The following is a 277,329-nucleotide window of genomic DNA, read 5'->3' as shown; positions in this document are numbered from 1 at the left end:
GTATTGTGGTTGCCTCTGCAACTGAGAGAGTCTGTTTTCCTGCTCTGTTCAGGTACCCAGAGCTGCAATTGCAAGGAAAGTGCAATTGCACTTTGCCAGCTAGCTTATGCCCAGTGTGAAGTGGTAGCAAGTCTCTAGTGAGTGTGTGTGAAACTGTCTTTTTTTTCCAAAGGCTTCACAGGTAGATTAATGAAGGTAGGTTGCACAGGCCTGCCCTTTCCTGGCATTAGCAATTTTGGGGGTCCAGTGTAGATGCCTGTTGTGTTCCAACAGCTGTTTTCAGGACCATGTCAATTAACCCTACTCCTGAGTAGGGTTAATTGGCACAATGCTGGAAGTGGCGATAGACAGTAGGGGCCTGGCACCAATAAAGTCCCAATGTTGCTAATACTTACAGTTGCTAACAGTACAGTTGCATCCATGTTAGCAATGGTGGAAATTTGTACAAAAAACTGCCTAGTGTAGACACGGGCAGAAAGAACTCAGGGAAGTCTGTAAAGACAATTACAGCACTTGTTAGTCAGAGAGGACCCAAGAACGCAGAGCTCAACACCTGTTAAAGGCCTGGATTGGAGCTTGAACAGAGATTCCATGTGAACGTAAAAATGGTTTGTTTCTTTCTGTTATAACCTGTGAACACTCAGAGCCCATTTTTTTCTTTTATATTGAACTTCTGAAAGAAGTAGAAGTATGCATTCTTTCAAAGGACATTCTTTGAAAGGAATGGAACAATAAATCACATAAAAAGGACATCAAGTACTGCTAGAAAATTCCAAAAAATGGAATCCACTTAGAGACAGGTAAATATAGGAAAAATACGAAGCATGTTTTATTCTGCATATATCAAGAACAACTAATCTAGAAACTTTTGGCATAAAAATAAACATAAAACAACTTTTAAAATATAATGGAGAAAAATAAAACATCAATAATATTTTATCCTAAGGGAGGGAAGGGCATATTAGGATTTCAGCATCTGAATTTTGGGTTTTATTCTTAAATGAGACAGTAAAAAGATTAATCATAGTAAAAATACTACATGTGTGAAGTGTAGTGGAGAATGCTTATAGCTGGTTAAAAATATTTAATAAGCTTTGCAAAAGCTTTCAAAACTTCACAGGGTTTTGAAATAGACTCATATTTTGTTTTTCATTTTAAAAATATTTATATAATATTAAAGTAGTTATTTTTGTTAATAGGTTTTCGGCAATTTATAATTTTCAATAACCATTTTCATAACACTTTTTGTAGACTTTTTGACAGAATATGTCCCAAAAATGATTTGTCAAGTTTAAAAAATTTCACAGAAAATTGTTATTTAAAAAATTATTTAAAACCTTTCTACTAGCACTGGAAATAATGAGATCTGGAAACACAGGAAAGGTAACTGAGATGATTAAGTCTTTTTGTTTTTAGTGTTTTTTCTGTCTTTATTTGTTTTTTGTGCCAAGTATGAGTTGCATTGGAGAGATGAGGAAAAGTTGAACTTTTGCCAACTTTCAGATTACCCTTTCATTACTTCATTCATTAACCAGTCTCTGTCATCGGATATTATGAAAATGACTTTATTAGTGAGTTACAGCAGAAGTATTTTTCATACAAAATTGCAATGGTATCCAATATACTTTAAGTATGTTTGAAGGAAGATCAGTTGCAACCAATCAGGTTTAAAAAAAAATCAAACTTTAGGACAGTTGTTTTCAACCTGTGGTCTGCGGAGCCCTGGGAGTCTACAGACTATACCTAAGATTTCCAAAGGGTCCGCATCTCCATTCAAAAGTTTTTATCGGTCCGCAAATGAAAACAGGTTGAATACCACTGCTTTAGGCAATAGATTACCAATATCAGTCAATATGATAGTTTATTTACAGTTCTAATCACGTTGCCATAGATTCTAGTTTATGGTGATCAGGCATGTTATCTTTGATAAGTGCTCCAGTCAGAGCTTTGATGCTGTCATTTTGTAGAGAACTCAGTCTTCTAGCCAATCGTACTGTTTTTCCCTACATCTGTATTATGTTTTTTAAATTTAAAATTTTATTTGAAACAGGCCAATTTTGACTCAGACATCAGGTTTTGCAGCAGAGAGAGTCACATAAAGGGAAAGGGAAAATTCAGAGTGTAATCTAATTTTAAAATTCCCATGCATACGCATGGTCTGATTTAGGAAAAATAAACAGAGCATACTAGCAATTCAATTCAGGCAATATGAACTGGATCCACAAGACACAACAGTAGCCATTTTCTGTTACATGTAATCACGGGTTTGGTGAACTGAAGTACATTGGGATGGATATAGCAGCTAATTAAGTTACCCTTTTAATTTTTTTCCAGGCTGCTTCCTTTGAATTTCTGCTGCATATTGTCAACTTGTTGATCATCCACTTTTAACTGTTTCACTCTGCTTTGTTGTTGGCTGTGTTCCAATGTTTTTGTCATTCCCTCACAATGTGCAATGTCTTCCTACTTCTGCTAGTTTTTGTAAAATATATTTGCATTACTTTGAATAATGTTCTGGTGCTCTTATGTGAGCACTGGGGGCTTTGGGAAGGGGACTGTGTGTGTGTGCATGGAAATTAGTCTCATTTGGGTAGTTTTTGGAATTGCCTACATTTGAGGCTCTTCAGTCAAACACAAATCCAAGAATGAACTTCTCAGGAAATTCCCAGCCTCTATATGAATGATGTAACTAATCTGCTTGATACTTAGACTTCAGTATACAGACAGATGACAGGGCAGAAAGATAACTATCTCCCTCTAACCCAGTGATACTCAGACTTCAATGGTTCAGGAGCCAAAATAGCACTCAACATTACCCAAAAGAGCCAGTCAGTCTCTCTCTCTGTATCTATCAATCTATAGTGGCTCTTTCAGGTAATATATATAATATTATGCTCTCACAAAATGACTGACCAAGTATTATTTTATCAACTACAATTGGTTAATAACATAATAAAAGAATCCTGGTTAATAATTTTAAATCAGTGTTTTACTATCGTGTGGCAGAGCCACAGAAGACCCATAAAGGGTCACTTGTGGCTTGTGAGCCTCAGTCTGAATATCACCCCTCTAACCTATGATACAGATCATGAAATAATATACTACTATTCAAAATAGCTTCATCCATAAAGAAGCTGGTGGCTAGTCAATAAAAAGACTTTGAAAATGTCCTATTGTCTAATGGGAATGATGTATTACACTTAATCTTTAATGACTAGCTACTCTCCACTGGGATTCTCCTGTCCTTTTTTACATTCAGGAGAGAATGCTTATGTATAATTGGCCATAGCTAATAATATCTGTAGTGGTGACTTCAGTTATCCCTGATTTTTATTGCTATGATCGCTTCCTCACAAATTCCCATTTGATTTCAAGAGATCGATGCAGCCTTCCTGCAAAGCAGAGCAGCTCCATGGAAAATTTCAGTGGCTACCACTCTGCATAAAAGAATCAACAGCGTTTGAAGCTTTATTTAGTCACCATTTTATTACAGAAGTTTCATGTTGAGGAAGGGAAGTTGATTTAGCTTTTCTGATAAATATGTTTTCTTAGGTACACTAGCCATGAAACCATGGTAGATAGCTGAAATACATATACTATTCAAAATGTAATCGCTATGCCTATATTAGTCACCAAGGCCCCAGATCAGCAAGGTGTTTATGCACATGCCTAACTTTAAGTGCATGAGTACTCATATTGAAGTTAGGCAAGTGCTTGCGGATTTGGGCCCAGTAAATACAGTAAACCACGCTTATATTGTATAAAACTATCTTAGACTGTGAACTTTATTCTAAAAGCGTTCCAAAAGTATAAAAGAATACTTTGAATAAAATGTGTTGATGCAATACCAGTGAACGGGTTACACTGGGACTAAATGGTATCCAATAAACATAAATAAATCTCTTACGTATACTTCAGCCTTTTTTAAACTGCACTGAAACAATGGATTGCTTGCTAATTCATGAGGTATCTATACTTCTTTCTTCAGTAAGAGACCCACTTTTCATGTTAGTTGTAACCAGCTGCACATGAAAGCAACACATAACTCATTTAGGTATTGCTGCAGACAGGCCCAGGTTAACTAGAAAGGGCACCTCAGTATGTGACTCATGTTCTATTTAAATTCCTTTATCTCTAGCTGCCTGCAACTGGAGAGTCTCTGTAAACTAAAGCTAAAAATAGAGATAAAATAAAGGACTTGAGATTCTCAGAGCACGCAATAATGTTCCAGGAACACTTTTAGTAAAGAAGCTTAAGAGACTACAAGAGCTAGATTGAGTCACATCATCCCTGGAAACCCTGCCACATGTAGCTTGCTGTTTGTGGGTTGTTTGTAGCTTGGTTTGGGGTTTTTTGCGTGACGAGTCATACAGATCTCTTCTGAGAGATACAGAAGTAATGCAACTTGTTTCAAAGATCTGGTACCAAATTCAAATCCATGGTATTAGTGTGCATTTCCTTCTGGATAGTGTTACACACTAAGTTCTCTTATCCAGTATCTTAGCATGGGCTTTTCTGAAGATAGGGGGGGAAAAATTATGATAGCTGCTGCTGTCCGTAGAATGTACTTTTATGGGCCTAGAAACACTAATATGGTGCCAGCTTTATTGTAGTTTATCTGTATTCTCATTCTACCTGGCACATCCTAAGAATCCATCAAACTTTCTATGGGCCTTTGTGGTATAAATTGAAACTGCAGACAAATGCACAATTCTTTAGGCTGTGCATATCTACTGTGAATGTTTTTAGAGTGAAAATGGCTTCATGTATGTGATAACAAACACTTCAGATTGCTTTTTTCATGATATTTCTCTACCTCTGTCACTGCTTACTAAGAAATGCAGATATGTGGGTTGATCTCCAACTGCAAATTCAGTTGGATTGATTGCATTATGGAAAAGAGATCATCTATCTGAGTCATGACTGTGACTGATAAAGACATATGTTGTACCTTTCTTTTTCCTTGAGATTCTCATTTTAATGATATTTTGACAGTATATTATAATTTAAACATATAACAGTTTCTACCACATGTATGCTTTCTTTGATATGATACTAGCAATAGATACATGGGACCAAATCTACTGTCAGTTGTAGTGCTACAATCCCACTGGGTTCAATGGAGTTACTACATATGGATGTAACTGACAGGGGAATTTGGTCCATGGTCTTTATTGTGGAAAATGGTAAGGCAAGGTATCTTACACATGGCTTCATTTGCTAAGGAATATGCTTATGAGCACAATTTCCTTTTCGTATTCACTGGTGTAAACTAAGTAGATAATCACTTTGCATCATGTAAATCAGTTCTAAACAGCAGGTTGAGAACCAGTTATAAACCAGCGTGTTCATGGAGCCAACATGATGCGGCACGAGGTGAGGGGCATACTATCCCTACATATGAATTGGTTAATGTAGATGGCTGTCTCACAGCTAAACACATAAATACAGCTACCCTTGCCTGTGCAGGGAAGTAAGGAAGTAAAAGCCTAAGTCCTCTGCACAGGCTACCCATGGTGTAGGCTAGAGTTTGAGGGAGCAGCCTCCGTACTCTCCCCGCTGTGCTAGCGGGTGGGGCTGGGTTGGCAGCTGCAGAGTAGAACCTTGTTGACCCCTTCTCCTGCCCACCCCCAATGCTGCAGGCAGTGCAGCTGAGGTGATAGTGGTGGGGAAGGTAATCTGCTACTGCTTAAGTCTAGTAGCAGGTTACTTCTTTCCACCTCCTCTCCCAGAACATGAAGGATTCTCAGTCACAGTTCTCTCCCTAGTCTGCTTCTGGTGCATTGCAGCTTCATGCTTCTACATTTTTTTAGAGCTGGATCAGCCCATAGCATAGAACAGTGGTTCTCAACCAGAGGTCTGGGCCCCCAGGAGCCGCAATCAGGTTTCAGGGAGTCCGCCAAGCAGTGCTGGCATTAGACTTAATGGGGCCCAGGGCAGAAAGACTAAGCCCCAAGACATGGGGCTGAAGCCTGCAACACTGAGCCCTGCCACCCAGGGCTGAAGGCAAAGCCTGAGCAATTCAGCTTCATGGGGCCCCCTGCTTCTTACCCCCTAACACCAGCCCTGGCTTTTGTATGCAGAAAAACAGTTATTGTGGCACAGGTGGGCCATGGAGTTTTTACAGTGTTTGTGTGGGGGGAACAGGGGCAGAGGGACAGCTCAAAAAGAGAGGTTGAGAACCCCTGATGGAACACCAGTAAGGTTGTTTTATCAGACCACTGAAAACAGGTTAAAATATAGTTAGCTACAACTTCTTCGAGAGGAGAAAGGTTGATCTTATAAAAACTCATATCTGTGATCTGGGTAGATGATAAAGGCCATTCAAAATCCTATTCAGTACTACACAAATTGGATTTGTATAAATGTGCCACTTGTTTGCATGGGATTTTGCTCCTCCGTAATTCTTTCACCCTGTAATAAACTTTTCACATTCTGAACTTAGCATAAAACACTTTTACTGATAATGCAGATGTTAAATGTAAAATAAATCACAAAACATTTGTTTTCACTTATGTGATACCACATATTAAATCAGTTTTGATCACCTTGGGCTTGGATCCAAATAATATTTTTAAGAATCAATTTGGCAATTTGTAAAAATCATATGAAATGCATTATTCAATTAGGTAAAGGAATGTATACTATTGTACCATCCACCAGATAAATATAGCTAATTAAATTTGATTTGGTGTGTTATTTTAACAAACAGTTGACAAAGCTAAAATCATAAAATGAATTTTCAAGCTGCACCTGAAATGATAGCTGGACAATGGAAAATCTGCATCAAAAATTTCTCAGGTTGGACACAGGCCTTCCATTATTTTATCTATTGTCTGCACAAGGTTTGACTTATGCAGGGTTCAGAACCTGGTCATGACCAAAGGGATAGCCCACAAATTAGGCCCACAAATTTTTTGTTCTTTAAAAATAAATAAGCAAATGTGATTTAATTGAAGGTGACGTAGTGTTTACACTGAAAGTTTTTAGCAATGCAACTTACAGCCCTACTTAAAGTGTAATAGTTGCCAGCTTTTTTTTTGAATTATTTTTTATTCAAAATGCCAACTGGCTTTCATTTTGAAACTGAAACAAAATGTTAAATGATGAAAGAATTCTACAAACAATTTCTGCTGCATGGAAACACCATAAATGGCTAATTGGAAAAATTATTTGTACAGAATAATGCATGGGGAAGGGAGCAGTTTCAACCACTGAAGGCTGTCCATGCAATGAAATATTAATTCCTGCCATCTTGTTTAGAATTTTCAGCAGGACTTAACAGCTCAGTAAAAGAGAATAGAATGATGGGAAGAGAAAATATTTCTAAATCTCAATGATCTGCCTGAATGGGGAAAATGTTAGGAATTTCTCTAAGGAAAATAAGAGCTTGTGTTTTTTCCTCATTTGTCAAAAAAAAAAAATGTTGAACAGTAGCCCTTGAAACATGGAGGAAGATAAATTACTGCAGCTGGAATCTATAAAACTGAAGGGAGAAAATTTGTATAAGACAGGTCTATACAACTGCATGATAAAGAACACTTAATTAGCATGTGCTTTTACTTGGACTTGACAGTGTTCTCACATGATGCAACATCACCCTTTAATTTAACATAAGAAATCAACAGAGAAAGAAGAAAAGAATTTTGCCTAAGAAGAAGAGAGAATGCTGCTGAATGATCATTTGTGCAGAAGGGGAAAACAGGAAATGATTTTCGTCTTATATATACTGGAATTATAAACCAATGGCAGATGAGCACTCTGGGAACTCTTTATTCTGGAACAAGTTCTCATATTCTTTTCTATACCCATTGCCCCGGCATGGAAAACATGGCTAACCCTAAGTGCCTAAATGAGAAGACAGCTGAATTCAAAATAACCTGTTGACATATGGGGAATGATGGAAACAAATGCTGACTAGAAATAAGCAGAAGGAACATCTGAAATGAATCACTGGAAAGCTGAACATATGTAGGTGGATCTGGCCAAATTAGACTGTTAAAAAAAAATAAACCTTTGGGAAAACAAAGAAGAAAGCAGAATGAGATAAATGTTAAGAAAAAATAATACTGCAGTACTCCTGGGGAAAGGATAATAGTTCAGTGTGTAAAGGAAAAGATGGAATTTAAATGTAGACAGAGCAAAACCTTAATACAGGGGGAAAAAAACTTTTGTCTTTAATTGTATATGTTTGACATTTTTAGGGAATATCTCAGTTAAGCTTGTACACCGTGTTTACAATTGTGTTGACTTAAGGAAGGATTTACAAATACATATCATTTGCCAAAAATGAAAATCCAAAACATATTTTATAAATATGCTATATAGGCATAATTCACTGACCTGAGCTATTGTCTTGACTAGATGCTTGCTTATATTATTCTGTAGAATTTCCTGTTTGAATACTGTGAGGATAGGTGATGACTGAACATCAATAGGAATGTATATTGAATGCATTGCCTGATCTATTGATTGAATATTAAGTATATTGATTACTTAAGAATTCCTAATTATCACTCAGAGGTTCGGTAAGTTCTTGTACCAAGAACAGGCCCAGTACTATTAAAATTATGGTTCAGCTGGGTACTCTGATGTGCACAGTTGCAACACTCACACTTAGGAAAAACCGTTGGTATTTGTAGTAGTTGTACAGTAGAACCTCCGTTATAGACACCTTGGGAATGGAGGTTGTAACTCTGAAATGTTCCGTAACTCTGAAGAAGAGGTTACAGACTTCAGCCACATGGCGGGTTGGGGCAAAAGGCACAGGGGGAGGGATGTGAAGGCTCCAGGCAGGGGGGATAAGTCAGGGCTACTGACCCTCAGGGCACCAGGGCTCCAGGCAGGAGGCTCAGGGCTTCTGCCCCGTAGGAGCACCAGGGCTTAGCGCTTTAGACATAGGGGCACACTGGGTCTTAGCTCCGCTCCCAGCTTCTGCCCTGCTGGGGCTCAGTGCTCCCCATGGCTCTGCTCCTAGCTTCAGCAGGGGGGCACCAGGGCTTGGGTCTTTAGCTATAGTGGGGGGAGTGCTAGGGCTAAAACCAGCACTCCCATTGTAGCTAAAGCCTTGAACACCCCCTGCAGGGCTGAAGCTGGGAACAGAGCTGTGAGGCTGAAGCCCCAAGCCCCAGTGCTCCCCCATCTAAAGCCCTGAGGCCCAGTGCTCCTGAGGGTCAGAAGCCCTGAGTCCCACCCCCTGTCTGAAGCCCTAACACCCTCCACCCCTGCAGCTAAAGCCCTGAGCCTCAGGGCTTTAATTTGCCCCTTTCTATTTTTTTAGGTGTATGCTGCTGCCTGATTTGAGGACTTTCAGTTCCACAGGGTGTCAAGTTCACGGGAAGTCCCTAACTCTGGTGTTCATATCTTTGAGGGTCTACTGTATTAACACAGTTTGCAAAATTAGTAACATTCCAACCCAGCAAGGTAGAGATAGATAATACATAATGTGAATCTGGGCATCCATAAACTCACACCATCCCTTGCAGAACAACCTGAAATGTTAGTCATTATCTTCCTCATCATCATCACCTTTCTCATCCCCCATCACCAGTGGTCATCTTGAAATCTCCCAAGAGTTACCTCTCAAAGGATACAACTTTTATAATGTGTTACACTGACACCATAATGCCTGATGCATATTCTGTAGGCGTTTCTCTCCTTTTCTTTATTTGTATTTCCTCATCCTACTAATGTTGTGGTGCCCTTCTCCCATAGGTTACCAGTCCTTTTACCTCAAGCTTATTAGCATATATGTCAATTAGTTACCATGGTCTCCTGTGGTCAGACATCTGCTGATGTTCCTAACTTAAAATATCCCAAGTTGGTATAAACTAGCATTTTGTGGTTACTTGTCAGCAGTTTAGTCATTACAGCATTCTACCTTGTGATATCCTATGACCTAGGATTACTCCTAGCTAGCTGCTTATGTTAAAGCATTTAGGCCTTACGCCTTGTTTATCTAAGCTATTGTCTTACAGGCCTTGTAGGCTCATTACATTGATATCTTAACTTATGCCCACCCTTATGTAGCAGATACCCATACCTATAGGTTACAAATGCCATCTATATAATTGGAAGAGCATTGTAACTTACTGGGAATATGAGCGTTATCTTTTTTCTATTGGCTCCGTGATGCATTGACCATGACCTAGTTTTCATTATTGAAATTTCTTCTTAAATTTTTCTGAGACAAATTGTCAGCTGGTGAATGGTTTTTGTTCTAGATATGTTACCTATAAGATATCAGCTACTATTTGGCTGATTGTGTTGGGATTCCCTCTGAGACCTTTTCCGCTTGGCTTATCCAGAAAACCTTGTCCAGTTCTGAGAGAATGCTTCAACTAGTTCTTTGGGATTCAAAAAACTCAGTTCAACTCCCGATTTCATCACTCAGGTTCTTTTATTTGCAAAAAGAAAAGGAGTACGTGTGGCACCTTAGAGACGAACCAATTTATTTGAGCATAAGCTTTCGTGAGCTACAGCTCACTTCATCGGATGTACACCGTGGAAACTGCAGAAGACACCATACACACAGAGACCATGAAACAATACCTCCTCCCACCCCACTCTCCTGCTGGCAATAGCCTATCCAAAGTGATCACTCTCCTTACAATGCGTATGACAATCAAGTTGGGCCATCTCCAGCACAAATCCAGGTTTTCTCACCCCCCCCCCCCAAAAAAAAAACAAAAAACCACACACACACAAACTCACTCTCCTGCTGGTAATAGCTCATCCAAAGTGACCACTCTCCCTACAATAAGAAAAGGAGTACTCTGAAACCTCTCCTTACAATGTGTATGATAATCAAGGTGGGCCACTTCCAGCATAAATCCAAGTTTAACCAGAACATCTGAGGGGGGGGGGGTAGGAAAAAACAAGGGGAAATAGGCTACCTTGCATAATGACTTAGCCACTCCCAGTCTCTATTTAAGCCTAAATTAATAGTATCCAATTTGCAAATGAATTCCAATTCAGCAGTTTCTCGCTGGAGTCTGGATTTGAAGTTTTTTTGTTGTTCCCAGAAGTCACCTACTACAGGACAGGCCTAACAAAGAAAATAACAGAACGCCACTAGCCGTCACCTTCAGCCCCCAACTAAAACCCCTCCAACGCATTATTAAGGATCTACAACCTATCCTGAAGGATGACCCAACACTCTCACAAATCTTGGGAGACAGGCCAGTCCTTGCCTACAGACAGCCCCCCAACCTGAAGCAAATACTCACCAACAACCACATACCACACAACAGAACCACTAACCCAGGAACCTATCCTTGCAACAAAGCCCGTTGCCAACTGGGCCCACATATCTATTCCGGGGACACCATCCCAGGGCCTAATAACATCAGCCACGCTATCAGAGGCTCGTTCACCTGCACATCCACCAATGTGATATATGCCATCATGTGCCAGCAATGCCCCTCTGCCATGTACATTGGTCAAACTGGACTGTCTCTACGTAAAAGAATAAATGGACACAAATCAGATGTCAAGAATTATAACATTCATAAACCAGTCGGAGAACACTTCAATCTCTCTGGTCACACAATCACAGACATGAAGGTCGTTATCTTACAACAAAAAAACTTCAAATCCAGACTCCAGCGAGAAACTGCTGAATTGGAATTCATTTGCAAATTGGATACTATTAATTTAGGCTTAAATATAGACTGGGAGTGGCTAAGTCATTATGCAAGGTAGCCTATTTCCCCTTGTTTTTTCCTCCCTCCCCCCCCCCCCTTCAGACGTTCTGGTTAAACTTGGATTTATGCTGGAAGTGGCCCACCTTGATTATCATACACATTGTAAGGAGAGTGGTCATTTTGGATGAGCTATTACCAGCAGGAGAGTGAGTTTGTGGTGGGGGGGGGGGTGAGAAAACCTGGATTTGTGCTGGAAATGGCCCACCTTGATTTTCATGCACATTGTAAGGAGAGTGGTCACTTTGGGTAGACTGTTACCAGCAGGAGAGTGAGTTTGTGTGTGTGGTTTTTGAAAAAGGGGGGGGGGGTGAGAGAACCTGGATTTGTGCTGGAGATGGCCCAACTTGATTGTCATACACATTGTAAGGAGAGTGATCACTTTGGATAGGCTATTGCCAGCAGGAGAGTGGGGTGGGAGGAGGTATTGTTTCATGGTCTCTGTGTGTATGGTGTCTTCTGCAGTTTTCACGGCGTGCATCCGATGAAGTGAGCTGTAGCTCACGAAAGCTTATGCTCAAATAAATTGGTTAGTCTCTAAGGTGCCACAAGTACTCCTTTTCTTTTTGCGAATACAGACGAACACGGCTGTTACTCTGGTTCCTTTATTTGGCATACAGCAAATCTATGCCAAGTTGATCAAGCCAAAGTTACACAGAAAACCTCATCATTTATATACATTTGCATACTACCTTGCATTTACTATACATTACATCACGTGTTTTCGGATTAGCTTTGTTACCTTGCAGGAACCAGTCCCTGTGGAGCATGCATTGTCCATACTCAACCAACTCATTACCTCATCTTTACATTCCTAACTTATCTCGTCTCTTGTTAGTAAATGGTTCCCTGGGTGTTCTCCTTCTTATCTTAGCTGGCTCAGACATTGTCTTTTTAACCTATTGACCTATTTACTTATCTCATTTAGAACAAATATTCTGTTTTCAGCCTAATGATATGTTTACTTCCCTAATTCTATCCTCCAAGAAATGAGGCTTCCCTTCATGTGTTAATTCTCATGTCGGGCCAGGCCTCAGCTACAGATTGGAAGGAGAGAAAGGAGACTATTATGAGGTATTTATCCAGTATATGACAGGTTTCAGAGTAGCAGCCATGTTAGTCTGTGTTCGCAAAAAGGAAAAGGTGCCACAAGTACTCCTTTTCTTTTATCCAGTGTATATATATCCCAAATGTAGTTTCAACCTTGTTCACTTTACAGCTACATTGACTGAGTTCAAGTGAGTTGTGAAAGATAATATATTAAGTTAATGCAATAGATCTGAGGTTCTCAAACTTCATTGCACCACGACCCCCTTCTGACAAAAAAAATTACTACATGACCCCAAGAGGGAGGACCAAAGCCTGAGCCCGCCCAAGTCCCACTGCCCCAGGTGCTGGGGGGAAGCCAAAGCCCGAGCCCCACTGCCCTGAGCGGGGAAGGGGTCAAAGCTGAAGCCCAAAGGCTTCAGCCCCAGCCAGGGGGCCTATAACCTGAGTCCCACCACCCAGGGCTGAATCCCTTGGGTTTGGGCCTCAGGAAGTGGGGCTTGGGCTTTGGCCCACGTCCCTGCAAGTCTAAGCCAGCCCTGGTGATCCCATTAAAATGGGGCCGTGATCCACAGTTTGAGAACCGCTGCAATAGATAAATAGACATGATAAGAATCCAGGACCTTCCAAGATCCTAGTTTGAAACACTGGATCACACTGCCTCTCAACCCCAAGCACTGGACTCCAGAATACAGTAAGATTGTTTGTTTTTTACTGTTATGTTTCAGTTTCTCTAACAAGTACTTGAGCAAACTCCTCCAATATTAGGATCTAAATATTTAAAATCTCCCCAGTATTTCCAGGAAGCACTTACATAGGAAACATCACATACAAATAGCCAGCTTTAAAAATAAACACTGCCCTAAATTTGAGCAACAGGCTGCAGAAGTTTACGAAATTCAAAAGAGTGCACAGGGCAGCTCTTCTTGGTACCCATAGGACACATTTCTGATTCAGATATTTATAAGTGCTTTAGGGGTTGAAGGGAGTCTTGCTTCTGCACTGCCACAACAGCAGCAACTGCTGGAAAAAGGGATACAGCTAACATGGGGCATCTATAGAGAAAAGCATTGTAATGTATCATGCAGAGTGGAACATTGACACATTTTGTACCTGGATTTACAAGTTATGATGTTGAGAACAATCATGATCTCAAAATATGTCTCTTACCTGTAGGATTTCTTTTCAAGGATCTGACAGACTTGTGAAGGGTAGGGAAATCCACTTTTTTGTTCTGAAAGGAGCTGGTCTAGAACCTGCTAACAAAGGGCCCATCTCGAAATTTTGGAAGAACATTAATGCAAGATGAAAGGGACACTTAAGAAGATAATGACCTCCTAATTATGCAGGTAGGGGTTTACAAAAAGCATGGGTGATGTAAATTGGATTTACTGGTCTGATCTTGTTTGGGAAAGTGATGTAATAGGTAACCTAGGATTTGGAGACAGAGATTTGAGAGGACATGGGAATTTATTTCCCACAAAAGGAAGCTGCAGCTCTGGTTACACACAATTCCTTGAGTTCTCCTTGGGCCTCTGACCTGATAGCCAAAAGGAGAAGACAGCTATAGGCTACAGAAGACTAGGTCCTTTTCACCATACTGTAGATGAAGAGAGATGCTTGGGCAGCTGTACTGACATTTTGTATGTGTGTGCTTTTCCCTTGACAAAACCAAACTCTGTAAGAAAAGTTTTTAAATTATCTGTAGTGTATCAAACCTGGAACTCTTCAATTATGTCTACGCAGTCTCTAGTAATTTCAGATAAATGTAATATAGTAGCTGCATGAGGTGAGTGAAGTTTTTAAATGCCTTCCTCTCTCCACATTTTGTCCTCTTCCTGCCGCCTCTTCTTTTCTTGCTTCTTCCTCCTCATGTCTCTTCCTTTTTTCAGTTCAACAATAACAAGTCTTCAACGAGAAGCCACTGCTATCAATTCTGTTTCACTCAGATGTTTGGCAGTAACATAGCTTCAGAACCACCTGTTCTTTAAAGCCCCAATCCTGCCAAAGAGTTGAGTGGAGCAGGGCGGTCATCTCCTATGGATGTTGCTACTTAGCCCTGAGAAGTCAGGGACAATCAGGGAAGGGACAAGACAGATTATCAAATAGTCACTGAGTTAAAAATACTTATAAATTCCACATGAATAATCTAAATGTGTATATAGCACTATACAGTAAACATAAATGATGATTTTACAAGATGTGGTTCCTGCCCCCCGGGGCTGTCAGAAGTGCAAAGTGAGCTTGACTAGAAGCTGTGCTAATGGGAGGCAAGTCACTAGGTGGTACTGTTTCTAAAAAACGACAGCAAGGAAAGTGGGACTGACTTTGCAATCAACAAGAGGGTGTAGAAAGGGAGTGGATTTTATGCTCCTTTGTGACATTCATTTATCTAAGTTTAGTTTTTCACTTCTAAATTCTGAAGAGGGTCCAGTGTAATAGGCAGATGACAAATGAAGCACCCATAATTCAGTAATCCTCTGAAATGTATGTAACTGACTCAAAACTGACTCAGTTTTCAGGACCTGGAAACTGACACTATGGTCTTGACTTTATCTGGTGTTTTGGAGTACTTGAAAATTCACATTACCTTGAGAGTTCTCTGACCATAATCTGTCAGAGATGCGTTTTGGTTCTTGAGATGCATTTTCTTTCATTCTGGCAAGTCAGTGGAATCTGACTTTATCTAGATAGTTATCTAGATAGTACTATACTCTTATCAACCTAATAGACCATTTTCTTCTGACCATGGGTGGTGCCAATTTTATCATCAAAATGTAAATAGTGTAATTAGTACAATCCCTCATGATGTGTCACCATTCTTAGTCATTCTTGGGATTTTTCACCATTTGCATTTGTGAATAAGCTTTCAGTAGGTCAATGCTGTTGAGATCTTCAGTGCAATGAAGTGATTATTCTGCATATACATTAACACCGGATTTATAATTATGTAACCCTTCTGCCAGGTGGAGCCAGCAGCAACCAGGGCTGGGTTCAATATCTAGGGGTTCCTTTTCAACAAGACAACAAAAACTGGCTCAAGCCCCCACCCAGTAACCTGGGAAAATTACACACCAATCCTGGGTGCCTCTGAGAGGCAATACTTTCCCACTCACAAACAGAGTCTGAGTGTAGAAAAGACATTTTTAATTAAAGGAGGGAAGTCACCTGACATTAATTAGGTAAAATGCCACAAGCAGGATTCATAATCATAAAAGTGTGAGCAGGACGCTCACTCCAGAGTGCGTGGGGCAGTGCTTTCTGCCTCATGTTCCTGAGTTCTACAACCAAAAGTTCCTTTACTGTGCCCCTCTCTGCTCCCTCACCATACCTCACTCTGTGGCTGTCCTTGGTCAGTGATGACCCAGGGTTCAGAGCTGCATCTGTGTGAGTTCACCTCCCACCCGGGAAAGAAGGCAGCTTGCTTGCTGCACCATCTGAGAACTGGCTGTTCCACTGCTCCTCTCCACTGGCCACCCCCACCAGCCGCTGCTCCTCTCCACTGGCCGCCCTGCTGGTTGCTCCAGCTGGCCGACTGCTTGCTGCTCCTGCCATCCGTCAGTTACCTTCTGCTGTGACCTCTGCAGGTCAGTCTCTTAGTGATTGTCAGCTTTTAGCAGGCTGGGCAGAAATGCTGTCCCACCACAAGAGATTTCAGCTCTCCTTTTAAGCAGTTAAAATAACAAAGGCTCCTAGTGGAACCTACTTAGCTCTATCTTTGAACAGTGGGGAGGAACAGGTTAAACCAGACTGGGGACCCTTAGGGAGTGTCCACAGCTCCTGGCTGGGATACCTGTCCCCTCCTCTCTTACTTTCACAGGGCTCTGGCATTCGAGCCCCTGGCTTAATGAGGTCCTTTCAGCTGAGGATGACCCCCACAATTGGGCGAGGTTAAGTACAGTTCTGCTCCCCTTTATTCATACAACACTGATAACAGCATTTCACTACCCCTGCATTAAGTACTAATGTGATTTGTAACCCAACTCCAGCCAAAGTTGATCACTTTGATCAACACCGCTCTATCTGCTGGATATCTAAGTAAAGTAAGGTTTCAGAGTAGCAGCCGTGTTAGTCTGTATTCGCAAAAAAAGGAGTACTTGTGGCACCTTAGACTAACCAATTTATTTGAGCATAAGCTTTCGTGAGCTACAGCATCCAATGCATCCGATGAAGTGAGCTGTAGCTCACGAAAGCTTATGCTCAAATAAATTGGTTAGTCTCTAAGGTGCCACAAGTACTCCTTTTCTTTTTAAGTAAAGTAAGTGTGCATGTAAATACAGTTCGCTCCTGAAGTCTTTCCTGCTCCCAGCAAGCTGTCAGGGGAGAGTTCATTCAAACCCTGCTTACAGTTACTTTGAAATAGCCATGAATTATGATGGTGCCACCTTTTAATTCTGAAATAATGGGATTTGTCTATTTGTTATGAGACAGGTGAAAGAGCCTTACTAGATGTTCCAGATCTGCTGTGATTTTTGGTTCAATAACATATGGCATTATCCTTGTAAACCTACAGTTAGGTCTTTTCTGATGCCTAATTCTGCCTTACAGCAGGCATATGCTTCTGCAGAACTACAGTTAGACCTCTTTCCGCTTTTGCTATTTGAAGTTGTGGTCAGTTCAGCTGGATCTCTTCAAGCTAGGACAGGAACAGACAGTTACTTGTTACCAAAAACAATTTTCCATGGAGTCAGACCTGCACATGATCCTGAATATGTAGTGTGGTCTCTGGTTTCCTTGTGAATGTCTGCTGCACTATTTTGATGGATTTCAGGAGATGATGACTAAGTGTGCTGTGATATACTTTCAGATATATTTGGTATCACAGGTCTTGTACCCACTTCCATCCAAAGAGTTAGACCTTGCAGTGGTAGAGTCACCAAGAATACATGCAAAGTCTCAACACAATAAGGCTATGTAATAACATTTATAAAATGACAATAAAATTGCAATTTTTGCAATAAAATTGACAATTGCAGAAAGCTAGAATGTTGCAAAAAGCAAACTTGTTGAACTGATCTATGCTATATAATTTTTTCAGAAGTAAAGATATCTTTTAATCAAACTCGACTCACCAGTCAAAAATACTGAAATATGCAACAATGGGAAAATAGAGTCAAATGCTGGTTTATGAAAACCACAAGATGTTCAACTTTTAAAGTGTTTTTTCCTATCTCTTGAGCCAACTTTGTCGCAGTGGTGTATTTCCTGATGAAGCCATTAACACACAATGCATGGTGTTATATTGCTATGGTAAGTACTTTTAAAAATTGAACAGTGAATCATATAAACTTTAGACACTCTATGTTCATTTTTAGGGGAGTAAGTCAGAGGTGCCCAAGGCAGCGTTAGCTTATGAACCAGCCTTGCTTGCAAATTTTTTATGGGATGGTGTCCAACATGTTTGTAATCAAATAGAGGTTAGACCAGGGCTGCTCTGAAATACATTGGTCTGGTGTGTTTTAAATGGCTGTTTTTACCATTTAGTCAATGAGATCTGTTATATAGCTCCTGGCAAGTGTAGTTTTCTTACAATATTTCTTGTTTTCTTACAAGTCTGATAGATGACCTCATTGTCTCAGCACCATTTCTCTTTGTAACTCAGGGGACATTTTCTCCAATTTTGTCAAGATGTAATCAATAGCGATTTTGGTTTTTTAGACCAGGCCATAGTTCAGCCCTCCCTGCCTCACCTGTGCTCCTTAGGGTTCTTCACCCTCCCCAGGCCTGTAGGGGCTGCAGTGGGGTCCCCTCTCCCACTTCTCAGGCTGATAGTGGGAACCCAACCATGTGCTGGGCCGACAGCAGGATCCTCACTGCCCTGTGCAGGGCTTGACAGGGGGAGCCTGGCCCCACTGCACCCTGGGCTTGACAGTGGAACACCCATCAGGAGTGACAGAAAAGCCCTGCCCATCCATACCACCCCTTTCCCCTGAGGCCCCACCCTCATGCCACCCCTTCCCCTGAGGCCCTGCCCTCTTGCCACCTCTTGCCCAAAGACCCCGCTCCCGCACCACCTTTCCCATACTAGACTCTGTTCCCTGCTCGTTCCTCTCTGCCTCCCCCGTCACATGCCCTTACTGATGGTAAAAAGTGGGACTCCTGACCCCCTCCCTCTGTTCAGGTGCCTCTGCCCCCCGCCGGCCTGCCCGGGGCTGGACAGCAGGAGCCTGGCCCCTCCACCCCATGCCCGGGGCTTGATAGCAGGAACCTGGCCCCTCCACTTGACTGCAGGAGACTGGCATCGCCATGCCTGGGGTGGCTGACTGGGTTGCTAAGTAAAATTGTCTCACTTTTAGAACTCTGAAATCTCAGGATTTTTTTAGACACAGCTGAAAAAAAATCCTGACATTTGAGAGTTCTATCACAAAATCATGAGTGAGGCTTAATTTTATTCAGAAATTGTCTCTCACAATCAGTTTGAAAGTTGGCATGTCCGCCTGTGGGTGAACACTTTTCACAAAGCAATCACTCTATCTGACCTATCAGCCCCCTCATCCTCAAAGGAAACCTGCACAACACTTTCAAAGACGAGCCTGGGAGCTTAATTGTAACTTTGCAAGACTAAAAATCATGGACTGAACAGAGACACTGGATTTATTGCTTATTACAACAATCTATATCCCACTAACAACTGCACACAGCTGCTTCCCCTCCCCTTTCCTCCCTATGATTGGTGGGGTGTTAATGGGCCACTTCACCTTGAATGGTCCCTTGATATGTGTTAACTGCTTATGCTAGGTTTCAGAGTAGCAGCCATGTTAGTCTGTATCCGTAAAAAGAAAAGTAGTACTTGTGGCACCTTAGAGACTAACAAATTTATTAGAGCATAAGCTTTCGTGAGTGAGCTGTAGCGCACGAAAGCTTATGCTCTAATAAATTTGTTAGTTTCTAAGGTGCCACAAGTACTACTTTTCTTTTTACTTATGCTAAATAGTCTGTTCCACCTTGTATTTAGCTGTGACACTCTGAGTTAGGGCATGTCTATGCTGGCAGAGTTACAGCGCAGCAGTTACAGCACCGCTCAGAGATCGCTGAAGGGAAACCACTTTTGTGTGTTCACACTGTCAGCTGCCTGCACAATAGCATGTTCACACTTGCGGCAATTGCAGCGGTATTCGGAGCAGTGCACTCTGGGCAACTATCCCACAGAGCATCTCTTCCTCTTCTGCCGCTAAGGGTTGTGGGAAGGTGCAGCGGGTTGCGGGGCATCCGGAGTGCTGACCCAATGTCCCATGATGCATTGCTTCACATCCCAGCAATCCCTGTGCTTCCATCTGCATTTGGCACCATCTTTCAATGGTTTGTGTACTGTGCGCCCTGCCTCTTCAGACCTCAGGAACAGATCCCAAACTGTTGACCAATATGCTGCTCGTTCTCACTAACACGTCATGAGTGGCAGTGGAGTTATTCCTTAAACTACAAAGGCAAGAGGAGTGCTACACTGATCTTGCCACACGTAGTAGCTACGACATGAGATTGCTTGTGGCATTCACGGAGGTGCTGACCACAGTGGAAAGCCTGTTTTGGGCTCAGGAAATAAGCACTGAGTGGTGGGATCACATTGTGATGCATGTCTGGGATGACTAGCAGTGGCTGCAGAACTTTCGGATGAGGAAAGACACATTCATGGGACTGTGTGATGAGCTCACCCCTGCAGACCGCCTAGCCATTGAGAATGTTAATCGCAAGGGGCATTTCTCTATGGTTCTCCAGGCACTTGTGGATCACTGTGGGTGTTTCACAGAAATTAACGCAGGCTGGTCCAGAAAGCTGCACGACGCACGCATCTTTCAGAACACTGGCCTGTTCAGGAAACTGCAAGTAGGGACTTTCATCCCGGACCAGAAGATCACTGTAGGGGAAGTCGAAATACCCATTGTGATCCTGGGAAATGCTGCCTACCCCTTAATGCCATGGCTTATGAAGCCATACACAGGGCAATTTGACAGCAGCAAGGAGTGGTTCAACAAAGGCTGCACAAGTGCTGAATGACTGAGTGTGCTTTTGACCATTTAAAAGTCCACTGGCGGTGCCTCTATGGGAAGCTGGACCTGGCCAATGACAATATTCCTATGCTTATAGCTGCATGCTATACGCTCCATAATATTTGTGAAGGGAAGGGTGAAAGCTTCACTCAGGGCTGAAGAACCTGCAGCAGCGGATTGCCCAGTATCTCCATGAGAGTATCCTGGAGATCTCTGAGGGAGATTCCCGTGAAGTGAGGGAGTCAATCAGCAGCCTGTTCCACTGTTCAGACTAGGCATGCAGTGGGAGACAAGCAGTAGAGTTCAAACCGATGACCAGAGAGGTGAGAACAGGCATTGTGGGCCACCTCCCAGAGGCCAATCACAGTGCTGTAATTGACCACGGTGTCTACACTGGCACTGCAGCTTTGTAGCCCTGGCGCAGAAAGCTGTACACCTCTCGTTGGGGAGTTTTTTTAAAGCACTACAACTGTGCAGTTTCTGCGCAATAAGTGGCTTGGCAGTGTGTACACCTCAGGAGTTGCAGTGCAGAAACTTGCCCATGTAGACAGGGCCTTAGTTTCCCAGACTGAAAGAAGAGCTGGTCTCTCTCACCAACAGAAGTTGGTCCAATAAGAGATTACTTCACCCACCTTGTCTCTCTATCATTCCCTGATCACTTTTGCCACAATATCAAACATTTATTCTATTTTATAATTGTGTGAATATGAAGAGAATAATGCCAGTAGGCTCAGTTAACTGTCTACTTATTTAAGCTGAGATAATTAATTTAGCACTGAAATGTCAGCTCTGGCATTTTAAATTCCAATTAATCTGTATTTTTAAAATTTGTTTTGTTAGAAAAAATTGAGCTATAAATAGTCAAGGTTTATTCAGCTTCACCAATAGGAGAAGGACTTCAACTGTGTTAAAATTTACAATATATTTAAATATCTTTCTAACACACACACCCCTATTGTTAGGAGAACTTGATTTAAGGTTGCAAAGTCAAGTGCCCAAAAGTTAAGAAACGACAGAATTAACGTTACCTGTGCAACCTTAATTCGGACCCCTTGTGCATACGCATTATGATATAGTATTTAATTATTTGACTCTAAACTGTTTTTTACCACCGGACCCCTGCTTCATACAGTACACAGGATGGAGTTGTTATGAGGATGATTCAGGGTTGTGAAGTGAAGGAGACTGAAGGGCTGTCTGAGTTGACATGAGCAGGCCCAAGTTGAGACAAGTCGCAGCAAATAATTGCTGACTCAAGTAACTATTGTGAATATGTTTAAAGTAAATAAGGGAGGCCTAAACTAACTACTTTGGGTATGTTTATAGTAAACAAAATAGGCAGTTACACCATTAACTGACAAGCTTGCCTTATGCAATCTGCAAAGCAATTAGTCTTTACATGCAAGAAGTATAGATGTTAGTGACTAGGAAAGATGTATATAAACTGTGTGGTATGTGACATGAGTCTTAATTGTGGTATCACCGTGGACCTAAACCCCCTTCATCTGGGCCTGGCCAGCATTGGCAAAGAGCAGTAACATGACTAATAAAGTAACCTGAGTGACAAGCTGGAGATGAACTGAGGTTTTTGGATTCCAGAGAACTGAAGGAATTATTCTGGATAGACCAAGTGGAAAAGGTCTAATTTGTCCCATTGTCTATAGAACTCATGCTTCATTCATTGTAGAAGTTGGAAGAAGTATAGTGAATGAGGCAGGGAGGAAGAGAAATGATGGTATTGTGGTTAAGGCAGTTGAATACTGCCCTGGAGAACTGGAATCTATCCTTGTCTCTGCCAGAGTTCCTAAGTGACATTAAGCCAATGTCCTAGGTCCAACTCTTGTCCCCCTTGCATTTGAATCGGACAGCTTCCTCCTCTGTTGCTTGGGTGACAGCAGTGGGGGGTGTGGGGGAGGATGGTCACTGAAGACAGACTTTCTGCTCATTCGTGGTGCTGCTTAGACCCCAGAATCTTCCTGAACTTGTGAATTATCAATTTCCTAGGTTCCTTTTATCATTAATAGCTGGTAGTTGCAAAGAATGATACATGTTTCTTATGGTTTTTTTTTCTACAGTGTCTGTCAGTGAGGTCCCTAGGGGACTTCATGGAATCTTCTGCTCTTCTCACTTGGCTGGTTTTAGGAAGTTCTGGTTAGGGTGTATTTATCTATAAATTTCAGACTTATTTGTGATTATGCAGGAAAGCTTTCTCAAAAAGGAGGGTATTACAGCATGACCTTTAGATAGTCAGACCTTTGCTAGTGTAATCTGCTGTGGAAGCTTGTTGCATAATTGAATCCCCTCAGCCAAGAACTGTTCCTTCCTGCTTTGACACACTTCATCCTGGGCTTCACTAACTGCATTGTTCCAGAGAAACGCAGCTTTCTAGGTTCTCCATAATGGAGATGTAGTCACTGATGCAGTTGGACCCATAAGTGGCTTTCAGGGCCAAAATCTCATACTGGCAATGGAAGTGGACTTGGGAAACAGTGGAGTGGCTAGACCACAGGGATGATACGTGCACATTGGCCCAGCCAGTGAGGAGGTTGGCTGTTGCATTTTGCACATGCTGGCGCACTCTGCATGTGTCATGATTTGGAATAGCTGTCTCTGAACAACTTGTGAATTCTGGTTGATGTTGTGTAATTGCTGTATCATGGAATGCCTCAGTGAATGTAGTCAGCCATCTGCCCTCAGAGCTGTAGCATGTCCCTTCCAGACCAGGAACAATGCAGGGTCATTCAACCTGTATGGATCCCATTCAGGTAGAAGCATCTTGGGACATTGGGGTGGCAGAAGACTAGGGAAACAAGTTCTACCAAATTTGTCTGAAGGCACTGGGGTTTGGAGCAGTGCAATTTCCCCAGAAGGAGAATAGAGGAACAAGGTGTTAGTGGTCAAGGGACTCATCAAGACATAGAAGAAGCTTTGGGCAGGAGAGGGAAAAAGAAGGGCAGGCTTTCATAGCAGAAAGGACCCTGTTAACTGCAGGGCAAATAAGGTAAAAGGAAACTGACCTATAGTGGAGAGAAACTCCATGATTCAGAGAAAAAGCCATGGTGTGCAGGAGGAGAATCCTGGACAGCCCAAAGCACTCTGTCCTAAACCCAGAGAATGCTCCAGAATTGTGAGGAAAGTGAGGCAGGGAAATGTGCATGGTGAGGAAAGTGAGGCAGGGAAATGTGCATGGGTGTGTTTTGTCTGGATCTATGTATCTTCTGTGCTATTATAATTATATATGTAATTATGGTATAGCTAGAAACCCTTGCAAAGCCTAACTGTGTCTTTGAGTTTCACCTATCATGTTGCCCCAAAAGAGTTAAACTATATCCAGAGTGCCCACAAGGTGAAACTCTGGGAAAGGGTGCCTTTAATAAACTGCTAAGGAATGAGGGAGGTCAGAGCTAGTCATGATGCCTAGGGCTGCTAGGTAACATAGAATCATAGAATCATAGAATATCAGGGTTGGAAGGGACCCCAGAAGGTCATCTAGTCCAACCCCCTGCTCGAAGCAGGACCAATTCCCAGTTAAATCATCCCAGCCAGGGCTTTGTCAAGCCTGACCTTAAAAACCTCTAAGGAAGGAGATTCTACCACCTCCCTAGGTAACGCATTCCAGTGTTTCACCACCCTCTTAGTGAAAAAGTTTTTCCTAATATCCAATCTAAACCTCCCCCATTGCAACTTGAGACCATTACTCCTCGTTCTGTCATCTGCTACCATTGAGAACAGTCTAGAGCCATCCTCTTTGGAACCCCCTTTCAGGTAGTTGAAAGCAGCTATCAAATCCCCCCTCATTCTTCTCTTCTGCAGACTAAACAATCCCAGCTCCCTCAGCCTCTCTTCATAAGTCATGTGCTCTAGACCCCTAATCATTTTTGTTGCCCTTCGCTGGACTCTCTCCAATTTATCCACATCCACAGACAGAGCCTGTGCCCAGAAACTGTGCTAGAGAGGCCAAGGAAAGAAACAGCGCTGCAGCCTAGTCTGTAAAAGGGAAGCTTAAGGATACACAGGCCCAGACTCAGCTGGCTCTGCCAGGGCAGTGGAGCTCTGCCAGGGCTGAGCGACAGCGTGGTATCCACCTTTAACCCCACATACACACACGTGACAGTAGTTCAGTCTGGGTGTGTGTGGACATGTGGATCACTCTAGCTGGGGGAGGGGAGATGTTTCCTAGCAAGCGGAAGGTGAAAGGAGAGCCACATGTTGTGATACGTATAAGGCTGGTGTTTTGTGTAACAACAAAACCTATGTATTTTAAATCCTTATGGTGGGGGTGACGCATGTGAGGAGAAACGACTGTATGTGCTATTTCTTCTCTCATTCTACTCACCAGGACTCTGCTGAACAGAAGATAACATCTTAATAGGGAATTTCCTGCTTAACTAATTCATAAATAAAAAGCAAAGCAACACATGCCCGAAAGCAGCAAAGCGTAGCCAGCTCCGAGCTAGGAAAATACGCCTTAGCAACGGGACATAAACCAAACACAGGAGCAGCAACGCTGGTCGCTAGAGAGAGACAAAAGTTTGAGTATGTAACGAGAGACACTTCACATACATGTGTGATAGTAAACCCTCAGAATGGCAAATATATTCTCCACCACTGCCACACTGAATGCTGAGCTCAGAAAAGTACATAAAGGTTTCCAAGGAAGGGGGACACTACTGGATACTAGAATCAAAAGGACTACCAAAAAAGGGAGATACTTGTTTCTTCTGGAACAGGAATGTAGGTCCATATCACCTCAATATCAGGGTTCAGACTAGGCCAGTACACCAGCTCCACTTCCATGCTGTATTCTTGTTCTCCGAAGGTGAAGCTGTAACTAAAGTATCCCTTTCACTGTTATGGTTGCTGAGATATATTACATTCGTGTTTTTGAAGCTGACCAATGGTGTGACCTCCGCCTGTGTTTGCAGAACCTAAAACAAAAGGTCTGAGAGGTATAAGTAGCTCCATTCATCTCAGATGCCCAATGATAATTCTTTAAACATTAACTCTTAACCATTTCACTGCTCAGAGCTTGTAAAAAAAGGAGAGGAAAGATCACATCCTGAAGAACTGCATGATCCACTGTGAGTGACAGCTCACTTTTGCACCACTAGCCTGTAGGCTGCAGAGAGTACTGCTGCTTTTTCCACCCCCAATGAAAAGGAGCCAAACAGAATATCTGAGCCCTGTCCAGGGTGAGCCAAACTCAAGAAGCTCAGTGAGCCATGCAAATCTCACTGAGTGGCAGCCAAGCCCAGGGAGCATGTGTGATATTTCAATGATCTGCGCAATCTAGTGCAAGCAATGTTTTGTGGGTAGGACTTATTTTATAGGTGGAGCTTGGAAGAAAACCATTACCTTTCTTTCCCTCCAATTTGAACCTCTACCCAGAACACACTATAAAAAAGAGTAACAAAGGAAAAGAAAAGAAAAAGTTGAATCTGGACAGGCAAATGTATTAAGATCCATGAGTAAAACACAAGCCTTTGAAAGGAGAGAATTTTCTGACCACTAATTTGTTTCTGTGCCTTAGACTATACCCGTGCAGTATCAATGGCTTGCTTCTCCTTATGTCAGTTACTGAGGGAAGCAGCCAGTAAGAACTTCTCATTTTCTCACTATTAACAGGAGAATGGATAGTCTTGTGGTAAGGCACTGAACTGGGATTTAGGAAATCTGAGTTGAATTATTGGTTCTGCCAGGACTGTGTGACCCCAGACAGGTTACTTAGGTCCCAGTTCAGCAAAGCACTTCAGCATGTACTTAACTTTAATTACTCCCTGGGGACTTAAGCACGAACTTACGTGAATCGGGACCTTACTTTGTCTGTACCTCAGCGATAATAAAACTTGCTTTTTCCCACCTTTTGTCTTTCTTGTCTGTCTAGATTGTAAGCCCTTTGAGACAGACCCTCTCATACTACATATTTGTTCAGTGCTCAACACAAGACTTTGATCTCAGTCTGCTATTATTTGATCTCCTAACATTTCATAACTTAACTAAAATAATTGTGATACTAAGAGTGTGGAAGTGACCGCTTCACTCCATTTCTTAACTGTGGTAAGATAAGCTGTTTGTTGATTTGGGGCAAAATAGCATACAATATTTTGCTTTAATTCCACCAGAAAAGAGTAATTACATGGGACTTTGAGATAATGTATTAAAGATGCTTACAAGTTACAGGAGTAAAATTACTTTCTCCAGAGCAATTACAATGTAGGTAGCTAATTAATGCTTCTTACTGTGAGATGCAACTAATGAATTGTGTGGAGTAGTTGCTCCTACTGTCAGACTATGAGCATCCAGTTTACAAACTGCATTCAGCTAATGGAACAACTCTTCTTGAGCAATATGTTGTACTTAACCCAGACTTCCTCACCAGGATGCACACACACATTGGTTAATTATTTCTGCTTTCATGTAATTACTCAGCATCAGAAATACACTAACTTTTTTTTGTCACAGTACTAGCGAAATAATTAGTGGAGCAGCTGTGTAGCCACATGATGAGGAAGAGTAAAGTGAGCATTAATACACTTGTCATAGAACAGCATCTTATACCTCCCAGATGTATTTACCTTCTCCAGCTGCAAAGATGGAAAAATATTCTTAAAATGCATACATGGATAGAATAAGATGTTTGCTGTTTTCCTTTTCCTCAGAGGACCTTAACTGTAGATCACAGAGCCAGTGCACACAGAGAATATCTTCCAAGCACTTTCTGCAGTATTCTTGTTTTGATATCAGGATGCAGTACATGGTGCACGTTCTTCTTTTCATGTCCTGTTTGTTTCTAGCTCACAAAAGAACCTATGGGGAAAAACACACTTATCTTTGCCCTGCTGGGTGTAGGCTGGCTTGCAGTGTGAGATAGTGTGATCTGTGAAGACAAAGAAACTGCATTTCTGTAATTCATCTAAGCTTTTGCTGCCAAATAAAAAAGCTCAGCAGATTACAGACAATCAGTTTCTTTCACAAAACTACTCCTTTTAAATTCGGAGTGGAAAAATCATGTATTCAGTAAAAATGAACGTTTCAAGGTTGTGTTTTCTTTTTGCTTCAGACAAAAGGTATCTGCTGTATGAAGTAATTGTTCCAGTCTGTGAAATTAGCTTTACACACACATGATGGATAGAAATGACATAACTTTACAGAGTTAATAAAATACAAACCGGAGATAAAGTGATTCCTGGTGTTTTTTTCCTGGATAGCTGTTAAAGCAATTGCTGGCAGAACATTACACCTCCATGTAAGTCCCAGGACGTTTTGCAATAAATAATATTTATAAAAAAATCCAGACTGTGAATTTTGCATACAATTTTTAAACCATCTGTGCATTATCAGCCTATCTCATACTGAGAACTTACTTATCTGTGCACTTTACACATATGATCTGATGTCACTGGCTATAAGAAGGGAACATTTAAAAAAAAACCCTTAATAATCAAAATCCAAAGTCTAAATAAGAGCATTTTTATGGGTATAAAACTTATTTCATTAAGTGTTTAGAAGTACTTCAGCATATAAGTGCCTTATCTTTTATATTGTAAACGTGGGAAGGGGTTGTTTGAAGTCCTATGAAGATTATTTATAAAGATACAAATATTTTCTAACAAAGAAACATGATGTAAGATGGACTTAGGCACTTTGTACATTAAACCTCAAGAGGGGGAAAATGAACTATGCTTCAATTTCTTATGAAGCTACCTGAATACATGCACTGAGGGAGCTATCGATCCAAGGTATGGATTTATTCAGTGTAAGTCATTTAAATTGTGTAGATTCATTTGGTTCGTTAAATGCTTTCATCCTTGTAAATAGAATTGTTTAACTTTTATTCATCTCTAAATAAACATGCATTTCTTTGGTTGTATGTTACCTCTATGGAGATCTTTAGTAACATGTTACACTGATATTATAGCTAAACTCCCAGATCTTATTGCAAATCTAGGGAAAATGGCCTTTCTCATGATATATAGCACAAACTTGTACTCATAGTAGTGGAGAAAGAGTCCAAATGTGATCTTTCACTCAGTATGAAGCGACTGAAGAGAATGATTATGTGGAAATGGAGCAAAATCATAAGCTAAAAACACAGATTGCTAAATATTCTCAACTGTGATTTTTCTTAAGAACTCATTTTCTCCTTTCTAATCAGCCATCATACCATATGTATTTTAATATGGTTTTCTCCCTTAAAATATTCAGTTGAAAGGGATATGCTTCTGCTATATTTATGTCTGGAGCATTCTTGGGATAGAAGGGAATGATTTTGCAACCCGCCTGATGCTTTAATACGGAAGACATGGTTCATTATTTTCAAGTGCATCGTTAGAAATTTTAGAGGAGCTTTTTTGGCATTTGACTGACAAATTAGGTTTTTTTAGCCTTCTCAGCTGATATGACATGACCGGCTGTAGATTCCCAACCATACTATTAACCCTCTCTCTAGAAATTGAGCAATTCATTATCTACACAAGCATCTTTCATGAAGAGTTGAAGTTCATGTCTATTAGAGTTGCAGCTGTGTTAAATAGCAGAGTTCATCCCTATTAACAACCATAACATGGGCTCCTATCAAATGAAATTGACTGGCTAGGCATCAACGGCAAACTGAGTTCTGGGGGATTTTTCTCCTCATCCTGTTAAAGTCCTGGCTGTTTTCATAACTCACCCTTGATAAGCAGTAACGAATCTGTCAAGGTGCTGACAGGGATAATCCAGACACGCATTGCTCCCTAACTGAAGTGGAAGACCTTTTGGGCTTGTTTACTTGTTGGCTGTAGCCTAATATCTCTCTCCTTATTTATACAACAGATATGCTATTTCCCCACTACCCAGCTAAATTGATGATGTCATGATATCTCAAAAGATATTGACTAAACTAGAGAGGGAGGGGTCGTGGCTTATCTACAGCCTGATTGTGCAATTGTCATTACTTAATGCCAGACTGCTATTTGTGGCTAGGCCTGCAGTGGGGGCAGTACAGAACTACCTCTCCCAGCGGGAGCTCTGGGAGGCATTGTAGCTCAAATAAGCATCCTTTCTCCTGAACAGAGGCAACACGGAACTCTTGGGGGCTGCACAAGTTAAAGTTTCTGGTGAGGCATAGGACCGCCCCACACAGTCGCCTCTGCCCCCTTTCCCACTTCCCTTGTGCCTCTCACACCCACTCCAAGCCAGCATCACCTTGCCCCCACTCTTCTCACAAATCCTTCTCCACTTTGCCCATCGCCTCCGTGCTACAGGCACAGCATGGGCCGGAGTGGGCTCTGGGCACCTACTGCTGAGCATCAGTAACTGCAGCTTCAGGTGAGGAAGGTAAGGGACTCAGAGGGCTTCCCCCTGCTCCCTCTGGCAGAGCTGCTCTGCCAGCCCAGTCTCTCTTCCCTGCTCCAGGAGCCTCCTAGCAGGGCTCAGCGGGAGTGCTAGGTGCTGATGCCTTTCTCAGGCACGTCTCCCTCAGCCACGTTCAACAGGGACTGCAATTGTGCCTCAGTCCACCACAGGGGATGCAATGGGACACTCCTTGCTGCCTCCTCCTCCTTCACACATCTGCACCATAGCCAGGTATAATTTGGCCCTTAGCTTAGAAGTTAGAAATTATTTTTTTAATAAATAGTTCATTGGAATAGCATATCATGCAAGTACAGTAGGCAAACAAAAATCTTTCTAGCTCCAGAAATAACACCATTTCTAGTGGTATTTTATATTTTAATTATAGGGAATATTTCCAAAATTTTAACTATCTCTAAAACTGGAATGAACTTTAACTGTGTCCATAATATACATCTCCTATTTCTTGGCAGTTTCTCCAGATTCTCTGAGCTCTGAGAAACTGTGCTTTGCATTGCAGATTTTCATAGGTTCTCCACACAATCTCTCAATCTTCCAGTCCCTCTCCTGCCCTTCTCTACTATCATCTTCATTGCTCATCAAAATCTGCTAAATATCATGAGATGCAGCAGGAGTAAATATTGACGCAATAGTCCCCATAATTGCAGGCGCCTTTGATGAGATAATGAACCACAATAATAGTTACATGCAGATCAACGGTGCAGGAAAAAAAAAGATGGTATCCACTCTCGATCACAAGAACTAATATTGTAAGAAGAGAAAATTGTACTCTATTTTTAAGGGTTAAAAATGTTTTGGGCTATTTTGGGTATATTATCTTGGCAACCTAAAGGATGGCATCATGATGGGAAAATGTGATGTAATGAGAAGGGGACTATTTTGCCAATTGACTCCTGCCAGATGAAGTTTGCTAGGAATGGAAGCTAATTGGCAAGGCTGGTACAAAATGGGATTTGGCACTTCCTCAGTCACTAATTGCTGCTGCCTCATCAGTAAACCTATCTCAGCAATCTACCCTCATATGCTTAATTTCTTCCTCAAGAAAAGTTTCCCCTGTTCTGCAATAGGCACCTCTAGCTCCCCAGAAGAAGAGAGAATCCTTTGCATTGACAGCATCAGTGCTTTAAAAGAGATTCTGTGGCACCAGCACAAAGGATTCTGGAAGCTGCTTTCTCATGACTGCTGACATAAATTAACACTACCAAATAAATATATCTGGACTACATGGTGATTTCACCTTTGTCTCATCATCCAATGTATTATGTATCTGATCTGCCTGCCTAATCCTATGAACCCTTAATACCAAGTGCTCTATGATCATACAAATAACAATAAGCTTACTACCATAATATGTGGTGTTCCGGGTTATCACCTACATAGTCTGCTCTAGGCCACTTTTTCTTGCCTGGCTGCTTCTATTGCTTTATTTTCCAGCTTTGTTTAGTAAGCGATAGAGAGACTGAAATGCAAAGGGTCAGAGCAAACTTCTTTTTAACCTTTTATTGCTTTCTAGTACAGAATAATTGCATCAGTTAGTCTTCATTTACTTTATCATGCTCCTCTGCAGTGTTCTAAAAATATATTAAAATACAGAGTAATTTTTTAATGACTTTAGAACTTGACTTCAGGGAATATGGCATTTCAAATATCTCATTTTGATCCTGTGAACTTTGTTTTAACGAAGACTCTGTAGGACTAAATAACCCCTTTTGGTTCCTGAGCATGACATAAATCAGCTATTATAAATTCCAGGTTTAGTTTTAACAGGTATTTTCATATTTTGCAAATAGCACAGTAAGAGCAGTTCAGATACCCAGTAGACTTCATTCCATTGCATCACCTTACAAATGCCAACACTGTATATGGATGTTCCATAAGCTGCTATCACCAAGACTTTAATTTATAACTGGGTGGCTTGTGAACACAAGTTGTGTGCATTCTGCTTTCAGGTGTCACTTTTCAAATAACAGAGTAAGTAGGAAGCTATAACTAGGATAATATATCAGATTGGCTCACAGAAGCCACTTTTGTCCCTTAGTGCAGTAATTTAAGAATTCTGTTCATGCTTTTTACACAATAGAGGTAGTAGTTGTTGATGCTGGAGTTTATTCAAAGAAGGGTGCCCATTTTAACCTTTTAGGGCACTAGTTAATTCACAGGTGGATGACACCTGCGAGCCATCTAATTTCTAGGGACTTGGGGAAGAGTCCTAGGTAGCACTGTGCTGGGAGTTAGGGAAAGCTTCCAGCTGTTAGCAGATGGGGCAATTGGAGATTACTCCTCTTAAGAATCTTGATGTGCCTCAACCCTCTGTAGCTACATATTTCTTTAACTCCTGACCTGCACTCCTAATATGACTCCTCTTCTACCACATTATTAATTTCTTCCCTGAATCTGAAGCTAAGAACTTGTAAGTGGGAGCAGATTACATCTTTACTTGAAGGCGGGGGAGGGCAACTAGCATGGAAGCTGATAGAGGAGAGGTGGGTCCAATAGCCATGGGAACCAGGGAGAAGTAGTAATCAGTTTGCTCTTGGGATATGGAATGAGCAAGTGGGGAGGTTAAAATTGATCAAATTAGACTAGACCAAATGCACAGAAATGCGCACATTGCTGACATAGTTATATCTGTGAATGAACTTTTGCTCCTGCAGGCTCTTTCACGTACATTCCACAAGTTGGAGCTCCAAGTGCTGGAAGCAGGAGAACCTTCTTATCTTACTCTTGTAAAGAACTGAGGTGTCTATTCAGACTTTGTGTTGGTTTGCAGAAGCAGGTGCTGCCACCTGAATCACGAGTAATGCATAGTGGTTGGGAAGTTAGACAATGACTAACCAAAAGTAGCTGTAGCACTTACCAGTTGGAAGTACCCATATGTTGTATGAACTGTTTTGTCTGTTTCAAATGAGCATGCTTTTTATGAACATAGCAATAAGGGTAAAACTAATTATATCTGTTTGATGGCAGGACCTACTATAGGGTAATTTACAACAAGCTCTCTAGGGAAGTTTTCTCCTTTTGAAGTACTTCTCACTCCAGGGTTCCCTTTTGAAGTATTTCCCCCAACCAAGTTCCTTTTGAAGTACTTCTTAATTTCATCCTTTCCTTGAGTTCTTAATGTATGTCTCTTTCTTTGGGTTCTACTTTGTAGCACCTTTCACCTCTGAGGTGTCATCACAGCTGAAGATTATCCAATAATAAGGCAGGGCTTTAAATTACCATGATTTCCCATTGATCACCAGCTTCCTAAATTCAGTGGCCTTATTTTCACAATATTGTAAAAATTCTCACCATTGCTAATCCTAATTTAACAGTATAGAGAGCATTAGTGTAGATTGTCAGCCAGCTGCCATCAATATTCATACACAATGCATTTAATCTTATGGTTTTAAAAACTGGAAAACTTTTTTGTGAACCCAGGGCTAGAATTACAACAAAAACAAACATGCAGCATAAATAACCCAGTCCAAAAGAAATGATGACAAGGAAATTTCACAGATCTCCTCTAAACTGGGTTAAATTGAATCTCCTAATACAGCAGGAAATACTGAAACAAGGAAAAAAAGGATAACATCAGTGCTATTTCAAAAGAGCTAAAATTGGCATGTGATCAGTGGAAAATTCCACAAATTCCCTCTTGTACATTGATAGAATATTATAGGTGCTGTTTAAAAAAGCTTTCAGGCCACTCAGACATGGTAGCGTTGTAAATAACCTAACGTATTGTTCCAATATATTCAGTTTTTCTCTTTCTCACTAATTAGATGATGCAATACTTGAAACACTGGAGGGGGCTATTAGTGCTTCTATACTAATACACCCAATATTACTAATACTGGAGGAGTTGAAATAGTGATTGCAACAGTAGGAAAAAGTGGCATAAAATCTTTCTGAAAATAGTGTCTTTATATCAACATGATGTAGCAGAGTGAAGTTCCAGGGAATTTTCCCTTGTGCCATTCCATTTTTATCTCTTATGAAATAAAACACTTTCCCATAGACTAGTTTAGAATCATAGAAATGTAGGGCTAGAATGGACCTTGAGAGGTCATCTAGTCCAACTGCCTGTGCTGAGGGAAGACCAAGTGCACCTAGACCATCCCTCACAGGTCTTTGTCTGACCTGTTCTTTAAAACCTCCAATGACAGGGATAGGATCTCACAAGCCCTCTTCTGTGCCATGTAGGCCCATTGCTATAGCAACTGAGCGACAATCATGCTTATTCCATGGATATACACCAGCATACCTAATTAAAGAAATACTTGGCTCTTTATATAGTGCTTTTTATCCATAGATCTCAAAACACTTAACAAAAGAGGTAAACATTATCTCCATTTTTATGTATGTGAAAACTGAGGCAAAGAAAGGTCAAAAGACCTGCCCAAAGTTACTCATTAGGCCAATGGAGAGTTGGGCCTAGAATCCAGATCTCCTGAGTCCTGGTCCAGCCTGGGCTGAAGAGATGTGTCATAGGTACCAAGACATATTCTATGCCCACTCTCAGGTTGGATCTACAAGTGCCTGAAATCTCCATAAAAGGCTAAGGGCAGCTGAAAAGACAGTGCTGTGGCTTCCCTACATTACAAGATTCATAGAGGATTCAGACAAATCACCATATTCTCATGTCAGTTGCACTGAGGTGGCCAGGAAATATGGGATAACCAGACTACATGAGTAGTTATAGCAAGAGTTGACCCCGCAAATGTTAGTACAGGAAAACAAAGGGAAGGGAGTAATACTCTGTACAATAACAACAGAATATTTGAGCTGCCAAAAAGCAGTTCTGTAGTATAATACATCGCAGGCAGGTTCAGCTGAAGAGTGTGAACATCTGTCATGATGACTTAACAACATTTTGATGGGTGAAGCAAACTGGTCTCTGAGGTAAGCTGCTTCCTCATTTTAGAGAGTCTAAGTCTAGTCTGTCACTAACATGTTCGTCCAGATGCAACTGTCTTTGTTTCTTCTGGAGAGACAGCTGGTGCACAGCTTGTTACGCTGCTTCACTTCTCACTTGGGCCTCAGGAAAATTTTCTTATATTTTCCCAAAAGCAATATCCACAGCACTGCAGCTACTTCACTTCAGTCCTCCTATAATGTACTCACTGAGCAGCTCTTGACAGACTCTATACATACCTTATTTCCTGTCCCAGCTTGCACATAATTTTCAGCAGATAGTTAATTTTTTTTACCTTGGGATTCTATGCTGGACATACGTAGATAGAAATTATTTGCTCTACCTATGGCTAGAAATGAGTCCTGGCTTCTGGAGGCAGCAAGCACAAGATATTTGTTACAAAATGTGATAAAATGAACAACAGAAACAAGAACAAGTTCATGAGTAAGGCAAAAAGCCAGCAAAGGCTAAATAACAGCAGGCCACAAAGATGCCAACTGACACAATGTAGTCTTGCTTAAGTTTTTACTTCAGTGTTTTCCAAACTTTTCTTCTTTTTTTTGGTTTGAAACCCCAGAGCTTGGAGTGTCAATAGAGAAGCAGTTCTAATTGTCCATTGCCAGTCCCTAGTTTCCATCACATCATAAGATCCGAATTAAGCTTCCAGTCCTCCCCATTTTTACCTATGCAAAGCTGAAGCAGAATGGTTGCTCTTGTTGTTGGTGTAGTGAAGTGGAACTTAGATCCTGCTACTAAATTTACATCAAAAAACAAACTTAAATGTGCAAGTCCAACACTCCTAAAAAACTGTTTTGTGCATTTTATTTAAAGTCAAATATTTCTGTGGGAATCCTTGGCATGTTGTCAAGAGGAGAAGTGTTCAATTATAGGCTATTACCAAAGGAATTTGCAGGTATTTATTTTTTTATTTATGTACTTTCAATTGATCATACATTCAAGAAAAATGCACCTCTCCTTTGCTCCATGTTCCTTGATATATGCTCCATGTTCCTTGATATATTTTAAAAACAAAAAATCAAGCAAGGAGCCTCCCATTGCCCAGTAATTAACCCAGTGGCTAAAAACATGTTTCTGATCTTGTCAGAATCCCTCCATGTCACTTCTAGCCAGGGAAAACAAATCTGCCTTGCAGCCTACTCTGATGTTGAGTGGGGGTGGGGAGTGGATTCCAAAGAGGAGGGGCCTTACACAAGAAGAGCTCCAGCTGAAGTGTCTTTGCTCAGTGTGACTGAGTCAGTATGGCAGTGAGACAAAGAGGGAGTTTTGAGTGACCAAGCTATTAGGGCTCTCTTGGTCAAAACTGACACCTTAAATTCTTTCATTGTTGTTTCAGAGTAGCAGCTGTGTTAGTCTGTATTTGCAAAAGAAAAGGAGTACTTGTGGCACCTTAGAGACTAACAAATTTATTTGAGCATAAGCTTTCGTGAGCTACAGTTCACTTCATCGGATGCATTCAGTGGAAAATACAGTGGGGAGATTTATATACATAGAGAACATGAAACAATGGGTGTTACCATACACACTGTAACGAGAGAGATCAGGTAAGGTGAGCTATTACCAGCAGGAGAGCGGGGGGGAGGCTTGTTCACCTGCACATCTACCAATGTGATATATGCCATCATGTGCCAGTAATGCCCCTCTGCCATGTACATTGGTCAAACTGGACAGTCTCTACGTAAAAGAATAAATGGACACAAATCAGATGTCAAGAATTATAACATTAAAAAACCAGGTTTCAGAGTAGCAGCTGTGTTAGTCTGTATTCACAAAAAGAAAAGGAGTACTTGTGGCACCTTAGAAACTAACAAATTTATTTGAGCATAAGCTTTCGTGAGCTACCGCTCACTTCACTTCAATCTCCCCACTGTATTTTCCACTGAATCCATCCGATGAAGTGAGCTGAAGCTCACGAAATCTTATGCTCAGATAAATTTGTTAGTCTCTAAGGTGCCACAAGTACTCCTTTTCTCTTTCATTGTTGTGTGCTGTTTAGTTGAAGCCGTGTCAGTCCCAGGATAGTAGAGAGACAGGGTGGGTGAGGTAATATCTTTTATTTAACCAATTTCTGTTGGTAACTGAGACAAGCTTTCAGCTATGGCTACACTACAGCTTATGCCAGTATAATTTATGTCGCTCAGGGGTGTGAATAAACTGTCCCCCTGAGCGACATAAATTATGCCGGCATAAGCACTTGTTTGCACAGCACTATGTCAATGGGAGAGTTTTCTGAAAACTGGACCCCCTGCTGCATCTCTTCCCCAACCCTCCACTGCACTGCCCTGCCCTCTGCCCCACCACATCCTCCCACAGGATCCCACCCCTGTTCCCCCTCTTCCCTCGAGGCTCTGCCCCAGCTCTTCTCTTCCCTCCAAGGACCCTCTCTGTTCTGTCTCTTCCCTAAAGGCCCTGTCCCCGCTTGCTCGTCTCTTCCCCTCCCCCTGTTGCTCTCTGCTCTCCCGCTTCATCTCCAGTGTGAGCAACCCCAAGGGACTTGCAAACCCCAGCTCCAGCAAGCCACCTGGAAGTGCAGGTCAGAAGAGCGCTGCAGCTGCACAGGAGCAGCCAGGCAGCCCCATTGGCTGCTCCTGCACAGCAGCCTTCCACCTCCCTCTGTGCTGCCTACCCAACAGCCCCCTTCCCTACCTGCTTGAGCCCTCCCCGCTCTGGAGCTGCCTGAGAGCATGGTTGCAGGAAGTGCTGGCTGGCGGGGCAGTTCATGTTCCTTCCCTCCCGGGGAACGTTCCATGCCTGCTGAAAGACCCTTACAAACATGGGCCCCCAACACTGTGTTCTCCACTGCAGTGCCGCAAACCGTGCTCCTCAAAGGGACTGCCCAAGCCAGTGCATGTGTGCTGCCGCAGAAGCTGCCTCTTCAGGGCCGGGCAACAGGCTGCCACTTTGCTGTCCCGTCCCCCTCCCCCGTGATAACTGGACTTTTGCTGTCCGGTCAATATATCTGACTGGACACTACCAAGTCCCCTTTTGACTGGACTTTCCGGTCAAAAACCAGACACCTGGCAATCTTATCCTTGGCTCTTGAAAGGTATGTTGGGCGGTGTTGATCATTGTACCAGTGGAGCTATGTCTGCAGGTTTGGCATCTGAAGGCCAGAAATTAGGATTCAGGAAAGATTTCTTTGAGGATGGGGTCCCCATCAACTATAGGTTGTAATTGCTTGATGATACCCTATACGGGTTTCAATGTGGGTGACAACTAAGGTGTGTGGCCAGAGGGGGTTTTATTTCTATATTGAAGCAGGTTCGTATTTGAGTGGCCCATTCCATGATGCGATGATCTACTTCTCTGGTGAAATGTCCTTTTTTGGTGAAGTTGGTTTTAAGTGACTGCAGCGGCGTTAACCTCGAGTGGTCCCTTACAATAAGCGCTAACTAGTTATGCTAAAAAACTGTTCCACCTTGTATTTCACTGTGACACTGTGAGTACCTTTCCCACACCTGAAGAATAGCTCTGTGTGACTCAAAAGCTTGTCTGTCTCACCAACAGGTAGCCAACAAAATATATTACCTCATACCTTGTCTCACTTTAAATTCTACCAGATATGTAATAGGTAGTGCAGATCCAAAAGCTCTTGGAAAGAGACAGAAATCTAATAATGACTCCTCTGAAAAATAATTATATTTGTATGTAGTTCATGCTTTACATATACCTGAATCTGCTCCCACTGAAGACAGTTGGGGCTCTGCCTTTATCTCGTTGGCAACAAGATCAAGCCCTTCCACAGTAAGCGGTAATAAAGCCCCCCGGAAGATTGTATTTTCACAGTCCTTGTGCACATACAAAATGTTCCAGTAGCCAGCGGACGATGAGCAGAGTTGCTAAAATAACATGCTTTTCCAGCTTACTTTGTCATCAGCTAGTTATTCCAGGACTTTGCACAGCATAGTGCAAAGCAGCATAATGATTATCTGGCCAAAGAGCATCAGAGAACTACGGGGGGGATGGGAGCATCCTAAGTTGTAAAGCAAGTTAGAGGACAGTAGCACCATCTTACGAGTAGAAGAGAAGGCCCCACGAACAGAGGAAGCCTAGAGCATTTGAGCTTTACAGACCAAAGAACAAGAGAGTGAAGTACAGTATTACTGTGAGCTCTTCAGGAGGACAGAGACAGCCCAGTGGGGTTGGGGATTCTTGACGCTACCACAAAACAAATGAGTGCCTCCACACACCAAAAATATATATTCAGTGCTTATAAATTTGAAAAATAATTCTACTCAGATAAAACATTTGTTCAAGAGGCTCCTGCCTGTGTACTGTGTTTGTATAAGATTTCTCAATAATCTATAGTAGAAAGTTTTTCAATGGTGTCATCATATGCAGTCAGAATTGTAGCATCTCTTTGCAACACCATTCTGATATCAAACATCATAAACCTTTCTGATGAAGACATACAATCTATTGGATGCGCAGAGCTTAGCTAGAAATCTGCTAAAAGTAGATGCAAAGTTTTCACTTCTTCTTCCTGAGCTCTTTCCCAGGATTGTTGTGTAACCTTCTCTTGGTATCTGCGGTCATTTGAACCTACCATATCTAATACTACAAATAAGAGTGCAAGAAATTTCAGAGTGCTTCATTCATTGCCTTTTACCTCTGGAAGTCTGTTCTGAATCTGTCTTGAGCCTGAAAAAAGTGTGTTCTTGGCGGATGGATAGAAAGCAGGTGTACTAAATGTTCCCCATTTCTGTGACTCCTTTATCCTACATCTGAAAAGTGTTCAGCTTGGAACTGTACGTCAATAACACAAACTAGTAAAATCTGACAGGTTGAGGTCACACACATTCACGGAATAATCATTTAGACTGGACAAATGACCAGGGATGAGGATAAAAATATTGCTCGGGCTTGCCGGAGTGAAATCAGGAAGGCCAAATCACACCTGGAGTTGCAGCTAGCAAGAGATGTTAAGAGTAACAAGAAGGGTTTCTTCAGGTATGTTGGCAACAAGAAGAAAGTCAAGGAAAGTGTGGGCCCCTTACTGAATGAGGGAGGCAACCTAGTGACAGAGGATGTGGAAAAAACTAATGTACTCAATGCTTTTTTTGCCTGTCTTCACGAACAAGGTCAGCTCCCAGACTACTGCACTGGGCAGCACAGCATGGGGAGAAGGTGACCAGCCCTCTGTGGAGAAAGAAGTGGTTCGGGACTATTTAGAAAAGCTGGACGAGCACAAGGCCGTGGGGCCGGATGCATTGCATCCGAGAGTGCTAAAGGAGTTGGCAGATGTGATTGCAGAGCCATTGGCCATTATCTTTGAAAACTCATGGCGATCGGGGGAGGTCCCGGACGACTGAAAAAAGGCTAATGTAGTGGCCATCTTTAAAAAAGGGAAGAAGGAGGATCCTGGGAACTACAGGCCAGTCAGCCTCACCTCAGTCCCTGGAAAAATCATGGAGCAGGTCCTCAAGGAATCAATTCTGAAGCACTTAGAGGAGAGGAAAGTGATCAGGAACAGTCAGCATGGATTCACCAAGGGCAAGTCATGCCTGACTAATCTAATTGCCTTCTATGACAAGATAACTGGCTCTGTGGATGAAGGGAAAGCAGTGGACGTGTTGTTCCTTGACTTTAGCAAAGCTTTTGACACGGTCTCCCACAGTATTCTTGCCAGCAAGTTAAAGAAGTATGGGATGGATGAATGGACTATAAGGTGGACAGAAACCTGGCTAGATTGTTGGGCTCAACGGGTAGTGATCAATGGCTCCATGTCTAGTTGGCAGCCGGTATCAAGTGGAGTGCCCCAGGGGTCGGTCCTGGGGCCGGTTTTGTTCAATATCTTCATAAATGATCTGGAGGATGGTGTGGATTGCACCCTCAGCAAGTCTGCAGATGACACTAAACTGGGAGGAGTGGTAGATACGCTGGAGGGTAGGGATAGGATACAGAGGGACCTAGACAAATTGGAGGATTGGGCCAAAAGAAATCTGATGAGGTTCAACAAGGACAAGTGCAGAATCCTGCACTTAGGACAGAAGAATCCAATGCACCGCTACAGACTAGGGACTGAATGGCTCGGCAGCAGTTCTCCAGAAAAGGACCTAGGGGTTACAGTGGACGAGAAGTTGGATATTAGTCAACAGTGTGCCCTTGTTGCCAAGAAGGCCAATGGCATTTTGGGATGTATAAGTAGGGGCATTGCCAGCAGATCGAGGGCTGTGATCGTTTCCCTCTATTCGACATTGGTGAGGCCTCATCTGGAGTACTGTGTCCAGTTTTGGGCCCCACACTACAAGAAGGATGTGCAAAAATTGGAAAGAGTCCAGCGGAGGGCAACAAAAATGATTAGGGGACTGGAACACATGACTTATGAGGAGAGGCTAAGGGAACTGGGGATGTTTAGTCTTCAGAAGAGAAGAATGAGGGGGGATTTGATAGCTGCTTTCAACTACCTGAAAGGGGGTTCCGAAGAGGATGGCTCTAGACTGTTCTCAGTGGTAGCAGATGACAGAACAAGGAGTAATGGTCTCAAGTTGCAGTGGGGAAGATTTAGTTTGGATATTAGGAAAAACTTTTTCACAACGAGGGTGGTGAAACACTGGAATGCGTTACCTAGGGAGGTGGTGGAATCTCCTTCCCTAGAAGTTTTTAAGGTCAGGCTTGACAAAGCCCTGGCTGGGATGATTTAGTCGGGGATCGGTCCTGCTTTGAGCAGGGGGTTGGACTAGATGACCTCCTGAGGTCCCTTCCAACCCTGATATTCTATGATTCTATGACATAGTGATTATATTGCAGCCTAGAAATGGACATGATCTTTAAGTGCTTGATTCTGCAAAGTGTGAGCATCTCCTGGGAATCTCTCAGAACCCACAACTTTGGACTCCAGGTGGAGTCAATGGTGCTGAGCAACATGCTGGATCATGCTGTAACAGTGGCACTGGCTTCTTAGACTCCAAATAGCTACAAAATATCTCATTATCTGAGATTTGTTGGATATGGAGTCATCACCTTGCAAATTATTCATTCTAAAATGGAAGTGGAAATAATTATAAAGTAACCATAGTTCCATGCAAGGTGAATCAGGAATATTCAGAAATTGGACCTCCTGCTGAGATAGTGCAGGTCATTCATTTGCTAATATTGCATAATTAATTTATTATTTTTAAAAATCTTGTACAAAGGGAGAATCCGTGGTTTCATAATGAAATAAATTGTTTGCAGAATCAGTTACCAAATTTAGCTTCAGAATTACCTCACCTGGGTTAAAAAGAGCTCAATGTCTTTACAGTAGCCCAGATGTTGGCCTGCAGGCAGTTATCACCCAGTTTATCTCAGGAAGAGGGCACAAAGGTGACTTTAAACCATCTCTGGGCTCCAACAATCCTGGGACCTGCCCATCCACCAGATCAGTCCCCAGCACAGATCAAAGCAGCCTGTTTCAGCAGCTGGGGATCATCAGGACACAGTAGACCTCCAGCCATGCCAATTTTGTTGGTCATGTCCCATGTGTCAGTAATGGGGAAAAGGGAACAGGAACCTGATGTTACACTGGCTTTGACACCCAATGATTTCCCTTCGCCCGGAGAATCCTCCAGTAGCAGGGTAAGCTTGCTGTAGGGCTGCTTTCCACCAGAGGATGACAGAAAGTAGCAAAGCACATTAGCAACTTGGCCCCATAATACTTATTTCTACAGCTGTGTAACAAGTCACTCATTCATGTTTCCTAGTTTCACATTTACTTATCAGATACTGCTACTCAGCTGACAGCTGAATTAACCAAGTGAGTACAAGAAAGTCAGAATTCTCCAACCATCATTTTAGTAAGAGGTTCTGACAGTACACTTTTTTTTAAAGTGCAAAAATCGTTAGCTTGGTACAGCCAGACTTAAATGAGGAAAGGAAGGTGGTAACAATCACAATAAGAAAGATAAAATGGAAGATATTTTAATTTTCTTAATCTGTTTTTCTTACTAAAACATCCTAAATCATCAGTTACAGCTGTTGCCCACTTCTTCACCATTGGCCTGATGCTGCAAGATCATTGGGAATTCTGTGCACTCAAGACCCCATAGGAGGTGCTCAGGATCAGGCCCTTTGTGAGCTGTCTTAGTTCTCCAGCTGCCCTCCTATTTATAATCCTTCATTTCAATGCCAACTGGTAATGCTCCTCTGGTCCAGCTGAGAGCAGAGTATCCTGGAGCAGGTTGAAAACTGAAATGATAAAAATTTCTGAAAATTTCAAAATCATTTTTGTTTCATTATTTTTTAAAAGATCAGTTTTTAATTTTTTGAAAATTTTCACAATTTGTATAAATATTTTAAATAAAATTTTAATCTTTAAAAATGTATGGTTCTTTTTCATCATTTAGTATTTTTTTGTTTTCAAATGGAAATTTTCAAAAATGATGTTTTTGAATTTAACTTTAAAGAAAAAATCCCAACACATGATTAAGTTGATCAATCAAAAGTTACCCAATAGCAAAACAAAAAGGCGGTGGGTGGGAAGGCGAAAAGAAAATATGAAAACCCAGTTTTCCCTTTATGCGTGTGTGTTTGTGCGTAACTTTTGATGATCGATCAGTTTAATCACATGCTGAGATTTTTTTAAGTTTAAAAAATCATGTTTGACACTTTTCTATATTGAAAATGAACAACAAAGGTAAAAATATTGATGAATAATCAGTTAATATATTGATAAAATACTTATTTTCACAATACAGTTTTGCCAAAAAATGCAAAAATTTCTGAAGTGGAAAATTTTCGCACAAAATTCATGTTAAAAGACGATGTTTTCAATTACAGATTTTCCATATAAAAAATTTCAAACCATTCTAGAGTACTTACAGCTTCTTCTGAAGCACCTGGTAGTTTTGTTCTGTGGCTTTGTGAGCAGGATTGAAGGAGTTCTATGCAAGGTTTCTTTCCCCACACAGCTGCTCCCGGAGACCAAACAACACCGCTGGAATGTACTGCTATAGGAGCTGGATGGTCAAATTTGCTGCATCTAGAGCCTGGGCTTTTATTTATTATTAATGCTGGTTATTTGTTATTTCTGAGCAAGGAAAGTTGCTACCATAAAAAAATGTAGAACACTGGAGGGGTCTTGCACCATGGTCTGGAAAACATGCCTTATTCTGAGAAACTCCAGTAGTTCATTCTATTTAGTGTATCCAAGAGAAAATTAAAAGGTGACTTGATCATGGTCTACAAGTGCCTACATAGGGAAAAGATATGATAGTAGGCAGCCCTTTAATCTAGCAGAAAAAGGCATAACAAGTTCCAGCGATTGGAAGCTGAAGCTAGTCAAATGACTAAAAATAAGCACAATTTTTTAATAGTTAGCATAATTAACTATTTGAACCACTTGGTACATGGTTGATTTCCAAAAAGAAAAGGAGTACTTGTGGCACCTTAGAGACTAACCAATTTATTTGCGCATAAGCTTTCGTGAGCTACAGCTCACTTCATCGGATGTATGCATCCGATGAAGTGAGCTGTAGCTCACGAAAGCTTATGCTCAAATAAATTGGTTAGTCTCTAAGGTGCCACAAGTACTCCTTTTCTTTTTGCGAATACAGACTAACACGGCTGTTACTCTGAAACCTGGTTGATTTCCATTACTTGAAGTGTGTAAATCAAGAGTGGACATCCTTCTAAGAGAGAGATGGTCATTTCTGGCCTTTACATTTATGAATCTATAATACTACTTCTTAAGGTAACTAGTTAAATTTTACTGAAGTATACAAATGAAAGTATACTGATAAAAGACCCATGGCACAGTCGTGGCTGGCCTGAGTCAGCTGCCTCGGGCTCACAAGAATTGGGTTGTCAGCTATAAAATTGCTGTGTAGATATTTGGGCTCAAGCACAAGTCCAGGCTCTGGGACCTGACCTCTCCCTCCCCTGTGGATTCTCAGAGCCTGGGTTCCATCCCGAGCACAAACATCTACCCTGCAATTTTATAGGCCTGCAGCCCAATCACGAGTCAGCTGATCTGGGCATGTGCTGTGGGTCTTTGATTGCATTGTAGACATACCCTAAGAGGTCAAGTGCACGGGATTATCTTGAAACTGATATGTCAGAGAGGCAGCTGTGCAGAAGGAACAACAAAAAAATCGCCATTGTTCTATTCACAGAAAACAGCCATTTACTCATCATCTCTAATGCTAAAGCATTACTGTGAGGAAGGCCTTATCATTTGTGTCTTGAGGGAACTGCTCATTCATGTTGAAGGAGGAGTTTGAATGTTGACAGGAAGGGGCGCAATAAGGAGATGAGGATTGGAATTGTATAGGGAAAGGTGAAAGAGTTGATTTGTGGAGGGAGGTACGGCAGGTGAGTCCAGTGTTTTGGTTTTGGTGTGGGGAGGTGAAAACAACAAACAAATGTAGGTGGGAAGATATTTACCCACCATGAGGTGGGTCTAGCTGATAAGACTCTGGACTGGGACTGAGGAGTTCTAGGATTAGTTTCCAGCTCAGCCATAAACTTCCTCTGTGACCTCTTGCAAGTCACTTAATTGCACTTCCCCATCTGAATCTATCTAACAGTACTACATTAATATGCACGAGGGAACTTTTAGTGCATTCCAGCGGGATCCATTGAGGCCGGTTAGTGCATGACATACTATTGCAGACTAAAATTTATACCCCTCTGGTGAGGATTAACGCACAGTGTAGACTAGCCCTCAAACTTATATGGATTCCATTATTCTAGTGTTTGAGCACCTCACAATTTAATGTATTTATCCTCACAATAACCCTCTGAGATAGTTAGGTGCTATTATCCACATTTTACAGATGGGGAACTGAAGAACAGAGAGACTAAGGCCCAGGTCCTCTAAGGTATGTATGTGTCTAGCTGCCTCTTTAGACACCAAAGTCCACCATTTTAGGAACCAGTGACATTTTCAAAACCACCAGTAAGCTGTTGCCTAAGTCCCCTAGGCACCTAAAAAGAAAAGGAGGACTTGTGGCACCTTAGAGATTAACAAATTTATTTGAGCATAAGCTTTCGTGAGCTACAGCTCACTTTATCAGATGCATACAGTGGGAAATACAGTGGGAAGATTTATACACATGAAACAATGGGTGTTACCATACACTCTGTAACGAGAGTGATCAGGTAAGGTGAGCTATTACCAGCAGGAGAGCGGGGGGGCGGGAAACCTTTTGTAGTGATAATCAAGGAGACTCCCCATGTTTATTCCCTCCCCCCACACCCGCCCGCTGTTCCTCAGACGTTCTTGTCAACTGCTGGAGATGGCCCACCTTGATTATCACTACCCAGGGTTTCCCCCCAGCTCTCCTGCTGGTAATAGCTCACCTTACCTGATCTCTCTCGTTACAGTGTGTATGGTAACACCCATTGTTTCATGTTCTCTGTGTATATAAATCTCCCCACTGTATTTTCCACTGAATGCATCCAATGAAGTGAGCTGTAGCTCACGAAAGCTTATGTTCAAATAAATTTGTTAGTCTCTAAGGTGCCACAAGTCCTCCTTTTCTTTTTGCACATACAGACTAAGACGGCTGCTACTCTGAAACTAGGCACCTAAGTTACCGCTGGTTGGCATTCACAAAGCTGTCTAAGCCTTGACTCTGACCCATATCTAATGAGCAGTTCACAGCCCTAATCAAGCCAAAATCCTGGAGGCCCTGAAGTGGGATTCCCAAACTAGGCAGAGGAACACCTATCTCACCGGTGGGGGTGAATGCCCTTTCTTTCCTCCTTTGCTGCTTCTCTGTCTCATTAGTATGTCTGTTCTCCTCAAAGTGAGCTGTGTCTTGGTGTATGGTGTTGCACCACTGTGTTCTGTTTCACGCCGAGTTTTCCCAGTTTGTTGGGTTGATGCCTCCCTTTTTAAGGTGTACTTTCAGTACATCTTTGAAACTCTTCTGCTGCCCTCCGCGACCCCATCTTCCCTGACTTAACTGAGAGAAGAGTACTTGCTTCAGGAGGCGAGTGTCAGGCATACATACACAGTGGCCAGCCCAGCGGAGTTGGTATTTCATGACCTGTGCTTCTATATTGCTGATGTTGGCTGCAGAGAGAACACTGATGTTAGTGCATTGGTCTTCCTAGCTCATCCTGAGAATCCTCTTGAGGCAGTGCTGTTGGAACCACTCCAGCTGGTTGAGATGTCATCTGTAGTTACCCAGGTCTCACATCCATACAGAAGGGTGGGGATGACAACTGCCTTGTAAACCAAGATCTTGGTACCTGTTTGTAGATCCCTATCATTGAAGACTCATTTGAGTAGTCTTCCAAAAAGATGTGCTGGCACAGCAGACCCTGTATTCAATTTCTGTGTCAATACTGGCTGTTTGGGAGAGGTGCCTGCCAAGGTATGGAAAATGGTCCACATTTTCCAGTGGTTCTCTGCTGATGGTGATTTGTGGAGTACGAAGAGTAGTCTGTGCAGATGAAGGCTGGTAGAGTACCTTGGTTTTCCCGATGTTGAGAGAGAGACCCAGGCTGTGATACGTATCTGCAAAAAGATTTAGGGTGCTTTGCAGGTTGGCCTCTGTGTGTCTGCAAGAATGACACAGTCATCTGCATACTGAAGGTCACTGATGCCAATTTTCATGATCTTAGATTTTGTTTGGAGATGTCGAAGATTGAGGAGTTGGCCATCCATACGATACTCAATCCCGATTCCATCAGGAAGGTGGTCATGAATGAGAATCAGAATCACAATGAGGTAAATGGAGAAGAGTGTTGGAATAATGACACAGCCCCGCTTGACACCAGTGCGAATGGTGAATGGTTCAGTCTCTGAGCCGTTGCACAATATGGTGGCAGTCATCCTATCATGGAGTAGTCTGATGATGGAAATGAATTTCTGTGGACACCCAAATCTACACAGCACCTTCCATAAGTGCTTAAAACACTAAAGAAGGGAAACAATCCACCCAATATTGTCCAGACTTTGGAGGGTGTGGGGAGTTGGCTTCTGGTCAAAACCTGCTTATAAGATTTATGTCGTCAAATACATCAAGACAGAGCTTGGAGCGAAAGTATGATGAGCTGTAGGAAAGGGCTGGTTGTAAGAAAGTGTTAACACATTTATTATAGCTCTAGGGAAAGGTGTATTTTACGTTCTTATCAGACCAGCTGTTAAACTATAAAGGCATGGAGATTTACATCTGGTTTTGAAAACCAGACAGAGTCACATGATTGACATGCAATGCTGAGTTGATCAGATCTATTTTTTTAACTATAAAATGCCTTGTTACATTAGACATAAAACTGAAGAGTCTGGTCATTATGCCCTACACACAGCAGTGGTATTTCGGCTTGTATTAATTTTGTTGTCAAAGATACAGCTGTCGTAAGAAATATTTTGAATTTTTAGTACCATCTGGTGTGCTGAAAGAAGAAGAAGTGCTTTAAATGTTGGCATAAATCCATTTTCTAAGTGGGTAATATTGGTGCTTTGAAAAAGGGGCTGTCAGAACGGGAGATGAGAGGAGTCATTAATCTGAGCTGTTTTCATCATTCTATCATGCTACAAATCCTACCATACCTCAATTAAAACAAACATGTTTATGACTCTGTAAGAGTCCTCCGAATGGCTCATCATTACTAAACACATTTGCATTATCAAACATTTTTTCAGGGTTTGACATTCAACGGTGCCGTGAAATGATAGACTTGGGAATTGTACAAAACCAGGAGGCAGAGTGAGTTTAGACTTTATGCTGAGGCAGTGACAATACATCATTATGTGGGTGAATACCTGCTTGATGGCCCCCTCTGCAGTGCTTCTGACGCCGTACTCTTTTCTGCACTGTTGTTCAGTGCAGGTCTTGCCACTCAACTTCTTTTTATTTTGCAGATAACTGAGAGTGAGCTGGAGATCTAATTTGAATATATTTCCTTCAGGGAGAATTGATTGAGGTTTCTTAACTTTATGAATGTGTATATGTGGCTCTTTGGATATATATTATATTGAAGGTCCTATAAAACCATACACCATATAATTTTCCTGCTAAGGAGCTTTTTTCTATCATGGCAACTTGACTTAGAGTCGTACCAGTTGCAGCACTGAAATAATAATAGCAGCACCTTTCATTTAAAAAGTATTTTATATGAGGATCTTTAAAACATTAATCCATTGCACCTCCTAACCCCCTTGCATGATAAGTAAGAATTATCATTAGAACTATTTTACAAATGGGGAAACTGAGGCACAGCGCCATTACGTGACTTCCAAAGTCAGTGGAAGAGCCCCAAATCCAGGAGTTCTTCTTTGAGTGCTTGTTCATGTCCATTCCAATCAGGTGTGTGTGCGCAGCATACATGTCAGCCGGAAGATTTTTTCCCTTAGCAGCGTCCGCAGGGTCCTTCATGGCACCCAATATAGGGCCCTGCCGACCCCCCCCTCCCCCAGTTCCATCTTCCTGATGGTGATGGCTAGCTGGAACAACTGCTGCTCTTGCTTTGCAAGCGCTTTGGGCAGTGTCCTCTTCCATCTTCATTTTGAGTAGTTGTAAATAGTTATTAGTCATAGTTAGTCATAGTAATTCTTGGGGGTTCCCCTCAACAATGTTTTCCCTAGTTCTGAGGTATGCCCCAGTCCCCAGGGTTCAAACTCTGTGAGGACTGTGGCAAGTTTATGCCGAAGAGTGACCCGCACTCTTCTTGTCTACGGTGCTTCGGGGAGAGCCACCAAAAGGACAAGTGCAGGATCTGCAAGGGTTTTCACCCTAGGACCCTTAAAGACAAGGATCAAAGACTCAAGATCCTGCTAATGGAAGTGGCACTTTGACCGCATTCTGACCTGGGGTCCGCAGAACCCACGCTGAGCACTTTCTCGTCGGTCCGTAGTGCTCCGGCACCGACAGTGCGCGAGCCAGTGCCGAGCAAGGACTCTAAGGACTCCCAGCACTGCCTCGGCTCTGCACATAAGAAACACTCTTCGGTTCAGCACCGTTCTGAATCCCCGGTACCACAAAAGAATAAAAGGCCGGATAGGGGTCGCTCTCCCCCTTTAAAGACCAAGGGACCAGCGGCATCGAAGCCTGGCTCGAGATGTGCTGTCTCATCACTCCAGTCTTCCAGGGTCTCATTGACTCCTGCCCTGTCTGGGGTTCAGTCGAGCCCGAACCCTCAGTGGTCCCCAGACCACGAAGGTGATCACCTCCAGCTCCCCTCGACACAGAAGCATTCGAAGCAGCTAGGGACCTTATACGCCTCGTGACACTGTCCTCCCCGCAGAGGACAGACAAGTCACCAGGGACTGCGCGGCCCCAGTTTCAATCAAGGGGCATACCAGCGATGATGGCACGCCGATCCACATCCCCGGTGCACCTCTCCCCAGAACGGCCCACCCATGCAGGGGAGCCGCACCAGTCTGCGACCTCTTGGCACTGCTCTCTGGCAGCCCAGGGCACCGCTCCTCCGTGGTCCTCCTACTTGGAGACCTCAGAGTCCAAGGCAGACTCCTATTGTTCCAATAAGACCAGGAGCAGGAGGTCCAGATCCCACTATGAACACCAGCCCTACCCGGCACCATGGCCTCCGCAGTGGCAGCCCTCCACACAGCGGCCCTTTTGGACAGCCTGGGCATATCACCAGGGACAGATCCAGGGCCCAAGGTCCAAGTCGGTGTAGGTGTTCTCAGTGTCCCTTGTCCCCCCGCAGGCATCGCCAGCTCCACCAGCAGCGGCACTGCGGACAGAAGCACTGCCGACGCCGCTGTTGTCCCCTACAGCTCCGGCATTGACTCACCCATCAGCGGCACCACTGGCGGCTGCAGCATCGGTACCCCCGGCATCAATGATATCGGCACCACTGGAACCAACAACTTCAGCACTGCCTGCCTCGGCACCGATATTTCCGGCCCCAGCGGCCCCAGCATTGCAAGCTCCAGAATACCATGTGCCGGGAGACCTACGAGGCGCGGAAGGGAGTGTGCAGGGCCCCCTGCCAGGCCTCTCCTCCTCATCCTCCCCAGATGAAGCAGTGGTAGGGATGTCGACGGCCCCAGGCCTGGAGAATAACAGGGTCTGCCAGCAGCTCTTACGTTGTGCTGCCCTGAACCTGGGCATACAGGCAGAAGAGGGCGTGGAGGAATCCAACCCAGTCGTTGACATCCTCACACCCTCCGGTCCCTCTCATGTCACCTTGCCTTTAATAAAGACGATTTCAGAGACAACAAAGACCCTATGGCAGACCCCTGCATCTCTGGCCCCTACAGCCAAGAGGAATGAGAGGCAGTACTTTGTCCCTTTTAAGGGATACGAACATGAATACACCACACCAGCCCTCCAACTCTTTGGTGATTGACGCAGCCAATCAGCGAAAGCGCCAGGGCTACCAGGGACCCTCCCCTAAAAACAGGGAGGCAAGAAACTTGACCTTTTCAGCAGGAAGGTCTATTCCACTGGGGGACTACAGCTCCGCATTGCTAATCAACAGGCCATCGTAAGCAGATACACACACAACACCTGTGCTGCAATGGCCAAGTTTGCAGAGCTCCTGCCTCAGGACTCTCATACAGAGTTCTCGGCACTGGTGGAGGAGGGAAAACTGGTCTCCTGAGCTTCCCTGTAGGCAGCATTGGATGCAGCAGATGCAGCCTCACATACTATGGCCATAGGGGTTGTAATGAGGAGAGGTTTCTGGTTGCAGGTCTCTGGTCTGCCCCATGAGGTCCAACAAACAATCCAGGACCTCCCCTTCAAGGATCTGGCCCTTTTTTCCAATAAGACTGATAAAAGACTCCATAGTCTAAAAGACTCAAGGGCCACTGCTAGATCTTTGTGGCTCCATACGCCGGTCACTCAACGTAGGCATTTCCGTCCACAACCTCCCTCCTGGTTCTACCAACCTCAGAACCGCCAGGACACTCCTCATAGGAGGAATAGGAGCGGTAGAAGGAGGCAGCATCTCTCCTCAGGCCAGGGCTCAGGCCAGCCTAAGCCAGCGCCTGGCCCCAGACCACCCTTTTGAAGGTGCGATCGAGGACAGCGCACTAGTACTGCAAGTGAATCCAACCTCTCTTACCTTTTCGTCCTGACTGTCCCTTTCTACCGTGCATGGTCCTATATCACCTCGGACCGTTGGGTGCTCCACACAGTAGAGAGGGGATATTCCATCCAATTTTATGCCCTCCCACCTTTCCACCCCCCTTCCCTGTCCCTCTTCAGGGACCCCTCTCATGAGCAACTCTTATACAGGAAGTGCACTCGCTTTTCTAGGTAGAGGCAGTGGAAGAGGTTCCTCAGGAGCAAAGGGGTACTCCTGGTATTTCCTAATACTGAAAGACAAGACTGGCCTCAGGCCCATCCTGGACCTGCGGGAACTCAACAAGTTCATCAAGAAACTCAGGTTCTGCATGGTCTTCTTGATTATCCCCTCAGTGGATCCAGGAGAGTGGTACGCCGCCCTTGACTTGAAGGGCGCGTACTTTCACATAGCAATAATTCCACCTCACAGAAGATACCTCAGGTCTGTGATGAACAACAGCCACTATCAGTTTCCTGTCCTCCCATTTGGCCTGTCAGCAGCACCTTGGGTGTTCACCAAGTGCATGGAAGTTGTTGCGGCATTCCTGTGCAAGAGACACATACAGATGTTCCCGTACCTTGACAACTGGCTGATCAAAGGCCACTCCAGACCTCAAGTGGAAGCACAGGTCGGCTTCATAAGAAGGATGTTTGACAAACTGGGTCTCCTTCTAAACGAGGCCAAATTGACACTGTTCGCAGTGTAGAGGATAGAGTTTATAGGCCAGTGCTAGACTCGACTCAAGCCAGAGCATACCGCCCAGAAGCCATGTTTCTGTCACTGGGCAACATCATACAGGGCCTCAGGCAGTTCCCCACCACTACAGCAAGGAATTGCCTGAAACTTCTGGGGCACATGGCCGCTTGTACCTACGTAGTACAGCATGCCAAACCCAGGCTTCGCCCACTACAGTCATGACTAGAGTCAGTATATCGACCAGCTCGGGATGATTTGGACAGCATTGTAACCCTGCCTTGCCCCTTACTAGACTCTGCCCTGTGGTGGCTCAACCCACAGGTAGAATGTGCAGGAGCCCCCTTTACCAGTCCCCAGCCATCGCTCTCATTAGTGACAGATGCGTCAGATCTGGGATGGGGGCATGTTTGGGAAACCTCAGGACACAAGGCCTCTGGTCTCAGGCGGACCTCGCTCTGCATATCAATGTCAGAGAACTGAGAGTGGTGCACCTGCCATGCCAGGCTTTTAGAGTCCATATATCAGGGAAATGTGTATCAATCTTCATGAACAACACCACGGCAACTATTCTGTTCCTTCCTGAGTCACAACCCAAGCTCCATCGCAGATGTGTTCCTGCTTCCATGGAGAGGCCACCTTTTATACGCATTCCCCCTGGTTCCTCTCGTTCACTAGGTTCTCCTCAAGATCCTCAGGGACCGAGCCCTAGTGATATTGATAGCTCTGGCCTGGCCACGCCAGCACTGATACACATCACTCCTGGACTTGTCCGTGGCAACTCTGGTCACCCTACCACTCGTCCCGGATCTAATCACGCAGGATCATGGCCGCCTTCGGCATCTGATCCTCAAGTCGCTCCACCTCACAGCGTGGAAGCTCCATGGCTGAATGCGGTGGAGCTGTCCTGCTCTGATCAAGTCACGCAAGTTCTCCTTGGCAGTAGAAAGCCCTCCACAAGGGCGACGTACCTTGCCAAGTGGAAGAGGTTCTCCGTCTGGTCGGAGCAGCACCATCATTCTCCGATGCTCGCCTTGGTGCTATTTATGCTAGACTACCTCCTCATTCTTAAGCAACAAGCACTATCCATGTCATCAATAAGGGTTCACTTGGCCACCATCTCCGCCTTCCATCCGGGCACAGACGGCTACTCAGTCTTCGTGAACCCAATGGTCAGCCGTTTCCTTTAAAGTTCTCAACAGACTATACCTGCAAGTACAACAGCCTATCCCGGCTTGGGACCTTAATCTGGTCCTTTCCAGACTTATGGACCCACCATTTGAGCCACTGGTGATGTGCTCCCTGCTTTATCTCTCATACGAGGTGGCATTTCTGGTGGTGATAACCTCAGCTAGGAGAGTGTCAGAGCTCAGGGCCCTTACATCTGAGCCCCCTTACACTGTGTTTCATAAGGACAAGGTTCAGCTCAGACCTACCCGGCTTTTCTCCCTAAGGTTGTCTCCCAGTTTCACATCAACCGGGACATCTTCCTCCCAGTATTCTATCCTAAGCCACATTCCAGCGGCAGGGAGCAGAGGCTTCACTCACTGGATGTCTGCAGGGCCCTAGCCTTCTATATAGAGAAAACAAAGCCATTCCAAAAGTCTGTCCAGTTATTCATAGCGGTGGCAGATAGAATGAAGGGCCTCCCTGTCTCATTGCGACGCATCTCATCATGGATCACGTCATGCATTTGGGAGTGTTACAACTTGGCAAAGGTGCCCACTCTGCCGATAACCATGCACTCCATCAGGGCTCTGGCCTCTTCAGCAGCATTCCTGGAAGAGGTCCCCACACAGGAAATCTGCAGGGCAGCAACGTGGTCCTCGATACACACTTTTACCGCACGCTACATGATCACTCAACAGGCCAGAGACCATGCGGCCTTTGGGCGAGCTGTGCTCCAATCAGTAGATGACTCCGACCCCACCTCCTGAACTTTCGCTTTTGAGTTACCTGATTGGAATGGACATGAACAAGCACTCGAAGAAGAAAAAATGGTTACTCACCTTCTTGTAACTGTTGTTCTTTGAGATGTGTTGTTCATGTCCATTCCAATACCCACCCTGATACACCTCTGTCGAAGCAATGGGCAAGAAGGGACTGAGGGGGTAGGGCATTGGCGGGGCCCTATATTGGGTGCGATGCCCAAGGGGGCACCCAGGCCAGCCCTATGGACGCTGCTTAGGGAAAAATCTTCTTGCTGGGATGCACACGGTGCGCACACACCTGATTGGAATGGACATGAACAATACATCTCGAAGAACAACAGTTACGAGAAGGTGAGTAACCGTTTTTCCTCACTCAAAGATTAGGAAAAGCCTATTGGAGGGGGGAAAGTGCACCTCAGGCACCTGAGAGCTGGATTCACAAAAGAGAGTTAGGCCTCACAACTCTCAGTGTTGTGTCACCTAAAAGTTACGTCTAGAAAATCACAGGAAAACACTGTCAGCCTAAAAGCTTGAGTTGGGTGCTTAGGCTTCTTGTACAATAAATGGAGAGGGACAGGTGCCTATGGATGTGATCCACAAAGTCAGCATGCTAGGTGGGGAGCCACCTAAGCAAGCCCATGGGAAATGCCAGGAAGAGGGATGTGTGCAAAGCCCCAGCTCCTCTTCGAGTTTGACACCTAAGTCCAGTGTGCAGTGTGGTGCCTATCTCAACTAGCAATCCACAAGCCACAGAGGACAGGCATTTGAGCATCTCTGTTGGGTGTCAGGCCCAATCCATGTTCAAAGGCCACCTAACTCTACAAAACAATCTGGGGGCAGGGAGAAGAAGTAGAATGACCTCTCTTATAACATTAGCCCAGTGGTTAGTGCACTCACCCAGGATGTGGTAGGCCCCCATTTGCCTGATGTAGAGAAAGGATTTGAACAAGGATCTGCCACTTCTCAGGTAAGTGCTTTAACCACCAGACTATGGTATATTCCCTTAGTCTGGCCTATTAAAGCTGTTCTATTTTAATTAAATATTAATCAGGTCAGAGAACGAGCAAGAATGACTCTCTAGCTCAGCGGTTAGAGCTCTCAGCTGTGCAGGAGCTGGTTTGTGTTCAAGTCCCTTTTCCTCATGAGGCAGGAGGGAGACTTGAACCAGGGGTCTTGCACATTCTGGGTGAGTACCTAAACACTGGGCTAAAAGTTATAAGGGAGGTCAGCCTCCCCACCTTCCAGCTGTTTTGTGGAGATAGGCAGCCTGTGAGCATGTCTACTGAATTAGGCCCCACACACAGCTTAAGCAGTGGAAAGCCCATCTGTCCCTGGTTCATGGATCTCTCTGGGGCTTAGGTGGGACACAGGTGTCCAGATACCTAAAATGAGGCAGTTTCTGAGGAAATTAGACACCCTGTGAACTTTTGCAACAAAAACTTAGGTTCCAAGAGACACCTACCAAGGTAGACGATAGCTCAGCAGGAGTTTTCTGCCTCGCAGTAGTGCCTAAAAATGTGACTTAGGCGCCTAAGTGCCTTTGGCTAGCCCACCCTGAGAGTTTATTACAACTCAATAGATTGGGGTTCATAGTTGCAAAGAGGGGTGATCTCCAGATCCTGGAGTTTGAAGACACACAGGAAAATCCAGTTCCAAAATTGTGGATCCTGGAACCTGTTTGTGTTGAGGGTAAACCTATATACCACCTCCTTTGGCTGCATAGCTCACTCAGGAGGGAGATAGGCAGCCTACAGTGGCTTGACACAGAATGAAGATAATTCTCTGATGAGCTACATGAACTTCTACTGGTTTTTCTAGCAAAATCAAATGTAGTACTTGAGAAGGACCATGACAGACAGGGTTTGCATACACTGCACATTAAGCCTGAGCCCGTGGGACCTGGGCTTGAGGACTTGCTGTTTCTAAGATTGTGCTTGAGTATCCATACTGCATTGTGAACCTGAATTTACAATTGCTGGACTTGGGTTTCACAGCCATGCTAATGTATCCATACAGTACTAGGCAAACCTTCTGACTCAGGCCTGGGGCTTGACATGCATCCACACTGCAAAATGATGGGGCTGTACCCAAGTCACAACGGGACTCCGGCTCTGATCCACCCACCTCCCAGCAGGGTCCTAGGACCTTGATTGTGAGTGCTTGCTGACCCAAATCAAACTGATTTGTACGTGGATGGAAGGGGTGCTTGGGCTCAAATCTGATTCAGATCATAGGCTTAGTGTATTGTGTAAACATACTCACAGACTCCTTTCTTTTCTTCCACAGAAAGCAATAAGTAACGTACTTGTATAGTATCACTGTACTTTACCATTAATTACAATGAGAAAACATTTTTTTCCTGGAATACTACTAAACCCCAGTCAATGCCATCTACTGCACCGCAGATGTCTGTCTACATACACAAAGGGTTTCTTGAGACACCCTGACTCATCCCACCTCACTCTATTGGGCACTTTCTTCTCCAAGGTAGCGCTGTAAATTCATTGTGCTGAAGGGGTTCGGCTCCTTATGGTGAGAGATTATTTTATTTCTCTCTCTATTCCAGCCCAGATGAGCCACACCTAATGCACAGACAAAAATTGTGAACACTCACACTCCTCTTTCTTTCTTCAGAGTAAGAGCCGTGTTAGTCGTGAGCTGTAGCTCACGAAAGCTTATGCTCAAATAAATTGGTTAGTCTCTAAGGTGGCACAAGTACTTTTCTTTCTTTCTTGAAATCCTGGGATTGCATGGGAACCGCAGACATTTTGTGCACAAATTTGACGCAGACTTTAAAAAAAAATATGGGGACTGCATGCTAAAGTCCAATACAATTTCAAATCCTCCAAAATGATAATTTGTGCCACTCACTTGAAATAACAGAATCAAGTACACTAAACGGAAACACAGGACAGAGACACAGAGAAATTATCTCTTCTACTGAAAACCTGCAGTTCAGGTTTGCTGTGGCATTTTTGTAGCAGCCGGAGAGCATCCTGTGATGACATTCTGTTCCATTGACATTATCATTTAATTCCTTTCTTTTTGAAGGTTTTTAGAAGGATTGGGTGCAGCTGTGTCTCATCAGCCCCCTTCTTATTAGCCTCTCTAAGGAATCTGATTAATTTAGAGCCTGCTTCAGCTGCTGTTTAAGGAGATTGAACGTCCTACCCCTGCCCTTCCCAGTGTGCTTTTCCTAGCAATTTTAGAACATTATACTCAGCGTTAAGAATTTGCTCCTGTTATTTTATTACGCTGATGATGAGTAAATATATATGCATTTTTTTGTGGGAGACATTTGTCTTATTCATAGTGGATTAATAGTTTCCTTCTTCTCCCTCCTGTTTTAATTTATTGGACTTTTGTTAAGTGGTGCAAGAGTAAGTGGGCGTGATTTAAACCCCAGGAGGCTGTAAGATCTTCTCATGGCCTGGTCCCAAGATAGCTGAGCAATGCTAAACTCCTGCTGAAAACAGGGGAAGTTGAGGATTACTCAGCACTTTGCAGGATTGGGTCCTTTAGCATCCTCTATCTTAATCATTGAAATAAATTAATATACTCTAACCAGTCATGTGTATTCTTGCATCAGCATTACAATAAAAATAATTTTCAGTCTGAAGTAATGTCTCCTACTTCCCCAAATATGCATGTAAAATATGCATGGGCACTGTGCAGTAACTACTTCTCCTTTCGCTCTCCCCTTGACAGCACCTGTCTTTCCACCTCTGTGCCGTCCTGTTCTATATTGGGAAGATCTATCAGGGGGCAATTGCCTCACCCCGCTCTGCGGTCTGCTTGATCTTTGGATAGGAAAGAGGAGAAATGGTGTGGGAAGGGTCCTGGAGAGGTCAGAGTGGAGCAGAGGAACCCATGATGGGGGAGGTTGAGTGACCTAGGGGAGCCATAAGGTGTAAGTGACACTAGGAATGACGCTCCTAGCAGGACAAGAGGAGCCTGAAGGGGATGGGGAAAGCCTCCAGGGGATAGGGAGAGCAATGTGGGGTGAAGTGGTCAGGCCCCTGGAAGACATTGGGAGCTATGGACACAGAGGTTGACATTCCCATGGGGGAAAGTTACAGAAGAAGATGAGGAGAGACCTCTGGGGGAGCAGGAAGTGCTGTGGGCATGGACGTGGCTATATACCTGGGATGTATCTTCGGAGGTGGGGATACTGGAAAAGGAAACTTAGTGAGTGTTTCAGAGGAGATCATGGAATTGGGGAATGCTACTAGGCTGCAGGCCGTATGTGTGTCTGTATCAGAAAAGGTCTCTCTCACCGACAGAAGTTGGGCCAATAAAAGATATTAACTCACCCACCTTGTGTGAACTGTGGCATTTCAGCCTTATTTCTGTGGTATTCGATCCAGGAGGTGAATGCTATTTTTGTGAACATAGGGTGTGGTTGTTTGAATGAAAACTCTCTGTATCCGTCACTGTCATTCTGTCCCCAGGCCAGAAGATAGATTGGTGGATTCATAGGCGCCGCCTCCCTGGGTGCTCCAGGGCTGGAGCACCCACGGGGAAAAATAGTGGGTGTTCATTACCCACTGGCAGCCCCCCTATCAGCTCCTCCCCCTCTTCCCCAATGCCTCCTGCCCGCTGATGCCTCCATCAGTCAGCTTCTCCCTCTCCTTCCCAGCACCTCCCGCCTGCCGTGGATCAGCTGTTTAGGGGTGTGCAGGGGGTACTGGGGGAGAAGGGGAGGAGAAAGGGCGGGGCATGCATGGGGGAGGGAGCCAAACAGGGCAGGAAAAGGTGGGGCCGGGGTGGGAGCATGGGGGAAGAGGTGGAGTGGGGATGGGGCCTGGGGCGGAGCAGGGGTCAAACACTTCCTGGGAAAAGACAAAGTCAGCACCTGTGGGTGGACTGACATCTTAAGAGAAAAATATATCTAATGTAATTTAAGGGTATGTCTATGCTGCCAAAAAAGTTGTGTTCTTAACTTGCATTAACTAACTCAGGTTAAAATGGCAATGGAGACACACCAATTCTGCTGTTAACTTGAGTTAGCAGCTTGTGTCCAACCCCAGACTCTTTTATAGGCTGTACCCTGAGCTGCTAACCTGAGTTAAAAGCAAAGTTGCTGAGTCTTCACTCCTATTTTAACCCATGTTTGCTAACACAGGTTAGCTGACCCAGGTTAAGAACGCACTTTTGTGGTCGCATAAATATACCCTAAGAGATGGAAGGGTATTGGAGGTAATGTTTTTGAGTGAGACTGTGTCAGGACAATATATGTTAGGAACATGGAAAAACTCCAGATGCTAATATAAAGCTGGGGTGAGGGTGGAGTCTGATGGCAGGGGGAGAACAAGGATTTTTAGTGATGTGTACAGACAACCTGATTCTTTGGTTTTTACACCTTATATAGTCATTTACACCTGCGCAAAATGAGAGTAAAGCACTAGCACTGGTGCAAATGAGTAATACATTCTGATTTGATAGCCTCTTCTATTTACATGTCACAAGTGTAAATGACTGCACAAGGGTTAAAGCACATGAGAACCATGTTCTAAAGCCTGCTGTACATTAGGAAGCTGCACCAATGTGCTAAATCAATCTAAGAACTGATGCATACTTCAAATGTAGAGGCATTTAAGTTTAAACTGATTTAAGTGATCTTTAAACCACCTTAAATGCATCTACAAGGGTTTGCAATGGTGTAACTAGAGTGATTTTAAATAAGCAGACTAACAATCTGAAAGAACTAGTAGGAATGGTCCCATGGGAAAAAAATCTAAGGGAACAAGGAGTTTAGGAGAACTGGTAGGTTCTCAAAGAGACAATATATAAGGCACAACAGAAAACTTTCCCCATGCAAAGGAAAGATAGGAAGAATAGTAAGAAGCCAATATGGCTGCACCAGGAGCTCTTTAACGACCTGAAAATCAAAAAATAATCCTACAGGAAGTAGTGGAAACATGGACAAATTGCTAAGGAGCAGTATAAAAGAACAACACAAGAATATAGGGACAAAATCAGAAAGGCAAAGTCACAAAATGCATTGAACCCAGTAATGCACATAAAAGACAATAAGAAGTGGTTCTATAAAAATAGTAGGAGCAATAGAAAGAGAAGTAAAAGTGTAGGTCTATTACTTGGCAGGGAAAGAGAGCTAAAACTGGTGACAACAAGAATGCTGATCTGTTTAATGCCTATTTTGCTTTATTTTTCACTAAAAAAAATTAATTGTGACCTGATGCTTAAACAATTAATATTAACAACAAAGGGGAAGGAACACAGGCCAGAATAGGGAAAGAACAGGTTAAAGAATACAAATAAATATCTAGATAAATTAGATGTATTTAAGTCGGTAGGGCCTGATGAAATTCATCTTTTGGTATTTAAGGAACTAGCTGATATAATCTCAGAACTATTAGCAATTATCTTTGAGAACTCATGCAGGACTGCTGAGGTTAGAGCACTGGAGAAGTCAAACATAGTGCCTATCTTTAAAAAGGGGAACAAAGAGGACCCAGGGAATCACAGACCAGTCAGCTTAACTTCAATATTTGGAAAGGTACTGGAACAAATTATTATACACTGAGGCCTGGTCTACACTGGCGGGGGGGATCGATCTAAGATACGCAACTTCAGCTATGAGAATAGCGTAGCTGAAGTTGACGTATCTGAGATCGACTTAGAATCACTTACTTCGCGGTGCAGGATCGACAGCCGCCACTCCCCCGTCGACTCTGCTTCCACCTCTTGCTGTGGTGGAGTTCCAGAGTTGATGGCAGAGTGATTGGGGATCGATTTATCGCGTCTACACTAGACACGATAAATCGATCCCCAATAGATCGATCACTACCCGCCGATCCAGCAGGTATTGTAGACATGGCCTGAATTTGTAAGCACCTAGAAGATAGTAGTTTGGTAAGTAATAGCCAACATGGTTTTGTCAAGAACAAATCATGTCAAACAACCTAATTTCGTTCTTTGACAGGGTTACTGGCCTAATGGATGGGGAAAGCAGTAGACATTACTTGTCTTGATTTTAGTAAAGCTTTTGACACATCCCACTTGACATTTGTATAAGCAAAGTAAGGAAACATGGTCTAGAGGAAATTACTATAAAGTGGGTTGAAATCCCATACTCAAAGCGTAGTTAACAATGTTTACTGTTAAACTTGGAGGAAGTATCTAGTGGAGTACCCCAGGGTACTCCACTAGATGAATCCAGTACTACTCAGTAATTTATTAATGACTTGGATAAAGGAGTGGAGAGTAGGCTTATAAAATTTGCAGATGATACAAAACTGGGAAGGGTTGCAAGCACTTTGGAGACAGAATTAGAATTCAAAGAGATCTTGATAAATTGGAGAATTGCTCTGAAATCAACAAGGTGAAAATCAATAAAGGGAAGTGCAAAATGCTACACTTAGGGCTGGTACAAAGAGGATGGTAATCAATTGTTCTCCATGTCCACGGAAAGTAGGACAAGAAGCAATTGGATTAATCTGCAGCAAGCGAAATTTAGGTTATATAGAAGGAAAATTAACTATAAGGATAGTTAACTATTGGAATAGGTTATTCAGGGAGTTGTGGAATCCCTGCCATTAGAGGATTTTAAGAACAGATTAGACGAACACCTGTGAGGGATGGTCTAGGTATACTTGATCCCTTCCAGCTCTACATTTCTATAATTCTATGAAAATAATTTTACTTACACCAATGCAAATTTTATAATAGGGACAAAACTCCTAAGATTGTTCATGACTGCTACTTCCTCTTCTCCTCTCCCAGCAATACCCATTAATTATGTTTAACTGCTTACTAAGCAACAATAAGTTCTCACCTGCATCTGAATTAGATATGTGCTGGAGGGAGGAGTATAAACTATACATGGGTGTTCTCCATGATAGGTCTCTATGGGCTAGAGGTAGTTCTAAAGCCTTCCTCCTTTGTAACCCATACATATATTCCTCTGTTAAAATTGAACTGATTCTGTTGTCAATTTTCTAAAATATAAGATATACAAGACAGCAGAGTTTGGATGGGATTGTAGGAACAGGAAAACTCAACCCAGTTCAGCAGGCCTTAACATTTTTTGGCTTTGTTCTTAACTTCATCCTTTTGATTTTTCACAGTAGCCTTCAGTCCCCTCCTTCTACAAAAACTGTTACCTAGTTTCCTAAATGTTGTATTGTGCCCTTATCTGTGACCACTTTATCAGTGTGATAAATGTGTCTCACCTTCAACCTTTCCATCAAGATTTTGACAAGTTCTACCCAGAGGTTCGGATGGTGTTAATGTTCATTGCTTGCTGGAGAGTGTCCTCCTGTTAATCCAGAAGTGACTTTGCTGAGAGAGCTCTGGTAGTATCTCTCTGAGGAAGCTATTTGCATCGTATGTGCATGTTCATCAATAAAGTTTAGAGGCTGTTTTCCAGCAAGTCTTGTTTATACTGATTATTATTTACACTATGTTTGCGAGTGAGGCCAGATTACAACAGTGACAATGCAACAGTGAATATAGAATAAGCCCAGAGGTAGGGTGGCAAACTAGCTTTATCATAATTATTTATCATTGTGGCAGAGCCTAGAGGTCTCCACCAGGTTGGGACCCCTCGTGCTAGACACTGCACAAACACAAGGAGATTTTCAGGTTCTATGTATTTTAGAACCCTTTTACCAGTTTATCATTCAAAATGTGAATGAGTTGGAAGAGAAATAAACAGGAGTGTTTTGTCCTTCAGATTAGTCACTAGGCTATTCTGAACCTTTTTATGTGCTTTATTACTTCCTCAGATACCAAATACTAACTACTTTTCTCCTCAAGGGAATATGGACCCAAATAGCCAATAATATCTTAGTAGTATATTAATTATCAATAGCTTGGGCTCACACGCTGCCTCACACAGAGCACAAGCTCTTCTTCCAGCTATAAATAGGGACGCTAGACCCTGGGCAGTAATTAGACTGACTCACAAGTCACTTCAAGTATGTGACCAGACAAAACTTCACTGAACACATCTTGCTTAGTTATCACTTGTCCTTTTGACTTGGGATGGGTGAACATCATGGAATTTGAGGTATTATGAACCTCTTGAACCATTGGGAGGCTTTTAACAACCTTGTCATTATTTTAAAACCAATGTTGTTGTTTTCTCCAGCAATGATTTGCTTTTTCTCTAAATGCTTTTCTGATTAAGAGAACCCAGTGTTTATGTACTAGGGTTATAGGAGAACCCTAAAGACAGACTGGTAAAACTGAGTGCCCTAAATACAGTATATATGCTGTGGTGTATTCATTTTTTCATTAGATTATCTTTCTTGCTGCCCCCTCTCATCACCTTTATCCAGTCTCTACTGAGCAGAATGGAAACGCAATAAAATTCAAGTTAAACTTTCAAATCCACATTGGGAGAAATTTGACAAATCAAGTTTGTCAGTGCCTCTCTTTCATAAAGAAGACCATAAACTCCTCCTGGGAAAGTTAGCACAGATTTGCAATTGGCCTGTAGCTAATTAGTTCATTTTATCATCCATTTATCATTGTGTTATGGTAAATTTATATGCTACTTCATATATAATTGATGTATGCTAAATAGATGTTACTAGGACATAGACTTACGAATGCTTGACATGAGTGGGTGACCTAAGGATGACCCCCACGCCACTAAGGTCAGAAGATTAATGTAAAAGTTGTGCCAACAGGTGATGTTACAAAAAAAATAGATTGCAATAAACTGCAATGTAGTTTCCAGGATCAAAGGAGACCTGAATAATATCATGGAATATTCTGTCCTGCCCACAGGATACATATTTTGCATAAATGTAAATGAGAATAAAAGAGACTAAGAACAACCTATGAAAAACAGGGCACCCCAATATTCATGGGGTGTGGAAGGTACAGAGAAGGAAAAGAGGGCTGAAACCCTCATGCATATGCAGAAGGTGTTAGGTGTGCACAGAACAACAATATAAAAGAAGTTCCCTGGTTAGGTAAAAGTGGGAAGACACAAGGGTAGACCCCATGGGAAACCCCAGCAGGAACCATCCTTCGATCAATGATTTTCTGTTGAGAGGTCCATCAGACCCTGGAATATCTTTAGGGATGTGAGTATGACTACTGTCTTAGTCATTGCATGGATTTATGTAGGATTTCTGTATGCATGGGTAATTGTAACTTTACTTATTGCATTTATAAAATGTGTAGTACAGATAAGACTTAGTACTTGTGATTGTGTCTGTGGTCACTATCCTTGGACTTCATGTGTTCCTAAAGTCTCCAAGTCTGAGAAAAGTACCAGAAGTAATTTTCACTCTGAGCTTGAAACTGTAGCAACAGGAGCTAAACCCATGGTAGTTTAATATGAAATTACAAAATTCCATTTAAATAAAAAAAAGGCTACAGGTTTTAACTGCAAATTCACAGTCTTGCTCTTGTTATCAGTATCTTTAGGAACCCCACCCTTTTCTTATCCTCCCATGTTAACTTCCAATCCAGTGGTTTGATACAACTCCTGACTGCGGACTTTCATTTAATATCAAGGATTCCCAACTCATAAAATTCCATATAATGAAGTGACAAATTTACTCTTTGTGATTTTCCTTCTCTAATCTAATTTACAATGCTTGCGTAGTGTTCTTTACCTATATTGAAAGCTTTCTAAAGTGACCATCCAAAAGACCAGCAACAATCATTTGCTTTGCAGAGGTGGACTTGGTTTTAACAAATGCTTGTGCAAAACTATAATGAGAAATCTTGAGGATTTTAAAAAGTTTCTTAAAACATGGGATTGTCTTTTGAAAGGGGTGATCCTTAGTGCACAGACTTGTGTCCACAGTCTCATGGTGTGGCCTTAGGCAAATCACTTATCTTCTCTTTGCTTCAGTTTCCCATCTATAATATGAGGAACACTTCATTTGTAAAGTGGAATAAACCAAAAGAAAAGCCTGCACTGGTGAGGGGGAAGCCTGGAACAGCCTGGGAGGATGAGGAAGAATAGCCAATGCAATGATCTGTGGCGATGCAAAAAAGAAGCCTTTGGTAGCCAGCTGAATGACTAGGGAAAGAGAGAGTTGGAGTTTCTGGCAGAGGAAGGGGAAGTTTGCTGATCATGCCTCTAAATGCAGGCAAAAGCACTTGATTGACTGACATTTAGCTTAACCGAACAAAATGGTTTCAATGTAAATTAAGAGACTGACTGGTATTTCAGGCAACATTTTTCAGTTAGACTCTAACAGCACAGTATATGCAAGGAACATGGACAAACTCCAGCTGCTCCACCCACGCGGAGTTCTTTGCAGGATCGAGCAGCCGGTGGAGCAAATGATGCATAGCAATTGAAACCTTTGTGAATGACATGACATACTTTCAGCTTTTTACAGCAATTTTCTATTGCAACTAAAGCTACTATCCATATCTATGATAGTTGTGGTGTTTTTCCAGCTGATAGTGGCTTTGATCCCTATGGCACTGTATACAAAGGTTTAAAAAAAAGAAACTTTAGTTGGAAATTTTCCCCTACATATTGATTTACTTTGCTGTCCAAATATATTTTGCTTTAGTCAACAGTTGGTGAGTCTTGGAGCAGTGGCACCAGTTCAGATATTTCTTGGGGGCGCTGGGACAATTTCCAGTCCCCACCCACTTCCTCAGTGACCCTGGGTCTCCCTTGGCCAAGGAGTCTCCCCTCTCTCTTACCTACACAGTGCATGAGCCAGCGTTGCCAGGAGTTTAGTTCTCAGTAGACTCCCCTGGGCTCCTCTGTACAGGAACAGACTCCCCATGCACCAAATCGCAACACTATCTAGAGGAGGGGCAGCCAGAACAAATTTCAGTGGTATTGCAACCCCGTGAGCCAGGTCATAATGCCATTCACTGAAATTTGGCCTGATCACTTTCCATCTGTACGGAGGGTCAGCTGGGTCAAATTTCAGTGGCGTTGCAACCACACAGCTAGGGTAATGTTCCCGACCACAGCAGCACCAGCCACACTGATTTAGAATGGAACCGCTGCTTAAAAGTGGTTGAGCTATGGCCTCACCGGGTCCATGGCCTATGGGACATTGAGCAAGTGCAAAAATCTTGGGTAGAGGTCGTTCACCTTCCCACCCCCATAGTCTTTCCTAATTGGCACCACTGGCTTGGAGTATTTGGGTTTTGAGGTTCGTTTGTTTTTTTGACAAATGCCTAATTTGAGGTTTTCTTAGATTCCCTTCTTAAGGCTGGATCGTGCACAGAGAGTGCTCTGTATAAGGATACGGTAAATTATAATCAGTAGAACTGTAGTGAAAGGGAGCCCAATTCTGCACCAGTGAAAATACTGCTGCACAGTCATCAAGTGACTTCTGCCTGGCAGGACTAAGGCTGGAGAGCATGTAACTGTCTGATGTGCAAGATAAGGATTGTACTAAAACCCGTGGCTCTTCAGATGCACTCATTCGCTATCTACATCCGCCCTTTTTTTTGCCATGCACTCTGCACTTGCAAGGGGCTTGAGAGCAGTTTCTGCTCGGTGCTGAACATGATGATTAAGGCTCAGGCCATACTGTATCCATTGCTGTGTGGGCTCAGCTCCCACCTGCGCTGCTGCGTAACTTCACACGCCTTGCTGTGCACCGCACAGGATTTGCAGAGTTAAGCCCTTCAACTGCTTTGGGCTAGAATATCTTCCAACATTCTCTCTCTCTCTCTTTTGACAGACTCTCTCGCTCTCTACAGTATTATACTAATTTGGTATTTTTCTGCAATCTCCTTTTGCAACGATTGTCACAGCTACATTCTCTACCAGCTGATATAATCGATGAACAATAATGTAAGAAATACATGAGTGCCCCCTTTTGTCCAGTGTAAAGTAAAACAATTCAGCTGCTTCTTTTTCCCAGAGGGAGAATAGAATCAAGTCACTTCTATTTATCGATTATTCTATATTTACTTACAGGGTGAAGTGGAATAAAATAGACAAATTCACTTTTGTTATAGCTTATGATAAAACGTAGAACTATAGCTGCACATGTACACATTCAGATTGTGTGTAAGAGATTTTCTATACAAATATGCAAACATGCACATACACATTAATATAAGATGGAGTTAGTATTATTTTCTTTCTATCTCTACTACTACACTCATCATGGTTGTATCTGTGTAGAGAGACTTTCTCTTTGGTATCACTTTGATCAGAGAAATCAGATCTAATAAAATATTCTTTTTCCCTAGCCCTGCTTGAACCATGGGATTCACTTTTCCTAGAGATAGGATCTGAAACATGGCTACGCTGTGTTATTAAGAAGTTCTGATTTCCCAGAGAGTCAGACCTATGAATATTAACATTCTCACTTGCAGTCCCTCTTGAATAATTGAGAAAAAATATTACAAATACATATGCTATTTGAAATCTAGTAACTAGTCAGAATGCATATAGTAGATGGATGTTGCACAAAAGAATGTACCAGCTTTCAATTTATGTTGGAGGAGGCATCCCTAACATTACTGTAGCTGTACTGTCATCTTCAGGAAGTTTGCAAAACAGACAGGGCTTTGTTTTGGATGTTTGAGTAGGAGATGAGGGTGGAAAGGGGTTTATTGTAAAATCAGTTAATAATACCATTTATAATACAGACAATACCTCCATGTTTTAAAAAAAAAGTGAGGTTTTTCCCTAAATTAGCAAAAACAATCAGCCAAAACATTGAAGAATCCCTGGTTCCGTGCATTGCTCAATAACATTCCTTGATTGTTCAGTGGGTGGGTTGCCTCTGGAAAAGAGTGGAGTAAAGCAGTTAGCTCTTGCAATTTGACAAAAACAAAGAGCATCTTATTATATGAAAAATCTGGTGCTTAAAATGTATTCCTAAATAAAGAAGTCTACAAAAATGCCATGTGAAATCTGTCTTGCAAGATTGTATGCCTTTTTGTTAGCTCATTTAGAAGGCACCCCATGAAATACTGGAGACTTTATTTTGTGAACTATACTTAGAAATAGGAAGAAGAATCTGTTGAGTTCAGAGGGCAATTAAAAAAAAAAGCTTATGTGAATACAATGCTTATGAAAGATGCCAAACTGAGCTGTAAAGAGCATGTAGTGTTGTAGCCTTATTGGTCCCAGGGTATTAGAGAGAAAAGTGAGTGAGGTAATATCTTTGAGTTGATCCAATAAAATATATTACCTCATTCACCTTGTGTCTCAGTTGTAAAGAGTGAAGGTCTTAATTTATCCAGATAATAGAAGGTATGCAAGGCATGTGCTATACCACTCAAATTGCCTCAACCCCTCTTCTGGAGGAAACACCCAGATGTTCAGTGTCCATTTTCATTCAGCCCAGAGTCCTTTCTGAGACTGCCAATTAGAGCTGCTCAAATAATAGAAAAACAGATTAGTATATATATATTTGAAAATCAAGAACTTGCATACTATTTGCTGCTGTTTGCGGGGCCAAAATATTAGTTATTCGTAAATATTTCTACAATTGCTGGTAATACACAAATGTTTTGCTATCTTGAAAATGTGTCGTGTTAGTACCAGAAATGTGTTTCTTGCTGTTCGATTTGCATTATTTATTATTCTCCTGTTAAAAAGTCACAGTAATCCAAGTGGGAAGCAGATCACCACTTGACCAACTGTAGACAGATAGCAACTAATGAATATATCTATCTGTTAGTATAGTTACTCATATGACCCTCATCGCAGTAGTACCCTGATGCCTTACTATCTTTATCCACACAACTGTCCTTTGAGGAATGGATATATTATCCCCATTTTACAGATGGGGAACTGAGGCACAGGATGTGTAAAGTGACTTTCCAAAGATCACCAAGGAAGTCTGGCTGAGCCAGGAATTGAATCCAGTGTTCTTGAGGCCATGGGCCATAGCCCATCTCCTATACACTAAACTATCCTTCCTCCCTGTACACACTATTTGAAAATATCCTAAAATTTTAAAATTCCAACTATTCGGTGAATACTTACAAAAACTGAATTAACTTGCAGAAATCTAAAATGATCAGCAAGAGCTTCATAAACCATAAAAAGCCTAAAGTTATAAAATTTTTGGTTGGACATATGCTGTTCAACTCTATTTCCAACCTGACAGTGCATCCTGGGATGGTATATTTTTGTGATGTGCATACCTGTGTAGTAGAACTGGACTGATACAACCGTTTTATTTCACTTAGGCCAATGAACAGCTATTAGATGGTAATGAAATTCAGTCATTTCTGACCTGATCCAGATTTGAACAAGTGACCTGGAGATAGGAGGCTTTGAATCCAAGCCTCTAAATTCTGCTAACGTTATTACTACTTTTTTAATATCGCTTTGAGATATTTTCACTTTTCTTGTATACTGTTCCCAGCTGAGATTATATTTAATAGCTTTAGATCCATGTAAGACCGAGAACGAAAGACATTTTAAAGTAAATGTGCAGGAACTGTGCAGCTGAAACAGAATAAATTACGTTTAAAATCAAGGAAAGCTCCTGAGAGAAGTGTAGCAAACTTATTTTGATTTTGTGCGTTGCATCTATGAGCTGTATTTTTTCTGATTTTATATCATTGATGCAGCAGGTAGTTCTTCCAAATGAAAAAGCTTTTGAATAAAGGTCAACAAGTTTTTGGAGTGCTATGGATTTTTTTATGCATTTTAAATTTCCATATATGGTAGTACAAAACATCTATATGTCTCATATGCATAATACCCCCTCATCAGCAACTGATCTTCATCCCTCTTCAAAGACATTGCTTCATTTTGCCTGAGTCTGAGATCCCATGAAACCCAGCTCACTGAAAGCTTTGGGTAAATTGGGTACTTATACAAGATATTCTGGCATGCCTGGTCAGAGGGAAAGCATTTGGTTTCCCACAATTTTTTTCTAGAGATCCATCTCTCCAACACAGATTCTTGTTTGATGGAAAGGGAGGACCCATTGGTCAAGCGAAGTGAGGCCTAATACACAACTTGAGGGATTTTCTGTTTGTCTGTAATGTGTTAACTTTTGAAGACCGCATTCAATCAATTCCAGAATTTCAGGGCATGTTCTAGGAATCAGTGGGAAGAATCACATTGAGTTTGGTGACAGCTGGAAAACCAGAACATCAGAAAAGTCTGATTTCCACACAGTGTCCATTTGTTGGGGGCTGAGAGAGGAGCGCTGTGACATCAGAAGTAACTCAGTCACTCACTCCAGTTCATTTGCATATTTCAATCCCATTGGTTGAAATGAGTCCACAAACGAAACTGTCGGTCAGGAATGAGGTGCTTTACAGAGTTGGAAGGGGGGTGTGGAAGAGCAGGACTGGAATAGTGGGGGCTACTTCAGATCAGGAACTATATTGGCTGGCACAGGCAAGATCATTTATCTTTGTTCAGTCCAAAGTGTTTTAGTTCATCTAAACAGTACTCATTTGGTGCTCTAGGCAGAGAGAGATTCCTCTGCCTACTGCAACAAAAAGGACACTGTCAAGGGAAAATTGGTGTTGGTATGAAATAGATAAAACAACAAAGGTAAATTTAGTTACTGTCTTTCACTGTAGGCCCCAATTATCTAACCATATCTAAATCTCATCATATCTTCTCTGAACCTTCTGTGCCACAGAACTGTGGCATCCATTGTAATAACATTAATCAGAGTGAACTCATTTGGCCTTAATGTAGAAGATACATGTAATAAATGTAATTCCACAGGAATTTGATTTTAATTTAGTATGCATGTATGTCTATGTATTTGAAAGTTTGTCTGGATAATGAATTATATTCTCTAGCCATTTCATAATAGTTCTTATTTAAGTAATAGTATATCTTAATTGCTTTTCTAATACCTAAATGTCCTTGACAAGCAAAATGATCAAAACTGAACACTTCATGCAGTTTAGCCCAAAATTTGAATTCCTGTCTAGCTATGTATTTTCATTATGCAAATTAGGCCCCCATGAACAATTTTCACAGAGTAAATGGGAAATCACAATAGAGCCCCCCACTGCTGTAAAATGTAAATCTCTCTAGTCCTTGCCTATCTCCTGCTCTTATTGCGTGGGACCAGGTTTTGGTAAATCATGGCTCTTCATCCTTCCTCTTTGGAGGCTCCTACACAGTTTCAACACAAGGGGTCTTGTTGCCCAGGGTTTGCTCAAAAATATACAGTATACTCTTCAGAGCCCAGAGAAAAGCAGCCACTAAAAACAAAAAGAAAAGGAGTACTTGTGGCTCCTTAGAGACTAACCAATTTATTTGAGCATAAGCTTTCGTGAGCATAAGCTTTCGTGTCTCTAAGGTGCTACAAGTACTCCTTTTCTTTTTGCGAATACAGACTAACATGGCTGTTACTCTGAAACCCACTAAAAACAGTGTGCTTCCTGTAATGGATGGTGGAGGTAGCCGTCTGGCTCTTCAGCCTACAGGGAAATCACCTTTGCTCCTGTAACACCGAGTTTTTTGTTACCACTGAGTTAAAACAACAAGGCTCAGGGAAGTTAACACTCCATTTCCATAGCCCAATACACCAGTGTTCCCAATTAGTAATATAATGTAGCCTGCCTAATTTAGATCTAGAGGTGATGAATGTCATCATCTGTCCCTTCACACTGCACTGCGGTGTACTGTCTAAGCCCTAGTGAATCTTACCAGTACCACTGCATCATTTATTTCTTGCAGTGTGTTGTCTTGGCCACGCTGGATTGTTTTGATTTGGATTCGAACAATAGTAAATCAATTAGAGCAGGACTAGGCCCCTGGGAAATGACATTGGCAACTCCCTCCCTCCCAGTAAGAGTACAGCTGATGATAGCTCTGAACAATTGCTTTCTTTTCTTTGTCCATTTTGTTGTTTTTCCTGCAATCCAATGAGTCTTTTCTTTCCTAATTAGCTTTCTGAGAGGTACCTTATCAAACGCTTCTCTCATCAGCAAAACAGACCAACCAGCTGTGCATTGCTGTATTGTGGTAGAGGTAGAAAATAGCTGGGTTTTGTAGAAAATAAGCATGTGACTTTATTTTTTTTTAAATCTAATTGGTTGTCTCCTTTCATTCTTCAGTTAAGTTAGAGGAACCATGGTAAAGTAATTTTTTTTTAACAAACAGCATGTCAGTGCTTAGATAAAGAGAATAGTCAAGTGTTTCTAGTCAAGTGTTTCATTTCCTGGATTAATATAGGCAGAGGAATATGTTTTGACAGTTCGAATTCTCTTCTGCTGGGATGCTTTTTGGCATTATTCTGTGCAAAAGGAGTAAATCTAAAGCATTTAAACAGCCTGCTGAGCCTACAATTCCCTGGCATTTAAAGAATACACATTCAAACACCTTTCAATGTGTCGTTGTCCCCTGATTCCGCATGGAGAAAACACTGCTCCCCTTCCAGGGGCAGAGCTGATCTTGAACAAAGTAGAGCCAACGTGGGTATTACTGGGTGCTTGGGGATCTGTACAGACTTAGCACTGCAGCACACAGCTCCACAGTACTTAACCGCTGAGAGACGGGGTTTGAGGATTAGAAGCTGTGCCACTGGCCCACAACTGCAGGATCTAGTGACTAATGCACGCCCTTGCGTGTGAGAAAGAAGGGGCAGAATTCACAAGGGCTACTCCAATTCTGAGGTAGTAACAGTGGCTCTAGATCAACAGTTCTCAACCAGGGGTCTGCAGCCCTCTGGGGGTCCACAAGTAGTGTTCCCTCTAATTTCTTATGTCCATGTGTGGAATGAAGTTTCTAATGTGCACCAGTATGGAGGTGATAGTGACACATCATCTTCATATTGGTGCACATAACAAAATTCATGTGGTGGGGGTGGGGCCGAGCGGTTCGGAGTGGGGGAGGGGGCTCAGGGATGGGGCAGAGGGTTGGGGTTGGGGGGATGAGGGCTCTGGCTGAGGGTGCAGGCTCTGGGGTGGGGTCGGGGATAAGGGTTCAGGGTGCAGGCTGCCCCGGGGCTGTGGTAGGGAGAGAGGACTCCCCCCCCAGCCCTCTCTCGCCGCAGCAGCTCGGGGCTGGGGGAGATGCGCCTCTCCCGCAGAAGCTCTGGTGGGGCTGGGCTGGGCTGAGGGAGGGGCTCCTCTGCCCCCGCCACGGCAAATCCGGGGCAGGTCCATGGTGGAGCCAGCGGGGAGAGGCACCTCTCCCTGCCACAGCCCTGAGCCTTTCTGTGGGGCTTAATAGGCAGCTGAATGGCCGCGTGGCGATGCAGCTTAGAGGGGACTTAGTCCACAAGCCTTTTCAGTGGGGCCATGAGGTCCCACGGCTGAAACACAGAGCCCAAGCACCCCTTGTGGGGCTGAAGTCGGGAGCTGAGGCTGAAGCCCCGATCCCCGGTGCCGCGCCCCCCTGCCCCAGGGCTGAATCCGGGAAGCAAAGGGCTGAATCCTGGAGCCCCGAGCCCTGGTGCTCCCCATGAGGCAGAAGCCCTGAGCCCATGAGCAGAGTTTGGGGGTATGGAGGACGTTGTCCCCCACCCCCAAACTGCAGCTCAAGAGCAGGGCAGTCCCAGGGACAGCTCCCCGCCCCCTGGCCTGGTCAGAGGCAGGAAGCCAGAGCCGGGCAGTGCAGGGCAGCTGCTGCTCTGGTTGGTGCCATGGACCAGGCAGCCACAGTGTTCCCTCATCTCCTGCTGCTGCTGGTGCCCAGGGCTGAAGCTGCTCCTCAGCTGCCAGCCCCCTTTGCTCCCGCAGAGGCAGCCGCTAAGAGCTGCCTGGGTGGAGGGAGCCAGCTCTATGGCTGGCAAAGCCCTCTGGGAGCAGGAACTGCAGGGGAGCCCTCCCAGAACACAGCCCCTCGTTACCCCCTCCCTGCACCTACCTGAGCTACCCCCTGTGCACACACAGCCTCTAGCTACCCCTCTCTCTGAAACCTGAGCTACCCCATATCCACACACAGCCCCTAGTCACCCCCTCCCTGCACTCTGAGCTACCCCCTATCTGCACCCAGTCCATAGCTACCTCCTCCCTGCACCCCCAGCCATTTTCAAACTTTTTGAGCTGAACCCCCGCCCTCCTTTGAGTTATAATTTTTGGTCCCCCCCACTCCACCCCCCTCCGCCCAACCCAGACAGACTGGGTGGCCTGATGAGGTGAGTCAGGGGGTGGAGGTGGCATTTCCTCCCTAGACCCTACCATGTGGAGCTGGCTCAAGCCACACTGGCCCCCCCCCCAATAGAAGTCAAACTACGCCTATGCCCAAGGTCCCTGCCCCAAGCCCACCCCTGCTGGGCCCTGGAGTTTTGGTAACATGGTAGTGGGGGAATAGAGCTCAGCAGGGCCCTTGGTGTGGGGGACCCAGTGGGGGAGTCCAGATGCTGGGGGAGTGGGGCTCAGTGAGGTAGGGATCCAGATGCAGCTGGCTGGGGCTCGGTAGGGTGGGGATCCAGGTGCAGGTGGCTCATTGGGGTGGTCCAGGTGCAGGGGAAGTGGGGCTCGTCAAGGGGGTTCTGGTGTGAGGGGGTGAAGCTCAATGGGAGGGTCTGGGTATGAGGGGGTCTGGATGAATGGGGGTTGGGCAGATGGGATAGCATCTCCCTGTACAGTGATCCCTCCTCCTGCAGCTGTGGAGTGATGGGTGCAGGAAGCATGCGGGGGGGGGGGGGGGAGATTATAGAGCTGCCTACAACCAGGGGAGAAAGCTGCCTACAACCAGAGTAGGTGGGTCTGACACTGCCCTGGGTGCTGTGCAGGGGAAGAGAAAGTCCTGCCCTCCCCAGTCCAGCTGGGACTAGCAGCTGAGTCTGGCACAGAGTAGGAGCCACCAGCCTGGTCTTCCCCAGTCCTGCCCCCTGCCCTACAGTGGTTTACCCCTCTGTCGGCTGCCCCAAGCACCCAAAACCTACTGCTGTGGAGGGTCTCATGACTGCTCTTGTGGTTTCCCTTCGCTTTCCCATCAGAGAGTAATTTTTTCTGCAGGGAGGCAAAGAAATCTGCAGGGGAGATAAATTCTGCGCGTGCACAGTGGTGCAGAATTCCCTCAGGAGTAGACATTATTAATCCTCAAACTCATGACTAAAACCTGTTTTTAGCTGATCTGCACATGTCTGATCTACAATAAGCCTAAATATTATACTTGCAAATGTTTAATAAGTTGGGCGCTGCTGTAACTTATATTAGATCCTATACTAGAACTTGTATCTGTATATACATTTATGCAGTTTCATATTATGAACTACAAAACATGTAGGATATTTTAAAGTTAATAGAGCCAACATTGCTTGACAGGAAGTGTGATGTTCATGTCTAATTAGCCAGTAACAGAGAAAAAAGTAGACACTTGCATGCAGAAAACATAAAGGCATTGGTGAGTGCCAGCGTATCAAACACAATTATGGTTGTGTGCATCATGTTCAGCAACTTTAGTGAAGAACACTGTTCTGTATAATGAAAGAACTGCAAGGCTGTTCTGTTATTTGGTCACTGTTCAGTGGACAATGTATTGGGCTCTTCTCTGCATCATCACCTTGGCACAGGAGTTGTGATTAACAGCGTGGTCAGGCTGGGACTGTGGGCCTCTTGATAAATTCAGTGCTTTAGAACAAAGCCATCATTCTTCTGAGCGGTTTAATGTGCCATAATGAACTGAAATAAGGCAGAATGTAAAGGAAGGGAGATACAGGCACTCTGCTGGAAAGCAAAGTCATTAAAAATAATGAGCAGTCTTTCACTTCCTTCTTTTTATTAACTTTTTGCAAAGGACAAACTGGTAGTTTATTTTTTAACACAGCCTCCCCTTTACTGATATCCATTAGACAGATGGCTAAACATTTTCCACAACATGGTACACAATATTCAGAACAACAGTATAAGAAAATTCAGAGGATTTTCCCCTTTAATTCTTCATCTGCATATTCCTCAATCTGTTTCTCTAATAATCCTTCCAAGCTACTAACCCGTTACCAGCCTCCCTCCTCCCATCACATCAAAAAGGGTACACAAAGGTGGCATTTTTAAGGATAATTTGAAACACGTATATAAATATATATTTATTTCAAAAACCAGAAAAGACTTTAAATACCTGTTGTAAATTTGAACGAATGTAAGCCTTGCAAATTCTTCCTTGGCTTGACTCCTCTGGTGACTAATCCTAAAACATGTTGACAAAGTTCCACAACAGTTTGCAGACTTGGCCTGTCCTGATAATGCTGGGTAGAGAGGACAGACCCATCAGTGGTATTTTAAAATGTATTGCCCAGGAATAGAGTCCAGAAGGGGAACCCATAGAAGGTTATGTTTAATAGAATTTTGTTACTTGCTTCTCTGTCACTCTTTCTTCCCAATAATGAAGGAAACTTGCAATCTTTGATCAGTATTCATGGGGTCCAGTTCTGCATCCAAGCTATATACAAAATCATCTTAATGTTAACAAAGGAGGAAGGATGGTCTAGTGGTTAGGGCACTTGTCCAGGCATTGGGGGACAGAGATTCAATTCTTTACTGTACCACAGACTTCCTGTGTGACCTTCAGCAAGTCAGTTAGCCTCTCTGTGCCTCAGTTTCCCATCTGTAAAATGGGGATAATAGCATTTCCCTACCTCACAGAGGTAAATACTGTACCTCTTAGAGGATAAATACTTTAAAGACTGTGAAATATTTTGAGATCTACTGAGGAAGAGCACTATATAGGCTAACTACTATTAAATTTATCTTGTCAATAATCTATGGATTATAAACCTCTGAGATTGTAGTGCATTCACAGGATACTCAAAGAACATGCTCACACCACATGCTATAAGAGCACTGAAGCCCTTACAGTAACTTTCTCCTGTGATTCAGGAATAATGGTCTAATAAAATCAAACTGCATGTACTATCTTAATGGTAACGATTTCATGGATGCTAGTGTTCAGATAAGTGACTGTAATAATATACTTTCTCTCAGAATTCTGCTTGAAAAATAACACTGACTGATGACGGAATATTTAAGCAAGGAATTCCAATTGTGTTTGTGCATTTTGTTTGTTTGTTTTTGTTTTTGCTTGCCTTTCCCATGCACCTTTCCAAACCCCAGTTTGTACTTAGAGCTGAGTGACTAATTCACAGTGAATAATTTATTTGAAGCATTTAGTCTGTCTCTCTCTATTTTTTTTTTAATATCTGTGAAGAGATTGTGATTTCTTCAAATTAGTTGCATTTATTCAACAACTATTGTGGTTTAGTAACAAGGGCATTAGACTGTGATGCTGCAGAGCTGAATTCTCTTCCTCACGCTCACACTAACCTGCTGTGTGACTTTGGAAAAATCACTTAATCTGCCTATGCTTCCGTTTCCCCTTTTGCCACTTGTCTTGTCTCTTTAAAATTTAAGTTCTTCAGAGGAGGGACTGTCTCTTATATGAGTGTGCACAGTGCCTAGCATAATGAGGCCCTGATCTCAGCTGGGACCTCTACCTGCTACCGTATTACAAATAATTATTCATAATTGCCACAGTTGCAGGGCTAGCTGCACCTCTGTCCCCACTCTGGGGTCCATGAGTGCACCCTTTCAGATGTCAGGCCTTGTGCCTTTATCTCTCCTGGAGTAGAATTATGCAACTCTCCCACTCTTAGACCGGGCACTGGGCTACAGCACACTGTGGATCCACCATGCTTACCCAACTGGTCCAACTGGGTTCAGCACCTGTGGTTCTTCCCTTAAGGAGTCTGTGAGCAGTGGTGAAAAGAGTGACCAGACAGCCTTCTCAAATCAAAGTATTGTTTAATCTTAACAGTGGGAATAAAACATTTAGAGAAAGGAATTTAAGACAGCCTGTACACATGTCTACCTTACCTCAAGGCTTAGCATCCCCTGCTAGAAGCCTATGAAGGCCTAACTTCTTCAAACACCACAGTGGGTATCTGCATGTGTCAGTCTGAACAGCGTCCCAGCAACAACTGGCTGATGGCTGGACAGAGAGTGTCTTTTAAATTATTTATAGAGACAAGGTGGGTGAAGTAATATCTTTTATTGGACCAATTTCTGTTGGTGAGAGAGAGAGACAAGCTTCCAAGCCACACAAAACTCTTCTTCAGGTTTGGGAAAGGTACTCTGAGTACCTCACCCACCTTGTCTCTCTAATATCCTGGGACCAAGATGACTACAACAAACTGTTTATAGTCCTTTTAATCTGTTGGCCCCAACAAGCTTTGTAATTTGGCTAGAGCTGGTTCAAGTTGCAGTGGGGGAGGTTTAGGTTGGATATTAGGAAAAACTTTTTCACTAGGAGGGTGGTGAAACACTGGAATGCGTTACCTAGGGAGGTGGTAGAATCTCCTTCCTTAGAAGTTTTTAAGGTCAGGCTTGACAAAGCCCTGGCTGGGATGATTTAATTGGGGATTGGTCCTGCTTTGAGCAGGGGGTTGGACTAGATGACCTCCTGAGGTCCCTTCCAACCCTGATATTCTATGATTCTATGATTCTGTGACAAGATCTTCACAGCTAATAGCTCAAGCATTATCTCTTAACTACCCTAAAGTGTTTACCAGGGGATGGCTTATCTTGAGCCATTGCTTTCACTTCCTGCTTTTTTTTACAATTCCCTGTTAAACTCAACCAATATATTCATGCAGTAAACCTCCCAATATTTAACCCGATGTACCATACAGCAAACATCTCAATAACCAGGTCCACACTGGGTATTCCTAAATTATTACAGAGCAGCTCCATATCTGTCAGAATAATAGTTTTATTCCAGATTTTCATCAGTGTCACTGAATACTGAATTAGGTCCTAAAAAATTAGGTTCTAGTAAAAAAAACCCAAACAAACCATAAACCCAAACAAAACCAAAAAAGTTCACTCTGGACTGTTGGTTGTAGCTGGTATTATTTCTGTTTCTGGCCTGAATGAGTGTGGAAGCGCTTCTCGCAAAAAGTCTTGTGTGTAAATTTAAAATACAGTTTCCTTGAATAACTGCAATTTTGGAATGTATTAAGCTAGCATTTTCACCAGTACAACTCTATCATAGGACTGATTATAGGAAGGAAAAACACAAGGTGTAAATAAGACTGAAGGAAATTCAATTAAAAATACAAATGAATATTCACTGTGTATGTGCATATAATGTGTTTGCCTTATTCATTCATTTTTGAAATTACTTAGGGCTATGCTGATTTATTCAAGCCGAGGACCTTGCTGGGTTTCTATTCCAGAAGAGATGATTCCAAACTCAATTTCCTACCGCGCAAAATAGACATGAACTGTAAATGATTTTGCCCCTGAGAAGCCCTTTCTGTTTGTGTGTGATACAGTTGCTTTTCATCTTTTGCCAAAACTGGCATGAATCAAACTTTGAACTCTTTTCCTCTGCATATTCCCAAATGCTAAAACATTTTGCAGTTTCAGGATGGGATGAATGACAGGTGTAATGGGCACACTCCATCCCCATCCTCTGGTGCCCCAGAAACCTCTCAGACTCTGGCAGCAGGTAGCAATTTCATATGAATTTATTTATATTCTCATCACCAACACCCAGGCAGTCTTGTGCAGCAAAGTATTGACAGTGTTTCTAGCTATCAGGCTGTTTCCCACAGGGGTCTAGGAGGGACAGAGATCTCCCTTCCCTGTGATCACAGTACATACTAGGTTCTACTAACCCAGGTCATCCATTCTGGCTTACTTCCTGTGTCTTCCTTTATACTCTTCAACTGATGACTAATTGGTTCATCAGCCTTCCCAGCCTGATCATCTAATTAGCTGCATACCCCCAATCAGCCTTCTCCAGGCGAACTGATTGGTGCCTAAGCTGGCTCATCTGTTAGCTTCCAGCATTCTGTCACACACCATCCCACTTTGTTGAACATTGAGATTCCTTTTTCTTTGTGCTCTCCCTTTTTTTAGCTGTTTCCCACGATCACCCCCAGTGTGGTTATCCAGTATCCCCTTACAGCAGTGATTCTTAACCTGGGGTGCATGCACCCCCTGGGGGTGCGATATGCCCTTTCTGGGGGTGCGAGGCATGCCAGATTTTTTTAGAAGGTAAATCATCGAAAACACAAATTAAGCACAGGCACGTAAGTACAACTACTTTGTTTCATCAAACCTATGTATTTTTTAACATTATACATTTTTTAACGATTACTGTAATATACAAACAAAAATATATCTAGGTTTAAAGAACTGACCTACTTCAACGATTTTTGATAAGGGGTGCGAGAACATATTTTGATTTTTGATAAGGGGCGCGAGAACATATTTTGAGAACCAAAGGGGTGCAGGCTGCAGTAAAGGTTAAGAACCACTGCCTTACGGGCTTCATCCATCCTCCACTCCTTTGTGGGAGGGGGTCATCCCTCCCAACTCTGTATTTGCCCACAAGTCTTCACACCAGGGGCAACTTGGGGTCTAATCTCCCCATCCTCACCCTATTTATTTTGGGGTAGGGCATATTTTATCACCCCGTTGTGCTTTTTATCTATAGCGCCCCCCCCTTCTCCTAGCCTTATAAGTGTATCCTGGGGTTCCTCATCTCAGGGCCCTGGCAGCAAGCATTCTGGGGACAGACCATCTCCTTTAGATACTCTTAGGTGTTCTTTCTCATCCAGTGTCTGCTCTTTCTTTTTCCTCTTTTCGCCTTGAGAACCTCTATTTTCATCTTTTACTCCCTGGCTTGTACTCCAGCCCACCTAGTAACTTGAAACTTCTGTCGGTACTTCTCCATAAACAGACCCATGTGATCTAATATGGCCATTTTAACATCATCATAGTCTCAGGCCTGTTTGTCACTCAAGGCCATGTAGACTGCTTGAACCGCCCCCTGTCAAGTACAGTGCTGACCAAAGGGCCCATATTCCTCTGTCCCTGCCGGCTTCTGTTGCTACCCTTTCAAATGTCACTAGAAATGCACTGGGGTCATCCAATAACTCTGAGCATGAAGACAGCTATTTAAAGGTAAACATTGTCCCAGAGTGATATATTGATGAACTGCTTTGACCAGTTTAATGGGAAAAAAAAGTTTTTTATTGGATACCTTGATTGTTTACTACAGAATTACTTTTCAGTGCTGCGATGAGTGCAGTTATGTGTTTTATATATAAAAAGCAGCATTCCCTTTCCTTTGTTCTTTCCTTCTGCCCTCTCCCCATAGTCTGTAGTCAGTCCTCCATATTGTCTCACCGGTATGTGATGCTCAATCACACTTATGGTGGTAGAGTATATAAGTGAGGAAAATAAAATTGGCTGATTGTGGATGCACTGTTAACAGATGGGCACAGAGTGGTCTAATTAGTACTTCAAAAATGTGGCCATATTTGTTCCTAAGGCAGTGGACTAGGACTCGGGAGACTTGGTTTCTATTTCTGCTCTATCACAAATTTGCAATGTGTCTTTGGCAAGTCACTTAATCTTTGTGCCTTGGTTCCCTATCTGTAAAATGGGGATAAAAGCTAAATCCCTAAGTGCAGAAAATTTTCAGGATGCAATAGTTTTCCATTTCATAGATTATAAGGCCAGGAAGGACTGTTGTGATCATCTAGAGTGACTTTCTGCATAGCATAAGCCCTAGGACTTCCTTGTTTCAAGTCCAATAACTATGCTAGGACTAAAGAAAAACATCCAATCATGATTTAAACATTTTCACTGATGGAGAATCCACCACAGCCCTTGGTAATTTATTCTAAAGCTTAATCACCCTCACTCCTAAAAATGTGTGCCTTATTTCTAACCTGAATTATTTTAGCTTCTTGTTATACCTTTGTCTGCTAAACTGAAGAGGCCTTTAATTACCACATTTATGTTCCTAATGTAGGTACCAATAGACTGTGTTCAAGTCACCCCTTAACCTTTTTAAAAAAAATAAACTAAACAGATTGCGCTCTTTGAGTCTGTCACTGTGAGGCATGTTTTCTAATCCTTTAATCACTCTTGTAGCTCTTCTCTGACTCCTTCCTAATTTGTCAACATCCTTCTTGAGTTGTGAACACCAGAACTGGAGATGGTATTATAGTAGTGGTTGCAGCAGTGCCAAATATAGAACTAATATAACTTCTCTACTTCTGTGACATTCTATAGCTTGGGGGAGCGTATTGTAACCCCCATATTCCTCATTTTCATATAATCGTGATCTTACATATAAAGCATGCCTTGTGAGGTATCAGGGGAAGGTTATGGTCTGCTGAAAGTCATTTCTCTATCCATATATGTGTATCATTAATGCATATGAAGGTATAAAAATTGTGTTGTATGGTGGTCACTAAAACATGCTGTAAATTGGGGAATCAGCCAGATATTAGCTCACCAGAGGCAACGGCAAGGAAAGTAACCAATGCCCGGGCAGGATGTCAAACAACTCATCAACAGCCATTGTCCAGCAAGGGAGCTAGAATGCAGTGACTCACCTGCATGAGGCCACACCAGGGGAATTGCTCAACCTGGCTTGGAGAGACTCAGCAATGCCCCCCAAGCATGCCTGGACTTGTGCTCCCCAAGCACATGGACTGAGGGTATAAAACAGACAGAGTGGACATATACTGGGCCCTTCTCCTGCCCCCACTTCATTGCAAGCAACTAAGTCACTGAGAAGAAGACAAGACTCCAACAGAGGAGTTTGGCCCAGGTTTAACAAACCTGTGTATTAAGGACTACAATATCCAGTGGGGTGAGAAAAACTGCTTCATCTAGATGTTGCCCAGTCTAATAGGGTTGAGAGTTTAGACTGCGTGCTTATATTTTATTTTTATTTTGGTAACCACTCTGACTTTTTACCTATCACTTAATATCACTTAAAATCTATCTTTGTAGTTAATAAATGTGTTTGAAGCAGTGTGTTTGGTTTGAAGCATGTCAGAGACTCCCCTTGGGATAACAAGCCTGGTACATATCAATTTCTTTGTTAAATTGACAAACTCTTATAAGCTTGCAGTGTCCAGCAGGCATAACTGGACACTGCAAGATGGAGGTTCCTCAGGTTGTGTCTGGAGCCGGAGATATTGGCTAGTGTCATTCGGTTGCACAATCCAAGAAGCAGCTTACATGTTAGAGGCTGTGCATGAACAGCCCAGGAGTGGGGGTTCTCACAGCACAGCAGAGTAAAGCTGGCTCCCAGAGTCAAGGAATGGAGTGACTTAGCAGATCACCGGTCCAGATAACACCAGGGGAACGTCACAACTCCGTATCCAAAATTCCCTTGTTTATGCATCTAAGGACTGCCTTACCCTTTTTGACCACAATTAAATAGTCTTTCACTTTAAGGCATGTTTTCTAATCCTTTAATAATTCTCATGGCTCTCTTCTGAACAATTTTTCAACATCCGTCTCAAAGTGTGGACAGTAGTACTGGACACAGTATTCCAGCAGTGGTCACACCAGTGCCAAATACAGAGGTAGTATAACCTCCCTACTCCTACTCGAGATTTCCCTGTTTATATATCCAAGGATCCCAATTCTTTTTTTAGCTACAGTGTCATACTGGATGCTCATGTTCAGCTGATTATCCCTCATGGCCCTTAATTTCTTTTAGACACACTGCTTCCCAGGATAGATTCCCCCACACTGTAAATATTGTCTGTGTTCTTTGTTCCTAGAAGTATACATTTACATTTAGCCTTTTTAAAATGTATATTGTTTGCCTGTGCTCAGTTTACCAATCAATCCACATCACTCTGTATCAGTGATCTGTCCTATTTATAATTTAGCACTCCTCCAATTGTTGTGCTAGTCGCACATTTGATCAGTTATGACTTTAAGTTTTCTTCTATGTTGTTGATAAAAATATTAAATAGTGTAGGACCAAGAACTGATTGGTGCAGGACTCCACTGGAAACACACACACTCAACGATTCCCTGTTTACAGTTATATTTTGAGACCTCTCTGTTAGCTAATTTTTAATCCATTTTATGTAGACCATTTTGATTTTGTATTGTTCTAGTTTCTTAATCAAAATGTTATGCAGTACCAAGTCAAATGCCTCACAGAAGTCTAAGCATATTATATCAATACCACTACCTTTATCAACCAACCTTTTAATCTCATCAAAAATGATATCAAGTTAGTTTGGTAAGATCTATTTTACATTCACCCATGTTGATTGGAATTAATTATATTACCGTCCTTTCATTCTTTCTGAGTCACATATAAGCTGTTCCATTATTTTGCCTAGGAGTGATGTTAGGTTCACAGGCCTATAGTTACTTGGGTCACCCCATTTACCTTTTTTAAATATTGGTACAACACTGGCTTTCTTTCAGTCCTCTGGAATGTTCCCAGCTGTCCAAGAGTTATTAAAAATCAACATTAACCGTCCAGAGAGTTCCTCGGCCAGCTCATTTAAAACTGAATCTGACACTAGACAAACCCTACCAGCTTACTGGCTGATTTACTGTAGATTTTCTTTCATTACTTCGTCACGTTAACCAAGATAGTGTTTCCTCTAAATACTTTCATGTCTTAAATCCTGCATTTCTCCCAAATCCAGCTTCTGCAACTTTTAATTGTTACTTCTCTTATTTTTTAACCTTCCACAAATTTAGTTCTGCTTTACATTTTCCCTTCCCCGTGGTTCATATGTGAACTCCACTATGCCTAACTCCTCTGTTCTGTCTGACGCCTCCAGACTCTGTGTGTTTTCCTCCTCTTTCCCAGCAGTTCACTCTGGTTGGTTTTCCTGCACTTGACCTTGTTGTTTTCCCATAGCTACTTCAGCAGCTGGCTCAGCCTTGCTTCCTGTGTTTCTGCCTCTCTGGATAATGAAGATGACTGCTTAGAAACAGAGCCAAAATGTGTAGACTTGGGTGCCAAAGAATAAATCCATATTTAGACACCCTCTGGGTTGGCTGAAGCAGCGATACCACAATATCCATTGCCACCCTAAAAAATGCTTCCTTGATTACAGGTACAGGCTGATGGGAGCTTTGTGAGATCTTAACGGCCTCTTCTGCTTCTCTCACAGGACCTGCATATCTGGCCAACAACAATTCCTTTGTAACCTTTCATAAGTCCTCTGAGTCCTTTAGTGACCCACAAAAGGATAGTCACAGGGGTCACTTCATTACCTTCCAGTGATGTTTAACAGGCACACGAAGTTGCTTGTAAGGCTTCCAGGGCCTCTATCTTCCCACACAGGAGGTTCCCTGCACAATCATCCCTCTTCTTCCAAAAAACCTTTCCCTGTTTCCCCTAACTGGGGAACCATCAAAGATGATTCCCCGATGCATTTTAGAGATGGGTCTGCTCTCTGTTCTGCTGCACATTCCTGCCTGCTGTCAGCTCGGAGAGCCACTGGGAAGGGCAGCTCCCTCTTTGTCCCTGGAGACACATTGCCTCAGTCTTCTAGGCTAGGCTGGGAATGTCTCCCCCCCGCCCCTTAACTGCTTCTGTCTTCCCAATGTGGTTAATGCTTTACCTGAGAGCTTTGCAACCAGTATGAGCACTTCCTTGTCTTCTGGAATTTTATGCAAATCACAGACTCTTTCTTTGTATGCTGGGCATAGCTTGAACCAACTGGATGTTCCATGAGCCAGGCAATGCCTGGGAACTGTCAGATCTGTCCATGCTTTTCATAGAATATCAGGGTTGGAAGGAACCTCAGGAGGTCATCTAGTCCAACCCCCTCTTGCTCAAAGCAGGACCAATCCCCAATTTTTGCCCCAGATCCCTAAATGGCCCCCTCAAGGATTGAACTCACAAACCTGGGTTTAGCAGGCCAATGCTCAAACCACTGAGCTATCCCTCCTCCTCAGGTTATGCTGCTTTCCCTTCTCTTTTTCTTGGGCTTCCTTTTCTTTCAGTGCCATGGTCCATTAGTGGGCTGCTTGTTATTTTTTCTGCATCCGGCTCTGTGGCTCTCATTTCAGCCTCCCATCTCTGGGGTTCATGTTCTTTTCTTTCTTTCAGCCAACAATCTGGCTGTTCCTAATTTCATAAATGTTTTGCTGTTGCTTTTGTTCTATTTCCTCACTCAAAATAAACAGAAAACAACAAACAGTGACCTTTTTAGACTGTTCCCAGCCTTCTCACTCAGAATGACTTAAAAATCTAGTTTTACCAGTGCTTGAAGTGTAAACCTCCGTCAACCAGCAAGTTGTGTGTAAATCCTGCACTAGATTACGCCCCTGAGACACTCTGCTCAGGACACCCAGAATTGTAAGCCACTGTGTTACCGCTCTGCCTCAGCGAGAGCTTCACTGCTGCTAAATTGAGTGTCAGCTCTCTGACACACCAGCCTGTCTGCCTTGCCAGCAAACGCTTCCACCGTGCCAATCTAAACCTTGCCTTTCAGGTAACAATCGGTGAACCTCAGTTCCCAAGTTCCCAGAGACATCTTCCTACAGTGTCCAGTCCCTCTCATTGTGTCAGTCAGAAATTAAGTTCATTGTCTCCAAAGAGACAGAGTACACACCAGCCTGGTATGTCAGCTGGAGACTCTCACTTCACAGCACTGAGATGGTTTTGTAGTAAAACAAGTTGGCCTTTATCAATAACGAACAAAGATTTAAGTGATACTAAGCAAGAGAAAAAGAGACGTCTGGTTACAAACAAAACACACTTTCTAGTGATGAAAACTTAATTCTGGCACCTTATGTCTTTGCATACAACAGTTTCTCACTTACAGCAAGTTGTGAGCAGCTCCTGCCCTTCAGACCAAGAGGATCCGACCTTCACAGGCTCATAGGGTGCTGTTCTTTCTGCTCCGTAACGGATGGAACCCTAAAATGTTCCTTTGCTCCTCTTATATTACCCAAAGTCCATTGTCTCTCCCTCAGGAGCCAGGAAGGTGTCCTGGTGTGCAGATTCTGCCCCCCAGTGAACTCACTAAGCACCTTCCTCTGTTAGTTCGATAGATGGCTTTGTTTGCCTTATATGTAAATGTATTTTCATGTTTCTTCTTCGTTGCCCAAAACTCAGCATCATGCATTAAAACTGGACTGACCACCATTTTATAGACTTTCTCTTTTGAACCTACAATAGTTAATAAAAATATACTTCAAATATGTCATATCAGCAGAATTTAGAAGATTGTTTGGAGTCTCTGAATGTGTTGCTAGTGGAAATGAAAGTGCTCCTAGAATAATTTTGTCATCCTCATGTGGGACATTAGAGTTACAGCTGCAATACTTCTGGAATTCAGGGTATGGTCCCAATCTGTTTTTGAAAAAAACAGCTGTTGAGGGAGGAATTGTTTCAAATGTCAGTACCAGTGGTGCTGTTTGTGACCCCACAAGGTGAACAAATATTTGAGTGCTGGAACTAAAAAAGATAGGTACGATTTTAGAGTGGTTTTCTTTCCACTGTGTTGTTGAAGGACTTTTCCAAACTGTGTATCAGATATTCTCTCATCTCCCAAATATTATACAGGCTCTTACAAAATTTGGCACTAAAAAGGAAAACATTTAACATAACCCTTGCATCTTTTCAGCTAATTTCCCTGTTCAAACCCTTTGATTTCAAAGCTGCCCTATGGCCTTTTTTATTACACCAAGTTTAGAAAACTGGCCCTAGCTCTGAAGATGCTTGAGAAATTCACTCCCTGGCTATACCTGTTCAAGCAGTCGGTTTCTGATTTCAAACTTTTGCTGGGTAAATGTGAATAAAGTGTTCCTAAATACTCAGTAACTTGGGGAGCTTCATGCCATATTTCTGCACTGATGCAGTGTTAGTTATTCTTGGAGCTGCAAAGAATTAAGGGGACTTTATCAGTAAACACTCAGGTCAATGCCTCTCTAGTTTCAAGGTCTTACATCTGTACAGTTATTCTCCTCCAATGCCCAGGTCCAAATGGAGACTAATTAACATGATGCTGCTGACTTCTCTTGCTGGTCTGCCAACTTTGCTGTTGCGGATGCAGTGATCACGGTTGCCTACTGGAAAGAACTCAGTGCCCCCCAGATATTAAGTGTTTTCTTTTCAGAAGCATTGTATGGTGCACTGCACAGTAAAATGGATTTGTAATGGACAAACAGCCCCTTCTGTGTGCTTTTAACAAACGTGCCAAGTCTGCCTGAGTTCCTTACTATAATCTCTTTGTGTCAGCTCTGCTTATGCATGCTTAGCAGACAGGCCTCATGCTGCAGCCAAAGGATTCATATCTGAAAGTGCTATGATAGAAAAATTTGGAGTCAGATTTTATTTCCCAACTCTGTTAATAAAATTTCCCATGGTATCAATGTAGAGAGGAGCTGGCGCCACTTGATACTATTCAAAACCACAAATTTCCTCTGCCTTAAAACCCACCAGAACTCTATTGCAACTTCTCCGAAACTGAAGATGTATTTCAAACTAACACCTTCATTGTTTGAAATGCAGCTACAGAGCATTAGTGACGTGGATTTTAACATACAGATGTCTTTACGGATGATACAGTGAGGAGGGAGTTATGTGATGAAACAGCACAACTGCTTTAAATGAAATAGAGTACACTATTAGTCAGGTTTCTTCTCACTAAATTACCTCTTTATAGCGTTTACTATTGTTATTAAGGCTTTAGACGGCAGAGAGCTGTAGTTATTTACAGTCATCCGAAGCCTGAGAACATGAGCACAGACTGTACAAAAAGAAGACCAGAAGGGGTAGAATTTCAAGCTCCAAAATGAAAGGAAGGGCTAGGGCACCTGCGCAGCTGGGCCTCATGTGGTTTCTTGGCCATCTAATTGACAGTCTGCATCGGGGTTTTGTACTGGCACCCATGAGCATTGCATATGAGCACATGCCAGGTTAATTAGATTGGCACTGTGAGGTTCCCAGTGGAATTCTGGGAGTCAGCAACTATTCAGTACGTACTGCGCTCCATGCCAGAACTGGGCCATGTGGGGTATGGTGTGGGGTATGGTATGTGCACCACTGTAGGCATGTGGTGCACTGGAAGACTCGACACAAAGCTCACCTTCATAGAGCCTGAATGGGTGTGGAGTCTCTCTGCTTAAACTCTCTATAGCTTGAGCCACCGTCACGAGGAAATTCTTACGTATCTGTCGGTTTTGGCCTTAATGCACCCACATAAGCAGGCTAAGTGTTTGGGCCTATATAGACTTCGTTCAGATTGATAAAGCCATATTTCACTAAATAAATTGGGTGGTTGTCACACTGGCAGATTAAGTGCAAACTTATGCCAAGGCCCCTAAGCCTCACTGAATAGTGACATATGCATAGCTGGGAACCAGTCTGCCACACCTGTGTGCTAGTATTGTTAAAATAGGTATTAGATTTGTAAAAAAATGTGTTTCACATTTAGACTTTATGAAATGCTTGTGAGTTGCTGCGTGTTTTGCTCTGAAACTGTGAACCCCCCACAGTCAGGAGAGAAGCATTACCGAGTGTGAAAGACTAGTTTTCCACACGAGGCGTCATCTCCGCTCTAACAAAAGAAGGCCCATAGACACCAGACAAGGCATAGTGGAACATCATAGGACAAAAGACTTTGTCGATTGCTCCCCACACACCTATGAAGAGATGTGCAGGTGGACTCATTCCATCAGCTTGAACTCTGGAGACAGGGAATAAGAAGAAGGACCAGTGTGTCTATGCTGCTTGAACTCTGAGGAGCGACGATTTGTAAGCATAAGCAAGGGATCACCCAGCTGTTTGGCCTGGGTTAGCCTTAGAGGATTTATACACCTTGCACATTACAGCAGCTTCTATTACCTTTTGGAACCTCCGATTGTAACTCGTGTGTGTGTGTTTATCTGCTTTAATGCTGTAAATAACTCTCATTTCTTTTTCCTAGGTAATAACTCTTTAGTTTGTTTATTATAGGATTGGCTACAGGCGTTGGCATTGGTGTGAGATCTGAGCTACAATGGACCTGGAGTAAGTGACTGGTCCCTTGGGACTGGGCATAATCTGAATATTGTTGTGATTTTTAGTGTTAGGGGCCAGCTATCACAAAGGCAGGTTGCCCAGATGACAGGATAGATCAGAATACCCCTGGGGGCTGCTTGTGACTCTATGTTAAGGCTGTTATAGAGGAGTTCACACTTGATACTTGGTTAGTGAAAAGTATAGAACTCACAACCAGTTTGGGGTTTGTGCTCTGCCCTTCACAGTCTGCCCTGCAGTTGGCATTCGTGTTCATGACCTACTCCAGACAGCATGACAGAGGTCTACTTACGATTCCCTGTTTTCACCGTTAGCCATAGCTTACATTTATAAATTGCCTTTCATCCCAAAGGGAGGCAGCATGATCCAGTAGATAGGGCACTGGGAGTCAAAAAGACACAGATTCTATTCCCAGCTCAGCCATTGACCGGCCGTGGAAACTTGGGAAAGTCACCAGCTTGCTGGATCTCTTTTTCCACCCCCACCCTTTGTCTATCTTGACTGTTTTCTGAACAGAAACTGTCTCCAGCTAAGTGTTTGCACAGTGTTTAGCATACTGGAGCCCTGAGCGCAGCTCCCCGCCACTTACCGTGAACAGAATCTGTCCATGCCGCCTGTGGGGGCTGGCCCAGGCCCTGCTGCATGCCCCTCCAAATGCTCCTCCATGTCCCCCTAGGTGACAAACCCCCAGTTTGGGACCACTAATCTAGGTGTTACTGTAATACTAATAATAATGGGATCCCAAAGCATATACAGAAATCATTAATCATAAATAATCTGAGGTTTTAAAAGGCCTCTCATGTTTCCTTTACTTTATTGTTTCTGACTAGGCTCGAAGGCAGACAGCTCCTTCTGGGCTTCAAAAGGACCAAACGGCTGCTGTTTGCTTGGCACAATTTTACATAGCAGAACTGAATTGCTTCATGAAATGCAGTTAGTTTAGCAAAATATTTTATATGTGCGTGTTGCCCAGTTTAAGTGAGACTTGCAAATTTTCCATTATTGTATGTAATTATTGTAATAATTGTCATGAATTTTTGCAGTAAGTTTGTCTTTAATTAGGAAAGACTGTTTCTAATTAATGTCAGTGACCTGCAATCAGATAACCTGGACATTTCCTTCTGGCACGAATCATTATTGTGGGAGTATTGTGATTGAGACCTGGTTCTCCACGGAATGACATACCATGGTGAGTAAGTACACATATAGATTCATAGATTATTAAGCCAGAAGGGATCGTTGTGATCGTCGGTCTTTTTGTTCTGTGTTTGTACAGCGCCTAGCACAATGGGGTCCTGATCCATGACTGAGACTTATAGGCACTACAATAATACAAATGATAAATAATAATAATAAAAATCTAGTCTGACCTCATGCATAATATAGGCCAGGAGTTCTCAAATGTCATTGCACCGCGACCCCCTTCTGACCACAAAAATTAATACACAACCCCAGGAGAAGGGACAGAAGCCTGAGCCCACCTAAGCTCCCATCTCCCCACCCCCACAGGGAAGGGCCAAAGCTGAAGCCCAAGGCAGGGGGGCTGTGACATGAGCCCTGCCACCCAGCCCTCGGGCTTTGGCCTCAGGTGGTGGGGTTTTGGCGTCAGCCCTGGGCCCCGGCAAGTCTAAGCCAGCCCTCGTCACCCCGTTAAAATGGGGTCGTGACCCACAGTTTGAGAACCGCTGACATAGGCTATTGGGCTTTCCAAAATGAATTCCTGTTCAAGTGAGAGAATAGCTTTTAGAAAAACATCCAATCTTGATTTAAAACTTTCCAGGGATGGAGAATCCACCACAACCCTTGGTAAGTTGTTCCAATGGTTAATTACTCTCACTCTTAAAAATGTGCACCTTATTTACAATCTAAATTTGTCTACATTCAGCTTCCAGCCATTGGGTCTTGTATTACATTTGTTTGCTAGGTTGAAGATCCCGCTATTACCAAACGTATGTTTCCCATGTAGGTACTTATAGATTGTGCTCAAGTACCTCTTAACCTTCTTTTTAGTAAACTAAATAGATTGAGCTCCTGAACTCTCTCATGATAAGGCATGTTTTCCAATCCTTTAATCTTTATCGTGGCTCTCCTCTGAACATTTTTCAGCATCCTTCTTCAACTGTGGACAGTATTCCAGTAGCAGTTGCACCAGTGCCTAATACAGATAATATAACCTCTCTACTCCTACTTCATATTCCCATTTATACATCCAAAGATGGCACTAGCCCTTTTAGCTACAGGGTCACACTGGAGTTCATGTTCAGCTGATTATCCCACATGGACCTTAAGGCTTTTTCAGAGTCACTGCTTCCCAAGTGAGAGTCCCTCATTCTGTGTATAAAAAGGGATACAACAAAGGTGCACATTAGTCAAAAATATGCTGCTTCCCTTACATCCCTAACTGATCTAGGTATGAAAAAAGGCAGCTGTTTTTTTATTTGATTAGACAATGAGCAGCATGGCATGCTGGGTACTATGGTCGCTTGTTTCTCAGAGACAGCTGTAGTCTGTCATCAGAAATTCACACGAAATTTACACTTCACTGTGAGTTGCACTCATATATCTACGTAGAATTTGGTCTTCTAATTTTTCCTGTGTAAGCCCTGTGACACAGCAGCCCACCGGTGGTTCACTACTCTGTGTCAGCAACTCTTGTCAGGCCTGAGAAATACATTACAACTAACACGCTGCTGCCGTGCTATTTATCTATGAAGAATATTATGTAAAATATCAAACAAAAGCCTATAATCATACTGCTCATCTTAAGCATTGTGAGATGTATGTATGGGTGTCATGCAAGAGGTCATATGTATTTATTAAAAATATGTTTAAACCATAAAACCAAGAAGGGTTGATAAAACAGGATTTTTCCCAGACAAAGAAATGCTGATTTACCTGTCTGCCTAGATCACTGATGTAAATTAAGCAGGATAAGCCAAATACAATGGGAGTGCATTTGCATTAAGTCAACAGGAAACACCAGGTTGACTGGGGGAATGTGAAATCAGCATGAGCAGACACTGGAGTCTAAACCCCAGAAAACAAAGACACTGAGTTCTGGGGAAATATAAGGCAAAGCAAAAAGACACTCTGGTTAACCATTTCACTGAGGAATACTCTTGGTGGAAGAAGTGATTCATGAAAAACCTGGAGCCTGATTAGACCAAATATCAGAAAGCTCTGAACAGGACACTGAGGGTGAGAAACTGTTTGAGACAAAGGCATGTAGCCTGCTAAAATTAGATTTAGTCTCTTAAAAGCATGTTATAACTTTGTTTTATTTATAACCAATTGTTTCCACTATCTTTACTCAGTACACTTGCAGACTTCTTTGTTTTATCATAAGTAGATTTCAGAGCTTTGCTGTTAAACAAAATATGAATTCTTAGTTGAACCAAACAAGCCGGTGCACTGTTTCTTGAGAGATAGCGAACTTGATAATTTCAGTGAGTGCCCAGTCACAGGGAGAGCAGTAGAATACAATTGTTAATGTTGGGAGATGGGGAGTTTGTTGTATTATTAATGTTTTTAGCATTTTTAAATGAACCTTAACCCTTTTATTCCCTAGAGCCACTGTCCCTTTGTTATAGGGTTATTTTGGAATGTGGCATTTCCTTTGTTGGGCTATATTAGTGTATTCTGTTTCTTGTGTACTGGTTTATACTACTTTTTAAGATTAGTAGTGAGTTATTTTCCCAAGGGAAAGCACCCTTGAGTCCCATGAACAATGAGGAGTCACTTTAGGTGGAGGCACCAGGCGTCACAACAGATACCCCAGGACCAGATATGCCAAAAACGCAGAAATAATTGGGCTTGGTTTTGGCTTAATTGGTTTGTGAGTTGCTTGTTGACTAGTTTTTGGCTTGTAACTTGTTGCTTCGTTTTTTTGATCAGCTCCTGGCATGCAGGGTAAGGGGCAAGCGGAGCAAGGGCGGGAGAGAGTTAAGGGTGCACAGCAGACCTACACAGTCCCAGACTGCACGCCGGGGGGATCTAGTCACATAGAGTGTTGGAGTTCTTAGGGACTGGCTTGTTTTGGCCTTGTTTTAAAATGGGATTAGCTTGATTTTTGGCTTATTGTGAAAGTCTGGGTGCTTATTTACTGCGTGAAAGTTGGCAACTGTTCCCAGGACCTAACTTAGGCAAGGAGGGAAAGAAGCCACTCCGACTGGCAAGCACCAAGGAGGAGCCTAAGGCCACACCTTGGGGGAGGGGCTACAGGCATCTCAGATCTCTCAGGCAATGAGCAAAAAGCTCAGCCTTTTTAAAAAAAAACCTGAATTAGTATTATTTATTTATTCACTGAGCCTCAGCTGTGTGCTCTGTGCTGCATAAAACAACAGAGGAAGACACATTGCCTGATACAAACAATTTACAACCTTAGGCCTTGATCATGAAATTGGATCTGCACCTACATGAAGCTTCATTAACTGCAGCGAGATTCCATGCAGGCATCTGGGTCCATCTGTGTGGAGCCAACTGTGGGATCAGGGCCTAAAAGCCTTCTGTTGCATTAGACAGTAGTGGTTTAAATCACTATTGGCCATGCTCAGACCTAGTGTAAATGGGCACAGCCCTATTAAAGTTACACTAAAGCTTACACCAGCTGCAAATTTGGTTTTATATCTTACAGTATTGTGCCAAAGTCTTCCCTTAAATAGGCACATGAAAATGCCTTTGACTTCAGAGGGCATTGTGTGTACATGTCTGGTGCCAGAAAGTTAAAATGCTTTAGGTCATTACTGTAGTGTATTTAAGAAGAAAAACTTAAAAGATTTGAGGGATCTGCCATCTTCAAAAAAGAAAAATTATTTCAATGAGAAAAAATCTTCCTTCATTTGGCAAAGCATAAGTCTTGTTTGAATGGATTATCATGGCCTGCAATGCAAGATAGCGTGCAATGCTCACACGCTCCTCTAGATGACAATTTCATTCCAAGTGCGAGATACTTGGATGGGAGTAATTTGTACACTATTGTTTTATTATGGCAATAATAACACTGCACTAATACTAAAGCTAGTTTTCTGTTTCACTGGTGCGTGTCAGGTTAGGTGGGCTGGCTGCAAATGTCTTTCCTTCACCAAGGTTAAAGTCCTCTTTTTGTCTCTGCTTAGAGAGGTGCGTGAGTTAATATTAAGCATATTAACATTAAGAATGACAGCTATGGTTTCTTTTCCATGTTGGAAATATTCTGAAGCATGAATTTCATGTGTAGCAACACTGGTGCCAACTGGCCAGACAAATGCATTGCTGCGGGAGCAGTGTTTCAGACGAGCTTTTCCCGCTTTAATTTTATGTCTGCCTCACTACATTCTCATAGATCCTTCTCCAAATAATCCCTTGGAGCATTTATTCACAAATACAATGCCAAACGCACAAACTGACCCTAAAACAAGAAGTGTTTGTGCATTTCTAATCCTGACATGAAGAATGGGAAGTTAGTGAAAAGCAGTCTGTCTTTTAAGTCACTCTTTTCTACCTCCTTTAAAAGATAGGAAACAAAGGGTAGGAATAAATGGTCAGTTTTCAGAATGGATAGAGGTGTCCCTGAGGGATCTTTACTGGGACCAGTACTATTCAACATATTCATAAAGAATCTGGAAAAAGGGGTAAACAGTGAGGTGGCAAAATTTGCAGATGATACAAAATTACTCAATATAATTAAGTCCAAAGCAGACTGAGAAGCATTACAACGGGATCTCACTGAACTCGCTGTTATCACTCAAGAAAGACATCTTGGAGTCATTGTGGATAGTTCTCTGAAAACATCCACTCAATGTGCAGAATCAGTCAAAAAAGTGAACAGAATGTTGGGAATCATCAAGAAAGGGTTAGATAATCAGACAGATAATATCATATTGCTTCTATATAAATCCATGGTATGACCACATCTTGAATATTGCGTGCAGATCTGGTCACCCCATCTCAAAAAAGATATATTGGAATTGGAAAAGGTACAGAAAAGGGCCACAAAAATGATTAGGGGTATAATCATAAGAGGCGAGATCAATCAGACTGGGACTTTTCAGCTTTGAAGAGAGACAACTGAAGGGGAATATGATAGAGGTCTATAAAATCATGTTTGGCGTGGGGAAAATAATTAAGGAAGTGTTATTTACTCCTTCTCATAACACAAGAACTAGGAGTCACCAAATGAAATTAATAGGCATAGGTATTTCTTCACACACAATGCACAGTGAACCTGTGGAACTCTTTGCCAGAGGTTGTTGTGAAGGCCAAGACTATACCAGGGTTCAAAAAAGAACTAGATAAGTTCTTGGAGGATAGACCCATCAATAGCTATAAGCCAGGATGGGCAGGGATGGTGTCCCTAGCCTCTGTTTGCCAGAAGCTGGGAATGGGCAACAAGGGATCGATCACTTGATGATTACCTGTTCTGTTCATTCCTGCTGAAGCACCTGGCTTTAGCCACGGTCAGAAGACAGGATACTGGGCTAGATGGACCACTGGTCTCATCCAGTATGGCCATTCTTATGTTCTTATGAACCACCTTCCTCTCAAAGTTACCTGCAGTATAAGGCCGAACACCTCATATTACTACTTTGAGGGGTAAAGTGTGAAAATTGCTCTAATTTTCTTCTTTATCTCACATGTTACAAGCAGGAATTAAATTGAGGGACAGTTGGAGTTAATGCAAATTGTTATTGCAAAAAGAATAATAAATGTAAGACAGAAGAAGAAGATGATAATAGAAGGAAAAAGGGCCCTTGCTAAATACTATCAAACATTGGTTAAAGGTGATACCAACAGCAGCTTTTGATGTTCAAATAAGATGGAGGCCTTCCTAGATGTTCAAAAGAACAACTGGGGCTTCTGTTTTCTTTTCATGAAGTGTTAAATAGACCTTACAGAGAACCTTTTCTGCAAGGCATTTAAAAACAAAACAAAAGAAAACAATAAAAACGTTCTGCCTTGGATTTTATGGGCATAAATTCCAATTTGTGTACCAGACAGTTAGTTTTAATGATTTCTAGTTTTAGAGGAACATCGAACAATTCAGGACGATAAAATGGCCCTGAATATCATTTTCATAATCAATGATCTATGCAAGAGATGACTCAAATGCAAATATGGTTTCGTCCCATCAGGCATCAATAGACACTACTACCAGAAATCACTGTAGTTTTTTGCATATGGAAAATTCACAAACTTTCTTTGACTGTCCCTTCCTTGTGTAAATCAGACTGTAAAAAAATTGTAAATTAGACCCTTTCAAAAAGAGCCTTTCAGTATTTGTAAATTCAGGATTTTTTTCCAGAATAAAACAACAATGGTTTGCATGAAATAAATGGGTTGCATGAAATAAATAACTTATTTTATTTTACCCACTCTGTAATACCCCCCTTAGTAACCCCTACAGAGTTATCCCCCTTACAGCTTGAACTCTCCCCGTGGTATTTTTTTAATTGTACAAATAAGCTTTGAAAAAATACATATGGGCTAAAAAACTCATATTGTGGGAACAGCAATGAGCCACAAAAAAGGAAATATTTGTGTATTACAAAGAAAAAGGTTCTGGACTGCTGTGCAGAATCAAATATGAGACAGCTTGATGTATGCACAGCTGTTCATGTTTAAGGACAGAATACAGACATAAATATGGCCAGAATGCTTCGCTTTGGTGCTACAATATTTTTATAAACCAGATTCAAAGGCATATCTGTCATAACTGAACACAAGGCGAAATGTATCAGAAACAGAGCACAGACGCCTTTCTCCACAGCCAGGATAAACAAAACCAATAAGAACCTCTCAAGTCATGGACATGTAAAATAAATCTCATTGTGCAAAAGAAAACCACCTTATTTATATGAGACGATTCAATGTCAAATATTTCACCCACATCAGATAACGCTTCTGTTGAATGAAATGCAGAGGGTGGTGCTTTTTCCCCTCCTGACTGCCATTATCACTGTCGCTTGTCTGTCTGAACTGAAGCTAATATTTCCAGGAAATAGCTCTTTTTAACAGCAGAATCCTACTTTCTCTATGATTAGTTTGGCTTGTGTCCAAAGCACACCAGTAAGAGAGCCTGACTAATTAAGACATGGGATAAAATGAGTTCCTGCTTGTTTAATTCACATGTACAATGAGGTCCATCTTGAGAATCACAAAGGCGCAAGAAAATGTGGAGACGTCCCAGAAAAGAGCAAAGCCGGCCTACAAGTGAGGTTATGGGCAGGCAGTCGGGAAACCAGACCTTTTCCCAGGTTTGCAACTGTGTGATCTAGAACAAGTCATTTAGGGCCAAATTCTGCCACCCTTATTCACAATGAGTAGTATTTTTATATGAGCCAAGTCAGTAAAGTACTACACAACCTGAGAAGGGGTATCAGAATCTGGCTTTCAACTTGTCATGGCTCAATTTCCTCATCTATAAAATGGGACTAAGTAAACTACTATGTTGTGAGAGTTAATTTTTAACAAATGCTTTGGTATCCTTTGCTGGAATGCAAGTGGAAAGTGGTGTCATTTATTTATAAAGGTCAAACAAAACTGTAGAGAAGTCTTGGAAATACTCCAAAGGTAGATTACAGCAACACCTCTACTGTGACGTTGTTGTTTATGGCATACACAGTCCTGTTTGAAACAATCCCATTTATGAGTTAGGATTTCTCAACCCAAGTGATCTTTATTTTTCTGCTACCTATTCCTTTTTTTAATGTTCTGTGATGGTTTTTAACTTAAGAATTAAATTGTTAAAATATTTGAGAATCTTTTGGGGAGGATTTGTGTGTGTGTTTTGTTTTGTTAACTGGACACCACTTTAGGGAGACAGTCTTCTTGAGTAATTAACCACAGGAACAATTTATCAAGAGTCCTCGCTGACAAGATAGGATGTTTTTCTAAAAGATATTCTCTAGGAATTAGTTTTGGCCTGTGTTATACAGGAGCTCAGACTAGATGATCACAATGGTTCCTTCTGGCTTTAAAATCTAGAAATGAATAAATGAAAAATACTCTTTGCTTAGATTGTAAACTTCTTGGGCCGGAGACCATCCTTTTATTGTGTGTTTCTATAGCACCTTGCCAAATAAGTTCCTGGCCCGTGACTGGGGCTCCCAGGCACTACCATAATACAAATAATAAATAATAACAACTCTACACTTTAGAACTTAGATAAATAAAGTATAAAGAGTTTTTTGTTTAACCCCTTAAATTAAATTGAGAAGCTAGGCTAAAAACATTCAAGATCTATGGAGTGAAAAAAAACCCCTCCACTGTGTTTAAAAGCTCATCTTGGATATTATAGGCTTTAAGTTAGATAAAGCCACATAAAAAAATTAACACACATGTGCGTGTACTCCCACCCTCACATTAACATACTAAAGGTATTCTCTGCAGAACCTTAGATCTGGCTTATTGTGTCCTGTACCTACATGTGGTGGGGTGGCTGCCCCACACAGGCGGAAGAAGGGTTAAAGCAGCCTTGGGGAGGCTGCGCAGAACCCAGCCAATTAGAAGAGGGCGTATTGAGCCAGCCAATAGGGAGAAGGCTTAGTGAAGCAGCCAGCCTGGGCCAGGCTGGCCCATATAAAAAGGCCTGCTGAGGCCAAGGGAGGAGGACTGGCTGCCCTGTAGGAGGGTTGAGAGAGACAGCACCACGGACAGAGCAGTGCTCGGCAGGGTCAGGGGAGAGCTCCAGCCTGATGGCTGCCAGACTGAGGCCCTGGTACAAGGGCGGAGAAGGTGCTTGGGCTGCTGGGAAGTGGCCCAGGGAAACAGACAGTGGAGTAGGAGGAGGGGCAGTACATGGCCACCCCAGCAGTTGATGGCCACCTGGAGTAGAAGGTGGGCCCAGGTCCCACCCTTTTGCTCCCCCCCACTTGTCACTGAGTGGAGTGGCCAGTGCATGGACTGCAGTTTGCCACAGAGGCAAGTGGCTGGACTGAGGCCTGTTGGGTCGCCCGGAATGGGGGAGAGAACTGAGTGGGGCACAGCCAGAGGGCTGTGTCCAGAAGAGGATGTCGTGGAGGTGAGAGTGATGACGGGTGAGACACCACCTGAGGAGGGCACACTGACAACCCTGAGTTAATTCCCAGGACAGCCAGCAGGAGGAGCTGCATTGGTGAGTCAAATGTGACTCGTAAAACTACAGTATCCTGGATCAGATTCTCAGGTGCATTGTGCTATTTTTGCACTGCTTTGGTGGCACAAAGTGGCTGGAAAACAGACTGATCTGGCCAGACTTCATGCAAGTTGAGATGCTCTCAGCTTACACAGATGCAGTGAACTCAGCTTCTGTACTACCTGTCGCATATGGCTGCAGTATGTGGGCGTGGGGGGAAGAAGGGCTCTAAACCATAGCTATCCCCACCTGACATACAGTCCTTTGGGGACTGTTGCCAGATAGTGCTGGTTAGAGCAGTCCCCAGACAACCTACCTGCCAGATTCTAACTAGTGACTTGAGTGACATTTGCTGTTGAGTGTGTGAAAGGCAAGCCTTTTCCCATTCAGTCTGCCTCCCCATATCTAACAATAAGAAATGAATGCTAATACTTCCACCAGAGTCAATATTTCATAGCTGCATAAGGAGGGGGGTTCACCACGTTGGAGGTTGTTTAGTATTATTGTCCCCATTTTCCCAATGGTTAAACTGAGATGCAGGGATATCAGACGACTTTCCCAAGGTCACACAGCAAATCAGTCGTAGAGCTGGGACTGGAACCAAGTAGTCCTGAATCCTAGCACTTTCCATTAGCCACAAGATCGTCTTTCCCCTAATTTTACTTGCACTGGAAACTCAATGAAGCAAAGAATCTGGGCCCATATTTTCAATACGAGGAGCCCAATCCTCCAGTCCTTCCTAGGTTAACGTGTGTGTGTGTGTGTGTGTGTGTGTACTCACACACTCCTGCATACAAATTGTTTTTTGTTTCTGTTGTGGCTGTAGAAAAGGGGTTGCAAATGTCTCTGAAGGTTTAGTATTGATCTTCTTTATTTATAATCCATTTATACTCTAGACGCATGTTAGAGCTTGCTGAACCTGTGCATTTAGGGCCAGATCCAGCTCACAATGAAGTCAATGGGTTTTTTCTATTGATTTCAATGCGAGTTGGATATGACCTCTAATAAGCAATAGGAAAAAAGTCGGTCTTTCTCTCAGGAAAGGCTTAATAGGCGATACTGTAATGAGGTGCCCTCTTACAAAAAGGTCATGCTTTTTACAAAAAAGTGGCAGCCCATTTACTGGGACAGGAGGAAGAATTATTATAAATAATTAAACCTGAGAGAGACTTGCCACAGTACGAAGTACATGTAGTCACACAATATTCTTGCACTTTAAATGATGCCTATTCACTAGGGGTCACGTGTGGCATTTAGCCATGGCCTTGTCTGAGGGCATGAAGCCACTTGACTTCCCAAGCGGTGCCGGGAGAGTGCTGGAAGTAGTACAGCTTTAAGAGGAGCAACTTTCGTCCCTTTTTATGTGGCCAGTCAGCTCTACTGGGCTGCACGTGGGCAATGGAGCTGTGACTCCATGTAGTCCTCATCCCTTCCTGTCTCCTTTTTGGAGCATTGTTTTGGGAGCAAGAGGCTAGCACCTCAGAAATAGTCTCTGTGCTTACCATACATCAGCTAGTGTTTGCGTATAATATATATGTGTGTGTGTGTAAGTGTATATATACTTTACATTTTATTTGGTGATTTAGGGAAAAAATTATCAAAATACTTTCTAAACTTTACAATTCTGTATTTTTCTTAGTGTTTGGACAATTCGTATAATTTAACCTTAGCACCAAAAGAGACAAGTATAAAATAAAATGACAAAGTAATATACAGGTATTTGTCCACTATTTCACTTATACTATGGGTATGTTTACACTGTGGTTGGTCACCTGTGGCTGGCCTGTGCCAGCTGACTTGGGTTCCCGAAGCTCGGGCTTTGGGGCTGTTTAATCGTGGTGTAGACATTCCAGCTCTGGCTGCAGCCTGAGCTCTGGGACTCTCTCACCTCACAGGGTCCTAGAACCCGGGCTCCAGCCTCAGACTGAATGTTTGCATCACAATTAAACAGCCCCACAGCCCGAGCCTGAGTCAGCTGGCACAGGCCAGCTGCAGGTTTTTAATTGCAGTGTAGACATAGAATCATAGAATATCAGGGTTGGAAGGGACCTCAGGTCGTCATCTAGTCCAACCCCCTGCTCAAAGCAGGACTGATCCCCAATTAAATACCCTAAGTGTAAACCAAAACTGACTAGTTTTCCAATTGACATCATGCAGTTTATCATGTGTAACAGCCACAAGATGGAGCTCTGCACACAACATTAAGAAGGTTCATCATATGGAGCACAGATCCGGCTTCAGATTGTGGTATAAATTTTGTGTGATGTCAATTAAAGGAAATGAAAACATAATATTATAGGAACGATACATAGTTTTCATTTCAGTACATGAGATTTCGAACAGGAGCAAATATGTCAACAATATCAAGTAGCCAAATTTATCAGCACTATTCATTAACCTGCATGTGTCCTTTAAATACCCTTTAGATTAAAAACTAGTGAGTTTGCACAGAATGATTGATTGAAAACCCCTTCCCCTCCCAAACAAATCAAAATCCGAAAGTGGGGAATTCATGAAATGCCAGAACAGTGAAGTACATTCGCCCTAACATTGGTGCTGAAACTCAGGCAGACAGAAGCATAAAAGTCATGCTCCATTGAAGAATTTATTATAAAAGTATTTTCAATGGAAAGAGGAAAAGGAATAAATTCAGCCCCAGCTGGCATAAGTAGAGGTTGACTTTGGTCCACAGGTTTTTAATGACAAAGAGCTATTTATTCAATGTCACTACAGTAACCACATTAAAACTCTGCTATTTTGTTGTGACTTTGATGTTAAAAGTCTAAACAAACACGGTTTGTTTAGTAAAAGATGTAAGGACAGACTCTGCACTTAGAGATCTGAAAACTGCCCAGCACTCAGAAGGAGTCTTTTATTCCTGAAAGGGCAAGGCCAGGGGAGACAACCAACTACCTCTCTCCCATAAACTGGCCACTAACAGGCCAGAGATCATGCCACAAAGCCCTGCCCCTAGAATGTGGAGAAGGAGTGGGAGATGCATTCCCAAGGTTGGCGCATGCCTGGCTGTGCCCAGGCACCTTTCAAAGATTCGGGGTGGCCATCAACTGCAAATCCAGTCAACCCCCCTTCCTACTGAGACAGAGAGCATCTTCTGTTATTCCTGCACCAGGAACTGGAACACAAGGTTAGAGCGTGAAGGGCAAAAGAACATTTAAGCCACTTTTCTGCTCCATTTCCCCCACCTAAATTAGAGTAGTCCTAAGGTTGCTCTAATTTGTGTGCTCCAGTAACATCTCTTCCCCTCTGACCTGCCCACAGAATACCCCATACACTACAAAGTACACGTTGAATGATGCAGCAGTATCCAGCCTGAGGAAGCTTCCTCCTGTGTAATGCGGTCAGGGTGCAATGCTGATTTTACCCCATAAATTAGAAAATAGCTTGAGGTTGTGATGTTACTTGATTAAAATTTCAATCTGCGCAGTAAATGTAATAGCTTTGATTTTATGTCCCATCATTAAGTGCATTGGAAAACTGCAGTATCTCATACCATGGTGTGGCAACTGTTGGCAAATCAGTACCTACTGGTGACCATGGTAGTGGGGTATGATGGACAACATACCTATATTGAAAAACTCTGGAGCACTGCCAATGCTAGTAACAGCTAATGGGGCACTTTCCAAAATTAACAATATGACTTTATTGTAGCTTATTGAAACCGGGAGCATTTCAGAAGTCGAATTCTACTTTATATGCCTTCTACCATCTGGCTGTTATTAGTGGCTATTGCCCACTCCCAGAGTGGCACTGCCTAATTTTTGCTCCCACCGTACCCAGTCCCAGTCCTTCTCTTCTTGTGGATCCCTGTCCTGAGAACAACTTCCTTGGAGTCCTGGGGAGGGGGACAGATTGCCACTGAGGGAGCTGACTGTCTCCCTGCCTGCACTGGAAGAGTTAGGTCTGCATGTAGAGGGTCCCCTCTTCATGAAGGTCAGGAGGCAAAATCTGCCATTATGTATATATGGGTGATATTAATACACTAGCATGATTCCCCGATGTTAAGCACTAAGGGCTAGATTTACAAAGGGCACCACTTGGATTCACAGAACCCTCACTCAGCTGCCTTCTAATCCTGTAGGTGCCTAAACTCGCTCAGAGCCTAAATGCTGGCAGTAAAAGTTCCCTTGCCGCCTGTGTTTCTGCCTCTCAGCATGTGCACTGTAGCCACTCTCTAGCCATCCGGCTGGCTTAAGCCCCAGAATGATTCACAAACTGGGGGAAGATAGACGCTCCTCTGCCTAACACATGCAGGGCCCTATCCAGTAGGCACACTCAGAGGCTGCCTAACTCCACACAAAACAGGCACCAGGAGGAGCGCCCATATAACCTTTAGCCCAGTGGTTAGGGTATGTGCACAAGGTGTGGGATACTCCCATTCAAGTCCCCATCTGCCTGCTGAAAAGGGATTTGAACTTGGAGCTGCCACCTCTCAGGCAAGTGCCCTAATCATTGGCCTATGGGACATTCTGATGTGAGGGTGCCTCATTGTCTCCTGGCAAAGCTGTTCTACTTTGGATAAATAAATAAATAGCCATTGGCTACTGGGGCTCCTACCTCTGAGGTAAGTGCCCTACCCATTAGGCTACAAAGTCATTCTCACTCTTCCCACCCCTGTCTGGCTTCTTGCAAGAAATGCCGTAGGCACCTGACTCCAGGAGAGGGTTCGCAGCTGAGAATCCCAAGCAGAGGTAGGTTTCTCCCTCCAGCCTGGATTTAGACACTCAACTCCCTGAGGGGGCAGGGCTTAGGACACATCCCCTCCTTGGCATCTCCCTGTGGCTAGCTTAGGCAGCTCCCCGCTCAGCGAGTTGGCTGTTGAGAAGCCCATTCTTAGGTGCCCATCTCCCTCCTTTCACTGTATAAGGATCCTACGTTCCTAACTCAGGCTTTGTGAATCCCAGTGGTTTTCTACATGCTTAAAAGCTAGGTACTGTGACACTCAGCAACGTAACACCTACCCTTCGTGAATCTAGCCCAAACTTTCTCTGCATGACAATGAACTGGGAGGAGCTGGATTTTCTTGATCATAAAACAGTTTTGGAATGAGAACAAGCATCATTCATTTTGTGATTTTGTAACAAAGAATCCTATATGGAAGCTGTATCCTTTATAGTTCTTGATTGAAATGGCCAATTATAATAATTCAACAGTCATTATTCCAAATCCTTTAAAAAAGGATAAAGCTTACTAAGATTATCCCAAAAAGGCATTCACTAAAATGCTTTTAAAAGTTAGTTACATAGTAGCTGATGATATCTGCATCTCTTCAATGTTTCTTTATTGAATGTAGTGGTCCATAATCTGAACAGCCACTTCCTCTGTAAAGATGTTTAGACTCCTGTGATTAATCTTAATCAACCAAAGACCTCTACATGGAGGACTCCTTAATAAAACGGCATAATATCCTGTTGCAGGACTGGGTCTTTACTTAGCATAATCCTAACACGACAATATTAATTCTTTCTTCTACAGAACAAAGTACTGTAAAACCTTTCCAACATTAAAGTTTCCTGTAGCTCTGATACTATGTTCTTTGCACTCCCCAGACTCACCTGTGAGTTTTAAGTGCACAAGATTTGCAGGATTAGGCCTTAAATCCATGAGACATGAATACAATTCTAGATACAAAGGAGTTTTTTAAATAAAATATTTAAAAAACGAATCGCTCTACACACTGATGTCTGTTTAACTGTATAGTGAATACAACTGATTGTGTGGCAATTATTTCAAGAATTAAACTATTGCATTTTGCTCAAATGATGCTAGGAGTTTTAACTATTCTGAAGGTATACAAGAGCTTCATTATTTTTGGAACACTATACTATACTTCACTGTGGAAAAAATATACTAAAGTACTCAAGTGTCCATCACGCAAGCATATTTATTATATAAATATTTTATAAATTAGAACATTTTAATTATAAATGTAAACATTTCTAGGAAAATAGTGTTATATATTTCTTATACATGTTTACAACTAGTATAAGGCACATAGTGCAAAAATACTTTTCTGATACAGAGATCACAAAATAGTCATCTACATGTGTTACTTTTAAGCAGTTGCTTTTTAGATATGTGGTGCAATGTAGCCTTTCATTAAAATGTATTCCTAACTCGGCTAATACTTTGTGGGTAAAACTAAGATATAGCTGCCATATGACCTACCAGTTCTCACTGGCATATAAATAGTTAGCTGATATTTGGTTTAGAGTTGAAAAATGCCTATAATTATCTAGTACATAATGTGTGGTTTTTATGCACATAGAAAATCTTATTTTGAATACCTGAGAATTTACCTGAAACAGGTAATCTTTATGCTGTACTTATTTCTGCACTTCTGGACTTGGACTAATTCTAAACAACAAATCAAACAGCTAGATCTTGTCTGAAATTGAACCGTTTCCTCCTATACATTTAATTTTTCTAGGATGAAGCACTTTTAACAGTGCACATTACAGTTGCATTTATTGCCCTCTGAAAAATTAAACTGTACTTCTCAAAAACGTGCACTATGCACACTTTGACCTAATCCTGCCTTCCCTTGTTGAACCCAGAACTTTCACTGAGGTCAATGGGAATTCTGGGTGTGGAAGTGAGACAAGATAGGGCTTTTGTTAATATGCTGTTGGCCACTTCCAACAAATGTCTGGAGTATCTGGGCAGAGGTTAAGTAAATATGTATAGTTATATAACCGCAAATTGTACAACATACACAATATATTGCTCTTACAGTATACACAGTTGTGTGAGAGGTAGGGTTTTAAAACTAGATTTTCAAACTATGACGTGTTTCTTTATTTTCTTGTACCCACAACAAAACAGCGTTTTGATGTTTAACATTTTTCCTGGAGACTACAGAGGTTAAACCACACTTTCCAAAACTAATATTACTGTTTGAGCACCACAAAAAGAGAGAGAAAAAATGAATGTTTTTAATGACAGAAATGAGGTGGGGGGGAACCTTTGGAAACTGTATCAGGAAAAAGTATATTGATGATGCACTCTTCTGATGTAAATTGTTGACAAAACATAATTCCCAACAGGTTTCATAAAGCTGAAAGTAGTTGAAATTATTAGTTGGTGTCCTTCTTTTCTTTTTACATTTTAATATAGTTGATCCAGAAAATCAACACAGTATATGCATTTTACTGTACATTGTATAATGACGTGCACTGATTAGTGGCAGGTACAGTATTACAATTATGGTCCAGTTTAAGGTGTTACCAGTAGTAACATCAGTGCAGTTTATTTTACTTGCTTGTATATACTGTACATTGAATGAATACCTCTTTATTAAAACCTGAGGGTTTATGATTGTGGTTTATGCACCTGTTAGCCCATCACTAAATGATTAAACAATGATATGCATCCCTGAACACTGAAGAAAATGGGAAGGAATTCTTAGTAGTAAATTAACATTTCAGAGATGAAAGACTGAAAAAAATAATAGCACCTAGAATTTGCACCTTAAAGACAGATTTTCCTGCTTTTGATGTTCTTACCACTTCAGGGTTTTATTTGAAGTTGGAGACCAATACTTGTGTTAGGAATACATTTCCCACAGAACCCTCCACATCTTCCATATATTTTAGTACCATCCTGGAAATTAGAGAGGCAAAAATAGCAAGAACTCAGTCATGAGAAACTACCAAAGCCATAGTTACACACAATAGTTTAATAAAATGGTGACTCATCAGAACCTTTGACACATCCCACTGAAGACTATGGTATCTGGGAGACAAGATCAAATTAACTTGAACACACTGGGTTTGTCTACACGTTGTAGGAGCGTGTGCCAGAGGGCTGTAAACTGTAGACACTCTGAAGTGTTGCACTCTAACTGCCCTGTGTAGACCTTGCTAATGCCCTCTAAAAGGTTCCTAGCATGTGTTAACTTAGCACTGTTTCAGACAGGACTATGTCAATGGGAAATAGGTACCTATTAGCACAGGTGCCAGCTTCCTGCTTGTTCCAGGGGTACTCAAGCCCAGGTCCCACCCCCAACCCCACTCCACCCCTTCCCTCAAGCCCCCATCCTGCCCTGCTTCTTCCTGCTTCTGCACCAGGCCCCATCCCCACCCATGCTCCGCCCCCACCCTACCTCTTCCCGTCCCCTTCCCTGAGCGTGCCCCATCCCCACTCCTCCCCCTCCCCCAGTGCATTCTGCATGCTGCTGATCGCGATGGGCAGGAGGCACTGGGGGCGGAGGAGGAGCTGACTGTCGGTGGGTGCTAAGCACCTGCTAATTTTTTTCTGTGGGTGCTCCGGTGCTGGAGCACCCATGGAGTCAGTGCCTATGCCTATTAGACTGGGTCAGCAGGGTCTATGCAGGGTAGTTAGAGCCCAATCCTTTGGAGCGTTCTACAATTTACAGCCCTCTGGCCGGGCATTGTCCTACTGAGTAGACAAGTTAATAAATTCATAAAGTATCTGTGAAAGTGTCTCAGTCAAGTCAAGAATGGACAAAGAATATGCAACATTACTTACTTGAGATTTGTGTATATCAACAGTTGCATAATTGCCCTGAGCAATCCATCTAGCTGTATTGGATAGCCTCAGGCCAGTGCCTGTCAAATTAATGCTGAACTGCCCCTATCAAAAAAAAAAAAAAATCAAAGCACAGAGCTTATGTACAAACTTTAAGACACTTAACATTAGCAAATACTACTTAGAGTATTGCATTGTAACCTTACGGTTACATACCGAATTTTGTATTTCTAAAGTCAAAAAGCCTAGAAACCTCTATGTTGGCACACACAAGCCTTTTACTGTATTTAGCTCACTCACTATCTCTTATACCTGAGAGTAAATTATTATTTTAATATTTTTCTCTCCTATTATAATAAAAAATTAGGTTACATCAAATACTCGGACATTTTGTGATGTTCCCAGATAGTTCTTGCAAAGGAATTAATTATGGACAAAAACATAATGATCTGGATGTTTCTCTAATCTAAACTGAACTCCTGAAGTGTTGATATTTATTTGAAACATAAACAAGCATTTTCATCAAGAGACATTGCTGGAATTCTGGTACAAACTGTTTTTTGTGTGATCCTTGCAGTCATTTCTGGTTTGCTGGCGGTGGGAAATAATGCTGAATAATACCAATTATTAGTTCGTTGGCATAATTACAATACCATATAACATAACATCAGTTATCATAATAATCAAATAACAATTCTGGTCAAAAGCCAGACATTTTGAGAGACGAAAAACAACAAATGTCAACAAAATACTTTAAAAATTATCTGAACTTCTGAAAACCTCAAACTTTTTGGATTGGTTCATGTTTTGGGTTTGATTCACATTTTATCTGAAGTGGATTGCTTATTATTCCTAATTGAAATCAGATTTTATTCTAATTAGTGTGTTAAAAAATGTGAGACCTGCCAGAATGAGGCTTGCTTTCTTAAAAATAGACAAAGTGGGTGAGGTAATATCTTCTTTTGGACTAAACTCTGTGGATGAAAGAAACAAACGTCTGAAGCTTTGAAGAAGAACTCTGTGGAGCTCAAAAGCTTGTCTCTCTCACCAACAGATGTTGGTTCAGTAAAGGATATTACGTCGCCCACCTGGTCTCTCTCATATCCTGGGACCAAGATGGCTACAACAACACCCGAAACAACCATTTCTCAAAAGATAAATATTTTAAACTGTGTTTGAACTTTTTGGAGCTACATTGGCACGGTCTGCCACACTCTGGCAACTACGGACAAATCCTTCTCTGCTACTCACAGCTCTCAGCCTTTTTCAAAATCCAACATGGTAAATATATGTACTACTTACTGTTGGGTGGTTTCATCTAGGCTTGGCAGAATTTCGATTTTAATTTTTTTTACAATTTTGACAGATAATATCAATATTTATTTTTAAGCATTTTTTTTCAATTTTTATCTATCTAAATTTTCACAATTGTGAAATTCTGAGGGGGTCAGACAATTATTTAATGACAGATATTGAGATTCAAAAAGTTAAAGCTTTATAAATATTAAAACACAAATTGTCAACATCACATGTAAAAATATACAAAGTGAATATCCTTAAAATCAACAAATCATACCTGGTTTTCCTATTGATTCACTAGTCCATTTTTAACAAGCTTAATTCTAAAATCTAATTACTGGATTTTGACTCTAATAAAGTTTTCAAACAGTATTTTTCTTATTTTGCCTATCTGTAAATTTCGATGATCATCAATGGAAATACTTTTTTCTCAGTTTGTGGTATACAGTGAAATCAACATTTACCAATTTTTACTGAAATCTAATCCTTCCAAGCCTAGTTTAAAGGTATAAATGTTAAGGTGTTCATGAGATACCTGTATTTTGACAGTACCCAAACTTTATCAAAAATAAACTACATACAAAGGACTGTATGAAGAGTTTATTTTTATTTCAGGGTTCTAGTGATGCATATACACCATTCAAGCTTCACTCTTGTGATTCATATAGATGCTGAAAACATCAGTCTTATATTGTATAGTTTGGTATAACTTATTTCCTGTGTATTTTCATGTCTAGTTGCTCTTTTTATTTTTTAGGACTCATACCCCTGGGTGTACTGGCACAAGCTGATGTGTTACACAGGTGAGGTGGTTCTTTGAGTACCAAAGAAGCAGAACGTATTAATTTTATGGCATACAGCATCTGGAGAAAATTAATGTAAATGGAGTGTAGCTTATTCCATAATCATAGGCCCATAGTATTTCATGAAGTAACTTCATCCACAGTGATGTCATGTTGCAGAAATAAATGAACATTGCATATGTGCAATTATACTGATGGCACAGCAGTTGCCTGTCATGTATAATATTCAGGCTTGGGAGCAGATCTGAAAAACTTTGAGAGTGAAGGAAGTGGTGCAATTGATCTGGACAGAGACCAGCAGCACTCCTTCAAGGCATCTCCTGAGGTGTGAACACTTCAGTGCAGAGATATATCCCCAATTAGCGGAATCCACTATCATTAGTTATTAAAGGTCATATTCATCACTGGTGTAAAGAGATGCAGTTCAACAGAGCTGTGCCCACTTAGGTCAGTAGTGGATTTGGCCCTATGATTTTTTTTTTTCAGTATCCAGTGCTCTGAAGCACTTGTGAGGATTTTTGTTTAGTTGTGGTTTAATTTTCTGGTTACTGTATTCTGGTCCTGGTCTTGGGCCAGTGAATGACATTTGGCTGCTTGGGATGCCCTGTTGTATCAGACCTCTGCTCTTTCTCCACCCAAGTATTCCAACATGTTTCATGAAGTCCCAGGTGATAGATCATTAAGGCAACTCACAACACATGCTGGGAAGTATTCTTTTGCTGCTGAGCAATGAGAATTCTATGATTCTATCATCTTTAAGTACTGCCTTTCAGCTCCTCCACTCTTTATGTGAATGAATGTCTCATGCCATATACATCATGGGAGCAGAGAAACCAAGACAAAAATACGGAGAGAAGGGGAGTCAGCTGATAGGGATCTGATGAAGGGGAGATGGAAAGGGATGGAGAGGAAAAGAGAAATTGATGGGGCCATAGCAAGGGAGGAGAGCTGGAAAGAGGGATTAGAAGGACATTAGAAGGACACACAAAAAATTTAAGGGGTAATGCACATCAGAAGAACACCAGTGCAAGAGGCAGGAACACAAGAGATCAATAGCAGATTGGATACTTATACATGGAGCAGGAACATGAGGGACAGCAAAAGAGACAGCTGTGGGGAAAACAATTTCAGGGAGCAAATGTAACGGATGATGGACTAAAAAAGAGGGGAGCAAGAAGCAATTACTTATTAATGTACTGTATTTTTGTACAGAATATTGAGTGTACATTAGTCGATTGCATCTCCCTACTACGACCTCTAGTAAAATGGTCTTTTTCTTAAGTGTTAATTTCATGAAAAAAAATTATAAATACCTGTGGGCATCTGGCAGCACTATAGCAATCTCCAGCAGTAGCAAAAGGAACAGCTCTCCCAAATACAGTCTGAGCAAAGAGAAGGTCTGTAGCTAATAAACAGATATGACAATTATTTAGCACTGGAATTGTTGCTTTAAAAACTTATTAGTAGACAAGCAATATGCAGAAAGTAGCAAAAGTGGGTGGGTCGGGGAATTTGGGGAAGGGGTGGAGTGAGGGCAGTGCAGGAGCAGGGCCAGAGGCAGGGCGAGGGGTCGAGCACCCACCAAGCAGAGGGGAAGTCGGCGCTATGGTGTAATCTGCTGTAGGAAAAGGCTTATTTCATAGAATATCAGGGTTGGAAGGAACTTCAGGAGGTCATCTAGTCCAACCCCCCTGCTCAAAGCAGGACCAATCCCCACTTTTTGCCCCAGATCCCTAAATGGCCCCCTCAAGGATTGTGTAGAACTGATCAATGAAATTGTTTTTAATTGTTCACTTTATTAATATAACTTCATAAGCAAAGTTTTATGAATGAAACAACATTCATTCATAAAACCAGTTACCCCAATAACTGGCTAATTGAGTTTCACTTTCAATCCAATTGCTGCTTGAATCACTGAAACTTGCACTGCTTCAACATTGTAACTTCTGTTCACTGTTTGCCATTCCTTACACTTGTCCATGTTGCAACCCAAACTCCATTTTAACTTATCCCAAACTCCATTTTAAAATGCTCACTTCATTTTTGCAAAACCCTGCTGTAATCTTATTAGTTTAGTTCAGATGTGTGAATGAGGTATGGATGGATGATGGAATCAACCTCCAGCCCCAGCCTGTCCTGATGAAATAAAGTGTAAACACCAATGGCTGAAGATGCAGACAACAGCCCTGACAAAGTAAGAAGAGTCCACCCTCAAAAGAAAAGAACAAAAGTACAATTGAAGAAACATCAAAGCCAGGTCCTAGGCTGAGAGTCATGTCTGCAATTGACGGGTGATCAATCACACTGAACCCAGAGGCAGCGTGACACAGCAAGACCTATAGACTCTGGATTCAAACTAAAGCCTACAAAAAGGATGGGTGAGATGGAAGACTTTGGAGGGTAACATTCTGCAGCCAACATGGAAGGGCATCGGTGCATGCCCAACAGAGACCCAGCTCTTCCTTTTGTCCAGCTTTCTTGGCCAGTTAGCTGCCACAAGCTACGAACCCAAGCCACAAACTCAAGCTACATTCAGAACTGGTAACTATATAGCAGCTACAGAACATTTGGTGTGTGTGTGTGTGTGTGTGTGTGTGTATATATACATAGGTATTAGATATTAGTTATTGGTCTTAAATCAAATTGTGTTATTATAATAAACGTGACATCTTGTCTTGTCCCCTGAAACAATCCTGTGCAGTTTTGTCTGTATAACAATTGAACTCACAACCCTGGGTTTAGCAGGCCAGTGCTCACACCACTGAGCTATCCCTCCCCCTTGTGTTCTGCTCTTGAGAAACACATACATCAGATTATGCATGTGTATTAAAGTTATGAGACACCCATGAAAGCTTAAGGTTTGAACCCGTGAAGTTTCATTCATGGAAGTGCCATTGAAGTTAAGAGTTTTGTTTGCGTAGAAATGGCGCAATTGGGTTCTAAATTTGCATTTATAGTAGTCACTTTAAAATTCCAAGAGAAGGGTCATTACATAGAGTTCTGTAATTATATATAAACACTTACTGTCAATTTGCATAGAGATTATATCAATTCTTATTTTGCTAAAACTAGTATGTCCAGCAGCAAGGTAGTCATTTCTGCATGCACAGTCTTGCCTTCTGCTTCCATTGAAAGGACATTCATATGGATTTTGTAACCTGTAATAGCACATTTGGTTTCTATTTTCGTATGTTTTCTAAAGTAGTATCATACTGAAAAACAATCAAATCATTTTATACTACGCACAGAATATCGAACAACAAATACTGAATAGTACAGTAGCTCCACGCTTAACATTGTAATTATGTTCCTGAAAAATGCTACTTTAAGCAAAACGATGTTAAGCGAATCCAATTTCCCCATAAGAATTAATGTAAATGGGGGCGGGGGGAGGGTTAGGTTTCCAGGGAAATTCTTTTTGCCAGACAAAAGACATCATATATACACATACACAGTACAAGTTTTAAACAAACAATTTAATACTGTACACAGCAATGATGATTGTGAAGCTTGGTTAAGTGGTGAAGTCAGAGGGTGAAAGAGGGTGGGATATTTCCCAGGGGATGCTTTACTGCTAAATGATAAACAAGCATTCTGCTGAGCCCTCAAGGGTTAACACATTGTTGTTAATGTAGCCTCACACTTTACTAGGCAGCACTAATGGAGGGAGGGGAGACAGCATGGCAGAGAGAGACAGAGACACACACCACATGTGAGAGAGAAAGAGACGCGCATTGCCCCTTTAAGTACGGTGACCCCACCCTAAGTACACTGCCTTTTTAAATAGATCAGCAAGTTGAGACAACAGCTGCTGCCAGCAAGCTCCCTCCGTCCTGAGCCCTGTCATGTCCCCCCATGCTCTGTGGAGATTAGGTACAGGAGTGGCGGAAAGGGGGACACCCTGACATTAGCATCCCTCTCTCCCCCTCTCCCTTGCACAGCAAGCAGGAGGCTCTGGGGAGCCGCTCCAAGGCAGAGGGCAGGAGCAGCACATGGCCGTGGAGGGGAGGCACAGCTGAACTGCTGGCAATTGATAGCCTGCTAGGCAGCTGCCACACAGGGAATTTAGGGGAGTGGGGGGGTCCCGGTTCACCCTGGTTCCAAGCCCCCACCAGCTAGCTCCAACGGGCTGCTCTTCCTGCAAGCAGTGGACAAAGCAAGTGGCTGCTAAACAATGTTATAAGGGAGCATTGCACAATTTTAAACGAGCATGTTCCCTAATAGATCAGCAACGTAATAACAAAACACCATTAACTAGGACGACATTAAGTGAGGAGTTACTGTAGGACCTTTATACACTTGGGCCAACAGCAGCACTGGTATAACCAGGTACCATTTCCACTGAAATAATAAAAGGTCATCTGTAAGGTCAGTTACTGCAGGTACACACAAATTCAGTATGGAAATATATTTACATTAGTAATGTACATTTGTGTGCCTACACCTTTGAAAATTGGGCCCAAATATGTTTCTATGCATATGATCCCATAAAGGAAAACTCTGCTTTATAGTTTCAAACTACCAAATACATTTCATAAAGTAAGAACCCCATTGATTTTATACCTGTATCCATATACTTCAGAAAAGTTGTCTGCTTCACCTTTAACCAATGTTAAATATTCTCTGGGATTCTCAAACTGCATCCCCGAACAATAAATCTACAACCAAAAATATAACCCTTATTATTATATAATACACGTTTTATTTCACAACCCACCCCTTTGATAGAAATGTTAATAGTACCTTTATCAATCTTCCTTTAACGTTCAGTAAATATTCACCATCCTTTCTAATTCTTTTTTTACTCTGGATTTCTTTGCAGCTGGTGAAAGCTTCACCTTAAAAATGAGTGATTGAACCATATCAATATTTCATGAGCTGAGAATTGAACCTGAACACCTAATTGTGTATATTTGTGTTGCAAAGATATTTATTTTACAGTTTTTACATAAATATCCCAAGAAAGCATTTGGTACAGTACATAATCATCACTGTCAATTACTTACATTCTTTCGCATGACAGATCTTTCTGGCTGCTGGTTTTAAACGTGACAGGCACAAGCTACTGGATAAACCATTTTCAGTCATGCATTCTACTCTTCTTTCCTTTATTCCCACTCCACAAGCTACTGAGCACTACACACAGATAACAACCAGAAGTTCAGAAGAAAATAAATCACTAACACTATCAGCAAATACATTTTGATAAACTTTTTTGTGTTTGAGGCAACTGTAAAGTTTTAGCTTGCACATTTATACTCACTTTGCTCCATTTCCCCACCTTCCAAGTAGCTGCTTGTAAACATCCCCTGATATTACATTTATAAATGTGTGGGGAAGGCACTATTGGGCAATCTCGATATGCTACCGAGCGAAGACCATAAGCACGATTATTCCGAATAGTGTGGATTCCAACACAGTATGTGATCCTTTGTTGGTAATCAAGCCCACAGCTGGCTGAACACTGAAATAATAACAAAAAGCATTATTTTCGGTGATATTTGCAGCATCAGAATATAGTTAGTGAGTCCTGATCCTCTCTTCAGTGAGAGTATGGGGCGTAGTAGACATTATTCCCACATATGCTGGCCCAGCATTTTTTAGTAATGATCTGGCAGAGTACAGAAATGGAGCTCTATAATAACTATGCCTCAAGACCTGTGGAGCCTTTGGAGGTGAGAGCTCATGCTGTCCCAAGGCAGGAACCTGGCTCTGCAGTTACCTCCACACAGTGCAGGCAAGAAAGGCCCAAGGGACCAGGAGCCTGATGTAAAGCCTACTGAACTCAATGGAAAGACTCCCACTGACTTCAGTGGGGCTTTGGATGAGGCCCCAGGAGAGGTTCTTCAGTACACAGAAAAGAAATTTGGTAGTAAGGACCAAGAGGAGCAGCTGTTCTCTAACAGGTGGGTCATGAGGTGTGCCTAGTAGATCATGGCAAAATCTCTAAAACATGGTGGCTGCTGCAACCAAGGTGGAGAAAACTGATAGGAGGGAAGAACCTCCCTTTATCTTCCTGCTGACGCCACTTCACCCCATTACAGTTCCTCCTATTCCTTCACCCCCTGTACTCTGCTCCATAGAAGAGTCACTTAAAGATGGTGAGACGCTGACGGTCTAGACCCAGTGCCTTCCAGCACTCACAGTTCTCAGCCCCGTCCCCAGGCTCAGTGCAGCACAAATGCAGTGGGAGGAGGGAGAGGAGGAGAAGAGCTTAAGTACTGCTCCTGTTGCCCCCACCCACAGGTATCAGAAAATACCTACCCATCAGTACTCCTCCCACCCAGAGCTGCAACGGATTGTGGAACACAACCACAGAAGATTGTGGTGTTGGAGTCACAACAAGAAATCATGGTTAGTGTAAATGTCCCATGCGGAAAAAGTCTAAATTATTATTTTTTTTACACAGAATGTACAATTTATATTAATATTCTCTTATATACAACATCAAAATGAAAATTTGGTTAGCAACATGATTAATTTACCTGTGACAAGTCTCCTGTAACCACAGCATATTTACAGGGAGTAATCCTGCATTTTTTGATCGCTGGAGGCTTTGTGGCAGGATCACAGGAACTTTCATTTACTTGGATCTTGTTTTCATCCACACACGTGACCTTCCGGCGTGTTTCCTTTTTCCTACATGATGTTGAGCACTGAGTATGACATAAACAAATTACAGCTTTTCCATTTAAAATGGTTATTTATACAACAAATCTATCTGGTGGTTGATATACACAAGTAAAACTTTGAAACAAAGATCTAGTGAAACCTGTTATCTATTTCAGTACAAAACACCCAGTGTGACCAAACCTTTCACTTTGTTCTCAAAGCTCGGATACCAGCACTTGTAATTATACACCCTTATTGTTTCATATATGACTGTGTAACATGTGAGGTGAGCCAGAGGTTAAAACGAAGAAAATGTCAGGCCAGGATAAGGGGCTGGGTCAAAATGACTCCTCTGTGTGAAAGGATAAGAAACAATAAGCATTCAATTAATGTAGGCTGGGTAACTTGGTCTTTAGAAAGTGAACGTCTTGCAAATGTTAAGTTATAAAGGAGTTTTGATACAATGAATCCAAACTCTACATTAGTAACCATTAATACTGGATATAACTGTGAAAGAAGGGGCAGGGAGAATGTGAACAAAGGAGTTTCACACAAAGGGTAACAAACATGAAATGAGTTACCAAGAAGAGACAGCAAAGCAAAATGCATTTATGTTTCCAGTTCAGAGCTCTGCATTTCTAGATAAAAAATACGAGCATTTGGAGAGAAGGGAAAATCCATACTTATTCTTGAAAATCTGCATTTCCTGTTATAAAAAGCATTATCCTAAACATTTCTGAACAGTCTAGCGAATCTCTGCACCACTGGCTAGCACATCATGTTTATGTTTGCCTTGGCTAATATTCATCCCCAGTGTGCCAGTACCACAGCACTCCCAATACTCCAACAGTGTGTGCCTCAGGACTTCTTTGTCAAGTTAGTGCCACTTCCTTTGTCTTTGGTGAGGGCTGAGAAGGAGAGGGGCAGCACTGTGCTTGTTGGGATGGGGGGAGGATGAGAGGAAGAGGCAGCCAATGCGGAGCAGAGACACACAAGGATAGAAGAGGGGCATTGAAAGCACCATACAGAGAAGCTGAAGCATAAAGGTTAGAAAATGGCAAAGGAAGACATGTGGGAGCAAATGAAGCTAGATGATGAAATTTTTTTAAAAAAAGTAATTAAAATAGAAATTTCAATTCTCAGTTCAGATAAACATTTTTAGAGGATTTTTTTAAAAAGGAAAACGAAATAAATAATTCCCTTAAAGAAAAACAGCCTTCACCGGGATGGACCTGGAAAGGTGCATGTGCACAGCTCCCCATGAAGCCAGGGTTCAGCATTAACATCATCAGGTGAGGTGTTCACATGCATTATGTGCAAATCATTCTTGTGATGCTAGCACTAATGGCTAGTACCACAAGGATGTTCTGTGTGTGTAAAGTTTGGTTCCTCCCCTCTGTTCTGCTAACATCATAGTACTTCAATGACTACAGTCACTCACATTTCATAAACCGAGATTTCTCAAACTCTATTACAATGTGGAGCACAGCTTAATAGAGATTGTCTCTAGGACACCTCCCTCCAATCTCAGTCATGTGGACACTCCCATTCCTGATCACATAACGTCCCTCTGACAAATGCTGCAGTTGCTTACATGAGAAAGTGACAGTAGGAATGTATTTATATATCTTCAACTTTCTTGTAATTGATTTAGCACAGGAAAATATGCCCGAATCATGTGACCAACACCCAGCTCTTTGCAAACCACCATCAAGTGAACTGTGGATTATCTGTGGTTTATGGCATGTATGTTAATAGCAAGTCAAGAGGACTATATTTTTACAGTATAAATATTGCACCATTTACATTTAAAAATCATCATACCCAAATCTGGGACTTTGTTCCCCTAGGAGCCTGATTCTAAGAGACAGCATCCCTGAGGATCAGGCTATAAATTAACATTACATAACAGCTACGCTACCTGTGCATCTTCCTGGCTATGCTTTTTTTAAAAAAAATTATCCACAATACTTGTTTCACATTTTTACTTCTTTATTTTTTCCGGTTACTATAATGTCAAAACCATTTACAGTTCTGTGCCTTTTGATTTTTCTTAAACGGGTATGCCATGTTTTATTTTTTTATTTTTAAAGGCAAATCTTCCCATTGTAGAACTTCCCATTGTGGAAAGAAATGTTCCCAAAAGGATTATATCCTTGGAGTTTCTATGAAATAGTTCATCTTCCCTTACATTCCTGTTGGTTTGTTTTTTTTTTATTCTTAAAAGGTGATTCTTTTATAGTTTCTGATTTCTGAGGCCCCCACTGTTACACATTTTCTACACTACATACAGGTTACATGGGATTGGAGAGCGAGAACTATTACATTAAAATTAGTTTTAAAATTCCCCCATTAGGGAACTGCTGATACTTCCTGCACTATTTCTGCCTACAACTCTAGACAAACAAGTTCTTTATTAGAAAGAAAAAGTGCCTTTGAAATTTTATGCCACAGCTTTTGAATTTTGCAGGCCTGTTCACATTTGCAGGCAAGTTACATCAAATGGCCATACTTACATCTTGCCATTCATCTGTCAGCCATTGGTACAGCACACAGGCAGGCAGCCAACAGGGCTTCTGACTAGGGGGCTGGGCATCATGATTGCACATTGCTTCATTCACTCGACCCCTGCCTTTCAGCCGACAGTAAACATCCCGTTGTTGAATCCCCACTCCACAGGTCACCGAGCACTACAGAAAATACATACATAAAGAAAGAAAGAATATGAAAAAGGTAGCCACCAAACATGGTAAAAACAACGAGGAGTCCTTGTGGCACCTTAGACAGTAACAGATTTATTTGGGCATAAGCTTTCTTGGGCTAGAACCCAGTTCCACGAAAGCTTATGCCCAAATAAATTTGTTAGTCTCTAAGGTGCCACAAGGACTCCTCGTTGTTTTTGCTGATACAGACTAACACAGCTACCCCTCTGAAACCTCTCACCAAATATGGTGTCATTTCCATTATCGCATGTCATTCATAAATGAAGGTGTTTGCATATTACCCTTTTACAGTGCACTTATTACACTAACACACCTCTGTTTTCTACTGTTTGTTAACATAGTTCAGGTGTTTACTTCAATTTTCTACATTTTTGGCAGAAGAGATTTAGGATGAAAATGTCAAATTAAAATGGAAAAAAACACCCCTTCAACAGGTGAGGTTAAATATATTCTACAGAATAAGGACTATGATCCTGCGAAGACATATGGCAACATGTTTAACTTAAGTCTCAATGGGAATAGTGGCTATTCACACATGTAAAGTTAAGTACATGCACAGGCTTTGCAGGATCAGGCCTATATAGCTGAAATCTTAGAGTTTGTTCAGTTTTAGAGCCCTGCGCAGGACTCAAAAATGTGTATCTGCATCTGATCCGTGATCCACAAAAACTGTTTGCAGATATTTGCAGATTTGCAGGGCTCTACTAACAGCTCTATGGGTCACCGCACACCAGTGACACAGGGCTGAGCCAAGCCCCCGACCCCCAACCATCCACCACTTCTCTCCAGACACCTCCGCCCCCCTTGGGCCTCCTTCCCTGCTCCAGGCAGGGAGGCTATAATCCTGGGCCCTTATATGCAGGGCCACCCTCCCAGTGGGGGCTCGGACATGCCTACACAACCCTTGGCAGCTCTAACGCACACATATCCAGCCGGAACAGACAGCAGTGACAACTACTCTCTTCACAGCCCCACTGTTGCCACCCGCTAGCTTAAAGTATAATCAGACCTTCAAAATGGCACTTGGCTCACTCCCTTCTGGGAGTTGTAGTTTACCTTCTCCATCAGAGCAAGCTGGGGACTACAACTCCCAGAATGCCCAGCGGGCTATTTCCACATGTCAGAGCCCGCTACTGCGTGATTCAGAGAGCCGAGCTGGAGCCTGAGGGCTGGGTGACAGCCACTCCATTCGGGTGAATGTGTGCTGCAGAGCCCTGCACACATATAAAATTTGTATCTGCATCTGAGCTGTGATCCGCAAAAATGGTCCATGGATGTAAAGCAGATATCCATGGATTTGCAGGGCTCTATTCACTTTGCTAAATTAAGAAATGATAGGTAGAATTATATGTGGTCTTAAGGAGTAAAAATATTATGGTCAGTATATTAGCTCACTCTGAAAGTGGCACATTCTGGTTAAAGAGAAAGAAACAATTGTCAGTATTACTGGTTAGCTAGAGATGTTTTCTGTGCCAGTCTACAAGATAAAAAGCATGTGTAATTCCATGAAGTTACATCAAGATCCTAAGGAACACTGACTAAGCTGGTTTCATTTAAATGTAATGGGCAGAACGTAGTTTATACATTCCCCTTCAAGGAGTAAGCTTAACTCTGCTGCATTCATTAAAGATCACTGTTAACTGTTGTAGTTAAATGAAAGAACTATAATAGCAGCTCTGAAAGATTACAGAAGACTAATCAGCTACTTATGAAGCAAGCCACTAAGGAAGACATTTGAAAATTTTTTTGTTTTAATCTTTTAATTAAGTACGCTAACATTTATTTATATTACAATTCTATGTGATAAGATCTAACCTATTCTTTTAAAGCTTGTGTATTGTGTGGGTATATATCATATCAGCTATGTGATATTCTTCCCAAAGAAAATGTTAAATTAAAAACCACACAGTTATCACCAGTGAACACGAACAGTCACAGCATAACAATACTTGAGATTCCACACTGATTTATTATTCTAAGTATTCAGAATTCCAGATATGAAGAACTCTTACAAAGAGAGACAGAGGGCGTGACATGGGATCCACGCTGACAACACACATTTACTGTCAGGTAAGTAACCTTCTTCAAATATGTGTCAATGTGGATCCCACTCTAGGTGACTGACAAGATGGGACAGAGGAGTCCTGATTGTCTAAGCAAACAGTGATTGTAATACTGCTCTCCTGAAGCTAGTATCTGTCCTTACAGATAGATCGAGGGCATAGTGTTTAACAAAGACCACTGGTGTACTCCCATTGACTGCCTCAGGTATTTGTGATATAGGAATGTTCCTGGAACAGGAGGAAATCTTGACCTCTAGATGAGTGAGTTTTCACATTCAGAGGAAGTGGTACATCAGCTGTCTGGTAGCAGATTGAAATGCACTGCGTGATCGATTGAGATATTCTCTCCAGGAGATGGCTTGACCCTTTGAAGGCCCAAAATGGCAACAAAGAGATAGAATGACAACTTGAAGGGCTTTGTTCTGTCCACATAATACAATAAAAATCTTAAAACATCCGAAGTGTGAAGTTTCTTCTCTCACGGTGCAGAATGAGGATTGGGGAAGAAAACAGGCAGGTTGGTGTACTAATTTAAGTGAAACTTTGAAGACCACCTTAGGATGAGTTCTCAGCATCACCCTGTCTCTGTGAAATGTTGTGTAAGAGGGTCACTCATATAAGCTTTGCAGCTCGCTGATCTGCCTGGCTGAAGTAATTGCAATTAAGAAGACCATTTTAAGGATAAGATGGTATAAGGAGCATTCTGCAAAAGGCTTGAAGGGGGCCTCCATGAGGTTTGCAAGTCCAATGTTGAAATCCCACACAAGAGGGAGTTCCTAGACTGATAGATAATCACTGTGGGATGTGAAAATATGGAACAGGATTAGGCAGGTGGTGACAGGCTGAAATGGCTGCTAGATTAATGTTAATGGAGCTAAATGGTCTTTTAAATGCAGGAGATTCTCCAGGGCCTTTAGTATGGGCTCCTCCATTGTGTTAAGCTTACATTGTGTTGTCCATACTGAGAATCTTTTCCATTTAGAGAAATAAGTTTTCTTTGTGGAATGCTTCTTGTTTTGCAGGAGGATTTCTTGCACCTGAAAGAAGCAGTCTGTCAGTACCACTCAACTAGCCAATACCCAGGCTGTCAGATACAGTAACCATGGGTCTGGATGAAGTATTTGACATTGGTTCTGCAATATTATGTCCAGACAGTCTGGGAAGCTGGATGGTATCCAAAGAAGGCGCATTAGCCAGAATTGTCTCAGGCAATATGGAGCTATCAGAATTACCTTGGCTTTGTCCTACCTGATCTTGCATATTAACCCAGGGCTTGGGAATGGGCAGGAAAACATATATAAGTCCCAGAATCCATGGTATGAGGAAGCTGTCTACTAGCAAGCCAGGCTCATACCTCTTTTGGAACAAAAGTCTAGACATTTTTTATTGTTCTTCAAGGAAAATAACGATATCACAGGATTTCCCCATTGATGAAGGTGTGCCTAGGGATGGGGAAGAAGAGTATATCTTTTCATGGAGTGGTGCTGAGGCATAAGGCGATCTCAGTGCCAGGATGATGGTGTACACCAGTTCTGAAGAAGGTCTTGGGGCCAATGATGTAGACTCCTCTACTAGTATATGCTTCAGTACCAAAGTGGTCTTGGAAGCTGGCACTAATGTCTGTATCTATTTTGCTGATGGTGTCCATGATGGTGTTGAGGTCGATACTGGAGGGTCAGTGTTTGGAACTTTCCTTATGAAATAACACCAAGTGGTCTCTGGAGCTTCTGTCTGATCTATGATCAGCCTTGTCTTGGAGTACCAATCTTCAGTGTCAGAGTTGTCAGTGTGGGCTCATCAATGCTGAGTCCTTTTTCTACATGTTTTTCCCCCTTTGGTGCTATGTCTTGGCGTAGCATGCCTGGTGATGGGGGCTTTTGTCAAAGATCACTTCTTTGGTGCCTGATCAGACAGCTAGAAGCACCAATCTCCTCAGGCTCAGAGGTGACTCTCATCAGTTTTTCCAAAAGACAGAGCTTGAGATGGGTGTCTTGAGACTTCCATGTCCATAAGGAGAACAAATGGCAGACAGAACACTAGTTCAGTATGTGGCTCTTCCTGAGGCAAAACAAGCAGAGACTATGGCCATAGGTGAACAGAACGAGACTGTCACTGGAGAGACAGAACTTAAAGCTGCAGGGCTTTGAGTCTGCCATGAGCATGTGGCATGAAGCACCTAACAGTGGTTGTACAGGTTGTGTGGCTTTTTTAATGTTTCCAAATTGGTAAATTAAGGAGAAGAAATGGTTACCAACCTGTTCCATAACTATTGTTCTTTGAGATGTGTTGCACATGTCCATTCCATGAGAGTGTGCGCGTGCCCGTTGCTCTGCTGTTGGACAGTTTTGCCTCAGTGGTATTGGTCGAGGCAGTGCATGCATCCTCTGCCTCCTCATGCTGCTGTGAAATGGTATAAAGGGGAAAGCCAACCACAAATCCCATTGGTTCCTTCTAAATGGACAGATTTTGATATAAAGGGGAAGCGGGTAGGTCATGGAATGGACATATGCAACACATCTCAAAGATCAATAGTTACAGAACAGGTTAGAAATAGTTTCTTCTTCTTCGAGTGATTGCACACATCCATTCCACTGTAGGTGACTCCCAAGCTTTTCGATCTGAACGTGGGATCAGCATACATCTGAATAACGATTGAAGGACCACATGTCCAAATCTGGCATCATCTCCAGATTGCTAAGAGATGGCATAATATGATGTAAGGGTAGGCATTGAAGACCAAGTTGCTGCTCTACAAATGTCTAGAATAGGCATTTGAGCTAAAAAGGCTGCAGAGGCTGAGTGTGATCTCACTGAATGTGTTCAGTAGTTCCCTTTTCAGTGGAGATACATTGGCCAAGTCATAGCACAAATGTATATAGGAAGAAATCCACTATGACATTCTTTGAGAAGAGGCCAGAAGTCTTTTAATCATGTCTGCAATTACCCTGAACAACTGTGATGATTTAGTTTATGGTTCAGTTTAAATGGCTTAGTCCTTTCCAAATGCTCTCCTAACATCTGGAGTCTCTTCTCATCCCTGTGAGCATGAGGCTTAGGGAAGAAAGTTGGTAAATATATTGCTTGATTGATGTGGAAATGGGACTCCAGCATGGTGAGAAATTTTGGGTGAGGATGTAGGTTTACCTTGTCCTTATGGAACGCTCTATATGGAGGGACAGATACTAGAGCTCATAACTCACACACTCTCATGGCCAAAGTGATCACTACCAAAATGGTTACCTTCACTGAGAGATGGAATAAGGAACAGGTAGTCCAAATGGAGGACCCATTATCTTTGTCAATGCCAGATTTAAGTCCCAAAAGGGAATAGGATTCTCTACTTGGGGATACAATCATTCCAGACCTTTCAAAAATCTGATTGTCGTGGGATTGGAAAAAAGATAACAATTATCAGTCAGAGGATGGAAAGCTGAGACAGCTGCTAGGTGGACTCTGATGGAACTAATGGCCAGACCTTGCTGGTTCAGGTATAACAAATAATCCAGCACACGACATATTGAAGCCTGGACTGAGGAGACCCCTTTCTATTGGGTCCACATGTAGAGTCTCCTCCACTTCACCAGTAAGTATACATACTAGATGGTTTTCTATGGTTTAAGAATATGTCTTGCACTGCCGTGGAACAGATCTCCTTCTGAGGTGTCAATCACAGAACTTCCAGACTGTCACGTGAAGAGCCTCTAGGTCAAGATAGAGGAGGTGACCATGGTCTCGTGAGATCAAGTCTGGGTCCAGCAGTAGAGTCAAAGGAGCCCTAACTGGAAGGATCAACAGAATGGAAAACCAGTGTTGGTGAGACCATGCTGATGCTATAAGTATTACTAATGCATAGTACTGATTGATTTTCAACACCACCCTGAGCAGGAGCGGAATAGGAAGTAATGTGTGCAGAAGCTTGTCTGTCTAGTGCACCACAGTCAGAAAATGAAAGTAGCTACATCTAGACAGAGAGACCACTCATGGTGGCTGGAGAAAGACCTGCTCAGCTGCTTTATCTAGGGAGGTGGTGGAATGTCCATCCTTAGAGGTTTTTAAGACCCAGCTTGACAAAACCCTGGCTGGGATGATTTAACGGGTATTGGTCCTGCTTTGAGCAGGGATTGGATTAGATGACCTCCTGAAGCGTCTTCCAACCCTAATATTCTATGATTCTATGAATCTATGATCTGCCAGACTGTTGTGGACACCTGGAAGGTGGGATGCTTTGAGGTGGATTGAGTTGGTGACATAAAAAATCCCACAATAGCTTTGCCTCTTGCAGAGAAGAGTCAACCGGGCCCTTCCTTGCCTGTTCACATAAAACATGGCCACTGTATTACCCATAACTACTAGCAAATTCCTTCTGGTGATATGGTGAAGAAAAGAGTAACAAGCTAATCAAATGACTTTCAGTTCTCTTACATTTAAGTGGAGAGTTAAATCCTGGGCAGACCACAGACCTTGAGGGTGTAGTAATCCCATGTGAGTCTCCCAACCTACGATAGAAGTGTCCATAACTAAGGTCAAAGTAAATTGAAGATGGGCAAATGGAATGACACACGCACATTGGATGGGTCTGTCCTCTTGTCCAGGGAGACCAAGATTTGAGTGTGTACCCAAACCAGAGAGACCAAGATTTGAGTGTGTACCTGAACCGCCAAGCTCAGCCATTTTTGCAGCTTCCTGAGATGAAGACTGGCATGTTGAACCACATAAATATATGAGGCTATATGCCCCAGAAGTCTGCAGCAATTCCATACTGTTGTGGTAGAATGGGCCTTCAAGTTTAAAGAAATGGCCAGCATCATCTGGAACCTGGCCTGAGGGAAGAAGGCCCTGGCTTCCATAGAGTCTAAGACTGCTCCTATGCATTCTATCCTTTGTACAGGTGACAGAATTGGCTATTCTTCATTGAAGAGCAATCCTAGCACACCAAAGATGAATTGAACCATGGCCATCCTAGACAGCACTTGGTCTTTGACACAACTTCTCACCAACACTTGAACTCCTGATTTCCTCAGGAATGCCGCCACCACTGCCATGTACTTTGTGAAAACACATGGTACTGTGGACAGGCCAAAGACAGGACTGTAAACTGGTAGTGAGAGTGAATGATGAACAACCTGAGGAATTTCCTGTAGCTTTGATGTATTGCCACATGGAAACATGCATCCTTTAAATCAAGGGTAGCATACCAGTCACCAGGATCCAGGGAAGGAATAATGGAAGCCGGCATGATCATGCAAAACTTTATTTTCTTTAGGTGTTTGTTGAGCTGTTGCAGGTCTAATGTAGCTCTGAGACCTTCTTTTGCTTTTGGGATAAGGAAGTAGTGAGAATAAAACCCCTTCCCTCTGTGAAGTGGAGAACTTCCTCTATGGCTCCCAATCAGAGAAATCAACTCCTTAAAGGAGAACTTCATCATGATCTCTCCTCTAACATGTCAGAATGGCTGTCTGGAGTTCCCAGGCTGTCTGGATGAGCTGATAGCCACTGATGAAGTGAGAGAGGCTGGTCTCCTATAACTTCTGGTCCTCTTTCTAGCCTGGTCCTGGTGGTGAGGCATACACAAAGCATACCAGTGTGACTGCTGGGGACAAGAAGAGAAGAAGGTATTGGTGAGATCATTGTCAATTTGCCTCTCAATGGAACCGAATGTGGTGCCTAAAGTATCAGACACTGAACCACCGCAGATGGCAAATTTTCACTAGCAGTCATTCGTACCAGGTGAGAAGGTTCTTGGACTGCCAGCAAAACCACTGCTGAGAGACTCAGCAGATGGTGTGCTGCAACATATGCTTCAGGAGTTAACAGTATAGGAATATTCTTCTGTTGCTGCTGAGCTGATGAAGATTGCACTGCTTAGTCAGGCAGTGCCACCTTAGGGGTCATAACAGGGAAAATGCTAAGAGTAGTGGATCAGATATTGCTGTTCCACCTCAGTGTCAGATATAGACATTAGAATTCTCATTGTTACAATAAGAAGCAGAAGAGCAATTGAAAAGTTTCTGCACATACATTTTCTATTATTGTTGCCCCTATATATTCTTGACATATGGGAGGAAAGAGACCCACCTTAACTATTCACATGCTAATCTAAATAGCTCTCTCTCACACACACACAAACAAACGTTCTTTGTGCAGCTTCATCTTACCATTTCCATCCAATATTTTTAAGACTTCAGCAACCACCAAATCATATGAAACAGTTCTTCCCCCTTTCTCTACATCTTTATTTCCTTTTAGGATACACAGTCCACCCCAATCACATAATTGGCAAAGTTCCTAAAGTGTGCACCTTTTTAAGAGACAGAATAAATTATCTGATACAATTTGAATAGATATATACTAAAACTTTTTTTATTCATTTCATTTGAAGATCCCAGATGCAAGGGTGGAGGTTTTATTCTCCAGACACATTTGTAACATAATTGTTAACTTTCCAGGTGCCTACATGTGAGTGTAAAAGAGACAATAGACTCTGTATACACGTTTTTGTTTTCATGTAGTATTCTTCATCACAAGTACATGCCTGTGTCAGCTGGATTGTTATATAAACTGTGAATTTCAAAATAACAATAAAAAGTCAAGGTGCTGAAATGAAGAATTCGCTATAATTCTCCAGGGCACATCTTTGGTTGCAATTTATGAAACTATAAGGATAATACTTTCAATTATATTTTAATAGGAAAAAAGTACTGAAATGCAATTATTTATGATGCATGATTATACTGTAGAAATGTTATAATTCAGTCTCAACATACAGTCACCCAGACACATGACTAGGGGTAGACTTGCCAAAGATGACTCAGACAAAACAAATTTAAGGTGCAAAACAAAACATCTATTAATGCTAATACAACAAAATGTTTCTGAGTGTGTAATGCTGGAGCACATACACAAACTTCCACACAATCTCTGCTTCCAGTGCTGTACTAGATGTCTTTTACCAAACCCTTACTGCCTCTATTTCTTTGAGTAACTAATTACCACACTGGTGATTCTGTAAACTAGCTCCAGCAAGGTTGCCCCAAGCCTATTACTAGCAATTGTCAGGGACTAACTGACCAATTCACAGAGCCATGTTCTTTCTAGAACAAACTTGGGAGTAGAGGCAACTGCCATTTTCTCTTTAGGTTAAACAGACTTTACATTGAGAGGCTGATATTGGGAAGTCAAAACAAATTAAACTCAAGTTTTTTTCCCCATTCACTGGGGAACACTGTTTTCTTCTTCTGGCTTTAGCGAAGCTGACACCTCATTGCACTACTCATTGTTCTCCTTAAAAAGGAAAATTGTAAGAAAAAGGGTTGAAAGATGGTTTTACCTCTGCTCTGGGGAAGAGTTGGAGAAACAGAATGTTACAGCGATTAAGGAGAAAGGAGTTAAAGGGGAGGATTGGTAAGTACCATTCATTCTCTATTTGTACCATAGACATAGGCATTCATAGATTGGGTCAGTTTTTCTGCTGTGGTCTCTTCCTCTGGGTGTAGCAGAGAGATGAGACTGTCAGGGCGCTGGTTATAACTTCCTGATTCGCCATGTACTATTAGGCATAGGTCAGAGCAGCCTGGTTCACTAACCTGTGCCAGCTGGCTATGGTAATGAAAGGACCATTTGCCAGCTAGTGACTGCCAAAGTACATCATGCTGCAGGCACACCCCTTCGTGTACCTCCACACTTCTCCACACCCCCCACTAGAATCTCCCTCTCTTTGCACGGCCTGAGTAACACAATGGAGACAGGGTAAGGAACCTCCATAATATCAGGCTCCCAACGCGAGAGAGACTCTTAAACAACAATGAAGCATCCTGGGAGGGTCTTTGTAGCGGGGAGGGGGGGTTTGGAGGAAAAGAATGGAGCTTCTACCCATCCCCAACCCCATCAAGTTCTCCAAAGTCAGGGATCCCTAAAGAGACAAAAAGAGGATGGGAAGAAATCCAGCTTTTGGCCAGGCCATTTGTCTGAGTTCTTCCCCTTCAATTCTAGGGGACTGAAGAGTGTGTGTGACACTATTCAGTTAAACAGGTAAACTAATCTGTCCCATATATACACAGAAGAATGACAGCAACCTGCAATATTGCTGATGAATACATTATTATACATATTATGATAATACCATAGATTGCAAATGTTTGTGTATATTCTATTGTTTATAGATGATGGACAACATTTTCAAAAGCATGTGGGACACAGTGGGATTCAGGCTCCTTGGTGCCTAAGACATTTTTGAAAAGTTTACCCTTAAAGAGCAAGTTAAAAGCAAAGTACTGCAATGTGATGAATTATGACACAATACATTATTACACACTGATAAGAAAACCTCAAAATTTTTGAAGTTCTGTTTAAAAAAAATCACAAAATGTAAATGTTTATCTTAACAATTTCATCTTGAATATACATATTAGGTTAGCTTCCCTTCAAGAACAGGCTGCTCTGTGAAAGGAAAGCCCCAAACTATTAATCAGCAACAGATGCATATTATCAAATAGATTTGCATTTTCACTTACAAATTTGTGAGTCGTTTCTGTGATTTAGTTTAAAGATAAAAGCAAGACCCTAGAGAGAGCCACTTCAGTTTAAACTGTAGATATAATTAGTGTGGGTATGAAACATCTTCCATATGAAGACTGGGACTTTTCAGCTTAGAAAAGAGATGACGAAGGGGGGATACAACAGAGGTCTATAAAATCATGACTGGTGTAGAGAAAGTAAATAAGGAAGTGTTATTTACTCCTTCTCATAACAGAAGAACTATAGGTCACCAAATGAAATTAATAGGCAGCAGATTTAAAATAAACAAAAGGAAGTATTTCTTCATACAACGCACAGTCAACCTGTGGAACTCTTTGCCAGAGGTTGTTGTGAAGGCCAAGACTATAACAGGGTTAAAAAAAGAACTAGATAAGTTCATGGAGGATAGATCTATCTATGGCTATTAGCCAGGATAGGGAGGGATGGTGATCCTAACCTCTGTTTTCCAGAAGCTGGGAATGGGCAACAGGGGATGGGATCACTTGATGATTACCTGTTCCTTTCATTCCCTCTCAAGCACCTAGAATTGGCCCCTGTCAGAAGACAGGTTACTGGGCTAGATGGACCTTTGGTCTGACAAAGTATGGCATGTGTGCAGCACATGAAGCAACAACTTCTGTCTAGCACTTTAATTGAAGCAGTATGGCATTAATATGGCCTTTTATGCTTTGCTTAGAAGGAAGAGTGGTATATAATTACAGTACATTTTACATACCTCCTTCCACCTGTTGGCCTTCCATGCAGGACATCTGACAGCTCTACAAATTTTGTGGGTTCGAGGCTTCTTTAAATGTCTACAGTTTTCTTCCTCTAATTTAATTTGGATGCTGTTCACACAATGTACATCACGATACTTTATACCCTTTCCACAGGAAACAGAACACTGGAAAAGAAGAAATAGATTTGCTTTATTCCTTTTTCTTTATTAGAATTTTAAAAGAAGTTGAAAAAACAGAAAAAGCAACCACTTAGCATATGCCATAATACAAATAAACAATGACGGTTTTATATTGTGCAATATCTACTGTACATGTCTACTTTGCAGTTGTTTCATAATGGACAGTACTTATTGTTCACATCCTGGCCAACAATCCGTTAATTGTTCATTCAATCAGTCATTTGTAAATATATGAGATCAGCCGTCAACACATGAGATCTCATAAATATGCTGTTATAATTCTTGGCGTCTGATTTGTGTCCATTTATTCTTTTACGTAGAGACTGTCCGGTTTGGCCAATGTACATGGCAGAGGGGCATTGCTGGCACATGATGGCATATATCACATTGGTAGATGTGCAGGTGAACAAGGCTCTGATAGTGTGGCTGATGAGATCAGGTCCTATGATGGTGTCCCCTGAATAGATTGTACATTGGCCAAAACCGAACAGTCTCTACACAAATCAGACGTCAAGAATTATAACATTAAAAAAACAGTCAGAGAACACTTCAATCTCCCTGGTCACTCAATTACAGACCTAAAAGTGGCAATATTACAACAAAAAAACTTCAAAAACAGACTCCAACAAGAGACTGCTGAATTGGAATTAATTTGCAAACTGGACACCATTAAACTAGGCTTGAATAAAGACTGGGAGTGGATGGGTCATTACACTAAGTAAAACTATTTCCCCATGCTTATTCCCCCCCACCCCCGCCTACTGTTACTCTCACCTTCTTGTCAACTGTTGGAAATGGGCCATCCTGATTATCACTACAAAAAGTTTCTTTTCTCCTGCTGATAATAGCTCACCTTAATTGATCACTCTCATTATAGTGTGTATGGCAACACCCATTTTTTCATGTTCTCTGTGTGTATATATATATATATATATATCTTCCTACTGTATTTTCCACTGCATGCATCCAGTGAAGTGGGTTTTATCCCATAAAAGCTTATGCTCAAATAAATTTGTTAGTCTCTAAGGTGCCACAAATACTCCTCGTTCTTTTTGCTGATACAGACTAACATGGCTGCCACTCTGAAACCTGAGAAATGATAGTTGCAACAATGATTTTATTTTTAATGTAAAGGTTATTTTTACTCCATGCTTATCTAATGCCTGCTGAAATAACTAAATAAATCAGAATAGTTTGAGATTATGTTTTTAAAAATTTCAAAATGCAATAAGACCTCATACTTTAAGTATAACCTTTCTGGAAAACCTACAGACAGGAGCTATAGATTTTGTATCCTGATCTTGAATTCCTGCACACCCAAAACTCCCATTCATTATAGGGATCAGGACACAAATTTTTAGCTTCACTGTGTAGGCTATATTATTTATGTTCCGATAGAATGTTTTAATTCACCAACATTTTAGTGGTTACTAAAAACATGAAAGTCTGATTGACTTATTTCATGTACTTTTGTTGTTTCAGTGCTCACACCACCTATAGAAGGAGGAACAATCCTTGATATACCAGTAATAAAAAAAAATACTGATGATAAACATTTACTGCATTTTAAATTCTTATTCTGCATAGTTTACTGTTGTCATTCAATTTGTAAACCTCAATCTCTACAAAATTATTTAAAACCAAACAGACTAACAAATCAAAAAGAACCACAAACAATGCAGGTACTGCTCAACGTGTAAGAGTGGCAGAATTGGACCTTTAGGGACTGATTCAAAGTCCACTCTGATCAAAGGAAAGACTCTCACTGACTTCAAGTGGGGCTTAGGTCAGATCTTTGTTAGTTAGCATACAGTAGAACCTCAGAGTTACGAACACCTCGGGAATGGAGGTTGTTCACAACTTTGAAATGTTCATAACTCTGAACAAAACGTTACGGTTGTTCTTTCAAAAGCTTACAACTGAACATTGACTTAATACAGCTTTGAAACTTCACTATGCAGAAGAAAAATGCTGCTTTTAACCATCTTTATTTAAATGAAAAAAGCACAGAGACCGTTTCCTTACCTTGTCAATTTTTTAAAAAACTTTTCTTTTATTTGTTTAGTAGTTTACGTTTAACACAGTACTGTACTGTCTGCTGTGCCTGATTGTGTACTTTCGGTTCCAAATGAGGTGTGTAGTTGATGGGTCAGTTTGTAATTGTGGTGTCCGTAACTCTGAGGTTCTACTGTAGTTGGTACAAGGCTCAGTTGTGCTATTTATGCACAGGCCTGCATTTCTACCCAGGTTCTCTGATGCATGGGAGGAGCACACTATCTCTTTGTGAGGTTTAGCTCTCTGCCAATTTTGTTCTACATGCTGTTATGGAGGTGGCATCCCCAGAGGAGGAAGCAGTCCCATTGTTCCCTTAAATGCAAGGACTGCAACTACACATGGCTCTCTTCTTGTTGTTCTTCTTGTCCCTTGTCCTCTTTTCACTCTGCACGCTTCCGTAGGAGCCGGGCACAATTTGGCCCACAGTGCTCAGCACAGATATAACACTTTTATTTGTATAACATATTTTAAAAGGAGGTTAGTTATTTTTGACTTATTGATTACAAACTTGAATTGATTTTGGAGTTGTATGAAGAACACATTTTCCATATATCATGGATCACATGTGTAGAAAGACTTCCACAGGAACTTTATATCTTGGAAGAAATATGAACATTTTTCTTAAAACAAATACAAGTTGAAAAATAATCCACAAGTTTTTTTCCTGAAATTTTAGCATTTGTCTCAACATGGGTTAAGATAATATTTCCCATATTGCAGATCCTTTAAAAAATATTATAAAATGCAGTGAAAAGCTGGAGTTGATTAATGTCGTTCAATGTCATTCTGTAATCCTGGTAACTAGGAGTCATCGGTTAAGTCTTTTTTCAGTATTAAAATTTTATGAGGATCAGCCTAATGCAGCTGCTGGCACTCTCCGAAGTGTACAAGTTAATTCTTATGCAGAAGGAGCATAATCAATTGCAAGCAAATTAAGGCTCTTTTTTGAAGCAGCTTAAATATAATTCTGAGCAGTTGCAATAAATAAAGCTTTACTGGGAGGTTTTAGATGTATCCTTTTTTATAGATACTTTGAAAAAAAAACTAAGCAGTTGGATTTTTCTTGGAATTTTAGTCTACATTTATTTTAACTTCTTTTCAAGGGAACATTTTGTGTCCGTACCCTAACCAAGCCAAATGGGATTTTCCAGTCTCCACTTTGAAAACAGCTTAGCAAGTGGAAAGGATATAAACAGCTCCTGCTTGTGCTTTTGTTAGCAAGTGAATGGCATAAAAGTTGTAAAGCTGTGGTCAAGACGGGAAAAGTAGCATCTAAAGAGAATAATATATTTACCACTGTAAAAAAAAAAAAAGACTTTTAGGTGTGATTGTGTGACCGTACAGAGCCAGCATATTCAAAGATTACAAACTCATACAAATTGCAAGAAATTGGACTAGAGACTTTCAAATTCTAAGGCTCAATTCAGAATCTATTCCAGTGAGGTAAAAGGGATTCCAGTGAAGTAACAAGGATTGGAAAAATGGTGGATTTCCTGTTATGATCCAGGAGGCATGTTAGAGAAGGGAGGAGACAGCACTACAATGTCTTGCACTCTAATGATCTTTGGTTGGCACATTGACTCCTAGGGCCATAGTCAAATGGGAGTCGTTTAAGCTGCTCTAAAACGATGCAAGGACTGTAATGGTTCTTGGTTAGCTGCAGGATGATGACTCCTTTAATGGGCTTCTTGGGCCAGCTGGGAGCTACTTCCGTCTCTGCCATTAGTTAGAGCAGGCTCTCTTCATGTCCCCTTTCAGGTGGCCATGCCTCCCCCATGCTGGAGGGTTAGAAGCGGTGGTGTAGAGTTGTTACACCAATTCTGTATCAAAACATGCATTCCCTCTCTGCTGAAGGAATTCTCAGCTGGAGAAATTCACAGGGTTTAACTCACCTTTGTAGTTGTGGAGCATTGCAAGGAGGCCATATCAGACTCTAGAACTGGGCCTCTGTCATTTCTGATTTGTAAGTTACCAACTCTTTATTAAAATAAAGCGAGTTCTTTACAGCACAAATTACTGTAATACACAAGCACTAAAAGAGAAGGTGACAGACATAAAAGGACAGAGAAACCAGCAGAGCTGAGACAGAGGAGCTTATCGTAGGTATGTATATTATATACAGTCATTGCAATGATCTTCTATCATTTCATCCTACCTTGCCCATCTTCAGTTAGTTCATGGCTGTATTCCCCATATTCCTCTTACCATGGTGTTAGAAAACAGGGTAAGGGGCTACAAAGTGCCCCCTTACTGTTACGTGCAGGCTCACTCATTGTGGGTTGCAATGTGGGGGTGAGAAAGTAGCAGCCAACAAGCTTCAACAACATGCTCCATAAGCCAGAATTCTGGACTCCTCAAAGTCAGGATTCAGACCAGGACACAACAACAAAGATGGCTGTAGTGGCAGTACAAGATCACCTCTTTGTGTCCTGGACATAGGTAAGATCTCCATGCTCAGCCTGCTGGAAATTTGACACAGCGGACTGCAAGACACTGCTAACACAACTATATGACAGAACAGGAATAGATGGCCCAACACTACAGTGGCTCCAATCATTCCTCTCCAGCTGAACTCACAGAGGTGTGATGGGTAACTGCTTCTCCTCCCTGAAGGCCCTCACCTATGGGCTCCTGCAGAGATCCATATAACACTCTTCTATATCTACATGAGCCTACTGGGAGAGCTAGTAAGATACTCTGGGCTCAGCTGCCAGACGTATGGTGATGACACTCAATTATATATCCCATTTGCAACTGATGCAACCAGATTACTACACAAGAAAGTATCAAAAAGGTTCAGTATCGGGAAGCATGACAGTCATATCATGTGTGTTAAAAGCGTTTTGTTTTTTATATAAGAAATACGGTGACTACGGAATTTAATAACTTTCATTTGTTCCAAATACTCACTCTTATTGGTATATTGCCCAAACAATTTTCTAAAGTACTGATTGCACAACGAATAACATTTTTCATGAACCTTTGTACTGAAAGCAGCAAAGAAATTATACACGCTCATTACTATGCCACTGTAAAATTATATATTCCTAGATGAAAATTAACCCAGATGGCTGTTTACATTTATTAAATCAGGTTTCTTGTGCTGTCAATAATAGAGTATGTTTATTTATTGACATTAGAAATAAAATCCATCTGTTTTTTTAAAGAAATAGCATGTTGTAGTATTTTATTAGTAAGAAATAATTTTTGTACTTTATCTATGTTACTTCCTGGGGACTTTTGAGTCAGCTCTTGGAGAAGTAGGTTTTGCATTGTGGCTACAACATTCCAATTAATTCCATCAATTGTAAAATCCTTTCTAACCCCTCCTTAAAACTCTCCTCTGCTGAATGCCTACAAAATACTTGACAATGGTTTGGCGGCTATTGTGCGATGCCTACTGCTTATCATGTTAATTAGCATTGTCTCATTGTTACCTTGTGCTCCCCCAATCTGTTATATCCAACTTTTTTTTTAATAGTGAGCCTGTAAGCTCTTTTGCATAAGGACCATCTTTTATTATGTGTGTACAGTGCCTAACACAACGGGGCTCTGATTTCTGACTGGGGCCCCTAGGCTCTCTGCAATACAAATAAATAATATTTAAATGGCAGCAGCAGACATACATTGAAGGAAAAATTATACCCACCTAAAAACCAGCTATGAAACTGATCATAGAATTTAAAAGGATGAAATTCTGCCCTGTTTTATATCCAATACAGCCCCTTTGACCTCAGTCATTTTTCACAAGTTGCAAGGCAGGGCAAAATTAGACCTATGGAATTCATAGAGTAGAAAAATATTGGTCCAGTGTGTCATGACTTCTTGTCAATAGAGAATAGTCCCTTGAATACATTTTCTAGTGTTCTGTTCAGTTCAGTTTTAAATGTTTCAGGTATTGTGATGTCTACCACTTACCTTGGGAGACTATTCCAACCCTAATAAATCTTATTTTTACTTTACTAGAATACAGTCTAAACACTCACTTAAAGTTATCTGATTCATTATTTCAATTTATACCACCTAGCACCTTAATTTCTCTCCTCTTTGTTGTTTCCACTCTTCCAGTAACATAACCCCCTTTGCTGTCTTTCGGCCAAGCTAATTATTTCATTTTTCCTCATAAAACAATCCCTGTTGTTCCTTGACACTTTTTGTTGCTTTTTTCTGAACTCTCTCTAATGTATTTTTCTAGTAAGGCAGTTCTTTCAACTGAACCCAATATTTCAGATACAGTAAGTTGAATCACAACCATTTAGGGCTGGGTTTTGCCAGCTTTATTCAAGCTGAGCAATACCTTACTCCATGAGTAGTTACATTGAAACAAATGAGACTACAGCATAAGGTACAACTCAGTGCAAATAAGGATGGCAAAAACTGACCCATAGAAAGGGATGTGGACACAAATGGTGCCCAAATATTACACAGGTCTCTTTTGCTGCCATTTTACATTGCAATTTCATGTCTAATTTGCTGTCAATTGTCACCCCTCACTCCAAGTCTCTTGATGTTATCTTTTCCCAGATTTGTCTCCCCCTCATAGAGCATATGATATGTGCTTTGAGTTATTTTCCCCCAAATATATAAGATTGTAATTTTCAAACTTTAGTGATTTTGTTTTCCTCCTAATACTTGTTCCATTATTATGGAGGCACATGTCATGGCTCCATAATTAAGGTTGATTTGAACTTCGCACTAAAGGAAGGCATTCAATCTATTTGTTGCGTATGAAGAATACAGTGCATCCTCAAAATTACAGCACTTACACTTTGAATACAAAATGAATTTTCTGATAATTTCAATAAAACCATTAGACTGAGTTAAAAATTATTTTAAAATGGGTCCTTTCATAAATTGAAAACCCTGAGTAAGACCATGGTTTTTGTCCCCAATGATCTCAGCTCAGTTATTACCTATTTATACTAAAATTGGCAGAGGTAAATCTGGTACAATGGGTAGTTTTTTAAAATAAATATTTAGAGTTAAAAGTCAGTTTCCCTTTTATCCTTCATAACTGAAAATTACTCTTTCAGCAGAAGCTGGCTTATAGAATCTTCAGGGAAACTCATGAAGAATGGCCCTTTACCAAAATGGCTGCCCTCCCCTACTGTTCTTAATGGTACTAAAGCCACAGGATACCTTACTAAAGATAGCTACCACCTTCATTCTCTTGGTCCTTGGAGTGCTCTGATCTACCTTTTGAAAGCATAGTGCAACCATCTTTCCTAGGCCAGTTTGGAAACAATGGGAATCATTGGCCATTTTTGCTAAGCTCAGCCTGTGGCGTCAGTCTCATTGAGAGCAGTGGGAGATGGTGGCTATTTTGAGGCGGACATCTTAACCATGCACAGCATATGAGCCTTAGTCCCATTAAAAAGAACTGAGTAATGGTGGCCCATTTTAAAAGAGGACAAGCCTGTGTGAATAATAATGCCTATTTCTTACATAGCACTTTTTATCATAGGTCTCAAAGCACTTATTCTTTAATGTACCAATTCACCAATACCCCTATGAGGTAATGAAGCAATAATAGCTCCATTTCACAGATGGGGAACTGAGGCACAGAGACAATAAGCAACTTGCATAAGATCACACAGAAAGTCCATGCTGAAGCAAGGAACTGAACGCAGCTCTCCATGCTCCTAGCCCAGAGCGCTAGCCACTGGACCATCTTTCCCATTCATTGAGTTTCTTTGTTGAAGATTTTATGTGTCACCCCTCTGCTGAAAGAGAAACCTTCTATTATGAAGAATAATGGCAAAAAATTGCTCTTAATCCAAATATTTATTTTCAAACCTACTTGTTGCATCATATCTATTCAACAGGAAGGGCATATAGGGAAAGTATGTGTGCACACAACACATGTGAATGGGAGCGTGGAAGGCAGGAGGGAGACAACTGAGGCTCTGTGTGCAGGGAAATGTAGAGAATAAAAAAGGAAAACTGGGATGTAGATGTCTACACTCCCTGTAATATATGCTGCTCTGGTGATGCAAAGCAGCTTGAAACCAGGCTTAACCGTCCCATCTGCTCTGACTTTTTATGCTGCTCCAAAATGACAAAGCATCCAGAGTACAGCTATAAATCTACTCCTGAAATTTAAAATTAAATAAATATATAAATAAATAAATATCTCAGGTTGACAAACGATGTGAAGATATGCATTCGGGTTGGGTTTATTGTATAGTGTTCATATGTGATATTTTTAGTCATTTTAAAAACACAGAAATCTCCAGCTAACAACCTAGTTTATGATGAACATAAGGTCAGAGCTGCTCGACCCCAGCAGGGGCAAGGCTGGCCAACAACCTGATTTCCCTGCCCTTAGGTGAATTCTCTCTTCCTGTGCAGCTGCTCCTAAGTCTTTATTCCATATCAGCTCTCCTGGGGCAATCTGGTGCGCTAGACATATCTACATTTCCCATGGGAAAGAAGGTCCTTCTGTGATTATAGCTCCCCTCACTGTCATACTAAAAATCTGCAGATATTTTCAGATGAACGTCTCGCGCATCAAGGAGTTAGTGGGGAAAATTCCTGCCTAAGCAGAGCAGCAGTTATACTCACTTAGGTGCATGAGAAACAGAAGCATCTCCTTCTGCAATTGTCTGAAATAAAATGAGAACTCATTTGGAAAGTTAAACACTTAAGAGAGTTAAAAGGCTTGTCTATAGAATTTAGCTTTTTCTGTCTAGTTGAATTTTAAAGAGATATTAGACTTCCATTTATTTGGCAGCCAAAATAGTTTAAACTTAATTAAAGCAAATTTTATAATTAATGTCTTTCCATTACATAGTACCACCGTTTCTTTTGGGAGATTCAACTACATCCACATTTTTTTAAGGGTATGTTCATTGTATTGAAGTGCATCCGATATTAAAAATTAATAATACAGTCCTTGGAAATATTTTCAGAGTTGCTTTTTAAGCAGTGTCCTCTTTTTACATTGGACTGATACTTTTTTTTTTTTGCAAATGAATAACCATCTTGCTTTCTCTATATCCACAGTGAGTATTTTCTCCTGAAGTTCTAGACTGTATTCTTTTCTCCTTAAAAAATTTAAAATACAGTAATTGATCAATCTTCATTATTTAAAAGGAGACCTAAGACCAATAATTTTATTTACATTGCTCCTCTTCTGTGTGCAGAAGAACATAACTTCGCGCCTATATGAGATTTTCTTTGTAGTGCTCAAAGCACTCTACAAAGGTGTTGTTAGCCTCAGTTTACAGATGAGGAAATGGAAGAACAGCTGGTGCCAAGTACACTTTGGACACATTGCCTGCGGGTGGCAATATGCAGTATGTTCCTGGTGCAATGACTGTGAGCATGAAAACAATGATCGTTGTTGTTTGCCTCATCCAAACTGCCATTTACTTCAATAAAAAAGTGATACCATTGCTGCCGTCCTTATCTATCCCTCCGTCCTCCCTTCAATCCTTGAGAAAACATAACTGTATTTGTAATACAAAGTTGCAACAATCCAGAAATGTGTGAGAAGGGTTGTTTATACCCTTGAGATCTCCAGTATGGGGCAGAACACAGGAGTATGAAGTCAGAACCTTTTGCTACCTCTTTTTATGGGCCCTGAAAATTCTATCTGTGGCTCTGAGGAAACTTGTAAGCTTCCTGACTGAATCAGAGATTCTATTTCTGCCTTGTGCTCTGAGGTAAAATGGGAGTGGTATAGCATGGCATTCTGGGGCACCATGCTTATTGTGTCTCATTTTTAAACTGATTTGCAATATTAACATGCCCATTTTACCAGTAAAAATATGCTTTCTAACTGCCGGTCCTGCAAACCCAGCTTGGACTCTGAAAATCAAGCTGGATTAATTCTTTCTTACACACTGTCAGTTGTGATAAGGATTCTGGTCAAATTATGCCCTCACTCATACCTCTGCAATCATTTTGAGTCTGATTCTCCAGGATCACTCTATCAGTGTAAAGTTTTTCTGAATTCAGTTTATCTGGTCTTTGGAGAATTCCCACAGGAAGGGCAATCATTGGGTGGCACAGAGTCAATATATCAGCTCCTATACCACCCCCCAACACAGGGAGCAAGGACAAGGGAAATGAGATGTAATGAGATGTATCTGCAACCTGTCAATCTCCAACTGATGTAACTTGCATTGAGGGATGAGACAGGCACAGAATGGCCCCAGTACAAGGTGACTAATCCACTGAAGTCAATGGGAGCTTTGCCATTGACTTGAATAGGGGCAGGCATAGACCCGCAATACCAATAGGTCCCAAATTAACTATGAGGTGAAGCTATTGTGAACCATGTTACAGTGCATTTTCTTAAACCAACAGAACTATGGTGAACCAAGTGCTTTTCAAAACAGCAAAGGCCTGTAAGTCTGGAGTACTCCACTGAAGTCAATGGAATAACACCAAAGTAGGCGAGGGGAGAATCAAGCCCCCAAATGTCCGTGTTCTTCCTATGGATTAACAGCATGCAAAAATGCCATTTTTGAAAATTACATAATTTGACATTTTGAACAAGGGATAATAGCCCATCTAAAACTGACGAAATAATATATTCTGTTTGCTATTCTCTTAATAAATGTAAGTCAATGAATTGATTTTTTAAATGATAAGTATCTGTGTCCATACTGAAAACAATGGCAGAGTTTCAGCCTTATATAAATTATAAGTCCCTAAAAATGGGCTGATGTTATCCCTGTGGTCCACTGAGAGCACAGAATGTCTAGCATGCAGGAGAGTCAAATACAGACCACACAAACTCAGATGCTCATTCCCACCTCCTCGAGATAGGAAGGGATTTGCCATGCTTACCAGTAGCTGCTTCTGGTGAAAAGATTAGGTTCCACTTTCTAGATGAAGTTTTGTGTGTGTTCTTTCAGCTGAAGAGTGATGGTTCTGCCTTGGTTGGGAGTGACTATAGAGTGAAAACTGATGAGGTTGGTAAGATCGTGTGGTTGAGAGAGATAGAGGAGTAATGAAGGATAAATAGCAGCCTTTCACAGAAGTCCAAGCTAAACCCCAAAGTCCTCATTATTATAATTCCCAGAAGGGAAGATGGGATGTACACAACATTCAAATCCAAATTTCATAATATAAAATTGAATTTAACTGAAATTTTGGAATTTGTCCCAAGCTGAATACAAACCAACACAAAACCCACAGAAGAGACAAGCCATTCCCACTGTATTTCCAGTAAGCATATACTGCAAAATACCCGAAGGCAAAAAAATTTGTGGTAGTCCATGTTGTGATAGCACCATTTCATAAGCATGGTGAAGCATTCATTAAGAGAGTTCCAGATGGAAAATTGTGTGGCAGACAGTAAGAGAAGAAAACGACAGCAGGATATAAGATGAACACAAGACAGGCAAAGATAGAAGAAAGGGCAGAAGAAGAGAGATTATCAGAAGAGAAAATAATGAAAATGGCTCAGATATAGGACAGAATACAAAATAGAAAAAAAAAAGCCTACAGAGGCAATATTCTTATTTGTTGTATACAGATATGAATACTGTACTCAAAATCCGAAACCAAATATGAATCTGAGACCTGTCCTCCAGAAACTACTTTCTTGCAGGTTTTTGCCATTCTGGAAGAGGTACTCAAATGGAGGCCCTATGTTATATAGAGGGTAGATAGTAATAGTCTATAAGGTTCTATAATTGAAATGCCTGAAGAAGGCTTGAGCTATCTAAACAGAACTGTGTGTTGGCACAAAACTTTTAATTGTGCTAGATTTTTGTGATTGCTTTTAATATTTAAAGAGAGCAGTTACTATATCCTGAGTGAATGACAAATGATTTTTAACAGCAATGTCTGTCACGTTTGCCACCTAATTTAACATTCCTTTTTTATATTCCATTTCATCTCCCTATTATCCCTGCCTTACTCACTCTTGACTTGAATTCATGGCATCTGGTTACCAGCTGAGAATTAGACAAACAACATGTATTCCTTTTTTCTGCCATCACTTTGCTCATGGACTCTTCTCCCTCATGTGCAGACCAAAATGCTGAGCTTAAGTAATCTGGAGGATCTTGCATGCCACTCTGTGCTGTTTTTTACCTTCAACCCTTATTTAGGCAAAACTCCCACTGAAATTTATTATAATAGATATTAAAAAATTGTAAGGGGACAATCAGTTTATTAATTTGCTGGAAAAATAATTTAACAGCATTGCTCAATCAGTATCCTTTTCCACAAGTCTAGTACATGTGCCTAACTCTTTATCATTATTTTGTTTAGTAATATATAACATGGAGACAGACAGCTGGAGGCAAGTAAATAATTTAGAAAATATCCGACAGGTGGGATATTCAAAAACAATCACTTTTTGAAATCAATGGTAAGACTTCTTAGTCCCATGCTGGCACTTTTGAAAATCTCACGCTAGGAGTATAAACTTTCTGTCATTACAGTTCTACATTCAGTCCTACTTTTTGGCTCCATCTCCAGGTAATGCCAGGTATATACTATACATTTGGTACCTCTACTGTCACAGTGGACCTCAAATTTACTGACTTCACTACTCGTCAACAAGCCCCCCCATTTCCTCTCCATCACTCCACACATGTATAGTGCAAGATTTCACTATGGGAGAAGGGTGCCATCAGACACAAATGACAGATGGAAGAGAAAAGAAAAGAAACTGTGTAAGAACCAGTTTGAGGCCTCTAAGTAACAAAGGGTAGGAGTAAAAGAAACACGATTTGGGTCTATTACTGTTACCAACAAACAAATACACTCAGGGATACCTTTCAAAAGAGTGGAAATAGACATTCTTGCACTGTCCACTGTGCATGAAAAACAATAATAAATTTAGAGAAGATCCATTATTACCTCTGGGCACAGAGCAGTGGATTATGTCAGATTATGTCAGAGAGAGCAGATTATCTTCTGCTCCAACCCCTCCTGAGGAATATATGTGTTGTTAAAGAAGGGCAGATGGTACCACAGAGATGATACACCGCCACTGCACATAAAAAAGGGACGATCTGCACTTAAAGAGTGCCTTGTATATGTGGATCTCTACAATACAATCTGGACCATTATTTTAACTTGACAGAGCCCCTTTAACTGTATGAGCCAGCTGAAATTTAAGGATTTAATTTATGTGCTTTCCTCAATTTTAAAAATTATATGGATCTTTCTTTTTCTTAACAGAAATGGGCTCCATTCAATTAACCTAAAATGCAAAAATATATACAGACTACCCATTCACAAAATGGCAGACTAGCAGAGTTTAGCTGTGTGTGTACGAAAATTAAATATGAACACAAGGAAATAATTTATACTGTCTCAGTGAAAATGAGGTAGGATCACAGGCTCAAATAGGGAAAGAACAAGTTAAAAATTACTTAGACCAGTTAGATGTTTTCAAGTCACCGGGGCCTGATGAAATACATCCTAGAATGCTGAAGGAGCTGACTGAAGAGATATCTGAGCCATTAGCGATTATCTTCGAAAAGTCATGGAAGATGAGTGAGATTCCGGAGGACTGGAAAAGGGCAAATATAGTGCCAATCTATAAAAACAGGGATAAGGACAATCCTAGGAATTACAGACCAGTCAGTTTAACTTCAGAGCCCAGAAAGTTAATGAAGCAAATAATTAAGTAATCAATTTGCAGACACCTAGAAGATAATAAGGTGATAAGTAACAAGTCAGTATAGATTTGTTAAGAACATATTGTGTCAAACCAACCTAATAGCTTTCTTTGACAGAGTAGGGGGGAAGCAGTAGACCTGGAGTATATATATATTGACTTTAGTAAGGCTTTTGATACTGATACTTGCATGACCTTCTCATATACAGAAACTAGGGAAATACAACCTAGATGGAGCTACTATAAGGTGGGTGCATAACTGGTTGGAAAACCATTCTCAGAGAGTAGTTACCAGTTGTTCACAGTCAAGCTGGAAAGGGCATATCAAGTGGGTTCCCGCAAGGATCAGTTTCGGTCCAGTTCTGTTCAATATCTTCATCAATAATTTAGATAATGGCATAAAGAGTACACTTACAAAATTTGTGGATGATACCAAGCTGGGAGAGGTTGCAAGTGCTTTGGAGGATATGATTAAAATTCAAATGATCTGGGCAAACTGGAGAAATAGTCTGAAGTAAATAGGATGAAATTTAATAAGGACAAACGCAAAGTACTCCACTTAGGAATGAACAATCAGTTGCACACATACAAAATGGGAAATGACTGCATAGGAAGGAGTACTGCAAAAAGGGATCTGTGGGTCATAGTGGATCACAAGCTAAATGTGAGTCAAGAGTGGAACACTGTTGTCAAAAAAGCAAACATCATTCTGGGATGTATTAGTAGAAGTGTTGTAAGCAATACATGAAAAGTAATTCTTCTGCTCTACTCTGCACTGATTAGGCATCAACTGGAGTATTGTGTCCAGTTCTGGGCACTACATTTCAGGAAAGATGTAGACAAATTGGAGAAAGTCCAGAGAAGAGCAACAAAAATAATTAAAGGTCTAGAACACATGACCTATGAGGAAAGATTGAAAAAATTGGGTTTGTGTCATCTGGAGAAGAGAAGACTGAGAGGACACAGGACAACAGTTTTCAAGTACATAAAAAGTTGTTAAAAGGAAGAGGGAAATTTTTTTTCTCCTTATCCTCTGAGGATAGGACAAGAAGCAATGGGCTTAAATTGCAGCAATGATGGCCTAGGTTGGACATGAGGAAAAACTTCATATATGTCAGTTAAGCACTGAAATAATTTTTAAGAGCAAGTTAGACACACACCTGTCAGGGATGGTCTAGATAATACTTAGTCCTGCCTTAAGTGCAGAGGACTCGACTAGAAGACTTCTCAAGGTCCCTTCCAGTCCTACAATTGATTCCAGTCCTATGACTCTTACCAACTGCAATCTACACACTGTCATTTTGAATAATGTTAGCAGAAACACAATGACGACCCAGAAGGTAAATGCCATATCAAACACACATCTGTAAACACCTCCCTTCTCACCTCCCCAAATGTAAACTTTCATATATTTTATACTGTTAAAAACTAGGTTTGTGTTTGGGGAAAGCCTCAATTCTACTAGACAGAATTGTTAGAGTCTTCAACTACTGTATATTTATTACTTAAATCTGCATGCAGAATAACAATAGCACTATTTATTTATAAAGTGCTGAAAATTTCAATGGCAGCAAATATGTAATTGTACCTCATTCAAAACATTTTGTTTCCCTTTCACCCCACACCCTTTCCTCCTATTGTTTGTTATATTATTAATATAGGCCTCCATCTTGCGTAACTTTAAAGCTCATGAGCAGTTCCACTGGAGTCAATACCCACTCATATGCTTAAAGTTAAGTAAATGTGGACATGTTTGCAAGATCAGGGCCTTACACTGTAAGGTCTATAGTGACTGCACTGCATACAAAAGGGACCCAATCCTGGCTGGGTCTTTGGGTCGTATGGTAATAATAGGAATTTATTCAAATATAGTTGTAGAAAGTTTGCATAATATGACAAAGATTAAGAAATACCCAGGCACTCAGTTCAATTCTTATTTTATACTTTCTTTTTCTGGTTAGGTTTGAGATCTTCACAAACACACAGCAGAGACATATTATCTAAGCATGTAGTGGTGGGAGTGTTTTAATGATCTTGAAAAGTGTAGGTGATTTTGCTCATAACATGGAACAATGTGGAACACTCGACTAGGGAACTAGCTTTTTTCCACAGAACACTTCACTATGGTCTGATCCTGCTCCACTGTAGTCAATGGGACTTTGTCATGGACTGCAGTAGCATAGCATCAGAACCTCAAAAGAACAGCTACTTACCCTTCAGTAATTGTGGCTCTTTGAGACATATTATCCACCTGGATTCCACTCTTGGTGCCCATGTGCCTCATGCACTTTAGATATGATTCTTTTGGCCAGCAGTGTCTGTTGGGGCCGCACTTACATCCTAGATGTCCTCGTGTCCCCCAGGGTATAAATGGCAGAGCGGGCCAACCATCCCTCAGTCCTTTCGCCAATACATTATCCCAGAGAAGTAGGAATCTGTAGCAGCGTAGAAGGTGTGTGGGTGGGAAATCTATATGGACAATACATCTCTAAGAACCACAGTAAATGTAAGGTAAGTAACCGCTCTTTCTTCCCAAGTGATTGTCCACATGGATTCCACTCCTGGGGACTAAAAAGCAGTTTTTTGATTGTTTGAGCAGGACTCTTGGTACCCACCTCCAAGCAATGACTTCAGGATAGCCCTATCAAAATGGACGTCCTATGTGGAAGCCTTTACCAAAAGAACGGTGTCTTGAAAATCTATGGACCAAACTCCATACAGCTTCCCTACAGACTTAAGAAATAGGGACGTTCTTCAAACAGGAAGCCTGAGCATGAATGGAATGAGCTCTCACATGGGTTGGTGGCTCTAATTTGGTTAGTTCATAACATGTTTATAACTGCAGTGGGGGGGAACGTATCTAGTGAGGTCCTGCAGGAGTCTGTCTTGGGTTCTGTACCATTCAATATATTCATTAATGATTTGGACAATGGAGTGGAGAGTATGCTTATAAAATCTGTGGATGCCACCAAGCTGAGAGGGGTTACTAGCAATTTGGAGGACAGGACTAGAATTCAAAAACATCTTAACAAATTGGAGAATTGATCTGAAATCAACGAGATGAAATTCAATACAAACAAGTGCAAAATAGTACACATAGGAAGAAAAAAAATCAAATGCACAACTACAAAACGGGGAATAACTGGCTGGGCAGTAGTGCTGCTGAAAAGATTCTGGGTCTTACAGTAGGACACAAATGGAATACAAGTCAACAATGTGATGCACTTGCTAAAAAGGCTAACATTCTGGGGTGTACTAACAGGAATGTCATATGTAAGACCCGGGAGGTAATTGTCCCGCTGTACTTGGTGAAGTCAGCTGGAGTACTGTATCCACTTTTTGGTACCACATTTTAAGAAAGATGTAGACAACTTGGAGAGAGTCCCAAAAAATGGGGCATGTTTAGTTTTCAGAAAAGAACTGAAGGGGGACTTGTAAACAGCCTACAAATAAGTTGAGGGCTGTTATAAAAAGGACAGTGATTGATTGTTCTCCATGTACACTGAAGGTAGGAAAAGAAGTAATAGGCTTAATCTGCAGCAAGGGAGATTTAGGTTAGCTATTAGGAAGAAATTTTCTAACTATAAAGCTAGTTGAGCACAGCAATAGGCTTCCAAGGGAGGTTGTGAAATCTCTGTCATTGGAGTTTTTTAAGAACAGGTTAGACAAACACCTGTCAGGGATGGTTGAGGCATACCTTATCCTGTCTCAGTGCAGGGGCTAGGCTGGATGACTCCTTTTAACCCAATGTTTCCATGATTTCTATGTTCTCATGCAGTTGGACCCCCATTCTTATAAGTATCTGATGACCTCCCTAAGGGGACAGGCCCTGAGTTTGAATTCCATTTCTATTCTATATAGGTTCTTATATTGCATTCACTTCTGTAGTATCTGAGCATCTCCCAGTAGTGCATTAAGCAATCTGTCATATTTGTTTAATTTTATTTTTATAAAGTCAATGGACAAAGAACTAAGGCCCAGGTCTTCAAAGGTAGGTTGAAAGCTGTTGAAATCAATGTAAGTTAGACAGTTAAATACTTTTAAGGATCTGGGCCTAACTCCAACCTTTATGCCCTCAGATGGGGGATGTGGGACATCTAAGGTGCAGGCGTGGCTGCAACAGGCACTGCTGGCCAAAAGAACCTGATCTTGTGCGTATGGGGCACATACGCACCAGGAGTGGACTCCATGTGGACAATCACTTGAAGAATCTAATGTCTGCTACAGTCAAAACTGCTATTTACGCATTACAACATATCAAAACAATCATGAGTTTTATTCTACTTCTGTATAACTTAGAGATGAAACCCAACTGTAGTATTTAGATCCTGGTCTGGCCTTCTCGAAGTTCAGTGGTATTCAGATCCAGAAACACCAGCCATCTCTCAAATTTGTATCTGCATCTTGATTCCAAGCCTCACAATATTTGCAGATGTTCAGAGTAGGCCCATCTATACTAATGTATAAACTGTACCAGTTTATCTTAGTTCATTATACCCAGGTATTACAATAATATCTTGCATTTAAATAGCACCTTTTATATAAAAATGTCAAAGCAATTTACAAACTTTCCTCTATGAAATCCCACTGAATCATAATAAAAGAGCATTTTAAATAGACACTTTTCTGTTTATACTATATTAAGTCATAGTCTTAAGACACTTACCGCTGCAAAGTACTAACTCAACCCCCCTCCCAATCTAACTGAATAAGAATTAAGTGATCATAAAAAGAAAATACTTCAGTATTCATAAACTTGCAAAATATAGTTTCATTTTTACGCAGTGTTTTAAAACATTCTATATGAATTTAAGAAATAGGGAAAATAGGGTAATTTTTTTTTGTTTTTAAATGTTAAATAAAAGGAACAAAATATATTTTTGTGTAGTCTGAGCCATGAGAAATACAATATTTTACCCACCTCTTTACGTCATCTTCCATTTTCTTTTCAACCTATTACATTCTTCTGTATTTTTCAGTCTACATATTATTATTTAGGCCCCAATCCTGCAAACGCTTATGCACAAGTTTATGCACTGAGACTACTCATATGCTTAAATGTAACCATGCATGTAAGTGTTTGGAGATTTGGGACTTAGGGTGCTTCAGCAGGAAAAATTCAAGAAACATAGGAATAGCCACACCAGTCAGACTAATAGTCTGTTTGTACAGTAGCCTGATAATGGTCATTACCAGAATCCGCAGAGAAAGAAGCAAGAACCCTCATAATGGACAATTATGGAATAACCTGCCCATTTGCTAACCCCTGTAGGTCAGTGGTCACCTTATAACCTGAAGCATGAGTGTTTACATCCTTTATATATTTTAAACATAGCTAAGATAACCACAGATATCTAATACTTTTTTTTGAATCTTGTTGAGCTTCTTGGACTCAATGATATGCTGTGGCAATGAGTTCCACAAGCTTATTATGGATTGTAGCTGGATTTTCAAAGGTGTAATAGGGAGTTACGTGTCCAGCTTCGAACTCCTATTCAGAGATAGGTACCTAATTCCCTTAGGCTTCTCTGAAAATCCTAGCTTCTCTAAAAAAAAGTAATTTTTAAAATTAGGGGTTTTTTTGGTTTTTGGTTTTTTTTTTTGCTTTTCATTTTCAGTGAATTTTCCATTGTTTTTGTATTATTAGGAATGTTAAACAAAAGTACTTGCTTTTTGTTCTCTATGACATTTATTATTGCATTGACTTCTATTATGTCCCCTCTTACTTGTCTCTTCTCTAGATGAAACAGTCCTAATCTTTTCCAACTCTCCTCATATGGAAGTCTTTCCAGTGATATAACAACTTTAATTGCCCATCTCTCTTTCCTTCTATTTCTGATATATCTTTTTTTGACATGGTGTGATAACAATAAACAGTGTTGCAGTTGAAGGTGTACCATCAATTAACATAATAAATAGCATTAAAATATTATCAATATTGTTTTGTATTATTTTGCCACTGATGTTAGTGGGAGCAGGATCGGACCCTAAAGTTACAGCTACAGTCCAAGGAGGTCTGCCACCAATATCCTTTAATTTTATCTCCAAAGATCATGCATCAACCTGGATATTTCATGCCAATCTGCCCAACTTCATTAATTGCTGCTGTTGTGCCTAAGTAAGCTTTCTGGTGGCAACAATGATTAGTTAGAGTAATTCATTTTAGGTTCAGGTATAAAAGCCATGACAAGTTCTATAATATAACAACCTTTAATATTTTACAAAAGAAATCCTTAACATTTTTCCCCTGTGAAAATAATGCTACTGAAAAACCGTAGAAAATTCATTACATTACAAAGATCCCTCAATGGTAACAAAACATTTCCCACAATAGTGGTTAATTCCAACATTTTTTTAAAAGAAGCCCAAATATTAGGATGCATTAATAAAGCACAAATTAAATATAAACACAGACAAAGCCACAAAACATGTGTCAAACAAATAAGGGTTAAAATGCAACTGTATTTCACACAGACACCAAGTCACATCAACATAATAAATTATCAGACATAAATTATAAATTATTTATTTTTTTAAACTACACAGACAATATAGTATCAAAATGGATGAATTTACACTAACTTTAATAAAACCAACACATACGAATCTTCTTTCTGGAATTTTGGAAATAGCTATTTTGATCCATTTTAATCAAAATTATGGTATAGTTAATAGTCTACTATTCCAAGTCCATTTTATGACATAGTCTGGATAGTGGCAGCCATTATCAGTTGATCTCTGAAAAGGCATTCCTTTCTCTCAAAGTTTTAAAGAATTAACAGCATATGCTACCATTAAAGATTTCAGTCAAAGGGACATTAAACATGTTGTGTCAGTAATGAGGTATTCTGAAATTTGACAATATGCAGCAGCAGTGGTAGAGGTATAAGAATGTAGCTGGTTTTGAAAACCATGATTTCTGATCCTGAATTTCCTTTTAATATAAAAGGTTAACTTTAAGGATATAAATACTCTGTATATACTATAGAAGTGAATGCAGGCACTTTTAAGAAACATAATAGGATCTTTGCATTAAAATGAAAGCAAATAAATATTTCTACTTATGCACCATTGGCCTGCTCCTGCTCCTAGAGAAATCAATGGGAAATTGGCATTGACTTCACTGGGACAGGACTGGAACCTCAGTTTTTTAAAAAATTACTTCCATTCATAAAAATAAAATAAAAATTACATTTCTTCCACTAGTGCAAAGACAGAGTTCTGCAGTGAAGTAATTCTGGAGTTAATGACTAAAGGGAAAACCTTGAACACTAAAGAAATCAGCGATATTTGTCTCAGAGCTTTAAAATACGTGACTGAATGATAGTAAGTGATGCCATTAAAAATCTTTAAAACATAAAACTAACTAGAGAGAGTAGTTCATCCTCCCGTCTATGCACTGGTAATACTAACGACAGTTGCATGTATCAATATTTGCCCAACAATAGAAGAAAAAACACATAATATGCCACTGGTATGTTGAATATGCCTCTAGAAGGGGTACCTTATCTGATCTGTATAAATATCCTAACAATATACTTTATTCTAAAAACAGAACTATAATTTTGTCTTTATTTAAGGAGAAGAGGAATACCTGATTCAGCTCTAGTCTATACATGAATCCATTGATAAGAAAGATACCTGAACACGGACCAGCTGAGCGTGGCTCCCAGGTATGCAGGACAGTTAGCATTCTTAAAATGAAGCTTCCTAATTCTTAGCTCCAATAGTAAATGTTGATGTATCACACTCTTTCTCATTTAAAATTATCTGAGCACTTAAATTAATACTTAATTTGGGTTTTTCTCAATCTGTCATGTTGGAGCTGTTCCAGTTTTTATAAATAATTAAATATTCATTAGGTCAGAGAGAGGCTCTATAGTCCGATGATGGAGACTTGGGTTCAGGTTTCTATTCCAAACCATGCAAAGCAAATATTCAAACCTGGGTTTCCTATATCCCAGCGGAGTGCCCTAACCACTAGGCTGTTTAAGTATTTTAGCAGCTCATTGTAAAAATGCAAATGTTTATATTCTATTGTGGGATTGTATGAAAACAGGATTAATGCAATATCTTGCAAGTATCATGAACTTCAAAAGACTCTGTTGAACAAGGTAGCAAACATGACTAATCTTTTGGGATGATATACGTGAAGCGGAATTCCTGGGAAGTACTGGAACAGAAAGGATTGCAAACCCCCAACTACAAATTCAGCCTTTGAAGCTTCACCCTGAGGGGAAGTCCTTAGGTATGCTGATCACCTAGTACATGAGGACAGTTCAAAGACCAAAACTGATTCTCGAGGAATCAACAGACAAAGAAAGGACTTTTGAATACATAACTAGAGTTTAAACTGACTCAGGGCCTTCTTCCTGAGCTAGCAAATTGATAGGATCTCTGGTACGTGGAAGGCCCCAATCCTTAGGGAAGGATTGGAAGGACTTTGGCCTACAGAGGTCCCATACAACTGTGTTCCTGTTTGGAGCAAAAGGTGTGATCAACCTGAAACCACAAGAAAACCCCTGCATGGGAGTTGAAGGACTACTCCTGCCACCACCCTTTGTGGGGGGAGAGGCTGATCTCTGGTAAGCTTATTAGTATGCCTGTTTTCTCTGTAGTGCTTTCTAGTGCTTTTACCTTAAGAAAAATATGCCTGCTTAGAAAAAGCAGTGTGGTAGCTTTAGCAATTAAACTGTGTGCCATTTCTGAGAAGAGAAGTGAAGCAAGTCTGCTTAGGCAGATTGTCTTTTGCTGGGAATAACACAGTGAAGGCAGGAAACTGGTCAGCCTAGAAATACCCCTATTGGGAGGGAGACAGATATGGGTCTCCACCCAAGAAAGGCAATGGCAATGGGTAGGACCATAGCTGTATGTACTACGGCCATTTTAGTTTGCACCGCAAGATGTAAGCTACAGAAGGGAGGCTGCCACAAGTTAAAGCCACTTTCTGTGTAGTGCCTCCAGGGGGAGCAGCACAGAATCCAACCTCCTGTTCTCAAGAGAATAAGGCAATCTGGAATGCCTTACTAAAAGTTTCCAGAACTAAGTCAAGATGTCTTACTTCGTGCACTACAGACAAGAACCCAACACAGCATAATGAAAGAAGGAAAGAACAAAGTATAAATCATTAATAAAAATGTACTGTTAGCAAACTGATAAAATACTATGGAATTTTCTCTTGATATTTTACAGTGTGGCATATGGTCTCCATATATTTTCTGTTTTAAGTTTTTTTTAATTCTTCTACAGAGTTTTGAATGGTTGGCTCAACTCTTTCACACATAAAACCAGGGAAGACTTAAAGGTAAACATCCTAGACATACAGGGCGGAATATTTTCCTGATGTAATTCCACTGAAATAAGTAGTTATATGAAAGGTTAATTTAGCCCATGTACTATAGTGCACTGAATGTATCAACACAGAGATATTGTACTCAAGTATGCAGCAGTTAGCCTGAAAGACTGTACCTACAAATTTGACTTACAGGTTTTTTGTACACATGCCACTGCCAGAGATTTAATAGATTAATTATATTAATAATCTTACTTTATTTCAAGAATGTGACAAATGTATTATTTTGGATTGATTTGTATCCCCACAAGAATAATTGAAATCATTCAGAGTCCCTGAAAGATATATGGGTCTAGCATAGTCACCTGACCATTACCAGTTGACATGCAGATGAACCCACCCTATTTCTTTTTTTGTCCTGCAAATAAAGACTTTAAAAATAAAGACTATGATTCATCTCTTTGTAAAGAAAGTTCACTCAGAAACTTTTGTACAATTCAAGGGGTTGGGGGGAAGGTATTTATACTTTGAAAAGTGATTGTAAAATGGCCCTCCTGAGATCCCCTATTCTTTGTCTCTCAGAGACTTCCATACCAAGTGTATTCAATTTATAAGTAAAGGGATGTATTTTCAATTGCCACCCTGCAAGCTCAACCTGGAACTAACGTCTCTGGCTCTGACATCACCAACATTCAAGATTCTGCAGTGGGAACTTAAATGGCTATAAATAAAATTAATTTAAAGAATTCAACTCACTCTTTCATTCTGCAGTACTCAGAGTAGTTAATAGTCAATATTTATATTAGGGCTTGTCTACATGGGGACATTCAGGAAAATTAATCCAGATTAACTAAAGTGAATTAAAAGTGGATTCATTAAACTGCATTAAACCTCATTGTGGTCACTCTCATTCACAATTAAAGTGGCCTTAATCAGTTTATTAAGTTAAACTGAATTAAGGCCTCTTTAATTTTGGAAGTGCCCACACAGAGGTTTAATAGAGTTTAATGAATCCACTTTAAATTCATATCTTTAGTTAATCCAGATTAATTTTCCTGCATGTCCCCATGTAGACAAACCCTAAACTAATTAAATTCAACACATATGACCTGGAGTGTACAGGTGGAGCAGACCTGTTAAGTAAAAATGTGCACATTTTTACACTAACACTTTTCAGGACAGAACTGCATTTTAATTGAATTTCAGTAATCTTCAAGCAATTACAAATGCTGTTGAAACTGATCTAACACAGTCTCCCTATAATGAACCAACTATTCTACACACAGCAGCACCAATCTAGTAGTGAAATATGAAGCTATCACATCTCCAAATCTTACAGACCTGGCTATAGCATTCTTTGGAGTCACTTCCAGCAGTCTATCAAACATTGAGGCCAAAGATATGCAATTACCAATGACAGTTACTCTGAAGAAGCCAAGAGCTTTTAGTTTTGAAATATAATCTGATAATAGCTCATTTCAAGTGCAAATTGTTATTATTTCTTGCTTATACCTATACCCTCATCTGAAGGCAGACACATGACAAACTCCTCACTCTATACTGGAAGAAAAAGAAATGACAATTGGCAACTGACACATTCTTTCTAACTCTTGTATCACATTTATTGCCTGTCCTGAGGATTCTAAATTCTTTAGCTCAATTACTCTTCTTCTCCATCAGTTTATGCCTGAGGCTAAAACCCAAGAGGAGGATCTACTACAACTAGTACTTTTGCAGAATCAATGAGCCAGAGCTTCTGGGCCAGCTGAGAAGTAGTCAGAGACAGATTTGAACAGGGACAAAGCAAACTTTACTCTTCCTCATCGGTGCCGACTTTGTGGGTGGTCTGGGAAGCACCCATGTGGAAAAAACGGTGGGTACTTAGCACACACTGGCAGCTCCCCTAGCAGAACCTCCCTCTCTCTGCAGCGCCTCCTGCCCACCAACAGGCCCCACCAATCAGTGCCTCCCCCTCCCTATCAGCACCTACTGAGTGCCGCATATCAGTTATTTTGCAGTGTCAGGAGGCAGTGTGGTGGGAGGGGAAAGAATTGGGCAGAGAAGAGGCAGGGCGGGGCCTGGGTGGAGCACGGGGCAGCACTCCCGGCAGATTAGAAACTTGGCACCTATGCACTTCCTCAAACCTCAGTAGGGCCTGGGCCAGCTCACACTGTAAATTAAAAGTAACTTCAGGGCTGCTCTAATTTATGCCCCACCCTGTGTTCCCTCAAAGGCCATTCCACAGCCAGGGATTGATGGGGCATAGTGATGCTGTATCTGTGTCTCCGTTCCCCTAGTCCTCCCCTCTCCCTCATGCAGTTGGCAAGGAGCAGAAGATTGTATACAACACATTATGACAACTCTATAGTAATTGCAGATTCCCTGACAAAGAGGGAATCCTTCTGGAGCCAGGTGCATAAGATTTATGGCTGCTTTGCACCACCAGAGGTGGGCAAAGCAATGAAACAGGAAAGTGAATCTGCTTCAGTATTCTTTTAACTACAAATTTCTATTACACAATTTTTATTAACTTTTTATTATTGAAGTGGATGAGACAGATTGTCAAATGGTGTCACTTGGAGTAGCTCCGATGAAATCAATGGCGCTATGTCAATTTACACCAACTGAGAATATGACCTCATATTACTAACCTCCACACCTGTTGTAAAGAAAACTATAAAAATGTGCAGATATACTATGCAGTAATGTTATCAATATTGCTGCAAGGTTATAGAACATAAGAATGGCCACAGTGGTTTAGACCAATGTCTTTCTAGCTCAGTATCCTGTCTTCCGACAGTGACCAGTGCCAGATGCTTCAGAAGGAATGAACAGAACAGGGTAATTTAATAGAAACATCCATCCCTTCTCATCCAGTCCCAGCTTCTATCAGGCAGGGGTTTAGGGACACTCAGAGGATGGGGCTGTGTCCCTGATTATCTTGGCTAACAGCCTTTGATGGACCTATCCTCCATGAACTTATCTAATTCTTTTTGAACCCACTTATATTTTTGGCCTTCACAGCATCCCCTGACAGCAAGTTTCACAGGATCACTGTGTGTTGTGTGAAGAAGCAGTTCCTTATGTTTAGTTTAAATCTGATACTATTTATTTCATTGGGTGACCCTGGTTCTTGTGTTATGTGAAGGGATAACAACATTTTTATTCACTTTCTCCACACCATTTATGCTTTTACAGACCTCTACACCCTCTCCCCCTTTAATCCTCTCTTTACAAAATTGAATAGTTCCAGTCTTTTTAATTTCTCCTCATATGGAATCTGTTAAATACTCCTAATCATTTTTGTTACTCTTCTCTGTACTTTTCCCAATTCGAATACATCTTTTTTGAGATGGGGCATCCAGAACTGCATGCAGTATCCAAGGTCTGGGCGTACCATGGATTTATACAGTGCACTTTATACAGTGCATTTTGATATTTTCTGTCTTACTATCTAACCCTTTCCTAATTGTTCCTAACATTCTATTGGCTTTTTTGACTGCCGCTGCACACTGAGCAGATGTTTTCAGAGAACTACCCATGATGAAAAACGGTACTTACTCTTAACTGTTGTTCTTTGAGGTGTGTGCAAATGTGTATTCCACATAGGCGTGTGCATGCACAGTGCACTAGAGCCAGAGAATTTTGCCTAATAGTACCCATAGAGGTGGTGCCTGCGCCTTGTGGCTGTAGCCCCTCTCCCTCCTATATGAGGTGGCTGTGCCCCAGCCCCCCTCAGTTGCTTTTCTCTGAATGCCAAGAGCATAGAGTCCAGTGCAGAGGGGAAGGAGGATGAGTTGTGGAATACATCATATCTTAAAGAACAGTTACAGTACAGGTAACTGGTTTTTTTTTCTTCGAGTAGATGCAGCTGCGTATTCCACATAGGTAACTCACAAGCAGTAGTTGCAAGAAGTAAGGCTCAGAGTTTATTTAAAAAAGGATTGCAGAGATGCCTTCCCAAAGTTTGCATCTGCTGTGAATGCTGCAGAAACGGCGTAATGATCCATTAGTTGAAGTCCTTTATTTAAACATCACTTAACAATACCATCAACATAGCCTGTGCTCTCCTAGAATAAGCTCACATCCTTTGAGGGGGCATAATCAGAGTTATTTCGTATTCTGTCTTGATACAGGAAGTTAACCACCTAGAGATCATCTGCGAAGAGATTGCTTGTCTCTTCATTCAGTCTGCATATGACACAAACAGATGAGGCAAAGCATGAGAGTTTAGTCCTTCCCAGGTAAAAGGCTAGACATTGCTGATGTCCAATGTGTGAAGATGCTGCTTGCCCAGGGTTGAATGCTGCTTAGAAAAGAATACAGGTATATATCCCGCCAGATTCAAATGAAGTTGAGAAACCACTTCAGATAACAACTTAGGGTGCGGCCACAAGGTCACTTTGTCTTTGGAAAATTGTGTGTAAGGAGGCTCTGCTATCGAAGTCTGCAACTCACACACTTTCCTCGTAGATGTCATTGCCACCAGGAATACAGTTTTTTGACACAAAAGAGAAAAAGAAGAAGATACCAAAGGCTTGATTGCAGGTCTGATCAGAGCCGCTAAGACCATATTAAGGTCCCACAAAGAAACAGGCTGTCTCACTGGTGGGTGGAGACAAAGCATCCCTTTCAAGAACCTTGTTACCAAGGTATTTGAAAATACTGACCTTCCATGGATGGGTGGAGGAACACCAAACCTGCCACCAAATGCATCCTCAATGAGCTAAGTAAAAGACCTTATGACTGAAGATGTAACCCATGGGCAGCCATGTTGTGAGATGCAGAGAGCTGAGCACAGGATGCAAAGTCTGACTGTGATGCTGAGTCCGGAGGTCGGAATGAAGAGGAAGGCATATGGGAGGCCAAACTGATAACAGGAGAAGGCCAGAGAACCAACACTGCCTCAGCCATGCTGGAGCAATGAAGATGACCTTGGCATGGTCCAATTTCAGTTTGAAGATCACCTGCAGGACGATTGGAATCAGTGGAGAATGCATACAGGAGTGCTGGTTCCCAACCCAGGTAAAAGTTATCAGTCAGGGAGCCTGGATCAAGCCTCCCTCGAGAGCAAAACAGATGGCATTTCTTGCTGTCTCTCATAGTGAACAGGTTGATTCAAAGATGGACTTCAGGATACTGGGCTTCAGGGACAACTCATGATTCAGGGAAAAATTCTTGCTGAGATAATCTATGAGTTGATTTTGGAGCCTAGGTAAATGATCGGCCACTGGAATAATACTCTTCCCAATGCAAAACTGCCAGAGCCTGATCCTGACACAGAACACTTGAATGTGCTCCCCTTTGTCTGTTCACATAATACATTGCAGTGGTATTATCAGTTAGTACATGAACCACTGAGTCCTTGATGTGATCTTGGAAAGTGTGGATGATGAGAAAAAGTGTGACAGGCATGTAGGCAGGCATGAAGCTCCAGGACGTTGATATTCAGTGACGCTTCCTGTTCTGGCCACAAGCCCTGAACTTTCAGCAACCCCAGATGTGCTCCCCACAACAGTCCTGGTTGTTGGGGGCTGAGCAAGGAACACCCTGGCATATGTTATCCTCAACTGTCCACCACCATAAGGAGACCAGGAATGGTGGAGAAAGTCGGACCAGTCTGTGCAAGTGATGATGAGTCAGATGAAAGACTGACTTCAGCCATATTTGGAGAAGGAGAAGACAGTCTGGCTAAATGGACCACGTGTGTGCATAAGGCCATGTAACCCAGCACATTGAAGCTGGGCAGAGGGTTGAGACTGCAGCTCCTGACAAAGGCGCCAAATTGCCTGAAAAGGGTTAGTTGGCAAAAATGCTCTCAAACTTGTAGAATCTATTAAGGTCCCAATGCCCTAATCAATTAACTTGATTTTTCAAGTGGGGACCAATGTTGACTTCCCATTGTTTCAGATGAGACCTCGGCAATTGAGTAAGTGTAGTGTGATGTGTACATGAGAGGACTTCTTCTCTGGACTTGCCTCTCAGTAACCAACCATCCAGATATGGGAAGATGAATTCTCTTCTTCCTGAGGTACACCACCACCACAACTATACATTTGGTAAAGACCTGAGGAGCAGAGGATTGATCAAAAGGGAGTAAGGTGTACTGATAGTGCGAGTTCGCCAAAACAACCAGGAGAATTGCTACATGGAAATAAGTGTTCTGAAGGTCCAGGGCAGCAAACCAGTCATTATGATTTAACATGGGGATGATAGCTGTTGGGGTGATATAGGAATGACATAATAGGAAAGATCTAGAATTATGCTAATATCTGGAAGCTGATTGGCTGAGATGAGCTGACCTTGGGAGAGCTGAAGGAGCAGTAGCAGGAAGACTGCGGCTGTGGAAACCTCAAACACAGAGAGATCAGAAGGACCAGTAAGACGATACAGAGGGAATTTTGGTACAGTACAAGTATAAGCCTGATCTTCTTTCTACCTATCATTTAAGGGTGCCTACGTGTGTCTATTAATAAAGTTGGATGCCTGTTTCTGGGGAGATCTCCCCCGCCCATCCTGTGACTGGCTGATCACCACTCACAGGATGTTAAATATTAAACATCAGATATTAAACGTTAAATGTTTAGTGTTAAGTGTTAATGTTAGTTTTAAGTAAATGTTTTCTTTTTAATCTGTGAATATGATCATGGTTTCTCATATGTGTGTATAAAGGCTGCATATACTACATTGTATTAAGTAAAGGATTAGATTGTAACACTAAGACTAAAGCCTTTGTATATGCGGAATCTTTATATGCTTGTTACATTGGACCTACTGTAGTCTCTATATATGTTAGGTATTTTATGCAGTCTGTCTCTTTTATTTTCCTATGTCACTTTACTGTATAATTCTTAAATGTGATTCTATTGTGTTTTACTATATCCTATGTATCTTTTTTTGCTTTATTAAACTCACTGTAACTTTTATTTCTGTTAAATAAATATTTTGTTTTCGAAGAATTTCTGCTTGTGTGTGTTAATCCTTGAGCGGAAGGCTGTATCCGTGTCCTCTCAGGGGTTCGCAAGACTAGCTTCCTCTGGGGAGCCCTCTGTGGGTCAGAGACAAGCCCCCTGGTAATACCCTAGCAATTCCTTTAGGGCGGGCCACAATCTGGTTACCCTTTTGTTAAATAAGAAGTGCTATCATAGGCTAATTTAATTGGCATCTAAAATTTAAGGTAACACTTCCTGGGGTACTCCTGCTACCTTGCAGAAAAGAAGGATTGCCCAATGAAGCATTGTGAGAGGCACTGTTGCTGCTGGCCATCATAATGGCACCTATGTATTGCTTCACTGTAGGCAGCACTGAAGCCGGAGTGCTCCAGAGGGTCTTTGCAGGTTTCAGGAGAGTGTCATTAATAGGGAGACCTACTCTCCCTGGAGCAGATAGTTGGAGAATGTAGAGGAACTTGTGCATATTCTTCTGTAAAATGTCTGCCTGGATGCCCAAGGAAGCAGCCACATGCTGCTAAAGGTCCTGGTATGCCTTCAAATTCTCAGGCATTGAGGGAGAAGAGGAACCTGGTATCACTGAATCATCAGGAGATGATGCAGAAGCAGCCAAGTATACCAGGGATGTATTCTGTTCCTGAATAACCGGACCCAGATGAGACAAGTCCGGAGGCCCTGAAGAAGACAACAGTTGTCTGAGCTTGTGGTGGATCAGCAACAACATTAGCCACCAACAGGACCCATGATTTCGCTCTGGAGCAGGCTGAAGAATATGATCTCTGGGACTGAGGAGCATCCCAGGGATTCGAAAGAGGCACTGGTGGCCAGTAGGCACCAAGCCAGGAGCCCAGGTCCTGACTACAAGGAGAGTGCTGATCTCAGTATCAATACTGCTCCAAGAATGGTCCCTGGTGCCAATCAAGCGATGAAGGCTGGGAGTAGGACCCTGACCTGGATACCGAGTCCTCCCATGTTTCTGGTGAAAGCAGTGAAGCCAGTCCCAATGGTGCAAGCAGATGGTTAGACTCATCCACAGCCCAACAGGAAAGTGGTACTGGTGCTGATGAGGAATGAGGAATCGGCATAGCCATTACCAAATATCTGACACCTACTCCCGGTGCCAGGGAAGGCATTGGTACCCGAAGTAGAAGGCGGAAACTGCTGCCAAGACAATGTTGGTGCCGAGGAGTGCACCAGTGCTGAGGAGGTCCTCAGTGCCAGGCCCTTCACTGGCCTCAATTCTACAGTCTGTGGTGCAGAAGGACCAGGCTGCTGTGCCGATTAACCCTTTGTCTCTGCAACACCATCAAAGGGGGTTACTGAGGCGATGGAGGCCGTTGCCCTGGTAACATCCTGGATAAATGGAGAATCCGGAATAAATAGGCAGAGTAAATCTGCTGCCTCCTAGTATGCCACCAGCTTGGAGATGGTTGGGGCGCTCAGTGTTCTCAGCACAGTACCTGGAAGTGGTTTAACAGACCTAGTCCATCCTGCATGCCAGAAGTGGTATGGTGCCGGTCCATACTCTTTTTAGAGGAGGAGAAAGTCTCCATGAGCCCTGGGATGGTCCCATTTAGTTTTATGGGACCTCTTCCTCAGTGATCCCAAGGAGGGTGAATGGCTCCTTTGTCTCCTGGGGGAGGTACCAGCACTGGAGTGTGCAGCAGCTTCATTTACCAAGTCTGAAGGCAACAGCTGATCTGGGGCCTTGGTAGTGAAACAGGCCTCATGGCCTGCTCGAGAAGGTGCTGTTCCAAGTGTAAGTCTCTGGCCACCTGGATTCTTCTGGTAAATGATTTACAAATAGAGCACTGCTCCTCAGTGTGTCCCCCTAAACATGGCAAGCATCTCATGTGGGGATCACTATTAGGAACTGCCCACCCACAAGACAGGCAGTGTTTGAACCCTAGTGAAAGCATCACACAGGGCAATAAGTATCCTAACTAAGCTAACACTATCTAGGGTATTAGGGACTATCTAAAAAGTATATACATGAAGAGAAAAACTCAGAAAACTGAGACAGAGAATGTGAGCTGATAACCATAGAGAGCTCCAGCTTCAGCCACGGGCAATGAGAAGGAACTGGGGGTAGAGGGTGGAGGTCAGGGCAGAGCTGCCTCATATAGCCAGGGACGCAATGTTCCCTCTAATACGGAATGAATTTTATTATGTGCAGCACCAATATCAAGGTAACGTGTGGATGTGCACCACCAGTAGAAACAAAACTCCTAGATACAATATACATTTTTAAAAAAAGTTACCATAGGTATGGAAGAAGAAGAAAGAATATTAAAACAAGGGATAATTAACAAGGTGCACTGCTTACAATGTTTATTTAATATGAAATCAAATAAAAAGAAAATTAACACTGCAAAATGTTCAGTAATCCTCTTTCCCTGCCGCAGCCCCGGGGCTCGGCATCTCTCCCCGCCACAGCCCCAGATCTGGGAGAGAGGCGTCTCTCCCTGCCGCAGCCCTGGAGCTGGGAGAGAGCCCTCTTTCCCTACCGTAGCCCTGCATGCCACAAGTTCCCCCATCACCACCACCCCACCTCATTTTACTGCCCCCACCCACACCCTATTCCCCACCTCACCCCACACATCCTCCAGGCCCACCTGTGGTTACCCCCGTGTGTGCTGTGTGCGTGCCTGTGCGGCTGTACTAATCAGGTGTGCAGCCTTTGATGATCTCTTGTGCAGCTGCACAGGCGTGAAGGTTAGAGGGAACACAGGCCAAGGGTAAGGTTACAGCCCAAGGCACGAGCACTGCCTTTACAGATACTGCTAGGCAAAATTCTCCAGTTCTAGCTGGGCGTGCACACACCTAGATGGAATACATGACTGCATCTATTTGAAGAGCTCTGAGATCTCTTACCTAAATGGTATTCTGCTAATTTAGACCCCATCATTGTGTATGTATAGTTGGGATCATGTTTTCCAGTGTGCATTACTTTGCATCTATCAACATTTAATTTCATTTGCCACGTTCTTGCCCAGTCACCCAGTTTTGTGAGATCTCCACATAACTCTTCGCAGTCTGCTTTTGATTTAACTATCTTGAATTTGTATCATCTGCAACTTTGCCACCTCACTGTTTCCCCTTTTTCCAGATCATTTATGAATAGGTTGAACAGCACTGGCAACGGTACTGATCCTCAGCAGACCCTACTATTTACCTCTTTCCACTGTGAAAACTGACCATTTATTCCTATCCTTTTGTTTCTTTTAACCAGTTACTGATCCATGAAAGGATCTTTCCTCTTATCCCATGATTCCTTACTTTGCTTAAGAGCCTTTGGCATGGGACCTTGTCAAAGGCTTTCTGAAAGTCCAAGTACACTGTATCCACTGGATCCCCCGGTCCATGTCTGTTGACGCCCTCAAAGAATTCTAGATTGGTGTGGCATGGTTTCCCTTTACAAAACCCGTGTTGACTATTCCCACCATATTTTGTTTATCTATGTCTCTGATAATTCTGTTCTTTATTATAATTTAAATCATTGTGCCTGCTACTGAGGTTAGGCTTACCCCTGTAATTGCCAGAATAGCCTCCAGAGCCTTTTTTAAAAGTTGGTGTCACATTCGCTACCCTTGGTACAGAGAGTAATTTAAGTGATAGGTTACATGCCACAGTTAGTAGTTCTGCAATTTCATATCTGAGATCCTTCAGAACTCCTGGGTGAATGACATCTGGTCTTGGTAACTTTTCACTGTTTAATATATCAGTGTGTTCCAAAACCTCCTGTACTGACACCTCACAACCACTGCAGTGAAGGCCAATGCAAAGAATTGATTTAGCTTCTCCACAACAGCCTTGTCTGCCTTTAGTGCACATTTAGCCCCTTGATTGTCCAGTGACCTCAGTGATTGTTTGGCAGGCTTTCTGCTTCCGATGTACTTAAGAAAAAATATCCTGTTTGTTTTTGTGTCTTTTTCTAGTTGTTCTTCAAATTCTTTTTTTGGCCTGCCTAATTATACTTTTACAATTGGCTTGCCAGAATTTATGCTCCTTTCTATTTTCGTCACTAGGATTTGACCTCCAATTTTTAAAGGATGTCTTTTTGTCTCTAACTGCTTCTTTTACTGTTGTTTAGACATGGTAGCTTTATTTTATTTTATTTTTTTGGTCCTCTTACTGTTTTTTCTATTTGGGGGATACAGTTAGTTTGAGTCTCTATTACAGTGTTTTAAAAAAATTTCCATGCAGCTTGCAGGCATTTCATTCTTGTGACTGTTTCTTTTAATTTTCATTTAACTAGCTTCTTTATTTTTAGGTAGTTCCTCTTTTGAAGTTAAATGCTAGTGTGTTGGGTTCCTTTGGCATTTTTCTCCCTACAAGCATACTGAATTTAATTATGTTATGGTTGCTATTACCAAGCAGGTCAGCTATGTTCACCTCTTGGACCAGATCCTGTGCGCCACTTATGACTAAATGAAGAATTGCCTCTCCCCTGGTGGGTTCCAGGACTAGCTGCTCCAAGCAGCAGTCATTAACGGTGTCTAGAAATATTCTCTCTGCATCCCATCCTAAGCTGACATGAACCAAGTCAATATGGGGATAGTTGAAATTCACCATTATTATTGAATGTTCTATTTTTGTAGCCTCTCTAATCTCCCTGAGCATTTCACAATCACCATCTTGGTCAGGCGGTTGGAATTATATTTCTACTGCTATACTCTTTTTATTCAAGCATGGAATTTCTATTCATAGAGATTCTGTGGTACATTTTGATTCATTTAAGATTTTTACTATATACAACTTTATGCATTCTTTCACATATAGTTCCACTCCCCCACCAGTGGGACCTATTTTGTCATTCCTATATATTTTGTACCCTGGTATTACCGTGTCCCATTGATTACCATAGTTTCACCATGTTTCTGTGATGCCTATTACATTAATATTATCATTTAACACCAGGCACTCAAGTTCAGCCATCTTAGTATTTAGACTTCTAGTATTTATATAAAAGCACTCATAGAATTTGTCAATATTTAGTTGTCTGCCTTCATGTGATGTAACTGAATGGAACCCTTTTTTGTTTGACTGTTTCACTTTCAGTTCCTAGCTGTACTCCATCAACTTCTACCCTCACCTCTTTACTAGGATACAGATAACTCACAATTTTATATAAAATATATAATGTGCTCTTACCCAGACTCATACTTGTTATCCAATAACATTTTTATTTAAGAATGCAGAACTAGATTCTACCTAGTTCCTACAGAGCCTTTAAGGGGGTGAGAGAGAATGAGAGGGGCAAGGTGAAGATAAGGCAGAATCGAAGAGCTCCGGAGATTACAGGGTGGCTTCCAGAAACTCATCCAACGTTGCCCAGCACTACAAAATGACACATCGAAGGCAGAGTCATGGCTTCTCCCTATCCTTCCATACACACTGGTCAGCAGAGCCAGTGAGGTGGGAGTGAAGAAATATTCTAAGTGTAGCAATTTGCAGCAGTGCACACCACAATGCACTGGGGAGCTCAGAGTAGGCTTTCTGCTTCTGAGACAGAACACCTCTGGTGCTCCTCCAGGGCTCTGCGACTTTGCACCACTCCAACTAAGGGTTGTGTCAAATACACACAACCTAGCCCTTAGTGATCAATAATTCCAGACAATGTGCCTTCATCTAAGCCCTACTTAAAAGGTGATTTGAAATATTTTTTTTAAATGTTCATTATAGTTTTATGTGCTGAATACTCCCAATAGTAAGATTAAGAAGCATAGTCAATACATGTAGCATTTGAATATACTTTCATCTTAGGTCCCCCTACTGGTTTTGATGACCAGCTCCCTCTCAGAGTGACACCCAATAAGCAATATGCTGGCGATGTTAACATCACCACAGAACCCCACTAGGGCATGGAGTCAAGAGAGGGTCCTAGTGGGTGCTAAAAAGTGCCATTTTAAACCATATGGCTTAGTTCTGAAAGACATAAAATGCACTTTATATCACTTGGGATATAAAATAATATGAAAATCTTTGCAAAACTACATCACATATGGTTTAATTAAAAGGGCATTTACCTAGACCCCACTTCCTCCACAGATTGGCTCTATGCTCCACCAGGTTACCATCCCACTTATGACTGTGAGGGCACCCACATATTGCAGTGCAATCTGCAGCATCACTCAGAGAACAAACTGGCAGTAAGTGATTTCAGGAGATCGAAAAGGAATAGACATTGAGCTTATTGTCAGTGATATGCTGAAAGTTCTGCTTACCCTTTCAACATGTAATTCTACAGTTAAATAAAACAAAACAAAAGCATATATTAGTAAGTGTTTGCAAGTCACCAGTTAACATTTGGCAAATGGCTAAACAAGATTTGCTTAAGACATGCAGGCACCAGCGTAAGACTGAAACTCTGATTGCACAGTGGAAGAAAGAGATACTATTATAAATTATTAATTAAAACATCTATTTCAATTTATATTTGTACCAAATTTAGGTTATAACATTAGATTATTTAAAAATATTTTAAAATTGAAATCTGAAGTTCACTTAATATAATATTTCCACATTCCTTGATCAAAAACACGAAATTAAATCAGCTTGTTAATATAAGTAATGTTTAATAAAATTGTGATCCTGGTTCTGCTCCCAATGAAGTGAATGGGATTTTTGCCACTGACTTCAGTGGAGCAGGATCCAGATCCTATAGTGGTTGCCATTGAACTTTTTACAATTTTTGCACGTTGTCTAATAAATGTTACTGTGGCATTCACAACATAGGGAATACTACCAAGTACCTTAGCATAGGGTCTACTATGATTATTTCAGGAATGTAAATTATCTGCAAATGGGAACTGTACAGATTTTAATGGTGATCACTGTATTTGTTTTTACATAATAATAGATAGTGACATATAGATAGGAGCTCTATTATAATTATACAATTATACAGACACCTTTAATTAGTCATTGTTATATCCACAAATGTAAACCTTTATACACAATTGTACATAAAATGCAGAGTACAGTACTGACTGATTACAGGGGAAACAAAATATACATGTGTGTGAGGTACTTAGATGTATCTTTGATTAGACTGTTATGCATTAGATATCTACATACAAATATAGATATAAATATTTAGTTAATACTATAGTACAAATTACAGTATTTATTTTAAAAGTAAAATCCCAAATTGATTCCTCCTCCTGCAGAACAAACTGTTAATCAGCACTATAATCCAGGATGAACAGCAACAATATTTAAAATGTGTCTTATGATGGTTTACATCCTACTCCCAGACAAGTCAATGAAAGCTTGCCATTTAATTAAATGGGAGCAGGAGCAGATGCTTAATAAAGCTACAATGGGTACATTCCACACACAGTTTTGTCTCCCTGTGATCAAACAAAAATACTATATACAATTTATAAAAGGAGAGAGAGAGAGAGAGAGAGAGAGAGAGAAAAAGAGGGAGGAAATAGTGAATACTATCATACCGATTTCCATGGTCCCCGTTGCCATGAAACATCGCCAGGGCAAGAACGCACATTACATTGTGCCATATTAGGTGGCTTGTCTAGAATTTCACAGCTTTGATCATTCAACATTTGGCCATTAGGAAGCTGACAAATCACTAATCTTGTCTTTATTCCATCTCCACATGTATGAGTACACTAAAAAAATTAAAAAGATATAGTTTAGGGGTCTCATCAACAGTCTTCATATACTAAAAAGATATTTGTGTAATCAGTAAACTGTTATTACTATTTAATATTTTTATTGTGCTACTGCCCAGATGCCTCAGGCAAAAATCTTGGTCCCATTTACTAGGTGCTCCACCCATACATAATGAAAAGGCAATTTGTGCCCCAAAGAGCTTACAAAACTACATTTTTATATTTAATTAACATTTGTCTACAAAAGACAAGAAGATAGAAGACAGTTTGCTCCTTCAGGCAGAAGTGAACACTAGTGTGAGAGAAAAAAAATTAAGAGAAACTAGTCATTCTTCAGGGTTAGCACCCAGAGTCAGTGTAGCATGTACCCCTTTTTCTGTGATAAGGGCAAATGGAAATTGGACATGAAACTGAGTTTCCTGTTTGAATAAGAGAACCCCCAGGAACACTAAGCAACAAAGTACACTACCCATCCTGATGTTCATATTCTGATTCTTAAAGGCCATTTGTTTTGTAGACATAGGTGTCTCCTGAAATACGCACTACATATTTATTTTTTCAAATTTAAAATTATTGTTTTGTAGAACAGAAACAAAAAGAGAGAAACAAACTTTAGCCAGAAGTTCTGTTAAACATTACATGTACTGCTAAAACAAATGGAAAAGCTAGTTTGCATTCACTCTAGCCCAAGCTCACTCCTAGTTAACTTAATCCATTCTTCTCAGAAAATATTGCTTATTTATAATAAACTATTAGAAATAAATTATAATCTGATGAGGAAACAGTATGTCCTACTCCTTTATTGTTGTATACTCTGATTCTTTATTAAAAATACTAAACCAAAGGAGGGCTGTATATACTGTACAAAGCAAATTCCTTAGTGTGCAGGTATTAACAGAGAAAATGCCATGATGCACAGGCTAGGCCTAGGGAACCAAGTTACTAGAGCTGGTGAATAACATGAAAAAAATCAGATGCTGAATTTTCCATTTTTACTCATAAAATTCAAAAAATTATCTACTAATTATTGAGGTACATGGGATTCAATATGTAGGAGGTGATGCAAGTGAGAACCTAGGTCAGAATAAACTGAAAATATTTGTTTTAACTGTACATGTGGTCTTTGGCACAGAATCTATGGTCAAAGTTTGCTCATACATGCAATAGAGAATTTGTTTCTTACTTTCATAATTGAAAACAGTTCATACAAACCATCACAATTAAAGAGGGGGAGTTGAGATTCTCTTGACTTAAAATGTCTGTATCTTCCACAGATCATCTTATTTGTCTCTTTGAAATGTTTTAGCTATCACCCTTGCTCACTTTTCAAATACATGATCTCCCTTTCAAAGAAGGTTATCATTTTCTGTGGTATTAATTTACAGCTACAACCCAGTTCTTCTTTCTCCATCTACCGCGTTCTCCACATGGCTGAGAACAGTAATTCTTGCAATACTTCTAGTCAGCTGTACAGTAAGCTTCAGCTTCTGAGAAACTTTTCACTTACTAGGAGACTAGGTACTAAACAACAGGAATATGAAACGCTCACTTATGAGCATAAATTCAACCTAGGTGGTATTTCTGAAATCTGGTGGGAAGAGTTGGATGTTAAAATCAATGGTTATAACCTATTTAGGAAGGATCAAGTGCGCAAAGGGGGAGGGGAGTAGCACTCTATGTAAAAAATGGCATTACTTGCTTCAAAGACATTGACAACTCAGAAACAAGTGTTCTTGAATGTTTATGAATCAATGTCATAAAAGATACAGCACAATATAGAATACTAGCTGGTGTCTGCTACAGACCACCAAATCACACAAGAGAACAAATGACTGGCTCTTAAGCGCCTATCTGTAATGGGTAGGAAAAAAATATCTGTGTTATCATGGGGGACTTCAATCTGAGTGACATGGAATCATAGAATTATAGAAATGTAGGCTGGATGTGACCTCAAAGGTCATCTGGTTCATCCCCTGGTCCTGCAGCAGGACTAAGCAAATATAGACCATCCTTGACAGGTGTTTGTCTAATCAGCTCTTAAAAACTTCCTCCAGTGAAGGGGGTTCCGCAATCTCCCTTAATAACCTATTCCAGTACTTACTATCCTCATAGTTAGAAAGATTTTCCTAATACCTAACCTAAACTCCCTCAGCGCAGATTAAGCCCATTACTTCTTGTCCTAATTTCAGTGGACATGGAAAACAACTGATCACCATCCTCCTTATAACAGCATAATTGAAGACCGTTATCAGGTCCTTTCCCCCTCCCCTGTCTTCTTTTCTCAAGACTACACATGCCCAGTTTATTTTAAATTTTTCTCCATAGGTCACGTTTTCTAAACTTTTTATCATTTTTGTTTCTCTCTTCTGGACATTCCAATTTGTCCACATTGTTCCCAAAGTGTGGCACCAAGAACAGGACACAGTATTCCAGCAGAGGTCTCATCAGTGTCAAGCAGAGCAAGACAATTACCTCTTGTGTCTTACATACAAACACTCCTGTCAATATACCCCAGGATGCTATTATCCTTTTTGCAACTGATTACATTGACAACTTGTATATAATTTGTGATCCACTATAGCTCCCAAAACTTTTTCTGCAGTACTACTGCCTAGCCAGTTATTCCCCATTTTGTAGTTGTGCATTTGATGTTTTTCACTCCTAAGTGTCTCTACTGAATTTTATCTTGTTGATTTGAGACCAACTCTCCCATTCATCAAGGTTGTTTTGAATTCCCATCCTGTCCACCAAAGTGCTTACAGGCCCTCCCAGCTTGGTGTCATCCACAAATTTTATAAGCATACTCTCCACTCCATTATCCAAGTCATTAATGAAACTGAACCCAGGACTCTGAAGGGCCTCACTAGATAGATCTCCCCAGTTTGGCAGCGAACCATTGATAACCAGCCTTTGAGTACAGTTGGTTAAACCAGTTGTGCACTCACAGTAATTTTGTCTAGAGCATATTCCCCTAGTTTGCTTATGAAAATGATTGTGACTGTGTCAAAAGCCTTACTAAAATCAAAATATATGACATTTACTGCTTCCCCCTATCCACTAGGCCAGCAACACTGTCAAAGAAGGACATTAGGTTGGTTTGGCATGATTTGTTCTTATCAACCTATTATCTTCTAGGTGCTTATAAACCGATTGTTTAATAATTTGTTCCAGTATCTGGAGGTCACATGCTGACAGTATAAAAACATCCTTGGAATGTCTAAAAATTGCAAATGGCAATTTCCTAACTCAAAATATTTTGCAGTCAACATGGGGTAATTCTATGTTAGACTCATCTTGACAGACCGCAAGGAATTGATCACAGAACCAAAAATTAGTGATAGCTTAGGTTCAGTGATCATGATTTGATTACATTTACAATGTGCAAGCAGAATAAAATCCAGTTGAGTAATATATGTACTTGGTGCTTTAATAAGGCCAATTTTACAAAGCTGAAAATAATTATGAGACAAATCGGTTGGGAGAAAGAATTTAAACAGAAAAAAGGGAATGATAATTGGGCACTGTTTAAGATCATTTTAGTAGATGTCTCCAACCCCAAAATTCCATATTGAAAAGGGCCACACTGCTTAAAAATAAATATATATGTATACTGTATAACAAATAGAAAAAAGGGGAAGTTTATAGTGATGAATATTAATCAGAAGATTCAAACTGTAGAAAATTGATGAGGGAAGCAACCGGACACAAGGAGAACTTCATAGCCAGAACAGTTAAGGACTATAAGAAGGAGGGTTTTAAAAAAAAATATATTAGAAATAAAAGGGATTCTAATAATGATAATTAGCCATTACTAGACCGAAATGGTAGAACTATCAATGATAATGCACGAAAGGCAGAAGTATTCAAAAATATTTTTGTTCTGTATTTGGGAAAAAAGCCTGGTGATGTAATCATATCATATGATGATGATTTAATACTTTCCAATCCAACAGTAACTCAGAAGGATGTTAGAAAGCAGATACTAAAGCTAAACATTTTTAAATCAGCAGGTCCAGATAACTTGCATACAAGAGTTTTAAAAGAGCTTCCTGAAGAGCTCTCTGGACCATTAATGCTGATTTTCAATAAGTCTTGGAAAACTGAGGAAGTTCCAAAGGATGGAAAGAATACTACAGGTCTGTCATCCTGACATCCATCCCAGGCAATAAAAATGGACTGGCTGATACAGGACTTGATAAGTAAAGAGTGAAAGTAGGGTAATATAATTAATGCCAATCAATATGGGTTTATGGAAAACAGATAATTTCGAACAAACTTGATATCAGCTTTTGATGAGATTACAAGTCTGATTAATAAGGTAGTAGTCCTGATGTATTATAGACTTCTGTAAGGCATTTGTTTTGGTATCACACAATAGTTTAAGCAACTAGAATGATGCAAAAATTAAAAATGGACATATTAAATGGATTAAAAACTGGCTAACTGACAGGTCTCAAAATACAATTATAACTCGGCAATTATTACCAAGCTGATGTGTTTCTATTAGGGTCCACATGGACCTGGTGCTATGCTATTTAACATTTCTATGAGCAACATAGAAGAAAAGAAAATCATTACTGATAAAGTTTGCAGATGGCACAAAGATTGGGGGAGTAGTAAATAATGAAGAGGACAGGTCACTGTTACAGAGTGATCTGGATCACTTGAAAAGCTGTGTGCAAGCAAATGATGTGCATTTTAATATGGCCAAATGTAAAGTTCTACATCTAGGCACAAAGAATGTAGGTCATTCTTACAGAATGGGGGACTCTCTCCTGGAAAGCAATGACTCTAAAATGACTTGTGGTCAAAAGGGCTAACACAATCCCTGGATGTATAAACGGAATATCAAGTAGGAGTAGAGAGGTTATATTAACTCTGTATTTGGCACTAGTGCAACTACTAGTGGAATACTATCTCTAGTTCTGGTGTCCACAATTTGAGAAGGATTTTGACAAATTGGAGAGGGTTTAGAGAAGAGCCACATGAATGATTAAAGGATTGGAAAACATGCTTTATAGTGAATCAAAGAGCTCAATCTGTTTATCTTAACAAAAAGAAGACTACGGGTTGACTTGATTACAGTCTATAAGTAGCTACTTGAAGAACAGAAATTTGATTAAAATAGAGGGCTCTTTAGTTTATCAGAAAAAGGTATAACCAGATCCAATACCTGGAAATTAAAACTAGATAAATTCAGACTAAAAACAAGGTGCACATTTTTAACAGTGAGGATAATTAACCACTGGAGCAATTTATGAAGAGTCGTGATGGATTCTCGATCACTGGACATTTTAAAATGAAGATACGATGTTTCTTCTAAAAGATATATGGTAACTCCTCACTTAACGTTGTAGTTATGTTCCTGAAAAATGCGACTTTAAGCAAAACGATTTTAAGCGAATCCAATTTCCCCATAAGAATTAATGTAAATGGGCGGAGGGGGTTAGATTCCAGGGAAATTTTTTTTTTTTGCCAGACAAAAGAGTACACACACACACACAAACAGTATTAGTTTTAAACAAACAATTTAATACTGTACACAGCGATGATGATTGTGAAGCTTGGTCGAGGTGGTGGAGTCAGAGGGTGGGATATTTCCCAGGGAATGCCTTCCTGCTAAATGATGAACTAGCAATTGGCTGAGCCCTCAAGGGTTAACTTGTTGTTTATGTAGCCTCACACTCTACAAGCAGCAGAAATGGAGGGAGGAGAGACAGCATGGCAGACAGAGACAGAGACACACACCTACACCCTGAGAGAGAGAGAGAGAGAGATGCGCATTTCCCCTTTAAGTACACTGACACCACTCTTAAGTACACTACCTTGCTCAGTTAATCAGCAAGCTGAGGCCACAGCAGCTGCTGCCAGGAAGCTCCTTCCCTCCTGAGCCTTGTCATGTGTCCCCCCTGCTCTATGGAGATGGGGTAAGCGGGATGCAGGAGCGGGGGGGGAGGGAGGGGGACACCCTGACATTAGCCTCCCTCTCCTCCCCCCCTCCTAGCAAGCAGGAGGCTCTGAAGAGCAGCTCCAAGGCAGAGGGCAGGAGCAGCACATGGCAGTGGGGGGAGGGACCGCTGAACTGCTGGGAATTGATAGCCTGCTGGGTGTCTGCTGCACAGGGAACTTAGGGGAGCGGGGAGCTGATAGCGGAGCTAGTTCCCCACCAGCTAGGTGGTGGTTCCACCCTGGTTCCCCACCAGCTAGGTCCAATGGGCTGCTCTTTCTGCAAGCAGTGGACAAAGCAGGTGGCTGCCAAACAATGTTATAAGGGAGCATTGCACAACTTTAAACGAGCATGTTCCCTAACTGATCAGCAACGTAACAACGAAACAACGTTAACCGGGATGACTTTAAGTAAGGAGTTACCGTACTTAGTTTAAACAGGAGATAATTCAAGGAAGTCCTATGGCCCATGATATACAGGCGGCCGGATAGATGATCGTGAGACCCCTTCTGGCTTTACAGTCTATTAATCTTTTATTTCACCTTCTTGTATTCACTTTTCTTATTGTGGCTGTTAGACCAGGAGTTCTCAAACTAGGGGTCACTAGGTTATTATGGGGGTCGTGAGCTAACAGTCTCCACCCCCAAACCGCACTTCTCCTCCAGCATTTATAACAGAGATAAATATCAAAATGTGTTTTTAATTTATAAGGGGGAGGAGAGTCACACTCAGAGGTTTCCTGTGTGAAAGGGGTCACCAATGTAAAAGTTTGAGAATGACTGCGTTAGACAATGATTTTTGGAGTAAAACCTTATCCCACCCAACTCATCTTTTTAGAAAAGAAAATAATCTTAAATCTCTCCTGGTTCAAGACACTACTAGAGTGGAGCACTGAATTAAGGAAATTTTAAAATAACTCCTAATTAGACTAATGAATAATTGCCATGTGTCAGGCAGCATGACAAAGCTATAACCACTAGCGAGTCCTACTGATCTATTGCTTATAGATATGGTGACCAGATGCCAGTAATCAACAGAAACAGCATGGCCTTTTATAGGCAATCTGTATCACAGAGGCTGGATTAATCATTCAACAAATAAATTGCTTATTCATTGTGAAGACAGTGGTAGATAAAAATTGTTTGAGTTTGAAAATGTTTGATCCTTTTGAGACTAGTAAAAAAGAGTTTCTGTTGCATACATACTTAAATAATTATTTTACCTTTTTTTAAAAAATGCTCAAAAGGTTCACAAATATATTTTTTTAAATTGTGAAATAATCTTACTTCTCCCCAGCTCCCATAGTTCCATCGTGGACAGTGTCCAGAATCACAGCGTCTTGACTCTGGTGGCTTTGTTGCCTCATCACAGTAACTAGCACTTATTCCATCCACATCTTGACACACTACAACCCGACGTTGGAATCCACCTGCACAAGTACTAGAGCACTAGTAAAACAAAAGGCAAATATACATCTTTGTCAGTTGTGAAGACACTGCAATGCACAATATATTGCTTAAATGAACTTGAAAATAAGAAAGTTAGAAATTGGCACTGAACTATACATTTAAAACCCCAAAAAACAATTTTGTTAAAGGTCTAAACGTTCTAAATTTTAAAATCAAAATAAGTTGTTTTTGATTAAACATATTGCTTTTCAAATAAAAATGTATATTTAAGCTTACCAAATAGATACTGTACTACAATGTCATTTTCAGAAATATTAAAAAAGATAAGAGAGAACTCTAATGCATGCAGAATGATGAACACAGTAAATACATTTTAGTAGTTTGCTTACTGCTCCCCATGGTCCTGTTCTCCACTGGTTTCCTCCTACAGAAGGATGGCTCCATTGATTTACATTATCTTGTGGGTGATGGCCCCTGTGTATTGGAGGGTAATCTAGTTCTGGAAAATGGCTTGGATGGTCATGCATTTTAGGAATATGACGATAAACTGGAAGGCATGGTGGCATGTTACACTCTTGCTCTTTGGAAGGACGGCTTTCAGGATCACAGTAATTCTCGTCAATTTGTTGATGGTAGTTGACACAGACAACTTGTCTTGTTGCTATTCCATTATCACATGTAACTGTGCACTGACCAAAAATTAACCCAACACTTGTGATACAACATAACATAAAAAAAACAATAACTAAAGATATTCATATTTACTTTTGAAATTAATAAATGTATAATTATTTTTTCAGGGCACCGACAGTCTCTTCATATACCTCTACATAGCACTTAGCACAATGAAGACCCAATTCTAATCAGAGCCTTTAGGCACTAACATCATATAAATATGCAGCAGCAGCAACAACAAAAATAATACTCACGGGTGACCAATTTCCAGCTTGCCACTCTCCACATGGACTAAAACAGTTTGAAATCTCAGCTGGTCTGGGTAAGTGTGTACAGAGTGATTCATCAGCAACTCCACCATAAGCATCCCTACAACTCACATAGCGAGCACGGTTACCTTTTCCACAAGATGCAGAGCACTATGAAGCAGAACAATATATGTTAATCATATTTTATTAGATCAAAAAATCCAAAATTAACTTGCAAACGTAAGCATATTTAGTACTAACATGATTTTAATATAGGTTTTAATCCATAAATTAAACACAAAGAGCCAGATTCCAACCTCAATTATACTGCTATAAACCCAGAGTCATAGAATACCGGGTTGGAGGGGACCTCAGGAGATCATCTAGTCCAACCCCCTGCTCAAAGCAGGGCCAATCCCTAATTTTTGCCCGAGATCCCTAAATGGCCCACCTCAAAGATTGAACTCACAACCCTTGGTTTAGCAGGCCAGTGCTCAAACCACTGAGCTATCCCTCCCTCAAGTTACTCTTAAAGTAACCCAAGATGTGTATTTGCCTCAGCCTGTATCACCTTTATTGGCCTCTCTCCATGGTGAATAGCTCCCTTTAAGGTGTAGTCTTGGGCGCAACTGCTAGTGGGGAAACCTTGACAGTGCGGCTCTAATGGAGCTGTGCTATCGGGGAATGAGGGGTAGAGTACTGCTAGATGGGCCTGACATGCGCAGCTTACAGAAGGGCTATGGGGTTTGGATGTGCAACCTTAACTGTTTCACATGAGTGTATATGTTAAGATGTAGTCTTCAAAATATATGATTGCATTATCACGTAATTATTATTTTCTACAGTTTAGATATCTATAGGTAGCTTCTTCCTATACTTTTCAATTATTTTATAGTGAGACTAATTTTATTGACAATGATAAAGTATATTTAGGGTCTGATTTATAATGTCATTACTCTGTTTTTGACACCAGCATAAATCTATCAGGCCCTCCCTGATGTGTTCATATCTCAAAAACTGTCCAAGAACTGAGTCAAAGGCTTTTTGAGTAGGCATCATCTCAATCCGGTCTCAATTTCAGTACACTTTGCACTGCATAGCTAAATTAGACATGCATGCATGTCTCAGTTATACACTTTATGAACTTACAAAAAAATATATAGGATCAGTGCATCTTTTCAAATGTTCATACCTCAGATAAATCAAAGCCAATTTTTACTAGAGTACTCAGACACTTCTTTGCAATGAAGTTTATTTACATGGAAAATTACAACTTTAACCCCACCACTGTTCAGCAGTACAGCTGTTTAAACCAAAGGCATCAATAATCCTTTTATAATGGGAAAAATATATATTTTCCCTCTCCCTATGCTTAAAAACTGGTGAATCATTTTTGCACAGCTGACCCCCAAAAGTTCTTTTGAGAGAACTCAGATAGAAAATTTCAGACAGAAAGGTAAAATTTAAGTTCTAAGCACTGAAAAATGGGACAGAATGGGAACTTTCTTAACTATATAATTAGCTACTATGCTCACTGTAATATATTACATACTGGGGTCCATGATCCATATCTCCACTGAGTCACCTTCCCTATGACAGGAAGCGATGTCGTCCATAATTTTGTGGTTTCTGGACAAATAGGCATTTCACAGTCCTTTGAAAAAAAGAATAATGTAAACTTTAAACATATTTTTCAGAACTGCAAAAAGCAAAGCAAATCACCATTATATTATGGTAACACTATTTTTCAGTAATACTGTTCTCTATTTTTCCATAGCCTTATTCAATGGTGTTTCAAAGAACATTTACCCCATATTAATTATGGTTCTTCAAGATGTGCTGTCCACACAGATTCCACTTTTGAGGATAGATTCATAAAGTACCAGATTTAGGCACCATTAGTATTCACAAAACCCCCATTCAGCTGCTGCCTAAGTTTTTGCAGTACAAGTTCCCTACGTGCCTATTTCTCTGCCTTATTGGCATCTGGGTGCCTAAGCAATAGCATGATCCACAAACTATGGGAATCATAGAATCATAGAATATCAGGGTTGGAAGGGACCTCAGGAGGTCATCTAGTCCAACCCCCTGCTCAAAGCAGGACCAATCCCCAATTAAATCATCCCAGCCAGGGCTTTGTCAAGCCTGACCTTAAAAACTTCTAAGGAAGGAGATTCTACCACCTCCCTAAGTAACGCATTCCAGTGTTTCACCACCCTCCTGGTGAAAAAGTTTTTCTTAATATCCAACCTAAACCTCCCCCACTGCAACTTGAGACCATTACTCCTTGTCCTGTCATCTTCTACCACTGAGAATAGTCTAGAACCATCCTCTCTGGAACCACCTCTCAGGTAGTTGAAGGCAGCTATCAAATCCCCCCTCATTCTTCTCTTCCGCAGACTAAACAATCCCAGTTCCCTCAGCCTCTCCTCACAAGTCATGTGTTCCAGACCCCTAATCATTTTTGTTGCCCTTCGCTGGACTCTCTCCAATTTATCCACATCCTTCTTGTAGTGTGGGGCCCAAAACTGGACACAGTACTCCAGATGAGGACCCACCAATGTTGAATAGAGGGGAACGATCACGTCCCTCGATCTGCTCGCTATGCCCCTACTTATACATCCCAAAATGCCATTGGCCTTCTTGGCAACAAGGGCACACTGTTGACTCATATCCAGCTTCTCGTCCACTGTCACCCCTAGGTCCTTTTCCGCAGAACTGCTGCCTAGCCATTCGGTCCCTAGTCTGTAGCGGTGCTTTGGGTTCTTCCGTCCTAAGTGCAGGAAGATAGGCGCTAACTCATCTGTGGGGCGTGATCTGGTAGGCATGCTCAGAGACCACCTAACTCCATACAAAACAGCCAGGAGGAGCAGGAGCAGGAGCTTTCTGATATTTTTTAGCCTAGCTGTGAGGGTAATCACGCAGAATGTGGGAGACCACCAGCTCAAGTCCCCACTCTGCCTGATGAGACAAGATTTGAATAAGGAGTTGCTACCTCTCAGGTAAGTGCCCTAATCACTAGCCTATGGGATATTCTGGTGCAGGTTTCCTTCAATTCTCCTGCTGAAGCGATTATAATTTGGATAAATTATTAAATAGTCATTGGGCCTGAAAGAGAGAAAAACTCCATAGCTGGTAGGTAGGGCATTCTTCTGAGAGGTGGAAGACCCAGGATCTAATCCTCCTGTTCCAATGACCCTTGTAGAGAGGGGAGGGGAAAAACCTATCTCTACACAGTCCTTAGTCTGCAGATTTTTGTTTTATTTTGAGCCTATGGGCAGAGACAACTTATTTAAGGCTAACAATGAATTAACAATGAATTAATAATGAAGTAACTAGCAGTAACTACTCTATTATTAGTAGTTAGAACTGTATTAGCTAACTTGCTCAGTCCAAGGAAGGCGGACACAATCTATCTCACAACCACGGGCAATAAGAAGAAACCGAGTCTGAGTTGTGGCTGCCCTGTCCTTTATGCCCTCAGCTACAGGGCACAGGCATGGCCTCAGCAAACACTGTTATTCAGAAGAATCTGATCTCCTGTGTATGTGGTGCATGTGCACCGACTATTGAATCTGTGGGGACAATCACTTGAAGCAGCAGCTTTATTTCCACATTTCAATCACTTATTACATGCTTATACATTTGCAAGGCTTGTTTAAGTAGCCCTCTTCTGCAGCAGCCCGATCCCCAACAGCAGTCAAATTAACTCGCTGATTCCTCTTAAATAACTCTTTCGCCAACGTTACAATCAGTCGGCCCTATGTTCTTTGTGTTCCGTGGGCTGATGATTGGACTCAGCCCTAGGAGTTTGCTGGTGTTCTGGAGCTGTACTGGGTACTTAATCCAGTGGCTGGATGTACATATGAATAGACAATCCCTATGGACTCCAGACTATTTGCATTATATTATTAAAAGGAATCAAAGATCAACTGAGTGTAACAAAGAAGCACTTTATTAGGGGAAAGGATAGGATTAAATTAAAAGAAAGGGAAGGATAGGAATCTGGAATAAAAGGAAAGGGCAGTGAATCAAGTTATACCAGCTTATACAACTGAAATATATTAACCTCAGAGATTCCTCCCGCCAAGTAGTCATATTCCCCCTCTATTAACTAAACATGATCAGAATCCCACAACAGAGTCTGGCCCCGCCTGCAGGTGGTCAGCCTATGCATATTGCTCCATGCACTGGAGCGTTTTAGTATTAATCAAAGGTTCTTTTGACCGTCTGCAAAAGTCTTGGCAGTCCCAGTCATGTGCAGGCTATTCAGGGAGTGGTCGGCTGTCCAGGAATGTCAGTCAGGCTCCTGCCCCGTAACGCCTTTTCTCTTGCTCAGCCTCCACTATCCAGATTTGAAGTACACGGTATGAACACTTAGTTTCAGTATAATATTCCCAGCCTCTAGGCTACTGGGAGATACTTCTCTGAAGGCCCCGCCGCAAATGGCAATGAGGCTACATTTATATAATTGGGTTTATTTAAATAAAAAAAACAAACAATTGTTTGCTTGAAATGCATTTGTTTGACTTACTTGACTGTCTCTAGGACGGGTAGCAGCATTACACTCTCTGTCATCCTCTAAAATAACTCCATAAGTGCCAGTAACACATTTGACTGCACGCATTTGGTATCCACGTCCACATGTCACAGCACACTGTTAAAGACAACAATTTTAGTTGCTTCAAATAGTTTAAAACTTGGTCATCATTTTAAAATGATAAAATTTCTATTTTTAAACAACATCCATGTAACAAGAACAGGAATGTAATAATCTAGAAATATTTTTTTTGCACAGTCCTTTTTTAAATTTAAATTTATTCTTGCTCTAAAAATATTCTAATGATAATTTAACAGATGGAATAACTTTAATATTGAATAATAATTCTGAATACCTACTGCACAGGAGCTAATTTACATGCTTAATTACCATACCCATAATTGTATTCAATGCATCTACAAATGAAAAGTTATATATAACTTGCCATTTTATGCACAATTAGCATTATTTAATCTATTTTCAGAGAACTGCTTGTCTAAAACTCTGAAAATCAGACCCCCATTTTACAGCAATTGGCCTGCTCAACAACTATGGCTAATGCAAATACAGTGAATTTATATCCCCGATAACCATCTTTATCCACAATCATGTCCCCTCCAAACATTGCTCAAGTCACAGGAAGTGCCCCTTTGAGATCCCACTGGATATCAAACCTCACCCACCCAACCCCAACCTCTCTCTCTTGGACAAAAAAGAAAAGCAGCGGTATTAGAAGAATATGCAAAAACACCCTTTGTGCTTCTCTAATCCTGATAATATCCAGGCTTTCAGACTGCTCCAGACATAAATCAGAGCAACCCTCAGGATGCTCTAATTTACACAGGCAGACAGCAGCTCCAGAGGCCACTACAGCATTCAGAGACTGCAAGACACAGGGATGTCCTCGTCATTTAAAAGCCACAATGGATATATGCCACCCCAAGCATAACCCCAGGAATCCTCCAGGGCTGGATATGCTGACCTTAGGCAGAGTGACCATATGTTGTGGTTTTTCATATAGTGTCCCAAGAAATTATTTCAGGATCATATCAAAACATTTGGGTTTTTATAGCTTCAAAACTTTTGTTTAAAATCCATTGTACACCAAGCAGAATTAACTTTCTGTACTAGAAACAAACTGTCCAATGAAATAAGCTTCCAGTGTGATAAACATTGTAGGGAATGAAGTGAAAAGTCAAATCAATATAGATCAGTGGTGGGCAACGTGCAGCCCGCATGCTTCCCGCAACTCCCATTGGCCGGGAACGGTGAATCACGGCCACTGGGAGCTGCGGGAGGCTGGGCCTGCAGAAGGTCAATGTAAACAAACTGTCTCGCGGCCTGCCAGTGGATTACCTGACGGGCTGCAGGTTGCCCACCACTGGTGTAGATGCTATGAAAGCTGTTCTTTTGCTCAAAGCTTTTATTTCATTATATACTCATTCAGGACTCTGAGTTATCAGAAAAAAATCCTGTATTCTAAGAAATATGCACATGTTGTTAAGTCAGAAGTTGGCAGTAAAAATTGCAGTTTATCAGTAGATGCCAATTCATGGAATTTGGAGTAATGAGAATGGAGAGTTTTGTTTTGTTGTTATTTCATGGATTTCTAATTTGGCAAATTTCCTGTAGGTGTTGTATCAGAAATGCCAAGTACAGCAATTGCTTACATGGAAAAGTAATATTATGAAAGTTTTTAATGGATTTTGAGCTCATTTTAATGCAATTTAGCAGCTGGAAATGAAGAGAAGCCAGCACTGGTGACAGATCATTAGCAATTGCTCTGCAGACTCCCAGCACTACACTAAATTTGAGGAATTCTGCCTTGGATGGAGAGAGATTAAATAGATTAGACAGATGAAAAGTTCTATAGAAGTGAAAAGTATAGTTCAAGGATGTGCTTATAGGCCTCTTCTCCACAAGGTCTCTGCATTTCACAGGTAAAAGAAATATTATCATATGTTTTCCAGCTCCCTAGCTACAAGTTCTCACTGAATATCCTAGACTTCTTGTGAATAACCTGAAAACAATGCTGGTTTGATTATTCAGACAGGGCTCCATCAAATTAAGGAACCTTCTTTTGAACTAGTTTTCAACTACTTTACTAGAAATATCCCTCTTTCAAACGAATACATCCTATTTTGGAATTTTGCAGTATATCGGATGTATACCAGATATATGCCTTTAGAAACAAAGCACACACTGCTGAATTGTAAATACACTTATTTTAAATAAAATAAATAAACTGTGCATTTTTCCTAAAGATTCTATATTACATTAAGCAGCCAGAGATTCTTAACAGTATCATTAGCTTGGCATATATAGTCTTATATTTTAAATCAAGGTTGCCCCTAGAAGTGCAGATTTGTCTAGAAATGACTGGCTGGACATTTACCACCAATCTGACTGCTCTGGGAATTGCATCTACTTGCATTAATTTTAGGTTAGCAACATGTTTTACTCAACACACATAAAACATGCTGAAGTTTGACAGAATCTTACAACCTTAGCAATTATATTCCAACAGAAAATATTTTAAAACTTTGTTGTTGCATGATCATTCAAAAGTCTGGAATAGATGAAAAAAGCAAAAATGCATATGTACTCACTGATCCCCATGGTCCTACTTGCCAAGATGCACATTCATGAAGTTCACATGATCTTACTGATTCTGGTCTAGAGTTTGGATTACAGAAGTTCTCTCTCAGTTTTTCATCATTCAGTTGACACCATACTTGTCGATGCCTCATTCCCTTCCCACATGTCACAGGACACTGCAGAGTGGTAACATTAAATTTGTCAGCTGATAAAAAGTATGAAATATAAATGAATAGATTCACCTTTTCCAGTTATTTGTTGGACTTCAGTTAATATACAGCTAATCACAAAAACATTTTTATAGTTTAATACAACCAATTCTTTATTTTCTTGCTTTCTAACCAGTTCCCAGTTCAAGGATATACCAGTCCAATGATCTATAAACATTTCCCCGGCTATAAAAATGTGAATACAAATTAAAGTTCATTTACTCATTAACATTAAATTAAAGTATCATAAAATGTATACTTATCATAAATTATGAAAAAATATATGCCTTAACTTCCAGAGGAAACATGTTTAGCCCATTCCTAATTCAGAGCAAGCCAGTATAATCTACATGAAAATATAAATAATAATGTTCTTTGCTTGATTGCATAGTTTTTATTACTTCACAAAAATTAGTGGTAAGATATTAGATAAATCCCTGTAAGAACCCTCACAGTCTTGCAATAACATTTCCGGGAAAAACTGAATTACTGGTAAGTTTTTCACAAGACATCAAGCAAGCTATCAGGAGAGCTCTGCAAAATTCTAGCACTAGAATATGCTATATATAATGTACAATGAAAATAACTAATAAAACCAAAACTGTGAACATTTAAAAAGTACTGCTTACATTTAAAGTAATTTTTAAAGTAGTATAATAATATCAAAGGAGCCTGAAGTTTTGCGTGATTAGTGTTACCTCACTCCAATCACTAGTAGCCCAGTTTGGACATAAAAACTCATTACAGTTCTGCATTACAATCCTTGGAAGCTCATGACATTCTCTACCAGCTAGCCGACGACCAAAGTTGTTCATACAAAAAGCTTCTCTCGTTCTTATGCCTCTCTCACAGCTCCTGGAACACTGGAATATAGAAAAAAGTAAAACAGAGCACAAGAAATATACTGTAACAAAGACCAATTCAAGCTACATTAAAAATAGATCCATTGGGCCAAATTCATCCCTGGTGTAACTCTACAGACCTCAAATAAATATCTCAGAGATAAATTTGTTCCTTTGCTGTTTAGCTCCATGATATAGTTCATAAACTAATGTTAAGGCTGCAATTTTATACCTTATCTTCTTAAAATACATATAAAACATTATGTTAATAGAAAGCAATTTAAGTTACAAAATAAAGCACTTCCAAGTTAGGAAATGCCAGATTTATGATTGCCCATGTAGCCTCTTGCATCCATCCTGTGTATTGAATGATGCAGGGATTCTGTGGAAAAAATAGTATATGATCATGCAATTAAAGACTAACATAATGCATATACACAAGGAGGCAGAATTACAGTTGCATGGACAGCCTTAATTCTGGCATTTCCTAACTTTCAAGTGCATGACTTTGCCATCGAAATAATTTTCTTTAAACATAATTTTTGTGTGTAATTTCTTAAGTATTTTTAAAAAGTAAAAAGTTAAAAAAAATTATCTTATATATGAGTATAACAACACCCCTGCCACTCTACATCATCAGCAGGGTTTGAACACTGAACATTCAGCATTGCTCTATCACAAATTGTTACCACTTGAGCTTCAAAACTAATTACATTAGCTGGCAGAAGGAGAAGGCTGTTATCCCAGAGGAGGAAATAAATCACTGATGTCATGTGGTAGGTCTTTTTTTCTTCTTCTTGTTTTCTAACCAATGCCCAATTCAAGGATATACCAGTCCAATGATTCATTAGCGTTTCTCCACCAACAAAAATGTGAATATAAATGAGAGTTCATTTACTGGTAATGTTAAAGTATCACTCATACTAAAGGAGTTATTGGAGAAGCCTAGCTTAGGGTAGGTCTAGGGAGTTCTTATGGGAGGCTGGCCTGATCTGGCTCTCTCTCGCCTCTCTCTCCAGAGGAAGTGAGCAGCACCTGCCCTAGGGGATTGGGAGGATGGGTTTCTGAAGCCATATGCTGGGTCCAGAGGGGTTACAGATGAAGATCAGTCCAGTTCTTTCCCCCCACCCTCCCATCTGCACTGGGAGCTGGGGGAGCTCTTGCCCTTTGTGGTGCCTGCTTAGAGGAGGATGTGACACTGGGGCTATGTATCACGTTCATTAGGGTATGGATTGGGAAGACTCCAGCACTACAGCTGCTCTGGCAACTCCCAGTTGTTCCCAATGTAGTTTGTGCTGGTGCTGTGATGATGTGGTTGTGTTCAGTGATTTGGCATCCTGCCAAAATTTTCCTGAAGAATGAAAGCAAGAGAAGCAAAATGGCAATTTTTAAACTGTTTATAACTCAACTAAACCAGAATGGAAATGTAACTGGGACAAAGAAAATGCTCTTCTCTCTGCTGAATTTCAAAGGCCAGCTTCAAACAATCAAGGTGTTAGAGCTTCTATAAAAAAAGTTTCAATAATCTTTTAAAATAGAAAGTGTCAGGAAACCTAAAGATAGGGTTTGCTACCAGTTCCCCTATAACAACTCATATTTTCCGAAGATATTTTTCTTTCGGTTACTTAAAAATCAGAGCAAATTACTACCAGAAAAAAATCAAAATCTACTATGAGCACTAATCAGAAGAATTGCAATCGTACAATCATAAGGGTTGAATTTGTACCTCTGACCATTCCGTGTAGTGCCAGCTTGTTAGCAGACAGTCACCATGACAGGGTTCTCTGATTGGTGGTTTCTGCTGATCAGCGCAGTATTTATCATCCACTGGAACACTCAGTCCTTTTGAAACAGAGTACTTCATGCAGTGGATGTCTAAAGACCGATACCCCGGGCCACACCGTGATGTGCACTCACTTTTGCCAATATTATGCCACCTACAAGTATAAACTGTTATATAAAACTAAATATATTTTAATAAATACAAAATAAATGCATTAAGCACTCAGATACTATAGTGAGGAATGCAGTATAAAATCGATTTTAGGCAATAGATTAAATAAATTGAAAGTAAACATAAGGACTGAAATTTTCAAAACTGTCATGGGGATTTAAACACACAAACTGAGGGTTTGCCTACACAGCATTTTGGAACGAGCAGGAGAGAGCCTCCCAGCCCAGGTTGACAGACTCCGGCTAGCAGGGCTTGTACTAGTGCTCTAAAAATAGCTACATAGACAGCGTTTTACACACTGTGGCTCGGGCTGGAGCTCAGCCGCTGAATCCTAGGGAGAAGGATGGACTTCCGAACTCGAGCTCCAGCCCAAGCCACAACGTCAAAGTGCTCTCTCTGTACAGCTATTTTTAGAGCATTAGCACGAGCCCTGCTAGCCCAAGTCTATTGACCCAGACTGGGAGGCTCACTCCTGCTTGCTCCAAAATGCTGTATAGACATACCCTGAAAGACTTCTAGACAGTTTTTTTAATTAACAGAACTTGTGTCTAAATCCCTTGGGTGATTTTGAAAATCTCAATCAGTGATTCTAACCCTATATTATTTGAATACTGCAATCTGGGCATTCCTGGTGCACCAGCAATAGAAGACTGGGCCCCAAATGATTTCCTATTGAGAGTATAATTCTTGGTGAAATTCAGTAAAGTCAGAGTATTTTGGATGCTGGGGAGGTGAAATTCAGCCCCCTCAACCAAGAACCAAAATAAATACAATATTTCTTAGTTTCACAAGTGTAAATCGAGAGTGTGATTCCATGCAATCAACTCATTTTCTTTTTATAAAAGGCTGGAAGCTCACCTGTGTATAATACTTTGTTTAGATCGACAGCTACAAAATAGTTAAGTGTTAAAAGAGCCTTTTCATAAAAACATCTTTTTACCTTAATTCACACTCTGTATTGCACTCTTCAGAGACTGCTGGTAGAGGAGGTATATTTTCACATCTTTGGTCAGACACTACCAAGTGATCGCTCTTACGTATGCATGTAACTTTTCTTCTACGAAGACCTTGAACAAAACATTTGGAAAAGTTTAAAGAGCTAAGAAAAAAGTGGTTTTGATTATTGCCATTTTTGTTTAGTTTAAAGTTAGCTACGTATTTTCTCTAATTAAATATTCATTTGTGTTTCTCCAAATAATTACACAGAATAGGAAAGCCAACATACATGAGACAAAAATCTCATCTCTCTCCACTTGCCTCTCTAGGAGTCTCACAAGTCATCGCTGGTCCAACCCACACAGCTGGTCACACCCTGGAACTGCTGTTCAAAAGATGTTGATTAGGGTTGGCCAACAAACAAGAATTCCATTTTGTGAGAAATTTTGAGGTTTCGGAATTTACTTTTGTTTCTCATCAGAACAAACCTGAATTTTTTTCACAAAAAAAGGGAACAACCTGAGAGAGAAACAGAGAGAGAGAGAGAGAGAGATCCCCTTAGCCCAGAATAGCCAATACTCCAGTGGTTAGGGAACTCACCTGAGATATGGAAGACCCAGCTTCAAGCTCCTGAAACTGGTTCCCAGGTACCTATCTGGGGTTGCTCACTCTCTTCTTTTGACCAAAAACTCCAGCCTGGACCTGAGAAGCCTTCCCAAAGACAGTTTCATTGAAACAGCCACAGTTCCATAAGAAGCTTAGGTTTTGACAAATCAGCATTTTCTCATAAAAATGCTTAGTCAAAAAAATTCCCTATCAGTTCTTATGTTGATGTAGAAGACAACACAATCCAGCTACTGCATCAGCATCACCTGATTAAGGCAGTGGCCAGAGCACTGCTTACTTCCAGGCAACTAGAAATACCCACAATCCTAGCTGATCAACCCTATCAAATTCCAAAGCATGTTAAAAGACCACAGTACTCCACCTACAGGCAAGGAGTTGAGAATCTGGAGAGGTATGATAACTGTAGCATGATGACAGCTATCAACATTCTGGCCCCCAAATTGCCATAAAGGCCAAGAGAATTTTTCTTTCTATCTCTGCAGAAGCTGCCAAATTTCACCCAAATGAGGTATTCAAGGTGGTAAACAGCACCATCAATTCTGACCACCTACAGTCCAAAGCAGAACTTAGCACCAAACACTTCACGAAAAGACCACACGCATTCAGGAAGTCTCTTAGGCTTCATGTAGCTAATATCCCTTTGCCAGATAGTAAACAGCACTTCTGTTCCTTAAATTCAGCCCATTCACTCCACAACTATAGAACATTCTGAGGGAGACTCAACCAAAACCTGTGAATCTAATCCAGGCCCTTCCTGGTTCGTGAAAAAGAGTCACAAGCAACTAATATCCCTCCTGACTGAAAGGACCAATGTCCTTTCCCCTTTCAGACATAGAACTGTCCTACCGATAATGAAGAAATCCATGTGGCGGTATATCAGAACTGACTAACTACCACGCCATATCAAACTTTCCACTTCTGAGAAAGCCCACAGAGAAGCTACCCAAAAGCTGCTTTCAAACTCATCTAGCTGCAGCCAATATTCTAGACCTAGCATAATCTGGATAGAGGCCAGGACATGAAACAGAAACAGCATTAATGGCACTGATGGATTATCTCTTGATGTCAACAGATGGAAGGCAGACATCCAATCTCATACTCCTGGATCTCTACAGAAGTACGATCAATCATGTGAACCTGCTGTCCTGCCTAAAAGAGGAAGCAGGAGTCGAAGAGAATGCAATTCCTGGAGGGAATCACCCAAAGGGTAGCAATGAGAAACTGCCTCTCTACCTGTGGACTGCCATGATTAGGGCTCCGTGTCTTTTCACGGAGGTTGCGGAAGTCACAGCGGGAACAGCTGTGGGGGGAGTGGGGCGCAGCAGCTAAGATTTAGTCAGGGGTATTTATGGTACAAGTCATGGACAGGTCATGGGCCATGAATTTTTGTTTATTGCCCATGACCTATCCATGACTTTTACTAAGAATACTTATGACTAAATCGTAGCCCTAGCCATGACATACATCTACACTGCAAATTAAAACCCACAGTGATGAGTCTCACAGCCCGGTCAATTGACTCAGACTCATGCTTAACTGTTGGGTTAAAAATAGCAATGTAGACATTCCTGCTTAGGTTAAGAGCCTGGGCTCTGACACACAGTGAGGGGATAAGGTCTCAGAGCCTGGGCTCCAGCAAGAACATCTACATGGCTATTTTTAGCCCCACAGCCTGAGCTGCAGCCTGACCTGGACTCTTAGACTCATTGCTGCGGGTTTTTCTTTATAGTGTAGACATACCCAAAGGGATCAATTCTCTCTTTAGTTCTATGCAACATCTACATGCAGCACTGAGACATCATGGACTCAAATGCCATGCATATGCAGATGAGACATAGCTTTTTGTTATCCTCTGCAATGTCTATTGTGTGGACCTCCTGGTTATTCATAACAAGCTTGGATATGAAGCTTAATCCACTATGATAGGTTTCTTTAACTGAAAGATTTTACTGAGCTTTCTCTGACTTTTAGGAGATTCAGCTAAGGTTTAGAAAACATACAAATGGCTCCTTTTGTTGGCACTCTGGCTTAGTTCATGTCAAGCAAGAGCACTAGCCATATCAATCAGATTCTTGTAAGGCAAGTGGCTAGTTTTTTATGAGATTATATAATGTAACCATTTTTGAGTCAAACTGCTTCCATAAATATAGAAATTCAATTATTACTGCTAGAACTGTTGTGAAAATGTTAAAATAAAATAAAATAAAATACCTTTCTCTATATATAAAATTTTAAACTAAATAGAACTAATAGAATAAATCCTTTGAATAACCCAATCCATGTTGTCACACTTTTCTGGATGACACATATCTTACGTATACCTTAATTTCAATATCACTCATTTTAATCTCTAAATTTAAATTACCTATAATTTCATGCAAATTTTACACTTTTACAGTTGAAAATTATTTACGTTACATTTAAATTATTTTCAGAATCCAGAATAGAAGATACAGAACTCTATTTACAAAAGGGAAATGAATCCCTCACCATTTAAAGTTTCCTGCATTTATTGGTGTACCTGGTTTTCAGGACTTTATCCCAAAATTACGTGCCACATTTGGGCATACACAGGTTGAGATGCATGATGTGACATGATGTTAAATACTTCTGAATTTACATATAAGAATATGAAATATCATCATAAACAGAATTCTGATTTCAAAAAGAATTCACAATACCTTGGCACATTTTGCTGCACTCTTGCCAGGGACCATATGGATCCCAGGTAAACAGATCACTTCTCTCTTCTATAGGGATACTGAATGAATAACGCACATCAGGATTGTACAAATTCCCTACACACAATACCTTTAAAGATATAAAAATAATACTTTTTTTCAATAAATTGGCCCGACTTTAAAAATATAAACACTTATTAGCTTTAAAAACTTATTAAAACATAAAAAATTCACCTGCAAAATTAACTCTTCTTCTAGTCGATCAGTGCTGTTAATTCGCTCTACACTGTTGTTTGAACCACTGTACTCAAAAATGGCTCCTTGTATACCGATTTCTTTTTTAGACATGCTTACAACAAAATTTCCATTCAGGATAAAATTCCCATGAGTATCAGATAATGCTAAAAGTAAAAATTTGGGAATAAACATCTATCCCAATTAAAAGGTATAATAAACATTAATACAAATTTGATGTTTTGATAATACAAATTTTGATATTTGCATTTAGTTATTCATTATGATAATTGGTATTTTTTTATTTATGACAAACAGCTTTGGAAACATCAGTAAGATCTGATACCATTAGTAACATACTTCTATTCAGTAGGTTCTATCTACATCATTAAAATTTGGGGGACCTGATTACAACAGCGTAGTAATACCAGAAATATTTTTAAAATGATTTGGTCCTGTCAGTATACTTGGGAACAGTTTGTATTACTGAATTGTTCTACTGTCTTGTATTCTACAGGGCTATAGTTCTATTCAGTAACATGGTTAAAATTGGGTAAGTCCTAGGCCTTCATTGGCAAGACTGAAATGTACATTCTGGCATTACCTGATATATTTTAATATTGTAAGATAGGCTTTTAGAAAACTATGCTTCTTTTCTCCTAGTATTTTTCATCCATGGATCGAATGTATGTATAATGTATGTATAGGTGACCATCTGAGCTTGTTCTCTGTGCATGCTTAACATTCTGACAAAAAGCTCTGAAATGTGCTTGAAATGTGTAAGCTCGAAAGCTTGTCTCTTTCCTCAACAGAAGTTGGTCCAATAAAAGATATTACCTCAGCTACATTGTCTCTCTAAATTAATGAAATATTTAATTGCAAAATGTCATACCACTATTGAAAATAAATGTTTTCTACAACAATTCTACTCTGTCCATATCTCATTCTTCCACTTTACATCATATTAAATAAACTATGTAGTTCGGCTATAACAGAGATTTCAACTTATAAATAAATGGTATGTTTTCAACAAATATGCATTTAAAAAAATCCCAATACCTGCTCTAATTTGATTTGGTACTAAACAAGATTTTGATTAAAAAACCAGAACAATATAAAATTAACATGACACACATTAAATTAATTAAAAACTGTCTAACTGGTAGGTCTCAAAATGTAAGTATAAACAGGGAATCGTCATTGAGCAGGTTTGTTCCAGTGGATCCCACAGGGATCTGTTCTTGCCCTACACTATTTAACATTTTTACCAATGACCTAGATGAAAATATAAAATAATCACTGATAAAGTGTGCAGGTGACACATAAATTGGGGGAATGTTAAATAATGAAGAGGACAGGTCACTGATTCATAGCAAATTGGATCACTTGGTAAACTGGATGCAAGCAAACAATATGCATTTTAATATGTCTAACTGTAAATGCATACACCTAGGACTAAAGTATGTAGGCTATACTTATAGGATGCAGGACTTTCTCCTGGAAAGCAGTGACTCTGAAAAAAGATTTGGAGGTCATAGCGGATAATTAGCTGAACGTGAGCTCCCGGTGCGAAGCTGTCGTTAAAAGAGCTAATGCGATCCTGGAATGCATAAACAGGAGAACCTCAAGAAGGAGTAGAGAGGTTATTTTACCTCTGCATTTGGTACTGGTACAACTAGTGCTAGGATACTTTATCTAGTTCTGGGGTCCACAATTCAAGAAGAAAGCTGATAAATTGGAGAGGGTTCAGAGAAGAGCCACAAGAATGACCAAAGGACTAGAAAGCAAGTCTTACAGTGATAGACTCAAGGAGCTCAAACTATTTAGCTTAATGAAGAAAATGTTAATGGGTGACTTAATTACAGTGTATAAGTACCTACATGAGGAATGGGTATTTAATAAAGCTCTCCTCATTCTAGCAGAGAAAAATATAACACGATCCACTGCCTGGAAGTGAAAACTAGACAAATTCAGACAGGAAATAAGGCATAAATTTTTGACAGTGAGGGTAATTAACCACTGGAACAATTTACCAGTGGTCATGGTGGATTCTCCTTCACCAACAATTTTTAAATCAAAACTGTTTTCCTAAAAGATATGATCTAGGAATTATTTCGGGGAAGTTCTACGGCCTGTGTTATTCAGATCAGACTAGATTATCACAGTGGTCCCTTCCAGCCAGAGAATCTCTGAATCCCCAAACCCCATTCAAGTTCCTGGTTTTTTTCCAGACGAAATTACACTTGTATAACTTCTGCAGAGGGAACCAGGCAACCCAGGTGATGGTAAATTATAATTACACAATTGCTGTTAGGACTTTATCAAACTTCTTATATTTTATGTCTCCAGTAGACCTTTGGCAAAGTACACACAAACCATCTACCAGCTGTTGTTTACTGGAAATCTTTACCAAGGTAGTTGTCATCTTCTGGTTTTCCTGAATAGCTGTGCTGACGAATGTCAATGTTTGTTGCTCCCATGGGAATTTTTACTACAACATTATAACCTGGAATGTAATTGTACATAAATTAGGTCTTTCTAACCACCACAAACATTCATATACTTGTAAAAAGTAATTTTCTGAACATTTGTTTAATCAGCTTTCTTCCCATACTCTGACAACCAGTGAGGGATGGCCCGCTGTTAACCCAACTCATTTTTTGGCAGGAAGGAAAATCTGGTAGCTTCTTTTAAAACACAGAAATTAAGCTATATAAAATCTAGTCAAACTGAACTGTTATAATACTTATTGATTTCATATGTAACAAAGAAAATTATTTTTTCTGGTTTTATGAAAACTGAATGACGTTAGTAGACTCTATTAATAACGTTAGTGGACTCTATTAATAAAATCCTTTCCATACACATGTCTACTGAATAGGACCTGGAGGACCTGGCTTCAAACTTTCTGTGAGAGCTCGGACAAGTCACTTAATCTACCCTGTGCCCCAACCCTCCATCTGTAAAACGGAGATAATACTTCTCTATTTTAAAGGGGTGCTGTGAGGTGAAAATCCATTAATGACTGCTAGGTGCTCAGATAGTATAGTGTGAAGGCCAGGCAGGTAGGTAAGTTATATACATTAGATAAATTAGTCGTGTTAGATCTGCAATCTTCCAGATGTGAGCTGGGCTACTCATTAGAGTACGGGTCTAATGTGCTCCCTTCAAGAAGCAATTCTTCATAAACGAGTCACCACATTCTACAATTACTCCAGCTAGTCCCAAATAATAGGTATTGAAGCAGCATAGTTTTGAGGTAACAAAATAATAGATAGCCAGATCCACATTTGAGAGAAACAGTCACACTCTTCTCACATGTACAGTTAAAATGCTTATTCACAGCTGCTACCTGAACATCCAGGAGCACCACACAATCTAAGAACCCGATATTGTGAACCTGCTTAACACATGGTAGCACAATCAGTCAGAAGAATTAATGACAGGTTTCAGAGTAACAGCCGTGTTAGTCTGTATTCGCAAAAAGAAAAGGAGTACTTGTGGCACCTTAGAGACTAACCAATTTATTTGAGCATGAGCTTTTGTGAGCTACAGCTCACTTCATCGGATGCAAGATGAAGTGAGCTGTAGCTCACGAAAGCTCATGCTCAAATAAATTGGTTAGTCTCTAAGGTGCCACAAGTACTCCTTTTCTTTTTTAGAAGAATTAATATAATTCTTGATAACTCCTCCAATTGCTTCTCTATCCAGTAACATTACCTCAGGATTATTATTAGCACTAACCTTCAACTGGCTAGCGGGCATCCATGGGTAATAAGCTAAAAATATAACTATAACACTCTCCCCCCCAGTTTCATTATCCACTAATTGTACAGTATTGGATTAATCACATAATAATTAATGTGTATAACCCAAACTGCTTAGTGTTAGCACAGATTTATTATGTGTACCACTTGGGGGCAGCACTGTAATTGCAAACTGTTACAATTTGCACATCTTTAGTCAATAGTCCACTACCTGTCAATTACACAATATATCTTCCCAATATGGAATAAAGAACAAGCACCCAAAAAGCCCCCTTTCATTCACACCCAAGAGAAGCTAAAAAGGGAGAGAGGAAAGAGAAAGAGGTAGTTGGAGGAGAGAGGAGAGAAGACAAAATTGGGAGGAAAGAAATTTTAAAATAACAGAAACATTGCCATTTAGCATGCTGACATGAGACAAGTAACTGGAAAATTACATCACTGACTTTTGTGGGTGAAGGGACAATTCTTTGTCAAGTACTCAGATACTTCAGTTAAAAGTGCAACATAATAGAAAGACAGTTAAAAATACACAAGTGTAAGTAATTAAAGGTAGCTGTCTCCTCAAACCAGGATGCCAGTACATTTGCATTTAGTTGCAATGAATTGCTGATGACTATTTTATTAACATTTAAATATGTAGGGCAAAACTATAACTTAACATTACATGGCACGCAGAGCACTGCTACAGTGAGTGATCACACGGGCTGCTCCTGCAGTAGCATAAACCAAATCTCAGATTGGTCCCTGGGTACATAAGGAGTGAGAGTGACTACTACTGCACACCTCTGAGAATATCAAAGAGGCAGAGTATTGCATCACAAGCGGGTGAGGCCTACACATACCAAACTTCCTGATAAAATCAATTTGCTTGTACAATACAGCCTTGAGAGAGCATCTTATCTCATCAGTGTGACTGAAGATGTGCTAGTGCTATCTTGGGGGTCACCTCTCTGTTTCTAGGAGGATGCTACGGATCAACTGAACATCACATTCTGTGAGGGCTGTTGCATTCCTGCTTGAACATGACTGTGAAACTGTTAGAGCTGTGTGGGCAGTGCAGGCTAGAATATCTGTGGCATATGTGCTACTACCTGATACCGGTGTAGGGTCTGTAGACATGCCCTCATATGCATAACCCTGCCCATTTTGAGTGACTCCACCATCATTTTCTTACAGAGCCAAGCCATGTCATAGTAACAGTGGGCAGAGCTAGTGACAGTTATGAACTATTCCCTCTGATCGTGCATGCAGCAGGTAGTTGCCTCACTACTTGCTACCACACATTTAGTCTTCTGGAAAACCCAGTGTAGTCACATAGGATGTATGATGATTTAGGGGCTTAATAATTAAAGCACAATTTAAATTTTACAATTAACTGTAAAATAGAAGAAAAGAACCCAATTTTACTTCCCCCAAAAGAAGCTTTATAATCTTGCCATGTCAAATTCTGCATTGACCAACACCCTTTGCTGCAAGCCCAGCAAAGTCAGAGGATTTGTCGAATAAGTAAGGATAGTAGAATTTGGCCCTAAGACTACATCATACCACGTTGTGTTGCTGAGAGAACCCTAGTGGGAGGTATAAAGCATAATGGGTCTTATTCTCATTTATAGTAGGCCCTTTTACACAGACTCATGGAAGGGGGGTGCGGTAAACTCAGGGAAAACAATCTATAGCAGTATAAATGGTTGTTCAAAGTGCACACACCCTGTGCACAGGGCACTGCACCACACCTATGGACGGCACTGGAATAACTGCCATGACCTAGCCCTTCTGGCATATGCACAGATTTGTTTTCCTAACTAAAATGATTAGCTCTTAATTGTGTTATTTCTTCAAAATACAAAGTCCTGCAACCTATCAGTTGAAATTGAAAAAACAGCCCAAAAAACCCCTTTTTTCACTTCCACCATAGAAAGAAAAAAATGCCTGAAGCTACAAACTTCATTATTTTTCATAATTTACTAATTTTCAAGACCAGACTTCAAATAAAAATGACGAAATTAACAATAATTTATTTTTTAAATTTTATTAAAAAAGAAAACCTATTTTTAAATGGAAAATTCCATGCTTGAGCATGTTTGCTTTTAATAAAGAGCAAACTGACTCAAAAATATGCAAGGTGGTAACAGATATACTAACACAGCCTTGCTGACAGTGGCATTAATGCCATTTTTATCAGAATATGAAGATTGGTATCAGACACATTCTTAATTCAATTCATGTGGTAACCATACAGTACATGATCATTAATGGTGATAAAAAAGCCCACAGTTCCTTTACAGTTTTATCAAATTCTTACATCCTTTCACTGTTACAATTTTAAATGTACATTTACAAATTCATATTGTTTCTGATTTAATAATAATAGGCACTTACTGTGCCTTCGATCATCCATCAGCACAGAAACAAGAGGGGATTGTGTGTATATACATGTGGGAGAAGGGAGAGAGGGGAGACAGTGGCTGTCTTTTACACCTTCTGGTGTTTTTGCCTCATCCCCTGGGATGAGCACAGACCATCTGCCAGGGAAAAAATAGCCGAAGTCCAGCAGCATTTTGGACATTCCCATTCTCCAGGGGACAAGGGGAAGGGTAAGGTGCCAGCACAGAACCTTTCTGACAGCTCTACATTGGAAAGGAATCTTCCCTTTTTACCAAGGATCATCTCCACCCAGTTTGCTGCCCCTTTAAACTAGTGGAGCAGCCTAAAGGGGCCACTGGAAAACTGATGTCCAAGGTCTCCTGACCCTCTGTCCCATGCTCTTACTATGAAGCTATGGTTCTGTATGCTATGCTTGACAAGAGTTTCTATTTATATATACACTAGTCTCTCAAACCCTCCTACACACTGATGTAAGAACTACAAATAGTGTTAATGAAGAAACTGAGATAATAGATTCTCTGTGTAAGAGGTTTTCCCACTAATTGTCATTGATCAGAAGAAGGACATACATCTTCTGGTAATGTGGAATAAGAGAGGGCATGACATTTTATGGGTCTATATTTGTCATTTTAATAAAAGAAAGAAAATCAGCTAGGAGCTCACACCTGGGATTCATCCCTCTCTCTCCTCATGGGGCCAGCAGGAGATGCTGGAGCCCCATGGGCTGTGTAGTTTCAGCACAGACTGATCACAAAGTGCAGGAGGCAGGAAGCACTCTTTTCCCGAGACAGTTCTGCAACTTTTCACCACACCATTTCCCCCCTCCTTTTTGCTTTGACTTTACTCAGCAACTGACTTTTTCCTAAATAGGTCAGCAAACCACAGCGTTTGTCTCTGTATCCTTGAAAGAGCTTTTGTGACTCAAAATCATGGATATTTTCTGTTGGCAGAGGCCCTAAAGAACGTTCACTGAAATCATACTTTAAACACAACTTAAATGTAAAATAAGAGAAAAACATACCGTAATGAGCACTGTTGAAAGTACCTGCAAGTGTCTTACATGAAGAATTATCACCGCCACAGATTCCACACTTATCTCTCCTTGCCTTGGAATTCAACACATGATCACAGCCAGCTTGCTACAAGAAATACAATAAATCTGTGTTGCATATACTGTAATAAGTCATTCAGCTCAGTAGAAAACAGTGAAAATGGCACATTTTAAGATTTTTCCTCAAAAAGATTTTATTCACTATATATATATATATATATATATATATATATATATATATATATATCAATGGACTATCTCCATCTTTGTTGGCAAACCACGAACAGTCTTTTATATGATCTTAGGTGCTGTGATGTAAGGACAAAGTATAATAGTTCTGTTATTCTAAGAAAGAACAATGCAAATCTATTTAATATTTCTGCATTTCTTGATGCATTAACATTTTATAAAGCTTTTCTATCTACAATATTGAATGTTCACTATAAATTTTAAAGACAATTTGTTCAAAAACCTCTGTAATGTTAAAATGAATCAATTCCTTTAGCATTATGTGCACATGAACATCAATTCTTTTAAACTCTATAGTTGTAAAATAAAGAATGATCTGATTTATTGACTATTTATATGACCTTTAGCTAAGATACTAAGAATAATAAACCCAAGATCACTATTTTAATTTTTAATTCTTTACTCAGACCATTCCCTTTCCCTCCTCCACATAAGTACAGTTGCTCTCTGGCATTCCTCCCTGTGGTTTACCCTAATAAAGGGTCAAATTTTACCTTCACTTTCACATTATGCAACCCACTGCCATCTGTAAGATTGCATGGGGATGGAAAGCAAAATCTGGCTCAAAGTTCTAGGTGGTTTTAGCTTCCCTCTCCCTATAAAAAGGCCTGTGGCATTACCATAATTTTCATCCATCTAAGAAAACTGAAATAATCCCTTTGGGAGCTAAATTGCCTCCTGATTTTGAGAAATGTGATGTAAAACCTTCTCTCCATAGAAGTAATAGCACTTTTTTCTGATATTTGACTGGGGATGAAAACACACATTCAGAGCCTGATTCATTTCCCATTACTCCAATTTTACATCAGTGTATCTCTACTGACTTCAATAGAGTTACCCCTAATTTACACCTGTTTAAATGAGAGAAGAATTAGGCTCTTACGATTTAAATCTGGGTCTTTATTTTATGAGCTCTATCTCTAGGTTACTAAGCTGACTGGGATCAGAACTTTGTTAAAATTGGTTCAAACAACTTTGCTTTAGTGGTTTCCAAGAGGATTTGCTTTGCCATATATTTGTATATTTAGAGAGAGACAGAGACACAGAGAGAGAGAGAGAGAGAGAGACTGTGTGTGTAGTGTATAGTATGTATATAATAATATGTAGTATACTGTAGCATATACTATATAGTATAAGGTATACATACTATATATAAAATGAAAGAGCGCAACTGGGTACCGCAGCAGAAGTCATCTGCATAGATGAATTTGCGGACTAAGTCAGTAGCAGGTCAATTGTGTACAGACTGAACAAGGTGGACGCAAGCACACAGCGTTGGGGTAAGATGTTGGATTGTCTTCTCCATTCACTTGTTCCATCTCATGAAAATGCCTGTCAGGAAGCAGAAGTTCAGCAGTGTCCACCACTCATGCTGGGCGAGCTCTTGACAGTTTTATCAGAAGACCAGTGTGCCATCCTGTATCGTAGGCTGCTGTCAGGTCAAAGAAAACAGTTCCGGTCTTCAAGTTCTGTTGAAACCTGTTTTCTATATATGTAGTGAGGGCTAGGACTTGGTCACATGTGCTTAGACCCTTCTGGAAGCCAGCTCGGTCAACGCTGAGAATTGCCACCACCTCTGGAGATATACGCTGGAGGATAAGCCACTCCAAGTCTTTGAATCTGACAGATAGCAGTGAGATCAGTTGGTAGCTTGCTGCATTGTGTGGGTCTTTTTCAGGTTTTAAAAGGGTAATTACTTTTGACATTCTCCAAATCCTTGACAAGTTGCTGACACAGAGAACTCACGTCAGGAATTTGGATAATCATTAATAAGCGTTGGTTCCAAGGTGATTCAGGAATTCTGGTGAAAGTCCAGATTTGATGTTGCACAGTACAGTGTCTAGTTCAGTGTTTGTGAATGGTGCTATGCACTAACAAAGCAGATTATATCATCTGAATTGCCGCCATTCATCGCAAATCTGCCTTTTTACAAGCTTATTCAGGGGAATCTTTGCAACCTGAAACAAGTGGTGAGCAACTTGGTTTGGAGTGACAGGAGGACGGGGCAGCACTTGCTGTGCCAAGTCAACACAAAAGGTTCCAGGGTTCTGGCTGGAATGGATGAAATTCATATTCCTTGTTGTTTGCTCCCATCTTGCTTGTATCACAGCAGCTAAGGACTTTATTAGCTGGTCCGCAAGATCTGGATCTCCAGACAATTCATACCGCATAAATAGTTCTGAACATATGGTGTCAAAACAAGGAATGTAGACACAGCAATAGCCTTGTGGAATGGACTCTCACGCTGCTTTCAAGATGGCTCCATGGAAATGGTTCTAGGTTTCATTGACTGGCATGAAGCATGATGGGATAGTAATGATACTTCATTCCAGGATTTAGCTAAATTTCTCCCAATTAGGTTTCCTGAAATTCCATCTTCTTTTGTCTAAATTTCTAACAATGGGCAGCTGAAGGCCAACATGGATAAGTGCTTGTTGTGTTGACTGTGTGGAAAGCTGTCCAAGACAAACATATGATGCTGGTTAGAGATGACCAACTAGTGATGTCACCCAGCAAAGGTCACATGAGCAATCACGTGACCATCTGGCTGAGTGAAATGTACCCCATTGTTTTCGGTCATGGACGAGAACAAGGTTGTTGTTTGATGCCAACCTGCCCAAGATGGTAGACTACTGTAGCACTTGGCGCCTCCAATGGAGTGTGACCAAGCCAGTTTTCAGTGTCTTCCACCTCCACAATGCAAGTGCTAAATGTAAGTTAGACATCTTTCTCACTGGATAATGACTGAAACACGAGGCAAACCAGTCTACCTTGGTGTCACACTAGACCACTATTTGACTTACCACAGCATCTAAAACAGATTGCTGCCAAAGTCAGGACCAGGAACAATCAAATCAGCAAATTAGCCAGTTTGACACGGGCACAGGTGCACAGAAGACTTCGCACATCAGCTCTGGCACTGTGCTATTCCTCAGAAGGCTACCATGCCCGCTTGGTGTTGTTCATCTCACAGTAAATTGGCTGATGCTGAATAGAACTCAACCATGCACATCATCACAGGCACCCTATGCCTGACTCCTATTCCATGGCTACCAGTTCCGAGCAACTTAGCTCCTCCACACATTTGTCACAGACAATCAACAGCCAAACTGGTGGAAAAGATACATGCCAATCCAGGACTACCACTGTACGCAGACATCTTCAGTCACCACAGAGCATGATTCATGACCATCATGGTGTTAATTCCCAGATCAGAATTTTTCAGCAGCAACCCTATGGTGCAATAAGTGGTCAGCTAAAGAGATCTGGAACGGTTTCATTGTCGCTGATCTAACCGTTCAACTGCCGGGATTTGACCTGCCACATCATCTTTGGACTCTGTTGAACAGATTCCAAACTGGCCAAGGAATATGCACAGCCAACCTCTACAAGAAGGATCTACATATGACCCACTTTGTCAGCGTGGTCTCTGTCAGTCAATTGTGCATGTTGTTGATAAGTGTCAACTAAACAGACTTCATGATGGCCGTAGGGCCCTTCATTATGCTGGTGACGCTCCTGTTGGGGGGCTCATCAAGCATTGCAAATGCTAGAACAGTGGTTCTCAAACTTTTGTACTGGTGACCCCTTTCACACAGCAAGCCTATGAGTCCAACCCCCCTTATAAATTAAAAACACTTATTTATGTATTTAACACCATTATAAATGCTGGAGGCAAAGCGGGGTTTAAGGTGGAGTCTGACAGCTCGCAAACCCCCATGTAAGAACCTTGTGACCCCCTGAGGGGTCCCGACCCCCAGTTTGAGAACCCCTGCGCTATAAGAACTGTATGTAGTATATACTATAGTATACTATGTAAAGTATATATAGTATATATATATATGTGATAAATATTTATTAGTATGTTAATACATTGTATATATATCAGTGTTATAATATCCAAGTTAAGTTTAAATACCCTGCATAAGCCTTGAACGCATATGTCATTGGTTTCAGTTCCACAGGGAGTACCATCGGCAACTCTGTCTTTCAGCTGGTAGTAGGAAGTTGTTCCAGACACTCGGCAAAAAAGTTTACAGCGATCTTTCATAGAAACTGTAAAGAAAATCCAGCATGATTTTTGTCTGTTGTAAAGCTTTAAGTAAATGAACATTTTTATTTAGTTAGCAAAGAAAATCTGTATTTACTTACTGCCACTGTATTTTGGAAGCCAGCGTACAGCAGATGTAAGACCATTGATATTGAAATGTTTACCATTGAAATCAGAGCACTGTTGCTCTCGAAAATCTTGTTTGCCTTTTGGACATGAATCAGTACTACATGATCGAAATTTCATCCTGCGACCCACACAGTATTTCCCTCCATTTCTCGGCCTAATCAAAATGATTCAAAGTAAAGTACATAGGATCAACATCACTTCCATCATTTGTTTCTAAAACAAACAGTTGATCCTAATGGCAAAACTTCAAAACAGTCTTTTATCATATCCATTCAGCATTGTTTTTCCCTCTTATACGTTGATATTCAGACCTGATTCTCCACTGCTTTGTGCAGTGAATAGTGAATGCAAAGTGGGTGTATAATACTACCATTTTAGAATCAGGCCTTTCAAGTCTATAATAATCTGAATAACATGAACATCTATTAATTTGTAAGAGCCGCATTTTATTACCCTTATTAGTTGCAGTACTTTACTCTGCAAGAATTAGTAATTAGTTTTACACTGCAGTAGTGCCTAAGGGCCACAATCAGGATCAGAGGCCCATTTTATTAAGTGCTGTACAACCATTTGGTGAGAGAGAGTCCTTGCTCTGAGGAACCTCATTCTAATGAAGTTACTTGCAGTAAGGGAGGCAGACTCAAGCCCTAAAGCATTATTCTCCAAAGTTCTAACATTAGTTTCATTACCACTGGAAGAGGCAAGTCACATTTACAAGTCTCTACACGCAATTTTAAAATATCTGAAAAACACATACAATTCACCTGAGAGAAATTATAAAATTAACTCAGAAACCTTCTGAATATCAGAGATTATAGACTGACCTCCTCTAGCTTTAGAAATGATTGAAATGGCTATTTATTTTGCTATTGCCTTGAACTAACTTGCTGGGATACAACAATATCAAAAACATATTGATATAAACAAACAAACAACATACTCAGGTCGATTACACAGCCTGGTTGTGCTTTTGATTCCACCTCCACAGGTTCTTGAACATGAATTATAAGGTCCCCAAGGTCCCCATTCTCCATCTACAGGACGTGTTTCCATTTCTTTGCTTACACAAATCCCATGGTAACAGTGCTGTTCAGTTGACAAACAATAAAATTTAAAAGTTAGCTATGTGTGCTTAAAATCTGAAAACCAAAATGGAAATAGTAGAAAAATTATATAAAAAAAAAGATATTGTGAAACAAGATTAATGGAAATCAACCAAGTTTATTACTGCAAGGTTACTGTATCACAGAAACAAAAGAGAAAAAAATCTTATTAAAAAAAAACCACAAAATTAAGGCTCAGCACCAATGGTTAACATCAGATTTTCCAAACGGCTTAGCTTCCATTTTAGGAATGTAAATGAAGTGCCAAAATTTCAAGAGTGTTTTGCAACCAACAGCTCTCATTGAGAACCACAAAAGCTACTGAGAACTTTTGAAAAGATGGCCACTTCATTTAGGCACCAAAATGGGAGCCAAGTTCTTTTGAAATTCTGACCCTAAATGCTTATTGATATTTTACACACAAACTTTAGATTTAGATCTGCAGCAGTCTTCATCTTATAAGTTCCCTTCTATTTGCTTTGAAAATTCATAATGAAAAGCAAACCTAAAAATTCTACCATGTTACCAAGTCACCAAGAAATTCAAAGTGTTTTAAGTATTCTAAAAAAGCAAACAAAGCTAAAGGAAATATTAAGTAACATTCAGAACAATTTGATTTCATTATGATGTATGCAGTGTTCTTGTAGCCATGCTGGTCCCAGGATATTAGAGAGACAAGATGGGCAACTTCTGTTGGTGAGACAGACAAGCTTTTGAGCTACACAGAGATCTTCCTCGGGTCTGGGAAAGATACTCAGAGAGTCACAGCAAAATCTCAAATATCATTTTGATGACACTCTAGATCTGATTTGTGCATGAGCCTGAAGACTTGCAGATGAGAGTGACTGGCAAAAAATACTGCGAATGGAACTGGCCAAATTCAGCTATGGCATAAAGTGCAACTCTCATGTTAGCTGCTGGGGGTTACATTAAGATAGAGATAACACAATTACTGTATATTCTGTTAGGGCCACTGCAGTTATTAGACTTGGCACCTTATACCTGTAACTAACATATTATTGTTAATACAAGCCATGAATGAGCATGGTACATTCCAGCCAGGTGAGAGACAGTATTACTACTTCTAAGAGTGTACAATCTAACCTCCCGATCCTGCACATGAGTAGCCCTACTGAAGTCACTAGGAATTTTCCTGAAAAAGCAATTATTAAAAACTGAGTAAGGACCTCAGGATTTTGTGCATGGGTGAGATTTTTGTAAAAGCACTTAAGGGAGATAGGTGCCCTACTCCTATCGACTAACTATGGGAACTGGGGGACTAATTCCTTTAAAATCCCAGCCCACATTTGGTCTCTATATATGGGCATAGCATCAATCCTACACTATGACTCCCAGTGATTGCCTCATTGGACCACAAAGAATGCAACTAACGATAATACTATATAAAAATTCCCAAGTCAGCATGGGAGAAGGTTCTAGATTGGCTCTGGAGATCTAGCAATTAAAATAACTATGGCAGAATGGATAGAAACAATGAGCCAGTCTTCCTCAATAGAACTGAATAGATCACATCCAACACAGGTTTATGCTATGGGTTTATTATCCACATATACAGCACAAAATGGGTCTTGAAAATTACCCTTTTTGTTAGTCAGCCAATACCGAATACATCACATGTTTAATAAACATTTTGCTCTGGATATTGGAACCTATTCACTAATCAGATTCTCCATATTGAATGCTGACTGATCTCTTATCTGGTTGAAATTCTCTGAATTTTTTGCCCTGGGTCATCTCAATGTCCACACTGATGGTATATTTTGAGCATTGGATCCTATGGATCCTATCAATCCTATGGATCCTCCAGAACATGGGAGATGGGTCTACTCAAGGTAGATTTTGGCCTACCAACAGAAGAGCACATGCTGGATTTTATCTTAGCTTAGGACTGGATACAGAGAGAGTGTGGCAATTTTACAGTCAGACCATCACCCCCTTCATATTAGGATCAAAACCTAGATTAACATTAAATTAAAAGGACTAAAGGACCTGTTTCATTAGTCCAATCTCACAAAATGATGGACCTAATACATTTTCAGTACACTAAGGGATATGACTATTGAGCTGTTGGACTATGCCAATGGCCTAGAAGGACATTATGATGATGATAGTTATTGAAAAACTGGCTCTTGAATATTCCTTCCCTCTGCATCATCCTCACAGGTCACCTTGGTATTGATATAATCATTGTAACAAATGAAACAACCACAAAAGATACTAGAGTACCATAAGCTGTTCTATCCCACCTACTCATATCCTTGAGTGGTAAAGAAGTAAGCCTTCCTAACCCCACTAGCAAGGATGGTGGAAAATGCCCCCCTTGACGCTGTTCAATGCATGGCCCTTCTAAAAAAGTTGCCATTTTCATCAGAACTCATTCATTATTGGCTTTCTGTTTCTCAGTGTGGCAGGATATGACAGCATATTTATTTCCACAGATATCTGTATTGTGCATATCACTTTCTTCCAGTGGTGTCTATTATAGAGTGCAAATATTCATTTTATATCTGATGTGTTTTGGGTCCAATTCCATCTGCTTAGCCCAGTCTTCTAGTACCTCCAAATTATGAAAATGTGATGATACTGTGAGAGACCTCAAATGGGAATATGAAGAAACAAAGCTCCTGTATGTGCAGAATTTGCCAATAGGATGACCAGAAATCAAATATGAATACAGTGGACTGAAAATTCTAGCTCTTATTTTTTTAAAAAAAGTACTTTATTCAAATCTGAAATTTTTACAGATATCTGACAGCATAGCCTAAGCCAAAATTTAAAAAGGGCTACAATAACTTCATGGGAGATTTCTGAAAAGTTGCACATAGAAATCCTATGTCTACATCAGGATTATTTCTCCCCATAAAAGTGGTAAACACCTGTTCACATCTGGGATTTTAATAGTTTCTTCAATGAAGTTGTATCCGCTATTGTTCTGCTGCATTCCTTCAAAAGCAACAAGATGAAGTCACAGTAGAAAATTGATGCACCAGACACATTCCAGATGTTCCTTTGGGCTTTCTTCAATCATTTAAAATTTTTCTCTTTTCTTTCAAAAAGATCTATGTGTGTTGATTTACATTATATATATATATATATATATACACACACACACACACACCATGAGAAGTGTGCTAGGTAGTTTATAATCCTGCACATACGTACACCAGAATAGAAACAATGGAGAGACGTTAACCTTCATGACTGTACTTTAACTAAACAATGGGTTAAACTCAAGCCCAGGAGAACCAGTTTCCCAACCTCTCTTCAGGGATCTGGCGGTTGGAGAGTGGAAATTCCCAAACAGGACAAAGAAGTCAAGGTGTTGATACTAACCTTTTCAAAACCTCAGAGGCTGGGTGTGTCTGGCAGAGAGACTCACAAAGCAAAATAGGAAGCTTTTGGGTAGGAGTGAGAAAGTGGCTGGACCAGCCAAAGTCAGAGAAGGCTAGTGGGGAGAGAAGGATCCATGTTTCAGAACACAAGCTATGCACTACATCAGAAGGATCCTGAATACCCCAGATGACTCTGACCCCAGCCCAAAGAATGCTCTGGACTGGTGGGGAAACTGAAGCAGGGAACTGCACATAGGGTTTATTATTTTTGTATAGGTCTGTGTATCTCTCATATGATTCACTAAAGAGCAATATTAGAATCCTGTTCAAATTGTCTGTATGTTGTATGTTACCACATGCCCTTGAAAAGTTAAGTTGTGGACCCAGAACACCCAGACAGCTGCAGTTCTGGGAGAGCATGGGGGGACCCTGAGTGGTAAGTACTGGTCCTAGGGGCTTGGCAGTGGGTCACATGGTCACAGCTCTCAGGATGGGGCTGCTAGACACAGGGTCTGTCCTGATGAGTGTGTGCCTAGAGGCCCCAAGCCAGCTGCATTGCAAGGACTTCCTTAGGGCTCGCCTCCAGGGGCTTAAAGCACCCAGGATTCAAAGGTTGGATCTCCTCACAGCAGTCTGCCAAATGACCAACAGGGGGCACTCAACTGGGTCTGTGACATAGGGATTGGTGATGATGCATGCTCTTCTAGAATATCAAGTTCAACTACACTCAAATCTCAGAAGACCACGAAATGAAGACCTAAGATAACGCCACGCCGACAATGGAATCTTAACTCTGCCCTCTGAGTCATGATGCAACACACGGCTAACACACACATACTAGCATTTTACCCTTATAGATGCTGCAGAGTACACAAGCACTGTATGACGGTGTCGCACATCTTCTCTCTGCTAAGGCAAAACTAAGGTTCAGGTCAGGCATAACAAACAACAGCCACCTATACCTGGCCTACAGTTAAGCAATGACCCTACTCCACACAAACCACCCCAGACTTGCTACATATTACCTCCCCTTCACCCTTGCTCTGAGAATTTGTTCTGAGACACTAAGCCCTAGAGACCACTGTCTCGTACACCATCACACTGCTGACAATTCCCATAAAAAGACCACTGTGCATTGCTACTGACATAGCCTCCTGAAACGAGGTATATTTGATCCTTTGAAGTATACATCCACCTCTCATTATATCACAGTAACAACTATGCCAACCTGCTCCAACTAATCCCTCCAGCATTCAGTGCAGCTAAACCTAATGCTACAAAGGCAGTTGGAGTGAATGCTGGAATTCAAATCTGTGGAACAAAACACAACACAAACAGCAGCACATTCTCTTAGTCCTTCCCCATTTCTACTTATTATGGCAACACAATTACTGAACCATTCCCAGTGGCTATTGCCAGCTCCAAGAGGCAGAGTTAAGGTTCCATTGTGGAGGTGACATGGTACCTTAACTCTTCATTTCTGAGTTTTCAGAAGTTTGAGGATAGCTGAACCAAACAAAGGCACCAACCAAATAACAATACTGTAATGTTGCAGTAAGTTTAATCAATAACAAATACAATTTTCTAAATTTTATATGTATATATATAAAATGTTTATTTTTTTGAAAATTCCATGGTGCTGAATCCATTGGTGATTTGTGGAAGTGTAGCACTCCACATATGCACACCAATATGTAGGGCTGGGGCCCAAAACAACAAAAACAAAAAAACCCCAAAAATGTAGGCCGTCACTCCATCCCGAAATCATCACATTTTGCCACGTGGCGTATGCTATATCAAGCATCTTCCCCCAGAGCACACCACCACTTAGGAACATCCAAACTAATTAAAAATTAAGTAGACCAGTTCAAAAATGGAATATATGTCCAAATGGAAATTCCAATATTTCAAAATTTGTTTTCATCCCAAAGTGGAACAAAATATAGAAATATCTAAATTATTGTAGAATGAAAAGTTCCATATATTTTGGGTTGAAACTTTTTGTTTTTACATATTTGATCTCAACAAAACATTTAGACATTCCTGAATCAAAATGTTTTGTTTAGGCTCAGTTCAACATTAAAATGCACACACCTGAGTTGCCACTATGCTTCACTGAAGCTGTTGTTTGGGCACCTCATACCTTCATTCTCATCCATGGGCAGGCTCTCTTATCAGACTATCTCAGACTATATTGATTTGGTTCAACCAACTGAAGTGTTTTGATTCAAGACAATAGTAAAATACTTTGTTTAGATTTTCCCAACAGAAAATTGAAAAAAAAATTAGGAAAACTTAAATTTTCCCAAAACAAATTTTGATTTTGAGGAAAGCATCTTTTTCATTGAAAAAACATTTTAACAGAAAATTCCTGACCAGTTGTAAAATGAAATCAAACCTTACCTGTATTTTTCATACTTTTAAAGTCTGCATAACAATGTTTCTTTCTGATAGATATTATTTAACAATTTTTTTAGTACACAAAATTTAAAGAAATAAAAACAAATGCAGGCGACTACATTTCAATTTATGTAAAGCTAATTTGGCATGGCTCTGAAGTCAGGTCAAGATGCAATCTCGTTTAGGCCTGGTCCACACAAAAACTTGCACCAGGTTAACTAAAGGTAGAATTTTAAACCAATACAATTTTGCATGTGCGGGCTTGTCTACACTACAAAGTTAAATCAACATAAGAGAGCTTACGTTGACTTAAGTATTGAGGTGTACACACTGCAGTGCTCCTCCCGCTGGTTCTACTCTCCTGCTATAATGACATAAAAAAACCACCTCGACAAGAGGTGTAGCACTTAGGGTGACACCGTTGGAGCAATACAGCTTCAGTGTTAACACTGTGTTGCTTATATTGCCCTAGACAGGAATTGTCTAGGAGTTGTCCCACAATGTGCAGCATGACGGCTCTCGTCACCAGTTTGAACTCTGCTGCCTTACAGCCAGGTACACAGGCATGCACCCCTCCCCTTTTAAAGCCCCAGAAGTTTTGAAATTGCTCTTCCTGTTTGCTCGGCATGGAGAGCTCACATAGCATTTGTCTAGCTGAGCATGCCAGCTCCACGCAGCAAATGCGCTTCTGCCCGGAGTACACAGGCGGTGGTGGATCTCCTGGCTCTGTGGGGAGAGGAGGCTGTGCAGGCACAGTTCTGCTCCAGCTGTAGGAACTTGCTTGGGGCCTGGAGGAGAAGGGCTATGATAGGGTCATGCAGCAGTGCTGTATAAAAAATCAGAGAGCTGAGGCAGGCATAGCAGAAAGGAAGGGAGGATATATCACTTCTACCAGGAGGGGACTGGGGTCAGGGTGGTGGTATATGGGTGGGGGGGGCTGGTCAGGGGAGCAGTCAGGCTGGAGGCCGTGGGAGAATATGGGAGCTGGGGCAAGGGAGGGTGTGGGTATATGGGAGGGAGAAGCAGTCAGGATGGGGGCTGTGGGGGAAGGTGGAGGGTGGGGTCAGGATGGTGGTATATGGGTGGAGGACTGGGCAAGGGAGCACTCAGGGTGGGGATCAGGGTGCTTAGCCTCAGGTTGTGGGGAAAAAGGCCATGGTTTTAAAGAAGAATGAAAAGAAACAGAATTAAATCTTTCCCTGGATAAGTAAAAACAGATACCACTGCCATTCACTTTTTCATATAGATATAAACTGTGCAGGGTTAAATTATTGATGGAGGATGGGAAATTGGTAAAATTTGTGTACACCTATTGTAGATTATTCATTAAAGAAAAGAGATTTACTTTTCCTGAGGAAGGTTTTTGTATTAAAATAAATCCCAGTTTTCAAGACATCTTTACTTTAGTAAACACATTAAGTTAAAATAAATTGCAGCATTACATGGCTCTGTATAGTATTATTAAAAGCGAGTCAGTGTCATATGGACCAATACTGTATTTCCATTACATTGCACATATTCAGAATTGGAATGAACTTCTGTTATCTGGGCAATATGATTTGGGTCTCTACCTCCACCGTGATCACAGATGCACAGCGGTATACTTTTCACTCTCATCTCTGTTAAAGGAAGGAAGGAGGTGTCTCAAAAGCAATCAGTTTTCAGAAAAAAACCGGACCAGTGCGTCCAATTACAAGAATCTCTGTCTTTCCACTGCACCTGTAGTTATTTTTGCTCTGATATGCTCTTTTGAATTTATTGCCTCAATTCTGTATTGAAGTGGTAGTACTGAAATGTATTTACAACAGAATTCATAAGAGCTAGTAGCTGCAGAAAAATCATAAGCAAAGAGGATCAAATCCTTTCCTCTTTTCACAGGTGCACAAGTCCTGATATAAAGAGAAATCACTGTAGGGAGGCAGAGGGAGAGAATCACAAGGGAGTTCTCTGTACACCTCATACTGTGCTGCATGTGAGTTACAACACACTACAACAAATCATTAGATAAAAATGTAAATAATCTCGATTTGAAACAAGGCGAGGGATTTCCAGTAAAGAAAAGGAGGTTTTAGTACCGTTATACAAGGCACTGTTGAGACCTCACCTGCAATACTGTGTGCAGTTTTGGTCTCCCATGTTTAAGAAGGATGAATTCAGACTGGAACAGGTACAGAGAAGGGCTACTAGGATGATCCGAGGAATGGAAAACCTGTCTTATGAAAGGAGACTCAAGGAGCTTGGCTTGTTTAGCCTAAGTAAAAGAAGGTTGAGGAGAGATATGATTGCTCTCTATAAATACAACAGAGGGATAAATACCGGAGAGGGAGAGGAATTATTTAAGCTCAGTACCATTGTGGACACAAGAACAAATGGATATAAACTGGTCATTGGGAAGTTTAGACTTGAAATTAGACGAAGGTTTCTAACAATCAGAGGAGTGAATTTTTGGAATAGCCTTCCAAGGGAAGCAGTGGGGGCAAAAGACCTATCTGGCTTTAAGATTAAACTCGATAAGTTTATGGAGGAGATGGTATGATGGGATAACATGATTTTGGCAATTAATTTATCTTTAACTATTCATGGTAAATAGGCCCAATGGCCTGTGATGGGATGTTAGATGGGGTGGGATCTGAGTTACTACAGAAAATTCTTTCCTGGGTATCTGGCCGGTGAATCTTGCCCATATGCTCAGGGTTTAGCTGATCGCCATATTTGGGGTCGGGAAGGAATTTTCCTCCAGGGCAGATTGGAAGAGGCCCTGGAGGTTTTTCGCCTTCCTCTGTAGCATGAGGCACGGGTCACTTGCTGGAGGATTCTCTGCTCCTTCAAGTCTTTAAACCACGATTTGAGGACTTCAATAGCTCAGACATAGGTAAGAGGTTTTTCGCAGGAGTGGGTGGGTGAGATTCTCTGGCCTGCGTTGTGCAGGAGGTCAGACTAGATGATCATGATGGTCCCTTCTGACCTATGAATCTATAAGTTAATCATATGTTTGAGGTTTGTTTTAATTGTGGCTGAAACCTTCTCCAATCATACAAAGCTTAATTAGAAAAGAAAAAGCATTCCAGGACCTCCTTACACTCTCCCCACCCCTATTCCATGTATCTTCTGGGGCCGCAGCCGTACCCAAGGCACTCCACTCCACAGGAGATTAAACACGACAGCCGCACATACACCCAGCTGTGAGAACCTCGTTGGTGTACGTGCTCGTGAATTCCCTATTCCTTCCCCTTTAAAGATACTTTCCCGTGCATGTATGAAGGTTACCTCAGCATTACATAGGTATGTTTCCATGGTTGTGGAATAAAAATCTACTTATGGAAACTGAATTTATCTTCAAATTCTCCATCATAGGGTGGCTGCTCCAAATATTCACCAACAATAGGTGCATGTGCATTGTTATAGTCGGGCACACAGAGCAATCATTTCAAGGTTCACAGCATGGAGCAAACAAACAATGCCAGGGTCAGTACACTATAGCAACACACATTACTGTGGCTCATTTGTTAAAACGCTCCTTCAGGGCTTCCCTCCCCTGAAGAGCCCCTCTGTTAAGTTCCTCTTATAGCCTTGTGTTCATAATGCACAGCACAATACTGAAGAGCAGTGCAGGATCCGTGCTTTCTGACAGAGATGGCTCGTTCACAAGTTACCGGTACAGTTGAAAAGCAGCTGGAATGATGGGATTGAGAACCCTGCATTATGTGACGCTGAACCTGCCTTCATTGTAAACCCTTCCCAAAACACCCAGTAGGCCAGTTGCACAGTGGAATAGCTACCCACAGTGCACTGCTCTCTGTGCTGATGCAAGAGCTGCTACTGTGGATGCGTTCCACCAACACAAGAAGCATAGCGTGAACATGAAACAGCAGATTCATTACAGCAGTGGCTGTACATCAGTGTAACTTAAGTCAACTTAACTTTGTAGCAGTGTCGCTGAAAGCCAGCAAAACTATCCCCAAACTTTTTACCTTATGCCCCCCTTCTGCCTCCCAGAGCTGAGGCTGGGAGCAGGGCTGTGTCTCCAGGAGGGGGGGATATGGACAGGGGTAAGGGAGCCGAGGCTGGGGCCACAGCTGGGGGCAGGCACGGGGCAAGTAGCAGAGCCCAGCAAGTAGGACCAGCAGCCGGGACCCTGCATGTAGGGCCAGATGTGGGGCCAGCAGCCAGGACTCTGCATGCGGGGCTGGGTGCGGGACCAGCAGCTGGGATCACGTGTGAGCAGCTGGGAGCGGAACCCTGGGTGTGGGACCAGCAGCCGGGACCCCTCGTGCGGGGCTGGGAGCAGAACCCCAGGCATGGGGCCAGCAGCTGGGATGCCACGTGTGCAGCCGGGAGCGGGGCTGGCAGCTGGGACCCCACGTACGCAACTGGCAGCTGGGACACCACATAAAACCTGGGGGTGCTGCAGCACCCCCTGCACCCTTACTTCCCACACCTATGCTTTATAGTGTGGACATAGCCACTGTAGTTGACTTTGTCAACTACTTCCATGATTTTACTATGTGTAAGTACTGAGAAATAGCAAAGGTTAAATCTTACCATTCCAAGACCACATTCCGTCCCATCAGCCAATGGCATATGCTGAGTACGACAGCCCTTGTGAATTCCTTCAGCACTTGTGCACCATAAGCGTTTGCATTGTTTCTGAAAAGAAAACAAAATTTCAGTTCCTTTGCTACACCCGTAACATCATTTTGTTCAATGGCCTACATATTAATTACATTTCTCTTACCACATGCACCTTGTAATATTTGCAAATAGGAGAATTCTAAAAGCTATCATTAAAATATTTTTCACAAATGATACTCCTTATAAAATAAGAGAAGAGATTCTGCATAAGGAAAAACAAGTAATATGGAATATTTTGATTGGACTCATTGGATTAGCAAAATCAGTCAACTTCACATCATAACTTGGTATTTTATTAAAAAATTAGAGGTTCAGGTTATTTACTACATATCATAAGGTCTGAATATAATCACCCTGTAAAGCCATTAACTACTATTTCCACATAGTGGTACCAATGTATTGACAATGGGTCAAATTTCAAAAGTGCCTTAGTGAGCCTAAATCCCACTGAAAATCACAAAGGCACTTTTGAAAACTTTATTCAATGCGATTTCACAGATGCAATATACAGTACTGTAATAGTTCTGTCAAAACTGCAGAGTCACTTCTCAACTGCCACCAAACTAGGGTTAGATGTCCCCAAGGGGATGAACAGGACAAGATGGCTTTAACCACATTTGTGGCTCCTCAATCTAATTCAACCTCTGGTGTAAATTATCATTGATTACAATGAAGTTATTGCACATTTGGCATTGAGTGTTAAAAAATATTGAGTGGTTTTCACAGTAAGAGAGTATATGAGTCACACTATACATTTGTGAATGAGAAAGCCTAAAAATTAAATGGTTATAGGGTGTTTAATTTTATAGATTAAATATAGTTAAATAGAAGTTATAAGATTTTTTAAAATTAATATTCTATACAATACTATACTGCAAAAGAGGGTTTCAAGTTTCTAGACTTTCCACCTCAGATCTGTTTGGGTACGTGGAACATAGAACCTGGTCCAAAATTAGGGTGACCAGATGTCCCGATTTTATAGGGACAGTCCCAATATTTCTTATATAGGCTCCTATTACCCCCCCACCTCCATCCCGATTTTTCACACTTGCTGTCCAAAATCCAAAATCCCACGATGTCCATGGAAAGACTTCCATTGATTTCAGTAGGATTTGGATCAGGGCAATAGAAAGGAAACTGAATACCCTAATTCTGTCAGTAAAACTGACTGTTCCAAGAATTAATCAATAGTTCATCTAAAAAATAATAATAATAGAAAGAGTCTGTCTTCCTAATTACTACTGCATAGTATAAAAGTTATATTCTCCAGCTGGACTGACAACTTAGATAAATATATCAAAATCACGGTGCAATCAGTGTTGAACATCACTACCTTTGAGTATACAAATCCTGACCTCTTAAATTATTCCACACTCACTATGGGCCAGATTCTGATTCCCTGCCTTACAATGAATAGCAATTTACTCCAAAAATATTCCCACTGAAGTTTGCCTAAATCAGATCCTATGTTAATTGTCATATCTAATTAGTTCCAACAGGTAATGCTAATAAAATTTTCTTCTGCAGATGGAAGCAAAGCCTTTATGGCATATTGGCAGTGCTTGCTCTTTAATTATTAGCACTGAATGAATCCATCATGACATTTTAAAGTTTGTACAGACATCCAACAACCAAAATTCCATTTTTTATTTATCAAGCTGTGTATAGCTTTGTTTCCAGTTCACTGTTCTGCTATTAAGAAACTGCTGACCTTGACCTGTAGGTTAAGCTTATCATGAAAGCTATTCTAAGCACTGCAATTCTAACAGGCATGAGTTATAAAATAAAGAAAAGAACCCCTTCTCATTCATTTCAACATGTATATGAATTACTTATTTAATGTAAAAATTAAGCCTACTTTTTAAAACCAAACTCACAATTAAGAACAAAAACTGTGTAGTGACTAGGTAATTGTATGGATAACGTAAAAATGAATAATTATTGAATACATTTGTAAGACAATAAGAGAAAAATACTGAAGTCAGAATACATCTGTATAAATTCAGGTTTCCAGCAACAACGACTTCATGCATAAATGCACAGATCTAAATCACCTTATTCCACTTACTCTTCAACGCCACATAAAACTCTCCTAGCACTTTGAACTACCAAGCTTTCCACTGAAGTTTCTTGTCCTCTACCATGCTAATTTTTTAAACTCTTCCACATGCTCAAGGGGAAAAAAAAATACATTTGTTTAAGGATAAAGAGTCTGTGGGATTTCATTTCAATTTTGAAGAAACTGCAAATAGTATTTTTCAAAAATTGTTAAATAAATGTTAAAGATGGTTTCCTGTGTTGTGAGGCTTACCAGATAGGGGCATACTTGTGACCCAGGACCAAACATAAGTTCACACTGCTTGTTGACATCATACATTGATCCAGGCAGCTGTGATGAAAGATCATATATTCTTCCACTTGGTTTGTCGAGAAGGCATTCCCCATAACCAGTACTGTTATAAAATTAACAAAATGTAAATAAATTGTTTTTATTGAACTTTTACAAAATATACAACTTTGGAGATAATCCCACTTTGTGATTATATTACAAAATGTAAAACACTAATTAATTGATTGTTGGGAGTTATGCATATGTAAATACTGTAAGATCTGCCCCCACAAAGTAAGCTGTGGGTTTGCACGTATATTTAGCTTTGCACATATACTTAGCTTCACAACTGCCTTTCTAAAATACCACATCAGAGCAACAACAAACATAAAACTTCCAAAATAAACCACAAGAGATAGACAGCTGTTACGACAATTTAGGACAATCACCACTATAATTATGCAGCAAAGCAATATGCATTTTTTGTAATATAAAATAAAATTATAGAGGTTTCTATTTATTTTCAACTGTTTCATGCAAACTGTTTACAGTAATTGATATTTTAGATGCTGATCTACAAGTTTGCATATTAAAATGAAAATTACAGGCATGGATGAAAAATTCCCCTATTTGATTCTTCTTAAGATTATCTTACAATTAATTCATCAACAACGCTCTCTTTTGTGCATTTTTGAGAAAATGAGAATTGAAAAAATTGTCATAGCAAAGGAAAAGATCAAAAGGTCTTGACTCAGGAAAAATCTAATTATAACCAGCATTCCTCATTTTAAAAAGAAGCTTTTCATAAAAAGAAGAGGGTGTGCATTTTGATCTAGATACACCATGTTAAATATATTGATGTACTTGATTGTGTTGCCAAGGCTCTGATCCTAAAAAGACTGAAGCATGCCCTTAACTTAACACATTGTGAGTAGTTCAGTTGAAGTCATGAGACTACTTACAGTAAGTAAAGGTAAGCACCTGCATCAGTCTTTGGAGGATTGAGGACTACTTTTCTAAGAATGAATACTAAAATATTAAACTGTTCAGTAATTGAAAAGCAAATGCATGGCAATATAGCATATGACAAATACAAAGGAACACAGAGTGCTTTTAAAATAGCATACAGTTATATTTAAGCAATGTTTTGTAAACAGTTTCAAGAGACGACAATTGAAAAAACAGACTACATTATATTGATACTTACTCAAGAAACTCAGTGATATATTTTTGACTGCATTTTGACCAGGTCCATGGACTTGTGTGATAATTTAAAGTTGGGGCCATTACATGGTACTGATATTTTATTCCAGCTTCTTTACACTTAAAACTATCATCATGGGGTATATTAAATCTAAAAGACAAACAAACACATTCCAAAACAAATTCAGTAAAAATTCATTTTAAGTTTACTATATTACACCACCAAAAGTTCAAGTCTTAAGTTTCAAAATGCCTTTCGTGTATAACAGGACTCATCTGTAATTGTGGCTCTCTGCTAATATGGTGATAGATGCCCTAGAAATGCCTTAGACAGATTCTGTAGCATCTTTTATCCAAAAGGATCCTAAAATATATTAATTCTTACAATTGTTCGGAAAAAATGAGTATCTAAAAAAATGTAGTTGTATATTTTCACGCTATGACCAAATTCTACCTTTAAATATTCAAATGAGGCTCCAGCTGTCTTACTAAAAACACACCAAAACTTACACCTTGTATTGCTCTATTTCTTTTAACATAAAAGTGTGTACAAATCTTCTTATGAGTGGGGTTTCACTATGCATTCATCTTCCACCCATACTTCAGTTTTTCACTTATACTTACGATCAAGTATGAGTCTATCAATTCATTTTTATCTGCAATGAGAATTATTCTGAATATTCGGTCCAATGTAGTCTTACTCGGTTTGTTTTTTTTTTACTATGTATAATATACATGTAGATAAAATTAGTTATAAAGAGTAGTATTACATTCTCAGAGAAAGAACCACTCTGAGATTTTCAAGGCTAACTGGCATAAGTGCTTGAACTAGGGATGCTGCCGCACCCCCTGGCTTGAAGTGGTTTCCCTCACATACAAGGTTTACAGTTTGGTTCAATGGCTCTCAGCACCCCCACCATGCAAATTGTTCCAGCACCCCTGCTAAATGGGGATTAATTTCACTATAAGCTATGTGGCTAAACACCCTACTTGGCTTTGAAAATGTCAACCTCTTTGGAACATGTAGTTTTAGACAAACGGTTTATCCAACATACTGTACTATACATTAATAAATAGGATACACATAATATATGCTCCCATACACACACCTTAATTGTGACTACTAAATACACAAATTACATAAAGCCCAGCATTATTATATTTATGCAACCAGCAAAGTGCAATATTTTGCTCTTTGAGTTGAAGCATTGTTACATGTGGCATGCATCTAAGTGAACATGAAAGGCATATCCAATTCACAAGCTGGCTTCTAGGCTGTGAAATGCCATCATCACCTAAACTGTGGCATGCCTCACAGACCCAGAGCATGACACGCCTTTTACTTCAATGATAGGCATGCCACTTACCATGTGTTGTCCTTGTCTTCCTCTCATATTTTTAATAAGATATTTTTATTTGGTTGTGTATTCCTATGGTGCTCTAAAATGGCGAACACACTTAAGAATATTTCTAAGTTATATTAAAAACTTGGTATTTATTTAAACTGAGGTTATTTATTAAAGCTAGATTGTGGTTGGGATAATAAGGCTACCCTGGGAGGTGGGTGGGTGCAGGAGGTACCCATCCCAAGCTCCCTGAATGCAGTGTTTGATCTGTTCTGATCACAGTTCTGGGCACAAGGGACAAACAGGGGCTTTTGCAGCCAATGCTCCCCACGCCCACTGTGAGCAGGTGGATGGGGAGTGACAGAGCCACAGTTTTATTCTGGAAGACGTGCTTCAGTCAAACGCAAGGTATTGGTCTCAATACAGGGGTAACTGGGTGAAATTTAATGGCCAGTAACATCCTGGAAGTCACACAATATGATATCATGGTCCCCTCTGGCCTTAAACTATGAATCTATTACCCCTACCTGTTGGCCAGCAGAGGTGGCAAGATGCAAGGGGGCAGGGAGAATGTTGTGTCCTGTAAAGGGCTTTAGCGATTACTTCCTCACAGAGCAAGAAGGAACGCCAGGGGAAACGGGACATATATATATAAAAAGAAATCAAAACATTATTCCATTGGAAAATATATACTTACACATGCCCAAGTTCATGTGCTATAGTAAATGCAGCGCTTAATCCATTTTCTTCACTTATAGAACAGCTGCGCAGTGGGTCACACATTGTACCTAATTCCGCTAAACCTGAAAAAATGAATTTTTATATAAAAGCCTAACAGTAAAATATTCATGTAGAAGTATTGACTATATAAATGAATATTAAGGGGGTACATGTTCAAAGTGATGCCTAATGGATACAGCCAGAGGCACACAAATTAAGCACCTACCTTGATCCAGAAAATCATACCCAGAATATATACCAAGGCAAGGTTACATTACCAAGGATGCAATACCATAAAGGTTGACTTTCTAAGATGCACATTGTAAACTTTACATTTACAGTATGATTTCCTCATATCTGTAATACAATTCTCTTACAAGTTCTCTTAAAAATATTATACTGATTTAACAAAGTAGCTTACCTAGAGTATCACACTTCTCTCTAGCTCTGCAGATATCTTCCCTTGAAGAAAAAGATGTTATTTGAAACTATTTTAATATACAAAAGAGAATCCAAAATTGTATTCCAAACAACAAAAAACACAGAGGACCAGATGTCGAACTGGTATAAACTGATGTAACTGTATTGACTTCAATTGAGCTACACTGATTTAAACCAGATATGGATTTGATGCATAATTTTTAATATTTAAATGTACAGATCAGTTTTAAATTCTTGTGAACAAGTTAATTTAAACTCAGACTTAGCCCACACTATCACTGTCTCTCAAACTTGCACTGAACAAGAAGCCTAAATGCTACATCCCAGATCCCCAAAGATACTTCGGTAACTGAATCCTGTTTTTAGGTGCTGCTGCAACCCACAGAATTCCCATTGTTTGGCTGCCGCCTTACCCCATAGGCATCTAAACTCACTCAGTGCCTAAGTTTTTGTAGTAAAAGTTCCCTAGGTGCCTACATTCCTGCCTCTGAGCTTGCGCACTGCAGCCTCACTCTAGGCCTCTGGGCACCCACCTCCTGCCTAAGTGCCAGAGCGATCCACGAGCTGGGGAAAGACAGGTGGTCACCTGCCTAAGTTTGCATGTGGACCCAGTCCAGTAGGCATGCTTAGAGGCCACCTAACTGCACACAAAACAACTTGCGGGAGAGGGGGAGGACAGAAGGTGGATCTGCCTTATAATCTTTAGCCCAGTGGTAAAAGAATTCACTAGGATTTGGGAAACCACCAGTTCAAGTCCTCCCCACCCATCTGACAGGGAGGGATTTGAACAGAATCATCTACCTCTCAAGTGAGTGTCCTAATCTATGGGCTATAAAGTCATCCCCACTCTGTCTTTGCCCCCAGATAACATTTAATTATTCAATTATTTAATTAAACTGGAACAACTTCAATAGGACAGACTGAGGGAAACCCACACCAGAATATTCTATGGACTACTGATTAGGCCACTCACCTGAAAAATAAGAGACTCCTGTTCAAATCTCTTCCCCTCATCAGGCAGAGGGAGGAATTGAGCTAGTGGTCTCACACATTCCGGGTGAGTGCGCCATCCACTGGGATAAAAGTTATGAGAGTTTCCTCCCAGTTGTTGTGTGTGGAATTAGGCAGCCTCTGAGTATACCTACTGGACTGGGCTCCACATACAACTTAGGCAGAAGAGCGCCTATTAGGGTGACCAGCTGTCTGGTTTTTGCCAGGAACCGTGGCCAATGGGAGCTGCGGGGGCAGTGCCTGCAGGTGAGAGCAGCGTGCAGAGCCGCCTGTGGTATCTCCACCTAGGAGCCGGACCTCCTGGCTGCTTCCGGGGCACAGTGCAGTCTGTGGTGCCAGGACAGGCAGGAAGCCTGCGTTAGCGCCACTTGCTGCGCCACTGACCGGGAGCCACCGGAGGTAAGTCCGCGCCCAACCCCAAGCCCCAGCTCTGAAACCCCCCCACAAACCTGGAACCCCCTCCTGCACCCCAAGCCCCTCATCCCCTGCCCCACCCCATGGCCTGCACCCCCAGACCAGAGCCTTGACCCCCTCCCATACCCCAACCCCCTGCTGCAGCCCAGAGCCCCCTCCCACACCCTGAAACCCTCTGCCCCACCCCCAGCCTGGAGCCCCCTCCTACACCCCAAACCCCTCATCCATGGCCCCACCCTTGCACCCCCACATGGAGCCCTTACCCCCCACTGCAACGCAACCCCCTGTCTCAACCCGCAGCCCCCTCCTGCACCCTGAACCCCTCATCCCCAGCCCCACCCCAGAGCTCATACCCCCAGCCAGGGCCCACACCCCTCATTTCTGGCCCCACCCTGGAGCCCACATTCCTAGTTAGAGCCCTCACCCCCTCCCGCACCCTAACCGCCTGCCCCAGGGCAGTGAAAGTGAGTGAGGGTAGGGGAGAGAGAGCCATCAAGGGAGAGGGAATGTAGTGAGCGGGGGGCAGGACCTCGGGGAAAGGGCAGGACAGGGGGCAGAGCCTCTGGGAAGGGGCAGGGCTAGGGTGTTCAGTTTTGTGGGATTAGAACGTTGGCAACCCTAATGCCTATCTTCCCCCATTTTGTGGATCGCGAGCAGAGCTAGGCACCTCTCTGCAGCCCAAATTGAGACACTGAACTCCATAAGATGGGCAGGGTGGGTCTTAATACACCTCCTTCTTCTTGGGTCTCCCATTTACTGGGTTAGGCAGTTCTCCACCTAGCACGCTGGCTTTGTGGATCACATTCTAAGGTGCCTATCCTTAGATTCCCATTCATTGTATAGGAGGCTAGGGGCCTAACTCCAGTTCTATGGATCACAGTGTTGTTCCTGTGGTTTTCTAGGGGGCTAAAAGTTAGGTGTCATGACACTCAGCATCACAATGTCTAAGTCCCTTTTGTGGATCTCAGGTTATGCTGTTTCCCTGGCGGGTTCACAATGCACAGCAAGCATAGAAATGCTGCTGAAAATTGTGCAGTATTGTTCCGGAAATTTGAAACTGCCCTAAGCAGAGGAACCAACAACACTGCTGAAATTAAGAAAATAAAATTCAGGACAAGATCTAAATGCAGCTTATTTTTTTTTTCAGTGGATATAAAACAAGGTTTAAATATCAGAGAAACTGAAAGAGAAAGAACAATTAGGGAGGGTATATCTTTTATGCTTGAACACCAGAAAGACCGAGAGAAGTGGAGACAGGAGGAATATATATTAAATCTAATGCTTTCCCCCCTATAAAGTTTTAATTTTGTAAACTGCTGTTCAAAAGTAGACCATCATTAAGTCAGTGCAATGGATTCCATTAACGTTATTGCTTTGGTACAGCACCCTAGCACTGACTGAACTGTACTGGTACAATGGATAGAACCTTCATTTCACCAGATCACAATTTCAGGGGTGATCCTGCTCCCACTGACTTTAATGGGAACTCAATCAGCTGGTCTGTTACCAACACAACATTGTCACTGTAATTTTTCATGCATTGTTTCTCTGTTGTCTCAGGATACAACTGCACTTGAGCTGAAGATAGTATCCAGCTCAGGTAGATATACGCACGCTAACTCTGATTGAGCTACCATGCTAAAAACAGAAGCATAACCGCAGAGCTGCAGGCAGCGGAATGGGCTAGCCATCAGAGTAAGTATTGAGAGTCCCTGGCAAGACTGTACTTGGGCAGCTAGCCAACCCTACCACCTGCACCACCATGGATACACTTCTATTTTTAGTGTGCTAGCTCACTCAAACTAGAGTGTATACATCTACCTGAGTTGGAAACTACACCTTCAACTCAAGTATAGATGTATCTTCGGAGTACAAAACATTTAATTTTATTCCACTATTGATTTCTTCATTTACTTTAATTAACTTTGAAATATTTCAGTGCAACAGTTAAAAATAATGTCAGAAACAAACTGTTACTTGTCTGACATAGTTCAATAAATGTGACTATTTCAGAGGCTGTACCTTGTAATGAGAACAGCAGTATCATGATGAGAAGGGTGAGCATCATCCAGAATGTTCTGTGTTTGTTGCCATAAACAAAAATTACGAAGAGTGGTAGCTGCATTAAAATTGATGGCTGGTCCTTCCTGTACAGGAAATTGCCAAGACACAACAAAGACTGTAAAACTCATTCACTTGCAATATTTCAGTCATGTGGTATCCAATTCTGCAAGCTGATCTGTGTGGGTGAACAGCAGGCAGGGAATCAATAGGGCTCTATGCAGGAGTCCACCCACACAGATTAATTTGCAGGATCAGAGCCGTAACGTGGCCAGTAATCAGACAGACAGTAACGTAACCAGTCTTTTAAATCAGTAAGTATAACCCTGTGTCATATACTGATTACAAAGACGCTGTTAGAAAAATATTTATAACAAAATAAATCAACATAAAAATATTTTTAAAAATTCAGATCTATGTTATGCACACTATCTTGGACTGATATAATTTATAACATCTAATTTGTCATGTTTATTTTTTTAATTTCACTCAAGTTTGGACAATGAAACACATGGGTCTTATGGTAAATATCATTTCCTCCTTCTTATACACAGCTGCAATGCTGCTATAATTGAGGCCAGATTATCTTGTGCTACTGACAGACCACAGACGACAACTAGGGAAGGAGGAACAGTTTGTAAGATTCACTTTGTGGCATTTTCAGCAGATTGTATGAGGGGAGGGGATACCATTTCCCATGCACCCTGCAAAACAAAAGATCTCAGGGGATCCATCAGCAGCTAGGGCCTCCATACTGCCACCCTGTCGCACGACCCCTTACAGAACTCCCTCATTCCTCTGGCAACATGGTATTAATGAAGCTGTGCCCAGACTTATCCTGCAAGTAGCTGCCCTATAAGCCCTTATGAGGGTCTGACTTAAAGGCCATTTCAGTCATGGGAATTCCTAAAAGAAAGGATGGGAGGAGTTCCACAATAAAAATAAACCTGCAGTAAACCTCTCTGTGTGTGTAAACTAATTCCACTTGGGGCTATAGTTAACCCTGACACCTACATTCTTTCTCTGTTTTGTTTGGTTTTGGTGGAGGGGCTTTTGTTTGGGGGGTTTGTTTGTTTTTATATCAACAAAGTGATGGTCATAGTAAAGGTAAGTATAACTGACCTTAACATTTAAAAAACAAACTGTTTTTGTTGAAACTATTTTATTTTAAAAAATTAGCATGCAAACAAATCTTTTGTGCCTAATCTGCTGGAAAATATCCTATTAATCAATATATTTTTCTTACCTGTTCATTGTGAATTACAATTAGTTTTACAATCATTATATTTATGAGATTTCCAATACTTGAGTCTTTGTAGATTGCTGCAACCTAGAGAGAAAAAGGTAGTAGGATTAGACTGCTAAAACCATATGGCAAACTTGAGATCTCTGAGTATTTTCATACTCAGTTATTTAGTTAAATTTTTATATTCAGTTATAAGCATTCAAATACCACATTGGTTACCAGAAGATGGACAGATTATACTCAGTTACACCAATCTGTCATTTGTTCACTATAACGGAATATACTTGTTTACTACAACAATAATTAACACTGAATAAGACTAAGATCAAATGGACTCTCCACAGATATGACAGAGACAAGGTAGGTACTGGACTGACTTCTGTAGATGGAAAGTACAAGCTTTCAAGCTACACAGAGCTCTTCTTTAGGTTTGGGGAAGGAAGAATAGTGTTTGAGCTAAATATAAGTTGGAACAGACTGTTAAGCAGAAGGGTTAACATGTTGGAGGCGGTCATTTGAAATGAAGTGGGAAATTGGATTAGATTATTATGCACAGAGGGTCTGAAATGGGCAATTTAGGGCACCAGGCACTGTGGTGTGTTACAAATTGTTGTAATGAACCAGGAAACCAGTGTCTCTGTTAAGTTTATGGCTTTTGGTGTCTAGCAGAGTTATGAAATAAAATTCCCAAGTTCGCCTTTTGAAGGTGTTGTGCAGGTTTCCCCTGAGGACAAATATTGCAAGATCAGATATGGAGAGATCATTTTGTGAAAAGTAAAGGAGTACTTGTGGCACCTTAGAGACTAACAAATTTATTTGAGCATAAGCTTTCGTGAGCTACAGCTCACTTCATTGGATGTATTCAGTGGAAAAGGTTCACCCACAGGTGATGTCTGTCTTTTGTCATTTTTCTGTGCGAGTTCCTTCGAGCGTGTAGTGATTGTTCCATTTCACTCACACAGTTGTTGGGGCATTTGATGCACGGCATAAGGTATATCACAAGTTGTGACAAGCATGTGAAGGACCCATAAATCTTGAAAGGTGTGTTGTGGGGGTACTGATCATCAGAGCAGTGGAGATATGTCCTCAAGTTTTGCATCTATTGTTCTGGCAGTGTCTGATGCTGCTTTGAGCTGGTGTGTCCTGGTCTATGGGGAGCTTGCTTCGGATGATGATCTTGGTGAGGTTGGGGGGTTATTTGAAGGCCAGAGGAGGAAGTTTGGGAAAGATTTCTTTTAGGGTGTGCTACCCTGAAAGAAATCTTTCCCAAATTCCAATATAACAGTCAGCCTACATAGATCCCTTTGAAAGACCAGGGAATAACACAGCAGGGACTGAGACACACCATTGAAGGTAATGGAAGCTTTGCCACTGACTTTAGTGGGAGCAGAACCAAACTCTAAGAGACTAGTTTCACAACATGCCTCAAAACTGTACCAAATATTTTGCAGAAGATATTTTCTGCACACGCAAAACCTACATTTGCATAAGCAAAGAGGCATTTCTGCACATAAATCAGGTAGCTAGACCACAGCGCTCACTGGCTAAACCCATGGACCAGGGTGAAGCCACAGTGAAAGCTTACCCTTCATGTAGAAAAGTAACTGTGTGTGAGGGATCGCAGGTCTCAAACACAGACCTATAAGTCTCCAAGCAGTGCCCAGACCACAACTGCCACAAGACAGCTCTCCAGAACCATTAGGGATAGGTGCTAGCAGAACTCTGGCCCACCAGATGCTCTGCCTATGAAGCTCCTGATTGGAGCAGACATCCAGCCCTACCGATTGGCCCACACTACCTAAGCCAGAAGGAGGCACAGGAAGTTGTCTAAGCAACTGAATGAACTCCTAATCAGCAGACGTACAGGACCCAAAGCCCCAACTCTGGTTTGATCCTGGCATTGTTACCTGACTCCAGTTTGATCCTTGATACTGCTACTAATTCTGATTTTGGCTTCACCCCCAGCACTGTTCCCTGGTTCCTGACTCTGACTTGACCCTGGGCATGGCTATCTGACTCCAGTCCTGACCCTCAGCATGAGTCTTGATCCCCCCACTCTGGCCCCAACCCTTGGCATGATCCTGACCCTGTCTCTGGCTCTGACTCTGGTTTTGGTTGCTGGCTTCTGACCCTGACTCTGACCACTAGGCCTGACCGCCAACACCCCTGTCCCTAAACTGTGCCTCTTCAAGATGTGTTGTCTACATGGATGCCACTCTTTGTGTATGTACATCCCATGTGCATTAGATTGGCTTCTTTTGGCCAGAAGTGTCCATCGGAGCTGCACCTGTGCCCTAGATACCCTCACATCCTCCCTCACACCCCACACCACCCCAGTATAAAAGGGAGGCAAGTCCAACCATTTTCAGTTCCTTCACCAATACCCAACCCCGATGTGGGAAGGAATATATAGTAGCAGGAAAGGAGGGTGGGTTGTGGCATCCATGTGGACAACACATCTTAAAGAATGACATTTATTCTAAGGTACTTAAGTAACCATTCTTTTTTCTTCAAGTGATTGTCCACCTGGATTCAATTCTTGGTGACTAACAAGCAGTAGTCTGATTGCTTGGAGATGCGTACTAAGAGTCCTGCCTAAACAATGATTGCAGGACAGCCCTACCAACATGGGCATCCAATTTGGAAGCTCTGACCAAAAGATTAGGGTCTCGTAAATGTGAGGACCAAGCTTAATGTATTTTCCTTACAAGCCTCAGGAATAGAGGCATTCTTCAAATACACAGAGGTTGCCTGACCTCTAGTGGAATGAGATATAATGTGTCCCAGTGGATCCAACTTGGGCAGCTCATAACATGTTCTTATGTAGTTGGACACCCATTTTGATAGATTTCTGTGAAGATACTGCCTGATACTTAACCCTATCAGCAAAGGCCACAAAGACCCAGATCTTCAAAGGCATTTAGGCTCCTAACTTCCAGTGAAATCAATGGAAGTTAAAAATCTAGATACCTCTGAGAATCTGGGCCAGTCTAGGTGTGTTTTTAAATAATTTTGTCTTGGTAAGACAGTATGACAATGCCCTTACCACATCAAGTGTATGAAGTTTAGCTTCCGCTGGGATTGGGTGAGACTTGGGGAAGAAAACTGGGAGATGAGTAAATTGGTTCTTATGGAACTCAAACTACTTTTGGCAGGAACTTGAGGTGAGGCCTGAGAGTAACTCTAGCCTTCTGAAATACTGTATAAGGGAGATTCATAATATGGGGATGAATCTTTCCCCTCCCCACCTTTGAGCTGATGTGATGGCTACTAAAAAGGCAGTCTTCACTGATAGGTAGTAAAGTGAAGATGTTATTAAGGGTTCAAAGGGGAGACCCATGAATCCTGTTCATACCATAGAGGTCCCAAGAGGGAGGGAGCTGCTGAACTGCAGAAAAAACATGACTGCGGCCCTTAAGAAATCCAGTCACTGTAGAGTGAGAAAATACAGCGTGCTCCTGGATAAGAGGGTAATGTGCAGCTATTGCTGCTAGTTCCCTTTGGAACTAATAGAAAGCCCAAATTGTTGCAGGACTAGTGAATAGCCCAGTATCAATGAAATAGATGTTGTCAAGGGAGACAGCTGGTGCTGAGACATCCAAATAAAAACCTTACTCACTTAGCTTTATAAATCTGTCTAGTTGAGGATTTCCCATTTTGGAACAGAATGTGAACAGCTTCTTTTGGTGGATGTCATCCAATCAGCAGCCAGGCTGTCAGATGTAACAATGATGAGTCTAGATGTAGGATCTTACCATTGTTCTGTGAGATTGTATCAGGCAAAGGAGGTAAAGTGATCGGAGGCTGCACTGAGAGGTTCACTAGATCTGAATACCAGAACTGCCTGGGTCCCAGACCGGGACCACCATGATCATCATCTCTGCCTCTTGTCTCAGGATCCTCAGTATCATCAGACCCCAGTCCCAATATTGAGGGGATGAAAAAGACAACTTCAGGGAGCCTGAACTGGAGCACCATCTAGATCAGAAAACTTGGCATAATTGTTCTGGTCTGTGAGAAATAATTCCATTGATGGCTATCCCCATTTGCAAATGATGATCTTCAGCACGGGGTCCTTGAGCAACCACTCATGGTTGTCTGAAATGTCTGTTGTGGTGATCTATTAGTGAGTCCTGTATACATGGAAGATGCAAGGCCAGTGGCATGATCCAGTGATGAATGCACAAATCTAAGCCAAATGGCTTTCTGGCAAAGTGGAGATGACCTGGTTCCTCCCTGTCTGTTGACATAAAGCATAGTTGTGGTGTCGGACTGTGTCCATTATGTCCATGTGATGACTGCTGCGTAGATACACTGATTTCAACCACTCCGTCTGGTGCACAGGTGAAGTCTGGCAAACTGTATCACATAGGTGCATGAGGCCATATGTTCACGAGCCTGAGGCATATTCTCACTGATGTCCTTGATTGAGTTTGAAGTTGGTTGAGGAGGTTCTATCTTGACAAAGGTAGGCTCTCACTGACCTGGAATCTAACACAGCTCCTATGAACTCTCTGTTTGAGTCAGAGAAAGTGCGGATTTTTCTCTATTGACTTTGAGGCTCAGAGTGGCGAGTACCTTTAATGTTATTTGGTGACCTACTGGGGTGATCTTCCTCAGATGAACTAGTCACGTAGGCATGGACAGAACTGAATCCCTTCTTTCCTTAAAACAGCCTTAGTTAACAATTTCGAGGACCCAGTGGCCCAAGGTCATCTGAGTCTAGCTTCCACAAAGTAAGAGTTAGTTGATGAAAGGGGGTGAAAGGAAGTGAACCTTGAGAGGTTGTCAGGCTCTTGACACCAGTGTAAAACCTGCTTCCTAGTAGAGGATGCAGACTTTGCAGCAACAAAGGAAGAGGTGGAGGGTTGTTGTCGGAGGAACCTCTCTGTCTTGGCAGCTCGGAGGCTGACTGTGCAGAGGGACACTAACTGAAGAAAGCCCGTGGTCTTACTTGCTTCCTTCTTGGGACTGGAATGGAGCTTTGCCAATTTATGCCAGCTGAGGATCTGGTGTACAGTATTTTATTTTGAACATTTGCCTATTTTTATTTGAGTCTTATCTGACACCCTGTTATGTTGCTGGAACATACCTCTGATCTCAACCTATATCTGCCCCAGGTCAATATAAAGTTACCTTTATGTTACTGATGTCACTCACAGATCTCTTTTTGTCCAATCTGAATGCTCAGCACCAGTTGATTTTCCTTCAGTGCAAATGGGTTGAGTATGCTAAGGACCAAATTCTTTCATTAAGGGACATACTAGAGTAGGCTGTAGGAGGAATTCAATGTCTCTCAGATCTCAGAGTTCTAGGGTGTGCAACCACTGCACCATTCCTTCAAAAGTAGCAGCATGTGCTTCTGTCTGCAGCTGACCAGAGAGTCAGTGTGCAGGAGAGGAGGAGCAGGACCAGAACCAACCTCCACCCCCTCCTCATCCCTTTTGTAATGATGAGCAGATACAGAGAAACTATCCCTAAGCTGCTCTAGCATTTGAGTCTTCTCTTCCCTCCAGATCCTCAGCTGGTGTTAATTATGTATTACTATTATTAATTATTATTACTGTTGTTTATTACCATAGTGCCTCAGAACCTTAGTCAACATGAACCAGGACCCTACTGTGCTAGGTGCTGTACAAACACAGAATGAAAATCACAGTCCCTGACACAAACAGTTTACAATTGAAGTAGTTCCATTACCTGAAGCCATCTGAGAATCTGATTATTATTTTGAAAATGCTACAAGCACCAATATAAAATAACCTGGGCATTTTGTTTCACAACAGCTACATGTTCTTAATATGTTTTCAAAAACAGCACTGCTGTGTACATTTATTCATTTTACTTAAATATTACAGTGAATTATTACCTATTACTAATTCTTTTAATGTTTTTTCAAATCAAGGGCTAGATTTTACCACATTCACTTATGGTAAGTAGCACCTTACTGCACTGAAGTCAACAGTGCTACCAGCTAAGGTTTTGGCCCCGATCTTCTATGTTTACAGAAGTTCCTTGTTTCAATACAGAATTCCATCTGACTGGACGCAGATGCTCCAGTAGATTTAAAAGATGTAAAATTTAAAGGGACAATACCAGAACAGTAATAAATTCACTTACTATTGGCAACATCACTTAGGTTTACTTACTATTGACATAAGTGTTAATATATAGTGCTGCAAGCTCCGTCCATGGTGGCGAACCATTTTGGTATCAGCTGTAACCATCACCTCTACATATCTTGGATAGGAAAGAAAACGTTTTTTCCGGGAATGTGGATTGCTTCTATCATCCTCTATTGATAGATTTTTAGAAGCATACTCTAAAACTGTGGCCTTTTGTAAAATATTTAGGTCTTCATTTAAACTGCCATAGTCTGGAAAAGGTAGAGTGATTTTCTTCATCTCTTTTTCTGCAAGATAAAAAAACACCAGTTACTATAGCATGCAGTTTCTAAACTTAAAGAGAGTAAGGAGAAAGATTGCACAAAATAAAGTGCAAAAGCTGTAATATTTACAATCTGCTTCCAAAATTAATCAATGTAAGCACAAAACATTAGATAGGGAAGCCTGAAACAGGAATATCAAATTGGATATTTACAGTACACTATTATACAGTTGTCCCATATATGGTGTCATTGTAAGAAATGACATTTGTATTACCATAGTCAATGTGGACCAGGACCCTATTGTGCTAGGTGCTGTACAAACACAGAGCAAAAACATCGTCCTTGTCCCAAACAGGGGAAAGAGACGTATTACATACCTTTTAGAATGCAAATCATTTTAAAATTCAAACTGACAAGCTGGAAGGACAAGAGCAGTGTGATGTCCACCTGTGTGAACCTCAGTTTAAAGGGTGAAATCTGATACAATGCAGTTGTAGACGAGACAACAACTCATTGTAATAGCTACACTCACCATCAAGGCTTACAGGAAACATGGACAAATAACACATAAAAGAAAGATCTCAGAACTGCTATACCCAATTGCTGTTTCTGCCCAGACTGTGACTGCACATGTTCAAAGGGGTTCTGCAAGGACACAGATTAATTGCATTAAATGTATGTGTAGGAGTCAAAGAAGCAAGAATTTGACACCCAGAGGAGGAAGAAAGAGAGGACAAAGGAATACATAATCAAGGGCCAAGTTGTGGAGTCTCCCCTGTTTGTGCTCCTCAATCACAAGGCCTGCTCCAACACCACTAGTCTCCTCAAGAGAGGTAGGAAAGACAGAATGAAGTTGGGGCCATTGCCCTTCCCTTTCTGCCCCCCTCAGCCAACTAAGCTGAGCCAGCACAGGGAGGAGGAACTCATGATCTATACTTCCAAAGGGTGATGGAATTGTAGTGCCACTGCAGCACATAGCTAGCCACAGCCAGGATTCCTTCTGACATGCCTTTGGCACCAATTTCTCCCTTCCCCCCCCACCCCCAATGTTCTTTAGCCCATAATATGATCTGAATGATTTTGATACTATAGCACAAAACAAAAAGTTACCACTACAGTAATTGGTACGTTAAGCATAGAAAAGTCTTATGCATGCACAGGTGCTGCTTTTCACATATATTTCATAAGCTTTATTAAATGTCAAAATGAGCAGTGTATTTTCATGATAATAAAGGGCATTTATCATCTAGTGAGCAAATAACATACACATTTAAAACATTTACAATCAATGTTTACCAAATACTCAAACAACTCAGAAGAAACTGTTCTGTACAATCAAATAAATAACACAACTTTAGATAAATAAAAATGTAGAATACATTAGCAATAATGTTGCTTAAGTTTTTTACCTGAAAGACTGGAAAGGTACCAGTTCTGGTCTCTTCAGGTAAATAATGTATGTTTTATAATCTTCCATGAAAGGGTTGAAATTGGTTTTCTTTAAAATAAAACAGGGACATTAAATACAAAAAATTACATTTAAATAGTAAAATTGTGACACAAACCAACAAAAGCCAGGAAGTTTATAAACAAGGCTGACACTGAAGACTTAATTCAGGTCATTACAGGGATTTTGTTTTGTTTACACTTTTATGTCCTTACTGTCATTTAAACATAATTTTTTGTATTTAATTAATTAAGGGCTTGAATTCTTTGTGCATCCAAAACCCCCAGTCCCAATTTGAGGAGACATACCTGTGCTAGCTCTGACAGAGCACAGCCTTAGAGGCACAAGCTCCAGGAGGGGCATGCCACCCTGACTATGTCCCAAGAGTCTCCTATAGGTACATGCTCAGGGCACCTAGCCCCTTCCATCACTTGTATTGCCAGGGCTACCCACTATTTTTAGCACACTAGCTTGATCAGCACTAGGGCAGGTATATCTCCTCAAACGGGATTACACCCCCAGCTTGAAGTTCAGACATACCCTAAGACACCCAGACTCCCTATACAATACCTGGGGAGAGTTAGGCCCCAGAGAATGGGATTCACAAAAGCCAGCACACTGACCAAGGAGCTACCTAAGCTAGCCAGAAGGAAATACCAAAGAGAGGAACTTGGCCTAAGCCTTGCCTTCAAAGAGACTCAGCACCTAAGTCTGGGCTGGTGTCATTCTTGTTCCTGCTCTAGCCCAATGTATATGAACTATCTGGCAAATGACCTATCTGGCTTTAAGATTAAACTCGAAAAGTTTATGGAGGAGATGGTATGATACGATAACATGATTTTGGCAATTAATTGATCTTTAAATATTCATGGTAAATAGGCCCAATGGCCTGTGATGGGATGTTAGATGGGGTGGGATCTGAGTTACTACAGAAAATTCTTTCCTGGGTATCTGGCTGGTGAATCTTGCCCATATGCTCAGGGTTCAGCTGATCGCCATATTTGGGGTCGGGAAGGAATTTTCCTTCAGGGCAGATTGGAAGAGGCCCTGGAGGTTTTTCACCTTCCTCTGTAGCATGGGGCACGGGTCACTTGCTGGAGGATTCTCTGCTCCTTCAGGTCTTTAAACCATGATTTGAGGACTTCAGTAAGCTCAGACATAGGTGAGAGGTTTATTGCAGGAGTGGGTCGGTGAGATTCTGTGGCCTGCATTGTACAGGAGGTCAGACTAGACGATCATAATGGTCCCTTCTGACCTTAATATCTATGTATTTATACACAGTGGAACAGTTCCAACAGAAGAGACAGGGAGCCCTGCTACAGAATATCCCCATAGCCTGGTAGTTAGGGTATTCTCCTGGAAAGTGGGAGACAAAAGTTCAAATCCCATCTCACATTAGGCAGAGGCAGGAATTGAACTTGGTCTCCCACATCCTGGGTGAGTGCCCTAATTGCTGAGTCATAAGGGAGGAGCTGCTGCTACTCTTCCTCCTTTCTGTCCTCCAGCTGTTTCGTGTTGGTTTAGATGTGCTTTGAGAACATCTACCGGATCAGGCCCCAAATGCAATATAGGTGGAAAACGCCTATGTTTTGACTCCTACTCGGAATTATCAGTGAGTGAGGTGCTGAGCCGCTGTGCGCTGTCAGGACTGAGGCGACTTTGCGCATGCTCAGCAGCAGAACCTTAAGTACCTCGGGACTTCAGGCCCCTGCATAATTAGGAGGCACCTGAACAGGGGTTTTGAAAATGCCAGTAGGGCCTAAGTGCTGGATTTAGGTGCTTAAGTGGCACCAAGACTCCTAGTTCCCCTTGTGACTCCCACTCTGGGTGTCTAAAGCAAGCCAAACAAAATAAATAATCCAAAGTCTGATTTGCCTGTCAGAGGCTAACAGTGGATTAACTCTGTTGAAGTCAGTGGAGTTATTCGGATATAAAATCAATGTAAATGAGGAGAGGCACCCAACAGCAATTTTCTGAAGGCATCTTCTACAGAATACAAAAGCTGTGAATCTACTTGTAAATGGCTATTAGCCAGGACAGGCAAGGAATGGTGTCCCTAGCCTCTGTTTGTCAGAGGGTGGAGATGGGTGGCAGGAGAGAGATCACTTGATCTTTGCCTGTTAGGTTCACTCCTTCTGGGGCACCTAGCAATGGCCACTGTCGGCACACAGGATACTGGGCTGGATGGACCTTTGGTCTGACCCAATAGGGCTGTTCTTATGTTATGGTTCTGCTACTTTTCACTAGTAAATGAATCTGATCCTTTATTTTTTAGCACAACTCTGTCTGAACAAGTACAGCAAAGGTTTTCAGTAGAGCTGATTTGTTATCTGATATTTAAAAAATGGAAATGCTAATTATTCTGTGACGATCCAATCATAAAGGGTCACATTCTCCTATCCTTACTCACAATGAGTAGTTCCATATTCCATGAGGTACTTCCATGCACTTTGATATCAGTGCAAATATGTATGGCGTAAGTGCTCAGTGAGAGTAAGGGTGACAGAATATGGCTACAAATGCATAACATTACTCCTAATACTTTTAAAAGCACTGAACTATAATTTATGCCCACAGTTAAAAGAAAAATTACCATACAATTTCCCATGCACAGCCACTTGGCTACATGTAAGGGGGCTTAACTGGGTTTTAGTATCATAATTCACTTGATTGTGAAAACAAAGGTATCATTTTTGAGAGCACTGCACTCCAGGGAAAGCAAGCTGGTGGAGGAGTACTCCACAAATAGTATGTAATTGAATTGGCATACCAGTCACTGGACAATGTCCAGTAATGTGCCTTCAGGAGGTCACTGTGTCTCCACTATGTGTTGCCATATGTTGTCCTGCCTTCAGAACCAGGAAGAGCTTACAAGAGGATGGGGATTGGGATACAATGAACAATATCATCAAAGACCTATTAAAATCAGAATCTGGCAGCTTTCAGAAAACTTACAATTATCAATTTAATATGTCGATGGATCTGATCTGTGAAGGTATGTCTACACTGCAAAAAGCAGTAGAGAGTCTCAGAGCCCGGGTCAAATGACAGGCTATAAATAGCAGCGCAGACATTTCTGCTTGGGCTGAAGCCTGGGCTCTAAGACCCTCACCAGGTTTCAGAGCCTGGGTGCCAACCCAGCAGGAATGTCTACACTACTATTTTTAGCCCTATAGCACAGGCCCCATGAGCCCAAGGTAGTTGACCTGGGCTCTGAGACTTATTTCCATGAGGGTTTTGTTGCAGTGTAGACGTATCTTGAGAGGCTTACCATGCCTACGTGTTTAATCTTTGAAAATCTAGGGCAAATTTAAGTTTTGGAGTATGAATGCTTTGAAAAACTTTATTTTAAACTGGAGACGCAGTTATGATGTGGGATACTTGTTCACAGCTGCACATTTATAAATGTTCATGAAAAAAATCAGATTTTGATCTCATTTATGCTCATGTTAATTCATATCCATTCACTATCAAGGAATTGTTCAGTAGTGCTATGTCATACAATGCTACCGAATTACAATTCAAGAAAAATAGTGGATATATTTGTGACAGATATGGGAGTTTCCTGCAATCTCTTTTGGAGATCTTACTGTATTAAGTTTATGCATCATTGCGGGCCAGGAATTTTATGTAATTCCATGGGAAAAGGTAACCACAGTCCTCTAAGAACTAAGAACAGTGGGGGGTGATTAGGCAAATTCATTCAGATTGTAATATCTACAGAGTGGTACCACCTCCTGAGGAGGCTTGCCTGTACTAGTTCAGACTGGATTTTCAAGAGGCCAACAGACAAAAACGAACTTTTGGATAAATAGCCTGAGTTTAAACTGACTCGGGGATTTTTTTCTGATCCAGCGAACAGAACCTTCTGTCCAATCCTTAGATGAGGTGGGAAGGACTGACATCAACCAAAGCCCTTATGGAGATGGGGGTTCTTTTGTGCTTTTTAATACGTTTTCTCTGTAATACTTTTACCTTAAGAATAAATGCTCTTGCTTAGAAAAAACTGCACTGTAAACTTAAAACTGTGGGCAATTACTCTGTTTATAGCCTCTGAGGAGAAAAGCAAAACAGGCCTGCTTAAGTAGTCTGACCTGCTGGAGAATTCACACTGTAGGCAGGGAATAGTACAGCCTGGGGAAAAAAACCCAGTCAGGAGGGGGGGGAGAGACGCATGCCTCAGTGGGTGCCCTTGGTGGACCACAGAGGAGGAATACCAGAACAGTTGGCCTGAACTGTGATAATATTGAATTAACAAAAGGAGACTTAGCCCTTGCTCTCTAAGCAAACTTCTGGCAGTTTCACTAAAAGAGTATTTCTGAACTGATTTAGTAAACTGGGTGCAAGTTTGTGAATAGATATTCTTAGGTTGGTTTAAAAGTAGCTTAATTTGGTTACGCACAAATTTATACCCATTTAACTCAATAGTTTTAGGCCTTGTAGAATCTCTGATTTAGGTGAAATAATTAGTGTGACAGTGAACTAGTCTGCTCCTATATTCTGCTGTCTGTCTGTCTGTCTACACAGTCAGAGAGCTTCAGCCATTAAACACCCCACTTCAGTTTATCTACATTGGCTCTTTCCACCACCTTACTGATCCATACGCCATAAATTAACAACAGTTTCACCTCTCTTCTCTGCTGCGGAGATGGAAGAGCTCACAACCCAGAGACTGTTCCTGGTTCTGACCCTGCTAGCCTCCCTCTCTCTCCCCTACACTTGCTTCCTGTGCCTTCTTATTCCTTCTGTGTTAATGGGCCAATTTGCTCGTTAATCCTCGCCCAGCCCATTCTAACCCACTAATTAGGCCCCCATCAGGTCCATCCTGGGGGGACTTAATTGGTGTTTAAGTGACTAGAGTGCTGGCTCAGCTCTTGATTCCCAGCGCACTCTCACAATTACCTTTACAAAGCTAGTTTCCCAGAATCTTTCATTTTGTGGATATGATGGAAAGGGTAGAGAATGAAATGAGTTTTCTTTTCGATTTGATTAGAAAAACTGCAAAATCTGAAAGACCAGTGAAATGGCAATGACCATGATTTGGATAAAGGATAATGTGTAGTTTTTTTAAAAAGTGCAATTATTATTAATTTTGTTTATTACAGTAGTACCTAAAACTAACCAAGAATGGGGCCTTATACAAACCTAGTGCAAGAGCAGACATTGAACAGAAATATAAAAGACAATGTCAGATCAGAACTCAAAAATTATAACTGGCGGTGTAATATTTACATGAATTTGACTGAAACTCTTGCTTTTTTTTTTTATACAAGGAATAATCTGAGGACTGATATTTCCATGATTTTCAAATAAAGTACAAACTATCTGATAGACAATACCAATCAATGGATATCACCATGTTTTTAAAGTAACCTTCAACAAAATACATATATAGAAATATAATTACTATGCCATTTGTAATGCACGAGATTAGACTGTATGATCATAATGGTCCATTTGTGCCCTTAAAATCTATGAATCCACAGAGTTTTTACCTTATACTTACTGCTTCCAAGTTTAAAATCCACCTAACAAGATTCTAGGAATGTCACTGTGTCACTCTGAAGCCTAAAATGTCTTCTGAGTCAGTGTGAGGTGATGGAAGCAGCTACAAGCATGACAGAGCTCTTTTTGTTCAGAGTATAACCAACTTGAATCATTACTCAGTTTTGCGATCTGTTACCATACAATTTTTAAGTTCTCAGCCATTTTGACTTTATGAATTATACCGGTGAGGTGTACAGTTATAGTAAGGCATGTATCTATGCCATGCCAAGAGTCCTGGATCACTGTCAGATTAGAGGTAACTCAACTAATCACCACCCTTCCTCCACAGCTAATCTATTTACAATTTCATTGACTGTATGAAGGGAAACTGCATAGATGGTGGATTTCTTGGCTCAACTGCCACACCTATGTGCCCAACTGCCACCCACACATCCCTCCCAGCACAACACCCCTAGACTTAAATCAACACAATCACTCAACCACTACACACAATAACCCCAAACACACATAGCTCCTCACCGCAGCACACCCCCCTCATTTGCCTCTCATATAAATCCACACAACTTTCCCAGAACAACACAACCCACACACACAATAACCCCACACATAGCTCCTTACTGCAGCACACATCCCATTCACCACCAGCACAAGTCTCCCAACACAACCCCAAATATAAATCAACACAACCACCCACACAACAGCAATATCTGTGGTCTGTTACCGTCCAATTTTTAAGTTCTGAGCCATTTTAGGATTGTTATTTTTTTACAAACAGCTGGTCTTACTAATTAAACCCATGTGACAGGATGGGCTTTCAGCTACTAGTATGTGATAAGCGTTTTCCAAGATTAAAATCACAAGCACAAACTACTAAAACCACACCACTACACATTTTCAGGGAATTGATATTTTCAAATATTTAGTCATATATTCCTTAAGAGGAAAGGGTATAGTCTGACTTTCTTTTGACCACTATCCTCCTGAGAAAAGATGGTAATTGTGAATTTTCAGTGTTGCATAAACATTCATGAAATGCATGTACATTCAGAATGAGCACACATTGGTTTCAATCTCATCAAAGCTAAAGAATTCATTAAACAGGATGCTTCTCAATGCCAGGTCAAACCAAACATCATAAACTACTTTCTCCAGTTTTCTACTATGAAGCTGCACACATTTGTGCTTTCTTTGAAGTCACATAAACAAAGCCCTTATGCTGATATTAAAAGCACAAGAAAGGCATCTATTATGTCAATAGGTTTAAAACACTTAGACACAATGAGGAATACTTCTAAAATGGCACTCTTATAATAGTAAATTGATATCCTACTGTTTGGAACTGAAGTTGATGGACACCTAGAATCTCAAATAAATTATTTCTAAACCCACTCCTTCGTCTAGATGTGGAACTTTGAGGGTAGCTGCAGATGTCTTTTTCCCCGTTACATCATGTTGCAGTCTTCAATAAACCATTAAGATGCATACATGTCTACACACACAACTGTAGAAAAATGTACACTACACTACAAAAGCACAACTCGGAATTACAGACCAGTCAGCTTAACTTCAGTACCCAGAAAGATAATGGAGCAAATACTTAAGCAATCAATTTGCAGGCACCTAGAAGATGATAAGATAAGTAGGGCCCTGCTAAATTCACGGCCACGAAAAATGCATCACAGACCGTGAAATCTGGTCTTCCTTGTGAAATCTGGTCTTTTGTGTGCTTTTATCCTATACTATACAGATTTCACAGGGGAAACCAGCATTTCTCAAATTGGGGGTCCTGACCCAAAAGGGAGTTACAGGGGGGTTGCAAGGTTATTTTAGGGGGGTTGCAGTACTGCCACCCTTACTTCTGTGCTGCCTTCAGAGCTGGGCGGCCGAAGAGTGGTGGCGGTTGGCCAGGCGCCCAGCTCTGAAGGCAGCACCCCACCAGCAGCAGCACAGAAGTAAGGGTGGCAATACCACACCAGGCCACCCTTACTTCTGTGCTGTTGCTGGCGGTGGATCTGCCTTCAGAACTGGGCTCCCAGCCAGCAGTCACTGCTCTCCAGCTGCCCAGCTCTGAAGGCAGCACCGCTGCCAGCAGCAGTGCAGAAGTAAGGGTAGCAGTACCGCAACCTACCCTACAATAACCTGTAACCCCCCCCCCCCAATTCCCTCCCCCGCCCACACACACACTTTTTGGGTCAGGATCCCTACAATTACAACACGGTGAAATTTCAGATTTAAATAGCTGAAATCATGAAATTAATGATTTTTAAAATCCGATGACCGTGAAACTGACTAAAATGGACCATGATTTTGGTAGGGCCCTAGTGATAAGTAACAGTCAGCATGGATTTGTCAAGAACAAATAGTGTCAAACCAACCTAATAGCTTTCTTTGACAGGGTAGAGGGGAAGCAGTAGATGTGGTATATCTTGACTTTACTAAAAGTAAGGCTTTTGATACTGTTTTGCATGACCTTCTCATAAACAAACTAGGGAAATACAACCTAGGTGGGGCTACTATAAGGTGGGTGCATAACTGGTGGGAAAAGCATTCCTAGAGAGTAGTAGTTATCAGTGGCTCACTGTCAAGCTGGAAGGGCATATCAAGTGGGGTCCCGCAGGGATCAGTTCTGGTCTGGTTCTGTTCAATATCTTCATCAATAATTTATATTATGGCATAGAGAGTACACTTATAAAGTTTGTGGACGATACCTAGCTGGGAAGGGTTGCAAGTGCTTTGGAGGATAGGATTAAAATTCAAAATGATCTGGACAAACTGGAGAAATGGTCTGAAGGAAACAGTATGAAATTCAATAAAGACAAATGCAAAGTACTTCACTTAGGAAAGAACAATCAGAGCCACACATACAAAATGGAAAATTCGTGCCTAGGAAGGCATACTGCAGAAAGGCAGGGGGTTCATAGTGGATCACAAGCTAAATGTGAGTCAACAGTGTAACACTATTGCAAAAAAAAAAAAATCAAATATTCTGGGATGTATTAGCAGGAATGTTGTAAGCAAGACACAAGAAGTAATTCCTCTGCTCTACTCCATGCTGATTAGGCCTCAACTGGAGTATTGTGTCCAGTTCTGGGCGCCACATTTCAGAGAAGATGTGGGCAAACTGGAGCAAGTCCATAGAAGAGCAACAAAAATAATTAAAGGTCTAGAAAATATGATCTATGACAGAAGATTGAAAAAATGGGTTTGTTTAGTCTGGAGAAGAGAGGACTGCGGGGGACATGATAGCAGTTTTCAAGTACATAAAAGATTGTTGCAAGGAAGAGGGAAAGAAATTGTCTTTCATCTCTGAGGACAGGACAAGAAGCAATGGGCTTAAATTGCAGCAAGGGTGGTCTAGGTTGGACTTTATGAAAAACTTCCTAATTGTCAGGGTGGTTAAGCAGTGGAATAAACTGCCTAGGGAGATTGTGGAATCTCTGTCATTGGAAATTTTTAAGAGCAGGTTAGACAAACACCTGTCAGGGATGGTCTAGATTAGTGCTTCTCAAGCTGTGTGATGTGCGGGACCAGCAATTTTTTTTTTCCAATGTGCGCGCAGACCGGCTGCCAATGGCTCACGGACCGGCACCGGTCCGCAGACCACCACTTGAGTAGCACTGGTCTAGATAATACTTAGTCCTGCCTTGAGTGCACGGGACTGGACTAGAAGACCTCTCGAGGTCCCTTCTAGTCTTACAATTTTATGAAAATATAGCTGTTTTAAAGCACTGTGCTACATCCATTATTTGTCCTTATGCTATTAGTAGTGCTTTTTTCCTTTCATATGCAAGTGAATCATCTCCTAAACTGTGAAGCTTTGAAAATTACTGCCAATATGTTGTGACATATCCTAATTCTATGTTCCTCAGGTACCCCTTTTTCTGTTTCTCAATGTTAATATACTAATATGAATATGTAATATGAATATACAATATTTTAAAAATGCATATAGTTAGAACAACAGTACCTACGCTAATAGTAAATATTAGATAATACAGTATGTTATAGGACAGGAAGATTTAATGTATTACTTTTTAGATTTATTTGCAATAAATTTCATTTATTTTGTGAATCTACACAAAAATTGAAAATATGTTCCTGATGCTGAAAAATTTAATCTATGGAACAATCACTGTGAAAAATAAAACGTGCATAAGTGTTTGAAAGACTGATGCATATTTTTGCAAGCTAATTTATTCTTACATTTAAAGTGGGGCATTTGTTTTTCACCAATGTTTGTTAGGTCTATGTGAAACAAATAAATAAAATAAATTCTAAGGCCTCAGTGACAGCGATAGTCATTAATACCACTATGGAAAAACATTTTTTAAACATACAATTTGTTAAAATACTAAAAACCATAATGAACAGACATAGACATCAGAATTTAAAGTGTAACTATACCTGAAACTTCACAAGGTTTATGGGATTTCTGATAAATGTCATTTTTTAAATCTTCATGTCTGTATATAAGATGTGGTTTGTTATGATCATCTTCGTGTTCATCTCCATCTGCCTTCATCAAAGGTTCTAAAAAATATTCACCATCATGTGCTTTAAAGGTGCCCATCTGAAAATAAGACAGAGGCCGTCAATGTATTTTCCTCTGAAAATTATATTTTACACCAGTGATTTTATGTGTGCAATAAAATTTGTATGAAGTACTCAAAATTAACTACAGATGAAAATGTACTATATGCTCTATTATGCTGTCATTGAAGTTTCTGGGTTTTTTTAAAATTGTGTATTATACACAAATCTATACCACCACCCTCCACCCTCATTCTCTGTGGCCCCAATCTTGCAAGTACTTTCACATATGCAGACCCTTGAGCCCACTCAGAGTCCCACTGACTTCCAGACTGGGGCTGAAGTTTGGAATTTTCTGCTCCAAGGTCAGCTCAGATTTGGGGAGCAGGGCAATCTTAACTACAGGGTTTTATCAGCATGTCAATTTCTGTATTGAGCTGTTGCCCATTGTTTTTTTGCAGATATAACTATTTTCTCTTAAAATTTCAATTTTACGGTACAGTAAAGCAACACTTTTCTTGAAAACTAATCTACTTCAAAATTTATTTAAAATAAGGTTTTAATACATTTTCTTATAATGGTTTTCTGTCCTTTTGCTGAATGAAAGAACCACACAAACAGAGGAAAGTGACTGAGCATATAGATGAATCAGTGACATGCACAAAAGCAAAAAAAAAAAAAAAAAATTGCATCCGATGAAGTGAGCTGTAGCTCATGAAAGCTTATGCTCAAATAACTTTGTTAGTCTCTAAGGTGCCACAAGTACTCCTTTTCTTTTTGCGAATACAGACTAACACGGCTGCTACTCTGAAACCTTTATTTTATAAAAGTACATGCACATAAGGAAGGTATACACCCGAAGGTAGAGCTTCTGGCAGTGGGGAAACACAATATTCTTATGCCTTTGGCTAAGGTTCATTTGGAATTCAGAAGGTTTAGAGCATGACCTGAAAATGGGGGTGCTACACAGTATATCCGTGGAAATGCTGGTAGGCAATGATATTTTGCATATGACTAAGCCTGTTCATGTTGTAACCTGTAGTTAAAACAAATATTGTGCTGGGATCCCAATGAGAAATGATAAAGAGCCAGAAACTGCTAAGGGGGGAGGGGAAGGACCCTCCACCTCCACTGCAGCAGAAGAAATTAGTCTGTTTCTGGGTGTGGGAAGGGCTGAAACCAACTCCTGTATGGCAGAGGGAAAGCATTAAATAAGGTAAAGTGCTCGTCCTGCACACAGGATGTCCCACTGAAGGCAAATGAGGCATTGTGTAGCATCCAAGGACAGAAACCTTGTTGAATGCATTCCAAGCTCCCTCCAGGAAGGTGAGACCTACGCATGAACTCATCCCATCAACTTGGATTCTGAGTTGAAGGGGATAAAAATCACTGACAAGGAGAAACTCCATCTCTTTATGCTCTCTGGACTCTGAGGGGCAGAGATTCCCAAACATAAGTAAGAGATCCCCATGTTGCTTGGCATGGGTCATCCCTAAAGAGCAGTTTATTATAGAAGTGTATATTGCCTTCTTAAATCTGAGGCTAACTCCTGTGTGTATGTTTTCTGCTTTAACCTAGTACATAACATTTCTTTTCTTAGTTAACAAATCTCTAGTTAATTTATTACAGAACTGGCAACAGGAGTTGCCTTTGGTTTGAGATCTGAGTAGAAATGACTTGGGGTAAGTGACTGGTCCTTTGGGACAGAGAGTCCTGGAAAACACCACAAGCAGTTGTTTGTGCCTGCCCAGCATTGTGGAGAATCAATGTTGCTAGCATATGATTGTCCTTTTGCTAGTCACTTGTGGGCATAGAGAACCTATGAGGGATTAAAGAAAAATTTCTATTGGCCAGCGATATAGAATGATGTGAAAAATTATTGCAGATCTTGTGAATTATGCCAAAAGGAAAAGACCAGCAGGGCCTCAGAAAGTTCTCCTACATCCCTTACCTGTGATACAAGAGGCATTTTATAGGATAACAGTGGACACTATGGGCCCTAAGCCATGTTCTACCCAAAGGGGGAAGAAATATATCCTGGTGGTAGTGGATTTTGCCATTTGATATCCTGAAGCAGTTGCTCTAATAAACAGAGACTGATTCTGTGACAAAAGTCCTTTTCACTATTTTTAGCAGAGTGGGTTTCCCTAAAGAGATTTTATCTTACATGAAGTCAAATTTTATGTCTCAGCTTTTCAGTGAGTTATGGAAGTTGTGTGGGTTGAAACAAATAAAAGCTGTCCCCTGTCACCCAGAGACAAATGGTCTGGTGGAGAGATTCAATGGACCCTCTAAAATCTATGCTGGATTATGATCTATTAATCCGATTGATCTGTGGCATGTGAATCCTGCCAAGATTACACCAAATATCATGCTGTCTGGAGTGGCTCATGACCATGAGTGCCAATCTCAGGACAGACCCTCAAAAAGCAGGGCAATAACCTCAAACTAGTTGTATGTTCTATAATTAGATTTCACCAATGCAGTAACAAGCATGAACTCCTAAAGAACTAGAACAGTCTTACCATGGAGTCACAGGCCACTGGCTAGGTGTTGACAGAAGACAGGAACAAGGGATTGGCTGGTTGAGAGGGAAGACAGGTTCAAGAACAAGAAATGGAAGCACTAGACAGCATGAAGCAGCAGCATTCAGGGACTCTCTGCATAATCCATAGGACAGGACAGAAAAAGCAGGCAGGAGAAGAACACCTCAGAGGAAACGCAAGAGAGGGCAGCACGTAACAGCTAAGAGGTCCCAGTCAGCAACAGCAGCCAGGAACGAGGCCCCAGAGAAAGCCTCCCTCAGAGAGCCTAGAATGGCTTGGAAAGGAGGTCCACAGGAAAGCTCCAATCAGAGCTTCACAAAGGCAGCTGAAAGGTGGGGACCATAGAAGAAAGCCCCTATATAGGAGCAGTATGAAGCAGTAGAAGAGGGGGACCTGGGTAAACACAGCAGGCAGAAGGTGGCAGCAGTGAAAATAACTGATAGTCAGGAAAACAAGGACACTGACTTCCCCCTCCAGATCCTACCACTACTGCTTCTGGTAGTTTACAGCAATTTGTCCTCAAAATTTTCAGGTTGGAAACCCCTTTTTCACCCACATTTTCATGAAACCCCCCCCCTTACTTTTTTACTCTTCTGTAATACAGTAGAACCTCAGAGTTACTGATACCTTGGGTATGGAGGGTGTCCATAACTCTGAACCAGGGGTAGGCAACCTATGGCATGCGTGCCGAAGACGGCACACAAGCTTATTTTCAGTGGCACTCACACTGCCCGGGTCCTGGCCACCGGTCCGGGGGGCTCTGCATTTTAATTTAATTTTAAATGAAGCTTCTTAAACATTGTAAAAACCTTATTTACTTTACATACAACAATAGTTTAGTTATATATTATAGACTTATAGAAAGAGACCTTCTAAAAACATTAAAATGTTCTACTGGCACTCAAAACCTTAAATTAGAGTGAATAAATGAAGACTCAGCACACCACTTCTGAAAGGTTGCCAATCCCTGCTCTGAACAAAACACAGTTCAGGCTCCCATCAGCTGACACTCCAGGCCAGGCTTCAGCAGCAGCTGAGCTCCCTCAACACAGGCAGTTTCTTTGCAGGCAGCTTCGTTCCCTGGGTCGCACTGAGTTTGCAAGCTTGTCCCTCTCCTGTCTGTGTAAACAGTGCATCCCCCTCCCAGCCAGAGGAAGGGCAGGTAAAAACAACCCCCTCCCCGCAGGGTGAAAGCAGTGCAGACCCCGGCGCTGCTCCTGCTCTGCTGGCTCCAGCGGCCTTGGGCTAGCAGCCCCAGCATCTTCACCTCCAAGCTGTAAGTGGCTGCCCCACATGTGGGGGTGGGGGTGGGAATGGAAACAGGCAGCCCAGATGTGCCTACCTTTAGATGCAATACAGTCACAGTACAGTATTTGCTTTTTTTTCTTTTTTTTTTTTTTTTGGTCTCTGTTGCTGCATGATTGGTTACTTCCGGTTTCACATGGTGTCCAGTTGACCAATCAGTCCGTAACTCTGGTGTTCATATCTTTGAGGTTCTACAGAGTATGTATCAGTGATAATAATGATAAGCCAATGTGAGTTATTTTTGTGTATGTTTAGAGAGGTTGACAGAGAATACTTGGCCTTGAAGGGTAACGATATGCAAGGAGTAAGATTTTCTTTGCTTTATATTATAATAAAATTTTCAACACGTTACAGTTCCCGATTGCCTTTTGTGACGCTCCTGAAAGTTACACCTATTTGTTGGGAAGAACAGGTGAACAGGAATTGGGTAGTATCCTTTCGAATAGTAGGTGAGCCCTCTAGTGGTGATCAACATACTATGTCTAGTAATCTGTCAGAGTAGTAGCATATTTTATGGTTATGTCTACACTGCTCTTAAACACCCACGGCTGGCCCATGCCAGCTGACTCAGGCTCACAGGGCTCATGCTGCGGGACAGTTTAATTGCGGTGTAGATGTTCAGGCTCAGGCTGAAGCCTGAGCCCTGGGGCCTTTCCACTTCACAGGACCCTGGAGCATGGGCTCCAGTGCAAGCCCAAATGTCTATTGTGACCCACTGAGGCAGAGAGACAACTGAGAATATCAAATTCAGGACAAAAGTAAACTTGCTAGCCAGTGTGGTGAAACAGAACAAATCAGAAATGCAGCCTCCTTAGGTATTCCAGTCCTCGATTCAACACCCAGACACCAGATTTAACGATCAATGGTTATTTAAAACCAATTTCATCAAACAAAAGGTTCTCCAGATCCCAAAGGACCAGCCACATACCCAGGTCAATATATAACTCAGATCTTACCCAATAATCACACTATTGCCAATCCTTTAACATCTAATATCTAAAGGTTTATTTATAAAAAGAAAGAGATGAGAGTTAGAATTGGTTAAAGGAATCAAATACATACAATAATAGCAAAATTCTCGGATCAGATAAAGTAGTGATGGCATAAACTGCTAATTGGTTACGTTTCTGATTGCTCCCAAATAATTGGAAAGTCCTCGGTCCCTTGGCTAGAATGCTCCCATTAGTATAAGTCCATAATCCAGAGATCAGAGCAGGAAAGAGGCAAAATGGAGATGTTTCCAGGGCCTTTTATAGCTTCTGCCAATGTGGAGGGAAACCCATTGTTCCAAACAAAGCCCTCACCACAGCTTGTAGAAAAATACAGGTAACAACATGGAGTTTAGAACCACATGGTCTCATTACATGCCCTTGCATGCTTTGAAAAAAGTCATAGCAGAGGCCATTGCCCATATTCTAGCTAGAACATTCACAGGAAGGTTCATCAGGTAGGTATACGCCTCTTCTATATGTAAGGTGACTGTTGCCCCCTTACTAACATTCAGTGGGGGGTGTTTTAGTTGCTAGCTCCCAGTACTAAAAAGGGGGAAGGGTCGATGGGGAATCAGGATCCTGAGACTGACAGCCCCCAGGAACAATGGGGAGAGGCCAATGCTCCAGGTCCGCCTGAATGACAGGGCCAGCAGGCTAATCAGGGAGTCAAGAGGCCAGGGAGGTCCTGTCCTCCATGTGAGCTGGGTTTGCCTGAGTCAGACAGAGTGGGGCTGAGCTAAGGAGAAAGCAGGGGCCCAAGCTAAACTGGGGACCAGAGCTGTGCCAGATCCAGAGGGACCAGAAAAGCAGCCCAGAGAGAGCAGACCCTGTCCTGGGAGTAGAGCTGCAGCCCCAAAGCTAGAGGCACAGTCTGGAGAGAGCAGACTTGCCCTGGGAGCAGAGCTGCAGCAACCAGAGCCAGAGGGGCCAGAAAAGCAGCCCACGAAGCAGGTCAGTGCTGGGAGCAGAGTCACAGAAGCAGCCTGTAGAGCGGACTTGCCCTGGGAGGAGAGCTGCAGCAACCGGAGGCAGAGGGGCCAAAGAAGCAGCCCAGGGAGCTGGAGGCAGAGCAGCAGCAGTGCAGAGACAGAGTGGTGGAGCTGGGGCTGGAGCAGTCCGGAGCTGGGTGAGGTGAGCAGCTGGAGAGACCGAGGGGGACCCTGGACAGCAGGCCCAGCACAGGGAGACGCCTCAGCCAGGAGGCTCTGCAGGCCAGGCTTGGATCATAACCCCGACAGGGTGGGGGGCGACACTGGAAAGAAGGGTCCTACCACTTAGAGCCTGAGAGCGTGTGGCCACCACCAGAGCAAGTGTCCAACCCACAGCATCCCTGCAGCACAGCCAGGGCCTGAGAAGAAGGCCTGGAACTTACAAGGAACAGACTGTGAACTGCCCTGACATTCCAGAGACACTGTTTGTGATGTTCCCTGCCACAGAGCAGGTTGATGTTTCCTTTAACCTTTCTCATTTTTCCTTATTCTTTTTAAAATTAATTGTTGATTAAATAACTTGCATTTGCTTTAAATTGTATATAATGGTCAGTGGGTCAGAGAAGTGCCCAGTGCAGAGAGAGTACCCTGGAGTGGGAACACCCTAGCCCCTGTCCTAGGTCACCACAGCAGGGTTGGGGGTCGAGACCCCCAGGAATCCTGGGCCCAGCCTTGTTGGGGTTATGAGAACTTTGCCAGACAGGAAAGTGGAAGGGGAGTCCTCAAGGGCAGGGAGGCCACTGGGTAAAGGAAGTGGGAGCGAGGACTCAGATCCTTTCGCTAGCCCACTTCACTGGGGTAGTACAGAAGCCAGGAAAGTTCCCCACAATAGCGGGACTATTCCCACTTGCATATAGTCCATTGTGAGTTACGTGTTCTTTGATGGGCAATTCAACTTGAATAGTCCCTTCACAATGTGCTGGCCAGACTAGAAGTAAGCTGCCTTGTGAGTGTGACCACAGGAGCGAACACATTTGAAATACAGGTATATAGTCAATATTCATAACTTCAGATACAAAAATGATACTTGCATACAAACAGGATAATCATTCAGCAAATCATAACTTTTCCACTGACACCTTACATGACATACTTTGTACAAGATTTGTTGCAATTCTAGAACAGTGGTAGCAACAATGATCTACACATGGTCATATTTTTTAATCATATGAAGTGACATCTATACTGCAATTAAACTGCCCCTTAGCCCGATCCCTGTGAGCCCAAGTCAGCCGGCACAGGCCAGCTGCAGGTTTTTAATTGGAGTGTAGACCTACCCTATGTCACCACATGTAACTAGGCCTTGAATGTGATGTAAGTAAACACAGTTACCTGAGTCCACTGTGTCTGTCTGACGCTTTCATATTATGTATGCTATGTAAAGAGCAAAAGACAAAACATCCCCCATAATTGATACATCCATTTCCCCACCACTGCTTCCTCTCATGCCTCACTCTGCAGAGGTAGGACTTTCTTGGTGTCAGGTAGATCTAAATTCTTGGCAAGGCCTGGGCACACAAGCAGCCTTCAGGTCTCTGTGGCACAGCATACGCTCAGCTCAACTTTCCCACACTCATTACTTTTGTGTTGTGTGGTTTTTGAGGGAATGGTGAGAACTCTATCTGCGTCCCGGCGGGGGGCGGGGGAGGGGAGCAGCTCAGAAGCTGGGATTCCCGGCAACCAGAAGTTCTACAGCCTGTCAGAGACAGCCTTGAGTGGATATGACCTTCTGGTCCAAAAGTCCTAGGGGCAGAGAGAGGGAGGTCCTGTCACTCAGACTTAAGGAAGAAAGCTTTTGTTAAGATTTATATTATTTCATTATTTGAATTATCAATACAGTCAACCCTAAGAATGGGGTAAGATTGACTTTATGCAGTGTGTACAGTCTTTATTTATACATTAATTCATTCTGTGGCCCCCTTCTCTTTACACTCTACACCTTATCTCTGGGCAGGGAAGACAAAAATCATTATAAAAATCAACATTTTAAATTTAAACCAGATTTTTTATTTACATGTTGCTACTATTTTTCTTTCTTCCCATTTTATAGTTTCAAATTACCAGAGTGGATAATGTGTACTTGTTTCTTTAATTAGTTTTCCAGTTGAGAATAGAATTTAAGATTTTACATAGAAATGTTTTCTACTAAGAAGTTTCACTTAAAATGCTTGTCTATACCAAAAAGATAAGCCCAGTCATGTGCCTCCTTAATATCTTACAGTGAGAACACAAACTCAAACACAGAATTCAGTTGATAAGCAAACAGCTTGTGATAGGTTTCAGAGTAGCAGCCGTGTTAGTCTGTATTCACAAAAAGAAAAGGAGTACTAGTGGAACCTTAGAGACTAACCAATTTATTTGAGCATAAGCATCGAAAGCTTATGCTCAAATAAACTGGTTAGTCTCTAAGGTAGCTTGTGATATATTTGTAACCAACATCTTGCAATATATTGAACTGCCAAAAGTCAAGAAAACTGAAAGGCCTGGACCTGGCTATATTCCTCCATCAGAGTTTGCTTTTTGAAATCAACAGGAAGTGTGTTCTTAAGTAACTTAAACAATTTTGAAAATTCCATTCTTAGGTGCATATTATATATATGCAAAAAGAAAGGGAGTACTTGTGGCACCTTAGAGACTCTAGCTCACGAAAGCTTATGCTCAAATAAATTTGTTAGTCTCTAAGGTGCCACAAGTACTCCTTTTTGCGAATATAGACTAACACGGCTGCTACTCTGAAACCTGTTGTTACATATATGGGGTCCCCTGAGGAGCCTAATATTAGGCTTATATTTTTAAAAATTTTGGCTTGTGTATACTAAAGTTCACAATAACTTTATTAATGTATTTAAAATCAAAATAGGATTCCATTGTTAACATTGAAGCTATTTTGTTTTGAATTAGCAGATTTTATTAATAATAAAAATGCAGTTTAGCTCCTGATGCTGCAAACACTTATGTATATGCTTAACTTTTGGATAAGTAGTTCCACTGAAGTCAATGAGACAAGTGGTGTGGGTGATGTTATACAACTAACGTAAAATTTTTGTATCATCAGGGCCTTCATTTTCAGTATTAAGGATTTTGTCTGCCAGTTTTGTAAATTTCAAATAAGATACCTTACCCCTAGTGGAGTTTAAAAACAAACCAACAAACAGCAACATTTATAATTTAGGTCATTATATATTTCAATTCATAGTTACAGTAGCATGTGTTTTCAAATCAGTTTTACAAATCCTCAGTCTAATTTAAATCAGTTATTTTGTTTAAAAAAATCGAGTGATTTAAATAAATAATTTAACTTGCCTAGATTTAAAACATTCCATCCTGTCTCTGAGCGATCTTCTCTGTAAACGTTACTTTAGCTATCAGCTTTATGCTGTAGACTCACAAACCTTCCTCTCTGCTCCAGATCTGTCTTCCTCTATTCATAAGAAAACCTCAGCTTGTCTTTCTGACATTTCAATATGATGACCAGCTCTCAACTAAAATTTAGCATGGGCAAAACTGAGCTCCTGATCTCTCCACCAAAGCCCTCACTTCCACTGTCTCTATTATCAAAGTGGACAACACCACAATCCTCCATGTTGCTCAGACCCATAATCTCATTTCATCTTCATCTTTGATTTGGCCTTCTCTTTTGACCCACACCTCCAGACAACAACTAAATCTTGCTGCTTCTTGCCGCACAATATATTCAAGATCGACCTTGATGCCCACTACCGTGACTACCTGAATTCCATTCTTCTTGTCTGCTTTTTTCCCATAAACACCTTCATGCTTTCTCCAATACAACATATCTAATATATGGGAAAAACTCTCAGTCAAAATCCATAAAGCCACCATTTTATCCTTCTTTCAATCTCTCCTTAAAACTCTACTCTGCTGTAACACACACAGAAAACTACCAATTGGTAAAGGATAGAAAGGAGACAAGTAGTGACTACTACCACTGGTAGGTTAAGAATTGTATCTACAGTTAATCTGTGATGAAATATCCAATTTTTGTTGTTACATACCCCATCTTCACTCCCCTTTCAGCTGCCTATATGTTTGTCTAATTCACCTGTTATGTCTTTTCTTTTAGACTGCAACATCTTTGGGACAGTGACTGTCATTTACTATATGTTTATATAGTGCCTATTACAAAGGGACCTGGACGTGGCTGAGGCCTATAAGATCTACTATAACATAAATATTAATAATATTTGGAATAAAATTGTAATGGTCCCTGCTCAGGGAGCTTTTTAAGATACATCTCACAAACCATCATGGCCAGAATACTTGCAATTATACCATTGGAAAGTTAGAAATTTCTGCTTTATATATTTGCTCTGAATATCAGACCATTTCATCACTTCATTCCTATTACCAAATTGCCTCTATTCCCCGTTTAATTTCTAACCAAATTTAATCGCTGTTGTCTTGAAAACAGCTAGTACAAATGATGTACACCACTTGAAAAGGTTAGAATCTGAATTTTTAACTGCAGGGGAATATGGAACTATGGACTATTACAATTATGCCATAATTGAAATGTGGAGAGGAAGCACACCAGGAATCAGAATAATCAAATATTTTTATTACCAAATGTTAATTATGTAAATTATAAAGTTCTCTAGTTAAATAAAACAAAGTTCATATTTGAGTGGCCAGTGTGGTTACATCTCTTTGATACATTTGAGTTTGATTTCATAAAATAGTTCCTTTTTCTACATTCAAAAGATGTTTCAATGACCCAAATACGTTAAAATTGAAAGAATGTTGGATGTCATCTGCTATTTTTCCCTTTGACAGATATTTTCTCCATTTAATAGGACTCTTATATTTCCCATTAAATCTGGAAAATAAACCATACGTGACATAAGCAACAGCATGGATTGAAATTACCTCTAACCTTTGCTGGGAAAGTAATCTGCAGTATAAAAGTCTTGTGAAATAATTAAAGTTAACATTCAACAACATAGCAAACATACTGAAAAATGTATTTTAGTAAAGGCTGTGACAATCGTGAGTTAAGGCCCAGTATTTTGTAACGAGCCAGAGCTTGTGGTCTGAGGAGAAAGGAAGACAAGGCTTTAAGAAAGAGAGAAGTATGTTAGTTGTAGGAATTTGGAAAAGACAGTAATTGTGACCTCTATTACATATGAAGAAGCAAACACCACTACCTGTCTAGATGTCTTGCCAAAAGGATTACTCAAGAAAAAAAAAAAAAGAGGGATATGAGCCGAAGATTACTTCTATGAGCCCAGGAGGAGTCCCAAAGTGAAAATTTCATCAATAAGGTAATTCATATAATAGAACCTCTCCAGAGTCCAGGTTAAACAAAACCTCAATATCATGCATGAGAATCACAAAAGAGAACGGGCAAGAATAAAAACACTCTTCTAGTTTAACAGAAAGAACCTGCATTTGTCATTTAATGCCCAAGCAGATCCCAGAATATCCAAATGTCAATGAAAGAAGTTCATAGTGTGCTGTTAACATAGCGAAGTCAAAATCCCAGCTTTAGGGGACAGAAAAGCAGATGTGTGCATAGTGTCTAGTTAATGGGTGGGAAGTTAATCTCTCAAACTCAGGTCTTAGGCTACATCTACACTACGTGGTAGGAGTTTGATTTCAAGCTCATATATACGAAGCCCTCACCAAGCTAGTGTGAGTAAGGCAAATATAAGATTTTAGTGTAGCTACGTTGCATGGGCAGCACAGCAGAGCTTAGCCATGCAGAGTACAAACCCACCTGAACCCTGTAGGTATGTATTCGGCACAGCTAAGCTGTGCTTCTGCAGCTGCAGCCAATGGTACCACAGCCACACTATTTATATTTGTGCTAGCTCTCATCAAACTAGCACCAGTATGTAGATGCAAGCTGGGAATCACACCCCTAGCTCATAGTGGAGACGTAACCTAAGAAAGCTTGACAAGAGTTACTGGAGTGGAAAAAAGTCTCGGATTTGAAGCCACCAGTACAGTTCAAATCCCTAACTAAGACTGAAGTCTGGGTTTCGTTAGTTACAAGTGGGGACATTATTTAGACCAGCAGTTCTCAAACAGGGGTCCGAGGCCCAGTGGGGGGCTGTGAGCAGGCTTCAGGGGGTCCTCCAAGCCGGGCTTGCATTATACTCATTGAGGCCCAGGGCAGAAAGCCAAAGCCACGCTGCCCTGTGCCCCACCAACCAGGGCTAAAGCTGAAGCCTAAGCAGCTTAGCTTCACTTGGCCCCCTGTGGCATGGGGCCCTGTGCAGTTGCTCTCCTTCCTAATGTAGGCCCTGGCAGTTGTTGTGGCACAGCTGGGCTGTGGAGTTTTTATAGCATGTTGGGGGGGGGTGGTGTCAGAACGAAAAAGGTTGAGAACCCCTGATTTAGACTGTTAGGTTCTTATCCTTGTCAGTCCATTTAAAGAGAATTTGATCATAGGCTTTAACACTGTAGCCAGTCTTGCAATCCTTTATTCATGGAAGTAATCCTTACTCTGTATGTAGCCCATTAATTCCAGTGGAACTACTCATATGAGTAAGGATTATTCACATAAAGCAGAAGAGCTGCAAGCTCCAGCCCTTATCAAACGGGATAACCAATCAATAGTACAGTGTCACCAATATGAAATGAGGTAGCACCAACAACATGAAACATAAAGCATGCTGTAATGCGGGGTGGAAAAGGAGGTTCTTGTAAACACCCCTTGCACTTTTTCAATACATTAAAATATTGAATGAAAAAGAAACATTTACAGTTAAGCAATTCAAATAAGTATCCTAAAATTAACTAGCACAGCAGTTCTCAAACTGTGGGTCAGGACCCCAAAGTGAGGTGCGACCCCATTTTAATGGGGTCACTAGGACTGGTGTTAGACTTGCTGAGGCCGAGGGCCGAAGTCCGAGCCTCACCACCTGGGGCCAAAGCTGAAGCCTGAGGGCTTCAGGCTTTGGCTTCAACCCTGGGCACCAGGGATTAGGTTACAGCCCCCTGCCTGGTGCTGCAATCCTTGGGCTTTGGCTTTGCACACACACACACACACACACACACACACACACCCCTGGAGGCTGCAGGGTTCAGGCTTCGGTCACCCCTCCTGGGATCATGTAGTAATTTTTATTCTCAGAAGGGGGCCATGGTCCAATGAAGTCTGAAAACCTTTTGAAGGTTTTCTTTCCCCGCACCCCACTCTCCTGCTGGTAATAGCTCATCTTCAGTGATCACTCTCCTTACAATGTATATTTTTTCATGGTCTGTGTGTATATATAAAATCTCCTCACTGTACTTTCCACTTTATGCATCCGATGAAGTGAGCTGTAGCTCACGAAAGCTTATGCTCAAATAAATTGGTTAGTTTCTAAGGTGCCAGAAGTACTCCTTTTCTTTTATTAAAAGTAAATGGGCCATTGTAAAGCATCACGATACAGAGACTCGGCTGATGGCCCTCTCACACCTGTAAATGTGCTACATGCAAGAAAGCTTGTCTCATTAGTGTGAATTCTGGAAGTAAATATATCTGACATGAAAGTTCTTCATCTCTTTGCTGTTTGGAGTCTCACAGGGTTGGAACTAGAAAACAAAAGCAGAGATCCCCCCAGTCAACCTGGGTAAGCCTTAAAAGACATTCAGTGTTGATAGATTACTACAACTCACTCATCTTTTGAAAGTACAGACTATAACTCATATGTATACAAGTTTCTTGCTTTAATCTATAAATAACTCATTTCTTTTTGCTAGTTAATAAATCCTTAGTTTGCTTTAGGATTGGCTCATAGTATTATGTCAGTCCCACATGACATTCTGATAAATAAGCTGAAGAAATGTGGGCTTGACAGAACCACCATTAAGTGGATACAAAATAGGTTAAACAACTGCAAACAAAGAGTAACTATTAATGGAAGTATGTCAGATTGTGGGAGGTCTCAACTGGGGTTCCACAGGCATCTGCTCTGGGTCCGGTGTTGTTTACCATCTTTATTAATGACATGATAAGTATAGAAAGCATACTGATCAAGTTTGCAGTTGACAGAAAGCTGTGGGGGTTACCAATACTTTGGAGGATAGAGCTAAAATTCAGAGGGATCTTGATAAACTGGAGAACTGGGCTATAGACAACAAAATGAAATTCAACAAAGACAAAGCATAGCACCTACCAAGGACAAATGTTACGTGCTACATTTACGGAAGAAAAACTAAATGCACAAATATAGAATGGGGGGGAACTGGCTTGGCAGCACTGCTTAGAAGGATCTCAGTTGGAGTCAGCAATGCAATGCTGTTGCAAAAAAAGCAAATGCAATTTTAGGTTGCATTAACAGAGGTATAGCATGCAAGTCCCGGGAGGTGATAGCACCGCCCTACTCGGTGCTGATTAGGCCTCAGCTTGAGTACTGTGTACAGTTTTGGTCACCAATGTATAGACAGGAAGTTGAGAAACTGGAAATGATCCAGAGGCAAGTGACAGAGATGATCAAAGGGATGGAATAAAAGCCATATGAGCAAAGGCTGAAGGAACTGGGTATGTTTAGTTTGGAAAAAAGGAGATTAAAGGGGGATATGATAGCGGTCTTCAGATACTTGAAAGGCTGCCACAAAAATGATGGAGAAAAGTTGTTCTCTTTTGCCACAGAAGGTAGGACAAGAGGCAATGAATTCAACCTACAGCATAGCAGATTTAGATTAAATCTCAAGAAAAACTTCCTAACTGTAAAAACAGTAGGACAATGGAACAGACTGCCTCCGGAGGTTGTAGAAGTTTCTTCACTGGAGATTTTCAAAAGGACGCTGGACAGCCATCTGTTTTGGATGGTTTAGACACAACAAATCCTGCCTCTTAGAGGGAGTTAGACTAGATGACTGATGCCGTCCCTTCTAACCCTATGATTATCTTTGGTGTGAAATCTGAGGTACAAAATGAACTGGGGTAACTGACTAGTCTCTTGAGACTGGAAGTAACCTGAATTTTTTGTGGTCTTTATTGTACATAACTATTTATCAATAAGTCCAACTTGCCTGGGTGAAAATACAGACTGGCATGCCCAAGGGGACTGCCTGTGACTCCATGGTAAGATTGTTATTGTGCTTCAGAAGTTCACATTTGTTACTGGGTTGGTGGAGTCTAAATTATAGAACAAACAACCATCTGGGGACATCTGTCCTGCTTTTCCAACTGTCTGCCCTAAGGTTGGCACTCGTGGTCATGAACAACTCCATACAGCGTGATCATGAGTATGAAAACTTATTTTAGACTTCAGTGGAACATTCTGCTTTGCAAAAAAACAAAGAGACTTTTAGTTCATTTCCCAAAACTGGCAACATTAGTCAAAACGCTTGAATCAGAATGTTATATCAGATAAATGGCAAACTCAGTAATCCATAAAAACATCATATCATCCTGACGTGAAAAAACTTTACTGCAAAGTTTACAATAGATTAAATATGAAATTCCAGTGCATTGCCAGACAGTGAGATTCCTGTAGGAGACATAAATGTTACAAGAGATATGATGTAATTGTAGATAATGGACTAGCCCAAAGAAAAACACAGCATTTTCCAAGCACAGTAAATGAAAAAGAATTGCGGAAAACCAATAAAACCCAAGTCACTTAGCAGATATACGCAGACAAGTTGCCAAATACATGTTGAAATAGAAGTTCAAGCCTTTTCCAAGAGATGAAGATGGAATTTGCTTGACTCACATTCTGCAGATACATGTCAAATCATATAAGCAGAAATCTGTCTAAAACACTTCCATAAAGAAGTAAAGGCATATCAAAAGTAGATAGATCTCATAAGCAGATCTCATAAGTAGAAAAAGATTACAAAATCAAAGTCATCTTCTCTAACACATACCTCTGTGATTCTCATAGACTTTAAGGTCAGAAGGGACCATCATGATCATCTAGTCTGACCTCCTGCACATTGCAGGCCACAGAACCTCACCCATCCACTAGACTAGAGTGAATTAAACAAAAAATCCACATCAGACAAACAACCCATTCCATGGATCAAAGATGTTCTGCATGAGTTAGGCAGTTGTCTGTATTAGATCAAAAGAAAAATACATTTAGGTTATATGGATGAACAATTCTGTCTACTATATGGAGTCTGTTTGAATAGTTTAAAATTTCCTTAGGCTTAACTAACATACTTGCTACCCTACAAGAGTAATGGAAGAAATTAAGAAAACCTTACAGAATTTATTGATGAGGTATATATGAATACACATGTTACAACCTGGTGTTTAATGGCACCTTTGAACAACACATGGACAAGTATAGCAGCAGAGACTACAGAAACATGAAATTAACCTTAGTTTCCAAATTGAAAAGGGTTCAGAAAAGACCTACAAGGATAGGAGTTTGGGAAGACACACCTTGGACTTAAGAAGCTGAATGTATTTAGTTTATCCAAGAGAAGATTAAGAGGTGACCTGATCATAACCCACAAATGTCTGCATAGAGTAGAGATTTCTGACAGTAGATGGCTCTTTAATCTAGCAGAAAAAACCATAACAAGATCCAGTGGCTGAAAGCTGAAGCTAAATAAATTGAGACTAGAAATAAGGCACAAGTCTTTAACAGGGAAGGCAATTAGCCATTGGAACAACTTACCGAAGGACATGGCAATATAGGTGGCAGGTATAAGAGGCCAGGGAAGACTAAGCCTCCCCAAACAGCTGACCCGACACCTTTGGAGCACTGCCACCGAAAGGGTGGGCACCCCAGCTGTGGCCCTGTCAGCGCTCCACCTGGCTCCCGCTCATCCTCTTCCCTCGAGGCTTCACCTCTTCCCATCTCCGCTCCACCCACGTGGGGGCCTCACAGGATGGGGTGAAGGAACAGGAAGCTTTATGCTAGGAGGGACCAATCAGCAGCTGGCTGCTAGTCAACTGATTCCTCTGAGTCAGTGGGTGTAACCTCTGCTTGCAAGATATCAGCTGCAGTTTCCCTATATAGCCTTGCAGCATGGTGGTGCAAAGAATAAGGCTCCTGCTTGGCAGCCCTACAGGCCTGACTTCAGGACGCATGGTGCCTGACAAATGATGAGTACCCTTTTTGATTCTTTATAATTATTAACAACAACACTCTGCCATTATCATTAGTAATCTGCACTGGCAGGAAGGCCCTGGTGGTAGAAAGTTAATAGCTTGACTTGGAAGAATACAGAAAAAGGGAAAGACAGCTTAGGCACAAACATTCAGTGATCCAATGAGAGGCGACCCAGCTGGAAGGTTCCAATTTTGCAGTTTTTATCTTGAGGCAAATGGGGGTGGTGGGTGGGAATAAGTAGTAAGGCTAGAGAGACAGGAAGGCAAGAAAAGCAGAATCCTCAAATTTAGAAAATCTCCACATGGCTACTATTGTGAAGAATATGGACGTTGCTCTCAAAAGAGGTTACGGACTGTCCCACATCATGGAGCTGTTTCACAGCAAAACATCCTTGCATCCAGCAAAGAAAAAATTTGTGCTGCTTCTACCTGCTTTCAAAAGTGAACGGGCCTACCAAAATGGACTCTGGATAGGCAAATGAATTCCGCCTAAGAAAAATGCACAAGATAAAGCAGACAGTTCCGTGTACTTCTAAAAACACGTGGAGAATGTTAAAATCAAAAGATAGTACTAAGTCCCTAAACCGATATTCATCAAGAGCTCAAATTGCCAAAACAATCTAATGGGGATATTAGGAGAACTGATGGAAGCCATCCATTTTGACTGTTAAAAATGAACTGGACAAAACACTAAAACTATACTACAAGGAACAATCTTTCATCTGCAAGATGTACTGGATGATCTAACATGTCCAACTTTTGTGAATCTTCATTATGAGATATTAATGCTATATCTTTGGAAAGCTGACCTGTACTGAATTGACTAGTCTCTCAGGTACTGTAACTGTAATTGCCACAGAAAGTTCCCACTCAACTGGTGAAATACATTGGAAACATGTCCAAATGTTCCAATCTTACCAAAAGTACCATAACGCGTACAAAAGAATGACAAACATATCCTAACAGGAATGCCTGTTATGAAGTTGTGGAATTCAGAAATTACAACTTAATATGCGATTTGCATCTTGTGTTGACAGAAAATTGTGATATTTAGTTTATGAGGGAAAACAATATTCATGTGTATTACACGGGAAGATGTACTGTACACTATAGCACATTTTCATTGTAAATTGAGTTTATAAGACTTTATAGGACAGGGGAGCTTGTCTTGTTATTTGTTCTTAAAACCCAGTGAAATAAATAGAAGCTAAGAATCTATATTTCTACCCCTCCGTCACTCTAATTTGGAACTGCCTATGCCCAGGTTAGTTCAACTCTGAGAAACAGGAAAAAGTTTGCTACATATGTTTCTGTCCCTTGTTACTAGAGATGGCAGAAAATTTTTGAATTTCAAGACTGATGAAATTTTGAATTTTAAAAATCAAACAATATGCTTCAACAAATTTTTCACTCATTTTTTCCCTTTTTTGATCAACAATAAACCTGTTCAAACGGTTTCAAAATTTCAATTAAATATTGAAATTTGAAAAAAGGGGTGGGTTTTTTTTCCAAAATTTCCCCTCTCCACTTTTTGACCAGCTCTATTTGTTACTACCTCAGAATGAGCCACACACAAATATGACAATATTTAGAAGTCTAGTAAGGACCACTCAACACACAAGGATAAAAAGTTACTTGGTCACATTATGCAACAGGTGATCATTATTCCCATTAATGCATAAACAGCTTTAAAGTTCTATATCCAAGATATTGTGCGCGCTTGGAAATGTGAATATGATTGGACAGGAGAGGAAAATTTAATTCAACTGCTGATTAAACACTGGTTTAACTTCGTTTAAACAGCATTAAGCTTTCCTTAAATATGACCATTAAACCACTTAAACAGATAATCTCATCTACAAGTCTAATTGTCTGAACAAAGTTGTTTATATATTATGTCAACTAAATCGAAGCGGACAACTCAAGTGTCAGCTCATATGAATTATCACAAAGATCAATACTGCTGAGCATTACAAATCACATGAATAAACACCTTCCACATTAAATAGAAATAAGACATGGGAAATTCACAGTAATATATACCAAAACCTGAATAACCTATAAAAACTCTTTAAAATATTTAAGGAAACTGCATATTTTTCAGTCTAACCAAAATAGCATACAGTAAGTCATTTTCCTAATACTCATGCTATTCTGAACAATTTCTTTATTTTAAATGGGATTTCAGCATTATTATTTATTAATTACTGTGTTTCTCAGCACTTCCCAATGGAATGGTAAAGACTACTAAATACTACATAAAAACAAAAATAATTTTGAAACAAACTGAATCTGCCAAATGTCTCTGTAGAGCAATTGATTAGACTCTATCAATGATTGCCTCAAACCCAATTACATACCAGGGAGTCAAATTCTCTCCATATTTACACAAGCTTAAATCTTACTGAGTTAACTGGGAGTTGCACATGCCTGAAACGGACAAACTCCTTTTGAAATAATATATAATTAAATGAAACAATATATAAACAGAACCATACAAATTAGGAGGTCCTTATAAGTTGGTGTATCAAGAGACAAAGAATAAACAATATAATCAAATATGTTAACACTTCACAATACAATGTTTAAACTAAGTTTGAGTTAACTCAACGTATATTAAGTTTTCAGCTAATTGATGAGGTTGTGATCAACATGCTAATGTTTAACACTTGGGTTCTTACCATACAGATATAAAGCCACAAAGACTATCAACAAAGGGATGCTAGTTACACAAAGGATCTATTTACACTTCAAATACAGCCAACTCAGACAACCTAGTTACAACACTGTTGCAATTAGCAGTGTAGATGATAACCATATTTCACAAGCTTGCTAAAGCTTGGGATATGAAACAGTTAACATAAACTTTTACATGTCTGAAGTTTTAACACATCTACAGTATAAATAGCAACCACATTGTAACTAGGTTGGAAGCCAAAAGCACTGTAATCAGGTTTTGTAAATTGGTTGCATTTGCAATATAAATGGGCTCAAAGATATACCAACTACACAGAGAGAGAGAGATTGATCTTGCATACATTTTGCTGCATCATATCATACAAACTTGCAAAGAAAAGGACAGGATAGGCCTCTGAGGAAGCTATCAGCTTGGAAGCAGAGATGAAAGGTCTTATTAGCACATAAGGTTTTTATATAGCTTAACTCAGTAGTTTTCAACCTTTTTTCATTTGTGGACACGTAAAAAAATTTTAATGGAGGTGCGGACCTTTTTGGAAATCTTAGACATAGTCGAAGTTTAGTTTCACCCTAGGAGTCCGCAAACCACAGGGTGAAAACCACTGGCTTAACTCATATTTTGTATTTAAATGCAGAGCCTAGCTAACGAGTTCTACAGTGGTATTAGCCTAGTTATTTCAATATTTTGTATGGACTTACCTTTTATTATTTTGATTTTTTATTTATTTTCAATTCCATGCCAAATAAAATTTGTTCTGTTTAAGATATCTGGAATGGTGATAGATAACGGTTTGCTTGTAAACAAGCACTGTTAGATACAAGATGAACAAAACTCTCTTAAGATCTTAAGGAAGGCTGAGACAGAAGAGAAATAACTACTGGAGCAGTCTGTGAAAAGTGAGGAAACCCAGGGTCTCTTCCGCAAAATGGTTCTGAAAGGAAGTTCGGATAGGCCAGCAAAGACACAAGGAAAGTTTAAACACCTGAAGAAGAGTGATAGGCATGGTTAATGACCCATATAGCACTTTGGTGAGTACACACATATAATCACCTTCTTGCCCAAACTTTCCAAAGTACAGAATGGGACACAACTGCCCAACTCAAACCAGAGCAAGAAATTATCGAAGTAGTAAGCCTGACAGCAAATCAGCTAGTTCTTTTGCTATTCAGGGGCATTTATAAGCAAATGGAGATGAGTTTCCATTTTCAGTCTTAGTTCAGATGCACTTGTGTGTCAAATATAACCAGATACATACCATGAGATTATTTTTCTCTCCCACATCAGGAGGTGGTGCTGCTTCATGTGGAATGAGTCATAAACCCAAAAGAAACCTTATAAAAATCACTGATACACATTCTGATCCATTTCAACACGTTAATTTAATGTGGATAAATGTAAAGTAATGCACATTGGAAAAAATAACCCCAACTATACTACAATATGATAGGGGCTAATTTAGCTACAACTAATCAGGAGAAAGATCTTGGAGTCATCATGGATAGTTCTCTGAAGACGTCCACACAGTGTGCAGCGGCAGTCAAAAAAGCAAATGGGATGTTAGGAATCATTAAAAAAGGGATGGAGAATAAGACTGAGACTATCTTATTGCCCTTATATAAATCCATGGTGCACCCCCATCTTGAATACTGCGTACAGATGTGGTCCCCTCATCTCAAAAAAGATATACTGGCATTAGAAAAAGTTCAGAAAAGGGCAACTAAAATTATTAGGGGTTTGGAACAGGTCCCATATGAGGAGAGATTAAAGAGGCTAGGATTTTTCAGCTTGGAAAAGAGGAGACTAAGGGGGGAATATGATAGAGGTATATAAAATCATGAGTGGTGTGGAGAAAGTGAATAAGGAAAAGTTATTTATTTGTTCCCATAATATAAGAACTGGGGACCACCAAATGAAATTAATGGGTAGCAGGTTTAAAACAAATACAAGGAAGTTCTTCTTCACTCAGCACACAGTCAACCTATGGAACTCTGAGCCTGAGCAGGTTGTGAAGGCTAGGACTATAACAGGGTTTAAAAGAGAACTGGATAAATTCATGGAGGTTAAGTCCATTAATGGCTATTAGCCAGGATGGGTAAGGAATGGTGTCCCTAGCCTCTGTTTGTCAGATGGTGGAGATGGATGGCAGGAGAAAGATCACTTGATCATTACCTGTTAGGTTCACTGCCTCTGGGGCACCTGGCATTGGCCACTGTCAGTAGACAGGATACTGGGCTGGATGGACCTTTGGTCTGACCCAGTATGGCCAGTCTTATGTTCTTATGTTTTGGTGGAACTTTTACCCCTGACTTTTGTCCTTCAAAAATATTTAATAAACTCTCACCAACTCAAATATCCCAAATACTGTTTAACAAGAACTTCCTGGATCTGTGTGGAGGCACTTCGCATTCTCACTAGAGGAAGAAGAATACAGAAACACAGCCCTATCCTGATGGCTAACAGTTGGAGAGCTTTCTCCTGTTCATCGTGTATGGAACTATTAAGAGAGGTAGTGAGAAGAACTGGATTCTAAAGTCTTATTATGCTGATCACAACCAGTTTTATATCTCCAGTTTGTGAGACTCATAGGGTATGATTAAGTATCTCTCCCCCCCCCCCCCCCAGTGTCTGGTAGAGATTGTATCATGAAGTACAAATTGGTCATGGTTCAAAACTAATAAAACTGAGATGATGACGATGATAAACTTGGCAAAGTAACCAGAAGATATGACAAAGATTATATTGATCCCTTTGCTAGGGATGAGAGATAGGACATGTATCCACCCCGTGCCACTCCAGTACATAATTCTGAGGTCCTGGTAGCTTTTCAGTTGTTTTTAGATGATCAAACAGCAGTGGTGACTAGGACTGCTTTTTTCAATATACAGTGAGTCAGGAGATTGTGACCTCTTCTCACAGTTACAGACCTTGCTACCATAATCCAGTCTGCTGCAATACACTTTATATAAGGCTACATCTGAAATCAATTGGAAGCTAAAGTGAGTGAAGTATGTGTTATACACTGCTTAATAAGCGGCTCTTTCCCCAAGAGCACGAGACCAATCCTCTGTGATCTCCATTGGCTACTAGTTGGTTTGCAGGTGAAACTTAACGTGTTAGTTTAGTCCTATAAGCCTTAAAAGGTTTGGGACCTGCCTGTATGAGAGCCAGCATCTCTCCTGTGTGAAAATGCTGCAGTTGAGATCACCTGTAGCACTCAGGCTGAAATCCCTTTGGTTTGTAAGAGAGCAGGACTGCAGACAGGTCATTTTCTGTGAGGGACCCTCAGATGTAGAATTCACTCTCCCACACACACCTCATGGTTTGAAATAATAATAGCTGCCAGAATTTGCTGACCTTTGGGGCATGCTTAAAAGCCTATCTATTTGCATATGTGTCCAGGGAGAGCAGAAAGCGTGTGGAGTTTGGGGAAAACTGAAGTGTGGAAGTTTTGTTTCCTGCTGACTGGCTGATGAGGTTTGCTGCTGTTCTGTTCTTCTTGTTTTTATTATGAACTGTTTATACAATGATTTGTCAACGCACTCAGAGCCTGGGATAGGTGTCCAAATCCAAATAAATACATATATCATGTAAGTGTCACAATACAATATAAGATGTATGTGGAAATCCCTCTGTGTACTTTCAGAGGGGTCACATACAGAGGTGAAAGCTCAACAATACATAGTCAAGGTTGTGGTTGCATAAAACTGGTGAAAGACAGTTGACAGTAGAATTCATAGGATCTCTGCAGAGAATATGTCCATGTTTGTCCTAGAGAGTTTGGAGTGTGACATTCCCCTCAATCAGAAGAGAGAGAATTTTCGAGAGCAATTTGCAACTATGGTATCTACTTTATGGTAAGGAGTCCACAACTTTACTTTCTAAAATGTTAGCTTATATCCATGAGGGTGAAACAAGAATTAGATGCAACCCACCTATTATCAAGTACAATTTTGTCCTAAGAATTCATTGTACTAAGAATTTAGAGATATTTTCTTATAAGATAGGTATATTTTGATGGGGAAAATACCTAATCTGGACAGGAGTCCGCTTCAAAGAAATCAGGTTCAGATAAATCCATATTACATGAAGCATTTGGGGACACATGAGGTTTGTCTTAAATAACTGGGATAACAGAAGCCTAGCTTCTCTGAACTGAGTCGTTGGAAGTGAGACCTATGTTATTTAAGAAGATATAGGACAGGAGTGGGCACTATTTTAGCTTTGACTAGCAAGACTGAGGTGGCTTTAACAATAAATCTTTTTCTTGTTTGTGATGGAGAAGAGATAGCTCACCTGCATTCTGGGCACCAAAGTCTTGAACTATCAAAGACCACTCTGGGAGAAAAAGAGGAGAAAGTCATGCCTCTAAGGCAGGGGTGGGCAAACTACGTCCCGCAGGCTGGATCCAGCCCATCAGGGCTTCGGATCCGGCCCGCGGGTTTGCCCCTTGTGGTGCCGCAGGTCCCTGCGGCCCGGGGGGGAAGGGGGTGCAGAGGGCTCCATGCGTTGCCCTTGCCTCCAGGCATTGCACCCCGCAGCTCCCAATGGCTGGGAACAGGGAACCACGGCCAATGGGAGCTTCGGGGGAGGTACTGGGAGGTGCAGCAAGGACAGCGCGCAGAGCCCTGTGCCCCGCACTTCCCCAGGGGCCACGCAGAGACGTGGTGCCAGCCACTTCCCAAAGTGGCGCGGCGTGGGGCCAGGGCAGGCATGCAGGGAGCCTGCCCTGGCTCCTGTGCGAGCCGCTGCCACCCCGGAGCTGCTTTAGGTAAGTGGTGCCAGGCTGGAGCCCAAAACCCTCCTGCACCCTGCCCCTCAACTCCCTGCCCTAAGCCCCCTGCTGCACCCTGAACACCCCCTACACTCCTACTCCCTGCCCTGAGCCCCCTGCTGCACCCTACACCCCAACTCCCTGCTCTGAGCCCCCTGCAGCACCCCGCACCCTTCCTGCACCCCAACCCCCTGCCCTGAGCTCCCTCCCGCAGTCCACACCCCTCCTGCACCCCAGCGCTGAGCCCCCTCCTGCACTCCACACCCCTCCTGCACCCCAACCCCCTTCCCAGAGCCCCCTCATACACCCTGTACCTCTCCTCTGCCCCAATCCCTTGCCCTGAGCCCATTCCTGCACACTGCACCTCCTCCCACATCCTGCACTGCCTCCCGCACCCCGCACCCCAGCCCCAGCCCTGCATACAATTTCCCCACCCAGATGTGGCCCTCGGACCAAAAAGTTTGCCCACCCCTGCTCTAAGGGCATGTCTCACTTTAGAGTCACAGGTTCGTATGAGTTGTTGGTTCTTCAACTGTTGATGGTTGCTCTTCCTTGATTTCAGTTGAGGCAGATACCTTTGATCACTCAGAAGCCACCATACACAATGACTGAGTTTTGCCATGAGAGGCAGAGAGATCCTGTTAGACATGCTCACATGATATGGTCATAAAGAGCACTAAATAATTTTCCTACTCTTCTATTTCACACATTTAAATGTCCCCTTAGGTAGAATGCCTGACTAGACTGGGGCGGGGGGGGGGGGGGGGAGGGAGCCTAACAAAAGTTTGTAAAGCAAAACTGAGAGCTTAAACATTTGTGCTGTTCATTCTATGACAGGCAAAGTGAGACTGAGGAGCCTTGAGACAACTGTGTTGTCAATAAAATATTCTCTTAGTTACAAATGGCTGTTCAAGTGTGACATATGCAAAACCCATTTAGTTAGAGATTGGCCTTGTCTACAAGAATGGACAGTGAGGGAAAGTTAACAGGAAGCAGGCCAGAGTATGTGAGAAGTAGTGTCAGTGAGAAATCATGCTGAAGAAAGGAAAAGCGAGAGCACAAAAGACAAAACCATGAGAATCAGGGAGAAAGTAGCAGAGAAAAAAATCAACTGAAAAATCCAAGTGAAAAAATAAAGCATTCAACTCCCAGTTCTCTCTCATTGCACTGAGTGTCTGGAGAGTTTGAACAGATTCCTGTCCTGTCTTTTTTGTTTACATATAAACATAACAATACTTAAGTTTTACTCAGTGAGTAAATTCTTGTCTCTTATGCCAATTTGTGTTGGTGAGGGATGACAATACTAGTACTGAAGTATTTCAGTGTCATATTATGGAGATTTGGGGTTACAGCTTCATCTACCAGAATAGAGGATTCCTAATGAACCCACAATGTTTAAGTGTTTGTCAGCAGCAATTAAATTTGTCCAAAGAGTGATTGTTTGTCAATTGTTGACAGTTTGTAACATTTTTCCTCTCTTTTCCCCATCTGATTGTAAGCAGAGTCAGGATGAGCTCCACCCTGACATCTGGTGGTGAGTTGTGGCAAGTTGTGGAAAAGAACAGCAGGGGCTGATCTCATATGCATATGCACACCCACCCTGCCTAGCATGAGCCCATAGCTGCCCAAATGGTCACTTTGGCTGCTGTGGGATCCCCAGTTTCTCTGTTATTGGGGCAGGAAGAATAAATTGCTATTATCCTGATTATGTGAATCAAGGACAGTGGAACTGTACTTGGCCTTTTGTCATGAAGGAGGGACTTGCCATCAACTACTTAGCACTCGCTAGGCAAGGGACCTGGGTCCCAAAACTCAGTAAATTGTGAGAGGCTGGGGACAGATATTAGTATCTGGTGGTATAGCCCCCTGGTAAGAGCCTTATATGCTAATTGCACTTTCTCCTCTCTCTACTGTGGAATATCAGAGCTAATTTTGATTCTATTAGCAGTCTAGTTACAGGCTGCTGAGCTGAATTCGCTTTGGGCCAATGGTGCACCAGCACTGAGGCTCCGCTACTACAAGCTGAAATCACAAAAGAGCTAAACTTACTAAGAGCTGAAATCACTGAGTGTAGTGTTAAGTACTGGGGGAGCCTGAAGATACATTGCGGAGCAGTTTGCGAGACAGCTGGAGCGGCTCATGGGACAGCTGGCAGAGCAGAGTGGCTGGTGGAGTGGAGCAGTTTGTGGGATGGCTGGAACAGCTCATGGGGGTAGCTGGCAGAGCGGAGCAATTTGTGGGATGGCTGGCAGGGTGGAGCGGAGCTCCATGGAGAGGTGGGGCAATCGGCTTTGGATCACGTAAGGTGCCCCTTAACCCCCACCCCCTCCCCATCTCCACCCAGCTCAGGAGGTAAAACTCTGCAGATAAACTTTCGAACTCTGGGGCTGCACTGACCAGGGACAGAGACTTCTGGGTTGTTGGACTTTTGGGACTTTGGGTGACTTTGCAGGACTCAAGAACCAAAGGAAAGGACACACCCCAATTTGCTTGGGGTGGGTTTTTTTGCTCATGGGTTGTGTTATGAATCCTGTTGGTGGTGTTTCCCCAACATAATGCCACATTGTTTCTCTCTGTTATTAAAAGGCTTTTGCTACACTCAGACTCTGTGCTTGCGAGAGGGGAAGTATTGCCTCTTGGAGGCGCTCAGCAGGGGTGGTCTATATTTGTCCCAGGTCACTGGGTGGGGGCTCGAGCCGGTTTTGCATTGTGTTATTGGAAGGAACCCCTAGATACTGAACCCGGTCCTTGTTGCTGCCAGCTCTGAAGGGTAGAAGGGTTACATGATATAATACTGATGCTCATGTACGTTATATGCTTAACTGAGCTTCTGCACACTAATCTCTTCTTCAGAGTTAGGAAGTAACTATTAGTTAAAATTAAATGTTACCTAAAAGGAAAATTTAGCATCCAGCGACAAGCACTGTAAAAGTTTTCTTTGAAAACCCAATTTATTCCAACTCACTAGTACTGTTGTACTTTAACTACATTAAAGAGGGAAAAAACAAATACCAGTGGGCTGTTATCTGTATAATGTAATTCCAGATGAGTCTAACCACTGGCATATGTTAGTACCAGTTTCTGACGACCATCCAATTTTTAACCAAATATAATTAAAAATAACACTTCAGTAAAACAAATTCCAGGACTGTTTACTTTTCTTGAAAAGAAGTTACTACACTCCTACTTAGTAGCAGACACAATTGTTTTCAGAATCCCCAGAAAGGTGATCCACCGACCCCCTATTAAAACAAAACAAACAAAACCTCTTGCACTGAGGAAGTTCTGGAGATCAACGCTTAGGCCCAAATTCTCCCCCCTCTCCCAAAATCAGAATAGTCAGGTTTAGTGTGGAGAAGAGGGGCATTACCAAAAGGGTCTGAAAAAAATTCTCTGCTTAAGCGACAGAGGTGACAATTAAGTTACTCTGAAGACTATTACACACCTGACACTGCTTTAGTCCTTACCACTTCTGTTTTTCTGTGCTTCATGTAATAGAAGATCCAGTGGCTTTACGCCACACCCAAACTCTGCTGAACAGAGACAAGCTGGGATCTGTACTACATACAAGGACTGCACCTGCAAAAAGGCTCCACGTATCCCTACACATACTCCCTTCCCACACACACAACCCCACAATAGAACCATGCTGGATTTGGAGTCCTCTGCAGCAATGAAAGAAGGGGATAACATTTGGCAAGAGATTGGCCAACCCATCCTTCCAGCTGCGGAAAATGGTTTATATCTCTCTAGAGTCCAACAACATATCCCTGTGTCTGTCTCAAGAACAACACAATGCTCCTCAAGGGGGCTGAGCCTACTGTTTCTACAGCATTAAATAGTTTAATTTTTTTTTTAATTCTCACTTTTTCTTTAGATAGGAGCTACCTTGAATTGAAGACTCACTCCAGTCATGATTATTAAATAACGGTGTCATCTACTATATTGAAATATTCTTTTCAATAGTATTTCCCTGTATTTCTCAATCAACTTGTAAAATTAAATGAATTTTTACCTCTTTTGTTTTTTCCTGTCTGGATAATGTTTGAGAGGCCACTTTGGTCCACATGCAGCCAGTGACATCCACAGGAGACCTTGTTTCCCACTCTTGTAGGAAGCTAAAATTGACTAATGCAGTAAAAGTAAAAACAAAAACAAAGAAATAGAACTTACGAAAATAAAGTTTGAAATTTTAGAAATCACTCAAAAGATGTAAATTGTCTGCTTGCAAGTGATCAGAAGTCCAACTGTGAGCCCACTTAACCGCCTGCCTTTGACTGCATCCCCAACTTTCCTAATTATAGATTCCCTCCTGCAATTATTACAAGCTCCCTAATAACCTCTTAACCTCCCCCTGCCATTTACATCCCTGAACCTAGTGAAAGCTCTGCCATGTAACACATCAAAAGTGCATACAATTTGTCAACAGCCTTTAAGCAATGTTCCCTGGGTACTGTGCAACAATATATGCTCTTGGGAGCAGCTTACACTGAGGTCAGAAAGAGCAGCAGAAGCTTGAGAGGGTGACTGGAGTCAGGGATGCAAACAGGAAGAGGGTAGGAACTTAGGAGGCAGTACTGAAGGATGTGGATGAAGTCAGGGAAGTGGAGAAAGATGCCAAAGAGATTAAGTGGGTACTGAGTACCTGATTTACCAACTAAACTTCTGATCACTCTCGGGTACATTGTATACATCTTCAGAGCAATTTTTAAAAAAAAATTTAATTTTCCTGTAGCATTTTTAATTTTAGAATTAGAATTGTAGAATTTTCCTGTTTTTTCCCCTTAGCTTTTACAGCATTGGTCCATAGCAGTTCCCCTGAAGCATATGAAACTGGAGAACATAACTGTCATCACTTGGCTCAAAACAGCCTCTCAAACTTCACTCACTTCTGATTTCTTGGGAATTGCAATGAGGGAAATCCTCCCCCACCCTTCACTTCCACATGCCAGGCTCAAGTAACTGGGTTTAACATGGAGAAAATGGGTCCCACTAAGAGACAGGATTTGTCCCAATATAATTACAATAAAGGGTTATAAAATAACTAAGGGCTAGATTCTACTATCCTTACTCACAGTAGTACTTTCTCCATGATTAGTCCCATTTAAAACTATACATGACAAAGACTAGCTGCTGACTATACAACACAAAAAAACTAAAAAATTGAGAAAAATATTTTTCACTAACTTCTTTCAGTTCCAATAAGCTTACATATTATTTATAAATACAATAGGTACAAATATTTCAGATAGTTGTGCCTTTCAGGTTAGTGATGTCCCTTCAAGTAGTGAAAAACTGCTTTACGTGGGATGGGAGTTCCTAGATAATGAAAACTGTAAAAGGAGAAAGATCTATTTGCTGCAGCTTATTATACCAATCTAATCTGAGCACCTTTCAATAAAACATTAAACATGATGAACTTCTCATCCTCTCCCAAGAGGGAGAATTGTATGTGCAATATAGTGTTTTGTTTTGGTAGGGTTTGGGGTGGAGTTGTTTTTTCATTTTTTATGATGTACATCAGTATTTATTAGGGATGCTTCAAAAGCAAGATTGGATATGCACATTAAAACAGTCTCTGGTCTGGACTGTTTACTTTTTCAGCTCAAATAGTCAATGTTTTAGGGCTAGACTGAGTCTGCAGGCTCAGGTCTGAGTATACAATAGCACATAGTTACACCACCCCAAAAGGAGTACATGGAAGGAATTGAGCAAAGACACCCCTCTGAAGTACAATTTCCTCTGGGGCTCCCCTTTTAACACTGTCGCAGAAGGGAGTATGCTATTTGTCAGCCTTTTGTAAATTGCTGCATAATCCCCGCATTCACATTCAGCTAGCTCTGCTCTATTTTCTGCATCTTCCTTGCTCAAGTGCTCGTAGGGAAGAGTATAGTATATGCAGCCCTTGTGCCCCCAATGCCCAGACCTAAAAGCCTTACTCCTTTTACTTGCATGCACGGCAGCATGGGACTAGGCCTGTACACAATCTAGTCCTAAATTAACATAGCAGCAATTACACAATTATATTTTTAAAGGAAAATGTTTTATAACATTGTGCTTGGATGGCAGGTCTAATGAACATAATAGCCTTCACTCTATGGCCTAGTCTACACTTGGAAATTAGGTTGGTGTAATTACATCACTCAGAGGTGTAAAAAAATTCAGACCCCATAACACCTCAGTTAAACCGCCTCTCGAGGAGGTGGAATACCTATGCTGATGGGATAATCCCTCTCGTCGGCATAGGTAGTGTCTTCACTGAAGAGCAGCACGCCGCTGTAGTGTTTTAAGTGTAGATAAGCCCTATATCTTACTCCTTTACCACATTTGCAATATGTTTTAAGTGGGTTTTTTTGTTTTGGTTTGGTTTAACTAAAACAAAAATATACTCTGTGTCAATACGTACTACTTGATATTAAACAGCTCTGAGATACAATTTTATCATTACAAGTTTAGAATGCTTGATCTATAAAATACCAAATATTAGACAGGATAACTTAAATAACTGCTTTATAATGTCATCCTCGTTTTAATATAAAGCAGTATTATCACACTGAAAAAACAAGAAATTGATAAAAGTGGCAAAAGAAGAAGCCAGTGTACATCTTCAAAGAGTATTGGGTAGTTTGTGTTTTGTAAATAAAGAGGAAAAGGCCAGTTCTCATATTTTGTAGCTCAGGGTGGGAGTCAGAAGAGTAAATAAAACAAATCTACTTAGCTTTATGGCTCTCACTAGCTCAGTATATACATGGCCTAATTCTGTTCTCACTGAAGTCAACAGAAGGTTTTTTATTTACTTCAATGCAGAAGATTTGGATGATTGTGGCACAGGGAACACTGGGAGCTTCTCTTCTTCATCTTCTTTTCCTACAGCATTTGTGGAAGCAGAGGAGGAAATAGTACAGGCACTAGCCTTTCCCTGGCTATCCCAGGACACCACATCACTAGTCCTGACTTCTTACCCGTCTGTACATATATAACGTTTAATGCTGATTTACAGCACCACTTAATCAAAACACTGGTTTATTGTATTTCTGAGGCAGAGTTTTTTCTGTGTTAAAATGCCATACCAAACAATCCTATAATATGCTAGTAGCAGATCTTATGAAAATGGCATGCATATAGCTCACCAAAAAAGAATCATCAATACAACACAGTGCCAACACCTACACTTACTCCTGGCATGACCAGCTACCTCGAATAATGCTTGAGAATTTCAGACTGAGCTCTGCTGCAAAGGAGCCTCTTTCAAACAGGGAAAGAAATGAATGAAGGAGAATAGGAAGCAATAACCAGCATGCTTACCAGGCCACCACAGAGGCTGAAGACAGCTGTATGTGTCTCCTGTGCATTGACATGCCCCCGGTAGAAGCAGTGGCGCAAGTCAGAGGAGGGCTGCTCCTGTGGGGACCCCACATGCATCACTTTATAATGAGCAGCAATGAATCCTGCATCAGTGCTCAAGTTCAGTTGGAAGAGCTGCCCATAAGCATTGAGCTGGTAATGTGTCCTGAAAGCAGCAGGCTCCCCTGGTGCCTCCAAGCTCCTTTTCCTCCTCCTGAAGTGATGTGTGTGAGGAAAAACGTCTCCAAATTCATTCACTCGGGTAGGTGTGACTATCTCATAGGAAGAGAGTTCCTTCACTAAGGTCTCTGCAACAGGAAGAAAGAGAGCCATCCTTACCAAATAGTGTGGAAATGAGCCATACTTTTATCCAAAATCTGCCCACTAACATGCAGCTGCCTTACTTGAGGAGACATGGGTCAGGAAGGAGACTTTGGGTCTCCAGAGGAATCCCTCCTGTGTCTCCTCTCCAGGAGACATACATTATCAGTGCATACACACTCCAAACACTCGTACATACTGTAGGTACCAGCTCCCACTGCCGTACACACGACCGGCCTCCTACACAGCCCCAAACACCCCCACACACTGTGTGCCCCCCCGACCCCCAGCACGCTTAGCAGGAGGCTGAAGACTGCCCTGTGTGCCTCCTTTCCATTGACATGGTAAAAAGTGGAGGTGCAAATCAGTGCCATTCACATACAGTATGTGTGTGTGCGGGGGGGGGGGGTTATGCACCACACTCAGCCTGCCTCTCACAACCCCACTCACATACCCTATGCCACACAGTCCCTATTGACCCACCCCGCCAACCTAGGCTCGACAGCCTCCCCACAGATGCCCCCCACTGACATGAGGTACTACACGTTCACTCCCACTCCGTTTTGCACCCCTCACATTCAGGGCACACACAACCCCTCTCTCTTTTTCACACACCCCGCCCCCAATTCCAGTTACACACACCGCACAAACACACAGGAATATGCGCTCCACACTCACACGCGTGGCCCCCCACACACGCACCGCGACCCTGGCACGTGCTGAACACCACACACCCCTCCCTCCTTCCCTGCACTTACAAACGGGGGGTGAAACCCCGGCCCCCCGACATCAGCGGCACCATTCCCAGCGCCCTCCAGGGAGCCGGGATTTCCCTCCGCGTGCGCCCCGCCACCACCACCCGGGCGCCGCGTTCCTCGAAAGCACCGCGCCGCGGTGTCACCTCCAGCTGCCCGGGGACGCCCCGCCGCTCGGGGCCGAGCCCAGCCTTCTTTGTTGCCGCCTGTTTACCTTGCGAGGGGTGAAACCGGACTTCCCAGGACTTGGTGATGAGAAGGGAGAGCGGGCACAGCAGACCCGCTAGCCACTTCGCAACCCGCATGGCTCGCTCCGGGGGCGCCCCGCCGCGGAGCTCCCCCGCACCCGCACCCCCCCGCGCCGCCGCTGCTCCAGCAGCAGCGCCCGCTTCAGCAGCCGCAGCCGCCACCCGGCTGGGCCGACCCCGCACGGCTCGGCTCTTTCATGTTCCTGGCGCCCACCCTTGTCCCCTGCGTTGTCTCTTCCTTTCCCGGCTTCCCCGCTACTCCTTCAGAACGCTGCCCGCTCCGCAGCCCCTTCCCGGCTCCCCCCCGCCTGCACTCTGGCATTCGCTCTCGGCTCGCTCTCTGCGCCGGGGTGGGCGAGGGCGGTTCTTCCCCTCCTCC

General features: G+C 41.3%; 1 protein-coding gene across 3 annotated transcripts; it reads right to left on the bottom strand.

Annotated features, from left to right (window-relative positions):
• Window positions 1-92,425: 92,425 nt before the first annotated feature.
• ADAMTS20 (ADAM metallopeptidase with thrombospondin type 1 motif 20) lies at window positions 92,426-277,007 on the bottom strand. 3 transcript variants are annotated; one of them, XM_074942180.1, is made up of 40 exons: window positions 276,917-277,007; window positions 275,588-275,934; window positions 243,833-243,998; window positions 232,235-232,497; window positions 226,086-226,169; window positions 224,801-224,925; window positions 221,334-221,374; window positions 220,890-220,995; window positions 218,851-218,997; window positions 217,626-217,767; window positions 215,225-215,329; window positions 204,767-204,912; window positions 203,799-203,980; window positions 203,566-203,702; window positions 199,368-199,485; window positions 194,605-194,700; window positions 192,195-192,361; window positions 191,961-192,090; window positions 188,657-188,783; window positions 187,489-187,699; window positions 185,619-185,783; window positions 184,723-184,887; window positions 182,108-182,230; window positions 179,126-179,227; window positions 177,580-177,744; window positions 177,040-177,339; window positions 176,528-176,689; window positions 169,115-169,291; window positions 131,585-131,752; window positions 120,065-120,238; window positions 117,422-117,592; window positions 116,200-116,400; window positions 115,943-116,072; window positions 115,680-115,774; window positions 115,500-115,594; window positions 113,961-114,094; window positions 112,250-112,341; window positions 108,835-108,939; window positions 107,850-107,946; window positions 92,426-92,567 (listed from the first exon to the last, which is right to left on the bottom strand). In XM_074942180.1, exons 1-39 carry the CDS (start codon window positions 277,005-277,007, stop codon window positions 107,854-107,856), a joined length of 5,748 nt encoding a protein of 1,915 aa, XP_074798281.1. In that variant the 3' UTR covers window positions 92,426-92,567; window positions 107,850-107,853. The 3 variants fall into 3 exon arrangements, with proteins under 3 accessions (XP_074798281.1, XP_074798280.1, XP_074798282.1); XM_074942179.1 differs by lacking the exon at window positions 92,426-92,567 and having other exon boundaries at window positions 106,563-107,946; XM_074942181.1 differs by lacking the exons at window positions 92,426-92,567; window positions 177,040-177,339 and having other exon boundaries at window positions 106,563-107,946.
• Window positions 277,008-277,329: the final 322 nt, after the last annotated feature.

This window comes from Natator depressus, chromosome 1 (genome assembly GCF_965152275.1).
Source record: "Natator depressus isolate rNatDep1 chromosome 1, rNatDep2.hap1, whole genome shotgun sequence".
NCBI classification, from domain to species: Eukaryota; Metazoa; Chordata; order Testudines; family Cheloniidae; genus Natator; species Natator depressus.
The sequence above is the reverse complement of the archived record's forward strand: the minus strand, read 5'-3'. Positions and strand labels throughout refer to the sequence as shown.

Coding starts and splice junctions, on each gene's coding strand:
- ADAMTS20 (XM_074942180.1), bottom strand. CDS start 277,007: ATGCGGGTTGCGAAGTGGCTAGCGGGTCTGCTGTGCCCGCTCTCCCTT. Junction 232,498..243,832: donor TAAACCTTGTGAAGTTTCAG/GTATAGTTACAC, acceptor TTTATCTTGCAG/AAAAAGAGATGAAGAAAATC. Junction 194,701..199,367: donor TTTCAACAGTGCTCATTACG/GTATGTTTTTCT, acceptor ATTACATTCCAG/GTTATAATGTTGTAGTAAAA.